Source organism: Scomber japonicus, chromosome 8 (genome assembly GCF_027409825.1).
Source record: "Scomber japonicus isolate fScoJap1 chromosome 8, fScoJap1.pri, whole genome shotgun sequence".
In the NCBI taxonomy this organism is placed as follows: Eukaryota; Metazoa; Chordata; class Actinopteri; order Scombriformes; family Scombridae; genus Scomber; species Scomber japonicus.
In genome coordinates this window covers 29,682,159-29,944,990 of record NC_070585.1, presented here as the reverse complement: position 1 = coordinate 29,944,990, position 262,832 = coordinate 29,682,159, and the positions used below count along the sequence as shown (strand labels likewise).

The window sequence follows — 262,832 nt, the reverse complement described above, 5'->3', positions numbered from 1 at the left end:
AGATGTGTAGCAGGTCTCCAAGAGGTTGTGTCATTTACTTCCCATTGAAAAAGAAAAAAGAAAAATAGAGAAAAACTGTCGTTCCTCCGCACGGTTCATTCACAAATCCGCTCCGTTATTCATGACCCCAGCTTCTTCATTGAGGAGGTGCAGCCGCCCGTCTGTCTGTCTCTCTCTCTCTCTGAGCTTCTCACGTGAAGAAGGCAACTTCAGCTCTGAGCGTGTGAATGGATGGTTGTCGAGGTTTATGCGCCTTATAGCATCCAGCTCTCTCGCTCTCTCTCTCTCTCTTTTACACTCCCGCCTTTATTGCTGAGGTTGTGTGTGTGTGTGCGTCTATCTCTGTCACACAAACGTCCTCCTCGCCTCACTGATGTGCTCTCCTCTCCTCACACCCTTCCCCTTTTATGTCTTTCATTTAATTTACTCTCTTTGATTTTATTGTCTCACTTTCTTTCTCTCCCTCTCTCTCTCTGTCTGTGTTAACATATTTTTCTTTTATTATGTCTCCATTCTGACTCCACATCTGTTTATCTCGCCATGCCTCCACCTCACCTTTGCGGCTTCAGTGATACTCTCTCTCTCTCTCTCTCTCTCTTTCTCTCTCTCTCTCTCTCCTTTCTTATCGCCTCTGCCAGATGATGTTGCGCGTGCCCCTCGACGCCTCGGGTGCGCGCCTCGATGTGCATCCTGAACGCATCACCGGACGGTCCTTCACATTCCTCCAACATGTGTGGAGGAACTGATAGTCTATCGCTGATTCTCAGTCCTGAATTTACCTTCAACTTCCCCATTAGACATTAGAGGAACTGTATGTCAACCTATCAGCTATAACTTCATTACCCTAAATTCAATTTACCATAAGGATTGTCATGGGTCTGTGGCGTCACATCAGATTTAAAATATCATACATTACAAAAAGGCAATTAAGTAACTATATTCCTATAGGCTCCCACGACTTCATTAGGAACACGTGCAATCTAATTCAATCCAACACAACAGCTCTGCTTTACATTTAAATGGTCAGAAATGTGACAATTCTGCTTTAGTTGCATATTGAAAAGTGTTCATAATATTTTGCCCCTCTCATCTATGTTAATGGAGTGGAAAAAATATTAGGAGCAGCATTCAATCAAATGCTCCCTAGTACACCACCATCACGCACTATGACCTCGGCAATAAAACATAAAGCAGAATTATCACCTTTCTGACAATGTTAACAAATAATGTAAATTTATAAGCTTCATAAATGTAGAATTTATAGCACAGCTGTTGTATTGGATTGCTTTACATTGCACAGGTATAAATAACTGGCATTACTTTCACAATAAGCTACTGTCACATTTTCACTTTTTCAATTATTGCAAAAATGAAGAATTATTATATTGCACTGCTGTTATATCACAATATACTGCTGTAGCGTTGCTGTACTGAATTATGGTTTCAAAGTAAAATGTCCACCAGATTACTGTAATACTGCGGTATGCTGTTGCTTCATTTATTACTGTATATACTGTAAAAGTAATGCAACCCAGTATCATACTGTAAAGTTACAATTAAAATAACACTGAACTAATAAGTGAAGTGTATCCTTTAAAGCTCATTCAGACACCACACGTCCAAATTTGATGACACATCCAAACAACTTCCTGTGATTTAAAAAAAAAAAAAAGTTGCAATGATTGTTCAAATGACAGCACTCAAATTTAAGTTGAAAAATTCTCAAGTTTAAAAGCCTATAATGCCACCTCACTGTCACAGCGGAAAACCTGGATGACACTTCATGTCACCGACTGACAACCTTGGCTCACTTGAACCTCTTTCCTGACGCGGCTTTAAATAAACCATGAGCGCAACACTTAAAAAAAATAAATAAATAAATCCCCCAGAATGATTAACATTACCTACTTTCACCTGAACTGAACCACAAATAAGACACAAATATAGCAGACCTTATAAATAACACCACAGCCTCCCAGATTTACATAATTTCAGAGCACCTGTTAGTTGTGTGGTTTGCATGCTACACAACAGCAACGTCTCTGCTTTGACTCCCTTGCTGCATGTCGTACCCCGCCTCTCCTCCCATGTTTCCTCTCTACTATCAGTCATCCATTAAAAGCACAAAAAAAAGCCTCTTGTTTTCATTAACATATTCTCTCTAATCAGGCATCATGCATGAACAGCACGTTCACTCTCAGCATGTTCTGGGAGGTTGTTTTTTAACATCCTGAGGCATTTTTCACCCCCCGATAGAGTATTAAAAAAAAAAAAAAAAACAGCAAATAGAAACAGTGTAAAATGAGAAATTGCCTGGAAAGAGTCGGATAAGAAAATGAGCCACAAAGGATTTTTAAAATATATTTATTCAGCAGCCACGACTCTTCTTTAAGAGGTGTTAACTTTCCAAATGGTCTCAATAAATGATAAAATATAAGTTCCTTCCTTCAAAGACCACCCATATAAATGTTTTTCTGACTCTCTCTGAAGGTTAAAGAGGAACTCAACAGCAGAGTTTCACTGTCCTCTCTGGTTGGATGATGTGTCACCACCCGAAAGTGTACCGAACGACCCTGAAGTCCATCTCTACATCATTGCAGCAAGACGGAAAGTTGAACAACTGGATGAAAGCAAAGACAATATTTTGTTGTTTGTTTTAGGAAACTATGGAAGATGAGTTCCTCAATTATGTCACTTATTTCTTGGATATTAACCGTCCTGTTGTCCTCAGGTCAAAGAAGGACAGGAGGAAGGAAGGGAGGAAAGAAGGAAGGAAGGAATGAGGAGGGAAAGAAGGAAGGAAGGAAGGAAGGAAGGAGGAAAAGAGGAAGGGAGTAAGGAGAGAAGGAAGGAAGGAAGGAAAGCAGGAAGGGAGGAGGAAGGAAGGAAGGAAGGAAAGGAGTAAGGAGGGAGGGAGGAATGAAGGAAGGGAAGTAGTAAGAAAGGAAGAAAGCAAGGAAGGAAGTGAGGGAGGAAGGAAGGAAGGAAGGAAGAAAGTAAGGAAGGAAGGAAAGGAGTAAGGAGGGAGGGAGGAATGAAGGAAGGAAAGGAGTAAGGAAGGAAAGGAGTAAGGAGGGAGGGAGGAAAAGAGGAAGGAAGTATGGAAGGAGGAGGGAGCAAAGAAAGAGGGAAGGAGGCGAAGAATGAAAGAAAAATGAAAGAAAGAGAAAGGAGAGAAGGAAGGAAAGATGGAAGGAAAGAAAGAAGGAATGAGGAAGGAAGGAAATGAGGAAGGGAGGAGGAAGGAAGGAAAGAAGGAAGGCAGGAGGAAGGAAGGAAAGAAAGAAGGAACAGTCAAAAGAGATGGGGTCAATTTGACAGGAGGGTTAAGAGTCTTAAAAAGAAGAGATAAAAGGAAAATGTCTTGAAATAAAATCCAGTATTACTGTAGTAAAGATTCACTATTTTATTTATTCCACTTCCTTTTCCTCACTTACTTCACTTCCTTTCTTCTCCTTTCCTTCCCACTAATTGGCTGCTTGGTTCACCCTGCCGTCACCCCTAATTGACCTGATTGAGTTCACCTACTGTAGTACACTCGAGCCAAGATTCAAAGACAGCACTCCTTCTCACTCTTTCTCTTTCATCTTCACACATGAGGGCAGAGCTGGAGCTGATAGATTTTATCTTCTTCAGTTTATATTTTATCCTGTGTCAATTCACTTTAATTGAAAACTTATTTTATCTTTTAAGACATGGTGGTGATTTAATTTGTGTTTAATCTAATCTTCTGCCTTTTCTTTTCAGACTTTCAGACTTTCAGACCCATGTGTGTCTTTTCTCCCCTCCTTTTAATTTACAGCTGCACCAATACAATCCTGATTATTGAAAGAAGTCTTGAGATAAGAGTGAAGTCAACTCTCATGGTCCTTCCTTTTCCATGCTTTCTGACTGATGCCCATTTTGTGAACCTCCAACTTTACAATTACCACAATGAGCAGAAATTGTTATATAATTCATAACCAACATTAGCAAAAACGTTAATTAAATTTTTGGAGCTATATTAAATGGCTTGTTGAGAGTTTTCATCACCCAAAAAGACTTAGTGTAGCTCTGTGTAGTCTTTTCTCTAGTTGGACAGTGTAAGATGTGCTCTCTGCATGTCTGGCAGGAAATTGATAACAGTATATAGTTTTCTGCTACTAAGCCTGAACTCTTCATTACTATTCATATTCAAGACAAAAAGAAGCATCAGAAAAAGGCATATCAATAAGAAAAGGTTGCTCTGTGTAGTCTTTTCTCTCTGCAACATCTGATTTATATTATCTTTTGATACTGAAATGTCTTTATTAGCAGATCTAATGGAATAAACTATCTTATTTCTAGAGGGTTTATAAGCAGCATGGATAAGAGGAGTAAGATTTGAGACATAATTTCTGTACTATTTCATCAACAGCTTCAGGAAATCAACTGCAAGTCTTATTGAAGTCGTGACTGTATTTCTTGGTAAAACGATGCCAACTGGAAAACATTCATTAAAACTAAAACTAATAACTTTCAGCATTATTTTCATCCATATAGATCATCCCATGGAAAATTGGCAAGCATGTCTTTCAAATTTAGAAATATTTGACTTTGCTCTTGATTATCGTGCTCATTATTTTCTTTGTATGTTTAGCTCTATTAAAAAGGAGTATTCATTAAAGAGAAGTGGAATATGGGGAAATGATCAAGTCTGAATACAGGGCCACGCATTTCATGCCTTCAATCAAAGAGTTAGTGAAGAAGTTATCAAAGAATTGAATTCTCTTTATCTTGTATAGATTTATGAATAAGAGGCAAAAGAACTAAAGAATACTGAGAAAAATCCTCAGTTAGGGTATCTAATTTATTTTAAAAGAAGTTTATATGGAAATCATCAGAATTGTAACAGAGTTTATCAGGTCGACTCGACTCAACTTGTTTTTTTTGCTTTCCCATCAGGGATACTACCTACTACCAGGTGCTATTTTTGGTACCTGCTCTGGTGAGGTTCCAAGTGAGCTGATCTGATACTAAAATGAGACGTCAACAGACTGCCGACCACTGATTGGTGTCATCACTGGAAGAGTCATGAGTGCTACGTCCGACCATAGACTGTATAAAAGAAATGGACGTAACATCTGTGACGTAACCCATTGGTTTGTGGACTGCTGCTCGGAAGCCAATAGTTTCAGATCTGAGCAGCGCCATCTTGAAAATTTCAGGTGCATGCTGGGAAAAAAAAAACACGGATTCCGCTTGTATGGGCATGAGGCGGGGCCATGGGCGGAGCAGGGATGTTGCTATGGTTGCGAGGGTTGGATCTCAAGGACATTGGGCAATCAACCAGTCAATCAGGACGTAGCCACGCCCTAATGCATACCCTGCTTTATCGTCAAATATAAAATCAGGGAGGCCAAAATGTCCCAAATGAACATCATACTGCATTGAAGAAGGCTTTAAACTAGCGATTGAGACCATAAACACATTTTGAAAACGTTTACTGAGGTTAGAAATCAAGTGAGAAGTTGGTGAATTCTCCATTGACTTGTATAGAGACGGTTGCCCCCTGGTGGCCTTTTGATAGAATGCAGTTCTAAGTTACTTCCTCGTTGGCCTCATTGCAGAGGACCTGATGCACCTGAAATTTTCAAGATGGTGCTGCTCAGATCCGAAATTATTGGCTTCCGAGCAGCAGTCCACAAACCGATAACAGATGTTATGTCCATTTCTTTTATACAGTCTATGGTCTCACTCAGTTGGGCCCCACCTAAAAAATCCAGTCAGAACCCACTTGAAGCCCATATGGGCAAATACAGGTGGGACCATCATGGAAACTGCGGACTAACCCACTTGTAACCCCTATTTGCAGCCTGAAGTGAACCCTAATGGGGCCCACATGGGCTTGATAGCTATGTTTCATTAAAATCTTTGATGATTGAGTAAGGTGGACGATATATAACACCAACAATAACATTTCTTTCTATCAAATACACCAGAGAGCTCTAAAAACCAGATCCCACCTCTGAGATCATCCCTAATTTTAAATTCATAGTCACCATGAATAAACAGAGATTCTCCACCTCCAGATTTACTCTCTTAGTCAAACAAATTGTATTTTGGTAATTTAGTGAGTTCTCTTGAGTCCCCTGTAAGCCATGTTTCTGAGAAAGCAATAACAGACAAAAAAAGGGGGGGGGGGGGGGGGGGAATCATGTTTGAGCGAAGATAAATAATGAATGAATTTGTCAGAGTTGCTGGAACAGACTTCTTATATATTCGGATGAAAAGTGGAGAATATATTAAGGAGGCGTAGAAGCACATAAGTCATTAAAGTGGAGTTTCATTATGAAAAACCGCAGAGATTAGAGGCGTCAAATGATGAAAATAAATTAGGTCTGGGCCAGAATCAAAAAAATCTAAATTGTAAGAGTGAATTTCAGAGGAATGAAAAGGAGCTTAAAGATGTGGCCTTTTCATAATCAGATTTGTTGTTGTCTGTAGATGAGTGTAGATGAGTGGGAAAGTAATTAAAGTCCTGTATTAATTCCTAATGGTAGAGCCAAACTCTGAGTGTTGGCCTTTCTTTTGCTGTGGTGGGATTTATGGAGGTGGAAGGACAATAAGTTTGTTATAGCGCAAATGTGCAATGTCACATCTCTCTGTCTCTCTCTTTCTCTTTCTCTCTCTTGACTTACCTTCATTAATGGGAGTAGTTCCTTCTTTCTTATAGTCCTCCTCAATGATAAAGATGTCTGATAAAGTTTTAAGCTTAAATTTGTCCTTCAACCGCAGACATCTAATCACAGTCAGTCTGTATTTTTCGGATTGGTGACATTGACTTCTGAGTCCTGTAAGAGCCCAATTTTATATATCTTAATACTTTTTTCACTTTTTTAAATACTATTTGATGTAATGTGACACTTTTAGTACCCTCTCTTATGTATTTCATGTAATCCAGGACCATTTTCATGTCATAAATCACCTGTTGTTTCAATATACAGTCCTATAGGTGAAAAACAGTGAGGTGCATTTTTTTTTTTTTTTTTTTAAAGGACATATTTCCCAGAAAACCTACATCCAGGTATAAGTGGTGTGGGGCTGTGAAATAGGTTTTTCCTTACCTATGACCCCTTCCTCTGTCCTCTCCGCTCATTACTGCCTACAGTCACACCTGAATTGTGTGAGAATTGCTCTGCTGTTTCCACAAAACAGATTCATTCAAGTGCCAAATCGAGGCTGGGGCTCATGTGAGGAACAGGCACATGGAAACACTCAGAGACATACATGTACGGATACACATAACAAGCCCCTACAGAGCCATGCAGGCTGCATTAGGCCTCTCTTGGGATTCACAGCCTCTGCTTTGATTTAGTTGATTTCCAGGAATCAGTGCAATGCAGGTATGTGTGTGTATAAGCATCTCTGACACACACACACACACATGCACACGCACACGCACACACACACACACTAAGAGGAATTGATAATAAGAGGAATGCACATGTCCAAAACTGCATATTTATGAGCATACCTATATGCACCATTCATAATATTTGGCTTTAATAATGTGTGTGTGTGTGTGTGTGTGTGTGTGTGTGTAGTTTTCTTTTTAAATCTCACATCCACACTTCAGGCACATTAATTAAAAAGAACAACCTGAATAAATGAGCACAGAAACATAACGAATGCAAATGCTTGTGAATGGTTTGATGAGTATTGAAATGATGTGAATCATATGATACAGTCATTATTTCAGTCAGCATGTTTTATGTGCTGCTGCACTGCTCCCATTTCTGACTATCAGATTATTCAAGCTTCATGATATCTTTTTTTTTTTAATTATTTATTTATTTTTATATAATTGAAGGATCAGCTGAGAGATAGCTCTGGCTCATATCATGTTTGGCTCAGCAGATTTAGCTCTTAGTTTTGGGAACATGAACTTTCTTTCTTTCCATCTTGTCAATTTGTCACGTTTAATGCTTTTTTTGGACACATATGATATTCTATAGCTCTCTTAAGTTTAATAAATCCAATAAAAAGAAAAAAAACTGAACTGATTCTACTGTATACTATTGTCTTTGTTTCCAAAACCTCATATATCTCATTCATCTGTGTCATAGAGCTCCATTGTTGTCCAAAAACTATTAGAAACACATGAGTGAGCCACATTATTCACTGTGTGACATGTTGCTTCATTACCATGAACACATACACTGTAGTTTATTCTAATTCGAACACACACACGAACACATCAGCTGTTGCCAGCACCAGAGCACCAAATGTGTATTCATCCACCACTGAAAATAGTCCCCAACAAATGCACAGTTTTCTCCTTTTTGAGTAACATTTACTAAAAAATATCCAGTTAACCCTCCTGTCGTCCTCCCGGGACTGTTCCTTCCTTCCTTCCTTCTATCCTCCGTCCTTCTTCCTTCCCTTCCTCCATCCTTCCTTCCTTCTTACCTCCGTCCGTCCATCCTTCCTTCCTCGCTCCCTCCTTCTCTCTTTCTTTCCTCCCCCCACCTACCTTCCTTCCTTCTTCCTTCCTCCATCCTTCCTTCCGTTCTCCCTCCCTCCTTCTCTCTTTCTTTCCTCCCCTACCTTCCTTTCTTTCCTTCCTCCCTTCCTTCTTCTCTTTCTTTCCTCCCCCTACCTACCTTCCTTCCTCCCTTCCTTCTTCCTTCCTCTCTTCCTTCTTTCCTTTCCTCCATCCTTTCCTTCCCTTCCTCCTTTCTCCCTTCCTTCCTTGACTCGAGGACAACAGGAGGGTTAAGGTGATTATTGAAATTAAAACTATATATCTATGATCAGCTTTTAAAGATTCACATCAACAGTAATTGATACAGTGATATAGTAAAAAACGTTTCAGGTCTGTCATATCAGTCATGAACAGACAGTATCTGTCTTTCTACAAATGTAAAGGTAGAGCGTCAACTGTATTCATCCGCCACTGAAAATAGTCCCCAACATATGCAGTTTCTTCCTGTTTAAGTGAGAACTGCAGTATCCAGCTGGTTAAAACATTCATCACTATTCTTCTTTTCTTCTTGTACATTTTCTCAGAGGTTCAAACAAAATATATGAGTTCAGAGCTTTCGTAGGATTCATGACCAAACAGTAGTATCAGTCTTTCTACAAATGTAAAGAAACATTTGTTGAACATATAGTGTGCTAATACTGTATGAATAGATTTAGAGTTTAAATATGAAAATCTACCAAAATCAAATATATAACTAATGCAAATTGTTCATCATATTATCATCATCATCATCATCATCATCATCACCATCTTGGCTGGTAATTTACTGAGAGGCATTTTAGATTTGATTATCTTTACTGTTACACTTTAGCAAAGCAACTTTTACATTTCAGTATTCTCTGCAGCACTCTGTCTAGTACCATGTTGTGTAGCAGCTGATGGTGTCACATCGCCTACAATAGGCTGTAATATCTTCTCTAATATCTCGATGCTTTAGAAAGACATTTTTTATTAAGCATCTAACTTTGTTTTCAAGCAATTCGTCTTTATTTCTGTCACAGTGCAGCTGCTCTGGTGCTGGTTTCATATTTTCTAATTGTTTCATAAATTTATTGTTGGATGTTTGTCTGCTGATTTCTGACAGCAGGATCTGCAGAGCTCTGTGATTAGAAACTCTTTTTTTCTTACTGTTTGGAAACATTTTTGTGAATGAAACTCGCCCACATTGACATTTTAGAGGAGTTGATTATACTAATGATCAAATCTGATGAATGTTCGGCTCAGTATGAACAGGTGACATTCATCAAGCTGAGACAAACTGCTTATGACAAGTTTGTTGAACACACATATGAGTAAACCTCAGAAGAAAGTAAGAACGTTTTATGGTAATTCTATGTATATTCTCATTTGTCCAGGTCATAGTTATTTCTAAGCAACAATGATTCTAAGGCAACTGGACTCAGATTTGTCTATGAAGATGTTTCGCCTCTTATCCAAGCGGCTTCATCAGTTCGTAACGCATTGATCTGACTAGTCCTCACTAGTCTGACACACAGTAGAGGTAGACCCAGGTATTTATCCCTGCGGAAGTGACTGCCCAGCCATTTTCTAAGACAATAGTTCGTTAGTGGAGTTTCACCTGACCATGGTTTTGGGCTGTGAGTCATCCCCCGTGAACGACAGTCGTTAGGAGTGTCACTAGTCTGACTGTGTGTCAGACTAGTGAGGACTAGTCAGACCGATGCGTTACGAACTGATGAAGCCGCTTGGATAAGAGGCGAAACGTCTTCATAGACAAATCTGAGTCCAGTTGCCTTAGAATCATTGTTGCTTAGAAAAGTTTTATGGTAATAAGAAATTGTTCTGGGTTGATCTTTTATTGGATTTGATGACAAAATAAAAGCAGCTTTATCCTTTAATTATTGCAAATGATCAGTTAGTACAAAATGCTAAAAATATTAGATTAGATAGGAAACTACATTTAATAAATCTAGGCTGAAAATCAGGCTAATGTCTTCCAAACTAAGATTTATAAATACAGTAAATCTTCCTCGTTGGTTTGTGCTCGCGTCATTACTTCTGCTTAAATCTGATCTATCACTGAAATCAATTTAAAAATAAACTCTTGGGGCTGAATGTCTCTCTCCTCCTGTGTAACATCAGCGGGATTGTTAAGTCATCTCACACACACACTGAGATACACTGACGCACACACACACACACCCTCCGGCTCACTGGTCGTTCTAAGTGGATAATGAGGACGACACCCAGGGTGCTGAAATAATTGAAGCTGTTTGATGTCTCGTCAAATAATATTCACACACACATGCACACACCTTTGACTCACACACACACACACACTGTTTCTAACACACATAATAACCTTTCCTCATAAGTATCATGAACACTGAAACACACACATACACGTACACATAGCAGCAGCAGGAGCACAAACGCTGTCTCACTCTCACCTTAACCAAGCTTGATGGATGTCTGATCCCTGATGCTGTTGAGGAAAGCTCAATCGACGGACATCAAATCAGGGCTGACAGGAGTGTGTGTGTTTCTATGTGTAGATAAGTGTGTGTATTTGTGTCAGGGAGGTCTGGCTAGAGCCTAAAACCCAGAAAGTATGAACTCACCTTGGTTTTCCTGTTCTAGTTTACACCTTTGTACTGAGTAGAAACAAACAGGTGGATGAATGAGACATAAGCTGCAGCCAAGACTAGACTACTAACAAGTCAGCACCCCCCCCATCCCCCTTTCTTTGCTGTTGCTATGCCTGTTAACTTCAACACATCACTCTTCTCATTTATCAGTTTGTACATCCTCGATTCCTTTCCTCGCCTCCTCTCTTTAGCATCTTATGCTGCAATCCACTGCAAAGCAGGAGCTAATAGTTACGAGTCGGTATTCCCAACTTCAAATTCAAATTTGAATGCATCTGCTTGGGAAAACATGGGCGCCTGCAGTACACTGATGTTTGTACGGCAAGTCTCTGAGGACCTTTAGATTACCACATTAAAAGAGAGGAGTAGGAAAGGAGGAGTAGGATAGTACCACATGCTCGCAAAGACTTCTATCAAGCACAACTGAATGGAAATGGCAACTACAGCATGTTTCACAACTGATGGAAAGGTGATTCTGCTTGTTCACTGTGTGGTCCGCCATATTGCTGTTACGTCAGGTGTGTTTCTGAAAGTAGGGCTACATGAACCTTTCCATGTCAGGAGTGCTATGGATTGCAGCATTAGTTCCTCCCACTTGAGATGTGAGTGGAGGAGGTAAGGATCATGAAGCATGATACTTGATTTCATACAGTGGAAGAAAAAAATAGGCTGCTCATCTTTCACTGTCATATAGGGCTGCTGGTAATGATTATTTTCATTATCAATTAATCAATTAGGAAATTATGTTTGCAATTAATTGATTACTTGCTTGATCTAAAAAATCAATCAATCAGAAAATGGTGTAAAGTCTTGTTTTGACCCAACCAACAATCAGCCAACCAACTAAATAAACCAGAAAATCCAAATTTAAGAAGCTGGAATCAGAGAATTAAAAATAGTTGGCGATTAATTTAATGGTTGACAACGTAATCAATTAATCGAGAAATTGTTGCAGCTCCTCTGGCAACCATTGGTGACTATGTCTTCCTTTTCCTGCAATGTATTATTTACCTCCTTACTATTCCCCTCTGATTTAGATTTAACATCGATATCCACTAATTATCTCTTGACTGCTTCCTTTGCTAGCTTGTCTATACACATTAACTTCACATCATTGCCTTGACTGAATCACCAAACAACTAAGACAACAGACAGTTATGGCTAGACACACCGGACTAATCACAAAAGACACTTCTGGGGTGAGCAGGTACCAAGATAAGGAGAAGACCTGATGATAGGGTAACAAGGTGATTAGGAGGGTGTAGAAGGCAAAACGTGTGGCAAGGCTGATGAGGCTAAAGGCCCATTTATGCTCAATGTACTGCTCACATACTTCCATGCGTCGTTTAAGTTGGCATGGATGTTAACCGATACATCCACCAGGGGGCAGCACAGAGTCAAAAGTTTATGACAACAACAAACTCAACAACAAACATGGTGACTGTGGAGGAGATATTGATAATGTTCCTCTTGCATAAAAGACAAATACGATATGTTTAAAGTTTCTAACCAACTCACAAAACCTTTCCTCAAAAAGTTCCTCCATTGTTATTTCTTCTTCGTGTCTCACCAGAGCTACGTATCGAGTAGTGACAGCAACACTGCCCCCCCATGGTTTCCGGTGGTACTGCTCCGTTTGGTCCGTATCCGTAAGCTTTATGGAAACGTGCAGAAATACGGAAGGAATGAACGCAGAGCACGGACAGAAGGCTCCGTCTGTATCCGTATTTAACGTTGAGCATAAATGGACTTAATGCATTAAAGGTGAGCGGGAGAAAGCAGAAACACATGAGGAACACAAGTGGTAATTAAATGACAGATAAAACCATAGAAACACAAATGGCACAAGAAGTTACTGTAAACTATTTGTAAGTCAGAGCACATTCAAAACACACATAATCCTTTTTTATCACTGAGACAGGCTATAAGCTGAGTGAGTCGAGACAGGAGTGAAAACAAAGACAGACAAACCAAAAAATAGGCAACCCCAAATAATCATCATGCAAGATGATCTTTTAAAGACAAATCAGCTGTGTCCCTCTCTGTCCAGTCCAAACAACAAGGTAGAAAAGTCTGATCACCTCTAGAGGAAAGATGAGGGGTCACAGAGCCAGACTTGGATAGAACCATATGGAAATAAAGAATATATTTACTTACTTTGCTCTTTTATTGTGTTATATGATAAGGAAAATGTAAGATCGGTGAGACTGTTTCTTCTAACATAACTCTGGTTGCTTAACTTATAGAAAAACATCCATGAACAAGCACTTTTTCTAAAGGTTTTGAGGAGGATAACAGATGAGTTTGGTTAACATAGTTCTGTCCTGGGTAACGTTGGCATGCCCCAAACCCCCTTAACACAGAAACATAAATCCAGCTTCATTAAAGCCCCATGGAGACTGCGTCAGAATACATGCTGCAGTACCACGTTACTGGTTACTGGTTGCTGAGCCACAGTGTGATTAAATGGTTGCTGTTCATGTTTGTGAATGGACAAAGAAAAAAAAAAGGGGTGGGGGGGCAACTGCACCAACCTGTGTGTGTGTGTGTGTGTGTGTGTGTGTGTGTGTGTGTGTGTGTGTGTGTGTCAATAGTATTGTGGTACTTTTGAGTTAGTTTAGGAGGAGTCCACCTACTAAAAAGGACATAAGGAAGTTCATTGTCATTGTGGTTTCATAGCAAAATTCAGTTTGGCACTCTCATAGCGGCAAGGCACATGATTAAAAAACAAATCAATATAAGACAAAACTGTATAAAACGCCAACGGCAATGAATAAAATCATAAATAAAGATAAAGGCAGTTGCATTTAACAGTTAAAATATTGCACATGATTGCACATTTAGTCCTTGTCAATGATGGTCAGGGGGCTGGGTCAATAGCTGTGAGACTTTTATTTCAGTATTTTATGTGTTCGTGAGGCTTATTGCTGAATATTTCTTTGGTAAAATCAAATGACCACAAACTACTGACAGAAAGCAAAGCTGTGTCCTTTTAGTACAAGAAGTACTGGTTGTTCCTGAGGGGCTGCTGTAAATTATAATGAAGCTGCCATGTGTAGTGTGCTGTGTACTCTGTGTTTGATGGGTACTTGATGCTAACAGGGTACACACACAATGCACAGAGAGTAGGAGGAACTGGGGTCACAGTTCATTTTTGCCCCTGGGCCGCCTAACAGATTAATCCAACCGTGGCAACAGCAGTGACGAACTGTGACGATACAAAGGAAATGACTCACTCTGGCAATTATGTTAATGTTCAGTATGTACAGATAAGCATGTGGATCAAGTGATTTTTACACCCAGACATCCAACTCCTCCTCCGCCCCCTCGCTGCAAATTTTCACTGCAGCATAAAATATCTCTGCATTCATGCTTTGGCATTTGAGCAAAGGTGGTTTTAATCTATGTACTGTGTCAGATTTGGACATTACTCACTGTCATCGAGGTTGTATAAACATATATTACGCCCCCTTACCCTCTCTGAGTTAGTGACCATGTGCAAAATGACTGCCAGTTTATATGTCAGTGTGTACGTGTGTGAAATTTACAATGTAATTTCCTGAAAAATTGCACAATGCATCGAACAAAGTACTGCCCACACAAAGTAGGGAGGTGTTCTCTGCACATCTTCCGGTGATATGCAGCTGAATAAGGTGCTTGTGAGATCAAGGACAGCAAACGTCATCTTTATCCATGCAGACAGGCTCAACACTACTCTGTCAGTGATGGCATGAAATGATCATCCATTGTTAAAAATCTTTTTTTAAATTTTTTTATTACTAATGTTTTCTCTTCTATCTTAAATTGTTTCTAATTGTCCTAAATATTGAATGAATGAATGAATTGTCTTTATTGTCATTGCATTGAGGTCAATACAACAACATTTTAAAAAGCTCCATCCTAGGTCATCACTCACACACACATCTCATACTTAAATAATGCCTCAGGGACTGCTATATAAATGTAGTTATATTGTTGTTTGACCCTCAATATAATGACAATAAAGCTACTACTACTATTTTGTTGGGAGAAGCGAATAAGTGAATGATAGTGATTTTATATAACTATATATATATATATATATCAAATGACCATCAGTACTTAATAATGACCATAAGTCCTATATATATAGACTGTAGTAGATCGTTATGATTGCTAAACAATGCAATTCACATACATGGGCATCAGATTGTGGGCTCAATCACAAGAGACCATTTTGAAAGTAGTAGTTTATTTTAACATTATGAAACATTTTTTGTTCTGATAACTTCATTTAAAATATACAATACTGTAAACATATTTAATAATTGTATACTTGAATATAAAAAAAAGCATTTTTTGTTCTGATAACTTCATAAATATCCCTATTTTTGTGAAATAGGTGTAAATGAGATAAGATACTCCTTTATTAGTCCCACAGTGTGGAAATTTACATTATTGCACAGGTGTTTCTAATTAGTGTATTTCGTGGTTGAACTGTAGTGTACCAAATATATGTATATGTATAGTTATTTTATTGAAAAAAAAAAGTTTTATAGTCAGCCTTTATTTTTCAGTTGTGTGTGAATGCGCCCCCTGCTGGCCAGTTGGATTATAAACAAACATTTGAGGCTGCTGTGAGACATAAGAAAGATTTAAAAAAAAAAGAGCAAAAAAAGCTGTAAAAGTAAGTTGTCATGTTGATTTATTGTGTCAGCAAGAAAGGAGAGGTAGTTACTGAAATTTACAGACAAATTAAGGGGACTTTCTTGGAAGAAAAAGCGCTGTTTAATCGGTGTTTGTAGTCAGCGTGTAGATCAGCGTGGTTTAAAAATGTTTTCATACCGGGTCGTTATTAAGTCACACGGTTTGGACGCCAACTCTCCAGTTTTTGTGACTGTTATCTGCCAAATGTGACCAAAGTTAACAGGTGAACCAGGGCGACTTCCTTCATTAAAAGGTAAGATGCTTTACTATTAACCACTTAACGCACGCTGTTCCGTCTACGGGACGGGACGGATGTTAGGAGGTAGCCACACGTTCTTCTGAATGTTTTAAAACACCAACCCTTAAACATATATATTCATGCCGTACATCGTTGGAAAGCTTAGATTGTCCTGATTCATTCAAGACCAATCACGACTTATATGGTTGCTCACAGCCGTAATAGTATTAGCGATTAGCTCGGCTAGCCCCTGAGCTAAGTAAGAAAAGCTATAATGCCTACATACCTTCAAAGTCTTCCCTTTATCCACAACGATCATCTTATGACTCAGGACTTTCTGTACAGCTCGCCAAGTATCCATTCTTGTGAAATATGAAATCCGTTTCCATAAAACCGAAATACTTTCCTCAATATGTCCATGTATTTAGTCCAACACGTAACGTAATAACACAAATAACAAACCATATACGGTCCGTTTACGTCATTTCCTGACCTGCACGTCCATCTCAGAGTACACGTGACTAGATGTTTACGACCGTGAGCCTCTTCTGCTTCTGACAACACCACACACAAGCCAATCGGTGCTTTGGATTAGGCAGTACATGTCTTCAAAGCCAATGAGGACATGTGACCAACAACAATGACGACATGGCTTTGATTGACTGCTGTTCTAGCCTATGGAAATATTCGGTGAAATGAAGTTGATAACCTTTTAGCCAATAGTCAGAGGTTTCCAACGTTGTATGACACTAAGCTATTAAGTTTGGCTGTCCATAAACATTATTATCCATATTATTGGATATCTGATTCTGAACTATAGGAATTGAACGAGGTATAGGCCTAACCGTATGGAAATAAGGTGTGGATTTTACTTACAATAGATCAGGGTTAGACAATACATCAATATTATATCAATATCGTGATAGAAGACTAGATTTAGATTTTGAATAAGGTAATATTGTGATATGGCATAAATTTGAAGTAGGCCTACAGAAGTGATGTAATTTTTTTCTGAAATGACCCACAAAGTCAATATCCATATTATTATTTATTTAGGACTGGGTATCATTTAAAAACGTACAACTACACTTAAAGTGATACTGATACCAATGGAGTACTTCATTCAATACCCATAATGTGAATAGAAGCATTGAATGCATAAAGTGCCACCACTCCCCCACTTTAATTTCATTTTTACACAGATGTATTTTGAAAGACTTCAAATAGTCATATCTTCTAGCTCTGGGTGAAGAGAGGATCGATTACCAGTACCAATACCCAGCCCTAATATTTATCAAACATCTCATCGCAATAATACTTTGTGAAAGCACCAATAGTCATTCCTACAGTATTGTTGCAATGTCGATTATACAGTAGAGGTATTTGGTCAAAAATATCATGAGATATAAAGTATAGATAGAGGGAAATTATACAATTCTTCACACTCATAACTCCAGTTACTAGAAATAAAATTGATTGTGAATCCATTGCTGCTGTATTTTGTGCAGAGGTAAAGAGTATTTTGGCCAGAAGCCATAAAGAAAACCCCAAAGAAATAATATTATGTTGCCTCTCACAGCCTCGACCAAATCAGATTTGACTTGGAGAAATCAGATTCAGTTTCAGCCTTAAACCCTCCTCTAAATCAAGGTTTTAACCTTGTTAAAATGTCCATGTGGTGTTTTTTTAATATGCTACAAACACCACAAAGACATATGAGAAGCAAAATAAGCAATATAACACCAGGGCTGACTTTGAAACTTAAGTTTACCAAAGATTCAGTCAAGCAGGTTTTCCTACATCACAACTGTAAAGAACCAATCATTTATAATTTAAGATAATTACATGCAAAGTCTACCTGCACCAGCTTTTCCTGATAGCTTTTCTTCTGTGCAGATTGGAATGAGCCGAGTCTGTTTATATTACTGTTTGGCCAAGTTTCTATCAGGAGAAAAACACAATAGTTCCTCATCTCCTGATTAGCACTCAGAATCGGTCGGATTAGTGAGGGAACGTTTAGCTACCTGGTTGCGTTAGCTTTTAGCTTCTCTAACAAACCAGCCCGCTAACACCTGTGCACACCACTTCCTCTCACCTATGAGCTGTTGTAGTCGGTCCAGTGCTGCAGGGCTTTGGGGCCTCAGAAGCTGCCGTCTGCTGAACCCTGGTCAAAACTTTGGTGGAAGTGACGCAGCAGAGTTGTAGATAATACTCAGATGGTTGACAGGGTTGCACTGGTCATATTATCTGCATATTTAAGAGTCCCCAACACTATTCCAACTGGGAGCCTGAGAAACTGCTGCACTGCTTTGTGTCACCATGAATGTATGTGCATTATTATATATTTTGTAATTGCTAATGAGGGAGAAGGAGTAGATGTGATTGTAAGGATTTTAAATGGGTAACTATTCTTTTTTTTTTGTGGAGAACCCAAGCAGATTATCTTACATCTTATACATCTTAATACATGTCTGTAGAGGATTTTTAAATACTCAGAGACATTCATCAGTGTTTCTCTTTGCTTCTCCTCGAGGTGTTGAGGACATAGTGCCTGAAGACATCTTAATCTTCATGAGGACACTGTTTGTAGGTGCGCAGGTGTTTCCCTCTGCCTTCAGGGCATCAGCAGTCCTCTGATCACATAATACGATCGGTGACATCGGCTGATCCTCCCAAACACAAAGATGTCCCCAATGAATAGAGTTGTGTGATAGGAACAAGATCTCATATGTCGGTAAAGAACGTTGAATAGCCCGATAACGATACACATCACGATAAGGCTGCGTGAAACCGCAATAAATATTGTGGGACGAGAGAAAAATGTCATATTTTGCTCTAGCTTTCATTGTGATGAAATCAAACTCTTCATGGCAATATTCAAGCCTTTTGTACTTATTACATTGTTAAATTACTCTTCTTGACTTTTTAATCACAACGTCTTTATTGCACTTACAGTAACATAAGTTTAGTTCTTCTCAACTTTCCACCACTGTCTGTCTCACTGCTGCTGCTCGCACAGAACGACCAAAACAGTAGTCTGTCTTTATTTATGTAATTCAGAAATAAAGTGTGTTGAACAGTGATGACTTTCCCCTGAAGCTAACGGTGGATGTAGCTACAGCGATATATTACGTTAACGTAATAAAAGCAGAGCGTCCCCTCTTCTCCTTTTTGTTATTCTCATACAAGCAGGGAACTGTAAGATGCTTTCAAAGTAATTAATTAAATGATGAACGGTGGAGATTATAAAATAGTTGCAGTGTCACTGAAAACCTGTGTAGGCCAACTTTTTTCCACACAAAGAATTGATCAGGAATCGATAATGGCATTGATATCAATAAAATCTTATCCATTCCCATCGCTAATTATTTTTAGTATGTTTTTTGAGAAAGATTGTTTAATTCCAGTTTCTGAAATCTAAACCATTAAACTGGATTTATTTGGGTTGTTGGGACAAAACGAGAGATTTGAAGATGTCGTCTTGGGCTTTGACAAACTGTGATATACATTTTCCACTGTTTTCTGACATTTTATAGAACAAACATCTAATCCATTAATAGAAAGAATAATCATCAGATTAATCAATGATGAAAATAACAATTGTTGGTCTGGTATTCGACATCAAGCTCTGAACACGAGGTCTGTTTTTGCTGCAGCTGCTCACGTCTCTGTATCTTAAAAAATCACTTGTGAATGAATATAGATTACTATAATTATTGGCTAATGACTTGAAATGAATGTTTAATAATTACACTAACTAGTAGCTAGTATTTAGTGTTTGTAATTATAGAGAGAGATGAATAGAGAGAAGGGAAAGCTGAAAGAGATGGAGACGGGATCAGCTCAGTTTTGCAGCCAAATTCACAATAAAGTTCTTTTCTGTTGTCTAAAGATGAGTTGAATATAACTTGATTTGATTTCTCATAAATACGACCAACTTTTGCCCTGCAGATAAATAAATAAATAATTTTATGATCACAACAGAATAAAAAAAAAAAATAGAGCTAAAGCAGCAGTGTTGTGAGATGTTGACATCTAACCCTCATACACCAATTCACATTCATAAATTCCCTGTCAGTCATTAAAATATGTTTGATTAATCTTATGGAATCATATTCATTCATATTCATTCTTCATATTCTATAAAATGTTCTCCTGAATTATAAAATGGTGATTGTAAATGTAATTCCCCCCCCCCCATAAATAAATAAATACAATAAAATAAATAAATAAATAGAATGGACTCTTGCTTTTTGACAGCTTCATTAAGGATTAATCAAACATTTATTAATGGGAATTTATGAATGTGAATTGGTGTAGAGACTACTTATGAGTCAGAATATGAACTGAGTGAGAATATGAGCATATATGACAGAACAAAGAAAAGCAAGAGGGAAAGCAGCAGTGTTATGAGATGTTGACATTTAAAGTGAGCAATCAGAGAAAAAGAAACAAAGTACAAACAGACGAGTGTAAATACCAAATATCAGACATAATATTCTAGCAAACAGAGAGATGAGCTTCAGTATTATGAAGAAGTGACATATTTTTCTTCTTTACTTTTCTAATCCAAGGACCAGATAGTAAGCAGACCGTTTACAGTGTAGTAAACTACACGATAACCCACAATGCATTTGGTTCCTACCCGAGCTGAAATCATCAGGCTGAAGCTGATTTCATTTTAGCTCTAACTCTGTAAATAAACCACTTTATCCACATTTCTAACCTTTTTATGAAGAAAGTAAAGTAGCCCTTTAGATCCACAATGTGACGCTAATTTGTCCAAATAACACCTGTTTAAAGTTTTGTTCCTGAGAATTCGGAGCCACTCAAGTTAGCCGTAGCGAGTAACGTACTTCCTGTCATTTTCACAAAATAAAACACCTGTTGCCTTTTATTATTAAGAAAACCATAACAATATAATTAGTGCTTTTATTTTGAAAACAGGAAGCAAATATACCCTCGCTGTAGCTAACTTGAAACCAGCGAGGTGGTGATCTGTGACGTTTGTATTTTGGGTTTTTTTCAGAAGTAGCGTTGCATCTTGGGTAATGTGAGTGTGAGTAGTCAGCTCTTGATGCATACTCTGCATTTCTGGAGAATCTAGTAAACCATCCAGGAACTTCTCACATACTCTAAATCACATACTACACAGTTGAAACACACTACATACTTCAAATGACGTCAGAGTTAGTACGAGTAGTAGGAAAGTATGAGGTTTCGAACAGACCCCTTGTCCTACTTCTGATGGCATTTCATCGCTCTCCTCCAATTTACAGGATTCTCTGAACCATATACATCACTATAATTTATAGTCTCTTTCTCCTGCCTCATCTTTTTGAGCCGCAGCAGTGTACCTCGACTTCTCTCTGGTCTCCAGGCTTTAATCTTTCCATTGTAGTCTGAAGGTTTTCAACTATCTCACAATGGGTAAACGGTGAACCACGACTGAATATCTGCTGTGTCAGCAGGGAGTCATCGGTCAATTTCATCCATCAAGGATCCCACGTTTTTGTTTTCATGCCATCAAAAGCTGGTTTTAGAGTGTCGAGGTTAAAAAAGTGTGTCTCATTTAAACTTGTTAAAATGAAGCGAGCTGAATTCCTCTTCTGCAGGGCCAAGATGGATTACTATTTATTTTCTCAGGGCCTCTTTGGTGCCGTCAACCATTAGTTGGACTGTGGAGAAGTCAGATCTCTTCAATACACCCTTCATCGTGTGACAGAGAGACCACAGCTGTCAGTAGACTTTTGGCTTTGTCAGAGTCCCGAGTGTTGGAGGCAGCCAAGCTATTAGAAAGAGTGCTGGGCTTTAAAACCAATTAGACATGGTGGCCGAACTGTGTAATTACAACAAAAAGACTTACATTGTGTGAATACATTGTTTGAATGTCACAAACTGCAGAATGACTCATTTCCCTTCAGTCTGATCACATTTTACCCCAAAGAGTTTTATCCCTATTTAAGTTGACTGGGAGGCTAAACAGGAAACAGCTGGTTCGGCCAGTTGAAGTCATCAGTGCACTTGCTCTATGGACCCAATGACGTGGAAGCAAAGCAGAAAAGGGAGAACGTTTTTCATGCACCACTTACCAGCTTTCCTATGAATGAACGGAGTCCTGCCTCAGACACTGTACCCAGTTCTCTTTATAAATTCATGTAGGGAGCCGTGTGCTGCAGGGATTTCAGTGACGTACACACCACTGACACAGCATTGTGAATTGACACCACCTCGCTGTTTATGGTTGGGTAAACTTCAGTCGGGGTTCATCCAACTGTTTCTGCTATTGATGCAGCTTGTTACTTCTGACAGCAGAGTTACTGAAAAAATGACCCCAAGTCAGTACGAAGTGCCTCACACCCTCAAAAATGGTGTCTGGTGTCTGCTCCATCAATCATTTCAGAGTTCCTGAACAGTTTTGTTGTAACCTTTTTTTGTGTACCTTTTTTATATATGTAATGAGTCGCTTACTGTTACATATGTCTGAAGACTTCTCCAGTACTAATGGAGGGAGAGAGAGAGAGAGAGAGAGAGTCCAGACAGGAAGTGTGATGCACCTCCGGCTAGTCGTCAATCGTTCTGCACCAGTGCAAATGTTAACTGAACATTATCAGACATCGCTGTGAATGTGTGTGACAATTTCCTGCATTGTAAGTACTAGATTTGTGGTAATTGGTGTGCAGTACTTACACTCTGACTTTCAGACCCTGATGCCTCCAGTGTACTGTTGCCTGTTTTTTTTTTTTTTCAGTTTATAGGCATAAAAATCTTCAAGCCCAGCCGTGAGCACAGACAATTTAAGAACAATTGCACGCACATACTGGGAGCGAGTCTAGCATGAAAATGATGAATTATAGAGGTCGCTGTGCAGACTACACGCCGTGTTGTTTCTCCTTCGCTCTCTTTGAACTTATCACCTGACACACTTCCACCCTTTCTGTCTGACACCAGTGTTTTCATGTGTTTACATTGTGTGTCTGTGAATGACAGGGACGGAGAGAGTGATTGACAGCCAGCGAGACGGGACAGGCGGCTCCACAGCTGGGGTCTAAAGACAGGAACTGGTATTACATCATCTTTTTTTATTTATTTTATTAATTAATTTGTTGCAAACATTAGAATAAAAACAGATAAAGTAGAATAGCAATGTATCATGTGACAGAAAAAGTGAGAAAACATTGTGGGAAGACAGAGCTGCAACCATTAGACTATTAATTGATTAAGTGACCACAATCAAATTAATCACAACTATTTTCTTAAGAAAAAAAAAACTTAAATTCTCCAATTCCTGCTTATCAAATATGAATATGTTCTAGTTTCTTTAGTCATCTGTGACAGTAAACTGATTATTGGAATTTTAGTTTTATTTTATTGATTTATTTTGAACATGAGAACAAAATCAGATAAAGAAGAAAACATTAATTAGGCTTTACGCCGATCTGATTGGCTATATCGGATCGGCCAATATTTAGCATTTTATGCAATTTGTGAGATCGGCTGTAATGTCTTAATTCGCCAATCCGATCAATGTCATCATGTTGAAACTTTTTGCAGACGCTCCCGTTGCATAGATTGCAGATGGCTCATGTTTTATTTGTCTCATTTACTCTGAAGAAGTTCCACACCACCCACATGTTTGTTTGAATCTGACAGTTAGTTTTGAGCCCTGTCACGGATGTGACGGACAATAAAGTTTTTTGAATATTGAATCATGAGCTGTCGGATTCAAACAAACGTGTGGGTGTTGTGGGCAGACAGATAAAACACAAGCTATTTAACAATCTGTGCAACACTAAAGAACCTCGTGGGGAAGCATCTGCAAAATGTTTCAACAGCACAAATGTACCTGGATAGGAACACGAGGAGGAGCATGCCGAGTTTAAGAAGACGTGATCGGAAAAAATAACACCAACCCATTCAACATATTAATTTAATGAAGAAAAAAATCCTCAGCTGATGCACATATGGGCCCAAACTGCACCCGTTCTGAAAGTTATATTTATTACAATTTATCATATCAGACCCAATTAATTTGATTATATATCTGTGGCTGACATTTCTCCGTAACAGCCATTAATGTTTGTCTTGCGTAATTACCTCTGCTTATAATAGTTTTTACTGCTTATATCAAAATGAAATCAAATTACAGGGTTTGTTTCATTGTGGAGGCGTTCCACCTCGCCTAAAACACAAAGCGCCTGCGCTAATGTCAGAGGAAATATAATATTAGGCTTATTAATATTGACGGGAAACAAGCAGCAGCCATGTATTTAGTGAGAGAAGTGATTGTTTTTTTTTCATCTAGTGACTTCTTTCATGGAGATGAGTCAGAGTCTGGTTCGGCTCAGCAGGTGATTGACTGGTCGATCACATTGTTGGTTCACTGTAATTAATCAGATTGCTGCAACGCTGTGAGAAAGTAGAGCGATAAACGGCCAAGTCAGCTACACAGAGGCACTTTCTAAACTCATCAGGTGAATCACAGGAAACAATGATGACTTCTCGTCTTCTCTTACGTTTGTTTAACAGTTGGAAGTGCAGAGAGACACGAGAGAAATAGTCAAATACTTAAATAGCAGCATGAAAAAAAACAAATGAGATATGATGTGTTAATAAGGCAAGACAAGGCAGCTTTATTTATATAGCACAGTTCATACACAATGGCAACTCAATGTGCTTTACATAAAACAGTAAGACTTGGAAACAAAAAACATAAAAACATGCAATTTGAGAAATAAGAATAAAACCCACACATTAAAACATACAATTAGGGGGTTTAATAGTAATAAAAATATAAAAAATAAAAACAAAGTGCAGAAAAATAGGACGAATAGAGCATTAAATATAAGGTTGTAGCATAAAATAAGTGACAGTGTATCATCTTAATTTTTGGAAACTGACTTTATTTATTTATTCATTTTAATACATCCGTGACGTCACCCATTGGTTTGTGGACTGCTGCTCGGAAGCCAATAGTTTAGAATCTGGGCAGCGCCATCTTGAAAATTTCAGTTGCATGCTGGGAAAAATAAAAACACAGATTCTACTTATATGGGCATGAGGCGGAGCCATGGGCGGAGCGGGGAGGTTGCTATGGTTCCGAGGGCTAGATCTCGAGGACATTGTCCAATCAACCTGTCAATCACGACGTAGCCACGCCCTAATGCATACCCTGCTTTATCGTCAAATATAAAATCAGGGAGGCCAACATTTCACAAATGAACATCATACTGCAATGAAGAAGGCTTTAAACTAGCGATTGAGACCATAAACACATTTTGAAAACGTTTACTGAGGTTAGAAATCAAGTGAGAAGTTGGTGAATTCTCCATTGACTTGTATAGAGACGGTCGCCCCCTGGTGGCCTTTTGATAGAATGCATTTCTAAGTTACTTCCGCATTGGCTTCATTTCAGAGGACCAGAACTCCCCGCCTGGTCAATACCCACTGCCTCCGTCTGTGTTGCGGCTCTGGCGGGCAGCAGGAGCCGTATTTTCTTTCTCTGTACAACATCAGTTTCGGAGCGTGCAGTGTGTTTTAATACCACTGTTTTTACTAAGTGTGGACGCTCACATTATTATAGTTATAGTTATTGTCACAGTTATCTTTCTAGTGTGGTTCTCAGCCCTTCATACTATACTAGATAAGGCTGCAAAGTATTTTGATTATTTTGTGGATTAATTGATTTAAGGGCTTAGTCTATAAAACATCAGATAATAGGGAAAAATGTCTAAGGTCAAATGTCTTTAAATAGCTTTTTTCTGTCTGACCAACAACAAATATTTGCAGCTGTAAATCCTCCTGGCTCGAGCTCCATACTGCTCAAATATGTGTCAGATTATTCCCTTTAAACTCTAAAACACTGTTGAAAAGAACTTCTCTTTATGTCTTTTTAGTTTGTGGCACTAGAGAAGTTTGAAGGTGTTTTTTTTTTTTTAATCTAAAGATCACAGTAAATATCGTTGCTGTTATGTCACATCAGGATATTTCCAGCAGCTACAACAGTCTGAGAAGAGGAAGTGTTGCTTGTTCAAAGGAATCGCTAACTTGAGGCAGATGTACACCAAGAAGTTTGAAAGTAGGTTTGCCTAAAAAAAAAAATAAAATAAACAGAAATAAATCACCTCAGAATGATGATATGTTTCAGGCCTCCAGGCAACACAAATTAGAGCATTGGAAAGTGTGTTTTGCAGTCTTTGATATTCAGTGTGTTATAGCTCCAAACCTCCAAACACACACACACACACACACACACACACACACACACACACACACACACACACCTTATCAGGTAACGTCAGGATCTGGCAGAAAGTTGCTGACTGACTCAGATAAGAGCTGCTTCTGTAGTAATGAGAGTTTGAAACAGACACTATAACTGTTGCATCTTTATCTCAGCACCTCCATCTTTCTCTCTCTCTTTCTCTCTCTCTCTTTCTCTCTCTTTCTTTCTTTCTGTTTCCTCACTTTCACACAAACACACCTTCTTTCAGCGTGTCACTAAATCTCAGACAGCCCGACACACAATTTGTGGTTTCATTCCGCCTTTATCTCCTTTTCTCTCCGTCACAAAAAAAAAAAAAAAAACCAACACGTCTGTCTTCCGTTATTTGGCCTCAGCTGAACTCATTTAAGGAAAACGATTTGTGTCTTCAGGTGACCTAAAAACCATGAAGTGTGTCCTCAATCTAAAGGAAAAACATACACTGCCATCAACCATATTAATCGAGGCCATTGCAATATAAGGAACCTATACATATATCATTTTGGAGCATGTGTGTATAGATGGATCCATCTGTGCTCTGATGTCCAAATGGACTTGACTGATTGCTTTTACAGGAAACAAACTTCCTGAGCTCTCAGCAGGGTCTCATCTTCCTCCTCTTCTGACGTTTATACGTCTTTTGTCTGAGTTTGTCACAGACTGAATGGTTTATTAAGGTTTTAGATTTGTGGACTTAGTTGATTTGATGAATACATGTTGAGGAATCATCTGTGAAGACTCGGTCTTTCAGGACTTGGTTTTCCAGGCAGGGTTGATAGATTTGATTGAAGTAGTACTCAAATCTACAAAGAAGAGGAGAGAAGAGGTTTCCCATATTCCGTTTTATTTTTTACCAAATTCCATTTTTTGCATTTTCATTTTTGGAAATTACGTTTTTTCTGATTTTAATTTTTGAGAATCCTGTTTTTTTTTATACCTTTTTACTCCTCAGGAACTCCTTTCAAAATCCAAGTAATCTTCCATTAATCCATTAATCTTATGACCCACTTCTAAAACCTTTTTAACCTACAGTTGTGAGCTTTACTGCATGCATGTGTACACCATGCTGCAAACTGGTAAACTAGCATAGCTGCAGAAACTGCTGTAGGTATTGTTATCAGGATATGAGTGTGATATTTTGGTATCAAAATTTTGGTTACAAAATCAGCATCTTTTCTGAGCTTACAGCAGAACAACAGACAAATCAGTCATCATTTGAGATACTAAAAGCAGTCTACCTTCAAGAATAAAACTTCATCAAAACATCAGCATCAGATGGAAAGAAGTCTGACCTGACTGTAATAAAAGCAGTTTTGGATGATAGACTCTCAGCTTGTTCTGTGGAGTTTCTCCTTTTTATTTTTTAATTTTTTTGGATTTGGATTATTCTGACTTTAAGACTGTGTACCACCAATAGAGGGCACTGTGTGAGCAGTATAGTCCATGCCACGGCTTTTCTAAGTAATACTTGGCTTAGGTTTTAGTCAGAAGAAGAGTCGGAGGGAACTTAATTACCCTCTTCAGGTTTGGGAGGGTTAGACAGCTGCAACAAGAACACAAACAAAACAAAAGAAGATGAAATTGATTTTCTTTTTGCTTACATTTTTTTTGCATCTTATTTCAAAGACGTTCTCTTATCTCAGTAGAAATACGTCTTAGCTCACGAGAGCTGAATTAATTACTTTGAAATCTCAGAAGTCTTTACCGGCTTAAATTGTAAAATGATCTGTTATCTTGGGGAGCGAGCAGAGATTAAATAGTCATCGTAAGTTCATCAGCTGCAGAATATTTTGATAGGAGAAAGATTGATATCGCATTATTGCAAGAATGCAGCTGCAGCTCATTCAGCACGCGACTGCCAGCAACTTCTAAGGAAGCTCAACATATTATACCAGCTATCAGTGTGCAAGAGACATGAATTAACCCTCCTGTTGTCCTCGAGTCAAGGGAGGAAGGGAGGAAGGAAGGAAAGAAGGGAGGGAGGGAGGAAGGAAGTAAAGGAGGGAGGGAGGGAGGAAGGAAGGAAAGGAGGGAGGGACGAGGGAGGAAGGAAAGAAAGAAGAGAGGAAAGAGAGGAAGGAAAGAAAGAGAAAGACAGATGGAAGGGAGGGAGGAAGGAAGGGAGGAAGAAGGAAAGGAGGAAGGAAAGAGAGAAGGACAGATGGAAGGAAGGAAGAAGGAAAGCAGGAAGGAAGGAAGGTAGGAAGGAACAGCTAAAACAGACGGTTAAAAATACTGTTAATTGTCTATAAATCACTTAATGATCTCCTGTGTAACCAACAGACTTCTTAAAGCTGCAAACTGTTACAGGATTAAAACAGAATATGGTGAAGATGCATTCAGCTGTTAATAAATTCTTGCTACTTCAAAAAAAAATAATGTTCATATTTGGCTTTTAATTGCTATTTTTCTGCCTTTTTATTCTTTTAAGAACATTTTTATCTTCTTATGTAAAGCCCTTTGAATTGCCTCAGTGTATGAACAGGAGCTATGAAAAAGAAAAAGAAAGGCAAACAATCAATCAGTCAACCTTTAATTAAATAACACCTTTCTTACAGGTTAATGTTAGTTCAAAGTGTTTCACAGTTCATTGACAAGCTGCTAATTAGACAGAACAAGAGATATAGAGTTAAATCTTTCTTTTCTGCAGTAAATAAAACAAAGTGAGTGATCATTTTAATGCATAGAAACCTTAAATGTAGTGTTTTCAAAAAGGAGAGTGGCATAATTGGCATAATAAATCAGTTTAATGGTAAAAATGTGTCTTTTTGTTTTCTGTATATGAGCCTAAATCTTTTCATCCTGCATCCTGCTGCAGTTTATTGGACGTTTTTAAAAGGATTTTCAATCTTAAGGTCAATCAATTAATCAATCAATCTTTATATATGGCACCTTTCATAGAGGCTTAGTGTAGTTCAAAGTGTTTTACAGTTAGTTGATTGACAACTTGATAATAAAACAGAACAAGTGACAAAGAAAAGGAATAAAAGACAAAAATTGAGTTTAGAAAAAATTAAATAGATTAAAAAAATAAGTAAAATAAGAGAAAGGTGTATTAACAGAGTAAAAAACTGGGTTATAATAGATTAAAAACACAAAATAAAAGGTAAAATGAAATAAAAGAGATGATGTGAACTCTGCTGCTGATCCTAGATTAGCACTAAAAAGTCTTGTGTGTCATTCATTGATTTCATACTTGGAGAATCTATCACACATTTTACTCAGCAGGACATAAAACATACTACTGGAATAAACAGGAACATGGTTTTGAATGCGATCATCCGTATTAACTAGAGCTGTCAGTCGATTAAAAAAATTAATCCCATTAATCACATGGTTGTCCATAATTAACTCATGATTAATCACAAAATAATCGCATCTTTTGTATCTGTTCTAAATCAACCTTAAACTGATATTTTCAATTTTATAATCATATATCAATAAAGGGGTAGCCAAATACTTGATTTCTGCAAATGCAGCATATTTATTAGTCCCCATAAGTGCAAACTACAAACCAAAAGATGCAAAGGGAAAAATAATATATTATATATACACTCAACCCCAACAAAAATAACAGGTTGGTATATCACACACTACATACAGCGTTGTAGTACTGATTTTTAAAGTGCAGGAACGCCCAATGCATGCTGCAGAAAAAAACAATAAAACAAAAACAAACAGTGCAATACAGAATAGGACTCAAATAAGTGCAGTTAGGCATAATGTAACCTATAATAATAACAGCTATTCAGCCATAGTAAAAATCCAAAACACAAAACATAATAGTATCCAGTACACTTATGTTTTCTTGGGACTCTCTGGACTGAGCCAGTCGCTCAAACAGACGAGCCTGTTGACATTTTCAGCTAACAGGGAGGCTCGCTTCTTCTGAACAATGTGCCCAGACAGTGAAAACAATCTCTCACATGGTACAGAGGTGGCAGGTGTTGCCAGGTACTTGCGTGCAAGGCGGGCCATCAAGCTGTGTGCACCTTCATGGTTGGACCACCACTCCAGCGGACATGCCTCCAAGTCAATAGTGGGCTCCGCCCTGTAGCGGGCTAGACAAGTCTCAATAGTGTCCTCCTCGTCATCAGTTGAAGACTCTGCGAACATGAGAGCTAACCTTTTCTTGGGAGGCTCAGACGTCGTCGGTTGTTCCGGTTGGGCAGGGCTTATCCCCCTGAGCAAGGCAGTGATGGAACGCCACACCCCAGCCCTGTCAGCTTTGTTGAGAGACTTTAGGTCCTTAAACCTCGGGTCGAGAGCCGTCGCAACCTTAAGCCATTCCATGTTGGTTTTGTCTTTTCGCTGATCCAGATCGTTCATGAGGGCCTCCTTGAATTTCGCCAGGTATGCTGGGTCATCCTCAGAGACCTGCATGGCATTGTAGAGATGGGACAGGGCTGGCAGGACCACTGAAGAGGATACATACTTCTCTCCTCCCAGGAGTTCAGTTATGTACCTGCAGAACAGAGAAAACATAAGTTAGAATTGTTAAGATGAACTACATAGGGCTGAGGATCCCCCCCCCCCCCATGACACAAACAGCTTTCTTTCTCTCTTGCCCTTTCCTCATTTCTCTAACACATCCCCCATCTCTCTCTATCACACACTCCCAGACCCCTTCCCCCATCACCCACATGCACGCACGCACGCACACACACACAAGAACAATATCAATCATTTACCTGCAGGGTTCCAGCACTGCCTCCAGCTTCTGCAGTTTATCCATCTCTGCTGGTGTAGGCATGGTGACTTTGGTTGTATGCAGGGCCAGGGTATTTTTCAGTGGTTCTTTATTTTTAAGAACACTCCTCACCATCTCTAGGGTGCTGTTCCACCTAGTGGAAACGTCCTGTGTGAGAGCATCTTTTGGTAAGCCATGAGCAACTTGCTGCTGCTCCAGTCCTGCTGCATTTGGTGGGCTGTGTTTGAAATGTCCCACAACTTTCCTGCACTTTGCCAGTACACCATCAAATGGGCTGTTATTTAGAGTCACTGTGATGGCTCGTTGCAGCAGGTGTGCGGCGCAAGGCATGTGTTCAAAGGGGAGCTCCCTGGACGCCGCTATCATATTGCGTGCACTATCGGTGGTCAATGTGCTGACTTTGTTTTCAATGTCCCACTCCTGAGCTACTTTCATGAAGTGCTCTGCAACTGTGTTGGCCAAGTGCCTCTCCTCTGTCTTCATAACAGTCAACACATGAGACTTGAGCACCCACTTGCTGTCAAAATAATGTGCTGTGACGCCGAGGTAGCTGTGATTACCGAGTGAGGTCCAGTAGTCACCAGTGAGCGCCACAGTGCTAGTCTGAGCTACAGCCTCCGCTACTTTGGCTCTCTCACCTTCATACAAGTCGTGCATCTTTGTTGTTGTAGTAGTTCTGCAAGGCAGTGCATACGTATAGTCACCGGAGGCGATGCGAATGATGTTGCGCAGACCCTCGTCCTCCACAATACTAATCGGCCTGCAAGACGTAGACACCCATTTAGCTAGCTCTGTTGAAAGTTGGCGGGTGGTGGACACGTCTAGTGGTCTCCGTGCCACACCACCCAGAGTCGTTTGTTTTAGATTAGAGGGTGGCGGAGGGCTCTCCGCGTCAGCTGTATGCTTTGCAGCTAAGTGATACTTCAGACTGCTCGTGCTCCGGTGGAAACTAAACACAGATTTACAGTAAATGCATATCGCTTTTGTCCTGTCAATACCACCATCTGGCAGGGCTTTGAAGATAAACTTTCCATTCAAAATCGACGTCGCCTTATCCATGTCTCTCAGTGTCTTTTTTGTTGCTTTTGTTGTGTATAAACGCCGGCTGCAAGCGTGTCCTTTTTCTTGCAGGTGTGTCAGTCATAGGGCGTTAGCTTGCCGAGGTTCGCGCCTCTGTATAGTCAGGCAACGCCCATATGACCGTCTCCTACTACGGAAAGACCAAAGGCTCAAAAACAACGGCCGCGCGTTAATCGTGCGTCAATTAAATTGACGGCGATAAGGGTGCGTTGGATTAACTAGTTAATAATGCGCTAATTTTGACAGCTCTAGTATTAACACAATAGTCTTCACATCTGCTGTAATAAAGCTGAAGTACTGGAGCTTGAAAGAAAGCAAACATTATTAATTGAAAAGCAACAACACATTTATAATCAAGAGAAGAAGAAAGATCTACTGAGGGTTAAAGCTGAATTAAATAATTAAATGCTACGTATACACGAAAGGCAGAGTTCCTAGTTCATAAGAGCGAGACAAACAGAATATCTAAAGACTAGTAGACCTACTTACTAACAAAAAAAAAATCATCAGTAATGATCAAACGTCACATATTGCTTATATAACAACAGAGCATGAGGTTTAATGCAGAATATCAACATTATTTTCAACAGTTTTCTTCATTGGAAGTAAAACCTACGCACTTTCTCTTTCCTTTGATGGCTTAAATATCTCAAAAAATAACAAAAAAGCTAATTAATAGACTTATCTCTCCTTTTGATTTAGATTAATTATATATTTTTTTCATTATTAACCTTTATTTTACCTCGTAAGACCTTTTTGAAGTCCTAAATCCTAATTTAAATGTCGAGAAACAACAATGGTAACAATGCAAAACAATTTTAGGTAGGTAAATAGAAGAAAATAAAATGATGAATGAATAAAAGCAAATAGAAAAGATTACGAAGAAGTTAAAAAGACTTGCAAACAATTAAAGTAAAGTCTGAAATACGTCATTGAACATCTTTTAACAGCAGTAAAGAATCTAATTTTAAGGCCCTTTTGCAGATTGTTCCAAGTGTGAGGTACTTTATAAGAGAATGACATTGTTCTTATTATGAAGCACTGAAATGAATCGTGTTAAATCAAAGTTTTACTAAAAAAAGAAAAAAAAGAAAAAAGGGAAGGATAGGAATTTATGCTGAAATTACCATCCGGTGTCTCTACTTAATGGAGCCATAAAGTTGGAGGTGTCTTCGTGTCTTGAATCAGCACTGCCTGCTTTAGTCCACACAGCTCAATCAGGATTTGTTAAACAGAGATCTGCAGCGGATAACTTCAGTCATCTTTTACATTTTATAGACGCAGCATCTAAATATACTGCGACAGACTATTTATGGTTCAAAACAGACTTAGAAGTTGCACGTTGTGGAAGTTTACAGGCTGCTTTTGTTAATGTAAAGATCAATAATCCTGAACCCAGATGTTGATGCATCTTGACCATAGACTGTATAAAAGAAATGGATGTAACAGACGTTACGTCACCCATTGGTTTGTGGACTGCTGCTCAGAAGCCAATAGTTTCGAATCTAGGCAGCGCCATCTTGAAAATTTCAGGTGCATGCTGGGAAAAATAAAAACACGGATTCTACTTATATGGGCATGAGGCGGGGCCATCGGCAGAGCCATGGGTGGAGCGGGGAGGTTGCTATGGTTGCGAGGGCTGGATCTTGAGGACATTGGTCAATCAACCTGTCAATCACGACGTAGCCACGCCCTAATGCATACCCTGCTTTATCATCACATATAAAATCAGGGAGGCCAAAATTTCCCAAATGAACATCATACTGCATTGAAGAAGGCTTTAAACTAGCGATTGAGACCATAAACACATTTTGAAAACGTTTACTGAGGTTAGAAATCAAGTGAGAAGTTGGTGAATTCTCCATTGACTTGTATTGAGACGGAAGACCTTTTGACATCGAAATGGTCGCCCCCTGGTGGCCTTTTGATAGAATGCAGCTCTAAGTTACTTCCGCACTGGCCTCATTTCAGAGGACCAGAACTCCCCGCCTGGTCTTGACTGACTTGTTTCTGTGTGAATTATGAAGACTTTGCAGATGCTGAAAGCTAAGTTTATTAGATTTGATCAGGGATTCAGGTTCAACACATGGGTTTGATTCTCAATCCATTTTGTATTAAGGCTCAACCCTAGAGAGATTCTCAATCCTCCTTTAATTAAATATCTATAGTGGTTTTTGCTCCTTTGCAGAGATCCAACCTGTGGTCCACTTGAAGTCTTGTCAGTTACCTTTTAAGGGTCTTATCTGACATTTTTTTCAAGCACCGGTGTTACACTGTATTTAGTGACCCATTAGATTAACCTGTAAGAGGCTAGCACCGTGTTTATGTCACTGAATCATATCACAGACTCTTGAGCCAGCTGTTGTAGTTCAGCCTGAGCAGATATCATGTTAATATGAGGCCTTTTAACTTTAAAGAGACCCAACATTCCCACATGAGCAACAGTGGCAAGAAAAAACTCCCTTTTAACAGGAAGAAACCTCAGAACCAGACTCAGAGTGGGCGGCCATCTGCCTCGACCGGTTGGGGTTGAGAGGAGAGAAAGGGGAAGGATAGAGGAGAGACGCACAATGAAAATCAACAATGAAGCTAGAAGGTCTGGGACTGGAATCTGTCATCCGGACGTCTACAGGCCTAAATTACCTGTGAGACCAGAAAGCACAGACAACTCCAGGGAAGAAGTTTAGGTTATTGAATGCATTAATAGAACATGAATGTTAATGGATATAGATGGATGGATGGATAGAGAGAGAGAGAGAGAGGAGGAGAGAGGACTTTTATAAGACTGTTGGGGAAAATGAAGCAGTGATGCTGGCTGTACTTAAACCATCTCCACAGCGTTCAGATGAAACTGCCTGTCAATGTAGTTTAACCTGAGAAGATAAAGTGTAGTTTGTTGACTGTCACTCATGTTTAAGTTCCTCTCCAATAATGTGTGTGTTATTATTTCTTCAGCTGGATGTTTGAGCTTCATCAAGCAGAATGATGCTTTGTTTTCAGTCATCTGCTGCAAGTTTAAAGTTTCTCTGAGCTCCATCTAAGACCTGAGTTAAAGGCATGATTGGGTCTGTTCGACTACTCGTACTAACTCTGACGTCATTTGAAGTATGTAGTGTGTTTCAACTGTGTAGTATGTGATTTAGAGTATGTGAGAAGTTCCTGGATGGTTTACTAGATTCTCCAGAAATGCAGAGTATGCATCAAGAGCTGACTACTCACACTCACATTACCCAAGATGCAACGCTACTTCTGAAAAAAACCCAAAATACAAACGTCACAGATCACCACCTCGGTGGCTACAGCGAGGGAATCTTTGCTTCCTGTTTTCAAAATAAAAGCACCAATTCTATTGTTATGGTTTTCTTAATAATAATGGTAACAGGTGTTTTATTTTGTGAAAATGACAGGAAGTGCGTTACTCGCTACGGCTAACTTGAGCGCCTCCGAATTCTCAGGAACAAAACTTTAAACAGGTGTTATTTGGACAAATTAGCGTCACATTGTGGATCTAAAGGGCTACTTTACTTTCTTCCTAAAAAGGTTAGAAATGTGGATAAAGTGGTTTATTTACAGAGTTAGAGCTAAAATGAAATCAGCTTCAGCCTGATGATTTCAGCTTGGGAAGGAACAAAATGCATTGTGGGTTATCGTGTAGTTTACTACAGTGTAAATGGTCTGCTTACTATCTGGTCGTGCATGTAGTGTGAAGTATAGAAGTATGTAGTATGCGGTTTCGAACAAAGCCATTGAGATTCGTGTGTGATGTGGAAACCTGAAGCCTGCACTGCTCAAACACAGAGAATAGACTTTACAGTAGAAGTAGAAGAATGAGACATCTCATATCCAGCAGTTAAACTTTTGAAATGAAATCCAGTTAAATATTCATGGTTTGTTCTTAATGAGGAAGAAAGGGCATGTGTCATTTCAAGTTTTTTTTTTTTTTTTTTGTGGAGGAGAGAAAAACACATCAGACACAATTTATTATTCCTAGCGGAGGATTTTTATGTCCTGAAACACGCCCGGAGGGGATGTTTAAATGAAAGCACTGCTGCTCACTGTTATCATCTGAACTGCATCCCCACGACATGACTGATTGATCCAGCCTCCAACTGTTCGGCTCAGGAAGTTCCTCAGTCTACACGAGCTCCTGACTCACCCAGAAAATGATTTTACCGTCTGGCTGAGTCACGCCATCGTTGTACACGAGCATATTCAAATTACCCATGATTTCCTCTGATAACACTAATCCTGTCTGGAGAGGACTTTAAGGTTTTTTTTTTTTTTTACTTTTTTTCTCCAGACTGTGACGAAACCCACATGAACAGAACACGAAGCAGCAAGAACTCCAAAGATGACTTCAATCAGTGATCGTAGAAGATAATAATCTTTTATTCATATTGTCTTTACAATATTGAAAAACAAAATGGAAAGACAGCATCTTAATAAAATCTCTCACAGAGAAACAACAGGGCAAAACAATGGGGGGGTATTTCGGAGGCCCACATTGATCTTTTTAAAAAAATAAACTATGAATGAAACGAGCGAAAACAAATGTAACGTACATTCAAGTTGAAGTCACATTCTGCACAGACGACGACACACAGATGCAGACTGTATGTACAACACAATAACTCTCCATTATAAAGATCTGCTTTTTGTACAAATTTAACAATAAAAACCCCCAACAACTTGTTTTTGATCCAGACAGCAGTCACAGTTAAACCACCAGCGATAAACGAACCTGCAATAAAAGCACTAAACAGGAGGATTCAGTGATGTTTGTTGTTCTGACGCCTTCAAATGCAACCATTTTGGAAAATAAGTCGAAAATATGAATATTTCAGAGAGGATATAGACCTATTAAAACTAAAACAGCATGATTTTAAACATGATTTTCAAATAAAATCTGCTTTAAAAAGCTGAACAAAGTAAAAAAAACATCAGAAATAGTCAAATGTGTGATGGGAAACTGCACAGAAATCCAGATTATTAACCTCAAAGCTCATAAATCATCATTTTCTTGGCTATTTTTTCCATGATAATTATTTTAAGTGTTTTCTCCTATTATCCAAACTTTAAAAAATATAACTGGATAAGCGAGACCAGATTCATGCTATTCTTTCTAGTTGGAAAATGTAATACTCTTAATTTTTTGAGGATAAAGTCACACTTTAAAGGAATAATCTGACTTTTATTAAAGTAAAATTAGTAAATCAATACAGCTTAAAGACAAGAAGTAAGAAGGAACTGCTTGGTTTAACTTCTCCAGCAACTCCAGCAGCTGTTTTTATTTAGATAATTTGTGTGTGTAGAAATAGAAAGTGAGAAATTGTAAGTTAATAAGCATTTGTTCTCAGCATTGAAGTATTTCATAGCTAAACCGGATCCAGAGGCTTTTAGCAGCATCTCACAAGTTTTCTCTTCATATAAAATCCTCAGAAAGAAACTTAGTACACTTCAGTAAAACTAAAGAAAACCCAGGTGTGAAAGGATTTGACTAACAGGATCTAACATATAATTCTTTATACTTTATAATACTTGTTAATAAGAAGTTTTCTTAGTTTTCTCTCTTTGTGCTTAAAGTTCCCTCAATGACATTTCAGGATATTCTTTGTTTTTTTTGTGCGTTTCAGATTGCAGATTTCATATAAAAGGTAATCTTTGTAAATCAGATATACCAAAGAAAGAAAAGATCATGAGATAAAATCCATAAAAACAACATGATATGTCATGAAAGTCTGTTTTTGTGCTGCAAAAGCTTCTAAATCACATTTTTTCTCAGTCATCCTTTTTTTATTGTGCCAACGCTCCGCAGCAGCAGCAGCAGCTCAGCTCAGCTCCACCCAGCACTGACTAACTATGTATTAATATTTGCAGTGAGCGTGCGTGCTTTGATTTAGCCTATTAAGGTGCCAGATGTGAGAGATTTGGGCTTTAAGGACATTAAGAACAAACAAAAATGAGTCGGTGCCCATCTGAATCAACCTGATGTCCGTTAACGCCTGCAAGTTACAACAAATGTCTTCTTCTAGTTACAGAAAACAGCGCCAACATGTCTTGTTTATCTCCTCAACTTCTCACAGCTATGTAAAATAAAAATTCAGCTCATGTGGGTTTTCATATTAGTCGCATCATGTTTACATACAGGCAGCAGCGGTAAACATCTGGTGCCAAAACACAAAGTGTCCAAACAGCTGGAACATCTGACTTTTGTTTTTGAGATCTGATCTTTTGAAATTCACACAAAACGTCCCGTTGGAGGTGGAGCACGTGTTGTTTGGTCAGGATAATCATATCACACGCTGACATTTCAGGTTGTTATATAGCATCGGATCTCGCTGAGCTGCTGAGCTGCTGCGTCTGAAAGCGGACTTAAAGGATAAAACTGCTGAGTGCGGAAACATCTGTTTGTTTGTTTGTTTTTAACGCCGTGTCAACTCATACATAATTCATGTGGCCTCTGTACGCTACAGATCATCCACATACTGTGCGTTTGTTGAATTAACCTTCATTAAATTCATTATTGCTGAAACAGGCAGATGCATGACTGACACAGGTTTGTTTTTTATAGGAAGCCAATTAGATAGAAATAAATAAGTGTGAATGCTTTAAGAGCGGACATGTTAATTAAGCTCATTAAGGACTAAATGATTGGGTTGTTTTCTCTATTTTCTATCAATTTAAGTACTTTTGGGGGATTTTAATTAACATTTTTTGGGTGCAAGTTTTCATTATGTTTCATCAGTAAACTAAAATGATTAAAAAAAAATTTTTTTTTTTTTGCTTATAGTATTTCCAAGCAGAAATCCCATCATCATTATCATCATTTACTAGTTCAGAAGTAATAAAAATGTCAGGATTTACTTCTTTTTCATATCTTACATGACACTGCAGGAGATTTAAAAAAAAGACTAAAAAAAAAAAAAGCAATCAGGAAGAAGTCAGCTTGTGCTCTACATAAACATGACGGAGATTTTCCTCATGTTTCATCATCAACAACATAACGAGAAATATTTGGCAGATTAATACATTGATACAGACAGTAATTGGTAATCACAATCCTGCAAGAAGTTTGTTTTCTCCTTTTTAAAAAACCCCCAAAAGAGTCAGATTTGAGTTGTGAATACGGTGGCTTTAAACTGTCACACAGTTAATTTAAGAAATGCTTTTCAGGCTAAACGACACATTCACTTGTTAACACGCCGCATAATTCACAACAAGCTCTCCAACCAAACAACAAAAAACATCATCTTTTTATCTTGAGGCTCGTATATTTACACCATTTAAAATGGCTGCATAGACATTTCTTTCTTTACTCGCTCCGACATCCAACGCTAGAACTTGATCACAAACATTAAAAGTATCACTCCTCCTGTGAAGAAACGTACTGTAATCTAGTTCACGCTAATTAGAAATGTACAGAATTTACAGTTTATGGAAATGAGCTCGAGTTAAAATACACGTCACGACTTACATCACTCATTAATGGCTTTAATTATGTTTTTTGTTTTTTTTTTATTTTAAATGAGGATCCAGCCCCCTTCATTATAACAAGACAGCAACAATTAACAACAGTAAGCAGATTTAAAGAGTTGGATGAAATGCATGAAATGTGCTAAACGTAATTTTTAATACCTTTTTTTTTTTTTCAATGATTTGAAATAGTGATTGAATGTTAGACACACATGAAAATGAGTGTGTTGTTCTGACATTCCTGTAGGGGTTTCTTTTCTTTCTGTTTTTTTTTTATAACCAAATACATCTCACATGAACACACACAAGCATTTTCCTTTCACACAATGCAGCCGTCCTCATTAAAAGAGTCATTTCTTAACGAGTGGCGTCATGTGAATGTCACGCGGGTGCATTGTCATGACAACAGCTGGGGTTTTTTGGGGGTTTTTTTTCCCTCCACGTTCCTGCCGTCTCACATTCAATCACATCACAGGGTGCAAAGTAATACAAACCATTTATTAATGTTTGGCAGAGCTGAAATGGATGTTGTTGCTTTTTAGGGTTTTTTTTTTTTTTTTTTTTTAAGAGTGGGTGGTTGCTAAGTGAAATGCAGGAGATCTATGTAGATGGACTCCTCTCTTCTTCTTCTCCTCCACTTTTTGAAACTTTTAAGTGTTGAGTTTTTCGCCTTGATCTAACTTTAAAAACAACAAAAAAACAGTCCAGTCAAATCAGTAATACTGTTCACGATTTCACAACTTAACGAGCGCTGTCTCTCTCTGCAGCAGTCTCTCTCCACAAACATGAACTTTTCTTGAACTTCTTCCTCTCAAAGTAACCGAGGAGTCCTGAATTTACCCCCGCCGCTGCCCCTCTCCTCCTCCTGTCTAGTCTGGCACAGCGAGACTACACTACTTTTAAAAAATAAAATAAAATCAAACAAATGAGAGATATCTGAACTGTTGTCTCATATGGCGTCTCTCATCTGCAACAGAGCGGGGGAGGAAATACTCAGATCTCACAGCGAGACACTGCTGAGCTGCTGTTCTGTAGTTTCAAAGTCCCATCTGAGAAGCTGCCTTACATTGGAGGAGTAGAGGAATGGGTAGCATGTGTCGCAGTCTTTATGGTCCCCAATATTATTAGAAGTCTTTAAGTGAATAATTACTGGCAGGGACGCAAATTTTTATAGCCTTCAAACCCCAACATCCGCCTTAAAACATCACCTCCTCACAGCTTCCGTAGTCGCTCTCCACCATGCTGGAGCCGTCGTAGCTTCTCGGGTTTCGCCCCCCAGCCGGTCGCGTTTGAGGCTGAGCCGTGTTAGCCGTCGGTGGCGTCGGGCTAGTTTGCTCGGCGTAAGACGGCATGGCAACGCTCAGACGCATGCTGAGTCTCTTATAGCCTCCCGAGACGTTGTCAAGGCTACGGGCGTGCTGGGTGGGGTAGTAGCTGATGGCAGTGTACTCGTTGGGGCATTGGGAGCTGGGGAGAGGAAGCCCGTCAGGACCCAGGAAGTCGTCCAGGTTCTGGTTACTGTAGCAAGGCGGCAGCGGGGCGCGGCGGTCGCAGCGGTCCAGAGGGAACGGGAAGCCGCCGAATCGAGAGTTCCTCCTCGACTCCATGGTGGAGGTGGAGTAGGTGTCCTCTACGATGTCGAACTGCGGGAACTCCTGGACGGTCGGGCGGCCGTAGTAGTCGGGATCTGCTGGGTAGACTGAGGACAGAGAAAGAAATATTAATATTATAATACATTTAAAGTATCACAATCATACAAAATCACATATAATTAACACATTAGAGAGAGCTGGAGTAGAATAAATGCTTATTACTTGCCGACAAGATGAAACTGAAAGTAGAGCTTGACTGATCTAATATTTATTGCATTGCATTAAATCATATAAAGTATCATCATTACATATTTTATACACCAAGTTCATTTCAGCTATGAAAAGTTTCACTCGGTACAAAAAAAAAAAAATCTTCTTATCGTCCAATTTTATTATATTTAATGCTCATATTTTGAGATTAGGAATCTTTCCAACTTCTTTTCAATGGAGCACCAAGCCGATAACATTTTACATAATTTAAACACAAATTAAATGTGTCTACCTGACTGTGAACCTCACTGGAATACTTTTATATGAGGATTGCTGAGTTTTATGTCTTATGTTATATAGTATATTTATAATTGTCAATCAATACTTGTTGTCACTGAAAGATAAATATTCATAATCACTGAGAGATGCTGCTGCAGGACCAATCTGAGCAAGTTGAAGGTCTATTTTGCATTAAATCCTTCAGTGTAGGTTTGAAGTAGCATTGGTTTGATTAGTGTAACAGGAAGAAGAGAGAGCACCACATTTACTATAAAAGGCAGATGACAGATTCCGACTTCTAGTGACTGAAGTCGTAGAAACATCCACTTGTTCTGTTTCTATAGAATTTACAATCACACTGCCATTCGGACTATTCAACGCTAACCCTGATGGTTAAGCTCATTCAGCTTGTTTGTGCACTGAATCCATACATATTTCTTTGAAACTAAACTCAAAGCAACCTTGACGTATTTCTCTAACAATAAGAATAATCCTGGATGTAAAGTCAGACCTGATAGACTTTGGAAACCTGCCTCTGCACTGTGCGGTAGGTGAACGGTGTCAGTCTGATTGCGGAGGACGCAGCTCGTTGACAGCTTTGAGGTGAGTCACACTTGTTTATTTTCCCTTTTAGCTGTCATTGTTCTCTGCATGAACATACATAGATGGTTTAAATCAGGATTGTTCAACGTGTCAGCGAGGACGGCAGTAAAAATAATGTGAGCAAATAAACCTGTTGACACAGAGCTGCCTGTGTTTATTAATATGAAAGAGTGTTTTTCTGCTTATTAAATATTATTTTTATATCTTAATGTTTGAATTTGAACCAAACTCAGAATTGATTTTGTGATCATGTCGATTGATGCAGTTGAAATTGCTCCAGGCAGAAAAAAAGAGGATTTAAATAAAGTTATAACGACATCAGAAATTACAAGTTTTTTTTAAGATTCTGCTTCATATCATGTGGAAAAGATATTCTGCCTTTGGGAAAGTTTGCAGGAAAGAGAGAGAGAGGGAGAAAAAAATGTTATTACAGATATATTTGGTGGTATCTGTGCATTGCAAATGAACTGAAGTTCCCCCTGCTGTTACCATGGCGATGATCCTGCTGACTGAGCGGCAGGATAAAATGAGACGATGTGTGTCGGCTAAACAGGAACAAGAAATGTCAGCACAGAAATGCCAAAGTTGTTGGAGCTGCAGACGGTATGTAAAACGTCCAGTTTAATACGTGTCTTTATCACGACTCCTCCACAGCCAAGTTCACAAATGTTACTTCATGTTTATTTGATGATTTAAACTCATACATCGTTACCAGACTTTTAAACTGTTAAATAATAGGTATTGATATCATTATGAGCCTGACTCCAATACACAACTGATGCTGTTATACGGACAATTTTGAGTTTATAATAAAAATGTTTTACTGAGAATCCAAAACTTTCTAGCACTGAAAGAATGTCAGACTTATTGTCTTCTTGACTTATTTTATGACCAAACAACGTCAGATTTCAAACGTAATTCAACATTGTTTTGACATCATCTGCTTTTATTTGGCAGATGAAAGTGCAGAAAGACAGGAAGAGAGTGATATGACAATGAGCGTCCACCGAAGGCTCGAATCCAACTGCAGACATTACGTTTATGTGGTATAAGTCTTGACCATAGACTGTATAAAAGAAATGGACGTAACATCCATGACGTCCACCATTGGTTTGTGGACTGCTGCTCGGAAGCCAATAGTTTCGAATCTAGGCAGCGCCATCTTGAACATTTCAGGTGCATGCTCAGGTGGATGAGGCGGAGCGGGGAGGTTGCTATGGTTGCAAGGGCTGGATCTCGAGGACATTAGTCAATCAACCTGTCAATCACGACGTAGCCACGCCCTAATGCATACCCTGCTTTATCGTCAAATATAAAATCAGGGAGGCCAAATTGTCACAAATGACCATCATACTGCATTGAAGAAGGCTTTAAACTAGCGATTGAGACCATAAACACATTTTGAAAACGTTTACTGAGGTTAGAAATCAAGTGAGAAGTTGGTGAATTCTCCATTGACTTGTATAGAGACAGAAATGGTCGCCCCCTGGTGGCCTTTTGATAGAATGCAGTTCTAAGTTACTTCTGTGTTGGCCTCATTTCAGAGGACCGGAGCTCCCCACCTGGTCTTGACCCTCCTAAAAAGCTAACTCAAAAGGTATAATTTCATTTAAATGAGGCTTATTGACTATAATCTCCAAAAATATGTGTAAAACCTGTGGTGGAATAAAGTTGGCTTGAATCAGCGATGCCTAACACAAAGGACCATAATGTGGCTGCAAGTTTTCATTTGATCAACAAAGCAGCAGCTCAACCAGGCTAGACTCATTTAATCAACTGATCTCAGTCTTCAGACGGTTGATTGGTCTAATTATGTGTGCTTTGATTGGGTGGAACAAATACCTGCAGGCACACAGCCCTTTATAGAGTAGTTTGGACATGCCTGGCTTAAAAGGTCGAACACAGAATTGGTCAATAATATATACTTTACGCTTTATAAACAGTTAAAGGGTTAGACAGCTACTAACGCTCACCAATTTTGGCCATTTGCCATTTTTTGACTTCATTTTGATTTCATTTTGGATCGACCCGTGTGTTTAAACGTTTAACATTCAAGGAACTTCACTTCTTTTGTTGCGTGAATAAAAAGAGAAAAATAGTTTAGTTAGGTGTTGAAGATAAGTTTCCTTTTGCTATCAGTAGCAAAACAAAGTGGGAAAATGAAACCCAGCTGGAGATTCAACTCATACTTCAATCATGAAACGCATCGTCAGGCATACAAAGTGAACTATTTATTTGTTTCCACTGTGGTAAATATTGGGTATTTGGGTATGAGCAGTCTAACCACAGTGGGTGGTTAGGCTTAGAAAAAGTTGAATAATAATAATAAAAATGTAATAATGATAATAATAAACAAAAAGGGAAGCGGCTCAGCTCACACTGTTTGACTGACAGGAAACGCCCTGCAGCGATGAGCACAAAATCTGACAACAAAATGAGGATTCTTGAGGATTACCACTTCAAATTCCTGCTCTTCATCCCCCAAAATCTCAAACTAACAAAGCGTATAACGAATTATACAGTTTGTTCAAACAAAACAACTTTAAAAAAAACTCTCCTGCTGTCACTCGAGTTACCGAGAATACTAAACAGACTCCCAGCTGCTCACACGGAGACAGACAGGAAATGAGACAAAGCAGCACAGGGAGTTAGAAAGAAAGGAAGAGAGGGAGAAAGAGAGGACAAAAGACAGGAGATGGAGGGACATATGGTGGAAGAAAGAAGGGAGGAGTAAAAGACAATCAGGTGGAAAAAGTTCGAGAGAGAAAGAGCGAAACGTGGAGCGAATGAGAGATGAATGTCAAAGTAAAAGACCGACAACAAAAGAGAGAGATGAAGAGAAACATGAATGAAAGAGAACGATAGAAAAAGGTGTTTCTGACTAAAAAGAGGGAGAAAAAAAATCTGACTTCAAATCTTTAAATCTCTAATCCTTCTGTAGGCTTAATAGACATCAAAGAAGGTTTTCAGCACTTTGCTCAGTTCAATGCGTCTTTGAGAACAAGAGTTGTGTTTTTTTTCTGATGCTGCAGAGAACAGAGGACGACGGCTCGGGTCTTTGCCGCAGGCTCCGCCACTGATTATAAATGTCACCTAAAGATTTTTAGAGCAAACTGAAGCTCTGGTGAGAATATAATGCAGTCAGAAGTAATTCAAGGCCTCGTGAAAAGGTGGATGGAATTATCGTCTATGCAAATGTTTTGTTTTTATTTGTTTGAGTGGACGAGTTTTATATTTTACCTTTGAAGCTTTAAGTCAGAGATATATTCATTAAAAAGAGGGAAGAAAGGAGGGAGGAAAGGAAGGACGGAAGAAACAAAAAGACGACAGGAAGGAAAGAAGGAAGAAAGGGAGGAAAGAAAGGACGGACAAACAGAATGAAGGAAGGACAGAAGGGAGGAAGGAAAGATGGGAGGGAAGAAAGGAAGGACCGACAAACAGAATGAAAGAAAGGACAGAAGGAAGAAAGAGAGGAAGGAAAGATGGAAAGACAAAAGGAAGAAAGGAAAGATGGGAGGGAAGAAAGGAAGGATGGACAAACAGAAGGAAGAAAGGGAGGAAGAAGGCAAGGAAAGAGGGAAGAAATAGAGACAGGGAGGAAGAAAGAAAGGAAAAGAGCACAGGAAGGAAAGAAGGAAGGAAGGAAGGAAGGAGAGAGGGAAGAACGGAAAGATGGACAAACAGAATGAAGGGAGGAAGGACAGATGGAAGAAAGGAGGGAAAAAAGAGGGAGGGGAGGAAGGAAGGAAAAGAACAGGAAAGCCGTCTGTAACATTGTTCATGTTTAAACTGCAGATCAGTTTCAAGCCGCGCTCTTCAACTTTGAGTGTTAATGAAGTTCTTAGATCAGAAAATGAAAGAATGAAAGAATGAAAGAATGAAAGGGGGATCTGATGCCAACTTTCATCGTCTAAACGGAGCCGTTGTGAGTAAATCTGCATTTTGAGGTTTGGCTGAAATCACAACCACAGATAAAGTGCCAGTTACTCTCATTGAAGTGTTTGGGAACGTCTTTAGTCTTTTCTAACTTAAACACTCAAATCCTTGGAAATGGATCATTTAAATTAGGATTTCATCTATAAATGTACAGCTCTGCACATAAAGGCACACTCATCTTAAACTGTAAATCTGATGATCTTCTACACTTATATAAAAATCCTATTTGCATTTACAATATCGCCAGCTTTATGACTTTATATATTACATTACTTATCATTTTTAGTGCAACAGTGTCAAAAATAACTGCCATATGGTTAGTGGCAGTTTTCAACAAAGCACATAAAACTTTCCACAGATGTTTTCCTCTTCTTTCGAATCAAATCGTAACCCTTTTTTTCCCCTCCAATCACCACATAAATTTCAACATCTTGACATTTGATTGCTGTTAATCACTTAATGATAGCTGGTGATGAAGCAGTGATGAAGCAATGTCAGAAATAACTGCCATATGATTAGTGGCAGTTTTGAACAAAGCTGCACAAAATCTTACTGTTCAGTCATAAAACTTTGCACAGATGTTTTCCTCTTCTTTCGAATCTAATCGTAACCCTTTTTTCCCCCAATCACCACATAAATTTCAACATCTTGAAACATTTGATCACCACTTAACCTTCATGTCGTCCTCCCGGGTCAAATTGACCCCGACTGTTCCTTCTTTCCTCCCTGCCTTCCTCCCTCCCTTCCTTATTTACTTCCTCCCTCCTTCTCTCTTTCCTTCCTTCGTTCCTCCCTCCCTCCCTCCCTTCCTTCCTTCCTTCCTTCCTTCCTCCCTCTTTTCCTTTCTCCCTACCTTCCTTCCTTCTTCGTCCCTTCCTTCTTTCCTCTGTCCTTTCCTTCCTTCCTCCCATCCTTCCTCCCTCCTTTCCTTCCTTCCTTCCTTGACTCGAGGACAACAGGAGGGTTAAAGATAACTGGTGATGAAGCAGTGATTTTTTCCTCCCACCCTAATACCAACTGATACTATCTTTTATCTAGTTTTATCTCCAGTTTTTTGGGAATCGCAGAGGGAGAGGTCACCTGTATTGCTTATCGTGAGATTCAGGTGTGGTCAAGAGCGAGAGAGATTTATCGTCAGGGGTCGAAGGACGAACCGTCCGTCGCCTTTTAACGACGAGCCAGATAACAAGTGATGAAACTACAGGAATGTGTCCTTTTTATTCAGTGTGATAAGGTCAAGCAGATGAACGACCTGCCAGGCTGGCGTTGCCTGGGGAGCGATGGCATGAAGAACGCCTGATCTGCCTCTCTTCATCTGTCTCCACAACATAGCAGTGGATGTATGAGTCACGGCTCAGCGGTATTGATCTGTTACATGGGAGAGAGAGCGAGAGAGAAGAAAAGCTGCACACAAAAAGAGAGAGAGAGAAAGAGAGAGAGAGAGACAGGAAGTATGACATGAGAACAAAAGAGGAGAAGTGTGATAGAGGGAAAGAGAAAAAGACAAATGGGCCCGAGAGAGATAGAGGGAATGATAAATGAAGGAAGCCAAGATGAACTGTGATTTGGAGAATGAAAGGAAAGATAAAAAAAAAAAGATGGGCAACAAGAGGAAATGAAGGGAAGTAAGAAAAGAAGAAGAAGAACTTTGTATTCTGCATTAAAACAGTGCGACGGAACCAGCGAACCAATGAAATATGATCCAGGAAGCTGCAGATTCATGTTTTTTTGCTTATCAGACTTCAAAACCAGTCTTTTTTACAACTCTGCCAACTCATCACGACTGCATTACATCATTTCATCTTGGTTTGGGATGATTATTGCGAGGTAAACGGCAGAAAAGCAGCGTTCACGTTACAAGGTGTTGCACATCTTGCTGGATGATGTTGCAGCAGAAGTTGAACCTAGTTTGAGTTTTTTTTTTCTGCCTGGAGCTCTACTAGCTTTCACGCAGAGCTAATATCCTTTTAGTCTGAACTTCTCAACCTTGTCTGTTGTTGATGCTTGTTCCCTAAAAAACAATTAAACTGTATTAAGTTGTCATTTAAACCCGGGCGAAAACAACCTGCCAGTCATAATCACCACCTCCAAAAACTGTTATTAAAAGGATAATTATTCCACTCTTTGAATTTTCAACTGAGTATAAAGAAGAAGTTTATGTTCAGGGTCCAAAAACCACACATACCACCCAAAGAGGAGCGAACCCATGGGTGCACACCGCATATTCTACAGTGATATTAAAAGATGAAGATTAAGTAAGAGGTAAGAGACAGACTCTAGAAAGTATCACATTGTTTGTTTGATGTTTTTTGGTCCTTAGTCTGCTCAGTACAACATTAATTTTCTCTTAATTATATCCCTTACTGTGAAGCACTTAGTGAAGTCTGTCTCAGTAATGGTGCCATAAACTAAATCAGATTATTTCTGACATCTAAAATGATGATTGAGACATCAAAGGCGACGCCAGTTTACAGATATACATGCGGTGAATTGATATCACAGGCACTAAAAATAGCTATAGCTGTGCTTTAACAACAGCTGCTCTGACATTGTCGGAGAACAGATCAGTTAAAATTGCTTTCATTAACGGGTCCAGTAAGTGTAGAGCGGGCAGGATCATTGATATACAAGGACAAGGTGATTAATGGCTTGTCTACATTAATTTATGGGTGACTGTGGGAGTGATAATGGAGCTCAGGTTTCACCATGATTGAGATTTACAAAACAGAGCCATCTGGACGTGATGCTTTAGAAATTTGACAAAAATAAGTGTACATCAGGATTCCTGCAGAGCATTAAAAAAAGACCCTTATAGCCAAACTTCATTCCAACTTATTACCACAGGTTTTACACATTATGGTCCATAGGCCTCATTTTACCCTCCTGTTGTCCTCAGGTAAAGGAAGGAAGGAAGGAATGAGGAAGGAAAGGAGGGAGGGAGGGAGAGGAAGAAAGGAAGGGAGGGAGGGAGGAAGGAAATGAGTAAGGAGGGAGGGGGGGAAGGGGAGGGGAGGGAAGGAAGGACGGAATGAGGAAGGAAAGGAGTAAGGAGTGAACACCTGTCCTCCCAGGTCAAAATTAACCCGAGGACAACAGGAGGGTTAAAGGTAGATCTTAAATTTTAACCCCCCCCCCCCCCCCCCCCCCCTTGTTGCATGAGAAATATAATACACACACTGTAAATACTCTGAGTGTAACAACGTCGTTGTCAAAATTAACATTCCCAAGCAAATTGTAATTAAAAGTGAATTAAAATGCTTTTCTTTTAAACTCAGAGTAACACTGGACCAGTTTATTACATTTCCCATTAATGTAATTACTTTGTGATTTTAATTATAGTTATATACAGAAACAAAAACATCCCTATTTATATTTACATCAATATTACATTGATTTCAAGCCTGAATGTGCCTTCTTCTTTTTGCTATAAACCCTGATACATACATATATAATGCATCTGGGGCTGTTGGGAATCTGCAGATGAAGATTTAACAATATTCTAGTGATAATTTAGCATTTGTGTTATTGGAGTTTTGACAAAGTTAGATGCTAAAACAAAAAAAAAACCAAGGCTTTCCCTGGAGCATCACAGTCAGTCAGGGATGGATGAGACTTCACATTACAGGTGTTTTTTTTAAACCGAGCTGTCAGGTGTTATAACAGAAGATGCTCACCAACAGGATAATAACCTGTATAAAGATCCTGAGGCAGCTGTGGGACTGTGAGAATTTTCCTAACAACTGATTTATAAATGGTCACGCCAAAATACTCCAATAAATTGTGAAGACAAAACGAAAAAAAAACCTGCCGTCGTTCCTCACAGCGATACGACGGGACGTGATGCACATCGCACATTAAGGACAAATGCGTTGTGTGGTTTCCTGTGTGAGGCCGAATGAAAGAGATGTGAGAGAGGGGCGAGAAATATAAATAATGAACGGAGGCGGAGAAAATCGAAAGAGATGGAGAAGAGATTGAGAGAGAGGATGACAGGAGAGAGGAAATAAATAAAGTGAATAAAGGAAGGCATTATAGAAGTAAAATAGAAGTATAGAATATAGACGGTCACATGGAAAAAAAAAATATGAAGAGAGACAAAGATGAAAAGCAGAAGCAATCACAGGAAGAGAAAGTGGAAAGTAAAGATGTGCTGAGAGATGAAACAGAGAAATCACTTTATTCCCCTGATGTTATCACATCTGTCGGCCGTCGCCGTCGTCGTCTATGAATGTTTTATCTTCCCGCAGTTTAATCAGCGTCTGCGTGCTGATGGATGACTGTACGGGCAGTCAGGTGTTTCCCATGATGCTTCACTCCACGCGACATTTAAATAATTGTTTACAATGCCCTTGAATGACTGGAGTCGCTCAGCCCGTCCTGACCTTCTGTGTCGCTGTCTAAGTGCACCGCTCTGATTTATCGGCTCGTTCGCTGGAAGGTTTTTCTTTGTTGTTATGGATACAAGTCATCTCTCACTGTGTTTAATTTAATATCATAATATAAATATATGATGGGATTCAGCCTGTTTTCAGTTAAAGTGTCACAATGAAATAAAATAATCAGACCACTGATACAAAACTGATGTTAAAATCCAGTAACTTACTAAAGTGATAGTTGCCTCAATCTAGATGCAAAGTCTCAACTGATATCAGGGTTTATATATTACAGCATCACCTAGGGCTGGTTGATTATGGCAAAAATCAAAATCACCATTAATTGAACTTTTAACCTTGATTACGATAATCTTGCTCATGTCAATTAATGGTGGTGTTCACTGTTGCCATGACAGCAAAGGTTGCATATCTTTAAGGAATATGAAAACTTGTCTCCAGTGATGATTTTAACCCAAACCATGATCTTTACATAGTTCTAATCAAGTAAACTAGACATTAAAACATCTTTATTTTCACTCCCTAAAGATCCTCATGTGTGAGGGCAGCAGTGGAAAATACTAAACTAAAGAAACTGTGAAAATACATAATTGTTCATCAAGGGTGGAGATAATCCTTCATTAATTGTAATCGAGGTTAAAAGTTCAATTAATCGTGATTTTTGATTTTTTTTGTCATAATCGCCCAGCCCTACTCAACATTACTCGACCTTTTTAGGAAATGTGTCAGCAGCTTTACAAAGTGATCACTGTCTATATGTGCAGACACTATTGTACATTACGTATGATTTATTATGTATTAATTAATTATATTGAGTATGTTTTTTTTTTAAAATCGTTTTAATGAAACACTGCAATCGATTAGGAGATAGAGAAAATGAATCACCAACTAGATTTGATTATTGATTCAAATAATCAATTATTTAAGACTGTTGGACTATTGGACCATTGATTTCCATTTGTCACCATTTGCTGACATTTTACAACATGTAGCCTAAAATCACTTTTAGCAATATTGATATTTAACACAATATGAAAATTACTAAAATTTGACAATGGTGAGAATATTTTCTGACATTTTGACAAAAATTAGGCAGCAGGATTGAATATTGTCGATACGTAGAGGTCTTCTTTCATTTTCCATTGTATTGTCATATATGATTGATGTATTAATTAATATTGAGTATTAACTTGGGACATTTTCTCAGTGTGATTTTTTCAGCTCACTGATATAAATCATGAAGCATGACGGTCAAATAAGGTACAAGGTTTTTTTTTTTGTAATGTTTATAACGATGAACAACAGGAAATTAATCTGCTACTATTATGATAATCAATCAATCATCATTTTTCAAGCATATATGCCAAAAATATACTTGTTCCAGCTGATGATAATGTGAAGATTTATTACTGATCTTTGTCTTTTTTTTAATATTTTGGGCTACAAGCAATTAAAAAAAACATCATTTTAAGCTCAAGGAAATTGTGAATGTCACTCAAAGCCTATAAATTCATCACAGGAATAAATGTTCAATGATTATCTTGTTAATGTTTAAGAAAGTTGTTTCGGTAAGAAGTCACACACACACACACACACACACACACACACACACACGTACCTTCATAGTCCATGTCCCAGTGGTTCTTCCTGATGGAGTCGTTGTCAGAGCTCGACGGCGGCCTGGCGGGAAGGTTCGGGGCCACACTGCACACAACCGGCCCCTGCGTCTTGGGTGAGGAAACCCCGCCTCCTGACGAACAGATCTGGCTATGCGGTCGGAGCGATCTGAACGGCGTGTGGTCGAGGTCGTTGTGGTTGCTACCGACCAGCGAGCTCATCTCGATGGGGTTGACTTCCTGGTTGTCGGCTTTGAGGCTCTTGGCCAAATTAGGCTGGAAATATCTGCACATGTTTAAAAAAAGAGAAGTTTTAAAAAGAGATAAATTCAACTTCCTCTACTATCCAGCTCCTTTTTTTTTTTACTTTTCAATGTTTCATCTCTGTTTTTGAAAAGCTGGGTCTTTTGCTCTCCAGTGGCAAAAAAAAAAAATCAATATTGTGAAAAAAGAAAAAGGACAAAGTTTTTAAGACTGGAGGAGCTGAGTAATTTTTAGTAAAACATCTTTTTTCCAAGAGGGAGCTTTTCCGCCGAGCATCCCCGCTCAACTTCACACTGCTTATAATTGAAGAACTTCTGTTACTACTAGAATAATAATAATCTCCTCCAGTGTCTTTCTCTTCCTGATAACTACTTTCCACCCCCTCCCCCCCCCTCCCCCCCTCGCCACCTTCAAGCTTTCCTCTGGATGCATGAGAGCTTTATCACGATGCACAGTGCAGAAAGTCAAGAGCGCCGCAGGACAAACTCTCTCTGATTGTACAAAATCGACTCTTGAGAAGTTGTAACATTTGATTTGTGGCAGAAGAAACTATGAAGAGGAAGAAGGAGCAGCATTTCAACATCCTGTAGAGGAAGTGGCTCGGGAATTAGGGGATTTTACAGCCATTACTATAACTCAGACCAACAGATATATATTGAGGAACTCTGAGCTTCAGACCCTTACCCTTGAACCCTTACACAGTGTTCAGGGTCTAATTTGACACCTTACAAACTTTCCTTGTAGCCAAACATGTGATTACTAATCCTAATGTGACCCAGAACATACAAAATATAATTATACAAGTATTTCATCTTTCTAAAAATGCTTTTGTGCGGCAGTTTTTGACTCATTTATTAAAAAAACTAAAGAATGCCCTCTCTTTGCTCTCTTAAGACACATTTGAAAAAGTGAACTTGTCCTTTAACTCTTACATCCTGTTCTTGGTCTAATTTAACACCTTAAAAACTTTTCTTGTAGCCAGACATTTGATTGCTTATCGTCATCTGACCCAGAATATACAGACATAAGAAATATTTCACCTTCCTAAAAATGCTTTTGTGCGGCTTAAACATATTTTTGACTCATATTTATTAAAGAATGCACTCTCTCTGCTTTCTTAAGACACACTTGAAAAACTGAACTCATCCTTTAACTCTTACATAATGTTCTGGGTCTAATTTAACACCTTAAAAACTTTTCTTGTAGCCAGATATTTGATTGCTTGTCCTCATCTGACCCAGAATATACAGACATTAGAAATATTTCATCTATCTAAAAATGCTTTTGTGTAGCTTAAATATATTTTTGTTGAGGTTTTGAATCATATTTATTAAAAAAACTAAATAATGCATTCTCTCTGCATGAATCACCAATTTATTAATGACTAATGAGTTTATTCATGATTGATTTGTGGATCCAAAAGTATGTATAGAAGCTAATTATGAGTTTAAACTGTGAAATGCCTGAATAGGAGCAGTATGAAAGGGTTAATCTCTTACCCGTTGGAGTCCTGGACGCAGACGGGCTTCTTCTTTTTATGCTGAACGTAACGTTTCCTGATGCAAACGAAGATGGCGACCAGGAAGAGTAATCCCAGCACACTGGCACTGATCTCCAGGATTTCAATAGAGCCAAACAAAGGAGAAACCTGAAAGACGGAGGAGAAGGTTGATGGTTATCCCGCTTGGTTGTAACAATTGATGAATCTTTTAATAGTTGTTGTGGCTGACCTGAGGCAGAGGGTCGCAGTGGAAGACGCCTTTAGATACTTTGCAATCATATCCGTTAGCGCAGGGATTGGGGAAACACAGACTGACCTCCAGCTGATTGTGGCACCTGCAGAAACACAAGAAGCCGAGTTTTAAAAAGGATCTGAGGATGACGAGGAACCAACATGCTTTCAATGAGAATACGTTTTGTTTTTTCCTGCTACAAAAGAATCAAATTATCCTTCAGCTGTAATTAAAATATGACAAAATAAACTGGTTCAAAGTTAGAAAAGTTTGCCCCCTAACAGCAGCACCAAGCCTTTGTGTGTTTTCCCCTCAGTTGGACTTTACAGCTCATGCAATTGTCTAAATTTTGGGCCACAATCAGGCAGCTTCCCTCTGTAGAGTTAGTGTTTGCTGTGCTGTATCTGTGAGTGCAGCAGCGTGGGAACGGGAGCATCACAAAGGGCTGCCACCTTGGCCGGAGAGTGTAGGTTAAATTTGGCTGATGACACAGAGACTCGCTGCGGCCTTCATCTCCTCGGGCCCCCATGCATGAAACATGACCCAGAGGATCTGCTGGAAGAGCTCTGATTGCTAAGTGCCGCCGCCGCCGCTGCTGCGATACTGACAAAAACCTATCATTTTGTCTTCCGTAAAAAAGTGCCTGGTGTTCAGCTGTAGCCGTTCATTTCCCAGGTGTTGAATCCCCTCGTTGGACTGCCCTCACACTGTTTTCCAGCAGTTACACAGCAAAATGCAGCATTCATTATTTTCTCTTTGACCAAGGACTTTACAAAGAGAGGAAACTTTTCTAATGAACTGTTGTGTGCAATAAACAGGGTTTGGATTAGAATATAAATTGATTGACAGAAAATTAATCACTAGAAATTTTTGATTTTTGATGATTATCGATCATTTAGTGTCATTTCTTTAAAGAAAAAGGCTCAAACCTGTGTTTCTAGCCTCTTAAATCTGAGTGTTTCTTGTTTCTTTAGTCTGTTTGGATCAGAACTGAAACAATTAACATAAATCGATCAGTAGATTGACAGAAAATGAATCCATTATTTTTGATTATCGATTCAAATAATCAGTAATTGATCATTTAGTCATATTTTTTGTAAAGAAAAAAGGCTTGGGTCTCTGGTTTCAGCTTCTTAAATCTGAATGTTTTCTGGTTTATTTAGTCTTTAATGATAATGAACTAAATATATTTTAGCTGTGGGCCAAAACAATATCATTTAAAGATGTCTTATTGGACTTTGGGGAACATTGATTGAACATTTTAAAGATCAAACGACTAATTAGGAGTTCTTAAAAGGTAATTTGGTCTCTTCTTATTTAATGTTATTCTTTAAGCCTATGCTGTTTAATTTTACTTGCTGTACTTGTTTGCTCTTGTTTTATCGCTTTGACTGTAAAACACTTCTAGCTGCATTTTATATATTAACCCTCCTGCTGTCCTCAAGTCAAGGAAGGAAGGAAGGAAGAAGGAAGGAAAGATGGAGGAAGGAAGGAAGGAAGAAGGAAGGAAAGAAAGGAGGAAGGAAGAAAGAAGGAAAGGAGGGATGAAGGAAAGGAGGGAGGGAGGAAGGAAGGAAAGATGGAGGAAGGAAGGAAAGGAGGGAGGAAAAGAGAAAGGAAGGATGGAGGGAGGAAAGAAGGAGGGAAAGAGGGGAGGAAGGAAAGGAGGGAGGAAGGAGGAAGAAAGGAAAACGGGGAGGAAGGAGGGAAGGAATGAAGGAAGGAAGAAGGAAGGAAAGATGGAGGAAGGAAGGAAGGAAGGGAGGGGAGGAGGGAGGGAGGAAGGAAGGAAAAAAGGAAGGTAGGGGGAAGGAAAGAAAGAGAGAAGGAAGTCAAAAAAGGAACAGTCAAAACAGACGGGGTCAATTTGACCCGGGAGGAACACAAAGGTTAAAGATGCTCTATTCATAAAAGTTATTATTGATTATTGATTAATGGAGTAAATAATGAACAAGCCTAGTTTGGATAGATGAATTTTCACTCATGTCCATTGAGAGTCCAGCACTGGTGTGAAGTGATTCTGTCCTCTGCACTATATGACACACATGTTCAGATAATTCAATTTAAAAAGAGAAAAAAAACAAAAAACAACACACATGATAAAACATGTATCTGTGTGTTGTAGTCACACGGCTAACTCCCACCTCTCACAATTACAAACGGGCAGCAGTCATTTTTCATACACAGAGTTAATCAAAGCTCCACCTGGAACACGCACCGCCGTTAATACCCGCGAGGAACCACGCAATTCCACAGGCGGCCTTAATGAAAGCAGCAATATGCAAATGATGCCGTGATTTTGTTTGAACGTGACTCTCCTCTACGCTGGCCGTAGGTGATGTGAGTGGAATACAACTAGCCGGTTGCACGGTGATGAAAGTGTGTGTGTGTGTGTGTGTGTGTGCACAGTTTTAATAAGTGCATTCAATCACATATACATGCAAATTCAAACTTTTCGGTATGCGAGTTCGTGCCTCTGTGCAAGTGGTGCCGCATATAATGAGGCTTGTGCGGGTTTTCTTGTTTAGTTGGGCCTCATTGAAACATGATAATACCTCAGTGTGTGTAATTATGATTTTGTGGGTGTGTATCATCTGTTTCTGACAGCAGTTATCTTCAACAACGAGAAGTCTCTTTCCTCTTTTTCGATTTGCTGGGCTGTAATTAATCATTGGTTATTTTATAAAATGCCAGAATATCGTGAACGGTCTCTCATCACAGCAACCAACAGTCCAAAACTATGAGTATTTAATATTCATACTACTGGATGTGTAAACGGGCAACTTTGTGCAAACACCATTTGTATCAGATTTAATGTAAATATGTCTTTGTTGTGCTTAACCATTACATACTGTTCAGGCCAAAGTTGCCCCACTTTGAAAGCATTTAAAAAGTAATTAGATATCATATAAATTACATTCTTTAAGTCTGAAATGTTATGGCTTTTCCTGTAGCTGCCTGGATTGTCCAAAATCAATATATTTGTGCACATAGAGGGTATGTTTTAGATAACAAAAGGTCATAATATAGTGTGATTGTGAATGTATTTTGACTATAATTGTGTCAAATCTAAAGAAAACATGAACTCACTATACATTTGTGGTTCAAATATTATTATAGGCACTAATTATAAGCCAGGTCAGAATATGAACAGTATGTAAGGGTTAAATGATCAAAAATAAAAATCAGTTAATTCAGCTTTAAAGATAAATCAATTATAAATCATCCATCTTTTTATTAAAGCACACGTAGGAGTCATTTTTAATCTTCTCTATGAGCCTCTGAAACAGGGGAGTCAAACTCATTTTCATTCAAGGGCCAAATAAAGACCTATTTGATCTCATGTGGGCCGGATCATTAAAAAGATGGACGAAGAAAGGAAAAAGGGAAGGTAGGGAGTACGGACAGAGGGAAGGAAAGAATGAAGAAAGGGAGGAAGGAAGAAAGAAAGGAAGGAAGGAAGGAAGAAAGGAAAGAAATAAGGAAGGACAGACGGAAGGAAGGAAGGAAAAACAGAAGGGAGAAAGGACAGATGGAAGGAAAGAAGAAAGGAAAAAAGGAAGGTTGAAAGGACCGAAGAAAGGAAAAAAGGAAAGTAGGAAGGACAGATGGAAGGAAGGAAAAGAACACAGGATGGAAAGTGGACCTGACTGCACCCCTCGGTGGGCCTGTTCTGGCCCGCGGGCCTCATGTTTGACCCTCTTGCTCTAAACCATGTTATATTCTCCAGTGGAACCAGATTAATGACATTTTTAGTTATCAGCTCTTGAAGGATAATCTAACACACATGTTCACATAAAGAATATGCAAAACATATGCATTAAAAACCTGTGTGTGTGTGTGTGTGTGTGTGTGTGTGTGTGTGTGTGTGTGTGTGTGTGTGTGTTTACCGCGCATCAGCGTTCTCCAGGGAGCAGTTACACATATAACCTTGAGCTTTGGGTACACACACCCTGCCATGGCTGCACGGCTGGGAGGAACACGGGTTGTCGAGCAGCTCGCAGCGGGAGCCGTGGAAGAGTCCCGCACACCTGCAGCGCAACTCTGCAGAGTAAATAAAACACACACACACACACACACACACACACACACACACACACAGGTCTGAGACAAGAGCTGATCAAAGCCACGCTGAGTTTCCCCCCACAGGCACTAAATAATCAAAGCAAAGGTCAACATGATCCAAACACTTTCATATTTAAAGAGAAAAATCACCCTGAAAAACCTTCATTCATTTTTTTTATGTTTTGTTTTTCTTCTTCTTCCTCCTCTGAATAACAAACACATAATAATAATAATCATAAAGTAATAAAGGTGGATTTGTTCGACTGGAAAATTAAACAGCCTGAAGTTGACACATTCTTTATCACATTGTCGCAAGAAATGGTATTATATTGTTTTTATTACAGGTGTGAGTCACTATAGCACTTTTTTTTTTTTCCAGAGGCACTTATCCTTATTTTGCTTTGCCAGTAGAATAATTGTGCTTATAAATTTGTCCAATGAATATTAAAACAGCACAAATGTCCCCAAAAGGAAACATTTTTTTGAATGTGGTTTTTAAAATGAAAGCAGATATTAAGTGGTTTTATCACTGTCAGCCTCCACGTTCTGGCACATGTTGAGTAATCTGGTTGTTTCAGTATCTTACTCGAGGACACTTTCACGACCAAACCGACAACACTTCTTTCTTTTGTGTGTTTTGTGCCATTTGCTAGTTTATTATTGATCTTTGGGGAAAAGTAAAAGTAGCAAAGTCAAGCTCAAAAGTTCCCTTACTAGCTTTTTAAACTTTTTATTTAACTACAGTTTCACCAATAAACAAACTCAGCTGTTACATCAGCAGATATATTATTATTAAATTAAATATATATTATTTAATTATTTATATTAGAGTCTATTTTTAATGATATTTATGTATCTGCTGGACCTGAGTAACACATTTCATTCCTTCATTTTTTTGAATTTCAATTGAACTTAATTATTTAACTGTATTTAATCAATTATTGATATTTATATTAGCATTAATGAACAATGACAGCCTTCAGTGAAAATGAAGCTGCCTCAGTCGTCTTCATGTTATCTATGCGGTAAAGTTAAGTCACATAACAACAGGTGGTTTTATAAAGCAGGTTGATAACCTCTGTCTCTGCTGAAACATGTGAATGTCCTCCCTGATTCTCTCTGGTTGCCCACTGATCGATGACCTTTGACCCCTCCCCAGTTCACGGACAGCTGATGTCGTCCTGTTTGTCTCGTTCAGTCAGCTGTCAGGGTCCTCGCTATTTCACTGATGTCATAACGATGATCTCTCTCTCTCTCTCTCTCTCTCTCTCTCTCTCTCTCTCTCTCTCTCTCTCTCTCTCTCTCTCTCTCTCTCTCTCTCTCTCTCTCTCTCTCTCTCTCTCTCTCTCTCTCTCTCTCTCTCTCTCTCTCTCTCTCTCTGTCTGTCCACATGTGGGTTAAGTGATGACACCTGCCACATTTACTGGTTGAGATCTCTGAAAGCTAGTAAGTGAACCATTCAGTTTTAATGCTAATTTCTTATTAATTTTCCTTCTTTCTTTTTTACTTTTGTACTCTTTACATTTCCACTTTCTTGTGTCAGAAAACAAATAATTTCCTTGACCTGGAAGGATCTTTTGGTAAATAATATCTGCTTTTCAACATCACAGCCCACAATATGAGCCTGGAGCATAACTGAAATATGGTTTGACATGATGTTGAATAAAGTCCTGAGAAGAGTAATACCTCAGTCCAGCCCACAGTGAACCTTTCTCTTATTGCACTGAAGGAGAATAAGAAATAGTGCTGCTCAGTGACCCGGCAGCTAAACCTGCAGTAAAGGAAAAATCAACAGGCGGCAGGTTTTTGATAACAGCTTTAGGGTTCGTTTGTTTACACTGCTCCTCCAAAACACAGCGATGTGTATCTCCTCCAGCTATATGTTTGGTTTCATATCCACTCTCATATAGAAAAGAGGACATATTGCTTCAGTCTCACTGAGACTCATGAGAATAATATTATTTTAAAGCTGCTGCTCTTTTTTTTTCATCTATAAAATTGCAGGTTGGCTTATCGGCTGCTTTTCAATGTAAAGAATAAGTCAAGCTGCCAGATGTTTTCTTTTATGACAAATAATGTTTTAAAAAAAGCCTCTCAGACACCAATTTGTTATCTTTTTAAATTTTGCGAAGAGCTGATGCATTCAGGGAAATTGGGGGAAGCCTAAAATGGTAATAAGCGAGCATGTGAGAGAAAAGGTGAGATAAGGATTGGAGGCCGGACAAATCCATCACGGCTCGTCCTTGAATGAGATGTACCGCAGCACAAAGAAGAACCTTTCACTGTGTTGATTGAAAATATTTCAAGTTCGTTGGCTTCGTTTTTTTCTGTGTAATTATGAGATCCACACATCACTGATCTGCTGGGGTTTGGCTGTCGGGCTGCTTGAAGGAATATTGCTCAAAACATCCTGTTGTTTCAATGATGAGGCAACACTTTGGGCTCCCTTCTCTACCTGTGGCCCTCACAGTCTAGTAGTATATGAAGACGGACATAGCGAGGTGTGACATCGCCCCTTGGCTTAAGGTCAGCACCATCTTTTCCATTTGGAGCCAAGATCTTCCGAATAAGGAGTCCTGGGTTGTTGCCTTTCATGTTCTGGAAACACTCCCCACTAGCTTAGCTTACCGGAAACACCAAGCACTGCTCACTTAGGTAAGTCACATAACACTTTGTGACAATTATCTGACCCAGCACGAGTCTAGGAGGTGGGGAGAGCAGCAGGTGAAGCCAACTGTCAATCACTGTTGTCAATTAACACCCGCGCAGCAGGCATCAAAGCTACTGTAAGTATTCATGTCTTATTAATGGAGCCATCATTTTCTAAATGACCACCAGCACATGTATGACAGGGCCTGAATTGAGTGATTAAGACTAAGATGACTCAATGGTTAAGATGACTGACTCGGTATTTATAGAGAGACGTTGAGGCTTTTTAAACGGGAGTCATGGAAACATTGTGCGGCCGTCTTGTGGCCTCAAGCTGTGGTAGTCGCTGCTTGGTGGCACTCAGTGGTTTATTGGAGTGGACAGCCTGTGAGAGTTTCCTGCTTCTCCTACAGGAAGGTCTACCTGTTTTAAACCTGCGTGTGTAGATCTGTTACTTCAGTTGAATCACTCACCTCCGTTGGCGTCTTCCTCGCAGGCCCCTCCGTTCTGACAGGGGTTGTTGTCGCAGGGTCTCACCGCGCCACAGCATTGATACACCCCAAATACCCTCCTGCTCCCCGGCCCCGTCCACTCCGATGCATCACCCACTCTGATCGGCTCCCCATTGAACTCCAGGCGCTCCAGGCAACCAATGAAATTAGCAGGGTGGCCGGCGGAGTCCTGAGCGACAGATGCGAAGAGCAAAGCGCCGTGGGATCGCATCATCCGACACGGCTCAGACAAGGCGATGGAGGCTGGGTGATGCTGGTCCAGGGTCAGTCTCAGGGAGGTGGAGTTGACCTCCAGCAGGACGTTGTGCCACTGGCCGTCTGACACCGAATCAGATCTGATCAGCAGCGAACCAGGAGACGTGTTTCCACAGCTGTATCTGAACTGCAGCTCTCCGCCACTCAGCTGAGGAGGGAAAACAAAGTTCAGTCGGCAAACAAGAAGAAGAAGAAGAAGAAGAAGAAGAAGAAGAAATACAAGAAGAAACAGAACTTCACTGCTCGAGTTACGGCTTAATTAATTACTCTAATTAATCTTTACAAAGGATGGACTCAGCTACTTTGATAACATCTTATCATCTGTATAGAGGCTCTAGATTATTCCTTGACTTTCACCTTATGTGAACCTTATTGTACGTTCTCTCGGGTGTTGTCTTTCTTTCTTTCCTTTTTTCATAAAGTACCTCTTTAATAGGTGGAGGATGGGGTACAATGAGGACAAGGAAAGTAGTTTTTTTTTATTTTATGTTGTTCATCTTGCTTATAAGAAAACCAAAACTACTTCTTCAGTTTAATAAACTTTGTATTCAATCCAAACACGGAGCAATCTCTCAGGTAATATTGTTGTGCAGTGTATTTTAAAATAATAAATATATTCATCATTTTAATACACTGCAGTGTATTAAAATGGTTCCAATGCACTTTAGTCTTTTTCATTTATTTCATAATTATTCAGTAAAATTGAGCTGACATGTTTTGATTTCAAAATAAAGTCACAAATCTTTCTTTTCACAGAACATAACCGTACAGATGTTAACAGGAATTCACTGTTTACCTGTTTAACACACAGATGATAGGAAAAGTTTAACACAGTTTCATTCATCATCACCATCTGTTTGCATACAGTTGCCATTTAACATGTTCCCTGTACATTGTGTTATTTTATAGATAGGCATCATGTTGTGGGGCTTGTTGTATTGATTTGTTTCTACAATTATAGCAATTCTTCTGTTGTAGTAATCATTACGTTCCCCTAGGAAGCATCGATCGGTAGTTTGCAGGTCAGGAGATGTCTGGAGTAAAACCTGCCACAATTGGTTGTAAGACAAGGATGCTTAGATTGCATATAACTGTTGTTTCAATGTTATGTCAATGCCTACAGTATTTTAACATGTTTTTAATGATGTCATGATCAAACGTGACTTTTCCAACCAAATGTAGCCCAGTTTTAAACTAACTAATCTAGATGTCTTTGGACTTGCAGATTACCAACAGTGTTTAGTTCAACCTGGTCGGAACCAAAATCCATATTCAGTCAGCAAACTGACGTTCACTTTGCTATTGATGCCAAACTTGATATACCAAAGTGTCAAATCAACAAGCCTTTAAGTGAACAACAAATGTTAAATTCAGGCAATACACCCAAACATACTCCAATAAAGCAGCAACAGAGTGCACTTCTCTACATTAAGTCTCTGGAAAATGCAGGCATCAACAAGATAAACACTGCTGTGTTTTTGTTGACAAGTCTTTTGTGTTACAAATAAAATGTGCGTTGGCTGTCAGCTCTGCGTGCCGCTGATGTTCTCCCTGTACGGCAGCACGCAGCGCATAGAGTCACACACATTTATTCAGCATTTCATCAACATCAGCGGGAGCCTCTTAACATTTCTGCTCACTCAGCGCTCCTACAAACTAACAAGCCAGCAGCTTTTTTCCTGCACCTTTTATCTATTCATGTTTTCTTTATGTAATGGAAGGGCTCCCCAATTAAAAATACAGACGGAGTGTGTATCTTGCAAATTGCCAAGCATCACCCCATCGGACACCAAACGCTGTGATGCATTATTGATACCAATCTGCTTGGCTCCTGCTCTTTTAATTGCTGCAGGACGATGAGCTTTTTCTTTTCTTTGTTTTTTTTTTTTTTTTGCGTGAGTATTTTCCTCCTTGGAGTTTGTTTTTATTTATTTATTTCTTCTTCATTTGAAAATACAGCATGAACGGCTGCTCATTCAGGCCGCTGTCCAGGGCGATGCTCATTCGCTTTCTCTCACTTCCTGAGGTTTGTGTTTGATTCCTCATCAGTGGAGCGATGAAAAGAAATTTTGGTGGGATGGACCTGTAAAATTCTTCACATGGATCAGTGAAAGCACACAGAGGAAGGGGAGGCTGATGAGGGCTGCCTTGGCTTTGGCTTTGCCTTTGCCTTATCATGGGAAGATGCTGGCAGAGGAACAAGTGAAAACCTGGAGACATCCAAGGCGCCCATCGCTTGTCTTTTAATCTATTTTACATGACTTGGTGTGACTTCTCCTGTGATTTATGGGTGGATATTTGAGGAAAGATAGCAGTTTGACGCTCTGAGGATTTTACAGTATCAGCACAGCCAAAGTAGCGCAGGCACTGTGTCAAGTCTAACTCCACAGGGAGCAAGGCTCTACAGCATCAGTGCTTCATGACTTCATAAATCACAGACCCAGAGTGCTGCTGCAAACGTGAGCTTCCTGCAGGGAGCTTTAATGCTGCGTGGTAAAGTTCAACATGACAAACAACAGGATGCTGCACTCGAGTATTCTGCTTGTGTGCGCTTTATAAACACATACACACAAACAGAGGTGTTACACTGCAGCGCTACATCTCTGCAATGATAAAAGCTATATTGAATGTGCTCGCCTGGTCTGCTGTACATAATAAAACTGAATAGCTTCACCATCACGGAGACATGCACATGCACAATAATAATATAAAAATGAGAATAAGGCTGTGTTATCATTGGATTCACATGATGGAAGTCATTCATTCCAGCAGAAGGTGAAAGATGGACAGTAAAAGACTGGTGCCCCCTTGTGGACATTAGATCAGTCTCTCCATCTTCTCAAACTCAGCGTCAAGGACTGCCACAGGAGGTGAAGTACAGGAGCAACTTCTCAACTAAATATTTTGACTTTATTTAGAAAGAAATGGCATTTGAGGCAAAAGTTTAATATTTGTCTGTATTATTATAATTCTATGAAGTGCATAAACCTCTGAATGTTTAGCTACAGCGGACTCAATAGCTGCTTTGACTTGAGAGGAAATGACAGACATCAGCTCAGAAATTATGGCCATCCTGAGGTAGGTAAGCTGATTTTATGCTCTTACACACTTAAATTTGGAAAGCAAGGAACTTTGTCATTAGAGACGGTCCACGAAGTGAAGGGTCTCTTCTCTTAACTGCATATAATGGGTCCTTGAGTCCCTCCTGCTTGCACGTGATAAGATAAAAGCCTGCATTGACATGAAAGTCAATCAGTTAGTGTCACTACAAGTAGCATGAGTGATGAGTGCTGGTCCAGTGATTCTACATCTTCGTTCACCTCCGAGCCCTCAAACTGCTCTGCTGTCAGGTCTGAGCTGTCACTCCTCATCAGCGACGGTGTTTTCCTGCTTCTGACAAGTCACCTTTACTTCTGCACGGCTTGCCACAGTGGCTTTTTCACACGAGCCGCCTCAATTTACATTTCAAAGGTGATGACTCAGAGCAAGATGTGTGCAGACATAAAAGAGGATTAGCAGCAGTAAATAGGTCTGAACTTAAATTTGTATCTTCTTTTTCAAAGACGTGAATCTTGAGGGAGCATATTGAGGAGGTTTGATGGATTTATAGGCAGCCGCTCAGATGCACGGCAGCTCATGCCCCAATGGGAATTAAACGCACAAATGGTGTTTCCCCAGGAAGTTTCTCTGAAGTCATCACAAAAACCTAGAAAGGGACTTCTCAGATGACCATGTTCATGAATTCCTTTTGAAGCCATTTCTGCTCACAATGAATCAGTCAGGGACCCACTTTTGCATGTGCGAGCCGAGATCCAAAACCCAGGAGGTATAGCCTTTGGAAAGACTGAATGTTGCTTTTGAAGTTTACCAAGAATCAAAATGATTGAATATTCTGCCTGAGTGCACATGGATGTCACACAAATGAGAAAAACCCACAAGGGAAAGCATGATGCTGCATTTCAAGTCCATATCAAGACTTTTTTTTTTTTATTATCTGTTTGGAGAATTATTCATGTCTCTCAAAGAATACAACGATTCATTATTCTCTTTCAACGTGCCCGTTTACAGTAGACCTTGTATTGTGGCGCCAAGATGAATCCTACATTCCCATGATAACTCCAAAAAGCCTGTCAATAAATCCTGAAGACGGCAAAGTTTTCCATTACCATTCCTGCATGCATTTGGAGGGAAAAGGGCAACATGCAGCTCACGTGCTGCGTTCAGAGCCTGCAGTCAACACAATTCCAGTTAAAAGGGCACTGATCAGCTGATTACGTGGGAAAAGCAAAGGAATAATAAACCAGACGAGTATCGGTAGCTTCATAATCCGATCTGGAATTTTAAATGTGCGCAGGATGGGAATTTACGGCCGCCTCTGATATTCAATCAGACATTAAGCACACAAACACTGGAAACAATCTGCCACACAGAGATAAAGGAAAGGCATGTTGATACGCTCCAACATGTGATCACCCATTCAATCCAATCCTCTGGATTTGGCAACAGAGAAAGTTAAATACTAGAGTGAATGGAGCAGAGGGATGAACTCTTGTGAGTGCAGTTGGAGTTAAGATTAGTTAAAGCTTAAGGTTAGGGTTAGTTAAAGGTTAAAGTTAGGGTTGGTTAACCTTTATGTCGTCCTCCTGGGTCAAATTGACCCCGTCTGTTTTGACTGTTCCCTCTTTCCTCCCTTACTTCCTTCCGTCTGTCCTTCCTCCCGCCCTCCTTCTCTCTGTCTTTCCTTCCCTTCTCTTTCCTCCGTCCCCTTTTCTCCCTTCCTTCCTTCCCTCCTTTCTTCCTCCCTCGTTTCCTTCCTTCCTTCTTCCTCCCTCCCTTCCTTCCATCCTCCCTCCCTTCCTTCCTTCTTCCTCCCTTCCTCTACCTTTCCTTCTTTTGTCCCTCCGCCCCCCAGAAGAAGGAAGGAAAGGTCCTTCCTTCTTCCTCCCTTCCTTCCTTGACACGAGGACAACAGGAGGGTTAAAGGTTAAGGTTAGGTTTAGTTAAAGGTTAAGGTTAGGGTTGGTAACAGCAAAGGGTAGCATACAAATCTCTCAGTTTCGTAAATTGACCCCCCAGCCCATCCAATCTAGCACCAACCAGCAGAGAAACAGCAGGGTGTTGTTTGATTAATTGATGAGTGGTCATGTACAGCAATATAGAAAATTGAAGATCCAATAGATTTAGATGCATTGAGGCTAATAAAAGGCCAGTAAAGATTCACACCTCTAGACAGAATAGAGAATATGAAAAGGATGACACAGCTGGTATTTGTGGAGAAGATGGGTTCATTGTGTCAAATGTCAGCGTTGCCACAATAAGACAAATTCAAATAGAATGACGCTGATTTTGTGTGCCGAGTTTCGAAGTGTCAACAGGTGCTGTGTGATGCCGACAGTGTTGACCCAGATACACAGCAGGGTAGTTCAGCTACTCTGGGATCGTGTATGCAGTAAACACAGAAAGGACAAATAGATACAACAAATATGAAAAATGGTTCAGCAGGTATACGATATTTCAAAAACACCTGAGGCTGATGTGGATTCATGACAAAAACTGAGCATATGCATTTTTTTCTTCAGATTTAAACTCCTGTGCATACGGACGCTTGTGTTTTATAAATATAAGTCATTGAGGAACTGTAACTGCTAGAATAAACAAGTTAAACATTGCCGTATTAGATGATATCAGTCAAACATTCAGGCGCCTTTGTTAATGTGAACATTTTGGATTGAAAAGCTTCACTTGTCATCAGCGTTCCCCAGCGAGAACTCCCGTTGATTAAATCAGCGGCTCTCAGATTTTATCATTCGCTTAGTAAATTAGTGTCAAACAACAACATTACACTAACAACATCCGAAAATTAGGAAAGAGATTTTATCTCTCCACAGCAGCAAGGCTCAGAGAGTAAATTAACTGCTGTCTCAGGAGAGAAAGAAAACAAATATTCACACTTCTTTTAAATAATGAAAAGCCTTTAGCTGTATTGAATCTGCTGCCTGTGTGTTGGAATTTGTTTTCATTTGATCTGAGAGCTTTATGTCTCATGTGAGCACTGACAGACGTGTCTTTTCTTCATTAGTTTGTCCTTGAACTAAATCTGACTGAATGCTGCAGTGACGTTAGCTTGTGAGGCAGCTGGATACACGAGATCACGTGAGAATCCATCTCGTCAGGCTTCAAGTAATACGCCTGGAGTCTGAAGCCACCGCTGGATCCTCCTGTGATCTCATAAATCCATCTACCTTGTCATGTAAGACCGTGATAGACACACAGTTCATCCAATTACCTGCCCCTTTCTGAACAGCCTCCAAAAACTACTTCTCTGATGTTTTTTTTGGAACAAAATATCTGGTGTGTCAGGCTAGTGTGAGGCTCATAAACATCTTGTGAGAGCACAATCTAGTTAGTCTAAAAATATGAGCTGGACTGTATGAATGTAATCTGAATCATGGTTTTATGCTCTGAATCAAAGAGACTTATTTCAGGATCCTGATGACTTTTCCTAAGTAATTTAATCCGTATAAACTTTTACATCATTTCTGAAAACACTCAAAACTTTACTTGAGTAAATACTTTGGCTTTTAACTTTACTAACCAGCGGCACTTCTGTTCCCAAAACACTGTATGTTACAAACAAACTACAGCAGCAACATCTGCAAGATGACAGAGCAGCGCTAACACCTTGTTCCAGGCTAGACAGGAACAAACATGCTGCATCTGTTTGTGTACAAAAAGCTGTGATTTACTAAATCAGAACATCTCCCACAGCGAGTTGACAAAGAGTCCTGTCATGTGTTTATCTTTAAATGCAGTCACAGAGATAAATACCTGCAGGCTTCCCCAGTCAGTGCCGTTGGCGGACACAATCAAGCCTTCTTTCTGGAACGTCTTGAACCTCAGTGACAGCTTGAAATCCTGATTGTCCTCGTCCATCCCGTGGAGGTACTTCAGATACCCCTTCCCATCCAACCTCACTGCTGACTCTGCAACACAGAAACATGAAAACAACCAAAAGTGAACAACAGACAGAATCTGAAGGGAAACAACAGTGAGGCCTTTCTTGTGTTACTTATAATGTAGATTTCTTATCTCCTTCTTATCTGCTGATTTAATTACTTATTATAGTCCTTGGTACAACATCCTGGATAAAGTGTGAGTGCTGAATTTCAATTTGTTCAACTTTTCTTGCAAATCATCTCTGCTTTGTAAGTCTTAACATAACTGTGGAGCACTGATGTATAATAAGAGCCGATGGGGAGCCGCTACTCAGCCTTGCAGCCAACTTTTTCCAGCAGTATTGCAACGAAAAATCCCCATGTCCCAAAGAGCCTCTTCCCCATAGACCACCATTGTGAACTAGACAGCAAACAAGGTCAATTATGCCTCTTTTTATTATAAGTTTTAGATCCATGCAGGTTTATATTTGTAAAACTTTCTTCAAGCTGTAACGTCATCACAATGTTAAGTCTATGGGAGGTGAGGCCAGCAGGAGAAACACTACTGTGCATATTCAGCAGGCCGCATAATATGAAAGGATCCTGAAAGCTAGAGACTTCTTTTGGCATATGCGCCGAGCCAAGCAATTCTTATTGGACTGAATGGACGTCATCTTTGGTCCAGTCTCCAGCTGTTATAATACATGCATGCTGTGGAGCCTGCAGGAAGTCTTTAAGCGAGCTTTTGGAGGCACCGAATTCCTCCAGAATATCTTCAAATATATAAAATTCAACTTTTTACTTTCCCAAAGAAGGCCATAAAAAAAGATTAAAAACTTTAACAAATCTTTATCAATCCTCAAGGCAGTACACTTATTCCACCTTCGCTCTGCACCAAATGTGACGGCAGAGTCTGCAGATGAAACACAGTTTAAACTCAAAATCTCATTTCTGACAGACAAGACTGTGAAGAAAGAGTGTTTTTTTTCTATAAAATGTCTTTGATCTTTTTAACTGCCAAAAGCTGAAAATCCAAAAGTGCCTGAAGCCAGAAAAACAAGAACAAAGTAATCAACGAAGCGTCCGGCAAAAGTTTAAACATCAACGCAAGTGACAAAAAAGGAGGGACTGCGTGACGGATGAGTGAATTCGTGAATCAGCAGATCAATAGTGATTCCAGCAGCAAAAGGGAGCATATTAGTGTACAGACACAACTTTTTTCTGTGTGTGTGTGTGTGCGTATTTCTAAGATGAAACTTTAATGGCGCCTGTGGGGAGGCTCAGGAACAACACGTTCCCCGAGTCTGGTGAGAAGAAAAAGAAACTTTTCGCTTTCTTGGTGAAAAACAACTTTTCCTGATGTGGGATTTCAATCAAGCAACTTTTATTTCAACCTGTTGGGTTCAAACATTGTTCTCCAGGTACATTTTTTTTCTTAACTACAGAATCAATTAATCAAACTTTGATATCGTACCTTTCAACCTAATAAAATACAAGCGATGGATAAAACGCAGGATGTTAAAAATAGATATAGAGACTAGCACACACCAAAATAACTAAAAGGCAAATGATGATGAAATGAAATACCAGATTATTTGATAAAGGTAGTCTCAGTCTGGTTTGGTGGTTTGGTGTGAACTAAATTAGACAGTAATACAAACTAAGCTTATAGTTAGGGCTCTTAGAGCTCTTAGCTTATGCTGCTATAGGCTTAGACTGCCGGGGGACTCCCATGATGCACTGAGCTCTCTCCTCCTCCCTCTCTCTCTCTCTATCCATCCATCTATATACATTAACATTCATGTACTATTAATGCATTCAATAACCTAAACTTCTTCCCCGGAGTTGTCTGTGCTTTCTGGTCTCACAGGTAACCTGGGCCTGTAGACGTCCGGATGACAGATTCCAGTCCCGGACTTTCTCGCTTCATTGTTGATTTTCATTGTGCTTCTCTCCTCTATCCTTCCTTTCTCTCCTCTCTACCCCAACCGGTCGAGGCAGATGTTCTCCCATTCTGAGTCTGGTTCTGAGGTTACTTCCTGTTAAAAAGGAGTTTTTTCTTGCCACTGTTGCTCATGTGGAAATGCTGTGTGTCTTTAAAGTTAAAACCTGAAGAGTTCGGTTTAGAACCTGCTCTATGTGTAAAGTGCCTTGAGATTACTTTGTTGTGATTTGGCGCTATACAAATAAAGATTGAATGATTGATTGATTGACTAACAGCTGTTGAGACATTTCACTTTTAACCTGCTGGTGGCGCTACAAGAACAACCAGAGGAGAACACTAAGTTGTGTCGGCTTCAGCCTCTCACGAGCACGAATGAAAGTCTCAACAAAGTTTTGTGGCAATCCATCGAATAGTTTAGATATTTCAATGTGAACCAAAACAAACCAATATTTCCATTCATGAATCTTTTATAGCATTAAATATTGTTTTTCATACCTGGAGAAGATCTTCTACAGATGAAAATCACTATTACTACCAGCTATTTTTTTCAAATGTAGTACTTATTTTGACATTGTGATCTTTATTAGGTTATTTAAAAGATATAAAGGAGTGAGAAAGCAGTCAGAGCACACACTGAAGTCTATCATCTTCTGTACTTCTGCTGTTAAGATGTTTTTCTTGTCTGCTCTTCATCCTAAAATCTCACCCCCTTATCGGCAAACTTCAGTCTCTTAAGACCAAAGAGGTATCTGAAATAGTCAAAATATGATGGCGACACCACGTTAAGATGTTCCAAAGGGAAGAGGGACTCTAAAGCTGATAATGAGTGTACATCCTGCAGAGCCTGGAGCTGACTGTTATTCTGTCCGCACACCACTAATCCTCACAAGAATGCCAACACAAAATCACTGGGGACGATCGGACGAGGTGGCGCCGCCGCTCAACGCTCCCTTCAGATGTTCTGCTGGCTGTAATCGAAGCTCGCTGAGGGCACAGTCGCACCAAACGTTTGAAATCTTTGAGATTAGACTCATTAAGGTCACTCAGTTTTAACAGGTGTGATGAGTCGCCTGAACATATACGTTTGTTCTCTCATTTCATCTCAAGCAAGAGATGGAAGGTGCTTCTTCATGCTTGGAAATTCCTGTAGAACAAAGGGGATTTTCTTCTTCTTCTATAATCTTCTTAACTGGTACAAATACCAGAAATTATATTTTCTGACCTACCCTCAGGTGAAATCTCAGTGCTAGATGGAAAAGAACAAAGAAATTCCTGAAAAGCAGCTTTCTTTCAAAGACAAGTTCACAACTTTTCAAGTCCGTCTTAAAACAGCAGTCGTGAACAGTCCACTGTGAGTGATGGGAGCCAAAATCCTGTTTATCTGAAGCTTATATGAGGGTTCAGCAGTCTGAGTTAGTCATCTGACACATTTACAGTCTTTTTAGCATCAAATTCCCTCTTTGTGTTTCCTCAGACAGTGAGCTGCTGTTTCTAACATCAAGAATGAACTTTGAGACTCTGAAGTTTGAACTTTGAAGCTTTAAAGCCAACATGGAAGAGAAGCTCACACACACTGGCAGTTCTTTCTCAGGAAAAAAGTGGAAAATTCAAACACTCTTCATATCTCCCTGACAACTTTGCAAACACCATTTACTAATGAAGATCATGTGCAGAGGTGGAAAGAGTACGGAAATATTTGACTCAAGTAAAAGTACCACTACTTTGAAGAAATTTTACTTGAGTACAAGTAAAAGTACTGGTCTAAAAATATACTCAAGTAAAAGTAAAAAGTAGCTTGTTAAAAAAATACTTTGAGTAAAAGTTACTTAGTTACTTTTACAACGGGGGTGGGTGAGGGGGGGGGCGGCTGTAGGACAAAGTGATGGCTCATAAATCTCTAACTAGTTGTTTTAATTAAAGATAAAGGTATACATTTACAAATTCAGCTTCAATGACAAAATATGTCGACACACAACATTTAAAACATTTATGGAGATATGTCATTTTAGTGAAGACCATCCCATAAAACATTTTCAAATAACACAACCATTAAATTGAAGGTGGCATAATTGTGGATTCTGTAAACCTGGAGCGATTTTAGACTTTTTTGGGGGATTTTCTTACACCCATAAATTTGATCTCAGCACCCCTAAAAATAAATGATAAACCCTCCATAGTCTCTAAATATTATGTGGGAAACACTGAATGATTATTGGGGTTTTTTAAAACACTTGCAGGGCATTGAATGTCAAATTCTCATTAGGAGCTGAGCTCCTCTAAAGCTCTGATCCTAGTCCTACAATCACCCAGGTTTAAACCAACAGTCATACTGCATATCTATGAATCACTATGGGTCAAAGTCACAAGAGCAATAACTTTTCTTTAAATTACCCAAAGAAGACCAAACTTTTAAGTACCCATGTTTAAAAGGCTATGCCCCTGTGCAGCTTTCGCTCAATTCTCTCATTTCCGACGCTGTCCTTTTCACGTGAACGCATCATGCGCAATGCCTCGTCCTACACGAAGAGTGAGACAGATGACAGCACAACGTCTAATGGACATTTCTTTTAGAGTTTGTTGTGTTGTGTTAGAGTTTATATGTCGCTATGAGAGCTAGCTGCCCGGTGTAACAGGCTGCATGAATGTTAAGTTATTGTATCATGCTGGTTAATGATGCTGTTCGATCCCCTTTGCTTTAAAAAAAACATTCGGCCAACATTTTTTACTCAGTAACGGATGTGATTTAAAGTGTAGCGAAGTACAATACTTCACACAAAACATACTTAAGTAAAAGTAAAAGTACAGATTTTTAAAACTACTTTAAAAAGTACAAATACACAGAAAAGCTACTCAATTACAGTAACGTGAGTAAATGTAATTCGTTACTTTCCACCTCTGATCATGTGATATGACTGAAACCACAGGGGCAGCATCTAAAATGAACCATGAGGTGAAAATGTTTGCTCAATCTTCAACAAACACAGATAACACACATAAAAAACTCATAAAAATATAACATCCATTTCTCCACAATGACAGCGTGCACTTTGTGGATGTTAAGAGAGTCGTCTGAAATGACTCTGCTGCACCTAAAACCTGGTTTTCTTAAATTAACTCTGCATATTTAAACAGGATCAGAGCAGCAGGATGACGCTGCTCCTGCTCTTTAGAAGAAAAGAGGATGATGAGCTGAGTTAGTGTGTCTACAAACATCAATATCCAGACATGTTGGCTCATTAAGACCTCTTTAAAGCACAGGTACAGCACACACACACACACACACACACACACACACACACACACATAGACGCACCGTTACAGGGGCAGACACTCTCCCAGCTGTGCTGTGGGGTGATGTAACCCGCTCTGGCGGTGGTGAAATGGCTCAGTCTCTCTCCCATAAGGCGGACGGCGTTCCTGCAGCTTCGCGGTGGACAGCCGAGACCCAGACAGCCGTTGTGGCTCACCCTGCGGATGTTCAGGCCCAACGAGTCCTCGATGTCTGATATGATAGCTAAATGAAAGAGTTCAAACATTTCAAACCACACGTACAAAGAGACTCTTGATCTCACTTAGATCACATGAATTATTTTACCTCATGGCTGTTACTCTCTAGTTAGTTGATATCGTTGGTGTGAGTTATAATTATTTCTCCATTAGAGGCTAATTACCGTTGTGTTTTGGAACCTCTTTTAGGTTCAAATGAGTCACTGCAGTGCTCATAAATTTAAATCTGGAACTTCATGTCCACACGTCAGTCCCTTTAGTCCACCCTCAAGATATAAAATCTCTATTTGGTATCATAACTTTGACAAATCTTCATGTCATGCAGGGATTTGACCTTTTGCTCTGTTTACATTGTGAAAGGCTGAGATATCATTTAACCTGTGGCTCCTTTATTGCAATATTTCCCACTATTTGAAGAGCTGAAATTAAGATGGTGAAAAATGTGAGTCTTTCTTCATCCTGTTTAATGCTGTCTTCTCTCTCAACAATCTCCACCGGGATCAGAAAACTTATCAGAAACTCTACAGTGTAACCTCGGAGTCTGTGCATAATGCTGCCTCGGGTACAGAGAAACCTCTCAACACTGAGGTATAAATCCAGATTTACTTTGTAGCAGCTGCAGACTGTTAGGACAGCCATAAGAAGCTAATTCTTTGCTCCATAAAATGACATAAAAACAGATCAGTGCCTCATATATCTTTATATATCTACCTCTACATCTCATATTTCTCTGTATCTTGCAGTGCTAATACTTTCATCCCAGTTTCCTCTTGTAATCAATACAAGGCTCTGTTGTATCTTATAGGGAGGACTGCACTGTGGCAGCTGAAAGAAATGATTTATACAATTATTATCTTGATGGATCACCTGCAAGCCTGTTGGTTGGTAGAGGCTGGACGAGTCCGCTCTGAGGCCTCCAGATGAGCAGGACCTCCAGGACCTGGGCGTTGGGTACCTGCTGCAGGCTGGCCAGGTGAAGCTCTTGCCTGGGTAAACCCAGAGCCTGACCCAGGCTGCGCTGGAGGCCTCTCCAATGATCACCCAGAAACTCTTCGGGTGAAATCCCAACCAGCTGCAGCGTCAGACCCGAGTCCAGCGCCCTCTGTGCGGCAGCCCACACGTGGACTTTGACCCCGGTCCAGACGCTGAACTTCCCGTCTGTCACACTGACGTTCAGCGAGTAGGAACCCTCCTCCAGGTTTTCATCCGCCCAGATTTTACCATCAACCATGTCAACAGAGAACCTCGCTCCAGCTGGGTTTTCTGACACCAGCTTGTAGGTCAGGACATCCTGCAGGTCCTGGTCTGAGGCGTGGAGCCTGCCAATGACCCGGTTTGCAAACAACCCACCAGCAGTGGTGATGAAGACCTCCAGGGGAACCACAGAGGGAGGATACTTGCTCTGCTCAGTGACGTTGATGTTGACCACGCAGATGGACGAGAGGGGAGGATGGCCGCTGTCTGTCACCTGATCGGAGCAAAGAAAGCAGTTAGAAACTTTAAAAAGAAGATAAAATACAGATGTTTAGTGTCAGAAAGGGTTCAACAGATGAGTCTAAGGGGTCACAAGATGATAAAACAGAAATTATTCAATATCTATTTTTCACACATTCCAAAGAGAGATGTTGATTCTAATTATTTCTGTCCATGAACATTACTTTGGGTCTAAATGCTGCGTAAGAGGCTTTTTCACACTAACAAGAAGAAAAACTGATTTTTCAGCATGGCAATGATCAAAAATGAAAAAACGGAGCAATTAGACACAAAACGTCAACTATCAGCAGTTTCAAGTCAAAAACAACATTTTTAACAACCCTCAAAAATTCATGCAATGCATATTCAGCTGAACTAAAAATGCCTTCAGTTCATAATAAACACTGTAACCTCAAAATTACCTTTTTTTCAATCTCTAATGAGGAGATAAACAGTAGCAGAGTAAACTTTATTAAAACACGGCGTTGCTCTGTGACTGCTGGACGTGAAAATGAGCAAATGTTTGCCAACAAATTCAACGTATGGACTTCAAAGCTGATAATATGTCAGTGTTGTGTTTACTTCTTGTTTCTGCTGCCCCCAAGTGGCCAAAAAAATCTTCTATTGCAGGTTTAAGGACTTCAGTATCTCTTATTATTATTATCCATTATTACTCTTGTACATAATGTCACAATTATTTTATTATATTTTTTGCTACTATTGTTTTATCATTGCTGTTCTACCAATTATTTATTCTTCTTCTTCTTCTTCTTCTATTTTTTACTACTTCCACTTTTCTACTGCAATAATGAAAATTCCTCATCATGGGACTAACAAGAGAATATCTTATCTTGAGTTTAATTTTAATTTCTCATAATATTAGAAGTCATTAAGAGTGAGAGCAGCCAAGCCTCACGCTCTCATATAGATCTTAGGATTAGCAAAGATGAACTTTTTATCTTTGCTGTCTCCGATGTGAAATGTGTGATTTTTAAGAGAAAGAACAGCAAGTTTTTTGGAGTTTTTCCCCCCAAGTTGTCTGCTGAGAAGTAGAGCGTAACAGGGTTATGGCGGCGGCACTTTCCACAGGTTCTTCTGTTCAAACACTGATAATCACCTGTTTGCCAAAAAGCAAAATCATTATGATACACATTTGCTGGAGCTGATAATTTATTCAGATATTACTCCTGTTTGGACATACATGAGAGACTAAAGTTTGGGAGTGTTGGATGATGGGAATGACTCGGTGAGGAAGAAAACAAATCTCACTCTGAGCCTAAGTTAAAACTTGGCAACCGTGGTGTTATTAAACTCCCAGCGGCGAATTCTTAATAATACGACTCGATTTTTATGATCCCTGAAGGACAAAACAAAACCTGTTTTTCTAACTATAATGATAACAGGGGAAAATAAATTAATGTAACGCTTGAGCCCCTGCACCCCACCAAATGAACCAAAGAGACAATCATCAGCACTCCGAGGGCAAAATATTGAGTTTCATCTCATTGTTGGAGCCTTAAGCAGCACAAAACTTTGAGTCGTATCACTGTTGAACTACAGCCAACGGTGAAAATCACTGTTACCACTTCCTGCGCTGTTTGCCATCTCTCCTGACAGCACTGTCAGCAACACAGCAGCTGAGGCCAGGAGGGACACTCTGCAGTGCATCAGCATTTCATCAGTGAAGCAGGATTATAAGGAACACTTTCTTGTTTCCTTCACAGTGTGACAGTCGGGGAGATTTTTTTTTTTTATATTTTATTTTAGAGTCATGAGATTTCAGCAAAGACAACAGGGTGTGAATCCCTGGGGTGAAATGTGAAATCTGACAGATACAAATTGAATTTGAGTTCTCGGGAGGGTGAAAGCGAGAGTGAGAAAAGTTCAAAAGGTCAGAAGAGAGTGAAAAAAAAGGGGAAGAGCAAGAAGGAAACTTTCTGTTAGTTTTGACAGAAATCTCACCTGTATTTTGAGCTGATGATGAGGTTTGACCCTCTTCCTGAGCGGAGCAGAGAGCGACAGCAGCCCGCCTTGGTCGACGTGGAAACGGCGGTCCTCGTTGCCGCTGACAATGTGGAAGGAGAAAGGCGGGCCGTTCTTGAGAGTGTCCTTGTCCGTCACCACCAGCTGGAGGAAGCCGCTACCGACTGACTCGCCCTCCTGCAGGAAATCATGAGTTTAATTCATTTCATTCTTCAACTGTTATTATTTGCATTTTAAATCTAGAGTATGAAACTTCATAATGGTGGTTTTCCATGTTTTAGCTAACCCTAACCCTAACCTACTAACAATTATAGATAAATCAATTACTACCATTTTATTTTCAGAGGGGAGGATTTTTTATTATTGACACTGTGTAGCAACCATTACTACCATTTTCTGCTCTTGTCTTTACAATAAAAAAAATAAAAATAAATGTTAGTTTTTTCACTGCATGTTTACTAACAAAAAAACATCAGGAAAGCTTTAACGAGTGGTGCATTCAAGGATGCTCAAATATCAGAGGATTTAAGTGTACTATGCTGGACAGAGGAAGCAGCCAATTTTATTTGAGGACTTATGCAAATATTTGTTGTTTGTCTTCTAAAAAAAAGGACTTTCTGACAACTTGGCAATGTACAAACTGTCCTTTACTACATTTAAATAAATAATAACCATTTTCTTGAAATGACAACCGTAAATTAGAGGGATTGAACAAGATCCCCAGCTGAAATTTAACTTCTTATGATAATATCTGATGACACATTATTATCATTTTCTATCCCATACAATAACTTTCTGAGACTGATTTCCACTCTTGTCTCTTGTTGCTATGTTTGTTGACTGCATGGCAACAAAAACATCTGCAAAGCTTTCACTGTTTGCTTGTCTGCTTTCAAGGATGCTTTAATATAAGAGGATTTGAGTGTATGAAGCAGCCAAATTTATCTGCAACCTTATTGAAAAGTCTGTGTGTTCTGTTGTGTGACTTTCTAACAACTTGGCATGTAAGTTAAATTCTTTATGGCAACAAAACCCAAAACATCCTGAAAACTGTCCTTCACTGTAACTCATTTTAACCCTGTCTGTTTTGACTGTTCCTTCTTTCCTCCCCTCCTTCCTTCCTTTCTTCTGTCCTTCTTTCCTTCCTTCCTTCCTTCCTTCCATCCTTCCTTCTGTCCTTCTTTCCTTCCTTCCTTCCCTCCTTGTTTTCTTCTGTCCTTCTTTCCTCCCTCCCTCCCTCCCTCCCTTCCTTCCTTCCTTCCTTCCTTCCTTTCTTCCTTCTGTCCTTCTTCCCTCCCTCCCTCCCTTCCTTCCTTCCTTTCTTCTGTCATTCTTTCCTCCCTCCCTTCTTCCTTTTCTCCCTCCTTCCTTCCTTCCTTTCTTCCCTCCTTTCTTCTGTCCTTCTTTCCTCCCTCCCTCCTTCCTTTCCTTTCCTCCCTCCTTCCTTCCTTCCCTCCTTCCTTTCTTCTCTCCTTCCTTCCTTCCTTTCCTTCCCTCTTCCTCCCTTCCTAGACTCAAGGACAACAGGAGGGTTAATAACACAGTGTTCTCAAAGTACATGCAGACAAACAGCTCTATACATACTAAGGCTTTTTTTTAAAGGGACAAATCCTGCCCATCATTAACTAAACAATAATCTTTTTTTCTTTATTATAAAGTTGACTGTAAATTAAAAGCATTTCCAGGTGAAGTTTTTTTGGGGGAGATGCAGACACGGTCCAGCTCAGAGCCAAACAGATCATCTCAGTGGAGTTAAGTTTGGGAGTCAAACACGTTCACATGGATTATTCATGTGTCACTGCTTTGCACGCTGCAGTGAAGACAAACTTCAGTCAGCATTTTGAGTAGATCAACACAGATGCAACGTGATTTATCGCTGCGCCACAAGCGCTCCTGCATCCTTTGGAGGACGTTCTGTGAAGATACTGAATTAACTGTCCATCTGCCGCTTTTAGTCAAACACTCAAATGAAAAAACTGCAGCCTAACACGACGCCGTCACTTCAATACAACAGCTGTGTGACAGATGTTTGAGCAACAGATGATTACTCATAAACTCAGTAGCCTAACACAGGAAAGTAGCGTTCTTTTAGACAAAAACAAAGTGTTAAAACTGCTCAGTGTGATGGATTACTACTGACAACAAGCCACTTTTAAAGGATGTTAATTTTCACAACAAACTGGATTTAATGGAAACCAGTGGTTCTCTGGAAGTAGGTGATCCATCTTAAAACTTACAGCACACTTTGGAAGATGGATAACAGTGATGCACACTCAATTTGTAGTTAATGAGCTAAAACATGCAAAACCTCAGGTGTTGTTTTTCACATTTCAAATAGAGCGAGCGTCACAAAGATATACGATTCAAAAAAATTACATCTTAAATCATTCAATATGTGTTATATTTCAGTTTGGATCAGTCAGTATCGAGTTGTGTTGCTGCTATGACTGAAAGTGTAAGTCACTAAATCACCTGATAAATGAATATAATGTTTATTTATAGAAAAATGAGACAAATCAGGTGAAAACTGGTGCATTCTCAGATATTTAAATGTATAAATGCCACCCATAGTGATTTTTAATTACTATATTTTATTGTGAAAAGCTTTTAAATGTGCATTATGATGCAGTCAATAGAGATGAACCACCTGTAGTGCACACTGCATGTCTCATACAGGTAGACAGAAGTAGTCGAACCAATTTTGAGGGGAAGAAATGTGAAAAAATGCTGCTTTTTCAATAAACACTCAACACATAGTGCTAGCAATGCTTATGATTTTTAAAGATGTGGGTGTTTCAAAAATGTCAAGCACCACTTTGCACAGTGCTCGAGTGCTGTTGTTGCTATAGGTGTAAAATGTTGTATTATACTTGATTTTATATTGTATTTATTCTATTTTGAGCTACTTCTATTATATACTGTTTTTACTATTTCAAAATGATTGCTGTTGTTAACCCTAACCCCCATCTTATATTACATTAATGTTTCTTTTTCTTTCCTCTTTCTTTTTTCTTCTATTTCTTTAACCTTCATGCCGTCCTCCGGGTCAAATTGACTCCGTCTGTTTTGACTGTTCGTTCCTTCCTGCCTTCCTCCCATTCCTTCCTTCCCCCTCCGTTCCTTCTTTCTTCCTTCCTTCTTCCCTTCCCTTCCCTTCCCTTCCCTTCCCTTCCTTATAAATATATATATATATATATATAGAAATAAAATTATTATTATTGCTAATGATAGCTCACTTAAATATTGATTTGTAGCAACTGTAGCTTAGTTAAATAGGAAACATTCAAAGTAGCAATAAGTAAAAACAAAAAGTCTTTGCTGCATTACTAACACAGATTTTAAATGACTGTATTTCACTGTGAACTGGCTCTAAATGCACATTAAAATGCAGTCAGTCGAGCTGAAACAACAGTTTGATGTCTAATGAAAAATAAATAAATCGAATTTAACCCAGTTTCAGCTTCGATTTCATCTAGTCACTTCCTCTTTAATTCACCTTACTCGACAGAAAGATAAGACCGACGCAGTCCAGCACAGAGCCAAACAGATCATCTCAGCGGAGTTAAATTTGGGAGTCAAACACGTTCACATGGATTATTCATGTGTCACTGCTTTCATGCTGGAGTGAAGACAAACTTCAGTCAGCATTTTGAGTAGATCAACACAGATGCAACGTGATTTATCGCTGCGCCACGAGCGCTCCTGCATCTTTTAGAGGAAGTCATGTGAAGATACTAAATTAACTGTCCATCTGCCGCTTTTAGTCAAACACTCAAATTAAAAAAAATGAAAAACTGCAGCCTAACGTGGCTCCGTCCCTTCACTTCATAACAGCTGTGCGGGTCTTAAAAGTGGGCGTCCGACAGTGACAAATAGAGAATCAAAAAGGCATGTAATGGCTTCAGAGGGGAGGACTCGCCACAGACCTGCAACACCTGTTTGAAAATGAAAAAGCTTTCCTGTCTCTTGTCTGAGAAACATCCATCTGCTTAAGTCTATGTGAGTTTCTTCATCAGGCAGAGCTGGCTGCGGAGACGGAGAAGCAGATGGGACGGAGTTTGGACTCATCGCTGCACAGTGTCGACGTTTTTTGGCTGCTGAGCTATATATTCTGTGTCTGGATGGGATTTTTTCCGAGCTGGCGGAGATGCAGCAGGTGGAGCGATGGAGAAGCTGGCAGAGAAAACTCATCAGTGAGCAACAGACAGGCTGGCTGAAACAACGCACTGTGTGATACATAAGAAACGAAGACACACACATACACACACATACACACACGTACTGTATGAACCTGTAAGTGTGTGGCTGCATCAGACTGAAGCATGCAGCCACACACACACACTCACACACACACAGACTGTTAAAAGTTCTTTTCCCACAGATTTTGCCCTGTAATTAGATGCATTAGGTAAATAGGTGGCGCTGAAGTCCTGCACACACACACGCACGCACACACACACACACACACACACACACACACACACACACACACACACACACACACACACACACACACACACACGCACACACACACACACACACATACACAAATCCTCCTTTTAGTGCAAATAATGATGACAGCAGCAGCATGAACATTCATTTATCAACCAGATTTCATGGCAATTGATCCTCAAACATTTGTCGAGACATTTCGCTCAGAATCAAACAAATGTTTCCCTCATGGACACACGAGAGAAAGTGAGGTACAGTAGGAACAATGAATATTTGTGTTAAATTCCATCTTAATTCCTCCAATATTTGTTATGCTAGTCAATCTGGACCTCCTGGTAGCAGAACTGAACATGTAAGTTACTAAATAGCTTGTTAAATGAATGTAACGTTGATCCTTCCTTCTGTCGTTCTTTCCCCCCTCCCTCCTTCCTTTCCTCCCTTCCTTCTTTCCTTCCTCCCTTCCATCTGTCCTTCTTTCCTTCCCTCCTTCCTTCCTTCCTTCCCTCCTTCTTTTCTTCTGTCCTTCTGTCCTTCTGTCCTTGTTTTCTCCCTCCCTCCTTCCTTTCCTCCCTCCTTCCTTCCTTTCTTCCCTCCCTCCTTCCTCCCTTCCTAGACTCGAGGACAACAGGAAGGTTAAAGCACTTTGAGCTACATCTTTTGTATGCTCTATAAACCAAGTTGATTATTATTATTATTGAGAACTGAAGCCAATCTTTGGGAAAAAGCTGCAACAAGAATTCAGCTTCTCCATGAGTCAGCCCTCAGTGCAAGAAGTGCTTATGCATTTGTGTGTTTGCACTGTGCTGAAGTGCTGCTGTCGCTAAATATAGCTCACCTAAATGTTGATTTGTAACAGAAGTGTAATTAGTTGAGTAGGAAACATTTAAAGAGGCAGAAAATTAAAACTAAAATACAAACGAACTGTTCAAAGATGTGCAGCAGCAAAATATTTGGATTTACTCAAATTTCACATTTTAAATTGGTCATTTCACAGAGAGACGAAGTGTTTGGCAGCTCTCCTGTTAGTATCTGAGTCAGTCAGTGTAACACAGGCCGTCATACCTGCAGCAGCAGACTGTGGTTGATCTGAGAGAAGACAGGCGGGTTGTCGTTGACATCGGTGACGGTGACTGTGATGAGGACGGCTGACGACAGCGGAGGATCGCCTTCATCTGCTGCCTGCACCGTCAGAGAGTAATGAGGGATCTGGAGAGAAGGAAGAGAATATGTCATCAACTTCAGATTCATTTCATTTTAATTTTTTTTAGCTTTTTAATCCATTTCCTTTTGTCTTTTTTATTATATCTTCCAACTTTTTTTTTCAGATATACAGGCCAACATCTGTCTTTTGTCCATGTTTTAAGATCCAAATTGACCCCGTCTGTTTTGACTGTCCCCCCCCCTTCCCTCCCTCCCTCCCTTCCTTCTTTCTTTCCCTACTTCCTTCCTTTTGTCCTTCTTTCCTTCCTTCATTCCTTCTTTCTTTCCCTCTTTCCTTCTTTCTTTCCTTCCTTCCTTTTGTCCTTCTTTCCTTCCTTCCTTCTCTCCTTCCTCCTTTCTTTCCCTCCTTCCTTCTTTCTTTCCTTCCTTCCTTTTGTCCTTCTTTCCTTCCTTCCTTCATTCCTTCCTTTTGTCTTATTTTCCTTCCCTCCTTCCTTCCTTCCCTCCTTCCTTCTGTCCTTCTTTCCTCCCTCCCTCCCTCCTTCTTTTCCTCCCTTCCTTCCTCCTGTCCTTCCCTCCTTGCTTCTTTCTTTCCTTCCCTCCTTTCTTCCTTTCTTCTGTCCTTCTTTCCTCCCTCCCTCCTTCCTTTCCTCCCTCTTTCCTTCCTTCCTTTCTTTCCTTCTTCCTCCCTTCCTAGACTTGAGGACAACAGGAGGGTTAACACACACACACATAAACACACACTGACCTCCTCTCTGTCCAGCGCAGTGCGGACAGAGATTTCTCCGCTGCGAGGATGGATGGAGAACTGCTGCAGAGCGTCTCCGCTCACTATGGAGTAACGCAGCAGGTTGTTGACAGGACCGTCCTGATCAGTGGCTGTTACCTGCGGATAGAGGAGAGGAGTGAAGGTGAGGAAGTGAGGAGGAAGAAGAGGAGGAGGAGGAGGAGGAGGAGGAGTATAATAACTCTAAAGGTCAGGCAGACACACACAAAAGATCCAAACAAGTTCAACGTAGTAGAAACACTTGAAGAGATCTTTGTCAGGCATTGTCAAGTAAAGTGAGGTCATGGGCAGCATCTCTGACGCTTGTTACAGACACAAAGGACTGAATATAAATCACTGGATTGAAGGACGAGCTCAACTCAACACCCACATAAGGAAATGGATTACTGTGGGAAGACAGGAAACATCTGTATGGCTTGCTTTAAGTCGTCTTTTTATTTGATATCTGATATAATGTAGAAAGCTAAATCTACAGGCATATAAATATAACAATTAAATACAAAACGTTGATCTAAACTGAGTATTAAAAGCTGTTAATTGTATGGTGCCTGTACAATCTTTCCTCAAACATTGCACAGATGGTTAAGATTGCACTTGTTTTTGTGTTTCAGTGTGTGTGTGTGTAGGAGGAGGTGAGGTTGTCTGTGTCTGTGTGTGTGTTATTTATTAAGTCGTCTTATGGCCTGAGGAAAAGGCTGCTCCTCGGCCTGCTGCTGCATGTTCTGACAGACCAGGATCTTCTTTTTTCGAGGGCAGCAGGGAGAACCGGCTGCTGTGTGGGTGTGTCGGGCTCTTAATGACCCTCAGGGACTTCCTGAGGCAGACCGCTGGGTTTACGGCTCCTGCAGTACTAGACGCACCTCCGAGGCCTCCAGCACCTTGCGGTCTGTGCTGGTGCAGCTGCTGAACCAGGTGGTGAAGCAGCCGGTTAGCAGGATCTCTACGGTAACTCTGGGGCAGGGGCAAATTTATTTCGGAGCCCGAGGACAAACAGACACCGCCGGGCCTTTATAATGACAGTGGTGGTGTTGGTTGATATTTGACGTTGTCCAGATAGAGAAGGGGGGGTGGGGGGTGGGGGGGGGGTTTGAGTGCCAGTTTCTGCCACTTTCTGCTGTGGTGATGGATTTGAAGCAGGTGTGGACAGTCCGGAGGGAGAGGGACAGGTTAAATGTACCCCCCTCTCGACAGCTGTAGTGGGCGTAGACCTTCAGGATGATGCCTGGTGTGGATTTATCTGCTTGCACAACTGGCAAACATCAGCCCCAGTGATGGAGAGAGGGGGGTGATCCTGGTCTGCAGGGATGGTGGTGGAAGAGGAGCAGCTGGAGGGTAGCTCAGGTTTTCAGAGGCGAGGGAACGGGCATAAAAATCCACCAAAGAACATTTTCTTCTGTCTTGTTTCGAGATATTTTATTATTAACAGGAGAGAAACTTCTTGAAACACTTTAACATGCGTAAAAGTCTTCAAGGGAAGGTGGTTTCATGTTTTAAGAAAAGACTTTCGGACTCAGAGATGACTCATTAATGCTAATGTCTTCCAATAAAAAGCACGGATCTCGTTCTCTACATGTTTTTCTCCTCACTACTGTAGCTTTAGGCTGACTGGAACAATGTATCCTATAATTTTTTCCACTTACAAAAGAACCCTCTCTCTCTCCCCCAATTATGTGAAAAACAGTTCAACCATTTCAAACAGTGAAATATTTGCAGTTAAATGTTGAAAACAGACAGATGGGAGCAAAAAGACGAGAGAAGAAAAATGTCAAATATGAAACGGTGTGATTACAGACTCATCATCCAGGCGTGGTCCGACCATCAGCGAGCCACTGAGCTGTGTTATTGCTGTGTTATCTCTGCTGCTGGCCTGACAGATGACGGCTGACATGCCGGATAACTGTGTGCTCACGTGTGTGTGTGTGTGTGTGTGTGTGTGTGTGTTGAAACTGTTTCATCACTCAAAGTCTATTTTTGTGTGTATGAAATTATCAATATGAGTGTTTTTTTTTCTTGTTTGTTTTTGTCTTAAACTTGTTCGAGTGTGTGTAATCTTTTTTTTTTATTACCTGAATGATCTCCTGGATGCCAGATGTCAGATGTCAGATGCTGTCATATTACTTACACGTATGTGGATCTTGTGCTTATATGTGTGTGTGTGTGTGTGTGTGTGTGTGTGAACTGTGTGTGATATAATAAATGAAAGAATGTGTGCTCAAATTAAATACTTGTATGTTACACCTATGAGATATGTGTACGTGTGTGTGTGTGTGTGTGTGTGTAAGCTTGTTTTGCTGTCTTTGTGAGGACCAAATTCAGTCCTTCAGTTCTTGTTTAAAGGTTAAGAATTGATATGAAGTTAAAAAAAATGGCTTGAAATGTTGTACTGTTTGGTTTATTGTAAATAAATCTCCTGTTTGGATCCAAAACAACAATGAACTGATCTACTTACAAGTATTAAATAATGTGTGTATCCAAAGCCTGATATATCTTATTCCTCTGTGCTGTAGTCCTCTGCTGTTGTCCGAAACCTATTAAAACCATGTGACTGAGCCACACTGTTGCACTGGGTGACATGTTCCTTCATATCAAAAAGTTTGGTCATGTTAATTTGTTTGGAAACGGCTCCAAAGACTAATAACACCAATCATATTTTCTGTCTTGTTTTGCCACATATAACAACCTCTGATCCCATTTCTAAAGAAACTAACCTGCCCAGACTCTTTATAGTGAATGAACATGTCACCCAGTGCAACAGTGTGACGTGACATGTTTTTAATAGTTTTTTGGGCATCAACTGAGATTTAGGAATAAGATATATCAGGCTTGGGATGAATGATAAATGGACTGTATTTCTGACTGCTCTAAGCTCTTTTCACCACATATCACATTCACACTAGGGGTGGGAATCACCAATACGATTTTATTGCAATTTTAAATAAATTGTGATATATTGGGTTTTCATTTCATTTGCAATTCATATAATAAAAGATCGATACTTGGCGTCCATATATCGATACAATATCGCCATGCAAAATATTGTCACACTATGCTGTATCTAATTCTCACACACATTCATACACTGATATGGCGTAAACCATCAGGAGCAATTTGGGGTTCAGTATCGTGCCCAAGGACACTTTGACGTGCTAATGGAGAAGCCGAACCATCAATCATCCATTTAATGTCCAACCTACTCTACTTCCTGAATCACAGCTGCCCCATACACACACACACACACACACACACACACAATGCTTGTTAGTAGAACAGTTCATTATTGAGATTTGTTGACAATAGGAAGTTGGGTCTCTTTACATTAAATGAAATGAATGAGAGTATGGTCTGAAGTGCCTGAAATCTCCCCACTGCACCTTTAATGTTAGAATTAGATTAGGGTTAGATATTAGGTTTGGATTTTTAAAGCAGATTAGGGGTTGAGGATTGTGTTGTGTCAGCATGGGGTCCTCACAACTATACAAACGTGTGAGTGTGTGTGAGTGTGTTGAGGCTGAAAAGCACAACATGGAAAGTCTATTCTAAAAGATACAGATAACAGTGAAATGTCCTTCAGTTAAATTGAACCTTGGAAATATATTTAATTTAAAGTCTAATCCGATTCAGTGATTTAATTAAAGATTACTGATGTTTTTTTGTGAGTGAGAGAGTGTGTGTGTGTGTGTGTGATGTATGATGTGCTCCATATTCTGTAATGTACTGTATGTGAGTGTATGAGTGAAGCATTCATCATAAAGAAATCTATTTAATGCAGCTTTCACTTCACTATTTCTTCTCTTCTGTGTGAGTCAAAGTGTCTGTCACCTGATCTGAACACACACACACACACACACACACACAGTACGTACAAGTCTTGAGCTCTTACCTTCATCACAAGGCCTCCAGGTGATAGATCCTCGGATATCTCAGCGCTGTAGTCGCCACGTCCGAACACCGGAGCGTTGTCATTGACGTCCGTCACGTTGATGAGGACCGTGGTGATGTCACTGAGGGACGACTTGCCTCGACTCCCCTCCACAGACAGGTAGTACTCATGGGAAACTTCAAAATCAAGCGGTGCGATGAGGTTCAGAACTCCTGCAGACCATAGAAAGGAAAAAAAATTATTCATCACAGGTTCAATTATTCATAGTGAAAAAGTGAGAAAAGTTCAGCGACTGTACAAAACTGCCAGGAACGACAAATACACACAAAAAACAACACAGAGCAGGATTCATAAAACATGTGGCGTCGTCATTACAGAAACATGCTGCATGGACAATTACTGCTCAAAATCCTTTCCTCAGAACTTTACTTTAAATTCAAGGTTTTCAAGGTTTTTGAAAGATGCATCAGACCGCGGGAAAAAAAAAAGAGGATAAAATGATGCATGGCGCATCGGCGCATTCTGTCTGTCCTCCTTCCCTTCTTCTCTCTTTCTTTCCTTCCTTCTCCTCCCTTCCTTCCTCCTTTCCTCCCTTCCTTCCTCCCTCCTTTCCTTCCTTCCTTCCTTCCTTCCTTCCTTCCTTCCTTCCTTTCCTTCCTTCCTTCCTTCCTTTCCTTCCTCCCTCCCTCCCTTTCTTCCTCCCTCCCTTCCTTCCTTCACTCGAGGACAACAGGAGGGTTTAAGATGTATGAAAAATGGTATCTTGGGTTTGAATATTTCATGTACATGCAGCAGAGGTAAGTCAGGTTAAGCTTCAATAACTTGGAAGGTAAATTAGAGGAGGGGGGGGGGGGGCGGGAGGGGGGTGAATTAATTAGGCCTCAGACACTTTCTTTTGGAAACTGGAAAAGTTTTTGCTGACTGATAGAACTTTTTTTATGTAACTTCCCTGTGTGCTGCTGCCACTGTACAAACTACAAGTGCTCCAGTGAGGATTTATAATGGGTGCAGTTAGCTGGTCACCCACAGTCATATTTAATTGGATCCACGACTTTAAGTTGGGTCATCAAATATTTAATACTATTCATATATATAATTAGCATCTAGAGATAATGGAACCATTAACCCATGGATACAGGATTAAAATGACAGATTTAATGTTTTATCATACTGTGTACTTATGTCAAAAGTTAAACTTAAAGTAATATGAATACTTTTGTATGTCAGCTATTTGTAAGATAAAATAAGATAATCCTTTATTAGTTCCACTGTGGGGAAGTGTACTGTAATACAGCAGCACATAGCACAAATAGAAAGAGCGTCAATATAAATAATAAAGACCAAAACATATTAAGTAAGTACACAAGCAATAAAAACAACAGTAGTAAAAATATAGTTAAAAAAAGGAACATTATGTATAAGAGTAATATTGTCAGAGTGAAAATATGCCTGAGTCTGATAATGATATTAGAATACAATAGAATACAATAGAATGGAATAGAATGGAATAAAATGGAATGGAATGGAATGGAATAGAATAGAATAGAATAGAATAGAATAGAATAGAATAGAATAGAATGGAATGGAATGGAATAGAATAGAATAGAATAGAATGGAATGGAATAGAATAGAATAGAATAGAATGGAATGGAATAGAATATATCTTTATTGTCATTGTCACAAGTACAATGACATTTTAAAGTGCTCACCAGTCAGTGCATCATTCATTCATAATAAAAAATAAAAATAAAAATAGAACAATAGAACAATAGAAATAAATATAAATTAAAGTTGCAAGCAGCGATGAACGGGCCCCCATGCATGTCGGCCCCTAATGAAAGAAAAAGATAATTAATAATAAATACTATACATAAAAACAGCCCAAGTACATCCTGTCTGTTTTTATGTATAGTATTTATTATTGATCATCTTTTTCTTTCATTTTTGCACATTAGTGTACATTAAGAAGTGCAGCACTGTACTGTGACATATATTAACTTTAAAAACTCATTTATTCACAATGTTTTCACTCCATTTTAACACTTTATTTCATGTATTTCCATCCACAGCAGCACTGTTTGTTCTGATATATAAATATATGTGGAGTGACATCATCTTCCTGCCGCCGCGCTTAAACGAGCTTCGCGCTGAAAATGCAGAATATATATATGTGTGTGTTATGAAGAGTGACAGATGTAATATACTGTTTAAAATGTATGTATAAGCAAGGTTCTTTGGAAGGTAATATGCACCATAAGTCAAACTCATACATACAGGAGTGTTTGTGTGTGGTATATCAAGTGACATATGGAGTGAACCCTCGCTGTTGTCAGCTCAGTGAAGCTATGAGGAACTATAAATCTCTCCACAGCTGGCTGCCGTCGTCATGCGTTATCCGTCATCCCCGTGTGAAGTCTATCCCACCCTCCAAAAAAAAAAAATATGGCAGGTGATAAAAGAGGCGTCAGAGTTATTAAAGGGATTTACTGTGTCATGTCCACTACTTTTGGTCTGTTATTGAGTCACTCCTTCAGGTTCTGATGATACTCGCTCCTCATTTTTCTGACCTGCCGTAAACGTGTTGAACTTTAATAGACTTGTTTTCTCCTCCTGCGGTCGTTTCATCTACAGAGGATTGTTACTGAATGTTTGGTGTGTGTTGTTCTGTACTTTTCATGAAGGACATGCCTCCATGTTGCCGTTAACATTGATTTATTGATTCATAAAAGTGTTATTTGTAAGAGAAAAGAAAAGATGAGGAAAAGCAGGGTTATCTCTAGTTTCTTACCAGAGCTGAAACGACTCATTTAAAAAGGAGTTTCTTTTTAAACTTCCTGTCGTCCTCCTGGGTCAAATTGACCCGTCTGTTTTCACTGTTCCTTCTTTCCTCCCTTCCTTCCTCCTTCTCTTTCTTTCCTCCCCATTACATTCCTCCCTTCCTTCTGTCCTCCTTGCCTTCCATCCTTCCCCCCTTCTTCCTCCTTCCTCCTTGCCTTCCATCTTCCTCCCTTCCATCCTTCCTACTCCTTTCCTTCCTTCTTCCTCCCTCCCTCCCCCCCTCCCTCCTTTCCTTCCTCCCTTCCTTCCTTGACTCGAGGACAGCAGGAGGGTTAAGGACGAGGCTCATTTTCTTACTGTCAACAAGTCTCATAAAAAAGACTAAAAGCAAACCACTAAAATCTCTAAAGTTCTTCAAAAACACATCAATGAGCCACATATCCATCATTATCTCCAAATGTGTATTAATCCGCTGCTAAAAGTAGTCCTAAATGTATTATTTCCTCTTATTTGAGTAACATTTGCTAAAGACTATAGTGGCCAGCTGTGTTAGGAAACGACTGATCCTTTTAAAATATGAAAGTATGAGTTTGTGAGCTTCTTTTGTTTCTTTTAAAGATTCCCATCTTCAGTCGGAGCCAGTGGGGGGTTTTTGGGGTTGAGTGTAATTAAGTCAGAAAGTATTGAGAGATGCATGAACACATTGTTAGTTTTTGGTGCTTTTGAGGGATTTGCTGAATATAAAAACAAATAACTAAAAAAAAAAAAAAAAAAAAAAGTAGAACAAACAGCAACAGCAGACTTTATCCTTTAAACAAAGTAGTGCTGCAGAGGATTGTCCAAACTTAAACAAAGAGGCAGCGACGACATCAATGAAAAATGAACAATACAGTTTTTTTTGTTGGATTTAATACCAAACAATAAGAAGAAAGTGATTATTTCATCAGCTTGTAGTTTTGACTCTTTTAACTACTTTTTAAAAGGAACAGTTTTCTTTTTTTTCCTGTCTTGTTTCACTTTTTGGCGTCTCAATCCGACTATTTCTTCTTCTCCATCATCATTAACTCCAAATCACATCAGTTAGTTGCCAACAAAATCAAATCTTAAACAGCTCATTTGTGTTTTGTGGTGAAGCTTGTACAGTACAGCCAGTTTAGTTTATATATTTTATAGATCTGAGTGTTTCAGAGGAGAGGAGACCGACCGACTGTAACGTGTTATAACTTCTTTCTTTTTCTTTTTTTTATGTTTATTGCACTGAGCAGGTCTGAGGAGACAGGATAACACTGTTAGTGAGCTTATTATACCGCACAAAGCCTCAGTGTATCTGTCAGCTCCAGCTTGTCTCATCCAGCCGAGTGTGGGTGAGAGCCTATTTTCTAAGAGGGTGTAGAGGGGCAGGAGAGGGAGGCGGGGGCTGCCAGCCAGTCTGCTGAACCATACTTCATTAAGATAAAACAAAACGGGATCCAACGAAAACAACCATCCCCCTCCCCCTCATCCCCTCCTCCCCTCTTCCTCTCTCTCTCTCTTCTAACTTAACACCTCCAGGTTTCAACAAGTAAATTATTTGCACCTCATACACGCACAGTACAGATCTCACTTTATTGATTTTTCGGAGATCAAGGAGATTTGTACAGCCGGCCTGAGTCAGAACGATCCAAGCTGTGTTATTTATTCATTTGTGTATTTATTTATTTATTTATTAAGCTTTTTCTACTGGAAAGAAGAAAAAAAGAAGTAGTTGGCTGAGCTCCATTTTTTCCCTCCCTCTTCATCCTCTTACTGGGTCAGGACAGTCTATATGGTTTTATCACATTTATTTCACACTCCAGTCAAATCTGAGTCATATTCATGAGTTTCTGACGCAAAAGTATTCATTTGCATATGTTCGGTTGTGACATAGAAACCATGAGGGCTGCTTTGTGTCACTGTTTATGAGACTGTAGCATCAATTTGATGAAATGTCTTATTTATACTGCATGAGTGAGCTCACTGTTTATACAAAACTGTCCTCCGAGGGTAAAGAAACAGCATCAGTATTCAGTTGAACTGCCAAAAACACCAACATAAGCTTTTTGTGTTACTGATCTTAAAGTTTGCATGAAGACTTTCTATTTAAAGCTTTTTGATAACAATGATGACATTTATCCTCCACCTTTTAACCTTTGTGTCGTCTCTCCGGCGTCAAATTGACCCCGTCTGTTTTGACTGTTCCTTCTTTCCTCCCTTCCTCTTTTCCTTTCTCCCTCCCTCCTTCCTTCCTTCTTTCCTTCCTCCCTTCTTCTTTTCCTTTCTCCCTCCGTCCCTCCTTCCTTCTTTCCTGTCTTTCCTTCCTTCCTCGCTCCCTCCATTCCTCCTTCCTTCCTTCCCTCCTTTTCTTCCTCCCTCCCTGCCTCCCTCCCTCCTTTCCTCCCTTCCTTCCTTTTCTTCCTCCCTCCCTCCCTCCCTCCCTCCCTCCCTCCCTTCCTTCTTCCTTTCCTTCCTTCCTTGACTCGAGGACAACAGGAGGGTTAAGTGTCTATAATCAATATTTTCATAATAACAATGTATAAAATGACATGTGTGGTTCCATGTGACAAATCTACAGAGAATTATCAGTGTCTCTGCAGCTCCTCTCAGCTTCACACAGCTTTATAGTGAGTTTCAGCTCATTGTTCATAGTTCTCCAGCTGTAACGTTACTGTTCTGGTTCACTCTCAGCATGTTTTCAGAGAAAAAGCCCGCTGTGCACTACCTGCTCAGCATCCATCAGGCAAACAGGGTTAGCTGTAGATTAGCTGGTGAACATAGTGGAGCATTTAGCAGCTAAAGAGCCAGATATTTCCCTCAGGAGTTGGTAGAGAGCAGCATTAGAGTTAAAACAGAGTGAGTATTGGACTTACATTCAGCAGGTGGACAGAAACACAACTCTAAATGAATGATAATGTTGCACCATAACTGCTGGATGTGGGAATAAACACTGTTTGCTAAGAAAAAGGCGATGATGGGTCAATATTGTGTGTAATTAGTTTAGTTTAGTTTAGGGACAGCGTACATTCATAAATATTTCAAAATAAAATGTAAATGTGCCAGAATAGGACAAAACAGGACAGAAAGAAAGAAAAAATAATAACTAAAAATCAAGAAAAATGAGCAACAGAGTGACAAATCAGCAGTAGTTGTTTAAAACTGACAGACATACAAGGCGTTAGCCATAGAGAGAAATTACAGTGCAGGTTATATAGTAGTCTATTGATGATTACAGTTTTGGTTATTTTTAATCCATGTCTTAAGTTTGTTTTTGTAGGATAGACAGCTGCTGCACTCTCTTACATCAGTAGAGAGAGTATTCCAGTAGTTTGAGGCGCGTACTGAGAAGACTGTCTCTCTAAGTGGTAATTATGGATCAATTTTGGTAAGACGATGTCAAACAAACTAAGTCATCCTGCTAATAGAGACGCAACATCAGAAAATTGCCTGTATGAGTCGATGTGGAGCAATTATATTTAGGCATCAGCTAGGAGATCAGTGCTCTGCTCCGGAGCCCTTTAGCTTTAACCCATAGTCATTAATAATCACTTTCTGCATTCAAATCACATACGAGGCACATTTATGAGGCTCTGATCCAGAGATGCTTGAAATATACAGCAGCTGTGTGTCCAATTGACAGCTCTTCATTCACAATGGTAATATTTTTTTCCTCAGGCTGTTTTAAATAGTTGAAACAGTTCATGTATAATATCTTTTCTTACGTCATACTGGCTCACAAGTTTACCTCATGAAGCCTCGTTACAACCTCAGTTTCTGAAATTCAGGGTCTGAATTTTATGTTAAATGGAGTCTTTATCTTTACATTGTATGGTCAATAATACAGCTGTTGGCCCTTCATCTTCACCTAAAGGACAGATTATCAGATCCAACTGGAAATCTGTTGAAATCTAGTTATGCTGTTACACCTAAAGGCCTTTTCCCTCTTATATTTTTTATTTATTTGTTTTTTTCTCTCCGTCTTATTGTGCTTTATTGTAATATTTGTTGTATTTTACTGGTCTGTTGTGTATTTTTCTTGCATTCATGTTCTTTGGTTCATATCTCATGTTTTATCTTTTAAAACACAATCTAAAAAAGCAAAGTTCAAACAAAGTTCCTTCCTTTCAATCTCAATTCGGAGCCAACTTTTGACAGAAATGAACTCTAATTCCAATTAAGAATAGATGAAAACACTTATATATTATTTGTGCCTTTAGCAAAGATGTGAAATCCTCTGTTTTTTTTCCCTCTCCTTTGTTAAAACTGGTTGGCACCAACTTTTCCATCAGCCTTTAACTCTTTCCACCACCTGCCACGACTACAAGCTCTACAAGCTTTAGCTCTATTTGCTCTTTTATGCTCTTACTGTAAATAATTCCCACCATCCAGCAGTTTCTCCTCCTTCATTCACACGATATAAAACCCACAGAGCAGAAACCACCAGAGGCTGACATTCCTCTCCGTAACAGGCGTGTTTGTGCAGGTAATTATGCTAATGTGTGAGATTTATTACAGCGCTGACTTATTGCATGCTGCGCCTTTAATATAAACCAAAGATACAGTTTGTACACAGCGGCTCTTACACGGCTGCTCGTGCTCCCCGCTGCCAGCTTTCTGTCAATAAGGGCTCGTATCTGCACTCTGTGTTTTTGCTCAAAGCAGTCGGAGCTGCTGCTGCACAGCGTGAAGCGACTTCTCAGAAAGTAGGAACTGGGTGAAGGTGATTTGTCATTGTCAGCTTTCCCACATGCTTCAATGTGTACACACACACACAAGTGCAAGTTCAGAAGCTCAAACTGAAGACTTTTTAAGAGCTTTTGAATGCTGCTGGTGATTTAATTTGACGTCAGCTGCTACACTTCAATATAAAAATGCTTTTCTTGGATTGTGACACACACAAAATTGAACATTTATGAAAAAAATGAAGCTCAGTTTTTTTGCACTAATGCATTCCCTGACACTGTTATACTCCAAAACAGATGCAGACAGCAGACGTGCAAAATATTCTGTTTATACAACACTTGCTACACATACACTCGAAGTACAGTGTGTGTGTGTGTGTGTGTGTGTGTGTGTGTGTGTGTGTTGTAGGCACGTAGTTTCTGCACATGAGCAGATCTAATTAATGGCAAACTGACTCTTGTGCATATATGGATGCATGAAGTATAATTTGGCTTCGACCTTCAACATCACGACTGTAAACCTGAACTCAAACCTCAAGTCTTAATTCTGACTAACGCGGAAATAATGAATCCGTTAGTCAGTAAACAGAAAACTCGTCAAACAAACTGATTCCTCTTTCATGCCTGCAGCTCTGCAAACTGACATTTAAGATACAGTCATTGTGAAGATCTGCTGCTTCTGTTTTGTATCATCATATAAATTGAACATCTTTGGGGTTTTTAGACTGTTTGTCAGACTAAATTAGAAGATATCGCTTTAGGCTCTGACAACTTGAGATTTTTTCACAGTTTTCTGACATTTTCTAGACTGAGCCATTAATTGATAATGAAAATGAGTTGCAAACCTGATTTTAATGCTTAAAACCACACATTTCCTCACTCTCTCTTCACAATGAGGCAACTTTTAAGGGTCTAAAATTTAATCTAAATTGAATCCAATATCAAGCTTAAACCAAATATTTCTACTTTAAAACCTACATTAAACATTTCAGCATATGCCTGCAATTCTTCTTCATTATTTTCCTCATGAGTGCAGCACAGATTAGCAGTGACGCCTGCAGTACAGACTGAATACAGATGAAGTAGTTTAGGTTTAGTTGCAGGGATTGGTTGATCGGTTAAATTAAATAAATGCTGCTAATTTCTGAAGAGTTGAAATGTGACAAAGAAACAAAAAAAACCTGGTGTGTTTCGACCAGGCGGGGAGCTCTGGTCCTCTGAAATGAGGCCAACGTGGAAGTAACTTAGAACTGCATTCTATCAAAAGACCACCAGGGGGGCGACCGTTTTGGAAAAGGACTTCCGTCTCTATACAAGTCAATGGAGAATTCACCAACTTCTCACTTGATTTCTAACCTCAGTAAACGTTTTCAAAATGTGTTTATGGTCTCAATCGCTAGTTTAAAGCCTTCTTCAATGCAGTATGATGTTCATTTGGGACATTTTGGCCTCCCTGATTTTATATGTGACGATAAAGCAGGGTATGCATTAGGGCGTGGCTACATCCTGATTGACAGGTTGATTGACCAATGTCCTCGAGATCCAGCCCTCGCAACCATAGCAACCTCCACCGCTCCGCCCATGGCTCCGCCTCATGCCCATATAAGTAGAATCCGTGTTTGTTTTTTTTCCCAGCATGCACCTGAAATTTTCAAGATGGCGCTGCCTAGATTAGAAATGATTGGCTTCTGAGCAGCAACAAACCAATGGGTGACGTCACGGATGTTACGTCCATTTCTTTTATACAGTCTATGGTTTTGATGCATAGTGCACAGTGATGATGATGATGATGATGATAATGCACTTTTATTTATATAATTTAAATGTCATTTGTTTTATAATCAGCTGTTCTGTTCAGTTTATCCAGTTTGAGGACACTTTTACCTTCAACTACAGTTCGTCAAACTGTCCTCTGTGACTCAGCAACACATTTATTTGTCGCAGTGGGAAACCTTTGTCCATCTGGCGCCTGCAGTCAGACATCTACTGAAAAACTGTGTCTGTAAGCATTTGACGAAAACAGCTTCTGATCCAGGACCAGTGTGAGATTTAGATTTTTTTTTTTTTACAACGGCGTCCTTAAAGGCGTCCGTCCTTGAGGATGTTTTCTGGAGGATAAATAATTGATTTAGTTCATTTCTGAGTCCGTCCAGATTGAAAAACAAAACTCATAATTTATCCATCAAGGTCTCAACGAGCTTATGAGTCTTTCTCCTGAAGAGCAAAGAAGAAAGCTGATCATTCAAACTAATCCAATGCTCAGTTTGATGTTGTTATGCTTTTTTTTAAGTGACTCCATTTCCTCTTAAACTGCTTTTTTTTCCTTTTCTTGTGTTAACGTTTTTTCTTTTTTATTATCATGACTTCCCCGAGGAGGATCTGTGAGTTCCTGTTCAGCTTGTTCTGCAGGTGTTAACAGCAGCATGTGATGAAGATTTCACAGTAACATTAAAAAAGAAAGAACTTCATATCAACAAAAACCATTCAGGTCACAATACCAACATTTTTTATCTTTAAATATTTAACCACCAACTCTCAAGTAGCTGAGGTTAAATACAGACAAACATCAGCCTCAACAAACCAGATAAAGACATGAATCTGTGTGGGTCTGACTTTCCTGTGTATCCTTCACAACCATCAACAAGCTTCAACTAGTCAAATCTGACATCTAAAAATAACCACTTAATTATTATTCAGTGTTAGTTTTCAAGGAAGTAAAAACATTTCAGTTAAATAAAGTCCTGAAAATAAGGTCGACTGTTCACCAACTGATCACATTAAAATAAAACTTTGCTTTTCCTGTTATGAAGTCAGGGTCAATGAAAAAATAATAAATAAATAAACATATGAATAAGTTGCACACATTCTTTTTTTGTGGACCCAGCATCAAATTCCTGCTTTTAATCCATTTTGAGAGAATATATTAGAGGATTATGGTAAAAATGTCTAAGTGGTGTAACCATAAAAACTTTGCACCAAATAATTCAACTTGCTTAAAAACACTAAATTCTCAATCAAACACCATATCAACTAGTTTGGCATGATCTTACATTATAACTTTATATTAAATAAAGGTAATGGAATACAATTGATCTAAATATTACATTTAATCTGGAGAATCATGGAGATCAGGAACCATAAATTAAGTAATTATTAGTATAAGTCCACTTAAACACACTGTAGGTGGAGAACATATTAAATATTCATCATTCTTTTGTGGTTACACCATTTGACCAATTCTTTGTCATCTCTTATTCACAGACGTGTGATTGTTTCACATTAAAACAAAAACAATATAAAGTTTTATCACAGTCAGTTTTTCAGTAAAGCATTTGCAGCTGCAGCCAATCATCTGATCACTCATCTATTGTCGATTATCAATAGTGTGGAGAGAAGCGGCTTCCATTAATCACACTGTGAAACTTTGCCTCAGGGTTTGTTGACACTTTTAACTGAAATGTTTCAACACATCTGTAAACAGCTGCTGCCCCGCCCAAACCCCCCCCCCCCGAGCCCCTCACCGACCCCCCGAGGCTTGTTTTATCTCATCTCATCCTGTTGTTTTAATCCAGTTTTATCTTATTTTATTAACCCTTCTTTTTTTATTGTTTTATCATAAATATACTGCTGCTCTCTGCTTTTATATGCGGAGATCTTTGCAAGCATGAATTGTGCTATATCAATAAAGTTTATTAGTGTTGTTTTAATCTGTTTAAACTGCCGGTTTCTATTGATTTTTCTTGCATCTTCCTCATTGATTGTGTGTTTTATTGCCTTTTGATTTTTAACGTTTGCAGGTTTTTTATGGTCTTTTTTAAAGTTTTATTCTTGTGAAGCACACAATTCTATTTCAGTGAAAGGTGAAGTATACTAAATACATTTGCTATTATTATTATTTAGAGAGTAAAGATTGTAGATTTTTTGTTATTTATAAAGAATACAGCTCGAAACTGAGAGGAAAAACACAACAGGAGTGAGATTGATTACCTCTAAAACAAGGTTCATATCTAGGGATTAGTTTCTATAGCATGTACAGTATATGTGTGTGTGTGTGTGTGTGTGTGTGTGTGTGTGTGTGTGTGTGTGTGTGTGTTAACTGGTAATACTGGGCCCTGTGTGGTTTTTTTCTCATCGCTACCAGTGACATGTCTTTACAGGAAAGCTGACTCAGCGTAATGTTTTCATCTGCGGTTCAGGCTTATTGACGTATGTGTGTGTTCAAAAAATGAAGGTGACGTAAATTATTTAGTTATTTTTGACCCAACTGTGAATTAGAAACAAGGTTTAAAGCAGAGAGGAGGACGCTCATCAGGTTTGTGGTTAAGGTCTCAGGTGTGTGTGTGTGTGTGCGTGTGTGTGTGTGTGTGTGTGTGTCTGAGTAAACAAAGGAAGAAGAAAGAGGATAGTCGAGGGATTTATTGATCCGTTAAAACAGAGAGGAGAAGCAGAAGAATGACCAGCTGATGTCCTAGAATCAAAACTTCTTCTTTTTATCTTCTTCCTATTTTAATTTGTCTACACATTTAAAAAGGATTTAAAGCATCTTTCTAAAACAAGTCAATAATATCTCACTTCTAATACATTCCTCAAACTCAAAACCAAAACTTTAATCCCCTTAACAACCGTCTCAGTCTGATGCCATTACTTCTTTAGTCTTGTTTACAGTTGGAGCAGATTTGGACAATTTTTTCGCCTTTGATTTTTTTTGACAGATTAGAGCAGAGACATCTAAACCCTGCCTGAGGTATTTATCCAGTAAGACACTTCAAAACTATGCTGGACACACTGTTAGATAAGCCTTTTTCATAGTTTTGTACTTCAAGTTTAACTCCATGAATGGACAACAACAACAATCTCAAACAAAACTAACACATTCCTATCAAGGCCTTGGTTCTTACTGTCACATCTCAGCTTTTTAAACTTTAACACTCCTCCTGCTCTCCCTTAATAATAAAAGCTAATATAGTAGACAGTGATCAATGAGCGTGGTTCTTCTGACCAGCTGGCCTTTACTGGTTTATTGGGGAGCAGGATATGAGATAATCCCACATAATCTGAAGGGCAGAAGGCCAAAGTTTTTAAATCCAGCAGCGGAGGGAACATATGAGAACTACTAGGTACTTAACATTAGATAACTCTGACTTTAACCCTGCTGCTGTCCTCGAGTCAAGGAAGGAAGGGAGGAAGAATGAAGGAAGGAAGGGAGGAAGAAGGAAGGAAAGGAGGAATGAGGGAAAAGAGGGAGGAAGGAAAGGAGGAAGGAAGGAGGGATGGAGAAAGGAAGGAAGGAGAGAAGGACAGAGAAAAGAAGACAGAGAAAAGAAGGAAGGGAGGAAGGTAGAGGGGAGGAAAGAAAAAGAGAAGGAGGGAGGGAGGAAGGAAGGAAGAAAGAGAGAAGGAGGGAGGGAGGAAGGAAGGAAGGGAGGATAGCAGAGGAAGGAAGAAAGGGAGAATAGGAGAGGAAGGAAGGAAGGAAGGAAGGAAGGATGGAAGGATGACAGGGAGGAATAAGGAAGGAAAGAAGGAAGGAAGGAAGGAAGGAAAGATGGAAGGGAGGAAGAAGGAAGGAAGTGAGGAAGGAAGGAAGGAAGGAAGGAAGGAAGGAAGGAAGGACAGAGAAAAGAAGGAAGGGAGGGAAGAAGGAAGGAAGGAAGGAAGGAAGGAAGGAAGGAACACACGGGGTCAATCTGACCTGGGAGGACGACACGAAGGTTAAAGACAAACACTTATCACCAAATCTGAAACTTCTTGTATCTTTTAACTTTTCTCTCCTCCTTAATGTTACTGTTAAGTTCTTCAAACACATGTTTTCAGTTTTAAAAAAAGCAGCAAAACCTCAGATTTAATGACTAGCTGGTGAACATATGTTTTCCTCGATGAGGATATATATATAAGTAGGAGACAGTTTGCCAACATATTTGTCATATTAACTTAATGAGGCTGCTGCAATATGTCCGTGTTGTTTTAACAGCTTGTTTTTCTGACCTTAAGTGGCTAAAAACTGTGATTCAATGTTACACTTCTAGAAAGTTGCATAACTTGTGAAAGACAGTTAAACTCTAGTCCAAATCAAAGCAGAAGGCCGACTCTTTTTTCCCTGGTGTGGGTCAAAGCTTTCAAATTTCACACCCTCAGTTTGTAAATCAGGCTTTCTTTAATTAATCTGACATCTCGGAGCCCAAAACCTTGTCCAAATCAATATAACATGATCAGGGAGGGATTTACTCAGACTTTATAAACCACAGAATAAGTTATTATTATAAATGATTTAATAGGCTGAAAAGAGCTCAGTGTGATGAGTAAACTGACCTTCATGTGCAAAATCAGTGGAATGACCCTTTAAAGAAACTTCATATTTGTTTAAGCTCATTAAAACCAACTATTATAATTAAACTTAAACTCAAAAAAACTATTCTTACCTGTGTGTGAGTCTAACAGGAAGCGTCCGTCATCGTTACCGGAGATGATGCGGTAGGAAATAACATCCGGCCCTCCTCCGTCTCTGGTGAGGGCCGAGACGCTCAGCACCTCCGACCCCACCGCTGTGGATTCTGGGAGCTGGGCGGTGTACTCCGAGCTCAGGAAGACCGGTTGGTAGTCGTCCAGGGAGACCACGTCCACCGTCACCGTGGCGACGGAGTAGAGGTGACGAGGCAGGCCCCGGTCGGTTGCCTTCACCTTCAGCTCGAATGATGGCGGGGTCTCGGGGGTCAGAGTTCGCTCCAGGCGCAGGATCCCCGAAAATTCATCCAGAGAGAAATAACCACTGTCTCCAGCCAGGAGGGAATACTTCACCTCTGAGTTTATACCTGCAGGACACATGACGTCATTCATTAAACATTCATTACATAAATCATTTTGAGCAATCAGTGTATTTTTAGCACCAACCTTTAAAAAATAGTTTGGTTTCAGTCATGTGACACAAGCTGCATATTAGTATAGACAGACGTGCTGCTGCATGAAACCTGCACTCTATTGAGTAAATAGCATTGAGTAAACAAGTCAGCCAGACGTTTGTAGCTTAACTTACAAAAACAACCAAATGTCACACTGGTCAGACATGAGTCAAGGAAGGAAAGGAGAAAGAAGGAAGGGAGGGAGGGAGGAAGGAAGAAGGAAGGAAGGAAGGAAGGAACGATGGGAGGAAGGAAGAATGAAGGGAGGAAGAAGGAAGGAAAGGAGGGATGAAGGAAGGAAGGGAGGAAGAAGGAAGGAAAGGAGGGAGGAATGAAGAAAAGGAGGGATGACAAAAGGAGGGAAGAAAGAAAGGAAGGAAGGAAAGGAGGAAACGAAGGGAGGAAGAAGGAAAGAAAGGAGGGGGGAAGGAAGGAAGGAAGGAAGGAAAGGAGGGAGGAAGGAAGGAAAGGAGGAAGGAAGGAAGGAAGGAAGGAAGGAAGGAAGGAAGGAAGGAAGGTAGGAGGGCAGGAAGGAAGGAAGGAGGGAAGGAAGGAAGGAAGGAAGGAAGGAAAAGGTAGGGTGGAGGAAAGAAAGAGAAGGAGAGAGGGAGGAAGGAAGGAAGAAAGATGGAGGAAAGATGGAGGAAGGAAAGAAGGAGAGAAGGAGGGAGGACAAAAGGAAGTAAGGAAGGAAGGAAGGGAGGGAGGAACAGTCAAAACAGTTAACTAGTAAATAGTAGAAGTATGAAACTCTACAAGTGGCAGTTATTCTTATTACATTCACAAAACTAGATTTGGAGCATGAATGTGTTTTAATTTCATGGCAATCTGACATTTAGCTTTTCAAATTCCTCTCTTAAAAGTTTCAAGGTAATATTAATGCAAATTTTAATCACATTTTTTTTCAGACTATCTGCAAAAGAAATATTTGAATAATACATATTTTCATCCACTGCCGCTTTGCACATTTTTGGAGATGGTTCATTAAGATTTTAACAGCTCATGGAGCCACTTTTCAGTCGGTGCCATTAAAACTATTTCAGAAGAAGAGAACCCAACTAGACCATGTCATTATCATCTCCATAATCAAACCACTATTTATTCAGGTGTATCGTAGTGTAACTCTTTTTTAAATATATATCTGTATATATATATATATATCTGTACATTTCTGCTTTATCTTCTCTGTGAAGCACTTACTTCTTCAAACTGTGAAAAATATGATGAAAATAAGACACTTTTGTTTGTTTTTTTGTATTCATTTGATAATAATGTTTATTCTCCTAATTGCTTCACATAGATCTGAAGCCACCTCAGCTAAGGATACAAATGTATTTTCCATATTTCAATTTTATCCCCAAATTTTCTGCATTTCCACTAAGGTTTTTTGTTTTTTTTACACAAAACTTAAAAATAAAAAAAAGGGGAAATGGAAAGACAGTAACACAGTTATTGGAGGATTTATACTACTGGGACCACGAATATAAAACCTACAGCCACAATTTATTCAGGTGTATCTTAGTGTAACTCTTTTTTAAATATATATATATATTTCTGTACGTTTCTGCTTTATCTTCTCTGTGAAGCACTTACTTATTCAAACTGTGAAAAATATGATGAAAATAAGACACTTATGTTTGTTTTTTTGTATTAATTTGAAAAGAATGTTTACTCTCTTAATTGCTCCACCCAGATGTGAAGCCACCTCAGCTAAGGATAAAAATGTATTTCCCATACTTCAATTTTTTGTCCCCAAATTTTTTGCATTTCCAAAAAAATAAAAAACAGGAGAATGGAAACACAGTTAGTGGAGGATTTATACTACTGGGATCACGAATATAAAACCTACAGCCAACTAAAAAGCAATCTGGCCCGTCGATTTTGAGATTTATTGCAGATCACCATCTGTAGGCCCTGCTGCCACTGGACCAAGAAGTCAGCTGGTGAAAAAGTCCCACAGTTACCACCCCATTAATCCCATTAATCCCATTAACACACAGCTGGTAACACGAGACTGATGATTTTTAAGAATGTGGTTTAACCTTCCTGTCGTCCTCCCGGGTCAAATTGACCCATCTTTTTGACTGTTCCTTCTTTCCTTCCCTCCTTCCTTCCTTCCTTCCTTCCATCTGTCCTACCTCTCTCCTTCTCTCTTTCTTTCCTTCTTCTCTCTTTCCTCCCTTCCTTCTTTCCTTCCTCCATCCCCCTTTCTTCCTTCCTTCTGTCCTTCCTCCCCCCTACCTTCCTCTCTTTGTTCTTCTCTCCTTCCTCCCTTCTTTCTTTCCTTCCTCCATCCCCCTTTCTTTTTTCCTCCCTCCCTCCTACCTTCCTTCCTTACTTACTTCTTTCCTCCGTCCTTCCTCCCTCCCTTCCTTATTTCCTTTCCTCCTTTCCTCCCTTCCTTCCTTCCTTCTTCCTTCTGTCGGATCCTTCCTTCCTTCCTTCCCTCCTTCTTTTCTTTACTCCCTTCCTTCCCTCCTTCCTCCCTCTCTCCTTTCCTTCCTTGACTCGAACACAACAGGAGGGTTAAATGGGTGAATGTGAGGAGTTATATATCTAGAAACACTTAAAACACTTGTGTCTACTTGTATTCATATATTAGTGACTACTAGATAGTTTAACTTCTCCATTCATGGTTAAACTGGTTAAACCGCTCACTCAGTGGCGTCACAGGACTCACTGTTATCTGAAGCATCACTATAATGTTGACTTTGGGGGATATCTGGCTCGTAATTACAAAAGTAAGGAAAACATGAAGCACCGATGCAAACTTCTGATAAAGCCACGCAGGTCTGTTGTTGCCCTCCGTGGTTGCAGGTTAACAAAATATGCTCGGCACGCCCTTGTAATTCACAAACATCCGTAACCGCTGAGGTTAATCTGCAGGCAGAGTCTTAGGTTTTGCTGTCGGAGGTCTCAAGACTGCCGTTTTAGGATAATTGTGCTTTAATAGGAGTGTCATGATAAGAGGTCAACATTGTTAAGTGGAACAAAGCCTCTGACAGGTGAGGTTGTTCTGACAAGCCTTATGAAGTGTTCAAAAGTTGAAAAACATGCATAAAGATAGCGTGACAGCTAAATGTTATGATTTCTTCTTGTTCTTTTTTCTTTCTTTTTTTTTTTTTTTTTTAGATTTTCGAAGATCAGCGGTTGAACTTTTGAACATGTAATTTTTATCTTTTCTGTCTCTACTGATGTTTGCTGAGGCACTTATCTCTCAGAAGTCTAATAGTGAGAGATGATAAGTGCTGTGATACCATGAAAACAATAATAATACACAGACACATCTTTTTGTTCTATATACTTATCCACGTCAAAATCAGAATGATAGGTTTTTAATCACATAGAAAGAATCGACAGCATTGTGATTTCTGTCTTTACCCGTCTACCTCTTTTTTAAAGTTACATAGTTTGAGAGTTTGTCTTCTGCTCTTTTTTCCTTAAATTTTTTCCATCCATCTTTCCTAGCCACACCAAGTCAAATTGACCCCATCTGTTTTGACTGTTCCTTCTTTCCTTCCTTCCTTCCTTCCTCCCTTCCTCCCTCCCTCCTTCCTTCCTTCCTTTACTCCCTCCCTCCCTCCTTCCTTCCTCCCTCTTTACCTTCCTTTCCTTCTTTCCCTCCTTCCTCCCTCCCTCCTTTCCTTCCTCTTCCCTCCTTTCCTTCCTTCTTCCACCCTTCCTAACTTCCTTCCTTGAATTGAGGACAACAGGAGGGCTAGTTTGTCCACCACCTTCATCCAGACTAAAATATCTCAACAGTTACTAAATGGATCATAACAATATTTTATAAAATATGAATGGAAAATGTATGATTTTCAGACAATGTGGTCTAATAGCTTTGATGATACTCTGTCTTTTCCTTTAGCGCCACAGTGATGTTGACATTGGTGGGGTTTTTTTGTGAAATATCACAACAACTATCAGATGGATTAGTACAAAACTGTACACACACATTTATGCACCTCTCAGGATGAACTGTACTAATGAAACCTAACATTACAACTCTACAGCTGACAAAAAGGTTGCACACTTAACGGAAATGAAGATTAGCTAGTTTGCAAGCTAATGTTAGCATTCACTTTATCATTCACAATACTGAATCATCACAGACTGCTAAATTAACCCAACAAACCTACTGAATACAAACAGTATAGTGGTGCTTAGTGCAAGAAAACACATGTAGAAGTTACATTTGTTTAATGCAGCGGTGTTCACCGTAGTTACAATGTCCTCTGCTGCCATTTCCTGTTTGAAAAATGGTCCCTTCTCTTCTGCTACGGAGCCAAGATGGCGACCGTTGAGGGCGAGAAGAGTCCATAGTTACACACTAGACTTTCTGACCTGTTTTAAGTGCAACCATCTGGGCATTGCATTCTTCCATATGTCTCAGTGTTAATGCACTTACGCACTCAAAATATTAAGTGTAAGTAGAGAAGAAGAGATTTGAGATGCAGTATAAGATCTCAGTTTACTGCTCACTACTGAGTTTTGAGTGTCTGAAGAAGTGATTTCACACAACAGCAGACTCTTACAGCTGCTGGCATTGCTACAGACTCTTATAGACTTACTGGCAAATAAACCACACACACACACACCAACACACACACACACACACACACACACACACACACACACACACACACACACCCCTACCCCCCAAAAACTCTTCACAAAAGGTACATGAGTCATTGTTGTCTGTGAGAAAACTGCCAGTATAGAGAAAGAGGACAAGCTGCTGCACATCCGAAGGAGTGGCTGACCTGTTCTGTCTGCTCTAGCTCTGTAAGTAGGTGTAAGTATAAGAGTGTATGTGTGTGTGTGTGTGTGTGTGTGTGTGTGTGTGTGTGTGTGTGTGTGTGTGTGTGTGTGTGTGTGTGTGTGTGTCCTTTGAACGCCACATCAAACACAACACACGCCTACCGACTGAGCTTTAAAACTAGTTTCAGATGAGGAACAGTGTCCATACTTAACCGACTTCAGTGTTCAAACACATCGACTAACTCGCTATCAAAGGCAACAAATGAATAAAACATTTCAAACGCTGCGGTACAAATTTGTACCAGATCGGTGTGGATTAGTTCGGTATTTGTTAAGAGCTGAAGTGATAAAACACGCAGACAAAATGAAAGGTTTTTAGTTTTTTACAAGTGAGCTTAGAAAAACAAGAGGTGTCAATAAATCAGAGGAAAGAGAGAAATGAAGAAAAGAAAGAGGAAGGAGGACATGAAGAAATACACAAAGAGAAGAAGAAACATAAATTAACAAGTTTAATAATCCTAAATTTAGTAGTTTTTTGTCAGAGACGTTAATTCCCAGTTTTTTATGTGTCCCCACTAGAGCAAATCTTCTTCTTTTTATCTTTTTATCTTTCTATCTTTAATCCTGGCACCAATTAATTGTGATTTAGTTTATTCTAGGGATCCAAACTCATTAATCCATAACTGACCATAAAAGCAGCTACATGTAATTCCAGTTAAAACATTTACAATTATTCATTTCATGTTCAAATTCAAAGACTTTTCATAAATAAATCTCCCATGTTCTTTCACTTCATTTACACACAAACATCCTTTTTTGGCCCTTAAACAAACTTTAAACGGTCCTTCATCCAGTGTTTGACCACCTGTGGTGCTATTGAGAAATATTTGCACAGTTACTCATATTTACATTTTCTCTTCCTCTACTTTCACGTGCAGGACACACATGAGAACATTCCTGAAGACTCCAGATGTGAATGTGTAGTAAAGGAAAGGCATAAAAACACAAAGATGAAGGAAAAGAAGAAGGAGGAGGAGGAGGAGGAGGAGGAGAAGGATGTCAACAGGAGGAGGTGAAGCAAGAGTCTGATGATAACTTCTCTCAGTTTAAACAAGCCGCTGATTGACAGTTATGGTGGTAAAACATCAGGAAACAACATGCAGCAGTGAAAGTTTCAAAATATATTTAAAAAATCTAGAAATTGAACGATTAATCAGTCGTCAAAAACTAATCAGTACTGATAATCATCTCACTCATTGCAAGAGAGAAAGTCAAATATTTTCAAAATCCAACTTCTCATATTGGATGATTTACTGTATATTTCTGTATATTTCTCTCATATATGACAGTGAATTGAATATATTGCAAACTGAACACATCTCAGTCGCTTCTAAGAAAGTGTGAAAGCAATTTATTCACTATATTTTAACATTTTATAGACTTAACGATGATCAATAATCAAAATAATGGTGAGTTGCAGCCTTACAAAATCATCCTTGGAAAATATTTTATGTGCAATTAAACATCAGCATACTTATCAATCTTACTTATCATATCAGCTTTTCCTTTCAAAAACATGTCATAACATTTTAGACACATTGCAAAGAAACACAGCTACTTAATATTTTTATGCTCCCTGATTTATTGAGCGTCTTTCATACTTTTAGTCCTGATACTTGTAAAGGCAGTCAGAGGAACCAGCTGCCTGAGGAAATCATGTTGGTTGAATCATTAATCTCTCTTAATTCCCTTCTTAAAACATGCTTTAATGGGATCATACTTTCCTGATTTTATTTGAGTTTTAAACATAAGTTAGTCTGATCCTTCATTAAAAATGGTTTATACTCATCAAATGGTTTTAAAATGTAATTATTTTGTGATTTGTGTATTTTGCTGCCTTGTGAAGCAACTTGTGAAGTTTATTATTAAAAAGAAATCACTGCTGAACTTGATATTAGCATTTGGAGCTGAAAACTAACTTATTTATGCAACACGACTAAGAGAAGCTACAAAATTTCTAATTACTTTAATCTAATGAGTAGAGTTACAGTAGATGTTAATGCTGCTGGGGGGTTAAAGGGGTTAAAATCTGTGTGCAGCAAATAATCACCAACACAGCTGCAACAACACTGTGGAAAGTTATCAGGTGGGCATTGCAGAGAGAAAAACTCTGCTGGCTTAGTCTTTTATTGTGTTAAGAATCATTGAAGCCAAACTCATACAAAGGCAAGCCTATGCATTAGGCTTTAATAGTGTTAAGGATCATACACACACACACACACACACACACACACACACACACAAACACACATACACACACACAGCTGGGCTGACAGGACTTTTCACAACATGTTCTGACCTGAGAGAAAGTATCAAATGTTCTCTACAGTGTGATGGTGTTGTAACTCTTATTTAAACACTCGTGAGCAGCGGCCTACCTGTGTCCGGGTCTTTGGCGTAGATGACGGCGATGGGCGTGCGGATCGTGGTGTTGTCGAACACGGTGACCTCGTAGTGGCTGGAGGAGAAGCGAGGCGGGTTGTCGTTCATGTCCTGGATCATCAGGAGGATGTCTGCCTGACAGGAACGTCCGCCGCCATCCGTCGCCTTGGCCACCATGCTGTACTCGATCACCCGTTCACGGTCCAACACGGCCAAGGTGAAAAGCTCACCTGGGGAAAGGTGGAAGTCATAATTTACATATTTATAATACAATGACCTCATTATGAGATACACCTCAATAAAAATGAATTTGCATTGAATACATGTATCTTAGTATTATATTTATATTTCCTTCAGAGACATAAGTAGAGATTATGCAATTATTATTTGATATTACTCTAATTATAAAAGAGAGTGTGTGTGTAATGTGGTTTGACGAAACCAACACAGCTTATTATGTTCTATATTTTCATTTTCATGTTTCATTTAACACACATGAGTCTCACTTGTTATCAGTTTATCTAATGTTGTCTGTGTTAGATGAGACAAGAAGACTAAAAGTTCATCCTGTGAGTCTACTGAGGCTCATTAAAGAGCAGGAACATAATTAATGGATTGATAAAATGAAGAGAGAAGTCAACTTTGCTACAAAAATGTGATGTTAGACTTGAAAGTGGCACTTAAATGAAAACAAGTTTATCCTCTCTGTGGTGTTTCAGGACATCTCAGACTCAGCTTATAGTCTTATCTCTGCTTCATTGGACTCATATTTATGCTGATATATGTTTGTTCCACCCTACTGTAAAATCAAACTAGTACCAGCTTCAAACCTTAGCTGGTCATTAGCTTAATTGGAATTACTTGCTGAGTCAGTTTGTCAATGCAGGTTTAACTGGTGATCAGTTGGTAGACCAGTTTTGTGTTTAAACTGGGTCAAAACCTTAGCTCAAACCAGCTAGCAATTCTGAGCTAGTAGCTAGTTTATGCTGGCCTACAGTTGGACTACCAGCTGTCAAAACCAGTAGGGCAACAAGATAAGCATGTTAAATGTCAAAATTCAGGATGTTAATCAAGACAAAATTAGCACTTATTCTTAAATATGAACCATTTAGTTTGTTAGCTTGCTTTTTTATGTTTTGCAGGCATTTTTATGTCCAGGTCCCTGACCGAGTGTGAAACAGGGAAGTTGCAGTTCATACCTGAGCACCTCATCATGCAATCACACTGTGGTTTAGGATGATTAGTGTGTTAGAAAGGAGGGCAAAATTACAATTATTATTCTGATTGATTTATTGCATTTGAAAGCCTGACTGACCACAGTTAGCAGGTTCACAGCTGTCAATAAGTAGTTAATACATAGTTGCTGCACCACCTATTCTGCAAAGACTTGGGATGGACTTGGGATGGACAAGAGCTGATTTTTTTGGGGGGGGAAATCTGCTTTTTAGTTTGACACATTTTCACTCCGGAGGTGTTGGACAAGTGAATATTCTGATCTGTTGGCTCTAAATGAAAATCAGTGGATTGCCAAAGTAAAAGTCTCCCTCTGAAATCCATCCAATAAGTTGTCAAGATATTTCAGCCTGCAGCAAACATTGTGTTGCACTAAGGCTGCCTCTCTGTTAGCGTGACAAAGAATATCTTACAGGCAATCAGCTGGCATTGAAGACACGAGACAAAGATGTTTTGACATAAATATAGCACAGTGGGTGTCAAGTGAGTTTCCTTGGAAAAGTGAAGAAAAAAAAAAGATATAACAATAGAAATGTTTTCTCCTCTTGTCGCCACAGAAGCTCTTTGAACAGCTGCAGAGTGCCGATGGTATCGTTAACTCAAACACTCAGCGGCGCTCACTTAGAGGGAGCACTTGTGTTTTGACCCCAAACAGATGCAGCCATACCTGTCCTGTGGTCGAGATGGAACTTGTCTGCGTCGGGACCGTGCAGGGTGAAGGAGATCTGGCCATTAGCTCCCACGTCTGGATCCGAGGCAGAAACTTTCAGCACGAACATGCTGGAGGGCGAGTTTTCCATCACCGCCTCCGTGTACACCAGCTGGAACAGCAGGATAATAACAATAATCTTGAGTCCATTTGCACGGTGCTGTTCTCAGTTGATAAATAAAAAGAATCATATCTAACTGCAACTGTGCTCAAGACAGCAGTCATGACAGTGATTTAAACATCTTAGCAGCGGTCACTGTTTTAAATGGTTTTATGATTTAAGGCTGTGTGGAAATAGGCTGAAAGTGTTTGAGAGATTCTCTTCAGTTTGACCTCTTTTCATCCTCTCGCCATCCTCTAATCTAATCAAAAAGCAATAAATTAACAGTTTTTGACTTCATTTGTGGTATAGTATCCATTTGATACTATATTATGAGAGAAACTCTACTTGACAAGATGAGTCTGCTTCTTTCTTATTTGGAATATTTTTATCTCAGAAATTACCTTCACATGTCTTTTTTGGGAGAGCAGGCTCTGACTGCTGGATGTACTGTATTCTGGTTTCATTCAATAACAAATATGTCATTAAAGTCCGTGTAAAGTAAGAATAAATATGTGTTCTGAGTTTGACATACCACAGAAAAGTGTGTTGTTAACCACCCTGCCAAATTTGAATGCTTAAAAAAATCGCCAAATATATGAAATTAGGCTTCAAAGTTAAAAATCAGTCTCTTTCTCTGCTCCCAAACGCTGTGGTCGTGCCCACCGAGTTCGCTGAAACCCCACCTCATACCAAGTGTCACCTGTCAATCAAAGTCACAACCTCTACCCGAAACATGGATGCTACGTCTGAGAGCTTTCTGCTGCTAACTCAGCTGCTAGCTCGGCAGCTAACTCAGCTACTAACTCAGTGGCTAGCTTGGCGGCTAGCTCAGCTAATTGGCTAACTGGAGACTGTGGTAGTAGTGTGCGCTGAATGTATTTATACCTCGTGATTTTCAGACCCGCCCACTAAATCCTGAACACAGAAACACAGTGTGTGAAGCCTAGCTCCACAATTCAAATCTAAATGGTTGAAATGCTTTTTGACCTATTAAATGTGTTTACAAGAAAATGTCTGAATTCACTTTTAACTGTCTTTAAGTAGGCAAGTTTTAACCATGTAGATTCTCTAGAAATTGACCAAAGTGTTTATACTAGTCTTAATATTCCACTATTTCCAAGCAGAAAACACAAGTACATTCTCTTCACTAAAACACTCCAGTGAACAGAGACTAATATGATTCTTTATTAGTGAAGGCTTTAGGAGGCACTGCCTTTAAATAAAGATCTAATTTACTTATAACACTACTTGTACAACCACAGATGTCAGCTATATCTGCTTTAATTGAACCCTGTAGATTTATACCGAGCATCTTGCAGCTGGGAATCTGTGTAACTGAGAAGCTGCTGTCTGATGAGAATGATGTTGTAAATCTGTGAATGAAAAGATAAAAGCGCCATTTTTTTTTCACCTGTTCACACAGAGGACTGTTGTCATTGATGTCCAGCACGTGGACGTCCACAGTAACGGGAGTCTCGAACTTCCCATCAGTGGCGGTGACTTTCAGCATGTATCTGTCTTTAGTCTCTCGGTCCAGAGTTTCCTTGACGATCAAACCCCATTCACCCTCCTCCTGCTGGATGATGGCGAACTGGCCCAGCGGGTCTCCATCTGCACATGCAAAGAAGGGCTGACTTACTGGATAGGAAGAGTGTTTCGAGTGAGGTTGAGGGTGACTGTGGCTAAAGAGGCAGCTCCGCCACTATTAGTGTGTGAATGGCTGAATGAATTAGTGCAGTCCATTTCATTTTATCCAAATTATATATAAGCATGGCTGTAATATAGCAAACATTAAGGACATGTGCTCTACATTTTTTCAGGGATTCTGGGTGATTCAACACATGGTGGTGTTTTTTAAGTTAACTCCACATTTTTTTTAACTCAATATAATTAAATACATCAATAAATATGTAAATGAGACAGTGTTCCCCTGCCAGATTTTTATTTCTGACAGTGTAGAGGAGGCTTTGAAATAGACTTTAGACCTTCATGATGGGAGATAAATCTCATAAAACTAATGAGGAGACATGATCTCAGTATTTCAAGAAAAAAAAAAAAAAAAAGAAATCGTGGCTGAGGCCCTGCAGGAAAACATATCTAGTTATATAACAGTTGTCAAAATAAAAAGCAGACAGAACATGAAGAAGAAGGGAAAAAATATATTTATATAATGAAGAAAAAAGAAGAACTGTGATGAGATGAACTAAACTGAAAAAAGTAGAGGGAGCAACACAAAAGACCTTAACTAAACTAAAAGTCTACACAGCTATGCTCATGACTCTGTGGAGCTGTCAGCCACAGAAGTGCTTTGAGCTGATAAACCAGAGTCCTGGACAAACTTTGGATTTTTATTCCCAAGCCACTTCAAAAACTTATTTTGTTTTCCACTATGTATTATTTGTGTAAGTGATGTTTTTTTAGTTTGTGTCCTGTGTTGTAAGGTTTGTTGTTCTCATAAAAGAAAATTAGGTGATGACAGAACAAAAACTTGTAGTGGAAATAAAAGTATTACTGATTCAGTTCACACCTCGTGCTGTCATATATCAAATCCAAGAGTCTGTAATGAGGCAAAAACAAACACTAATATAACACTGAATTGCCTTTGGAGCAGTTTGAAGTAAGTTTTTTAATTCCCAGGTTTCCTATTTAATGCAGCACAATCTTTGATATTGAGCACCAATGCCATTTTGTTTCTGATGAATAATTCAATAACTTCTGTTTGCCATCTTGATTTTTCAGTTTGTGACTGCAGGGAAAACTGTTAACATTAGGCTGACTCACCTGGGTACTTTGAATTTTATTGTTTTCTTCTTTTTCTCACTAACTTTTATCTTCACAAGTTGAGACAAAAAAAGTTGAACTTGGCAAACTACTTTTTTTTTCACCCTCTGCTAGAAAAACAGCTGACACCAGTGTGTGAATACAGCCGTCAGTCAGGATGTTACAGCGGATTGCATCACAGCCAGTCAGCCACCTTCTGTGTTAGGTGACGTGAGGATGGAGCCGCCGTAGACATCTAACCTGCTCGCTGAACAAACGTTTCAACCTCAAGAAGCTTTTGAATTCTCTTCGGTTGGAAAAAGTTGTGATACAGGTCCTGAGTCTGAAGACACTGTTTTCTTTGGCAGTTACAAAACACTAATTTGGTGCTACTGTACATAAACAGCCTGCAGCACAATGCGGAGGAGGTGTAACCCTCATGTAATTCAAATCACTATGAAATAAGAAAATCCCTTAAAATGTCAATAATTACACCCTAATTGACACAATGAAGCCTTCATTTATCCATTCATTAGGAAAGGTCAACCAAAGTACCATAATTTGAAGAGCTAAAGGCTCTTCAAATTATGGTACTATGGTACTAACCCTCCTGTTGTCCTAGGGACAAGGAAAGGAGGGAGGGAGGGAGGGAGGGAGGGAGGGAGGAAGGAAGGAAGGGAGGGAGGGAGGGAGGGAGGGAGGGAGGGAGGGAGGGAGGGAGGGAGGGAGGGAGGAAGGAAGAAGGAAGGAAGGAAGGAAGGAAGGAAGGAAAGGAGGGAGGGAGGAAGGAAGAAGGAAGGAAAGGAAGGAGGAAGGAAGGAAGAAAGAAGGAAGGAAGGAAGGAAAGAAGGGAGGAAGGAAAGAAGGGAGGAAGGAAGGAAAGAAAGGGGGAAGGAAGGAAGAAGGAAGGAAAGGAGGAAGCAAAGGAGGAAGAAGGAAGGAAAGAAGGAAGGAGGGCAGGAAAGGAGGGAGGAAGGAAAGAGGGAAGAAAGGAAGAAAGGGTCAATTTGACCAGGGAGGACGATACGAGGGTAATTATCAATTTAAGGACTTATATGAGTATGGGCAAATGTAAAACCTTTATTACCTTTATTACATTTGATAACCTAAATTATCAAATGAAGTAGCATTGTAAGGGTGCGTGACTCTCCCTTCATTAAACACATTATTTTGTTGCTTATTTTCCCCTTAATTATGAAATTAAATCTTTCTAAATTCAATTAAAGGGTGGTTTTCATGGTTTGAAGACTGATTTACTGCTTAAAAAACAAACAATATTTGAAAAATTACCTTAATTTATTATAATTAATTACCCCTTAAAGTCTCATGAAAGACATTAATTTCACAATTAGTAATGGGTAAATTAAAATGTTAAAGAAAAAATAGGAAAAAAAAGGATTCCGTTTCATGGTGCATGGATGGGATTAAAGGTTGAGTTGACAGTAGATGAGGATGAAGGTTTTATATAACCAGAGGGGAGGTTTAAATATCACAACTACAAACAAATTCAGAGCATCATGTATTGAGAAAATATATCCGAACATTTAATATTACATTTAATTGAATACATGAAATGAATAATCAGAATCTTTTATAAGCTTTTTTGGTGTCCTTACCAGACTCCAGTATTTTTTTTTTATAAAATCCTTGCAACAGCCCTGATGAAAAACAACTGAAAATCAGAGTAACACACAGTACGATCATGTCCTCGTGTCAATCATGTTGATGGTGGGCAAATTTAATGTCCAATGTTTCTGTGTTTGTTTCACTTTGACAGACTAGTGTCAAACCTAACCCTACCATTTATAAATAATTCCAATGCAAATTCCACAAAAACAATGTTGTGACAGCGAGCTCCTTCAGAACAGCCCAGGTCTAACTGTTCGGAGGGGGAAAAAAGGAGCATTTGCATTAATTTGAGGTTTTGTTGTTGTTGTTGTTAGCCGCAGGGCATGCAGTTGATATTCAAGCCTTGTCTGCAAGTCAACCTGCTCCTCTTTGTGATTAATCTGAGGCTGAATAACATAATATCATGACTCATTTGAGGGCGATTAAAAGAGATTTAATTTCACCTCATAAATGTCTTAATAAATCCTGCAGAGTAGCAAATCTACCAACGGGACAATCATTTGGCTGACAAACAAACGAAAACACTCTCACAGGAAACATGATCACAAGTATGTAAGCGAGTGATACACAATTACAAATTTGTACACATGTACTCACACACACACACACAAATATAGACATAAACACACACACACACAAGTTTATTACCTCACATCACCAGTACAAATCCATAAACACCAACACACATGCCCATAAGTACACATTTAGACATACACACCTGTGATGTAACACGTCACTAGGCGATTCTCCAGGGACACATCAGCATCTGTAGTCGTCATGGAGACAATGACTTCACCGGGACTGCTGCTCTCCACCACCGAGCCGCGGTACACGTCATCAGAGAACTTCGGCGGGTTGTCATTCTCGTCCGTCACCGTCACCTCCACCAGGACGCTGGATGACAGCTTGACGTCGCCCCCGTGGTCCGTGGCGACCACGTTGAACTTGTAGAGCCGTGTCGACTCGCAGTCCGTCTCCTGAATGGTGGTGATCCAGCCGCTCTCCCCATCGATTGTGAACAGCTCATTGATGTCCGTCGTGGTGTCGTCAGGAAGCGACTCCAAGATGTAGGTCACAATACCGTTTCTGTCTGTATCCGGATCGTTGGCGGTCACCTAGGAGTCAAGACATGCATTTGGTGGTCACTATTTTTTATTACAAACTGAAGCTTTTAAAGAAATACTGTTCTCGGGAGTAAGATAAGATCTATGTAATGTTTTTTTTTTTACTGTTTTTGCTCAAATATTGGTGAGTTTACTCAAGTATTAGGATAAAACTAGGAAAGCCACGAGAAAGCAAGAAAAAGTTGGATGTTGTTGATATATACTAGACTTTATAATTTGGCTTTTAGGTTGAAGCAACAACTATGGACTTTACACACATATCTATACTTCTACCAATACCACATTAATATAGTATACACAACGAAACCATCTTTATCTCACCTGGATAACTGTGGTTCCAGCTGGCATGTTCTCAGCCAGGAAGGCCCTGTATGGGTTTGCATCAAATACCGGCTGGTTGTCGTTCACGTCCTGCACCTGGATGCTGACTGACACCAGTGATGCTACATCTGTCCCATTGTGGTTCCCCTGCGCTATCACATCTATCTGGTACCACTTTGTCTTTTCATGATCCATGGTCTTCTGCAGCAGCAAAGTTCCACTTTCTTTGTCCAAGCTGAAGACTTTGTCTCTATTGCTTTCAATTGTGTTACCGTTCACCAGGCTGTATATGAGTGGCATGTCGGAGTCTGCCTTCACAGAGCCTATTTCCGTCCCTATGGGAATGTCCTCTGCAGCTGAAAAGGTGTAGAGAGGCTCTGAGAACTTAGGAAGAGGAACCTCAGCAGGAACAACTTTGACCTGAACAGGGACTGTAGAGTTGTAGAAAGGAAGGCTACCGTCACGAGCTTTGACTTTGAAGTTGAAGATTTTGTTCTCCATGCCGACAAGACTCTCTTTGACACTCACAACTCCAGTGAAAGGGTTGATCTCGATAATATCTTCTGTCACCTCTTCGGCTTCATCTACGGTGTAGGTGATGTCAGCATTTTTGCCATCATCGGCATCATAAGCCATGATTTGAATGACAGGGGAGCCTTTATTGACAGTTGACTGGATTGAAACCTGGTACTCGGATGCTTTGAACTCAGGCACGTTGTCATTCTCATCTGTGAGAATAATCTTGACCGTGCAAAAGGCTACTTTTCCGCCGCCATCTTTTGCCATCACTTTAATGGCAATGACTCTCTGGGTGGGGTTTTCTCTGTCTAGTGGTTGTGTTGTAACAATCTGTCCATCGGTACCGATTGCAAATTTTTCATCGGCAAGTTTGTTGATGATGGTGTAGTCGACACTGCCATATGGTCCATCGTCTGGGTCGATAGCAGCCAATCGGATCACACGAGTTCCTGCTTCTGCATTTTCGGCTAACTCTGCTTCATAGATGTTTCGTTTGAAGTATGGGCTATGTCTGTTGCTGTTTATCATGTCAATATTGACTGGTGCTGTTTTCTGAAACACACCGTCAGACACTGCCACTGTCAGGTTGTAGTAAGGATCTAGATTCCTTTTACAGACATTAGAAAAGGAGATGATTCCTGAGGATTCATTGATGTTGAAGTATCGACCTTCATTCCCTGAGAGGATTTTGTACTTAAGGTTATTCAGGTCGCCTGTATCGGGATCTGAGGCTTGGATTTTGATGACTATGTGGCCACATTTTGCCATTTCATCCAGTGTGGCTTGGTATTCAGTGCTGACAAAGTCTGGTGGATTGTCATTGACATCAGTGACATTTACAAAGACATAGGCCTCACTGCTGAGGGGATGAGTCCCATTGTCGACGACTTTGATTTTCAAATTAAAGTGATTTATGCTTTCATGATCCAGCACCTGTTTCGTGACGATCAACCCACTCTGAGGGTCTATCTCAAAGAAACCACTCTCGTTACCCTCTGTGCTCACGATCTGGAACGTCAAGTCTTTATTTCTGCCAGAGTCTCTATCAGAAGCAGAAAGTTTTATCACAGAAGTGCCAATTGGAAGCCCTTCATCAATGTTCACAGCGTACATTAGCTTTGAAAAAACTGGTGCATTGTCATTCACATCTTCTACCTCTATTTCAATTGAGGCTTCTGAAAAAGCTCCAGTCACAGAATCAGACGCTCGAACGGTCAACACATGCATGGTCTGGCTTTCATAGTCGAGTGGGTTGGTGACAGTCAACACACCAGTTTTGAAATCAATATGAAAGTGTTTTGAGGCATTTTCCTCTTCGAGATTGTAGATTATCCGATAGCCTTCTGGATTTCTGGCCTGGACATGTAATATGGTGGTGAATGGAGGAACATTTTCAGGGACTTTCAGGGGATACAGAAGAGTTTGGAAAACTGGGTTGGTTCGGTTTCTCACTTGAATACTGAGCTGTGCAACAACACTGTGACTGGGTTCACCCTCATCTGTAGCCATAACTGTCAACACATACTTATTCAGAGCTTCAAAATCCAGAGGCCTTTGAAGAGATACATCGCCTACATCAGGATCAATCCTGAAGAGATCGTGGTCATCCTCTAGAGAGTACATGATGGATCCATTTTCTCCCAGATCTTTGTCAATAGCAGTTGCTTGATACAAAACATCTCCTGGTTCTGAGTCTTCAGTAATCATCATTGAAAAAGGCAAGTTTAGAAACTGAGGAGAGTTGTCATTGACGTCATCTATAAAAACCTTGACCTGTGTGGTAGCTGTCCTTGGAGGTGTTCTCATGTCTTGTACCTTCACCACTACATCATAAACATCTTGTTCTTCTCTGTCAAAAGGGATACCAGTGGTTTCAAGGATGCCCGATGTTTGGGATATTACAAACCTCCCCATTGGGTTTACCACAGAATACAAAAGAGGCTCATTTAAATAAGAGCCTGTGACCTTCAATGCTGTCAATGTTTTGACTGTCTTTAGGTTTTCCATAACGCTTGCTGAATACACCCCTTGTTCAAATCCAAGATCACTTGCTGTTATGTTTGTTACATTTACCATGACGATGGCTGAGTCTTTATAGAGGCCGTCAGAGGCTTTGACAACCAGTTGGTAAAATGGCATAAATTCAGACACATTGTTCACGGTGATGACTCCAGTATTGGGGTGAACTGAAAAGGCATTGTGAAAATTCCCCTCAGTGATGCTGTATGAGACTGCCGAGTCGGCGTCATGGGCCACGACACGCACAACTTCTGTATCTCTGACAGCTGGGAAGATGATGGATGGCTCGTACATTGAGGTGGTGAATTGTGGCGGGCAGTCATTCAGGTCAAGGATGCGAACAGTGACCTTGGCAGGCTCTGCTGCATATAGCGACGGTTCCCCAGAGTCCTTTACCTGCACGGTGAAGTGATACTCAGCCTTGGCCTCAAAGTCAAGGGGTGAAATTAAAGAGATTGTGCCCATACTTGAGTCTATCTTGAAGACTTTCAAGGCCTCCCGTTCGATAATCTGATAAACTAATAGAGAATTTGCCTCTCTGTCAGCATCTGAAGCCTGGATGACCAGAGGAGTGTTTCTTTCTCCCATCACCATGCTGTTTATGTGAGCTGACTCACTAATCTGGCCCAGGTAGTCCCTTTGCTGAAAAACAGGAGGGTTATCATTCTCATCAACCACATAGATGTAAACAATAGTCTTGGACACAGCTCCAGCCATGGTGGTGGCTGTGACTTTGAGCTTGTAGGAGGCACATTTCTCAAAATCAAGATGCTTTTGGATTGAAATGAAGCCAGTGTATTGGTTGATATGAAATGTCCCATCTGGATTGCCACTTTCTATCCCATAATACACCGCAGCAGGGCTAGAGGCTGCTATGGTGACCACCGATGTTCCTAGAGCACTTGATTCGCTGATTTCTTTTAAGTATTCGTCCAAAGGGAAGGCAGGTGCTGTTTGGTCTGAGATGCGGATGTGGACGTGTACGGAGCAGAGGTCACTGCGCTGAGGGAAGCCTTGATCAGTGGCCTTCACTGTTAAGTGGAACTGGTCCTGAGGCTGAAGATCTAAAGGTTTGGACACACTGATGGAGCCAAACTCTTGATCTATAGAGAAGATGTTGTCTATATTACCTGCAGAGAGAAATAAAATAATGTGTTACACAATTAAACCACTCCAAAATGTGATTGATCTTTATCATTCTTTGTCCTGGTTCACTATTCTTCAGTCAGAGATGTTTTGTCATTATTTAATGCAGGCAGTGTACTGGAGTCCACCACTTTTCATTAGATGTTAACCTCTTGCACAAGTGCCTTGCAGGTGTGGCTTTCTTTACATTAAATCTTAATTATAGCAACATGTTTTTTTTATCATTACAAAACATTTTATCAGTCAATTTATCTATTTTTCAGTCTTACAATATTTTCTTAAAAGATGGGAGGACCATTTGGGAAATGGGCTTCTTGAAATTTGCTTTCTTGTCAAGTCTCTGCTCCTTGCCGGGAAGCAGTAGCAGCAGATACATTAAGGTCCTGGCCATTATTAGAGGAAAAACTATGTGTATTTCCCAAAATGTTGCTCTTTTAAAACAAGCCATATGAATGTGATCTGATAATATATTGAGACAACTTCATTTGTTTACAACATCAATTCATATTTTTCTACATAAAAGTGACATTTTTATGAGACTATTTCAGTAATAAGCCTTATTCTGTCTGGTCTGAAAGTATTTCATGTAAGCATTAAATACTCTGGGAACAATTGCACTTGTAAAGATGGATGGTACTTTCAGTAAAACATACAGGGAGCAGGCATAATGTGCAGTTGGGGTCATGTGCTGTGCTCTGCTACACATTCTCCTGACTGCTATTTTCATACATGATCAGCAATATTCCCCTCAGTAAATCTTACACTATTGTAAGAGGATGCAAGTTGTGTAGCTCAGCTGTTCAACAAATCTCTCAGAGGATAAGCATAATTATCCATGTGAGAAGCAAACACAGAGGCAATAAAACTAGAGCAAGACTGAACTCAGGAGATTGAAATTAAAATCCCAAACAGAAAATCATGAAAGCAATAGAGACGCGCCCTGCCCTCTCTCAGATATCATCATTGTGTCCTTGAAGCCTTTGCTTCAGTGGAGCTGTTAAGTGGCTGACATTTGAAGGCTGCGGTAGAACGGGGCAGCTCCCAGCGGTCAGTATTAGAGAGAGGTGGCAGCTCCCAGGTGTGAATATGTGTAACAGAATGAATGTGAAGCAGAGTGGAGCTGAAAAAAAAGAAAAGCAGGCATGAATAAAGATAAAAAAAATCACTGCTCACCAGAGTGCAGTGAGTAGGTAATGTCGGCATTGCTGCCCACGTCCTTGTCCAGGGCCTTGACCCGGATCACCTCTGAGCCTGTAGGGGCCAGGTTGGAGATGCTGACCTCGTAGCGGGGGCTGAGGAACGCTGGCGAGTGGTCGTTACAGTCCTCCACGTGAATCACCACTTTCACAAAGTTCCTCTTGACTGGAATCTCTTGGTCACGTACCTGAGGGGGGAGCCGTGAAATATCAGTGATTGTGTCAGAGGTGGTAAGACGTTCACAGGTGTTAAAAATACAGCTGGCTATCTGCTTTTTTAACCAGCTGCTTTCTCTTGATTTATAGTCAGGTATGTGTCTTAATTGAGCACATTTGAAAACAATAGTGATAAAAGTGCTTTTGGAGAGAAGATCAATCAGACAATCAGACTGCAAAGTAAAGTATACATTGAACACGTTAAAAAAACAAGTAAATAACTTCACATAAATGTAAAGATTAAGCTAGTTTTACAGTTTTAACAAGTAAGATAAATCCTTTAAGTGCTCAGAAGAATGGACATTTATTTTCTTGAATTCCTCGTCAAATGGTAAAACTCCAGAAAACTGTAAAATGATGAAGCTGCCAAAACAGCTACTAAAAGACCTTGGTAGAGCCAATCGATATGAATGCATCATTACCATAACAATTAGCGTGTGGGTGGAGATCATCTCATAGTCCAGCTCCTCCGTCATCACCATCACACCGCTCTTTGGGTCCAGATGGAAGAACTTGGTGCTGGCCGGGTGGAGGCTGCTGTGGATCGAGTACACCAGTTTACTGTTGGTGTCGGCGTCCTGCGCGCTGATCTGCAGGATGTCCTTCCATGGAGACGTATCCTCAGGAACCCTCACCTTAAAAAAAAAAACAGGGATAGAGGAGGAAATGAAGCATGTTTTTCAATGTACTGAAGAAAGAGATGATGACAGGAAACAACAGCGTTTGAAAAGTGGAAAATGAATTCTTCAACTTTGACTTTTCAATCTGTAAACATTTTTTTTTATTGTGTTTTAAGGACAAAAAACCTGCTGAGGAAATGAAATCGTCCATTTATGGTGAAAAAACAGAGATGAGACAAGAGAGGAAACTGATTACTGTGTTTAAGTAAACAGCAGCGATGCAGCCGCCTTCCCACTGTCTGTCTGACTGTCTGATGATCACAGTAAAGATTATCTGCAGAGGTTTTAAATCTCTACCAATAAAAAACTGAATTGGAATCAATAAAGGGAAACTAACAGATAATCAATCAGAATTATTACCATAACTGTAACACAGCATCATTATAACTCATTTGTTAAATCAAAAACTAAAGTATAAAAATGTCAGTGTGGTCTTCTCAAGTCTTGTCTTCTCATCTGAGCCTCAGCAGTAATTTCTTGAACTATTCCTTTTTCCTTAGAGATAATAGAACATACATTACTTAGCTGCTCTGTGCACCTGGTTGCATCTTTCACATACTCATCATTTCCTGCAAATACTGTCCTCTTGGTTAATATTGCTGTACTTCTGCTTCTGAATTCAAATACATTTAAAGAGTACTCCACTAATATAGCTTTACACTCCTATGAAATAGTCAGACTACTCATCAACAATGACCAATGATATATTTGACGTATTGTGTTAAACTGCATAAGTACACTTACCAAACAAAACTCAATACACCTAAATATAACCCATGCCTCTTCCTTGTTAAAACCTGGTGCCTACATTACCCACAATGCAACCCAAACAGTGACAGTTCATAGGACATTGTGGTGTGTTATACTAGTAGCAGCTAATCTCCTTGGAGCTGCTAGCCTCCAGCAGATATTAGGGGTTGGCTACAGAGGTTGTGGTAGCAACATTTTTCTTTCCTAGGATGGCGACGTCATGATTTACCTTACTCTGCCTCTAATTGGCTAGTACTCATTGTTTGTGTTGGTTGAGTTGGTTAGATTTAGGAATGAGATTGGTTAGGATAAGAATATTAGTGTAAGCAAATCAGAGGTAGAAGTAGGGTGAGTCATGATGTTGCCATCCTAGAAAAAAAACCAATGCAGTTTGGTAACCTCACTTCTTTCTAACCCCAGATTTTTCTTCATGTTTAAACTTGTAATCTTCAACTCCAACTGACGCTAATTAAACAGATCACACAGGGCTTTATTCATCATTTTTCACATGTGCAGCAGTACACTTGTAAATAGACTTCAATGTATAAAATGTGTGCAACTCATTGAGTCTCACCTCGTACAGCGGCTTCAGGAAGACGGGGCGATGCTCATTCATGTCCAGCACACGGATGTAGGCCTGCAGTGTGGAGACACAGGGGTTTGAGAAAATGAATGCTCAGCTTGAATAACATTACACATGGGAGGTAGCACTTCGACGCTGCTCCACACGCAGCACCTCCGCAGCTGCCTGCAGGATTTACGATTAGATTCTGAACCACAGATGTTCACACTGTAATGTTGCTGTTGTTGTTCAGTGAGATGATTTTCATTATGACTCAAGTGTTTCTTTAATATCAATAAGTATTAGTCATTTCTATCTTCCTAAAACCAACACATGACTATGTTTTTGTGGCCAATGGTATTTTTCAGTTATCTAAAAATAAGCATGCTTAAATCAAGAGAATAAAGTGTCCCAAATTGACTCGATCTAGAAGAAATGACTGAATTAATGTTGCGTTTGGTCACATGAAAGGATTTCCTGATACCTAAAGGAAAAATGTGCAACCAAAGGGGATTTCTCAGTCACCACTCAAACCACAGTTCATGGCTCAGTGTAGCATAAATGATACATGTCTCATCAAATATTAGTTTTGTATATGAACTCCAACGGCCCAGAGGACAGGGTTTGAAACTAGGCTGAATGAACAAAACTGGGAAATGAAAATCTTCTCTGCACATATCAGAAGGGGGAAAAAAAGTGTTTTTGTATATTTTATATTTGACCATTTCTACAATTAGAATTTTTAAATTCACCATTCAGTTCTTTTTAAAATGGATTTACATGTCATTCACACACTTATCATACAGTTTTCATTGTCAGTGATGTTTTGGACTCTTGCTCTCTCACTTCCTTTGTTTCCTATGTCCGTCTTTATACATAAATCTCTTTATTTTGACACATATCTAGCTTGTGTTCATCTCATTTTGTGTATTTTTCAGACTGGAAAAAGCAGTACAGATCATATTTCTCACCTGTGTGGTGGCATTATGGTGGCCGTCAGTGACCCGCACCGTCAGGTTGTAGTTGGAGCGTCGAGCTGCATCGAGCCGACGGGCGATGGTGATAGTTCCTGAATTCTTCTGGATGTCAAAGTCCTTTTCCTCATCGCCACCTGAGAGATCGAGAGACCGAGGAGGGGGGAAAAAAGATAGGATTTTTAATGTCAGGTGTTGATGGTACAGTATATGGGGGTTATGGATCAGGTTGTGTCCAGCTGTCAGGTGTAATATCTCAGATAATATGTTAGACACGGCTGCTCTGATGTTGACTGGTTGCAAGGATGATGCGTCTTGGCATCGTCCTCCAGCATCTGAAATATTGTACAGATTCTCCCATGAGAGGAGCGATAATTAATGATCCACTCCACCTTTGAAAGGCCAAAATTTCCCTTAGCACCACTCACAGTTTGAAGAAAAGGGATTTAAAATGATTTCTATAAGTGCATGCTCTATATTTACACAGCAAATTAAGTACTCTTCTCTTGTATAGTAAACACACTCACAACAATTCAGTCCTTTGTAACAAGGTAATTGTATAGTCTAGGCAAGAATATATATCATCTCACTCTAGCTTGAATGTATTTATTGCTTTTGTGTATGTGTGTGTTTGTAAAAGTGTTTTCAATAAAGTCACTGTGTTAAAGTTACTGAACTAGAATAGAGCGCTAGAGAAACAATCCAGGGGAAAAATACAGAGAAAAATACATTTTCTTCCCTTCATATGAATCCATCCATCACAGCAAGACATTTTGATGGTCTACTATTTTACAGACATATCCTGTGAGCTGAGAAACCAACTGAGACATCCAAATCCTCCAAAACAGCAGGAACACTGGCCGTCTGATCACATGTTAAAACACTTGTCTGTCTGCTTTTCTTTCTATCTCTGACTTACAATTAACCTTGCTTGTTCCTCTTTCCTGTCCTGCTGCCACAACAGTCGTGACAAATTGTGTGGTGTTGCTTATCGCCAGGCTGTAAAACAAACAATCACCAGCTTCCTACTTTACTTAGTCATGTCTGTCTTGCTCATCTTGTTATCTGTGTATTTTCTTTTGTGTAGACTATTGCAGCGCCTGTTGAAAACATGTTGAGTCAGAACAGGCTGATTGAAAGATTAATAAAGTTGATGTGAGGTGTGAATGGGTTTACACACCAATAATAAGAAAGAAACTAACATTTTATTAAACACAGATGATATAAATAAAATGCACTCTAATTGTGAATAAATCTTTTCTTATTTTAGGTAAAATAGGGCTGCATTTAAAAAAAAAAGTCCATCCTAAAATAAAGAGGATCCATCATATTGGGCTCTATTTTCTGTGCTTTCAGTTCACATTTGAGTGGGTTTGTTTCTTCTGAAAATCTGCTTTGTCTGTAGTGGCACTTCACAATTGTCACGGTCTCAGAGCAGATATGACAAACTGGTTTTGAACTGCCACTGGAAAAATTTGCATGTAACTACAGTCATTGTATATTGGGCTCTGAAATCTTCTAACATGCTGGTGACCTACACTCAACAATGTACATGAACGCCTCCTGTTTAGTCACACACTGCTGCTGCTGATCTGCTAAACATGCTGCTGACGCTACACTTTCTGTCTAGACACGGGCTCAGAGTGTCATTTCTTGATTCAAACCCCTGTTTTCACTGTCTACTTTTCTCTCTTTAGAGCACTTTTCTCTGACACATGTCCCCTGCACAGAGCGGAGCTGCTCACTGACCACTTTGTGCATTAATATTAAATGTATCGTGTGTCCAAACAAATTCGTCACTGCACTCCCTTGGGTCCCCAGAAATGCATCCATCAAGCATGCAATTGATCAGATGAACAGTTCAAGAGATACATGAAGGACATACATACGAACAAAGTCTTATGTGTAGATTTTATTTTTATGATGGTTCAAGTCAGAAATCAACATCGGATTGGACTCAGTGGATTGTCACTGGTTTAACTGGGGACTCTTTTGAATATCTGTTTTTTCCTAAACAAGTTTCTGAATAAATGTGTGGAAAATAAGTCATGTAATTTAAAAATCAAGTTTCTTTTCATTTCTAAACTTTTTTCAAAATGCTTTTCTTGTCATTTTGAGGAGCATAGTTATGTTGCCATCTAAGCAGTCGTTTTTCTCTAGTAATTGGTCTGAAACATACTGTATGTACTGTCAGTGGATGTAATCCAGACTTAAGGGTTCCCTGTGGAGTTTGTGACCACCAATGGAGCTGAAGAGCAATTCCTTGATGAGTATTGAGACCCCCTGATCGTCCAGAGGTCTATTTCTGTCAGTTACGCCTTGATGACTGAGCTGAAAGACTGCAGACTAATCAGCCTGACAGCTCTGTTTAACTGATTTAGATCCCCAAATCTGTGTATTGACTACCACTGAGCCACACATCAGCACCCAGCGAGCCTTTATGAATGTGACGCAGCATCGCGCAACAGCAGCTGTCATCTCAGTACAGAGGGAGGAAGCTGTACCCTAAAAGCAATTTTTCACTTTAGTGATCATCTCGAGGAATAAATGATATCCCTGCCAAGGTTGGAGGCATAAGCAGGGAGCCTGGGGCCAGCCATGCACAAAATATATTTTACTCATGCGACTACGAGGAGAAAAAACGTGTACCTCAAATGTCATGTTATACAGGAAGAAAAATAATGCAGGAATTTCACTGATGTTTTTATCTGTACAACCACACATCCTTCCACACATCTAGACTTTTATCTGTGTCAGGGCCACGGTGTTCACAGGGAGCTCATCCGTCATTTAACAGGCCATTGATTTTCCACCAGAAATTGTTCATATGTTTCTTCAATATGTTAACATAAGAGGACAAAAGAGTCAGAGAAGATGGGCTGAAGCGAGGAGTTAAAAAATTAAACCTGAACACAAATATATGCACATCTTAAGTAATGCAGTGATATTTAATAGCAAGAGTGAATGCTAAATGCTCATGGATGGATATTTTTTAATGATAAAGAATCAATTGACTCTGTGTGGTGAGGTTTAGCTCAAATGTTTGGTTTTGTCTTGTTATCGTCAGCAAAAAAAAAAAAGCTCTGATAAACCTGTCCTGGCTCCAAACGGACAAGATGGTGCCGACAATAAACTGGCTTCATTTTGGCACTGATGCAAACCAGTGGCTGACGTTTCACCTCCATTTTTATATGCAGTCTATGTTTTAACTACTGAATATTCTTGTGTGTGCTTTCTGTAGGACAAACTATGTAATGGAGAAATGCAATGTTTTATTATTTACCTCCTGTGCTTCTGTGCCGCTTCTGTTACTTACTGGCTAACATGAAGGCAGATACTGGTATATCTGCAATACTGGAAGCTAATATTGAGTAATATTGACCTGAGTCATTTATATCATGCTCTGAAACTCTGCAGAGGTTCAGCTCAAAGTTTTGGTTTTGTCTCGTTATTTTTAGAAAGAAAAAAAAAGCTCTGATGAATCCATCCTGGCTCCAAATGGACAAGATGGTGCCGACCATAAACTGGCTTCAATCTGGCACCGATGCAAACTAGTGGCTGACGCGTCACCTCGCTTTGTCCATCTTTATATACAGTCTATGTTTTTAGCAGGATATTTGAGAGTTGAAAAATATTCTTGTCAGTGCTCTCTGGATATTTCTTATTTACCTCACGTTTTTTGGATTTCTCTGATGCATTTTCTTGATACTTACCAGCTAACATGCACGCAGAAACTGATATACCTGCAATACTGGAAGTTAATATTGGACAATATTGACCCGAGTCATATCAGGCTCAGGTTTGTGAGACTTTGAGGATATATATGTAGCATTCTGGTGAGAAACACTGAAAGTACAAAAACAAAATGTAGCTTGTTCATGATGAAAACTCCATATTCCTCTAAATCTTGAAATGAAAATTGGTCTCTGAGCTGTAGTCTAGCTTTGAAATGCTGCTCTGCTCCTGTTGCTGCCAATAAAATTAAAACTACCAGGTGTTCAGAGGTGGATGTGCTTTAAATTATGCATCATTGTACTTGTAGGTCTGTTCTATCCTTTATGTATCTGATTATTTATCGACTGTTTGTGCTTGTTTTTCCTCTCCTTTGTTATAAATCACCTGACTTTGACACCTCCTGCGTTTTAAATCTGCAGTAACACTGACTCACTCCGTCCATCTGTCTCTCCCTTGTCTGTCCCTAAATTCCTCTATCCTTCTATTCATTTTCTTTCCCTCCCTCCTTTCTCTTTTTTCTCTCTTCTGTTTTTTTGTTGGCTTTTTTTGCTCTTTATTCTGCACCCCTTGCTTCATGTCTTTCTTCTGTCTCTCAGCAGGTTGTGTGTGTGCATGTGTGAAAAAGGTAAACCTCATGCCTGCTCTGCCAGATGGTGTTTATTAAGATATCCACCTTGCAAAGGGCTGAACAAACACACACACACGCACACGCACACACACACACACACACACACACACACACACACACACACACACACACACACACACACACACACATACACACACACACACACACACACCAGTATGTGTCTATTATGTGATGGCTCAGGTTCCACCACTTTAATTTAAATCATCTTTGCATGAAAAGAAAAAGCATGAATACATGTTTCTCATCATCTATCTTACATTATTGTTTCTCTCCTCTATTCTTACATATGGACACAAACACAGCATCCTCTCTGTTTGTTCCCAATCGATAACTAATTGAGTCATTCTGAGGTCTATTCCTGTCCGTTACGCCTTAATGACTGACCTGAAAGACTGCAGCCTAATCAGCCACATTGACAAGTCTGTTTAAACTGATTTAGATACCCCAAATCTGTGGATGGACTTCCTCTGAGCCACACATCAGCACACAGGAAGTCTGTCTGAATGTGACGCAGCATCGCACATCAACCAGCTGTTGTCTCAGTACAGAAAGACAGATAGGAAGCTGGTCATCTCCAGAAAGTAAGTCACGCTACTGTTAAGGAAGAAAAAAAAGTCTACCTCAAATGTCATGTTACACAAGAAGGGGGAAAAAAGGATCCACTAATGCAGGAACTTAGCTGCCATTTTTATCTATCCATCTATCCATCCATCTAGATGTTTATCTGGGTCAGGGTCAAGGTGGCTCTGACCCAGATAACCATCTAACCGAGGCCATCCTTGACTTTCCACAAAGAAAGCACTTACATGTAGCTCAATATGTTCACATAAGTGGTAGCAAAGGATTAATACTTAACTGGTTACTGTTCAGTGATCAATAAGACTCTGTGTAATGTGAAAGGGGTCGAGAGAATAAATCCTGACACTCTGATCTTTCCTGCAAGCACCAGAATCAAAGCCAATATGTCCACTAAAGAACAGCCTGTCTCCCTCAATCTAAATGTTTTGTTCAAATCACTGCCATTCAAATTGTTGAGACCCTGAGAACAATCTTTCTATTTTACTTAGAGCATCCCTCATCTTTTTGTGATTTAGGGTAGACTTTCTCTTTTTTTTCTTCTTCAAGAGCCTGAGTTAGTTAAAAAAAAACCCTTGCCTGTAAAGCCAAATAAGACACACATAGTACTGATAAATGGCTATAAATTAAATTTCGTTCATTTAAAGTTGCATAACATTTTGCTTGGTCCACCATTGATGGCTATTTGGATGAAATGATTGATTGAATTCCTGAAGTTGACACTTTGTTTTTGCTTTCTCTCCTGATCCTCTAAGGTTGAAACTCACACAGTGCAACTGGATATCAGAGAAATGCTCTTAGGATGGCAGCAGACATTCCCTCAAGGGAAAGTTGAAATGACCATGAAACAGATGTCATCTTCCTCGTCCTCCAGGTACCTGATGAGTCTCAACAACTTCGCCAAGGAGAGACGGGACTGGACAAGTTTCATGACCCTGTGTTACAGAGAGTCGGGTCGTCTATCCCACTGAGAAGACATTTTTTGCTGATTTCATCTCCAGGCGTATTCTTTCAGTCAATCTCCACAGGAGGCGACAACAGGTGAGGGTCAGAAATGAAGATCGTCTGAATCTTTTCTTTGACGATTAGCTTTCTTCTTCCCTGCTGTGTTTAGACAGTCACAAACACTTCTGCAAACACCCAATGTAGTGTCTGTTCCTTCAACTGCAAACACCCATAAAAATGTAATTTCAAGTATTCCTCTGTGTCAAAGATAGGCCAAACATCTACTAAACAGCATTCCCTTCCACTTCTCATCTTCACTTTTGTCAGAGTGACAGTTGGACTTCGGACCAAACGATCTAACATATCATCACCAGTACGATCAGGTAAAGTCAACAATACACACATTTTCAAATTTGTCATATGACTGGATGTTATGACAGCAAGGTAGGGTGAGAACAGTCATGGGAGAGATGTATGAAATTAAATATCTCAATCTAGAAAGAAGATTGAAAAAAGGGAGGTTTCCAAAACTCATCTAGAAGAGCCGAGTTAATTAAATGTGAGGGTTTTGTGCAGATTAAACAGACATGATCTGTGTGAAGTGATCTTTACAGGTGCTGGTAGGATAAAGCTAGACTTGCCAATTCTTCAAGGTCTGCAGCTTTATGCTAAGCTAAGGTAACAAGCTACTGGCGGCATCTGTAATTCACCAGACAAATATAAAAGTGGTATTCCTCTATTCTATGATTGCCGAAAATGTCAAAATATTCCTTCATAATTTCAATCCAATCCTTTAATTGAGGTGAAAGACTTTTTGTCATGCAGGCAGATCTCTATCACAAACTATCAACAACCCCTGCTGGATTCAGACCCGGAGTAGCCTGAACTCCTTCACTCAGAGCAGATGTTCAACGCTCTCCTGCAGGACATGAATCTCGTCCTCCAGCAGAGAGTCACGGCCTCGGACCTGCGGGTCCTGTACCTCATCCCGACTCTATCACACCCAGCTCGGCCTCGCTCCAGCACACAGATCACAGATCACAGTCCAATGAAGCTGGAGGGGGATACGGCATCCATCCACCCCTCGCCTGAACTTTGATATCCTGTAGCTTGTTATGGGTTTCCATAGCGTGTCGGGTTTTTTTTAGCAGACTCACAGAAGGAGTTTGAGTTATTTTGACAGCGAGGGAAGTCTTCATTTGTCTCTCTAAAGAGTTATCTCGCGGGCAGAGAGTGTCGATAGGCATCTGGGTTCTGCTGTCAGAGAGGAGGACGGTAAAGGGGGGCAATAGATACCTGATCATATCTGCATGGGAGTGGAGTCCTGTGACAGAACAACATTCCCTCATCTCCCAATGCGGAGATGTGGGTCGGTGATACACCAACGCGGAGCAGACAGGGATGAAATATAGAAGAAATATGGGGGCTGGTCTTCAGTCTCTTCATGCAGTCACAGAGACAAGAAAGTAAATTAAAACTTAGATTGGAGGGCCATGTTTCTCATAATTAAAAACATAATTAAAGGATAGAAGAGAGAGGAGAAGAGAAGAGAGGAAAAAAGAGAAACAGAAGTTCCTCTGATGGCTGACGGACCATCAGTGGTAATTACTGAGTTGTGTCTGCAGACCACACAGAGAGTACACCTCCAGAAAATGATCCAGCATAACAAAAAACACTTCAGCTTATGATTGATTGAACACAGAGCTGCCAAAGCTTCTGTGACTGCAGCATAAATAACAACGCTGAGGTGGAGAGTGACAATGAACATTTACTGAGTACAATTTTATGATCAAAATTATTCTCTAATATTAATTATAAGGCTGTAGCTGCTAGTTTTTTTCATATATTAACATCAGAAAATCTAATGAAATGATTTATAATCCTGATTTCATTTAATAATCTGACACTGCATTACAACATCATGATGTAATAATAGCTTGTTACACATTAATTCATTAATATGTTAAATACTGACTATAAATCCTAAATGTAAGTAGATCATTCTTCAACAGGAGTGATCAGGTTTTAGTTTTGATACTTGGGTAGTCTTAGAGGTAAATGCACTTTTTGAATGAATGACTTTTACGTGTGAGTATTATGTAAATGTTAGCTAAAATAGCTAACGTTTTTCTAGTAAAGTAAATCTGTATTTAGTGTGATAATGAATTGCAGCTGATAGTTAACTCCATCAGTCAAACAGCTTTGGAAACGTACTCCTCCCTCCACACATAATCCCAACGTTGGACGATGTTGGAAGGGGACGGCAACGATTTCTGTAACTTTCCAAAAAAAACAACAACAATTCGACATTCACAGATATTCACTCTGGTACTTTTCATATAAACTACGAATGCCTTCCGAGGTGAGACAGTCTGAGAGTGTGCATCGTTATCTTCATATTTAACTTATCTCATCTTTCTCTGCTCTCTATGACAGACAGCTTTTTCGCTATTTGCCTTTGATAATATCCGTTTGGAACGACTACAAACACTTTTGATATCACGTCGTACCAAAACAGTCCTTTTCTAAATCATCCCAAAGTCTCACCAGGACGACCAGGACGACCAGGACGACCAGGACTCCGTCGCTTCCTGACATAATGTAACAAAGAAATGTCACCAGATGTAACATCCGGCGTCAGCAGCTATGAGGCAACTCAACGTCCCCTCAGGGGTGCACAGAGTGTCTGCTGTGCTCCGCTGCGCTCTGGCACGGGCCGAGCTTGGCACAGCAAACTGAACAGGAGGATCCTGGGTCTTTCTCTGCACATGCTGCCCCTCCTGGCAGGAAACGGCCTGGCAAAAAAAAGCATGATGTGTTTTCCTACGAGGTTTAAAGGGTGGAAGAGGAGACACTGACACCTCCGGAAACAGACGGCTAATTCCCACTTCGACAAAAACTGTAAAAACGCATTTTTATTATACATACAGTTCTTTGCAAGAGTCCTTTTTTTTTTTTACATGAAGAGCCAAAATGGAGGGCATCGGGGGAAAAGGAGAAAGGAGAGGTTGGCTAGAAGTCTATCCTGTGGTGATCTGGCAGGTGATGAAAGGAGGAACGCTGCTGATTTATCCTCACAGAGAGAAAATGTCCTGCCGATACCGCTGACACCAAGACCTTTTTTTCCTCTTGTCCTCCTTTTTTTCTCCCCTCTCTCTATTCATCCATCACTCTGAGGACACTCTGAGAACTATTATGTGTTTGTATTCATGTCAGTCTTATCTATTCATATATTTACAGTATCTATCCATTTATCTATCTGCAAATGTTGCAACGAGAAACCAGCAACGCCTTTAAGCAAATATCAAGGAATGAATTATAACAGACTTATATTAAATAAACAGTTTATAGTTTACATTATTTTTACAGCCTGTAAAAATCATCAGGAAACATAATTAAATGTCCATGGTTTCATCTTTTTGTGTTCATGTGCAGGTCTGTGCATGTACACTGACTATATGAGTGGGGATACGTGACAACATGCAAAGTGAACAGGGTCAGTTACAGCCAGCAGTCAAACTAACTCCTGCTAAGCTTTACATTGCTCCTTTTAAAAAGGCAGGTCCTGGTTTTCTTTAAAAAAACACAAAGGGACTTTTGTGTAGATTAAATGTTTAACTCAGTTGCCTTTCAAACAGAACATAAACATTCTTCATATACCTTCAGGGGCTTTCTGCACCAATTTCCTGCTGCTGTTATTCTCAACGTTTCTGCTTTTCATCCTTTATTAGATACCTGACAGTCGCCCGGAGAGTAACAAGGAGCTTCTACAACAGGCCACCAACCAAGAAGACCTATTGTATCTCTTGTTTTTTATCTTTTTTCTTTTCTGTATGACAATAATCTTCAACACTTGAAATCGCTGGCAGTAACTTGAATCACTACCTTTGCAACAGCCTATGTTTACCTTAAACTACGGAGGAGGCAAACAGCAGGTTTACAGTACAGATGAGACTCTTCTTTGGCTTTTATTAGCTAACACACTGCAGCCTGTATTGCACATTTACTGCCAGACTGATAACTTATAGCTAACATTTTCCTCTCTTTCGCTCGTATTCACCTTCACTTTTCTGCCGTTTACTCTCTTGCTCAACTAGCTACACAACACACACACACACACACACACACACACACACACACAACACACCTTGCTGTTTTTTCAATGGAGTTACACTATCAAGACCTTTTAAGGCAACAACATAGAGGTTTACTCACATTTTGGAGCAGCACTGAGGCTCCTAAAAGTTATAGATTTCCAAATTAATGGATATCTGGCAGCAGCTCTCATCAGGCCAATACACTATTATATGATTAATAATATTTCTTCTCATTCCACAAAACTTTATAAATCCAAATATAATCAATTTTAACACATTATGAATTATATATGGTATATATAAAGGATGAGTTACTGGACTAACAAGTTACTTAGTGGTCCTTTAAGTGACAACTCTGTGGCCATTTGTCGTTTTCTCTCTTGCTCAACTCGCTCTTTTAATGGAGTTATGCTACCAAGCCTTTTTTCTGGGCAATGGTATAGAGGTTTATTCACATTTAGGAGCAGCACTGAGGCTCCCAAAGGTTATGAATTTCCAAATTAATGGATATCTTGTGTTATTTTTGTCATTAAAAAATATTTTTTTGGCCTGGCAGTAACCTCTCATTTAGCTTATACACTTATAAGGGAAACACTGATGCTTCAATTATTGTTCATATTACTACAACAATACAACTATTTTACAATATTGTTTCTCATCCCACAAAACAATGATATATATGATTATTAAAGAATGCATTACTCTATTTTTTTTTTTGGATTACCAAGTTACTTAACGGTCTTTTAAATGACAACTCTGTAGCCATTTCTCAACAGGAACAAGAAACAAAGAAAAGTATTGTAAGAGAAGAAGAGCACTTGTAATATAACAGTGACCTCATGTGATATTTCCAGCAGCGTAAAGTGAAGTACGATGCCTGAAAAATGTTCCAGCAATGTAAAAAAGCCAACACTTAGGTCTTTCTGTCAGTCCTTGGGGATCAAAGAGCTTTCAGGGAGGAATCCACTCAAGAAGATGGACAGAGACAAACTTCAACAACCCCCAGAGCAAAAATATATATATGTATATGTACTACGCAGCTACAAAACAGGGGTTGAGTTTCTTTAAAGAATGCTTTTTTTTTTTAGCCTGGAAACACTCAAGTTGCAGGGGTGAACTCTCTTAGAGTTCAGGAAACGCTTTCTTGGAAAGTGACTGAAATAGACAAGGCAAATTTAGGAAGAGTAGAGAGGATATAACTCACAAAATAACTCCTGGAAACACTGAACTTCACAGATTGATGATATGTAATGGTAGACTGTCACACTCATATTGTTTGTCTCTGCATTGCTCTCTAATATAATTCACTGTTGCAGGACTTTGCTGACCTTTAGAAAGTAGTCTCCTGCTTATATGGAGGCTTATAAGATGGATGACGGTCGTAACCTGTTTTTTTGTGTTCTCTGGTGTGCTCTACAAGTCAGCACTTTGGTGTAAGTGGCAATATGCTGAATGTCAGAGATTATTTCCTCAAACGTTGTCCCTATTTTTGCCTCGGCTGCAGGAGTGTCTGATCTCTGAGAAGTGACTATACAATGATCACTGCGGTCTGATTTCTACTTGTTTTTCCAACTTTCTCCTCATATTGGTTGTATTGTGAAGAGTTTTTTTTTTGTTTTTTTTAAATCATCCGTCGTTTGTCTTGTTTTAGGAGATCATTACCCTCATTTGTGAGATGCTTGTTTTTCATCACTGCTTGAAGTTTATTCTGTTATTTCTCACCGCACCTGAACAGCAAACAGCTTCCAATCAATACTCAGCTCAATAATAGAGTTTCAACGGTGTGTGTGTGTGTGTGTGTGTGTGTGTGTGTGCACGTGTGTGTGCACGTGTGTGTCTTCTTTCCACTCACCCACGATATCGAACCACCTCTGTCGATTCGTCTCCGTCATGATGATGCCCACCATGTGAGTGACAGGCTCCGTTTCCATCACGGCGAAGGTGAAGTGGGGCTCGTCGAACGTGATTGGCTCCGCGGAGCGAGGCGGTCGGGCGATCCACTCGATGTCGAGTCTCGCTGTGGACGAGCGTGACGGGCTGCCCTGATCTGTAGCTTTAATCTGGAAATTAACATAGAAATAAAGTTCATATTTTACTGTGAGCAATACTGTGAGACAATCCGAGGCCTTTATTATGACTACGTAAAACATCTATGGATATAAGTCAAGAATATAAGCTACATTGACGTTAGCGGCAACATTAGCCATTCTGAGTCACTTCCCTTTAACTGAGACATGAACAGTTACACTTTATGTGCACCTGCCTTGGTTTATGGGACTGCCGTGACTCAGCTAACTACTTTGCTCTCTCACAGTGAATTTAACAGTCACATTTAACAAGCAGGGCTGACTGATAAAAGACTCTACATCGCTCATCTGTTTCTGCTGATTGGGCCACTAACACTAGCTTACACTAGCTAACCAGCTGTGTGCAGATATATCAGGCTAAGTCAAACAGCAGAGGAAGAATTAGTGTGTAGATCAAGTCTTTAAATACAGTTTATACATTTTTGGTGAGTTGTTTGGCCCACTAAATATGCATATAATATAATAAAGCAATTCAACAGGTATTTTCTTCCATTTCCATGTAGTTTATTTTGGCTCAATCCCACACACACGCTGTCCTGATGCCAGAAATGCTCACCAGCGTTTTGGAACGGATTCATGCAAAATAATACAAATCCACAGCTGGAAATAGTCCTCAACAAATCCACTTATTACAGTCATTTAGAAAGGTGGAGTGCAGGATGTTTGTCCCCCACTTTCTGACAGTGAGAGTAAACGGGGGCCGCTGGGCTGTGACTGTTTGATGCTCTCACGCACACTCTGAATGTTTCAATGGTCCGCCAGTCTAAAAACATCTTTTCCTGATGCTCCACTGGACTAGCAGGATTTGTCCAGGTATTCAGAAACATCACTGGCAGTCTGACAGTCTGTAAGAGCCTTACTGTGAGACTTAACCTTCCTGTCGTCCTCCCGGGTCAAATTGACCCTGTCTGTTTTGACTGTTCCTTCTTTCCTCCCTTCCTTCCTTCTTCCCTCCCTCCTTCCTTCCTTCCTTCCTTCTTTCCATCTTTCCTTCCTTACTTCCTTCTTCCCTCCCTCCTTCTTTTCTTCTCTCTTTCCTTCCTTCCTTCATTCCTTCCTTCCTCCCTCTCTCCTTCTTTCCTTCCTTCCCACCCTTCCTCCTTCCTTCCTTCTTCCTTCCTCCCTCCTTTCCTTCTTCCTTCCTTTCCTTCCTCCCACCTTTCCTTCCTTCTTCCTCCCTTGACTTAAGGACAACGAGAGGGTTAAACAATCTGTATAATGTGAAATACAGAGGTTTATCTGGTGGTGATAAGGCTTAATCAGCATTGTGTGAACTCATTTGAGGGTTTAAATGTAACAATCATTCATTAATATGTAAAAGTTCTGCACTGCAGGTTTAAGTGAGCAATAAACTACAGTAGCCAGCTGTTTTAAGAGATTACGGAGCCTCTTTTCATGAATGACACTGAGTCACAGTAAGAGTAGTGGAGTGTGAAAGTGTTGAAGGATGAACAAACACTTTCACACATCGTTAGCTTTGGTCTTTTCATTGGATTTGTTGTCAATAGGAAAACTAGAGAAGAAACTGTGAAGATGCTTAACGTGAAGAGAGAAAAATATTCTTAATGATCGTTCGGTGTGTCGGCGGTCGAACGACAAAAAGAACGTTTCTTGATGTTATTCTGCAGCTGATTAACCTGCCTTTCACAAAACAGAGTGATGACAAGCACTGAGAGCTTTCACTGGTGTTAGAGCAGGTGTTGGTGAAGTGCTATTCAGGGTATTATGCACGGGTAATTTAGCCTCTTTAACAAAGCTGGTGGGCTCGTTCAAGGCTTTAAAGTCTCCACACCTTCTACAGAGAAAGCAAACGAAGCACGGCTCTTCAAAAACTCATTATTACAAATTTCTGCTCTCCTGTCAGCAGAAAAAACAAGACGTCAGTATGTGTGAAAATATTAACTGACAACTCTAATTGTAGTTTAACAGCTCTGAGAGACTCACTGTGATTATACTGTAGTTCCCTCGCCAGAAATCACCGAGCGATGTCACCACGCCGGTCACCGAATCGATCTCAAATCTCTCATCGTGGTTTTCCTGCAACTTGTAGGTCACCACGGCGTTCGAGCCCTCGTCGTCGTCACGGGCGACCATCCTGCAGACTTCCTGTTTGCCCGCTTGGTGGCGCTGTTCAGGCAACCGGACGTGGAAAAGTTTGTCGGTGAACTTTGGGCGGTTGTCGTTGTCGTCCAGGACTTTGATAACGACGGTGGCGGTGGAGCGGAGAGGCGGAGATCCGTTATCAGAGACGATGACCTAAGAACGAAGATAAGAGTGTTAATAATGATAAAAGTTATGTCATTAGTAGAATTACATGAAACTTAATTAGGAAAGTATCAACCTCAAGTCTTGAATATTGCAATTTTTAACACTTTCCTTTAACTTTCCTCTTTAATTCCAACTTAAGTCATTAGCTCTTTAATGCATCACAGAAAAGACACAGTGGTTAATTAATATGCAACTCCCTTAATGACTGAATTAAAAACTAATTTTGCTGTTTTATGTTTATTCTCACACAGCTGGTTTGCTGATATATCAACTATCATTATCAGGGAGATAATGATAGTGCTTTCTTCTTTGGTTTTGGATAGTTTTAATAGTCAAACTCCATATTTTTGCCTTGGTGGCCTCATAAAGCTGTCAGTATAGTGTATCATAACCTTTTAATTTACCACAAAATGTAGCTCCAAATGTTGGCTCCAAATATGATTTATGGATTTTATTCCAGTCAGTACATTTTTAGTATTTATAAAAAGGACTGGATCAAATACTAAAATCGTTTTCCAAGTACTCCCAGTGGTTTTTAAGATAGATTTTATAGTTTGATTTTCTGAGGTTTTGAGGCATCCTTTGCACTATAGAGACTCTCCACAATACAGTGACACCTTTTTTGATCTTTAACAATGTGTTTAAAGGCAGATTTGTCCTTTAAATACATGGAGTTTTATCTCTAGACCATGAAAATCAGTGTGAAGAGTTTTTCTTTCACAGCTAGCAGAACTTCTATTATGGATTTGTTGATACTCTGAAACTCTGGCGCATTACAGAACAGCACGGATTAGTCTTTTTCCTGTTGTTTTAGAATTCGATCGGAAGGGGGAAATTAAAAATACTGTATAAGAGTCTCACCTCGATGCTGTGCTCTGGTTTATCCTCCCGATCCAAGGCTGAAAGAGTGCTGATAACACCTGCACACACAAAAGAATCAATGGCGTTAGTGTGTCCGAGTCTCAGTTCTGGGAAGTGAGAGTGCTAATTACACCTAAACAAACATGCACTGACACATGTGTTACTGCTACTGTTATTCTAGGTGTGTGCATGTGTGTGCATGTGTGTGTGTGTGTGTGTGTGTGTGTGTATTAACCGAAGCCTTAACAGAGCCATTCACACCTAAGCAAACACAATTTGGTGTATGGATGTTGTTTCTGCTGTTGTTATTGCTGCTGCTGCTGCTGCTGATGGTATAAAGTGTGTTTGTTTGTAGATCCTCTTGTGTATGTACAGTATGAGAATGTATAACACTGTTTTCATGAATCAGAAGAAAGTATATTTGTTTTTTAGAGCAAAAAATCTCAACTTTGCAATTTTATACAAGTAAGAATGAACCAAGGAAAAGGACAAAAAGTCTTGTCCAAATATATTATATAAGGTTTAGTATCTAGCTATTGGTTTTATTTACTCTTACACTTTTTATTGCCTGTTTGTTGCTTTATTACTTTCATGCTTACATTGAGCTGCTGGAAACCTGAATCTCCCATTGGATCAATAAAGTGACTCTATCTATCTATCTATCTATCTATCTATCTATCTATCTATCTATCTATCTATCTATTTACAATGATAGTGAATTAATGTAAATAATAGAGGGACATTTATTGAAGTAAAAAAACTGGTTGAAAGCCAGTATGTGGTTCCCTTCTGTTTAAAGGTTCCTCGGTTCTCATTTATTTGAATGGAGCGGGGGTGTTGACGCAGCGGGGTGGGGGTGGGGGGGGGGGGTGGTGTACTACAGATGGCTCAGTGAGAAAACGCAATGAACATCCAAGAAACAGTTGAACTGGGCTCAAATTTCTCTACAACAACGTCATCCGGCATGGCTCTACTTTAGCCAATCCTAGTCGATTACTTTATAATGTGAACACCGTGTTTGACTGTTTATGTCACGATCCACGAGCCATAAATAATAAAAATGTTGCTGCTATGAGTTGTAAAATTGTATCTTTGAATATTACAAACCACCACGCTTTGTTTTAGCTTCTGATGAGTATTTAATGCCTTAATCTGTAGCTCCAACGAGACTTCTTGGATCATATTTCATTGTCTCAGTGGTACCTCAAACAATATGCCCCCCACTGCAGGGTTAGTGTTACTCTATGATACCCTTAAAGAAATCTCCAGATATTTCGCAGTCCAAAAAAAGGCTACAAAAACAAATAAAAACCTAAACTTAACCAATGACAATCTGTTGCTTTCACTCTTTCACAACCTTTGTGTCGTCCTCCCGGGTCAAATTGACCCCGTCTGTTTTGACTGTTCCTTCCTTCCTTCCTTCCTTCTGTCCTCCTTTGCTGCCTTCTGCCTTCCTTCCTTCTGTCTGTCCTTCCTTCCTTCCTTCCTTCCTTCCTTCCTTCTTTCCTGCCTTCTGTCCTTCCTTCCTTCCTTCCTTCTGTCTTTCTTTCCTTCCCTCCTTCCTTCCTTCCTTCCTCCCTTCCTTCCCTCCTTCCTTCCTTCCTTCCTCCCTTCCTTCCTTCCTTATTTCCTTCCTCCCTTCCTTCTTTCCTCCCTTCCTTCCTTCTTTCTCCATTCCTTCCTTCTTTCCTCCCTTCCTCCCTTGACTCGAGGACAACAGGAGGGTTAACTAGGCTAAACAGCCTGTCAAGAAGCTATCTCTCAGTTAGCCTCTGCAGATTTTCAACAGCTTAAATCAATCATTCATCCAGGCCGATGAGAACCAACGCTGCCAGACACTGAAAGAATACAGACAGATGCTGAAAGTCATCCAATCAGCTGCAGAAGGCAGACTGTCGAGTTGATGAATCAGCATTTACGTCTCTGTTTTTCTAACAGTGAGTTTGCTTCCGATACATGATATTAAACTATGTGGCTCGACAGGTTATTCAGACACATCTGGCAGCTGTGCAGATGTTTGCTGTGGGTGTCTGTCTGCAGCTGCTGGGAAACCTGGACTAGTCATCTCATCACAGCTCATCTTCCATGTGTAACCTGCCCATGAAAGTCAGCAAAGCTAACCCCCCCCCCCCCCCAAAACTGAGCTAAAGCAGAACTTTCTCCTATCATGTTTGATCATAGCAGCAGCATGTTGAAGGAGTTTTTAATCTTAAAGCAATCACAACTTTGTATAATGTCTGGTGTATATTGCATGACTCACACTCATTAAGCTCTTGGTTGATTGGGGAATTTTGACTTGATGAGAATACTTATGGTTTGTTTATGGCTACGAGTCTTCAATCATTATCAGGTAATGATCACAACTGATGCATCACAATAATATTCACAAATATATTCTAATAAAACAAACTGAAATATTTAAATAAAACAACAGTACAAGTATCTCTTCAAATCAACACACACTCAATAAATCATTGTTGCAATTAAATCAACTTAAGCGAAGCAATCTCCCTTTCAAGGACAATTAATCTGTTTTGTACACTGCCGACACTTCAACTGTAAAACTCCCACTCTGCTGCATTTTATTTAATTTTTTCTGTGGTCTTTTTTTTCTTTTCTTGAGAATTTCCCAGTAGGGTTGATGAGACCTTTATCTTATCTAATCTAAATAAATTAAGTCAAGTGTCTTAAGGCAGCTATTAGCTCTAATAGGGACAGCAAAGGCACAGGGGAGGGCTGCTAATGCTGAGAGATATATGTGTGTGTGTGTGTGTGTGTGTGTGTGTGTGTGTGTGTGTGTGTGTGTGTGTGTGTGTTTCCTGTGTAGCAGCTCCTTGCCATCAGTGTATGTGAATAGTGTATAAGAAGTGAGGAAAAACCATGTTTGTCATTTATGTGAACAGAATACGGATCCTGCTCCTAATAAGGATTTTATGTAAATCTGACTTGTTGCTATAGTAACCATACGATCACAGTAGGGTCAATAAAGTGACTGTAGAGTAGATAGTATCAGATAAACCTTTTAATGCTCACACGGATGACCATAAGTATCACAATCAGTCCATTAACTGATTTGTTAATCAATGGAAAATTAATTGAATGATCGATTAATCATTTAAATCATTTATCAAAAATAAAAAGCAGCTCAAATGTGAAGATTTCCTGCTGCTGATATAAAAATTAATTGGAAATGTTGATATTTTTTTCATCACCTTGGGACATTAGAACATATATATTCATATAATTCAACTATTTTCATCCTATAGACAAATTGATTAAGTAATACATGTAGAAAACAATTGAATCAAACGTTAAATTCAAAATGTTATTTAAAATAAAAGTCCGAGTAGATCATCTGCATCACCTGGTAGAGCTCAGGTTGAATGTGTTGATGCGCTGACGTTCTACTTTTATGTGTGAACATGTTTAAGTAGTTTATGTGGTTTTTTTTAATGTGTATATAATTTATTTAAAGACCAGAATATACATGAAAACTAGGAGTTTCTACACAATGTTTGGACAAGTCTAAAGTCAAAGCTGTTCATCACCGCACTCGACACACAAAAGGAGTGAAATTATGAATCATACAAATCAGGATTACAGACGTCAGATGTTGTTAGATAATCTGACAAGGACTCCTTTTGAAGCATCGAGGTCGTTAACGCCGGTGTATACTTGAATACCACATTACATCAAATCAAATAGGCGGGAGTCAATTATAGGCCAGGCCTCAGATAATGGCCGGGGGCGTTCTTGACATGAACAGGGGTAGGATAAACTCCTGAAGCTTGTTATATAACGTGCATGTCAGTGAAACATAAATAGTAACTATAGTTCAATGAGTACATGTGTGGCCCTTTAGCGGACTGTCATAAAGAGGGGAGGAGGAGGGAGGATGGAGGAGGAGGGAGGATCATTAAAATACAGGGATCATTTTATTTATTTATCTGTTTTTTATTTCTATGTTTTACTACTTGGTCTATCTTTTTTTTATTCTATTTTTATTTCTTGATTGTTTTCCTCTTTACAACCTACAATCTAATTTCACTTCATCCTTTCAATTCCCCACCTCACATTTCTGTTTTTTTATTGACTTTATTTTAAGCAATCTTTTATTATCTTATCTTTTATTTTAGTTTTTTTAGGTTTTTTTTTCTACCTCTGATGTTTCCTTATTGCAGATTTGTGAGAGTCATGATAGCGTTTCCCTCAGTTCCTGTTTTTATTGAGTCATCAGTGAGTGTGTGTGTGGGGAGGGGGGATGGGAGGGGGGATGGGAGGGGGAAGGGGGGTTTAATTATAATGCAGTCACAAACCGACTCAGATCTGAAAACAAGGAGGCTTTGTACTAAAATACGAGCAAAATAAACAGATCAAACTGAGAGAATTACAAATAAAGGCCTCTCTCTAATAAAAGCCTGCTTCCAATAAAAATCCCCCTGCAGTTGAGATAAATAAAAAGTCACTATTAGAGGAAATACGGTAGCTTTAGAACCCCCCCCCCCCCCCTCTCCCCCTACACCTTTCCAATGTGGGATCGGGGGGACTGTGAATTACAATTTGTGCAACTTCCCAAACTGATAATGTGACATTCAGGCTGCAATTGTCAAGTTTTCTCTTTTTATTTTTTCTATTTCAGTCTGTGCATGACTAATCTGTGGTTTTTCACATTTCTGTTGTTCTGTTGTATCGAGTGCAACACTGCATTTCCAAACAGGAGAGACTGTCAGGAAAACGTTGGCCCTTATCCTCGTGTATTAACGATTATCACGCCTCTCTGTGACAGTCAGCTTTTCATTCCTCCTTCGCGTGTGGCCGCTCAAAATAAATACTCTATAAACACATTTGGTTTCCAGGAGGACAGACAAAACATCCTGCAAAATACCTTTGTTCAAGCATGCATAGGTGTGATAATGAGGAGAAGTCCAAGTCTCCGAGTACAATATGAATAGTTTACACTGGTTTTTCTCATTGCTTGCTTACACAGAACACCTCTGAATCTGCAGGGGAGGAGAAAATCACACAGACATGTTCTTTCCTTCCTTCCTTCTGTCCTTCCTTCCTTCCTTCCTTCCTTCTGTCCTCCTTTCCTTCCTCCCTTCCTTCTGTCCTTCCTTCCTTCCCTCCTTCTTTCCTTTATTCCTTCCTTCTGTCCTTTCCTTTCCTTCCTTCCTCCCTTCCTTCTGTCCTTCTTTCCTTTCCTTCCTTCCTTCCTTCTGTCCTTCTTTCCTTCCCCTTCCTTCCTCCCTCCCTCCTATCTTCCTTCCTCCCTTCCCTCCTTCCTTCCTTCCCTCCTTCCTTCCTTCCTCCCTTCCCTCCTTCCTTCCTTCCCTCCTTCCTCCCTCCATCCCAACTTTCCTTCCTTCTTCCTCCCTTCTTCCACCCTTCCATCCTTCCTTCCTTCCTCCCTTCCTTCCTTCCTTGACTCGAGGACAACAGGAAGGTTATGTGAACCTATTACTGCTTTTTTTTTCATCTCAGCAGGAAATGCAGCTTCCTGTAATTTATAGCAAGATTAGTATTCTCCATCACCTCTTAGTGCTTTTTTCTTTATCTCTTATACCAGAAACTACTTTTTTTAATCTTGCAATTCCCTTATTATAATAACTAACTTCTAACAGTAACAGCTCAGGGTCACATCCCCCCGACACCCCCCACCCCCTTCTCAGGAGAGCAAAGGTGCTACATTGTGATGTGCCGCTCTGATGAATCACTGCAAAGCAAACGTACTCTGATGCAACTCCACGTTTTCCCCGCTGCACAATAAGTCGAGTAATCATTTCTCCTGACGTTAGAGGCTCATTTAAGGTGCAGTGAGGCTCCCTCACTATAAAACACTGCGGGTAAATGATGTCTTTAATCACATAAGCTCAGTTTTTTTTAATTAAAGTGTAATTTAACTCCTGTTTGCTGTAAATGAACCTCCTTTTTTGTGGATTTTACTGTTGTGGTTGCTTTCTTTTATATGATTTTGGGGAGCAGTATCGATGAAATTAGTGACAGTTGTGTGTGAGTGATTGTTGTTGATGTGTTTATTACTGTATGTACAGAACTGTTTCATTTGACAACAGTGAATAAAGTAAATTGCTTTCAGAGAAAATAACCCTCTTCTTTCTTGCTCTCAATTTGGCTTTTTTGACTTTATGAACAATACTGGTGTTTTTTTAATGTGTATGTGTATAATATGTGTACAGTGGAAGGGAGGAAGGAAGGAAAGAAGGACAGAAGGAAGGAAGGAAGGAAGGAAGGAAGGAAGGAAGAGTAAAAACAGACGGGGTCAATTTGACCCAGGAGGAAGACACAAAGGTTAATACCTCTTATATGTTAACGTTACCTTAAGTATCCTTTTTTCTGATTAAAAAAGAAAGAAATAAAGAAGACATTACCTACTGTGGAAAAACCTGAGGGTCATTCACAAACACTTCAACTGTGTGTTGAAGATATTTCAAGAATCTCAAGAGATGTTTTTCAGACATTTAGCCACACTTACATTACACAGTGGACACAGCTATGTTTCTACTTCACTGTGTGTTGTGTTCACTGTCAAACATTACTGCTGGATAATCACATAAGAGGAGCTTTTACACTGAATACTTCTATATGAAACACTTCAGTTAGAGGCTTGGTCATAATTGAAAACCTCTAGAATGACAACATGCATTGTATCTTTCATGTGCACTGGGGTTGAATCAGGTTTTGTGGGGGGTTTAGGTGAAAAAACCCCCCCCCAAAAAAACAGAGAGACGTGAGATCCAGTGGCAGAGCTGTTCCCTGCAGACAGAGCAGGGGTCATAAATGATGTCTGAGACCCCCGTTGAGGGTCGTTTGGTCCTTTTACAACAGTGCAAACAAGCCCTGCTGAGAGGACATCATTAGGACAGGTGGGGCACATTAGAAAGTGTGTTTTTGTCATTAGTGCAGACATGGGAACCAGGGGTAAAGCCTCGTCTCTCTCAATCACTGCCTATCTGTCACTGAGCCGTGTTGGACTGCTGTCAAAACCACGTGAAGACAAACAGCGTAGTCTGGCGTGTCAGGGCCCGGGTTTGTTTGTTTCCTCGTACCTCTCTGGAGCCGCTGCCAGTCGGCCATTCTTCTTCCAATCTTATGGTTTTGTATTCTTAATATTGACTTTATTTAATTTGGCAAAGCCTTGTGAATATCACATTATCACTTGGTATCATTTGAAATATTTGTAACATGTCAGAAATATCAATGAGAAAGGGGGAGGAGACGACTCATGACTCAACACGAGTCCAGATGCACCTGGGCCGGTTTGGAAAGGTAATTTATTTTGTGTACTGAAGTAGTAGTACTTTAACTTAGAAAACAGAGTTATTTCTTCAATGATAAATGTATGCAAATCAAGACGTGCATATGAATAAGCTCCTGAAAAGAGAAGCAAACAACTCAATTCGTCACTAATTGCAAAAGAAAACTGAGCAAAAACAAATCCACCAAACTGCCCCCCCCCCTCCCCTTTGGTCTATAAGAACTAACATTATCTTAGCTCCATCTGACTTCCTGGCAATGATATCTGATCACTGGTGAAACTCTGACTGGACATTATCTCCTCAGATCTGTGTGAAATTTAGAAGCTGTGAAATTGAAACCTGTGTGAAAAGACGCAAACAAGAGTGACACACATGAGCTCTACGTAGCTTAAAAGTTTGAGTTGACAATGTTTCAAAAGAAGCGAAAAATGTTGTCAGTTCTCCGTAAACATAATCGACTTCATCGATGCACAGATAGACGCAAAACTGACAGAGATCCTGGAGGAAATGGAATGAAACATCCAGGAAGGATAAAGCGTGAGGTTTTCTATGCTTTGCTTATTGTCAAGAATCCCATGAAAAGATCTAAATCGACAATGTTTTACACTCAATATCTCCTGACTTCCCTGTGTGTGTGTGGCCCTAAGCTCCAGACCTACTAGCTCCTACTGAAGAGTACAGTGTCATTTTAACCTTCCTGTCGTCCTCCCGGGTCAAATTGACCCCGTCTCTTTTGACTGTTCCTTCCTTCCTTCCTTACTTCCTTCTCTCCTAAATTCCTTCCTCTTTTCGTCCTTACTCCTTTCCTTCCTTCCTTCCTTCCTTCCTTCCTCCTTCCCTCCCTCACTCCTTACTCCTTCCTTCCGCCCTTCCTTCCCTCCTTCTTTCCTAAATTCCTTCCTCTTTTCGTCCTTACTCCTTTCCTTCCTTACTCATTTCCTTCCATCCTTCCCTCCCTTTTTACTCCTTCCTTTCATCCTTCCTTCCTTCTCTCCTAAATTCCTTCCTCTTTTTGTCCTTACTCCCTTCCTTCCTTCCTTCCTTCCTTCCTTCCTTCCTTCCCCCTTTCCTTCCTTCCTCTTTTCCTCCTTCCTCATGTCCTCCCTCCTGTCCGTCCTTGACCTGAGGACAACAGGAGGGTTAAAAAAGGCTAAGTTAGTCCTTTAAAGAGCTGATCTCTGTAAGTCAAGGAAGTCCAAACTATTCCATAAAGGACCATAATGTGGCTGCTGGTTTTTTTTAAATCCAACCAAACAGGAGCACAACAGGCTCGGCTCATTTAATCAACTGATCTCAATCTTTAGATAGTTAATTGGTCGAATCGTGCGCTGCAAAAACCTGCAGGTACACGGCCCTTTATGGAATAGTTTTGACATGTTTGCTGTAGGTCTTGGCAACTCTAAATGGAGTATATTGTGAAATCTGTAAAGGACTTGTCCCCACATTTGTTGTTCTTGTGAGTATTTCTTGCAGCGGGTCAGTGTGTGTGTGGGAGTGATTGAAAATGAACTACAGTGAATGCAATAAAGGAATATGTCACCCAGTAATTTATATGTTTTTAATAGTTTTCTTTTTGGACAATGAAAGCACAGAGGAGTAAGATAAAGGTTAGTATTGTGGTTTTGGGTGTTGTCATTGGATATGTTGACAATAAGAAATAAAGTGCTCCTTTAAATGGTGATGATAATCAGTTTGTGGCTTCTCAACAGGCAGCTGATGAATGTCAACAGTTTGTTTACCATTTTAACAGTTTAAGGATGCCAAAGGGTCTGGAATAATTTTAGGAATCTGCTGTTGCAAAATACTAATGAGTTGTGCACATTCCTGACATGCCCGGCCTTGTCAACAAACACTTTTTTCTTTTCTTTTTTTTTTTTTTTTGAACCTCAAAATGAAACTTACACTGAACTTACATAACTGGGACACACCGATCTTAAGTCATTTTGTCACTTTGGCACACCCGTAGTTACCGTCAGCTGTTGTTCAAAGCAATAACAGCTCAATAAAAACAGATTGGACTGGATTTCATTTGGGGTTGTTGTTTTTTTGTTGTTGTTGTTGTTTTTAGGGTTTTTTTTTTCTTTTGGTCCCCTCTCCGCTGAAACTTTTATCCAGTAATTCCTCTCGGTTGACTCAGAGGTTGCCTGCCGCCCGATAAAGCACACGCTCGCCTCAGGAGAATGAAACGCTTCGTCAGAAACCAGCATTTATCCATGAGTCATTCTCATCCTGTTGAGGCATGAGAGGTTTCTACACCAACTCATCCTGTACATTAGCAATAGTAGATTCATGTGTGAAAATGAGACAAGAAGGATCATGTTCTGAATATCTAGTTACAACAGCACGTTTATATAGTTAAAGTTAACACAGCCTCCCTCGTTTACATGGATTTATATGAGTATCACAGTTTGATTCTTTTATTTTCTGCTCCATTACACTGACTGTGACAATAGGTGAAGCGCTGCTGCCTTCGAGTAAAAGGTTAGATTATAAGATTAGCTTTTCTTCTGCATGCTGATTCTCTTCCTTGACACTAAAAACATCCCATAAGATCTGCAGGGAAACTGGCTGCAGGGATTTGTTCCCATTCAGCCACCATAGCATTGACCACACTGACTTTGGGGTGATAAGGTCTGTTCAGTTCAGGGTTCCAGTTCATCCAAAAGGTGTTGGATGGGCTTAAGGAAAGCAGCTTTTCATGGACTTGGCTTTGTCTTTGTCATGCAGTATTAAATTGAAACAGAAAAGAGTCTTCCTCATACTTTTATCACAAAGTTGGAGCAATTAATCAATGAAAAGTAGCCCAAGAATGTACACAGGAGTACTGCATATGGACATGGTTGTACTTATAGTGTATTTCTGGGGATTTCTGGGGGTTCATGTAATTTTAAGCAAATTTTACAAAATGCAATATTGTTTTTTAAATTTTTATTTTTTTAAAGGTTTACACTCTATATGTGAAATCTGTTACCATATGTATTTTTTTTTCTCTCTGGTCTTCTTCCTTTTAGCGTGTCTTTTATTCAATTGTGATTTATTTTTATTTCTTCTTTATGTTGACCCCCAGAAGGACCCTTTTGAAGGCTAATGTGGATCCGAATAAAGAGCAGAGTGCATACTACAGACTGCACCCAGGTCTTGACATTAGAAAATCCTCAGAATGTAAAAAGTACACACAGGCTTAAAATCCAGTTTCAACCACACAGACACATTTCATCCTGAGCTTGTATGCATGATTAAATGAATATCAAATACACCTGCATTTGCACACACACAAAAAAACCCTCTTATTTTAACGTAACACTCTCAGACTGTTTCAACACCTTCTGTCCTGCCTGCTTTTGTGTAATGTCTCTCTATTAAAACAGCTCGCCCTCTCTTTCGGTAATCCTTTAGTATACTGGCCTTAGGGTGTGGACAAACACTAGAGCTACCTGGAGATTATCAGAAGAGGACAGGGCTTGTAGCAGCATGTAGCGTCAGAGCTAATGCTGCGCTCATTTGCCTCAACATCAAAGTCCGCACCATGAGAGTCAACAACTGCAACTGTCAACGTGCAGATACCCGAGGGGGGGTTACAGGCTTCTTCTTTTTTTGGGTCTTTTTTGTGCTATGTTAGTTTTCTCGTCTAAAAAGTTTCACATCCTTTCAGGGCACGGATGAGTAACTTTGTGATCTATCTGAAGGACTTTTTTTTTTCTGATGAAGTTTAGGTTTTTTTAGCTCTGCCCTCTCTGCGACACGCCCAGGTTCTGCTTCGCTTACTTTGCTCAGACTTGCAATAGTGCATTAGGAGATATCAACCATTTTTAAGCCCCTTTTGGGAAATATCTTTCTGCTCTGGTTTCACAGCTCTGACTCAATATGTAAATCTGCCACGCGGACATGTCGATATAATGTCAAAACAATTTGTGAAACAGAGGTCCTCCCGATGTCTTGTATTCACAGGGGAAGTTTGAATCAAAATGCAAATCAAACACAAGGGAGCATGCAGCCTATATTTCTGTCCAAACATCTCATAAAATGGATGACACTATCTATGCTGATCCAATTACATCCCCCTGTATCCCTGAGTTCTCGTATATGTGCCTTTCTGTCTGTATGCCGGGTCACTAAAAGCTTCAAATACAATTTTTCAGGGCTGTGAAAATATATATTTAAATAGCTTATCTTATATCTCCACAAAGCTGAAGGTCACAGAATCTAATTTCATAATTGGATCTAAATTATTATTAGAAAAATGTAAAGTGACCTGTGATCATCATGATATGTCTGAAATCCTTTTATGCTATTCAAGCTCTCCTGATTATCTTACATGATAGTTTTTATTTAATTGGCAGCCAGCCAGCTTTTGGTTTGAAGAGTTTGAAGAGGAGGGAGGGAATGGGTATCAGGGAAAGGGGAGAAATGTTTACATTATATACTGAAGAAAATGTGTACTTTTTCTGTTGAGTTATATTGAAAAAAGGGGATGATACATGAACAAATATGTTTTTTAAGTCATTATGACCTATTAAACTGGACCTGCCTACATGTTGCAAAGTTGAAATTTGAGTTGAGCTTTGATTTAATGTCACTAATATGAATTACTGTGCAAATATGTCAAAAATGTCTATTAAATGTAAAGGTAAAATGTTGAAAATATAAACAATATTGGTTTTGAATATTGAACTGAAAGCAATGTAGAAAAGTAGGTGTTGTACCATTGGAAACCACTAATATTATTGGTTATTGTTTTGTGTGTTTAATGGTTTTGTAGAAGAATGTTTCAACTCATTACCTGTTTTGGGATCAACATCAAAGTATGTCCGATGAGATTCCAGCATCTGGAAGGACAGCTTGCCATCAGAGGACGTGTCCATGTCTGTGGCCGAAACCTGAACCACAGATTTCACTTTGGCCACGTTCTCCTGGACGGACGCAAAATACATCGGCTGGGAAAGTTCTGGAGCGTTATCGTTAACGTCCATGACTTCCAGGTAGATGTGAGTCCAGGAGATCAAAGGCTCAGTTCCCAGGTCAGTGGCGTAGACTGAAAGCCAGTAATGAGGCACCGTCTCACGATCCAACGTCTCTGTTGTACGAATCACACCTACGACACATGAAGGGCAGAATAAAACGCTGTTTCCACATGTGAACAGCAAAATAGTATTAACTTGTTTCAAACATGACTTACATGTATCAACTGCAATCACTTTAAAAGGACATATCAATCACTTTGACTTTATAGCTTAAGGTGCATATTTGGATTAAAAAAAGTCTGGATTTCTGCCCAAAGGTGGATTGAAAATATTTTTTGGTGTTCTCTGCTCAGCAGCATAGATGACACATTTGTGTTGCCAAAACCTATTCAGATTTCTGCAGTACACAAGAGAACACCACAAGGTATGCCAGGGGTGTAAAAACAGAGAAAAATGACTTTTTGACTCACAGTTGCCCCCAAAAGCAGTTTAAATTTGGATACCCGGAGGGAGAGTTCAAAAACCAGCAACAGAGACAAGGAGATATATTTCAACATGGTTCCATAATGACAGAGAACTCCATTTGCCCTGATTTTATCTGATCCTTGAGTGCAGCAGGCTGCTAATGGAATTCACTATGGCATGTTGAGAGGGTGCAGGGTATCCTCTGTAAAGGATATGCTGATGGAAAAAAAATGACAAACCTCCTTATCCATCCCAGAGGAAATATCATGTTGTACAACCATGCTCTTGTCTCATCTTATCGTAAGCTAAAAGGGAAACTACATGAGGAAATGTGCTGCTATAATGATCTTTTGTGACAACGTGGTGTAGTCATTTGTCTGTGACGCTGAATATGCACAGACGCTAATTTGGTATCGGTATTTGGTAACGCAGACAAGACCTGAATCTGACCTTTGACCTGCCTCAGGGGGGTGCATGCTGAGATTGATCAGCACTGGAAACATCAGTGAACAAAAGTATGTCACTACAAAGCCCATAAGTGGATGTTCTGGAGATTTCTATCACATCATATGGTCTTCCTCTGATCTTCATCTTGGAATAAATGCTGAAAGTGACATTTTTCTGAGAATTTGAAGAACTTCTCAAACATGTTTAAAAGCTCCAGAGAAGCTATTAATGGATGTTGTGGTGTGATTGCTTTTGTCAACTGATGTTTTCAAGATGAAGAATACACTTTAAGCCAAAATAGGCAATTAACAATTAGCCAATTGTGTGTATGACCTGTTTAAAATCAGACTTCAGTCTATAAGCACAACAGACTGTTTGAATTAGTTTGCAGTGTAGTCTAGCAGGACATGAAAAGCACCCTAATCCATCACCCTTTCCAACTGAGCAGTCTAAGCTACTGTAGTTCTCTTTAATAATGTAAAGTGAAGGAAACTGATGAGCCGTGGCCGTGTGATTAATCACAACTCATATAAACATATAAGAAGCAATGAGTCAAAGGATTATTTTGAGTTCTGCTGCACTGAGGGAAAAATTATGAATAAAGATAAGTAATATAAAAATAAAACTCTATTTCAGCAACATGACAACAAATCTAAGTCCTGTATTAGCTTCTTCTTCAACTTATATTGCCTTCAAGTCATGCATGTAAACGCTCCACAAATGAGGAAAACTGAGCCAGATCCATAATATAATTAACACATTTTCTCATTTTCCACTTATTGCCAACAATACTACACCTATTACATCAAATGCTACAGAAAAAAAAACTTCAATTACCTGTTTCCTCATCAATGGTGAAAACTCCTAGGCCAGAGCCTTCATTTATGTGGTAGCGGACGACTCCATCTCTGCCCAGATCCTTGTCTGAAGCCGTAACAGTAACCACTGATGTCCCCACCGCTGCATCCTCCATCACTGCGGCATCGTACACAAACTCTGAGAACACCGGCCGGTGGAGGTTTTCGTTGACATCCAGAACCTCAATCTCCACAAAACAGGAGGATGAAAGGGAGCGAGGGAGGCCGTGGTCAACAGCGCGGACTGTCAGGTTGTAAGCTGGACGCCTCTCAAAGTCCAGCTCCCTCTCAAGGGTCAAAGCACCCGTGGAGGAGTCGAGGTGAAAGATCCCACCCTCTGTGTTCTTGAGGTTGTAGGTGACAAGACCTCCACTGCCCAGATCTAAGTCGACACTCTCCACCCAGACCAGGAGGGTTCCCACCGGTACGTCCTCTGGAACTTTAATTTTGTAAAGCGTAGGTGCAAACTTTGGTGGGTTGTCATTCACATCTTGCAAAACCACCACGAGGTCAACGGTGGAGAACAGCTGTGGGCCGAGTTTGGCTTGGTCTCTGGCTTCGATCCAGAGGTCATGCCTGGGTGAGGTTTCTCGATCCAAACGACCCGTCACACTCACTTCACCCGTCAATTCATCAATTTTGAACATGTCAGTAGATGTCAACAGGGAGTATTGGACATTTCCATTTGTGTCTGCATCCAGATCCAAAGCACGAGCTGTAAAAATAATAGAGTCCTCCTCTGTGTTTTCAGGGATTCGTATCACATACCTGGGCTGATCAAAAACTGGAGGGTTGTCATTGACGTCGATGACATTCACCGCGATGAACTTCCATGCAGAAGTTTGCGGTGTTCCCAAATCATAAACAGTGATGTTCAAAATGTAGAACTCCTTAATCTCCCTGTCTAGAGGGCAAACTAACTGAAGATCACCAGAGAAAATGTCAATGGAGAAACAGCCATCCTCATTCCCGCTTGTTATGGCGTATACCAGCTTACTGTTAAACCCTGAGTCATTGTCTGTCGCCTTGAACTGAACAATGGTGGAATTCAGCGGATAGTCTTCAGGGAGATCAATCGAACCAGGGATGCTCAGGTCAAATTTGGGAGAATGACGGTTTGTGATGTGAATATCGGAAAATGTGTCTTCCTCTGTGTTGATTAGAATGGGTTTGATCGACTCTATCAGTTTATCAGTCAGCTGTTTGAAAATGCCTGTTTCCCGGCAGTGGAGGGTTGGTTCATCACCTTTGTTAGTGACAGTTACCCTGACAACTGAAGATTCGGAGTGATGCTTGCCATCTGTAGCTACAACTCTCAAATTGAACGAACCCTCTCGCCGGGGGATCGGTTCCTTAAGGGTGACAGCTCCTGACACCGAGTCAATATCAAATACTTGGAGCTCATTCCCCGACTCGATGACATACCTCAGCTGCTGCAGCTCATCTAAATCGATGGCTGACAATTCAACAATTGTTTGCCCCACAGGTAAATCTAGCGGTATGGTGGAATTGCAGCCCACCCTCTCAAAAAGTGGGATGTTATCATTGATGTTGTTCAGGGTTATTGTCACGGGGCTTTCGCTGACCTGACTGAAAGGGCTGCCGCTGTCAGAGGCCCAAACTCTCAGGTGGTACCGCCGCTTCATCAGCTCGTAGTCCAAGTGTTCAGAGGTTGAGATGACACCGGTAAACGGGTCGATTGTGAAAGGTAAGGGGCCTGAGTTGGCAATGGCGTAAGTCACAAAGCCATTTTTTCCTTTATCTTTGTCTGTGGCTGCTACCTTCAACACACTGCTGCCAACAGGGGTGTTTTCATCCAGCGTGGCCTGATAGGAGGTCAGTGTGAACTGTGGGCTGTTATCATTTTCATCTGTTATCTCAACCACTATGTGAGTCTCAGCTTCACCGTGATTGGCCATTACATCAAACTCATATCGATCTTTACTCTCATAATCAAATTTCCCGGTGGTTATGATGATCCCTGTTTTGGGATTTATCTTGAAATTAGTACTGTCTGGATTATTTTTGATACTAAAAGTAACATTATAAGGGACTGGATTGACAGAAACCTTCAAGACATGAGTTTTAAGGGGGGAAAACTCACTCAGTGTGACAATATAGGTGTCTTCCAAAAATTCCAGAGGGCTGTAATGATACGCCGGAACGTGGATTTGTGTAATTGGAGAGAGTAAACTTGGGTGGCTCCTGTCTTTAGCTTGAAGGGACAGATTCAGCCCAAAAGGGGTTTGAGACCAGCTAATCTTCTTTGTAGAGATCACTTGGAAGTCACTGCCCTGCACACCTAAGGGGATAATCTCAAAACACTTGTGGGGATCGCCTCCAACAATATTAAGGGATTCCACAGGCTTAACTCCCGCTTCCACATGGACATCGATAGTTATTTTGCCGACTGCAGAAACTGTTGGTTTGGGAGGAGGTGTAATAACTGGAGAGCCCGAAGAAATCTTTTGTACATTTACTGTGACCCTTGCAACATTACCGAATTTCGGGACACCAGACATTTTCTTTGCACTGTCCTCTGCTAAGATGGTGAGGTCATATCTCTCTGTCCGGGTGTAGTTGAGCCTCTTGATGAGACTGACTGTGCCTGTGAAAGGGTCGACGATAAAAGGATGAGCTCTGATGGTGAATGAATAATAAAACTCAGCATTGCTTCCGATGTCAGCATCTGTAGCACTAACCCTGAGCACACTTGACTTAAGGGGAGTGTCTTCCCTGATAGCCACGTTGTAAGAGGCAGGGTAGAAGAGAGGCTTTAGGTCGTTTGTGTCAAGCACCTGGACAAACACCTTTGTCTTCGACTGCAAGCCAAAAGTGCTTTCTGTGGCCTCTATGGTGAGAGTATAAGTGTCTCTAACCTCCCTGTTGAGGGCAGCTGAGTTACTGCTGCGTGTTTTGATCCTGAGGAAGCTAAAATCTCCAACTTTGACGGCTTCTGCTTGGAAAAGGCCGTCTTCGTCCCCTGAGACAACATTATATGTGATTTCCCAGAGCAGATCTGTGACTTCGATGCCCATCTTCACCGACGTCTCAACGTACGTCCGGGGGGCAGAGTTCTCTTTGATAGTGGCGTTGTAAAGATGGTGTGCGAACCTCAGTGGTGAGCTGTCTTTTCCTTTTCCCATACTCCCCTGACATCTGGCCACGTTTAGGAGGACTGTTGCTAATGTAAGGAGGATTGTTCCTGAAGCAGCCATCTTTAGTGCCTCCATGTGGATCCTCAGACCTTTAAAAAAAAGGAAACAAAGATAAATAAATACATGTTTTGTCATATAATTTAAATCAGGAATAGGAAATGCTTTTACAGGAACATACACTGTTTCCTTACAGTAAGTAATTAGTCATCTATCTTTTATCACCTTGTATATCTGCAGATGAACACATAGCACACAGATAACACTCATACCTGCACTGTTTTGTAAATACACCAAGCATCTCAAGCTGCAGCTCTACAAAGACTACAAAATGGACACAGAATACACAATGACACAACAGCAGAGAAGAGGCCTTTGGTGAGGCATCTGACTTCTTGTTCTAACTTGTCTTAACCCCAAAAAAAAAGAAAAAAGAAAGCAAACACAGTTTCAGGACCAGAAAGTTGCCTCCGAGCCCTTTCAGACAGGTGGTAGGCTAAACACTTCCCCATAATTATTCCTTTATAGCCAAATACTAGCAACACTGAAATTATTACTCTTAAGCTTTTGTCATCGCAGATCTATGAAGAGGATTTGTAGTTTGATGATTCAGTATCATGCAGATGACAGTGGGTGGTTGAGTCCTGATCCGAGTGTAAACGGCTGCATGTGTTCAGTCGGTCTGTGATGGTGATTGCTGTATGTGCATTAGATGTCCCTGCAGGCATAAGCCACCAAACCGCTGCATTCATAATCTATAAAGGATCAGGATCCTACACACTGCTGGAATGGTTATTCATTGAGTTGCCTATCCTCTATTTAACCAGGAAATGAGTTTCAAAATATGTTTCGGGAGGAAGACGTGGCTGAAATGCTTCCATGATGTAAAAAATAAAACACATTTAGACATGATATGGAACAGCAAAGACATTTCCTCATAAAATGCTCTTTATTTTATCAGGTAAGTTTTATTTGTCACATACACATGATACAAGACGATGGCAGTGAAATGTTAGGAAGTATATAAATGGAAGTCATCTTGTTGGCTTTTCAGACGACATAATATGATAATATTGAACTGAAAGTGACAGAACTATGAGAAACCTGTCATATTCCCACAATCCGCCTTTAAACTTCATCTGTATCTTAATCTTTGTTATTCATATTTTAGTGTTGTAGCTGTGGTTGCATAACTGATGTTATCAAAATCCCTGGAATCATTACTTTCATTTGATAGCAGGATGTAGTACTCCTACTACTCTAGTACTTGGCTATGCTGACTGTTTTCCTGTGTGCAAGTAAAGCTTGGTCACCGTCAAAGTAGAGGATTAAGATAAACAGTAACTAGATAAGTAAAACTAGCGGCTAAAATATTATACTTTCTTTCACAGTTGGTTTGATTATTCACTGGCAGACATGTATCAGCACCATTCTCAACACCACTCACCATGCAAGAGACACAGCACAGGTGATTCTGTACTATCAGTGTCTCCACACAAGACCATTAACAAGCAATTTATGAGATACCCATGTGGGAGTGAAAATGTAAAAAGCATATGAATTTCAAAAAAGGCCTCTATTCAGATTTGACACACGCTCGAAGGTGCACCCCCTTTCACGCATTTTAATGGAAAACAAATGTGCACAAGAAATATTGAAATACAGGAGCTAACGGCGCGCCCAGCTGATGCACGACCACGCCACGCCAGCTTGAATTTCACAACACCCAGACCTGACAGCGGAGAGAACTGGAGGGCAGAACACTTTGCCCTTCACTGCCTCTCTGACAGCCCATCCACAGCTAAAAGCAATCCGCACAGAACAATCTGGAGGGCAGAAATGCCGTCCCCTAAGATCAGCAATGAAAAGATCTGTGTCACAACCCCCCCCCCCCTTTTTATTTCACTCCTCTGTTAAAAAAATAAGCTTGTTCAGGCAGTAATATGAAATTAAATCTCATCCATTACACCTCGCTGTTGGTGTCTAGATGAGTATGAACATGCAAAACAAAAGATGTCTTCAAATTGGGCCACAGCTTGTGAATACCATGCAGTGTCTTACATGATCTCACAATTTATATGGGTTTATGAAAACAGGTCTCCCCCTGAGTATACTATGTACTGAACGTTCAGTGTCTCCAGGTAGACTGGCGCTAGAGGTTTCAGTGGAGGGTGACAGGTATGTGGGGTGTTATCTGCAGTCAGGGCACTTGGTGACAGATAATCAGATTAGTAGGGTCAGGGTCACTGTTTGGGTTTCAGAAGAGATTTGAGGCATCAAATCTTGTAATCTCGCCAGATTTTCAGTAGTGTCATTTTTTTTTTTTTTTACTATTCTTTTACGTCTGCCAGGCGGGATTAACATAGGTTTTAGCATAATTTAGTCTATGGGCTTGGTTCCATTTTAAGCCATGGACATGTCACATCAGACACATTTTTCTTTTTATGCTATAGAATATCAATGGAAACACAGATACGGCAGGTCTTGCTGCATAAATGCATGCAACTGTGATATATTTCTCATTTACGGTACGTGCATATACATTCAATTTCACCCTGATCTCAGTCTCAAGGATATGGATATACACGTTTGGCATAATGAGGTGAAAGGAATCCTCGCTGCAGAAATTATAGGATTAGGACCGATTTCATCTGTGAAAAACAGCTGAATAAGCTTATTCCTGTGGACAAAACAAATCTGTCTAAATATAAGTGTCTCGAGCAGGAATTAGCAGTGCAAACCAGGATCGTCTTAAAGGGTCAGTTCACCCAAAAATGTAGACTTTTTTTTTCTTGGTACATCAGCAAATAAAACTGAGGCTCTCTGCATAGCTCACTAACAGCATAGGACAACATGTATTTCTATGATTTGGGTGAACTGAGCCTTTAAATCACTTTGTTTTGAAAAGTGCTACATAGATAAAGTTATGATTATTATTATTAGTCGTAGTAGTAGTAGTAGTATTAAATCCTTAACCTAAATAAATGATAATAAATAAATTAATGATTACTATTCTATTATGTGCATGCAATCACAATAAGAAATATCATTACATAATCGGCACATGCTAAACAGCTAAATCACACTTTTATAGGCACCTTTAAGCATTTTTAGGTATGTTCAAGATATAATTTATGACTGGTTCCATATTTAATGTCTACAGACAGAACAAAAAAATGCATACCTCGTTGAAGTACATCAAATTGTTTGCAGTACTATGGTCTTCAATTTGACTTATTTTTTACTTTGTCTCTGAGGAATCCTGTTTTCTCTCTCAGCTTGTTATACCAAATGCCTTAAAACACTAACCAGAGCTGTAGTAATAAATATAAACACTTTGTCATTGATTTAGAGAACACAGCATGTCCCTACAGTTGCTGAATGCTTCCGAAACTGCCCCTGAAGCTACCCTGAAGTGGATTCATTTTTTGCTGCAGAAGTTTTTCTAAAAGCTGTAATCTTTCACTGCTTCTTGTCAGTACTTGAATCTTGAGTGCAGTTTTCTTACAAAAGTGCACATTGGGAGTATTTTGCACTTATGGTTAAACATATTTATTCAATAGGCAGATGCTTTTGCAACACATTCATAACTTCAGCACCTGGAGATTGGTGGCCTTGAAGCACCAAGACATCCAGAATAACTGCTCCTATACTTCACAACTGAATTCTCTGTGTGTATCTCATAGAAAACACCGGAAAATGATCATATCCTGCAACTAATGAGAAAGCTACAAGAACTTAATGAGATTTATCAGGAGCAAAAAAAAGAGGTGATATCAGGTAGACACACAAACCATATCATGAGCAGGTAATATGTATTAAAAGTAGAGTAAAACCAGCCACATCACAAACTGAAGAAAGGAAAACAGTCTGGGGAAACACTTGTACTAATATTTGCTCATGTAGTGTTTCCCCATGAGGCTGAAATAAAGTTAAATCAGCAGCTAGAGCCTTTAAGATTGAAGAGGGAGCGGGGGAAGGATTACACTTTGATTGAAAACACAGAAATATAATGAATTCCATTTGAATCTAATGAGAGGCTGAGCCAGACATGTAATGAAACCTACAAATCAGCATTACTTGCCTCATCATCACAATCGTTAATACTCGTCCCAAACGCTGCATGCGGAGGTGGTTATCATAGAAGTGTTGCTCTGTATTTATTGCACGCAGCACCATAAAGGAGGTGATATATTTGCAGAGCTGTAAATCATAATTTGTATCTAAAGTCTGAGCGATGAAAACTGCATTGATTATTCTACAAAGTCAGCCACTACTAGAGCTGATTTGTAAAATTGAACACCGCTGTGGATTTTTTGGTATTTGCTAAAAAGCGTTTTCATGATTCTGCTGCAAACTGATGCATCGCTCACACTTTCTCTGCTGTCTGTAAACTCGACTGAACCTGAAATTGAGACTGAAAGGAAACGATCAATGTTTTCATCCAAACATCCAACGCTGCAGGGCAAGAAACCTCAGGCTATTACTGGTCAGCTGGCACATAAACGTTTATACACACACATATATAGACACACACACACTCACACACGCCTCCCTCCCTCCCAGTGTGTGTTCCAGGTAACCTGCAGCCACATGTTCAGCTTCAGCTTCCTGGATCACATTTCACCATCACCCCTATGGCTTCCCAGCACAGACAGAACAGCATCTGCAGCGTTTCTTTTTTTTTTTTCTTTTTTCCCCCTTCCTCATCTTTATTACCTCTGTCTCTCTGTAAGTGCGAGCATGGCTGGGCCGTCGCTCTCTGCTGGAAACTCCAAAAGTGTTGAAATCTACTGCAAACTCACTCCTGGTTTCATGTTTGCCAGCTTTCCTGCTGCAGGCTGAGGCCACATGAGAGCTTCTCCACAGAGTCTGACTGCCTGACATTAAAAAAATGGCCTACCACAGATATCATTATCATCATTTATCTTGGCACACCTTAATGTATTTTTTGTTTTAATTATAGCCCATCACAAACCCCCTTTATCAAGATATATGACAACAGAAATGAACTCTCATGACTGCATAGAGTTTGGAGTTTGGAGGTATCTGAGTTCAACCTTTTTTTTAATATATATATTTTTTTGTTTCTTACTGTAGACCAACAGAGAACTGATTGTACATGAAGTATCAAAGTCAAAAGTTTGTTCCTTAGAAATGAGAAACTTTTGACTGTTTCTCCAAAGCTTGATAAATCTTATTCCTCTGTGCTGTAAATCTCTGCTGTTGTCCAGAAACTGTTAAAAACTCATCAATAAGCCACATCACTACACTAGATGATGTGTTCCTACACTATGGTCACAGAGGAGTGATATGTACACGCACACACACACACACACACTTGTTATTAGGATCAACTCACTTGCACATGAGATTTGTTAACATTGGAAAAACATACTGCAGTAAATCTAAAGTTTTGGCTGTTACTCTCCTCAATAATCATAAATTGCAAATAAAATTCACTCCAGCAAAGAGCAGCATCACCTCGATGATAACCAAGATTCAGAAAATGTAATAATTTCTCCTCCACTTTTCATTAACTAAGACAAACATGCACATTTTTCTCCTATTTTGAGTTTAAAACCAGATCTCGTCTCACTCAGAGGAATTGGACGCTGATCTCTTCCACAGCTCTGTTTAATGATTCAAGAGGTGAAACTTGTTTCAAAACTTAATCACAAGTTGTGTTGATAAGTTCTCAAACTGTCCAAATTAAAACAGGCTGCACATCATGTTTTAATTACCAAACATTTGGACTAACTCTGCTTCATCAGGCTGCTGTTTGAGGCTCATCTGCGCTTCAGCTGATTTTCATCTCCATTTCATTAATCTTATATATCTTATATTATCTTAATTTATATGAATCTTATTGTCACTGATCAGTTTGGTAATCTATCAATTTAACTTAATCTGATTAATCTATTAAAAGAAATAAAAAAATCCAAATATTTCCTGGTTACATGTGAAGATTTACTTAGTTTTCCTTTCATAACTTTATAATATTTTATCACTGTAGAATTTGTAGGTAAAATAAATGAATATGGAAGTCATAGTTCCCGTGTCTGTTCTTCCTCATCACTTTACAATCACTGTGTGCTTATTCAGCCTTACGTGGCGATTCCTTTGAACCACACAGAGCACTTCACCAAATGTAAAGGTAGTCACTCATTTCCTGTGTGATGACTATTGCAACACAGACAAGTTGGATCATGGATCCATATAGCTGCCAATCTGGCTTCACCCTCAGGCCTTTTATAAAAGGAGGGAAGGGAATGTGGTTTGATCTAAAAAACCGGCAGCACACAGCAGGCCCTGCCAGGCCCAGTGGCATATAGGTAATTATCTTTATGTTTGTATGAAGGCTCCTCTCCAGTAAATGGCTGTAAAATACTTATAGTAGAAGTGGTTTTATGAAGGGAATTAAAGGATTTCAGGATTTTTTCCCTTTTTTCCACTGAAAACTATACAGCATTATTCCTCCTTCTGCCCCTCTCTCCAAATGCATTCAACCCTCCAACCTGTTTCCTGTCTTTTTTGTGAAGTGATTACACCTCCATTCTTCAAGAGAAAGGAGAGAAGAGAGGGCTGCTGGGGTTCAGCTGAAATATAATATCGAACTAGTTGCATCAAGGTGCTGTTCTGGATGTGGGCGTTTCAAAAGGAATCAAAGGGGGAGGAAAAAAAACAAAAAGCAAAAAAAAAAACAGAAGGACCACAAAACCTTTCTGTAAATTAATATGCAGCTTTATCCATCTGTCAACAGCCTTCTGTGACATTAGACATCTCTACTATAACCTGAGCTTAGTTTATCTCTCCACACCTACAGTGAACCCTGACCATCAACACTTTATTTTAATCTCTTCAATAAGCAGAATATAAACCACTTTATGTTCTCTTCTAAGCAGATTTGAGCACATTTTTAAGTGTAAATTAATATATTTGTCAACAACTGTTTCTCCTCTTAAGTATGATTAACTGGTCTGTGACTATATGAATTTAAAATGTTTTCATGTTATGTGAATATGTAATATGAAATGTTTACTACTTGTATAATATGAATTATGGTATGTGCATTCATTATATTTATTAATGATGTGCTTGTTATAATTATATTGTATTGAAGGGCTTATTTATGAATATTTCTTTATTCTTTATGACAACTGAGTGAACACTGGAGCTACAAGATGTCACTCTGGAAGAAATCTAGTAAGCAAAACTTGAGTTAAGAATTTTTTGTGTCAAGCTATTTTTTTCTGAGGTTGAAAATAATAAAAAAGTCATGACATCACAAGATCACACAAGGATCCGTCTTATCAGGCTTCAAGCTATAGACACTTTTCTACAAACCAACAGTGGTTCGGACCAATCAGTGTAGAGAATCCAGCTGTCTTGCAAGGTAAGACAGTGATAGACAGATGGTTCATCCAATAACCTGCAGAGTATTTTGTGTGCCCGCCCTTTTCTAAACTGTTCAACTTCTCAGTTGTTTCTCAAATGTGTATTAACAGTTAACCATCTGTTTTGACTGTTCCTTCTTTCCTCCCTTCCTTCCTTCCTTCCGTCTGTCCTCCCTCCCTCTTTCCTTCTTTCCTCCCTCCTTTCTGTCTTTCTGTCCTTCTTTACTTCCCTCCTTCCTTCCTTCCTTCCTTCCTTCCTTTCTTCTGTCCTTCTTTCCTCCCTCCCTCCTACCTTCCTCCTTCCTTCCTTCTTCCTCCCTTCCCAAGGTCCTTCCTTGACTCGAGGACAACAGGAGGGTTATATATTTTATAACACACTGTAAGAACTTGTTCATGATCATTAATCCCATAATATTAACTATAGTTACAGCTCTGCTAACTTCTGTTGTCAATCATTAATCAACTGTTTATCCACCAGTTATAGATACTTCACAGGAGGATTTATAGTTATTTACAACAACAATACATACATAAACACTTAAAAAATCTCCTTATAGCTGATTACAACTATATATCAGTGTATTATTACAAAATATGAAGTTTTAAAAAATAGGTTCATAATTTTGCAAGTCTGTTCTTAAACAGTCAGAGTTTTGTTTTTCTGACCATTAGATGCTTCCTTCATAAGGCAGCTTCGGATAAACCTTAAAGTATATTTAAGCTCAAAGCAAGCACTGTGGATTTGTGTTTTTAATACTTTAATAGTCAGTCTGAACAGAAGAAATTACTTGAAAAATTGAGAACCCATCCTTTAAGATACTCATTATAAAACTAAATAAAAGCTAGATCACTGTCCTGGAACAATGCCACAAAGATGCAAACACGTTCCCCTCCATGTGAAACTTCTTACAGACCATCTTTCATTTGCATAACTGCCAAGTTCAATTTCCTCCCTATCCATAAAAAAAACCATCAACATCCACAGCCTGCCCCATGGTACAATCTAATAAGGTAATGAGTCTGTGCTGCAGTATTAAGCCATGATGGATGGGGAAGCTTTACTTGGTGTCAGTCTATTAAGTGCTCACTCTTGTATTATGTTGAGGGGAAAAAAACCTAAAATTTGTTGACTACAAAGCTCGAGCCATGTTTTCGCTCCTCCTTTAAGAGTGAAATAACTTGAAAATGTAAAATTTCCCAATTATGTGCTACAACAAAATGTTGGAGCAGCTGGTCCCATTCAGATAAAAGGCTGTTTCTGAAGCCACTTGGTGAGACGCGCAGGTCTTTAACATTTCATTCCCACTTTACATTTCGTCTGGTGTCTGGAAAAGTGTTTTGCAGAAATGATGAGCAACAGCAGGTTGTAGAAAAAATGGTAAAGCAGACTGAGGAAGTTTTCTTTCGACCCACTTTGATAAGACACAAAGTTTGTACGAGTCTTTTAAGGTGAGTAAACTGAATTTAGGGAATTTGTCCTCCACTTCATCCTTGAGAATGATACAGTATGATCCACACTAATCCCTTCATAGCTGGAAGGATTCTGTCAATTGTCAGCAGAGCTTTTTGAATTGCCTGCTGTCTGTACATCTTGCAGTTTCTACACAATGCAAGCTTTGTGTCACTTCTTTCCCCATACACATCTTCAGAGGGATTAACATCATTTTTTACATTGTGTGATCTCAGACAATATGCAGCAACAGACTAAATTCGGCATTCAGACATTTATGTGCGTAGAGTTTCTTTGGGGCGGGGGTGGGTTTTATGTCACTGACTAACAAAATGTCACGTCTGGAAAACATGCATTGAGAAATCATTGAGCTTTACGTAATTATGTTGGGCCAAAGGACAAAACTGTGGCACCTGTATACATGATTATAGAGACTTTGAAACCCCAAAAGTTGAGGAACAAAATTAAATCTATGTTGCAGACAAGCATGCACACTACTGTGTCAGTTCACTCTCGAGGTTCTCATCAGCGTTCCTTTCAGATACAACTGGCTGCAGTTTTCAGAAAACAACAAGTCTGATAAATCCACAGAACGGCATGACCAGATCTACCATACGGGCAATCTGGGCAAGTGCCCAAAGGCGCTTGAGCAGAAAGCAGCCCTCAGTGATAAAAGAAAAATAATAGTTGGTGAACCTGGTATGTCCAAAATGAGATATGGAGCAATGAGGTTTCTATCCGACAGCAGCGTGATCCAATTTAAAATAAAAGTAGTTTCCAATAAAAATTAAGACTCTTCATTGACTTTTTTATTTGCCAATTTGATGGCTGAGCAAGTGATGATTGGTTAGCAGGTAACAATGCACTGTGGGTGTTGTATCAACTAGTATGTGGGTGAGAATGATCAAGTAGCAGAAAATGGACATCAGTCGGTAACCAAAAGTCTAACAGGGCAGAAAGAGAAAACAAAAAGAAAAGGGAGAAAACAGAAGCAGCTGCAATAAAATAAAATAAAAAGTCCCACAAATAGCTAGCTCTTTCAAAAAAGGCAGAAAAAGAAGAAGAGGAGGTTGGAAGATGAGGGTGAAGGAGGTTAAGTGCCCAGGGCCCTCTGAGATTACTAGTCCATCCTTGCAGAACGCTATAAAGACAGACAAGACATTTATTGACTAGATGGGGGAAGAAAGTTCAATATCTATTGGATGACAAGCAAGATATTTTCCTCAGGAGTTGGAGGAGACCAAACCAGAGCAAAAAGAAGAGTCAATAGTAATTATCAGAATATGTGAATGTTGTTTCTACATCTTATTGCACTGCCCCCTAATGGCCAAAAATATACATTAATGACTAATGAATGAAAAAAAGACTAGAATCGAAGTGCTGGTTGTCATATAGAGGGGAAAAATGAGCCGTAATATCATTTAAATAAGAGGATAACAGCACATACTTTGAGATAGTCTCTTCTGAACGGTATTCGTAGTATTTCATTCGGTTTTGTCATGAATGAAAACGGAGAGCTACGAAGAGAAGTTCAAACCCTGACTCCTTTCTCACCTCCGCACAGCTGGCCAAGTGGGTGTGAATGTTGGCTTCTCTTCGTTCGGAAAAGTTAGAGAAATGGCCGTGCACAGACACTCCCCCCTTTTTTAATTCAGAGGGCGTTTCCGGAGCTATTCAACCAATTCGACAATCTGTTCTGGAGGAGGAAACCAGTCGATTAAGGAGTATTCATACAGCAGGGTTACTCCCAGGAAGCTGGTTAGCAGATACGGTAAATGCTGCTTATTATATATCAGAAAAATGTGATATCTACTTCAGGCAAAAAGAAGCAGGTCTCTGAAAAGCTAGCGGGAAACCAGGGTTGATGTAAGAAGGAGAATCTGTCAACTATCTTCTGCACAGCTTGAGCAGATTATTGATTCCTTTTCATCTTTGCCAGACCACCATGAGAGGAATAAAAAGAAAAAAAAACTGTCTACAAACTGTGACTCAGAAGAGAATTCACTTTTGCAGCTTTTCTCTCAAATACCAATTAAATGATGCCGTGAGGGGTCCAGGGAGGGTGGTTAGAGGTGGGACTAGATGAGCCTGGAGCCCCTCTCCTCGCTCTGACTTGTTCTCATTCATGGAAAAAAAAAACTGCCTCCTAGCTCTGCTCTCACTTTATTACTTCTTTCCTGCATGACTGTTATCAGCGCTCAATGACTCTGACCCTTAACCTCTGTGTGCGACTGGCAGCAGAAATCATTCCTCTCTTTTCATTTCATTTCATGTCATGCATTTAGTGTCAACCTACATTATTCATGGGGCATTATTACTACATTTCATACAATAGTAGGGTCAGCGTTTAATGATACAGAGCCCACAGCCCACCTTAATTACAACTTTTGTCTGTTAGCCTCCAGCTAGATCATTTTGATCTAATCTAATCTACATCTAGGAACAAAAGATCTTTTTTTTTTTTTTAACTGTGCTCTTCATAAAAGCATTACACTTAAATCTAAACTGTTAAATTCTTGCAAAACACCATTAAGCTATGCCACACTCACAGCTATGCAACAGTGTAATTTCAGATCAGATGGATTGCGTTGGGTGGGGTTACGATGCTAACCCTAGTCTGGAAGGGTTCAGGAGTTTGGGAAGGGCGCGGCCTTCAACCTAACCTCTCTCACATCCTCAGCAGGAAGCCAGGACATAGAGGCCTTTAAACTGGAGCTGTGTGGTTATATTGGGATGAGCTAACAATCCTGGGATCCTCTGTTTTTGACGTACTTAACCCTGTCAAGACTCAGAAGCTCAGACTGGAAATGTCTGTCTGAGAAAACTACAAGTGTGAAAAGTAAATATATGTCAATTAGAGCAAATTATGTGAGAAGCTTCACTTATAATATTTGACGTTTGACAGCAGACTTTGATTTATTTCTTCATTTTGGCAAAGTTTAAATGCTCTAACATTGCTGATTTACTTAAGCATGCTCTTTTCTTCTGGTGCAAACTTCAGAGTTTCTACATTTTTACTCTGCTATGATTAACTCTACTCTAAAATATGCTTCACTCAGCTACTGTAGAATATGGCTTGCTACAGAATATGAGTGGGCAATATAATCCTCTATCATGGTAAAAAAAAAAATTGTATATAACAAAATGGGTCCATCTCAAACTCTAGTAACATTTCTGGAAAATCAACTGAGAGACTATATGGATAAAATACCCAGAAATGTCAGTTTTTGCCTCATCCAGCCTATTAAATGCCTCAGGTACATCATATTGTTGCAGTATATATATATTATTTATTTTGCCATATCGCACTGTTTTATCATTTATATATATTTTTCTGCTCGTTATGCACCATAAAATAATAAACACACATACAATAACAGAATAGTCTGCAATATTTTCATCCCAACTCCTTACTGCAGGTTTGTGCAATAACACAACAATATTCTTTACAAACTTGTGTCAACTTTAGCTTTTTTAGCTTAACAACCCCCAACAACCCCGACAACCCGCCCGATGCTCAGAACTTTTACATCTTCTTTTTACACAAAGAGTCTTAAAGCTCAAGTTCCCGACAACAAAAAAACTTTTACTGTCAGAGCGTCTGTAAAAGTTGTGGTATCACACCGCAGCAGCTCACTTATAAAGATTTAAAATGGCGCCATGGAAATATTCTGGGAGTGAGATTTAAAGTTAGTGTGGGAAACACGCAGGAACACACAGCACGTGATAATAAAAATGCATTTGGACTTAAAATATATTGATTTAACACCTCAAACATTCATTTCAGGATATCATAGTTGAGCATTTAGACATATTTGACTGCTTGAACCTCTGCAATAATATATCTTAAACCACTGTTTCTCTCTGTAATACAATAATATGATATTGTGCAACTAAAATCTAAAAAAACTACAATTTGCTTTACAGCGTTTTCCTCTGATCCTCTTTGCTGTCTGCAGGGTTAGGTTATGTGAAGGGTGAAAGGTTGAGTGTAATGGTCTGGGGTCGGGGGGTGTCCTTTAAAGTTAAGCTGCCCCTCTCCACACACATACACACACACACAGAGAGACACACACACTCACCCAAAGGGTCACTCACAGCAAATACCATAATTACAGGGAGGGTCCGTAATGCCCCACCAGCATTCTCTGTTAACAAGCTCAGCCTGTCAGTCATCCAGGCTGTCAGACGGTTCATTTGGATCTGACTGTATTGGATGAGTGGGTGGATAAGTGGGTGGATGGGTTTGGGGGTGGGAGGTGGGGGGGGATAAGTGTGTGTGTCCTTGAGGGGGATTCATAGATATGTGTTTATTTAAATTAGACCACATTTAATCCAATTTTCCACTCATATCAAACTATTTTTTGATGGGCTTTTCTAGGTTTCACTCTATTTCATTTCACAACTTCCCTCTGTGGCTTTCTGTGGCTTTCTGCGGTTTATGCTCACGACCAGGCACAAAACCGCTCATAATTTAAGCAGTTAGACAGTCAGTGAGTCAGCTGAAGAGGTTAACAGACACGCCTGATTGCAGCAGGGGTACGTCCATCGCTCCTTTAATGGCGGCTACTTCCATTCATCCTTCCAGCTAAAGTCTAGACTGTATCTCAATGACTCCAAACAGCCCCGTTATCAGCTGTAATGAGGCTCAGCTTTTGCCAAATTACCTATGAGATAATACATTTTAAAAAAAAGCTCTCAGTTCAGATTGAAAAGTTTGAACGTGCTTGATTCTCTAATATTTCGGCATTTCTGAAGAAACCCTCCAAAATGTTAATGGGGGAAAAACTGAAGACACTTAATCCTACTTAACAAATTAGACCGTCTTATCAAAGATGTGCTGTTTGATGTGTTCATGAAAACCAATTATTGGCCTACATGCCTTAAAAATGAAAGCATCAACTGGCACAACATTGCCTGAGGTATCCTGAGGTGGAATAAGGTGTGTTTTCTTTTGAAGCCGTTTTAAAAAACAACAACCTCTGTGTCGCTTTCTCTTAATGAAAAGTCACCTTTAAAGAAATGAATAGGTCTGTCCTTTTTAAGGTTATCTTGGCATCCATCCATCACATATGCCATCACAAATGCCATCCTCCATGTCATTGCACACACTGTGCAAACAGGCCCTCACAGGTGAGTGACAGCAGCTACTTTCAGCAGGAGAGGGAGAAAAAAAAGAGAAAAAAAGCCCCCCAAACTAAAAGCGACAAATGCTCATAAAAAGGTGCATTTTAGAAAGATTGGGTACATGAAGCGTCGCTGCTGCAAGAATACGATTGAGCAATTTCATTCGAAAGAGAGGAAATCAGCTTCCAGTAGCAAATGAAGAAAGAGAGAGAGGGAGTGTTTAGCCAGAGCTCCAAACGTCAAGACCTCAGCTGCATGCTTTGACATGTGCCTTGACTGCTGCTCTTTACCTCTCCCATGCAAACGCTGCAAGCTAAAACTGTCAGAAAGTCTTTTACAAAACTCATAAAAACACACACTTATATACCAGTTACACACACTTTAAATCATTCAACTCTTTCTTGAATATGGACAAGTTTAGAGTAAAGACATCTGCTTTATTGATTCACTTCATCATTTAAAATGTTTCTGTTTGGTAACCACTTGGTGATCCATCAGCTGTGAATGCATGATTATAGCAAGAACATGATAAAAGAAGCAAAATATGCAAAGTAATAATATAAAGTGAAATATGATGTGTGATATGTGCTCTGCAAGTAAAGTTTAGTGAAGTTTCTGAGAAGCCTCTACTCTGTTTACAGTGTAACAGTAAAGCTACTCCTGGGCAGTGTTTAGTAATATTGTAATACTAAATAGTGGTGTTATTCTCCACAATAACCAGCAGTGTGAAGTGCAGTGAAGCAGCGTGCAGCAGTAACAGAAGTAACAGTGAAAACTTACCTGAGGTCCAGTTAGGTGACTCTTCCAGGAATATCGGTAGTCTGTTTTGGTTTGCTTTTTTTTCCCCCTTTCCTCTCACGCTTCAGGAACTTTGAAAATCCTTTGACAGGACGGCGACAACCAGTGTACTCCCATGGTGGTTTGGTTTAAAGTCCATAAAAAAGAAGAAGGAGGAGAAGAAGAAGAAGAAGAAGAGAGAGGATACAGTAAAAACAGAGTGTGTTTCCTGTGCCGCTAACCTCAACTTCAGCCCCTTCAAAGGCTCTGAACCAAAGTGCTGCTAAGACACCTCAAACACTCCCTCAGGAGTCCCATCTCCACCCATTTCTCACACTGTCCCTCCTCTCTTTCTATGACACACACACACACACACACACACACACACACACACACACACACACACACACACACACACACACACACACACACACACACACACCTCTTCCATGTGCCCAGACTGTGGCTGTGCTCCCCCTCCCCCCCTCTTGCCTGTGGGCCCAGGCCTTTGGGCCTTAGCCAGGACTGTTCTTGTAGGGGGTGTGTGTGTGCGTGTGCATGTGTGTGTGTGTGTGTGTGTGTGTGTGTGTGTGTGTGTGTGTGTGTGTGTGTATGCTATACATGTCTCTGCAATACATAAAGTTATATTTAGCAGAACTGCAGCTAACAATTATTTTTATTATGCACTAATTGTGTAGTCTGTGAAATGTTAAAAGAGAATGAAAGAATGCATTCATGATATCTTTAGAAGGCCACGGTTACGTCTCCACTTTACTTGATTTGTCTGTCTTACAGTCAAAAACCTAAAGATATTCAATTTACTGCCATTTACACTCACGAGAACTTTATTAGGAACACCTGAAAAAACGAATGTCCAACGCAGTAAAAACACATGAGGGTGGTAAAATATATATAAATAAAATAATACAGCCTCTATAATAAACATAAAAAGGAGAATTAACACCTTTCTGACAATGTTAAAAACTGAAAGCTTCATAAAAAAAGTTGAATTTATGGCAGAGCTGTTGTACATGTTTGCATTGGATTGCACAGATAATCCTATTAAAGTGCTCAATGAATGTGTGACAGAGAAAAAAAGAAATCACATGAGATGGAAGTAGTAGTTCCAAAATGTAGCTTTTTTCTCATAGTAGTTTGTCGAAAGGTTTTCATACAATAAATACAAAAAAATGGATGTAAGAGAAACTAAATAACTGTATTTATGATGAAGTCAGACTAAATGGGTCGATGTGTGGCGCAAAGCATATTAATGTATTGAGGAAATGTCTCTGAATTAATAACTTTGAACTGAGCTTTACATTCAGTCATATAATTAAATAGTGAATTGTGTCGGTGTGGAAGGAAACTCTCAGTGTGACCTGTTCAGACCTCCGAATGCAATCAGCTAAACTGCAGCGACAAAAAACACATAAAGGGTCCCCATCACCAAAAAATGACAGAAAATAAATCCCACTTGCTCCTTTTGTGGCATCTGGACGCGTAGATAAATTTTTTGTTTTTTATTTTGCTGAGCTTTTGAGGTGTTTGGTATTTTGCTGCCGGGACTCCTGCTGCCAAACCAATACAATGTGAATGTGTGTGTGTGTGTGTGTGTGTGTGTGTGTGTGTGTGTGTGTGTGTGTGTGTGTGTGTGTGTTATTTATTTATCGTGCTTGTAAGGATTGAAAAATGAGAAAACTGTGTACTGCTCTGGATAATCTACAGACTTCAGCTTGTACAGTTTTTTTTTTTTTTTTTTTTTTTACAATGAATGATTTTCTGCTAAAAAAGGTTAAAAAATAAATATATAAAAAAAAAAACATCACAAAAGCTGTTGATCCTGTTGAGAGGTTTTACAGTCCAATTTATTAGTCTGCCTACAGTACAGTATGTAGCCTGATTTAGCTCATTCCTCTGTGCATAAAGCTTTGTTGTCGCCTAAAATCTATTAAAAACACCTCAATGAGTCACACCGTTGCACTGGCTGACATGTTTTTCATTAGCAATGTCATTTATTTGGACTCAACCCTCCTGCCCAAAACACTCACTAGAGCTCCAACTGTGTATTAATCCGCTTCTTAAAATAGTCCCCATGCCAACGCGCCATTTAATTACGTTTGAGTAGCATTTGCTAAACACTTCAGCGCCCGGCTGTTTTAGTAAATAACCAAGCTTTTTAAAAAGAGAAGGAAGTCTAAATGTACCGCAATACAAACTAAAACATTGCTGATTTGGGTCTTAACATGGGAATTCTCCATTATAAGCAAAATATCAAATAACACCAGCTTTACCCTTTAATTAAGTAACTGCAAGCTGCAACAATGATCGCTCTTTGTAGCTTGTGTGATGATTTAGTGGATGACCTAAGCTAGGTTTAAAGATGTGACAGTGCCGGGTTTAATAAGACCGCTCTAAACCATCGCATAATGGAGAGAGTTAATTAGCTGTTAGGGAAACTAAACAGGCTTTTGTGCCGCTGTTGTGTAAACAAGCGCAAATAAACTGACTGCATACAGCTCCCTAACTCCTGGCTCGGGGCCATGAATGTGGTATATGGTACACGAGGGGAGTATGATGAGGGCGGTGGTGGTATCTAATCTATACTACGTGGCTGAATAAAGAGGCATTAAGTCATTTCTGCCTTATCAAGATCGAAAGTGTGAGGGATTGCAAAACTACTCCACAACCTGAGGAGTAGCTTACAGAGTGGCCTGAGACTGACAACAAATCTAAACCTGCAATTAGATGTTAAAGTGAGATAGCAGTTTAGAGCAGCAGTCAACAGACACATGTATAATGAAGAGGTATCACATAATTATGCTTCTTCTTTTTTTGTTTGTTACACCACTTTTTGTCACAATCTTGGAATTGGAAAAAGGATTGTTGTGGCGGTCTCATTAAAAGCCACATAAAGCTGCCGCAGATGCTCCATTTTCCAGTCATAGCACATTGGGGCAAAGGAAATCTTGTTAAATAGCATTTTTATGTTTATGCCAGATGTCCTGTGACAGATTTATTGATCCTCTGAAGATTATACAGTAGAAGCCGTGTTTTCTATACTGTATGTTGACCGTGTGCTCACTGAGGCTGTTAAAAGTTTAAAATGGCTTTAAACTCATTTCAATGCAGCTCACGTCGCCTAAAGACTATGTGTGTATAGTTTTACCTTTATCCATGATCTCTCCATCTATGGTGTCAAATCCAAAATGCTTCCACACATTGTATCTCAGATGATTTGGTGTCATGATGTTTTAATTCTGTTTGTTGGCATAAAAAGAACCACATTTGTGTAATTTACTGACAGGACAGCATGCATTAAGATCAGATCATTATTCTTCTCGTTCAGCATCTTTATATCTTTGTGATGACTGCTGCTGTCATCCGTTTGATGGTATTTGTCTCTAATATGTGTCTCTTACCTGCAGGTGACTAATTGTAACTCAGTGCACCTGGACCAGGTGAGCTGATTTTACCTGAAGTTGCAGCTCTAGTCGTTCTCAGGCTCTCTGCTCCTCCCCACCAGCACACATACATGTGGTTGGTTATGTTACCTGAGTCATTTACTTTGGTTTCATGCAGCTTCACAACACACACACACACACACACACACTCATTCACAAAAAAAACATTGAAAACAGTAAATATATGTTAATTCATCACAAAGATATAAGCATAAATAAAGATGTAAAACAATGCACAATCCAAAAAAAGTATAAGAAAATAATCTTGAAAGATAAATAATCAATATTGCACAGCTTTTTTTTATTTTTTGGAGACAGAATCATAACATTTGAAGTTTGAAGTTCAACATAAAACTAATTTTTGTTTGGAAGAAAGTAAAGAAATCTGACTTTTTGAATATTATATTTTTCTGAAAGACATCAGTTTTATTAAGTTATCAACCTCTTTGTTGTTAGACTCTAAATTCAAAACCTTATGAATCTCCCAAATCAAAAGACCACCTAAGCGAGGTCATAATAATCTTATAATGCTGTAGCTCAACAAATGTAAGCAAACTAGCACTGCTTTTACTCCATGAGGTCATCAATTCATACTCTTGTGTCGCTGCTGCCAATATGACGAGAAGAAAACATCTATACAGAATCTGCATGTTGTGTGTAAAGTGCATGGACACTATATTTTTTATTATTAGCAACAAGTTTACTCTCATCTAGAAAGAAGTAGACGAGAGAAGGCAGACAAAGAAAATGTATAAAATGTTGTATTTGCCCTTTAAAGCTGAAACAGAAGGTGAACAGAAGCTTCCCTGAGGCTCCAGGTCCAGTGTTTCCAGGCCAAGATAGAGAGACCTGATGATAGAAAGAGGAGAGAGAGAACACATGGGACTGTGAGAGAGTGAGAGTGAGAGGGAGGAGAGGAGAGGAGAGGAGAGGAGAGAGAGAGAGAGAGAGAGAGAGAGAGAGAGAGAGAGAGAGAGAGAGAGAGAGAGAGAGAGAGAGAGAGAGAGAGAGAGAGAGTATGACAAAATAATAATGAATGATACAGTTAGGTGGGAAAAAAAGAGAAAGAAAAGAGGAGTTCAGTACAGAGAAGAGGAGTGATTAGCTTCACTTGGCTGGCTAAATTTGGAGAAATTGCCTTTTTTTCTCTCCTTTTCTCTCAGATTTAGCCCTCCATCCTCATCATCTCTGCATTTTTCTCACCTGAAAATTGACCTTTTCACAAAAATGGTCTCCAGAGTGGATAAATGTGAAGCAGCTTTAGTCCTCCGCTGAGCTATAACACTGCTGTGCTGTGCTGTGCAGGTCACACGTGTCTTCTACTGCGCTCAGAGCCAAAAAAACACACCATCACTACAGTTCATTATCACCATGCACAATCACTACAGTTCATTATCACCATGCCTGATCACTACAGTTCAATTATCACCATGCACAATCACTACAGTTCATTATCACCATGCACAATCACTACAGTTCATTATCACCATGCATATTCTCACTATAGGCTCTTAAAACTGACTGAAGGAGAATATTGTTCTGTTGATTCATGATTTTAATATATATGATTTTAAAAGAGTTGAGCAACAATAATAAGAGGCCTGCAGCACCTGTAAGGCTGTCATCATTACATGTTAAACACATGGGACTATCCACAAGCTACTGATTGTTAGTTCAGTGTAATAATCTGTTTCAGCCTGCGTTCCCCCCCTATGCCACTTTTAGGGACACACACGCTGAACAAAGCAGTTGAGTCGACTTCCCAGGACCTCACATCTCATAACCAGAGGCGATACATCTTCAACTGACTCAGAGTGCAGATCACAGTGTGCAGAGTCATTTTCAGTCTGATCTCTCTCGTAGATGTGAATGTTAAATTTGCTCCGATAAAAGCCAGAGAGAGTCATCTGAGGGTTATCGCCATCTGGAGTCACGACAGTCCCCTAAAACAGCAGTAGGTGTGTTGTGTAATGAGTCACGTCACAGTTTAGGGGACTGACGGGATGCAAAATGGGTAACTTCTTTTTATGAATGTTAATTTATTGTGCTGCTAATTAAGATGTTTGATGTGTTTTATAGGGCTATAAAAAGTACCTTAACCTCACAATAATTGTGTTACATAACAGAAAAAACTAAACTAAACTGAATTAACTTGAGACATCACCCAGCTCTAATTTGACCTGCACATGTAGAAAGTCACGCATCCTTCTGAAGAGTCTGTTAACCCTCATGTCGTCCTCGAGTCAAGGAAGGAAGTTAGGAAGAAGAAGAAGAAGGAAGGAAAGGAGGGAGGAAGGGAGGAAGAAGGAAGGAAAGGAGGGAGGAGGAAGGAAGGGAGAAAGAAGGAAGGAAAGGAGGAAGGAAGGAAGGAAAGGAGGGAGGGAGGGAGGGAGGGAGGGAGGGAGGGAGGAAGGAAGGAAGGAAGGAAGGAAGGAAGGTAGAAGGGAGGCAGGAAAGAAGGAAGGAGAGAGGGTGGGAAGGAAGGAGGGAGGGAGGGAAGGAAGGGAGGAGGGAAGGAAGGAAGGAAGTTAGGTGGGAGGGAGGAAAGAAGGAAGGAAGGAAGGAAGGAAGGAAGGAAGGAAGGAAGGAAGGAGGGAGGGAGGGAGGGAAGGAAGGAAAGAGAGAAGGAGGGAGGGAGGAAAGAAGGACAGAAGAAAGGAAGGAAGGAGGGAAGGAACGAAGGACAGAAGGAAGGAAGGAAGGAAGGAAGGAGGGAAAGAAGAACAGAAGGAAGGGAGGGTTAAAGACTGTGTGGTTGTAAATTGAATAAAGATAATTCTTGTTGCTGTTATGCCTGTTCAGATGACTTTGTTGATAATAGATTAATATTCATGTGCTTAAGAGAGAATATTTATGAGCTGCAATCAAAGCACACTTGACTGCAGGTCAAACATAAACAGAAAAATATTCAAGTGCATGCAGCTAACAGTAATAAATCACAGTATAGGTGATGATATAGAGAGAATAAGAAAACATTTAGCCTTGTGTTTTTAGTTCAGGGTGTTTCAGATTTAACAAAACCATCACATATTTAAAATGAGTCTCCTTAGTGTACAAGTGGTCTGAAAGATGGGATGAATAGAAAGAAAAGCAAGGAAAAAGAAAAATGGAAAAGGAGCGGTAAAAAAGGGGAAATATAGAGAGAAAGGGAAATGGGAGAGAGCAGCAGAGGGGAGGAGACAATAAAACATGTTTGTGATGATAAAGGAAAACAATAAAAGCAAAAAAAAAAAGAAGGAGGGAAGCAAATGCAGGATTATAAAAGACTGACATTCAGAAACAAAAGCAGGTCTAAAGGGGGGATGGGGGGGTTACGAAGGGAGGAATAAATGGAACAAGAGGAGGAGGAGGAGATAGATGGGAGAGGTAGGAGATAATATGAAAAGATGGAGGAGGGTCAGTTTGAAAAAATAAATAAATAAAGAGACCATTGAAATGAATTTAAAAAAGGAGAGGAGGAAGTGAACAGAGGGATGTGGGAGGTGGAGGATGAATAGAAAGAGAGGAGAGGAGAGGAGAAAAGGAGGGGAGGAGGTCGGGTCTAGAAATAAACACCAACAGAAGGTGGGCATGACGCCACCGGCAGCAGGTGAACCTGAGCAAAGAGCAGGAGAGCCTGGAGGAAATGAAAGCTAAAATCCAGCTTATGTAACCGGCTGCTGCTGCTGCTGCTGCTGCTGCTGTCTCATGCTGTTCGATGCATAATGCTCCACATTTACATCGACGACGACAACGACGAGAAAAATATCTCAGCAATTACAAAAAAAAAAAAAAAAAGTCAACTGGTAAATGTCAGACGGTGTTTATTTATCCCTCATTATACAAAAAAAAGAGAGAAAGTAATCCCTGTGTATGTATATTCAACAGGCGTGTAAAGAAAAAATCCATAAGTGAAGAAGAAAACAATTAGAGACCAATTACTGGAGCCACAGCTGCAGGAAATCAACCAACTACATCTCTGCCTAAATTCACTGACACTTGGTTTTACTTACAGAATTAGAAATGTAGAAGCGATTACATAATGTTCATATTCTGACCTGGTATTAATGATCACAGGTTTTACACATATCTTTAGATCAGTAGGTCTCATTTAAATGAAACTATGCCTCATTTTTTCATTAAAATAGCAGAAATGATGAATTATCTGAACTAAATAAAACCTTCCTGTCGTCCTCCCCGGTCAGATTGACCCCATGTGTTTTGACTGTTCCTTCCTTCCTTCCTTCCTTCCTTCCTTCCTTCCTTCCTTCCTTCCTCCATCCCCTTTTCTTCCTTCCTTCTGTCCTTCCTCCCTCCCTCCTCTCTTTCTTTCCTCCCCCCTACCTTCTTTCCTTCCTTCCTCTTTTCCTTTCCCCCCTCCTACCTTCCTTCTTTCTTTCTTTCCTTATTTCCTCCATCATTCCTTCCTTTCCTTTCTTCCTTTCCTTCCTCCCTCCTTTCTCTCCTTCCTTCCTTCTTCCTTTCCTTCCTCCCTCCTCCCTTCCTTCCTTGACTCGAGGACAACAGGAGGGTTAAGATCAGAGGAAAATATGTTGATGGATTATTACAAATTGGTATGTGTAAAAGTTGTCAAATGTCAGGATACTGTTTTGAAACCATTTCAAATATTTGAATGTCAGCACATAACATCACACCTGTTGAACCTGGTGTGTCCAAAACAAAACATGGAGTAACAAGGTTTCCACTAGACAGTAGCGTTATCCAATCAGAATAAAACTAAGTTGTTTGGAGTAGGTGAGGGGCCCCTGAGGGTACTAATGTCAAAAATCAGCTTTGATGCTTGAATGTTAAGCCTCAGTTAAATGAAACTCACAGGACAAGACAATAAAGCAAATAAGTACATTTTGGAAAGAATGATATGTGGATTTAATCATTTATTTGACTTTAAAAACACATTGGGGAATGTGGGATGTGTTTCATAAAAAGCTGCATTATCACCAATAGTAAGACAGATATGAAAACTGTGGATGAAGACATACAGCTGCTTACTATCATTGTGATATTATATAATAACTAAACAAAAGCTTAGAACAGTGCTGCTGGTCGCTGAGGCCCCTGCAAATTATAATGAACCTCACTCCACCATTCATGCTGTCAACACACACACACATACACACACACACAGACACACACACAGACACACACACACACACACACACACACACACACACACACACACACACACACACACACACACACAAGTAATTTGTTCAGGCATCCAAACACATCACACTTCAGGTCGAGGCATGACTGTCAGATTTGCATATCCCCTCACTCTTTTTTTTTAAATTACAGCCTTATATTGAAGAAAATAATCATTATACCTCAAATCTGTCATTAAATATTTGTAAAACGTGGAGGATCCAGTCTGTACAAGTGCCGTCATTTATCCATCCAATGGACCGTGAAGCATTTTAACTCTGTCCCAATAATCACACAAACCATTAACACTGATATGTAACATTCAACATGTTATCGTGCTCATGTTAGCATTATATAATAAGCAGATCCTGGCTCCAGACTTCTGACTATCCATTATGTTCACTGACAGCTGTTTCCCCCCTTTTTTTTGGAGAGCTGAGGATGCAGTTATCATGACATCATACTAATATTATGTGTAAAAAGCATTAAGCTACTTTACATACATTTGGCTTTTATCCAAAATGATATATACTGAACATATAAAGTGCTTTCAAACCATGTAGGAGCTACAACTGAAAGCTTTTTCACTGATACAGTAGAAGATAAGATTTTTTTTTCAAAGGGTGAGAACATAAACTTAAGTGTTGGTCAAGTAACATTTTGGACATGTTGGTAGTACTAGTTTAAAAGGGGGCGATGGTGGCGTAAAGGTTAGAGAAGTGAGTCTGTGATCTTAAATTCGCCTGCTCCAGTGGAGATGCTCAGTGACCAGCAGATCAGACTGAGCAGCTTCCAGGTGCTGATGTGTAACTGTGTGAATGTGATCAGGAGTATACAGTCTGGACCTCCTCCATGTGTAAAGTGCCTTGAGATGACTTTTGTTGTAAATAAATAATGATTGATTGATTGATTGATTGATCAGGGTGTTCCTTAAAAGCAGAACATTGCGCTCAGTGGATTTCCCCTGAAAAGGTTAAAGGTTAAAGGTTTATTGGTTAATTATGACAATGCAGGTACTGACTTACATGGGAATCCATCCAATAAGTGTCAATATATTTAATTATGGACAAAAACAACCAGCTGAGAGCTGAGCTCCAAAACATTTTATCCTTCCTGTTGTCCTCGAGTCAAGGAAGGAAGGGAGGAAGAAGGAAGGAAAGGAGGAAGGTAGGTAGGAGGGAAGAAAGGTAGGAAGGAATGACAGACGGAAGGAAGGTAGGAGGCAGGGAGAAAAGAAAGAGAGGAGGGAGGGAGGGAGCGAGGGAGGAAGGAAAGGAAGGAAGGAAGGAAGGAAGGACAGAAGAAAGGAAGAAAGGGGGATGGAGGAAGGAAAGAAGGAAGGGAGGAAAGAGAGAGGAAGGAAAGAAAGAGAGAAGGGGGAGGAAGGACAGATGGAAGGAAGGAAGGGAGGAAAGAAGGAACAGTCAAAACGGGGTCAATTTGACCCGAGGACGACACGAAGGTTAAATAAATCAAATCTTTTTTCTTTTTTTTTTTGGTCATCTATTTATGCCTGACAACTGTTGCATCATCAATGAATACTTAATAATACATGGGAGTGAAATGCCATTCATGAAAGATCAAGGTGTCCACGGCAGTTAACACCTTTTAAAAACAAACAACATGATGAACTTGTACATTGTAGTGATTCGTGTTTCTCTGAAGGCTTTCCAATGTGCACTTAATAACTGGTAGTGGTAATGTGTTAAGCTGTAACTGTTATGAAAGGTTAGCTCAGAGCAGCAGCTATAAACTATTTCGGGATGACAGACCATCTCAGAAATGCGACCGGGGGGCCTCCTCGTCACCGAAAGCAGAGGTCGACTCCGAGTTCACCGCTTCAGCTACGCGTCCCGCTCACTTTTCCTTCCCGTCGCCTCCGGGATCGACGGCTAGTGAAAGGAAAACTGTCGCCACATGTCGACCGCGCCACTTTTTTTTTTTTTTTTTTGCAGGTGCGTTAATGGACCGCGGCTGCAGGGCCTCCGACCGTTCCTCAGCTGACCTTTCTCTAAACGTGTCAAAGTGTCTGTCAACAGCTTCACTTCCTCGCTGCTTCTCCTGATGATGATAATGAAGATGAGGAATTTGGGGTCAGGAGAAGGACAAGAGAAGAAAATAAGTAAATAGTCTAAACTGTTAACAGCAGTGTGTTGGTGACACCGCTGGAAGAATTGTGCAACCGAGTCACGTTTTTGAGTTTTATCTGAAAGCGAAGAAGATCTGGAGTGCACAGCTGAGACATTTATAATGAATCAATCACGCTAATCAAACGATGTCATCCTCTTAATCACAAGATTCCACTTTACCTTCATTTTCTGTGCTAAATGACGCACGGTATCCTGCACAATGTATTTAAGTTCATGTGATAAGTCAACTGTAAACTCCCATGAGTAGAAGATTGATAAAGATCAAAGTCAAAGTTAGCCTGAATTCCTCCAAACAACAGCATATCGGTGTCGGGTCACAGTAATCGAGGCTTTGCGCTTTTTATCATTTACTACTTCTGGGTCTTGTCACTGTGCAAATAAACTCAGATAAAATGCGACGATACACAACGCAGAAAAACGATATGAGAAATATGAAAAAACTGGTAGGTAGCAGGTGAGTTTAAAAAAAAGTGTTTAAAAAGCCCTTAAAAACAACTTAGCTTTACTTTATATCAGAAGCAAATAAATCAGAATTAAACTGCAAGTCATTTTTTTTTATACATTTTTAAGGCAGTGAAGGAATTTAATCTGTAGTGTCTTTCACATTTCAGTAACCTCCTCTGCTCCCTGCAGGTTGTGGAGTAACAACCCTCATTGGGATGAGCTTTGATTTACAGTGTTTGCCCCCACCTCACTTAACGCCTGGCCCAACAGCACACTGATAAGGATCATACAGGCAGCAGCAGGCTGAGGACCTCTTGTTCTGCCATCATGAGCAGGAAGTCACTGTCACTTTACTGTTGAGGTTTTTTTTTTTTTAAAGTTGATGTACTCTACTGAACAAGCTATGGTTTGAATCAAGGCAGAAAAAGGGAGGCTCATATTAATGTTTCCACCTATTTAACTTGTTTGGCTTTGACAGGATTGAAGCTGCCCTAACAAGCTTTGTTAGAAGGCACTTAGCCAAACTTTAAATCATGACGTGAAAGTAAATCAAAAACATGTGCTCACATTAATGACTGTTGGAGAGTTGAACCTGTGAGGGCAAGATTAAAAGGCTTAAAGACAGTTCAATTACTAATGTTTGAAGAATCAGACAGATAAAGACATCCAAAACATGTACCTTAATGTCATTTTAGCATCTTTCCTTCAACTTTGTGTGCAATCATGCCACCTTAAAGATTTAAAAATGTTTGTAGTGTGTTATCATAAGAAGAAAAAAAAAGAAGAAAAGGTGAATTTGTCAGAATGATTAACGAGTGTGATAATAATCATTCATCAGCCTGAAGCTAAAGCCTCACAGCTCATTGTCTCTACTCAACACATCGAGTTACTTTAGCAGAATATCTACTTCAAACAGAAGAAGAAGAAGAAGAAGAAGAAGTGACAAGTTGACAATTTAAGGAAAGGAATCCTCCTTTAAACCGGTAGTTAATCTTATTAATGAAGCTTTTCATTCCAGCAGTTTGAGTGTGATTAACAGCTTTTGGCAAACCTGCTTTAAGACTTTTGTCCTTCAGTAATGTTTTATTACATTACCTTTAATATATTACATTTCCCAGAATGTTTTTCCAACGCCCCTGACAAGACTTATCATGCTCTGATCATTCTTCTTATCCTTCCTAAAATTTAGCTGACATCACAAATCCTGATTTATGTTAATGTGACTGAGTGAGCACTGTGAGGAAAACACAATGAGATCAATGAGAGGTTCAACAGAGTTCACAAGAAGACAAATATTTCATCCTAAATCTTCTTATTTCACTTTTTCTGTCACTCTCTCGTTCCCTCAACGCCCAATCTCTTTTCCCGCCTTCTTCTTTCCTTCCCATCTACTCAATGATTTCTCTCCTTTCACACCGTCACACATGATCATTTTCTCCTCCTTGTCAGCCTCTTTCTTTCTCTTTTTTGCTCCTCATCCACTTGAGCTTTGAGCCATGTCATATTTTGGCTATTCCTACACCATCAATCCCTGTTTCCATTGCTTTCCTTCACACTTTCTTTCTCTCTTCTTATTCTTCTTATCCTTCCTAAAAATGTAAGTGACATCACAAATGTGCATACTGATTTATGTTAATGTGACTGAGCACTGTGAGGAAAACACAATGAGATCAATGAAAGGTGCAACAGAGTTCACAAGATGACAAATATTTCATCCTAAATCATCTTATTTTACTTTTTGTCACTTTCCTTCCTCCATTTCTCTTCTCCTTCACATCTCCTCCATCATTTCTCTCCGTTCTTTCCTTGTCAACCTGTCTTTCTCTATTTTGCTGTCCTTTCCCTCCACACACACACACACACACACACACACACACACACACACACACACACACTCTTACCCATCTTTCGACAGAGAGCCTGGCTCCGCCATCATGGGGCCAGGCCTTTGATTGACAGGTGACAGATGTTAACAGCAGCTCAGTCTCAATAAACAAAACCCACCAGTCACAATGGCTCGTTAAAGGCAAACAAAGCCGACCAATCAGAGACCAGCTGACTTGCGGACTGTCAGAGTGAATAACTGACAACAGGTTTAGACGGCAGCAAACAGATCTTTGTTTTGAGTTACTTCTTTCTTTCATTGTCTCTTTTTTCTTTCTTTCTTTCTTTTCTTTTACCCACAATAAAGATACAATACAAACAGCATCAAACATTAAATGCCCCCTACCTCTAAATGTCGATTACAGTAACAAAGAGAGGTTCATGTGTTAATGTAAAGTAAGACAGGAAGTAAAAAATAAATAAATAAAATGAAAAGACTAAAGCAAATATGTAAGAGAAATATGTAAAAGAGATAGACACACTAACAGGATGAAGCATGATAAAGCATCTCTTAAGGAAGGACACTTATTTATTTATTTTTTTATAAAGCAGATTCTTTTAATTTGAAATGTTATGCCATTTCCTAAAGTGACCCTGAACTGGAAATAATTCAACAGTTTCTTACTTTTACGCAGCTGATACACAGAGTCTTACATTGCTCCTTGTTACATTTGACCTGAACATTTATTGAAAAGACACCATTCACAAGTATTGCATTCTTTACATTCAGTAAAAAAAAACTGAAATCAAAAGAGTTTCCTGTGTTAGGTAACATAGCAACATTATAAGTCTGGGAATGTTTTTGTCTCTGTAAATAAAGTGTAGAATCTAAAGAATTCACTCGATCTGCCCGTTTATTAATGACTAATATGGTATTTATGAATTATGAATTTTAACACTAAAACGATGTACAGGCATCAAACACAGATGATGTTGATGTTTTAGTATTCACGGCCTATCAAACTATTGCTAATATTCATGTGTGAAAATGATAAAGGAGGACAATAGTTGCCTTTTTAATAATGTAAAGTAAAAATCCAGTAGTAATGAATATAATAACTACCTCATTGTACCAAATGCTATATCACACACAACTTGATGTTTTTTAGACCAAAAAAATTGTATTTAACCTTTGTGTCGTTCTCCCGGGTCTGTTTTGACTGTTCCTTCTTTCCTCCCTTCCTCCCTTCCTTCCTTACTTCCTTCTTCCATCCCTCCCTCCCTCCTTCATTCCTTCCTCCCTCCCTTCTTTCCATCCTTCTTCCTCCCTTCCTCCCTCCTTTCCTTCTTTCTTCCTCTCCTACCTCCCTTCCTCCCTTCCTTCCTTGACACGAGGACAACAGTTTATTAAAAATAACGATAAAATAAAAGATTTATAGATTAGAAAAACAGTATTAACAACCCCCCACTGTGTACATACAAAACATTTTTTAATTATTAAGTTTTTAAAATTAAGTTGTACTAGAATAATGTAGGACAGCATAGTTGACTTTTAGTGTTGTCTGCACTGCCTCTGCATGATGGCACGAAACAGAATTAAACGAGTAATCGAGGTTAAAAGTTCAATTAATGATTTTGATTTTTGCCATAATCGCCCAGCCCTACTTGGAGAGTAGAGAGTCTGTAAGTGTTGGCAAAGGCAGAACAACGTTTCCCTGCAGATTCAGACACGCCAACACATTTTGAAATCCTCTCCCACATTTGTAGCCAGGTTACATCTGCTGTCCTTGGAGAAGCCTGACAGTGTATCTTTGTAGGAGCATCAACTTGGCATGATGAATGAGATTTATTGTTATTTCTTGTGGAGGAAATGTCGCTGATTGCACATCGATGCTACAAATGAACGACTTCTGACTGCTGAACTGTGGTCTTATTGTCCTATGACATTCCTAAACGTGTTTTTATCTGAATGATGAACAAAGTGTTTAGTTTTTTAGATCATTTTCACCCATTTCTCTAAACTTGGGGTGAACTTCTGCACATTCAGGATGTTAAGATGAAACCTGCTCTGCATTGGTGGCATTTACCACCTTTGTGTGCAAGTCGAAAACTGTCCGCACTTGTCAAGACGATCAAAGTGTCATTTCATCTTAGAGAAATTCTTCAATTTAACTTGCTGAAAGATTGTTGATAAGTCAGCATAAAGCATGACAAGGTTTTTATTTATTTTTTTAAACATTGCTTTGACACAACTCGTGTTTACTGACCACCCGGAGGTATAAAACTGAAAGCCACAATTACTGATTATTATGAGTTAATTCTTTAATTATGTTTATCTTTAATGAAACAAATTATGAGGAAATAACGCCGTCTCACCGCAACAAGCTCCCCAAGAAAAGCTGTTGTATCAGGGTCATGCAGCTGGATGAGACATAATATGCAGCAAATAAAACGATATTGAGGAAGATTAAATAATTAAGGACTCATTCATGCTGCTGTGGTTAGATGCTGAAATTCAACAAGGTGCTTTAAATGTCTAAGTTTACATTTTTGCCTGAAGACACACTCAGACGATGGTAGGAAAACATTTTCTTTTATTAATTTAATATTTTTTCCAGCTTTAAGTGGCTGTAAAAATGCACTCAAGGGTGGCGTGAAAAGCTGATCATCATAGAGAAAAGAGAGGATTTTTTTTCATGTTAGAAAATGTTTGCTTACATTAGAGAAGCCTACAGAAGTTTAGACGCATTACAGTAAAATGTAAAATATTACATAATACCAATGAATGGCGATCTAAAGCATGACACAGTATAAATCTGTCAACCTTTAGAGATTATGTCATACTATCACATCTATCACATTAATATCTCTGCTTAGTTTAGTTCATTGTGGCAATGATGTAAAGCAATGAGCAGGATTAGATGTTGGATTGTTGCATTAATGAGATGGATATTTAATGTATTTAATTGGCTTGATTAGCCAAAAAAGACAATTAATTCTATTCATAAACAGCTTCTCAATTCACTCAATTGATATCATTATAATACATATATATATATATATGGCAATGTGCTGCAATCCATATAGTCCATTCTTACTGTAATGAGATACAAAAACAAGAAAACCCCATAAGGATGGAGGTAATCTGGGGAGTGGAACGTGTAAAATAAGGAAGAGACAACAACAAAATGATTAAAATATATATAGAAATAATTGCTTTATATTTAAAAACTACAACTTTGTCTACAATGGTCCACTTTGTGCAATCAGTTACTTTTCAAGCACATGAAATAAGGGTTGAGTGGATGCATCATCTCACCAGGGTTTGTCTGATTTCATCATGTTGGAGACAAAAAGCTTTGATGCAGGAGAGGTGAGAGGTGTGGTAGTGAGAGGGAGGCTGCTAAATGAATGAGTGTGAGTATAATGTTCTAATGTGTTTCATCAAACATGTGTTCATACACGTGTAGAAAAGGACTGAGGAAGAAGGTGAATGTGTTGAATGAAAAGTGATTAATGTTCAAGCTTATGGTCCTGAGGCCTGTATAGTCTGTAATAGTTTGATCATCTTAACTTTGTACATAAAACTTTATGTCTTGAAAATAAGTCTATTGTAAGGAGGAACATTAAATATGTGCATGTTTACCTGTGAAAACTTTGCTTTGAAGGCTGACTCTTGGAAAGGAATTTTTATCTCAACACATTTCTCGAGTCCAAACCAGACAAACTGATCTGGCACGTTTTTTATTTCACATCACATCTCTGAAGCTTCTCCTCCAAAAAGGATAAGACATGATTGTTGTTTCCATTTAAAAAAAAAAAAAAAACATCCAAAAAAAACCAGTTCCATTTTCACCAAACAAAACCTCGCTCAAAACACAGGGTGAAGGATGAAATTGGTTTTTCTTAGAAGAAGAAAAAGAGTGATTTTTTTTTGTTGCAGGGTTTGAGAGAGAGTGAGGACCACGTGTTTGATTGACGGTGCTGAAAACATCACTTGACCAAAGTGACCTGCAGACGCCATGCTCTCTTAGTTCACTCCTTTTGTCCTTCAATCACAATGAACGTCAGACTGAAATAACGTAGACGTGCAGCCATCGCACAACAGCCACAAAAAGATGCAGTTTAAATCAGCTGTGACACATTATTTGTATGCTAATCTTGTTGTTTTGAACTGGAGAAAGACCAAAAACCAGTGCAGGTTTATTTCTCCTATCTCAAGAGTATGAAGAATATATCATTATTATATATCATTATTATTGACACTTGTGTGATTGGTCTGTCCTATTGGTTGTTGTTTGTTTTTTACTTACTACTGAGCACTTGTTTCAGATGTAGCACTCCAAATCTCATAGTATATTCTTGTACAATGACAATAAAGGCTCTCTATTCTATTCTATTCTATTCTATTCTATTCTATTCTATTGTGTTCCATTCCATTCTATTCTATTCCATTCCATTCTATTCTATTCCATTCTATTCCATTCCATTCTATTACATTATATTCCATTCCATTCTATTCTATTCCATTCCATTCCATTCCATTCCATCCCATTTCCATTCTATTCTATTCTATTCTATTCCATTCCGTTCTATTCTATTCTATCTGTTCCATTCCATTCTATTCCATTCTACTCTGTTCCATTCTATTCTATTCCATTATATTGAATTCTATTCTATTCCATTCCATTCTATTCTATTACATTATATTCCAATCTATTCTATTCCATTCTATTCTATTCCATTCCATTCCACTCTATTCCATTCCATTCTATTCTACTCTATTCCATTCCATTCTACTCTGTTCCATTCCATTCCATTCTCCTCTATTCCATTCCATTCTATTCTACTCTGTTCCATTCCATTCCATTCTATTCCATTCTACTCTGTTCCATTCTATTCTATTCCATTCCATTCTATTCTACTCTTTTCCATTCCAGTCCATTCCATTCTACTCTAGTCCACTCTGTTCCATTCCATTCTATTCTACTCTGTTCCATTCCATTCTATTCTATTCCATTATATTCCATTCTATTCTATTCCATTCTACTCTTTTCCATTCCATTCTATTCTATTCCATTATATTCCATTCTAGTCTACTCTGTTCCATTCGATTAACGGCCAAGATGCCGTTGGCGTAGGAAGCCGGGCGCGTCTCCGTCAAACAAATTGAGGATATGTGAATAGGCAGAGAAAACATGCGGTAAAGTTTAGGTTTTAATGACGAAAAAGTGACTAGAACAAATTAATACATTGGTACAAAGACTAGTGTTCCTTGGAAAAAAAAGAAAAAGTTTGGAAAAACCGAGATGATAAAAGTTTGAATGCAAGCTAGCTACACACCAACGGACGTTAACGTCGGAGAAAGAAGAAGATAACCTCCATTGCTACCGTGAGTGATTTTGAAAAGACGGTAGAAATGAGTACACCAGGGGAAAAATGTAAAGAAACTATGTCTGAAGATGATATGGACACACTTTCGACCCAGTCTTGTGACGCTGCAGCGAAACACATTAACAAACGGAAGAAACGTAACTCTCACGGTGATGGTGACAGTACAAATAGTAGCGCTGACATCTTGGCAGCAATCCAAGAGCTCTCAAATAAGCATGACGAGACATTCTGCAAGATTTCAGTGATTGAATCCACAACTGAAACAACATCTCAACATATTGAAAAACTCTCTTGCACAGTTGAGCAGCTTGTGGTGGATATTAATCGTCACAAAGACATTTTGAAGCAAAACGAGTTAGAAATTGAACAACTGAAAAAAGAGAACCGGATTCTGAAAGCAGGTGTTGCGGAAAACAAACGCTACAACTACAGGTGGACACTTAAACTACATGGAGTAAGAGAGGAAATGAACGAGGACGTGAGGGCAGTGGTGATTGACATCCTTGGGAAAGTGGCCCCGGGACTTCAGGAATATCTACACGAAGGAATCGACATCGTGCATCGCCTGGGTCCAAAGAGAAAGGACGGCTCTCACCGGTCCCTCATCGTCCTCTTCGCGCTGCGTCGTATCCGGGATGCTGTTTGGAAAAGTGCCAAGGGCTGCAAGTTTCTGCGGGACAACAAGCTGCGTCTCACCGAGGCACTTTCCCCAGAGGATCGAGTGGCCAGAGAAAAACTCTGGCCTCTTGTGGAAAAAGCAAGAAAAGAAGGTAAAAAGGCGTCCTTCCTCGGGCCTTATGCTCTGATAGAAGGAAAGAAGATTGACCATTTAGATATGAACTAAAGCCTTGATAACAACTGATGAAGATTGATGTCTCCAACTATTTCTGTTATAATATTTTTGAGCAGTGAAATATGTTCATTTAGTCTATATGACTTACAGTTAAAAACAAACAGAAGGAAAATATGTTTTGTCTAGAAGGCAGGGTTCTGGGTCTAACCCAAGGTGTTTTGTTATTGATTAAGTCAGCTTAAGCTAACAGTGTTTATGGTGCCAGCATTATACTTTTCTACAGTCACAAAATGTTTGACTGTCTATCACTACCTCGTTTAAGGAGTTTAAAACACACTTTAAAGTTCTGCTTGTCTATTTGTGAGAGCTACTTCATTCCTTTATTTATTGATTCATTGTTTGTTTGTTTGTTTGTTTGTTCTTGATGGATCTCAAGTTTGATTCTTTAACTGTTATGTCATTAAATGTCAGAGGTATACGTGATTTGTTGAAAAGAAAAGCCACTTTCTTATTCTGTAAAAATAGTGAAGTTGACCTAATATTTTTACAAGAAACACATTCAAGTGAGTCAGATGTAAAGTTCTGGAAAGGGCAGTGGGGGAATAAGATTTACTGTAGTCATGGTACTAACCGCTCTGCCGGAGTCTCTATTTTGTTGCATAGATTTAAAGGGGAAATCTCAGAGGTGATGTCTTCACATGATGGTAGATGGATTATCATAAGTTTTAAGCATGATAATTTAAATTTTATAGTATGCAATATTTATGGTCATAACTCTCATCCATCCAATAAGATACTATTTAGTCAGATAACCTCCAAAATAAATGAACTATTACACAAATACCCTAACTCTTATGTTATCTTAGGTGGTGACTTCAATGAGTGTCTTGATGATGCAATAGATAGATTCCCTCCAAAATTGTGTCTATCTCCTATAAACAGCAATATTGTTTCAAAACTTTGCTCAGATCTCTCCCTGACAGATGCATGGCGGTTTTTTAACCCAGATATACAGGATTTTACATGGTCTAAGAGCAACCTTTCATCTAGATCCAGAATTGACCTTTTTTTAGTTTCTTCCTCTGCTCTTCAGTATGTCAAAGAGGTTTCTCATTCTTTTGCTCCATTGTCAGATCACAAGAAAATCACACTGAAATTAGGTAGCTCACAGAATACAACAAAATTAAGAGGATACTGGAAATTTAATAACGCCCTTCTTAAAGACAAGTGCTTTAACGACAATATAAAAAGTCTAACTAATGACATTTTTAATGAAACTGTGGTCAACCAACACACTCAAAAATGGGAGTATTTCAAATTTATGACAAGAAGTATTGCCATTAAGAGAGGTAAAGAGTTAAAAGCCCTTAAAAACAAAACTGAAACTGAATTACTAAACAGGATTGGTTTCCTCTTATCTAAATCCAACTTATCTTCTGAAGAGGAGTTAGAAGTAAAAGAGATACAGTTAAAAATAGATCAGATTTATATTGAGTTAGCCAAGGGTGCATTTGTGAGATCAAGAGCCAAGTGGCTGGAAGAGGGGGAAACGAACTCCAGCTATTTTTTTGCTTTGGAGAAAAGAAATGGTCAAAGAAAGTCACTAAGCATGCTTAATATCAATGGTAGTAAATGTACAGATCAAAAACTAATATCTGATTCTGTTTTTTCCTTTTACAGCAATTTGTACAAATCAGAATTCAACAACCCCTATTGTGAAATGTTAATTAGTAAGATTAAAAAACATATAGTCACAGTTGATGAGAATTTTAAAAAGACTTGTGACTCTAAGCTGACCAAAGAGGAAATCAAAACTGCTCTTTTCTCAATGAAAAAAGGTAAATCCCCAGGAGTAGATGGGCTTTCAGTAGAATTTTATGTTCATTTTTGGGACATCATTCAGGAACCTTTATTTTGCATGTACGGTGAATGTGTTGGTCAGGGAGAGATGAGTACAACTATGAAACAGGGCGTAATATCACTAATTCCGAAAGCAGATAAAGATAACTTATTGATAGAAAACTGGCGACCTATTACTCTCCTTACTATTGATTACAAAATTCTGGCATCAGTTTATGCAACTAGATTAAAAACAGGTCTTCCTCACATTGTTGCTGAAACACAATCTGGTTTCATTAAAGACAGACACATAAGTAATAACATCAGACTTATTTTGGATCTATTGGATTATGCAGATTCAATACACTCAGAAGCGTTCATTCTTTTTTTAGACTTTTACAAAGCTTTTGATTCCATTGAACATAAGTTTCTTACAAAATGTCTTAAATTGTTTGGTTTTGGGAATGAATTTATAGATACTATGGAAATGTTTTATAAAGGAATTAATAGCTCAGTGATTATTAACCATAGTACCACTAATAGATTTGATATAAACCGTGGTGTTAGGCAAGGGTGTCCAATTTCACCTTTTCTTTTTATTTTAGTTGTTGAACTATTGTCATTAAACATAGTACACGACACAGACTTCAAGGGCATCTCCATATTTAATAGAGAAATAAGAATCTCTCAACTGGCGGATGATACAACTCTTTTCTTAAAAGACAAAGAACAGTTGGTCAGAGCTATTGATTTAGTTAAACAGTTTTCATTGGCATCAGGCCTGAAACTTAATGTATCTAAATGTGAACTATTGCCCATACATCACTGTGATGATACTTTCATAGATAACATCCCAGTAAAGACCTCAGTCAAGTATTTGGGCATTCATATAACAAAAAATTTAATAGAAAGGCAACATCTAAACTTTTCTGGTAGAATTAAAAGAACTAGAGATACTTTTAACCTTTGGCTTCAGAGGGACTTAACATTATACGGCAGAGTTCTTTTGTCAAAGGCTGAGGGTGTCTCTCATTTTGTTTATCCATCTCTTTCTCTGTTTGTGAATGATGCCAATGCTAATGAAATTAACAAGCTCTTTCTGAACTTTGTCTGGAGAAATAAAACACCCAAACTTAAAAACGCAGTTCTATCCAACAGCAGAGCGGAAGGCGGTCTTGAAATGCTGAACTTCATTGATATTCTAAATACTTTTAAAATTAACTGGTTAAAAAGATGTTTGACACATCAAAATTCATTGTGGTTCTTCATCCCCAATCATATTTTTGGAAAAATGGGTGGACTTGCTTTCATTTTAACTTGCAACTTCTCACCTGACAAACTTCCGGTCAAACTGTCCAAATTTCATAAGCAATCACTTCTTTCTGGGAAGCTATGCTTCAATCACAATTTTTCTCCTCACAAAACTTTGTTGTGGAATAATGAGTGTATTACTATTAAGAATAAGTCTCTGTTTAATTCCAAATGGTCTGAGAGAGGTATAAACAATATTTTGTCTGTTTTGGATGAACATGGTCTGGTCCTCCCCTATGAGAGTTTTTTATCGCGTCATAATTTTCCTATACCTTTCAAAGAATACAACTCTGTGATAAAAGCAATCCCCTCTGGCCTACTTAGTTTAATGAGAAGTCACTTATTTTTTTGTAAAGAAGTTAGACCAGAGGGTCAATTTGTTTTGCTTGTGAATGGTATCAACATACAAGACAAGAAATGTAACAATAAACATATAAGAACTTTTTTTCAGAGAAAAAAGAGGTTTTCTCCACGAGGAAAGTTTTATTGGCGCGCTCACTTAGAGGACATAGACTGGGAAAAGACATGGCTTTTACCTCACAAATACTGTATTCATAACAAAGTCAAAGAAACTCATTTTAAAATTCTCCACAAAATATATCCTGTTAACTCCCTCATTTCAAAATTTATAGATTTGGACAGCTCCTGTGTTTTTTGTGGCCATACTGAAGAAACTTTAAATCATCTGTTTTTTGAATGTAATGTAACAATGAAATTTTGGTCAGATTTGTGTTCTTATATTTTCTCCCATGTAAACATATCATACTGCTTCTCCCTTAAAGATGTTATATGTTATTATGAAAACAAGAACAAATGTCTTCAATATTTAGTTAATTTTTTCATTTTACTTGGTAAATACTTTATTCATAAGCAAAAATTTGCAACCTCCAAGCCAACTTTTTCTCATTTTTTACTTGAATTCAATTCACTTTATAAATCTCTTGCCTTAGTTAAAAATAAAAAGAACACAATGTTTTTAGAAAGCTATGAAAAAATATTTGATGTACCCCCTGACATTTAATGGGATATATTAACAATGATTATTACATATCTATGTATGGACATGACAATATTTATCTATTTATTTTTGTTCTGTTTTTTATTTAATTTTATTCATTGTGTATTTATTTGAATTAGATCCTTTCTGTCTTTGTATTTATTCTATTTATTATCTTTCTGAATGTGGAACAGCATGTGTTGTGTTGTATGTCAGTGTTTGACACTTTTTGTATAACTTGAAGACTTAAATAAAGAAGTTAAAAAAAAAAAAAAAAAAAAAAAAAAAAAAAAAAAAAAAAAAAAAAAAATACTCTGTTCCATTCCATTCTATTCTATTCCATTATATTCCATTCTATTCTACTCTGTTCCATTCTATTCTATTCCATTCCATTCTATTCTACTCTATTCTAATAACATAAATTTACTAAACATAGATTTACTGCAGATGAAGTGGTAGTGTATGGGATCACGCACTTGTGTCCACTGTGGTGGCTGAAGTGCAACTATGCCTTTAAAATCCATGCATATGTAAGAAAACAGTGACCACCAGGTCAAGGTTATAAGGGTTAATTAATGGATGAGTTGTTCGGTCTAAGAAGTCGTGAAACTGTTTCGCAAAGCCCAAAATGTGTCCTAAAATGTCTTGTTTTGTCTCAGTCAACAGTTCAGAGCCCAAATATGTTCAGTTTAAGATCTAAAGACACCAGAATATACACAATTATTATATTTATATTCAGATTCACATTCAAGAAGCTAAATGGCATCAAATGTGCACTAAGCATTAAATCACTGCTAATTTACTTTTAATCTACTTTACATGTTTACTCTCAAGCTCTCTCAGACTTTCCATGTTAGTGTGTTTAACTCCTGTTAGATAATTACAGCAATAACAGGAACATAGCACACACAGATCAAAGCAGTTAAATGGGTGAAGCCAATGACTAACTCAAGTACTTGTAGTTTCAGTAGCATTGATGTCCAGGGTGTGACGAGTCCTGGAAAGCACCAAGTTTAATGTACTATAAAGCTTTTTTTTTTTAAAGAAAGAAAATATTACACCCTTTTTACTGTTTCATATTTACCCAGTTAATGGTCCAGCACACATGCACCTGTGTTTTGCTTGAATCAATCTGTACTATTATTTTATTGTTGTGGTAAAATGAAGCTAAATAATGAACATTTGGAGACATTTGAGAGATGTTTGTACCTCATTTCTTTATATAATGTTTATATATCAAAATCAAGAGCCTTACTGAAAATTGTGCTGCTAGACTTTGAACCAAAACAAGGAAAAGTGATCATATTACTCCAGTTTTGTTTTGATTGACTCTCAGTATCTTTTAGAATAGATTTTAAGGTTATTTTACAGATTTTTAAAGCTCTAAATGGTTTTTTGGGGTCTGGCCTACATTGCAGACTCTCAGTGTCATTGTAAATGATCTCTTGGGTGTAAATAAAGGTAAAGTAAAGTAAGTATGTTTTTATTTATATAAGATCCATCTCTTAAACCTCTTCACTATCAGTTCAATTTATCAGCTACTGAAAGCTTCAATCCTAAAAAAAATAATTCATTTTAAATCCAATAACAAACATACAGCACAAACCACTCATGTTGTTTGTAGTAAACATTGTGCAATCAATAACAGCAACGATTCATTGCTACTCATGCTTCCCTCCGAGCTCCGCTGGCACTGAAGTTGCACAAGTTCGTCCCCGTCTCGCACACTGAGTGCTGACAATAAATTCAATAAACAATAAATGACAGTTATGGCGATAAGCATGATGCCATCCCACAGTGTTTTCATTTAAAAAAAGGAGGGATTTCCCAGATATCTGCTCCATATATTATGATAGACAGTAGTTTCTATAAAAACTGTTGACAGTTGTGATATGGATTATCCAGACTAGCACACTGCATACAGACAAATTGCTGCAGAGTTTATTTATGTGATGTTATAACGCTGTGAGCATCAAAACAAAATGCTTTTCATCTCAAATGTTTTGGTGTGACGGCAGACGGGATATCTCTAAATCTGGACGAGTAAAAACAAAACTTTACGCATGGCTAGAAACTACAAGAGGGAAAAAATGAGATTATTCAAATCTTTTTTTTTTTTTGGTTGAAGGGATAAGAACAAGGTAAAATGAATACTGGGAGAAGGAGAAAGATTAGAAAGAACAAACCCAAAGAAAACAGTAAAAGTAGGGATTTGCACACAGACAGATAGAAACATGAGAAAGTAGAGAGGAAAGACTGAGGAGAAGATCAAGGGAACACGTGCTAATTCACTTTCTTTCTTTGTGTCAAACAGACAGCTCCCATAACTTAACAGGTTTGAACAAACCCGTCACGCCTGAAAAAGCTGCGTTGCCAAAATACTTACTGTCGATATTGTCTCTGAGCTCCGAGGGATCAGAACCAACTTGTCAACATGTAAGCTTTTCTCAACAGAGCATCAACAAAGAACAATGAGGCTCATTTCATTGAAAAAAAGCTGATTATTCATCTTTGGGAAAGGCTGTAATTAAGGAACACTTGCTGCAACACAGTATTATTATGGTTCTTTAAAAAAAGAAATTCCACCCTAAAAATGTCATTTTTTTTGAGAGGCACTAATGTCAAGGTTAAAGCTTGTGACTCGAATGTTGAATACTGGATAAGCCAACCTTCGTGTCACCTTTTTTAGCTGAAATTGCCTCTTTATGTTCCACGTCTATAACGTAATTGCAAAGCTCTAACAACACAAAGAAGCAGGAAAATTATAGTCTGTAATTCCCCGTCTCGCTGATAGTAGAGACAACATGATCTCAGCTGGTGCACGAAGCCCCATGAGATTCATATTATGCACTTCTGGTTGCCACGTAACTGTTAATTTAACCTAAGTAAGTATGTACTCAACTTGTCCATCTTAATTTTCAATATCCATTACTCCCTTTATTTACTTAAATATAGCAAACAGTTGCGTGGTGACCAAACGTGCATAAGGGAGTAATGGATATTGGAAATTAAGATGGACGAGATAAAGACACAGGAGCTCGTTTGTAGTGTAAGGTGACAACGAATTGAGTCCATACTTACTTAAATTAAGTGCACAGTTGTGTGTCTTTGCCTACAATTAAGCTTAATGCATCATTATGTAACCAAGCCTTAAAAATAATGCAAGAAATACCTTTGAGATGGCATCAGCAGGTAGAATAGTAGAAAGGTCATCGAGGGCTCAACAAGTAAGACATCATTTGGGCGTTCAACCTTTTTCCATATTGTGCTTTCAGATGTGGAACAAACTACTAACCAAGATAACATAAGGTTTTTAATAAAAGCGTTAAAGGCTGGCTGAAGCAAAATCAATCAGTGAAGCAATATATACAGAAGTCACAATTCTTTTTATTTAATGTATTGTTGGTGCCACAGTGTTGTGTTGTTCAGATGTATTTTGGGAGCATGTGTTGAACTAATGGGGAAACCAGTACGTTTTCGTGCAATGCCATGGAAACAACAGAAAGTGCTAAGTGCTGCTAACAATGTGCTGCTACATATCTGTGTATATTCACAGAGAGCACAGTAATGTCAGAATAAAAGTGTCAAATTCAAGTGTGCTGCTACATATAACTTGTATATTTAGATATTTTTCCCCCCTTCCTTCTGTTACTAAAAGCCTAACTAGCCCTTCTTGGCGAACGTGCAACTTTTGTCACTCAATTCTGTGTTAAACCTTTTTAGACAACTTCATTCCAACTTATTTCCACATATTATTTTGGAAATTATGGTCAATAGGCCTCATTTAAAGAAATTATACCTCGTTTGTGAGTTAACACTTCTTGTTCTTCCAGGTTAAAACTGACCCGAGGAAACACCGGTAAGTCATTGTTTTGTTTGTCCCTATCAAACAAACTGAACATAAATTACTTTTCAAAAATTAGAAGAACCATTTTTCCAGGCACTTTTTTCCCCCTCCACTGATGATTACATGACATGATGAGCATCGCTGCCAAAGTTGAGTCATCGTCAACGTTGCGTAATACTACAAAAACACTACAGTGTGATCCATGTTGGCTAAAACTTGCATAAATGCACCAAGCGCGACCAAACAACAGATATCCTAACACCAAAAAAATGTAATAACTACAATAACAGCCTAATGGTCTACTTGCACTCACAGATACTGCACACTTTTATCTCTATTAGTAAAGTCAAACTCATTTGACATTTAGTAAATCTTTGGTTATGATTGGCTGTCTCGGGTGTTTGCTTCCACATCTTAGTAGAAATTGGGGTATTTCCAGGGATGATTGGAAATTTTTGATCTGCTGGTGGGTGCTAAATGAAAAGTCATGGGATCACCAAAAAATCATCAGGTTTCATCCTCCGGGGAAGGTCTGTGCAAAATTTCAATCCAGCATTTGATTAGATATTTGAGTTGGACCAAAGTGATGGACTGGCTGACCTTTAACTGTGGTTAAAAAAATTGTGTTGATGTATTAAACTTTTGGGTGTCTGCTTTTTTTATATTAACTCTGGAGATCTTTAACAGCAATACATCTTTAGTCCTTTAATTTAAATATTACATACCCTGGGTTAGGTCATTTCATATCCACATGACGATACCTATCCCAACATATGTGCGTGCATCTCCCTCCCAGCCCTGTTGTGGCGATTGTGCTGTTTGTTCCTCTTTTTCGCAAGGTCCTGAGGGGGTCCACGCAGCGGATAAAGCGTTTAAACTAGAAGCTAGAGAATAAGTGGATCGAGGGTCTACGGATATAGGAATTTGTATGCTTTGCAGGTTGTAAAGCCCTCTGAGGCAGGTGTGTGATTTGTGTTATTGTGCTAAACAAATAAAACTGATTTGACTTAAATCAAAAGGGACCCAAATGTACTATTTATAGCACAGCCTTCTTCTTTCTGTTTTATAGTAGCATACTTTTTTTTTTTTTTTTACATGAATGCAATATATTAAAGGATCTAATTGTGTAAATGAAACATGAATGAGATTGACAAGTGCCTGCAAAATGTGACATAAGAAACCTAACTAAATACTGTATAACAAATAGAAAGTGTGTGTGTGTGTGTGTTTTGGTCTTTTTGTTGAGAAAATAATAGCAAATCAGCCCTTTGGGAAAACTGGGGCACTGCAGCAGGAGTAAGATACTTCACATATTATTCATCTAGGGCAGCAACCAGACAGGGAGATCCGGTCCTCTGCAATGAGGCCAACGCGGAAGTAACTTTGAACTGCATTCTACAAAAAGGCCACCAGGGGGCGACCATTTTGTGTTCAAAAGGACTTCTGTCTCAATACAAGTCAATGGAGAATTCACCAACTTCTCACTTGATTTCTAACCTCAGTAAACATTTTCAAAATGTGTTTATGGTCTCAATCGCTGGTTTAAAGCCTTCTTCAATGCAGTATGATGTTCATTTGTGAAATTTTGGCCTCCCTGATTTTATATTTGACGATAAAGCAGAGTATGTATTAGGGCGTGACTACATCGTGATTGACAGGTGATTGATTCACAGGTTCAGTAGGGCGGAGAGATATACTGTATGGAAATAGCCATGAATTTGTTTCACACGGACAGTTTTCTCTGGAGTTTTGTGGTTATACTTAGTCGTAACAGCTAACTTGGTTAGCATCACCAGGTTGCCGGTGTAGACTGTGGTAGGTAAGCGTGCAATTTCCTCGAGATCCAGCTGTTGCAACCTCCCCTGCTCCGTCCTCTTGCACCTACGGATGACCATATATAAGTCAAATCGGTGTTCTTTTTTTCCCCCACATGCACCTCAAATTTTCAAGATGGCGCTGCTCAGATCCAATACTATTGGCCTCAAAACAGCAGTCCACAAACCAATGGGTGACGTCACGGCTGTTACATCCATTATATATATAGTCTATGGCAGCAACTAACAAATCTATTGTCCATTAACAATCAACCTCTGTTATTTTGTTCATCGAATTCATCATTTAGTCTTTATAACATTAGAGAATTGTGAATAATTGACATGAAAGCTGCAACGATTAGTTGATTAATCCATTAAGTTGCCAAATGTTAAATTAATTGCTAACTACTTTATAAATGAGAGTAAAGTGAGCGTCTTTGTGTGGTGGACTGTTACTCAGGACAAAATAAGACATTTGAATACCTCAGCTTGGGCTTTGGGAAACAGCAATTGACATATTACTGGACCAAACAACTAACTGATTAACACCAGAAAGGTTAATCGATAATTAAAGTGCTTGTTTGTTGCAGCTCTAATGAACAGTAAAAGTATTCAGAGTCAAAGGAGATGTCTTGAAAGAGCTTGTTTTGTCCATTCAATGCCCCAAAACCCTAAAAATATTTAGAAGTTGGAAAAGCCAAACAAAAGCCATGTATTACATTATAAATAACTGACGATGAATCACTTCAACACAGTATTTTGCTGTTTTCTATTCTTCAGTCATTGGGGACGTAAGAGCTACTCACCTGCAGTGAACTTGAGGGAAAGAGGAGCGTGGAAAAGCAGAAATTTCACTAGTGTCATAAAAATCTCATTTGCATGATACTGCTTATGACACTCTGACAGGTATTTAAGCTTTAAAAGAGTCTAAATATACGAGCCAATGTCCTCATTGAGAAGACAGACTGAGAGCTCCCAATAAAACTGTCATGAGGTGTTTTAGTGTGTGTGGCCACCTGTGTTATCGCAGGTGTGTGAGTGAAAGTGTCAGGACGTAATTGCGGCCGTGTTGGATGTATGTACATGTGTGGTCAGGTGGGTCGATCACGCTTCACCGGCATTACGTCATCGCTACAGCTGATGCCTGGTCAGTGCTCAGGAACGTGCTGTGAGCATGTGAGTGTAACAGAAAGGTTGAGAGAGAAAAGAAAGACAAAAAGAAGAAGAAGAAGAGAGAGAAATGGTGGTAATGTGATCTGATAATGATAAGCAGAATATGAAGAGTGAGTGGGAGGGGGGGTTAAGTGGGAGTTCAATCCAACTGTAAAGCAAATCCAAAGCAAATATTTGAACTGTTGCCAAAAACACAACGGGCGAACATTTTGTCTCCTTATTAATGATGCGGGCATCTGCTCAGCCAATGGGGGACGAGACGCATCGTTTCTCAAGGTATGGTCTTAAATGAGATGAGTGGCGTCAGAGATATTACACATTCTGAGTTTGATGTTATAGTCAAACGGTCTTCAGCTTGACGTTTGTTTTTTTTAAGGAAATTGTGTTTTACTTAAAGGATCCGTGTGTGGGATTTAGTGACATCTAGTGGTGAGGTAGCAGATTGCAACCAAATTAATACCCCTCTACCCCTCTATCCCTCTCCAAGTGTGTAGGAATAGGCCATGAAACTCGCAAAAAATGTGAAAGCCCCTCTTTAGACTCAGTGTTTGGTTTGTCCATTCTGGGCTACTGTAGAAACATGGGCAGCCTCTGTGGAAGAAGACCCACTCCCTCTGTAGATATAAGGGCTCGTTTTAAGATAAAGAAGGGTTAGGTTTAGGGTTATTTTCAGGTGATTAAACATTAATTAAAACATACTTAGAAATATTATATTCCACTTAGTCGACTCACTTCTGCTAGATGCCACTAAATTTTCCACACTGGACCTTTAAAAACTGGACAATAATTTACATAATTGGATTGGCTTGAAATGTAATGGGAGCACAGACTGGTACATGCTGTTATGTAGCAGGTTTCTTGACCTTTAAAATGTACTTTTCACATTCATTTAGGACGGAGTGACACCAGCAGCATGAACTTGTTGCATAAAAATGAATTAAGCCTTGTCCTAACCAAGTCCTGACCACTAGTATGGCTTCGGAGTAATGTCTTGAGTTAATGAGTTATACACATTTCTGCTAACGATTATTTTCACTATCAATTAATCTGTTGCTTTGTTTATCTCTGTTAATCAATTAGTTGTTGGGTCTATGAAATGGTGAAAAATGTAGATTTCTGTTTCAACCTAAAGGTATTCAGTTCGCTGTCATAAAGGATTAAAGCAACTAAAGACACTGAAATCAGCAGAATGTCAGCATGTTTTTTTCTTAAAATATGACTCCAAATGATCAATTATCACAATAGCTATTCATTTTATATTGATCGACTAATCCATTTGTCAATGTACTGCTGCTGGTTTAACACAATACAGCTGATTGAAAGTAGCTAGCATTGCACCAACAGAGGTAGGAAACAAGAAGGTGTAAACATTTGATGTAAACTCTGCACAATTTGTACAAAATGTATAAAAGTTTTAATCAACTCTGCAAATGTTTTATATGGAAAACAGTTAAACCTGAAGGATATACGCGATTCATAAGTGACTACTATTTAAGAGGGTTTGCTGCAGCTGAGCACAGGAAAAAAGGAAGAGAGGTATGTGATATGAACCTTGAGCTAATCATATCATTTTCAAGAGGGAACCTGACTGAAAAAGCAGCATAGTGAAAAGAGAGCATTATGTGGCAAATACACAAACAATATGTAGTCCAAAGGTCAAACAGTCTGTTAAAATAAGCATAATATATATATTTATGGACAACACTGTCTGTTAATCTGTTTTAGCCAATACTCTGTTCGTATTGTAGGAAAAACAACAATAAATCCAATAATGAGAGCCAGAAAAACAAAGAACATCACTAAGAACATGATAAACAGTAAAACTCTGATGAATGGCTGCTCGTTTTATATGTATGACCTCCATTTATGCCTTAAAAATAGATATATGATCCTCTTTAAGTGAAAAATAAGGGAATTAACATGAGCAATGAAGGTTGTGTGTGTGTGTGTGTGTGTGTGTGTGTGTGTGTGTGTGTGTGTGTGTGCATGTGTGTGTTGATATGGTCATATATCAAGTAGGCAGATGGTGCTGAAGCAGGAGGTACAAGACCGCCCAGCATTCCTGTATGTATGTGCATGTGTATGTTTGTACCATGTGTGTGTGTGTGTGTGTGTGTGTGTGTTTGTACCATGTGTGTGTGTGTGTGTGTGTCTGTGTGTGTGTGTGTTTGTACCGTGTGTGTGTGTATGCATGTGTGTTAAAACACTGCAGGTCCCCGGAAACAGGAGCAGCAAATTCCCAGCAGATCTGCTGGTTCTGACACGGTTACTGTACGCTCCACTAATATACACAACACACGGTGGGTCTGTCTGACCATCCGTCCAGCTGTCTCTCTCTCTCTCTCTCCGTCATTTCCCCTCTCCACTCTGTTCTGCTAGTTTTAGTGAATTCCCATTTATTTGATGATAAATATTTTTGTGACTCTCGGTTGCTGTTATCACCCTCAATGCAACAGCACACACACACACACACACAGCTCCTCTGTGTGTGTAAACATGTTTTCACTGATGGAGGCGGGTGGGGGTAAAAAAAAGAAAAATGAAAAACAAGGAAATTACACAATTACAGAAAAACGAGTCTTTCAAGGCTGAAAATATACAGTGAATGTGATGTATAATACAGGAATCTATCATATTTTAAATGGTTAAAGGGGAAATATCCTTTTTTAAATGTATTTTCTGTTCCCTGTAAGTTCAAACCCAAGGCTTCAGTCTGCTATGAAAGCTTAATTTGTAAAGTTTGTAAAGTCAGCTCTAGATTCAACCAGATTGATTGTGCATCTCCACAAATGGCCATCCGTTGCTAAGGATGTTGCTAAGGATGATTTATGGGTTGTTCACGTTGTCCCCTTGCATATTTCGGATTTAATTCAGGCTCGAATGTGTGCGGTGTCATTTCACGTAATGAACAAGAACAAGAAGTGAACGTTTGTTTAGTAGTTTATAGTGAACTGCTGGGAGTCCACTGAGGGGCTGCTTCAGCTTCAGTGGGCTGATCAAAACAGAGTGTGCTCAGGAGGGGGGCTTTAAAAAGACAGGAGCTAAAACGACCTGTTTCAGACAGAGGCTGAACTGAGGAGCTGCAGAAAAAGCCAGTATAAGATAATTAAGGAACTGTCAATCATGCAAAGATATTCCTATTAGTAGAGAGCCCAATAATATAAATATAGAGCTGGAAACATGCATGAAACATCTCATTTAAATGTAAGTAAACATAAGTATAATGCCAATTTAAATAACCACATCTCATTGTTACAACTATTTAAATAATACAGTTACTACTACAGTGTTAGATGAATAAGGGTTCAAACTTTTTTATTAAACTTCTCTGTTTGGGCTTTTATGCAAAGTTTTGAAAACATGAAAGGATGAAAACACACCGATCTGAGCGTCATACGGCTGTGAGGACAATTAGACGTGCTGATAGTCGAAGAGAAATAAGCTGCTTTAATAAAAAGGAAGAATAGTGGTATTTGATTAGTTTGGACTATTTTAATATTTTATCAGTGTAGCGTGTGTGTCATGACAATAAAGCAGCAACAGAACAGAGGCAATCACAAAAAACCCAACATGCACTCTGTTTTTAGTTTACCCCGCTGAGTTGTTATCATGAGAGGAGATATCTTGTGGCTCGCTGGACAAGTTGTTCTGGTGAAACAATGCTTTCATTCATATCATAGACTGTGTAGAGTTACAGGCCCCTTCGCTTGGAGCTTTGAAGCTGTTTTTGCAGAGTTTCACTGTCAACAGCCTAAAAAAAAGAAAAAAAAAAAAAATCTGAAACCCTGATCAGACGTCAACTCCTCGGTATGACAAGTATCCCCCAAAAAAATGTGTAGAGTGCACACTGAGAATATCTAACGTGCCGAATTAAAATCAGTGTTGTATGTATTTAATTAAAAAACAGCTGCATGACGTCTGACAGTGAGTCTGCTCATGATTAAAGCTTCTTGATTAGTTTCAATCAAAGAGTTTTATAGCACGAGACGACACATTCACACACCACTGGTTAGACTTTAATGAAACCTGGTGTGATGTGGTGTTTAATGAGCTAAATGATTGATTAGGAATGGTTTATAGTCTTTTTATTTCATTTTTATTGTTATTTTATTCTTTATTATCATCTTCTTTTGTCTTTTTAATATTATACAGCCTAGTTTTAAGTCTAGCTTTTATTAAAAAAATGTGTATGTTTTTATTTTCTTTTTTCTATACAGTAGATTTGTATTATAAATCCTAGATCGTTCATTTTTATCATTCCTATTTTCTCTTGTGTGCATTTTTCTCAAATTATTCTTTATTTTTGTTCCTTTATTTTGTCCTCAGTCTACAGCTTTTCAATCAACTGTTAAGTGCTTTGAACTACATTAATCTGTATGAAAGCTGCTTTATAAATAGTTTGATTGATTGATTGATTGATTGATCCTGTTTCAGAGGCTTTTTTTGGAGAATCTTTAAAACAACATTGAATACTAAATAAGTTGTAGCTATTACTATTAATCAATTAGTCTGCAAAAAACTAACTTCATTATTGTTATTTTTCAAGCAAAAAAACCCCCCACTTTCTCTCTTTCCAACTTCTCCAATATGAGGACTTAATTATTTTCTTGTCAAATATAAGAATAAACCGAACACATTTGTGAGTTTCGGACTGCTTTTTGAATATAACAAGCAATTTGAATACATCATTTTTGCCTGTAGGAAATTCTAACTAGCAGTTTTCTGAAATTGTGAAGAAAAAATGATGAATCAATAATGAATGTAGTCATTAGTTGTCGCCCTAATCAGTAGTTTTAATTTTAAAAAAACCTCCAAACCTCAGCCTGAGGGAGTCAAGAACACCATTTCCAGACTTTACTCTTCAATGTGTCAACTAAAGAACATTCAGCTTCTTCTCTGACTTTTCTGAACATTGACCAGTGTGTATGTAGGTGGCTGATGTGTGGGTTGGTGATGATGAGAAAGGGAAGAAAAAAAAACAACAAGTGTATTTCTTGTCTTGTGGAGGAGCACAAGGCCGCAACGAGGAGGAGATAACACCTGAAGGAGCGTCTTTGTCTGAAAGTGGAACAGATAGATAGTGAAGCAGCGACGCCTCGATGGCCTTGAGCTGAGAGGAACAAATACTAATAAGACACAAACGCTTTCATTCAGCCTTTCATTTGTTTGATTGTGTGTTTGTTCATTTAAAAAAATCTCACTGACTTCAGGAACGTTGACAGAAATGGTGAAAAATTTACATCACTGAAGGATTGATTAGCTTTTGGTGGATTTTTCCATCCTACATATGTCGATGAATGTAGGTCACTAGGTCAATTCTGCCAATATATTTAAAACAATTTCCATATTCTCTGTTTTTTCCACAGTTCCTTCCACAAACTGAATCAACTTCTGCTAAAATATAGTAGATAAGTTCCTAAATTAGTTGTGAGATGTCTGTAGGTTTGCCTAATTTGATGTATTCCTCCATATTTCTCACTAGAGCCCGATCTGATCGAAATATCAGTATCGGCGAATATGTTGTCCAATATGTGTCGATGTGTTTGATCCTTTTTCTTAATTCAAGTTTAATATATGTTTTTTCATTCATAGCTAATCATAATTATTAAATTCCCAGCAGTGTTTCCTGTTTCAGTCCACTGATTTAATTTCATACAATAACGTTTGATGGACAATTGGAAAGTAATGTGGGTTTATGTATGTATTCATTATTGGCTAATATATTGACATCAGAATTTCTTTGCGCCCTAATATCGGTATCGGCATCAGCCTCTAAACTCCAGTATTGGTCAGGCCATATTTCTCCCATTGTGAAATTATTCTGGAAATTTTGTGATTTAAAAAAAACTACTGAGCTACTTTGGATAAAAGCATCAGCCAAATAACAAAATGTGAAATGTACCTGACAAGGAATTATGACTTCTGCTTGTGTGGAGCAAAAGTTGGACTTAAGGCCCATCTATGTTCAACGTTAAATATGGATCTGGATACAGACGGAGCCTTCTGTCCGTGCTCTGTGTTCATTTCGTCCGTATTTCTGCATGTTTCCATAAAGCTTACGGATACGGACCAAACGGAGCAGTACCACCGGAAACCATGGGGGGGCAGTGTTGCTGTCACTACTCGATACGTAGCTCTAGTGAGACATGAAGAAGAAATAACTTCTTGTGGAAAGGTTTTGTGAGTTGGTTAGAAACTTTAAACATATCGTTTTTGTCCATTATGCAAGAGGAACATTATCAATATCTCCTCCACAGTCGCCATGTTTGTTTTTGAGTTTGTTGTTGTTATAAACTTTTGACTCTGTGCTGCCCCCTGGTGGATGTATTGGTTAACATCCATGCCAACGTAAAGGACGCATGGAAGTATGTGAGCAGTGACAGTAACATTGTTTGAAAAGGACGGATACATTTTTGTACGGCTGTTGACCATAAATGGGCCCTTAATGTGATGTTAGAGCCAAAAAACATTTGAGGGGAAGAGATTGGGATATTTGTTTGGGTCAAAAATACATTTAACTTGAATTATTCAAAATACAGAGGCAATCTGAGGGAAGTGAGTCTAACCGTTATATCACTCTAACAGTATTATCCACTGAGATTTGCCTATTTGTGACTGAGTTGTTGAAAAAACTGAATGTTTCACATGAAGGTCAGATTTCTACTTTAATTCTGAAATGTAATTAAAAAACATTTTCCTTGCTTTTTTAGTTTGAAGGACTTGTTGTCATTTGCAGGAGACCTTCACATTTCTACACTAAGTAAGGTTACAAGTTCTGGTGAAATACATTAAAATTGATAAAAGTGAACATTTATAATTGAGTGCTCATGAATCTGACTGTCTTGAAAGTTTGCAGCACTCATCCCTGTATGAAGTACTAAGAGAAGAGAGAAAAGAGTAGATGTAGCTAGCTAACATTAGATTTTAAGGATTTTACAGGTAAACAAAACATCCATGATTGTATTATATTACAGTAATTCAATACAGTGTCTTACATTCACAAACTAATTATTCATGTTAAGAACTATACAATCACATAAAGTAGTTTTAGTTAATTTTTGAACATTTTAAACTAAAATATTACAATTTGCCCCTATAAGTTGTGGGAATATATGATGTAGCCTATAAATAAATCTAAATAAATATGTTTTAAAGTTTGTTTTACAGTAAAAACTTGTTTTGTTGTTTACTCCAACAACTGGTGTATTGCACGATCTAAAAATCACAGCCATCAGGTGTCCTTCAGGTGCTTTCTAGTTTAGTTTTTAAGTATATTTTATTAGTTACATTTGTAACTCAAGGGTAGTTGTGGAATGGAAAAAATAATATTTGCTCTACTTTTTTTTTTTTTTTTTTACATGTATTTATTGATTTTTTTCACCCTCACAAATCGCCTGGATAGATCTGGGGATGATCGTCTCATGTTTTAGGTGGAGGATGAGCAAAAAAGCTGATGTAAGATTTATCTGCTGCCTCTAAATAACCTTTTTTTTCCCATTTCACCCTCCATTCCCCAAGCTGCTCATTGCCAACAGCTATAACACTGGTCAAACTGGGCAGCTCCCAGTGTGAACACATCTACCTTGATGAATGTGAAGCAGGATGTTGAATCAATCATCCTTTAAAAAAATCACCATAAAAACAATCACGTCATATCTCCCCAAATCCCACAGACGATGACATGAGTACATATTGATGATTGTGTATGTGGTTGGTTGGCAGTGTTGTTATTCAGTCAGCATCCAGCCAGTGTGCAGATGATTGCAGCTGTATCTCACGCTGACATGTTTAAAAGCCTCAGAGACACTAAATGCTGCTTTCTCCGACCATGCAACAGAGAGTCAAACACAGAACAACTTAACACTTAAAAACAGAAACACACGAACATATATGAATGCAAATATTGAGTGAATCCAATTTTCTAGGAGTGTGTGCATTGGACTGTACTGTACATTTATAAACATATTTGCACAGGTGAAAGTTAACAGTCTGTAACCGGTTGCTATAGCGCTGGGTATCGGTACTAGTGGCGTGCACAGACTTTTTGAAGGGCGGGGGCGAAAAGAAAGAAAGGGCATACAGTGCATTCTCGCCACTGAAGAGGGCACTTTAGCGCACATTTTGCCTCCCAAGAGGGCACTTTCGTGCACGTTTTGGCTCCCAATAGGGCACTTTAGCAAGCGTTTTGCCTCCCAATATGACACTTTAGCACGCGTTTTGCCTCCCAAGAGGGCACTTTAGCACACGTTTTGCCTCCCAAGAGGCACTTTAGCGCAATCGAATGAAGTACTCAGTTGGTACTTCCTGTGTTTTCCCACCTTAGTTATTTTCCTCATGTGTTTCACCCACCTGTGTCCTGTTTCTAATCACCCATTGTGTGTATATAGATTTTGGTTTTCTGTTCAAGTCTCTGTGTTCATTCTGCCTGTGCTTATTTGTTGAGCTTCTCCTGTGTTGGCAAAATAAAGTGCATTGTCCAGACTCTGTCAGCCTGCATTTGGGTCTACCTGCTCTGCATCTCTGTGACAGAGTTAACAGATGAGGTGGGTGTGAATGACTGGCAGGAGTGGAGCAGAGGTGGGGTGAGTGGAAATGAACCAGAGAGACAGGAGGGAGAAGGGGAAACTAAGGGAAAAACACTGGGATCCTGACAAATTGGTACATTATTGGCACACTGCAGGCAGCTACTGGACCAAAAAGATACAACGTAAAAAAAAAAAAGGCATCAGGAAATCTCATTAATGATATGATGGCTATGCAAGCGGATGCATTTTTTGATTTAATGTCTGAATAATTACCTTTGCAAGACAAATGTGAACTTTCTAGACTATCACTCAGAGCTTTAAACAACTTTAACCAACTTGGAGGTGAAGATATGACTCAGTGCTCAGTCTGTTTGACGTGAAAAACCTCAAAGACATGACATTAATACTAACACAGCGGAGCATCTCAATTTGTTATTCTCATACAGGCAGAAGACTGTTATCCATTCATCTCATCTGTCAGTTCTGTCTTGTATTGTACTTCAGTGAAATAAGGACACCATGGACTGAAAAATGGAGCCTCCTTTTCTATTAATTTGATGGAAAATCTGTTTTAAATTGAAAATTGGTAGTGAATCAATCCGGCATCCAGGTGTCATTATAATATTGAATTGGGAGATAAATAAAAGTTGTGACGAGTCGGCTTTTCATCTTTTTGTTCCATCGTGGTAAAATAATAATACTTAAATCTCTATGGACACTTTTATCTGTCAAATCATAACCTTGAACGGTAAGTCCTCAACATTTCACTGAACTATGTGAAAACAAACATTAATTTTAGGAGTTTGGAACGTTTTTTTATTTTGTTTGTTTTTCTGCAGCTGTGTTTTCAGAATGACAAAGAATAAGAAATTTGATCGTTATAATGCAAGTATGAACCCAGTCCTCCAGTCTGAATTGAACACACACACACACACACACACATACACACACACACACACACACACACACACACACACACACACACACACTGAGCCACCCACACAGTTTCCTCCTTTTCTGTCTCCTCTGTTGCCCATTAGTGCGAGCAGTAATAAAAAAAAAAAGAAAAAGAAAAGTTAATCTGGTGAGTTATGTCGACAGTTTAAATGCAGATCACGACCCAACCTTCACTCCTAGATGGCTCCTGTCAAAGCGACTTAATGCAGAACTGACACTGACTCATTTTACTTCCAGCTTGTTGTTTATCACCAGGTGCTGCAGGGAGCGACTCACACTCGCATGAATCACAACATGAACACAGTTTTATCTGGATGACATGAGATGATTTATTCATTTATTTCACCTTTTTGTGAAGCCTGACTGAGCTCTTTGTCTGTGCGGCCTTCCTGGACGTTCACCCAGTTTGACACATTTCTACACTGGGAGTTACCCAGTATAACTACAGTACTACATACTCCTCAACAAATACTTGTAACGCAATATAATTATTTATCAACATTGAAAAAGTGCAACCTAATCCAAGATGTTGTAATTTCATTAACCAGCTCTTCAGGAGGGATACATTTTATTGAGCCCTATGGACTTAATAAAACACAGGATTTGAACTCTTGTGTGATATGCAAACATTAACTTGCGTCTCTCTGCAGAGGTAATTCGGACCCTTAGGGAGAGGTGATTCATTATGTCCACTGGCACTCACTCTTCCCATTAAGTGGTGTTGAGGGACAGCTGTGGGAACTATACTTTATTCTGCTAAAGGATATTAAACCTATCCCGTTCAGTTCAGTATGTAGATTAATGTGATTCTTGGCACAGTGTAGTATTTAGCTTCTTAAGTTTTTTTGAGGAGTGTGTTTTGTGTAGTAGACTATTGGTAGGCTTTACGCCGATCTGATCGGCTATATCGGATCGGCCGATATTTTGCATTTTATGCAATTTGTGAGATCAGCTGTAATGTCGTAATTCGCCGATCCGATCAATGTCGTCATGTTGAAACTTTTTGCAGACGCTCCCGTTGCATAGACGGCTTGTGTTTTATCTGTCTCATTTACTCCGAAGAAGTTCCACACCACCCACATGTTTCGACATCTGGCATCAGTTAGTTTTGAGCCCTGTCACGATGTGACGGACAATAAAGTTTTTTGAATCTTGAATCATGAGCTGTCGGATTCAAACAAACGTGGGTGTTGTGGGCAGACAGATAAAACACAAGCTATTTGCAATCTGTGCAACACTAAAGAACCTCGTGGGGAAGCATCTGCAAAATGTTTCAGTAAAGTCAGTTCAGTGGTGTTCGGTGGTTAATTTGGACTTTTTTCAATTAAGATGTTCCTGCGACCGACAAGCACCTGATCTACATTACAGGCTTTTTTAAATTAGATTTTTATTTTGGGCAGTAGATGGCATAGAGGCTGACAGGAAACAGAGAGAGAAAAATAACGAGAGAGAGAGAGAGAGAGAGAGAGAGAGAGAGAGAGAGAGAGAGAGAGAGAGAGAGAGAGAGAGAGAGAGAGAGAGAGAGGTGGCGGGGGGGGGGGGGGTGACCTGCAGCAAAGGAAGTGAACTAGTGACTACATAATGTTGCATGCACCTTAACAAACTGCTTTGTTTGTTTAAAAAAAAGACAGCTCATGTGCAACTGCATAAAATGTGCAATTTAAGACTAATCAAGAAATTGTTTTGTCTATTCTTTGAAACACTTTTTCCATATTTAAAGCGATGAAAACTAGCAGCAGTAATAAACTACACACTCACACACTCACATTTAGCCAAAGACTTGAAACACAAAGGCCTTTTCCAGTCAAAGGAAACTACTTTCACAATGGTTGACCTCTTGTTCTCAAACCATCAACATGTCAGAGCTGCTTCAATAAAAACAAACTGGCTTGTGTCTGAGTCCACAGCTCAGCTCCATCGTAAATCTGCCGTGGCCTCGAATGATGCATTTTTCACATTTCTGCCTCAACTGCTTCTCTACACTTAACTTTAATGTAACAGTAATGCAGGTAGCGCGACATGAGGAACAGTTGTAGGAGGTTATTGAGTAGCATTTAGCATTTAGAGCTAAATCTGATACTGTGGGCTTCGCCTCAGACAAAGTTTAGTTTACTTGCTTAGATTCACTTAAATCCTGGAGGCCTACAAGATCATGATTATGCTTTTTGAGCCAATTGACACTCAATTAAAATAAGAAATCCTGATTTTGCTGTGTGATATATTTCAGACTACATCAAATACATAAGGTCTGTACACATCAAAGTCTGTCTGAAGGCATTTATATTAGATTCTGACTCTTGGAGAGTGGGAGGAACAGTAAAACTCCTGAAAACTACCATCTCTGAACTGTCTCTTCACCAAATTGCTCACATTTAGGCTATTCTATGTTACCTCCTTTTGATAACTAATGCTATATTTTTCACTTCCATTCACTGAGCCTCCCACTTTGAAAGCTTTTAGAGTTTCAAGCTGGGTGTCAGGATTCACTGAAATTTTTCCGGTGTTATAACATTATACTTATTTTCAGCACTTTCATAGACATTTATCATGTTCTGTCCGACTCATTATTACTTAAAACAATATAAAATCATAATTCAACACTAAAATAATTGTCCCTCATCCTGATAACAACAGTTACGGTGTGTGTATGAACGTGTGGTATAACTGAGGTTCCTACAATGGAGGTTTGACAACATGTTCACCCTAGTTTGGAGACAAACAAAGCATTAATCCCTGGTTTTGTGGTGGTGACCAGAGCCGTATCTGATTGAGTAGCTGGAGATTTTTCTGGCTTTTAAGTGACCTTTCAGCTGGTTGTACTAATTTGCGGTGTTGCATTTGCTCACAGAATAATGCATCTGTTTTTAAGCATCGTTATTGTCTTCCACACAGTTATAGTGTTTTTGACAGAAGTGGAGGTGGATTAATGCACATTTAAACAGATATAGACACATTGATGCACTGCCCTCTCTCACTGAGCACAAATTGTCTTATAGAGCAATGTGCACTTGTTGTTTAATAATGCAGCTTAGGGAGATTTTAGGTGTGTTTATTTTGATGTAATGGATCTCCCTGCTGATACAAATACAGAAGAATTGTGGTCACATAGAGGCCTGAGTCAGTATCATTATGTTATTTGGAATAAATGTTCAGCCTTATCCCCATATTAAGGAAGGTAAGGACTACTATAATGAAAAAAAATAACAAAATTAGTCTTTCTTTCTTCAAATGTATTAGGGTTGATTTTGTCTGAGTGCAGCAGCGCAGCAAGTGTGCAGAGAAAAAGAGAGGAAAACAACATTGAACTGCTGCAGCTGCTTCATGTGTAATTCAAAAGCGTGGGGGTGTCAAGGTTTACTGATGAGCCATTCAACTTTCACTGCCATTCATTAGGGTCTGTGGACACACAAAAGGACCCTCAGTCACACCTTTAGATTCCAGACGTAAAGTAGATGCTGACATGTAAGTCACAAGATGAAGTGGGAGAGAAGAACAACAGAGGAAGGAGGTGTTGGCATGGCGAAGAAAGAAGAGTTAAGTCACTGCGAGCTCAAGGGCGACTGTAGAAATGAAAAGAATAGCAGCATATTTTGTCATTTTACACACCAGTTAGCTTATTTCATATAATTTAAAATGTCTGCTCATCTATAATCGACGATTCGAAGTTTGTACATCTTACAGTGCTGCCACAGAAGAAAAAGTCATTTGTTGGTAAAAAAATAGACAATTAAAATGAAACATCTTTGTTTGTTCGGCTGACTTTTTATTTTTTTTTATTTTTAAATGTATGCATATTTAAATGTCTAAATGGACTTGCTTTCTCAGCTTTTGTGCAAACACATCAAGAGACATTCTGCACAACATCTTCTCTTCAGAGCCACGTGTTTGCAATGTGAGGTGTATCGATGCTCATGGTAGCCTCAGTCTGTGCTTCTCAAAGAGCTGCTGGTAGCAAGTCTGATAAAAGATGGCAAAAAGATGACCAAAGACATATTGCTGTGCCATATTCAGAGATTTACAAGATATTCAGGGGCTGACAACGTGATAAACAACAGGGCTGACATTACAACACAACAACAACTTTTACAAAGGGACATGAATGTGCTTCTAGTGATGCACAGGGATGTAATATAAGAGCTGGATACTGGACCAAAAATGGCATCAAATCAGTCCTATAAGAAGTACACACGCCAAATAAAGTTTCTGGGTTCTGGGTTTACTTCCATGTTATCACATACGATGTTGATAGAAAGACTGAAGGCGGAACCTAAGTTTGTTGTTGCCATGGTTTTCTCCCTGCCCGGTTATTGTGTTATACGCTATGAAGCCGGCTAACTTTTTTTTCCCCTCATATGCGTCCATAAATGATAATGAAGCTATGTCAATTGATGTTTCACTGATTATTTGTTTGACTATAACCTGTTTATTGATTTATGTAAATCTGATGGCATTTCTAGGATTTAAACGGCAGTTATAGCACTCGTTAGCATTATGCTAGCGCATTTCCATAACGTTTATAACGGTTTTCTGTTATTAGTGCCATAAATAGCAACAACTTATTTTATCACCATTAACACATTAATATATTACTTTGAGAGAAACTGTAATCTGTATTGATGTCAATTTTTGTTTATGATTTACACGATAGCCTCAGTTACATTGTATACCACTGTTGCCATGGTGATTAACATTACCGTTTGTTATATTGTTTTCCAGACCACATACACCCCCAAATATCATAACTCTTTAATGGGAGTCTCCTGTCCATATTATTGCCGCTTCAACCAGTATACAGTATACAGTGCAGAGGAGCTGCTACAGATGTTAATAATAATGTTAAAAATAAAAATACCTTTCAAGCAGAAACTCTGTGACCATTTCATCCCTTTTTAGCTCTGGGTGAAGCTTCATCAGACTCCTCCATCGCTCGAAAGTAGAGCCAATGTTGATGTTGGGTGTATTATAATGCAGTGGACCCACAACAGACTCTCTTCCGGGTAGGGGTGCGCGCTGATTTCGTAATGCAGAAAGGGAAACCAGGCAGGTCGCTCGGCCAATCATCTCATCCAGACTGAATGAGATGATTGGTCTGAGTTTTCACTGAACATTATGAGAATGGAATAATGTTTTTTTTTCTGTTCCTGGAGCCTCTAACATTTTAGAGTGTCATTACCTTATTAATAGCATTTTAACCTAGACAAAAAAAAGTAAAAATGTAACAAAGGTATGGATAGCTTTAATAAGGACAACGTATATTGGAGGAGATATATAACTCATAAAAATCCAAAATATTTCTAAAAATATATTTAAGGAAATATTTACTTAGGTGCATATGAGATGACAAGGGTTATACTTTTCATAGCTCATTTTTCACTCCTACCTGTTTAAAGGTTAAATAGATTTCTGCAGCTTGAAGAAAGTTTTACTAATGTAAAACCATGAATCAAAACATCATAACAGAAAGAGTCATAATTCACCTCCTCTGCTGTTCGAGGTGTCCTGTCAACAGTTTTAAATATGTCTCTTTAACAATGGTGGTCTATGGGGGAAATGCTTTTTGGGCTGAACGGGGATTTTTCTCTGCAATACTGTGAGTGACCACTGGGAAAAAACATCTGATAGACTGAGCTCTTGTAATACATCCATGGTAATGTGGCTTAAATTTCTTCTTTGTTGTCATCTTCCATCTGACCCTCACAACTCTCCTCAGCGCCTCCATGAGGAAGCAGACTGTAATGCTGAGCCAAAGTAGCTGAATCTATTCAATCTTGATAATTTAATAAATTCATCGATTAATCTTTGCAGCTCTAGTTTAAAAAACACACAAAGGAGGAAAGTCCTTGGATAATAAATTAACTGCTTGACTGTGGTCCAAGACTGAAAGGTGAATGATAGTTCAGTTCTTGTTCTCTCGTTGATACTCCCCTTGGAGAAATGGTGCTCTCTCTCTGAATACAGATCTTGTTCCAGGCTGCCTTCAGTGTATTTAAATTTGAGTCTGATTGACAAAGACCTGAACACACACAGAGCACAGCACAGCAGGAACAGCAGCAGGTGTTATTTGACTTAGGCTGAGTTCGAAATCACTCCCTTATTCACTCTAATTTACTGCTGTAATGTTATATAGTGGATGTATTTACACACTCAGCATTCAGACACTCCAATAAGTGGTGGTGAAGGGTAAATGTAGTGCACTGTATCGTAAATAGGGAGTGATTTTAGACGCAGTTTAGTGTGAAAAATAAACTGCAGATAAGTTGGCCTATTTCAAAGTTAATAAACTCTGTGCTACATGAACTTTTTTCACTGTGCTCCTAAATTTCTCTGTGTGCTCCTCTTCTTTTTTTTTCATTCAGGGGCCGATGTACTCTTTGGGAAAACATTAGTGTAGAGCCCTGGAGGACCAAGTTGGCCAAAGGGGATGATGCGGCTCCATAAAGTAGATCAAAGACCAAAGAAGAACTTCCTTTTGAAGGATAGGCCCTTGATTTTGCTTTGTAAAAAAAAAAAAAAAAGACATCACTCCATCTTACACTGAAGATGTCCAAATGTAGAGAGATGATTTTGTCAGTAGCCAATGAAGTCAAGTCCGAGCTGGCGGAGGCAATGAGAGGAAGACTTGGACGTGGACAAATGGAAAACCAACAAACAAGCTGGTTGGGCAACAGGAATGACAAAACAGCCATACATTAGGTGAGTAAAGGTTGTTTTTCAATAACCAGACAATAATTCAAATATGCAGAGTTCCTTGTGGTGAACTTCTTACTAATGCAAGCTATCAATCTCATTCAAAGAGCACTACAAGCTGCTGAGACTGCTTCTGAGCCGTTGGGAGAGAAGACAGGATGGAGAAAAAAAGCTGGTTGGATTTAAAGCGGATGCAGCTGCGGTGAATCCAGGACATCGTTCAGGTGTCATTGCTTAAAGAAGAGTTCAAGGAGGGTGTAATTTTGTTCCACTGCATACCTCCAAGCTAAATCTGATTATTGCTATGTTTAGAAGTACAGTGCAATCTAATTTTATCAATGCAATCCTTGTTATGTAATCCTTGTAAGAACAGTAGTAAGGGTACACTTAAATTGTATTATAGGCACGGTGTAATTCATTTAAGATTGGAATTGGGTGTTCTCACTGTCCCAAAAAGGAGCCCATTGTTGTAACATGTGTTTAAATGTTCTGTTAATGTGCTTTTGTAGACGGGAGATGATTGGTGGATTGCCTTCAGAAACTACTAGCCGATTGGTGGATTGATTTCCAACTTCGTGGATGATTGGCTGCCGGACCAGGAAGTCTGCTAGAAATACCTCCAAGATGGTGTCAGTGCTGTGAAGAGGGGCATCCTAATCCTTCTTCTTCCAACTAACCACACATTATTTCCCTTTTGTTAATCCACAGTTTTGTGCTAGTAGCTAGTTTTGTTATATTTTCTCCTGTTTATTTAGTTAGCGAGGCAAGTGGTTGTCATTTGATTTCTTTTGTTTCTGAAGGGTTACAAGGTTCACGTCACAATTAAGGGCCATCCACACTAATAACTATAACAACAACAATTAGCGCATCCATTAATGAATGATAATTTCCTGTAAACAGTGGAGTCAAGCACACGCTACAAGCTCCAGCTGTGTCTGCAGCTAATGAAAATGAATTATTGATGAGCTGTTACTGCTGTATGTTGTATGGAGAAATAAAAAGAAAACTAAAAAAGTTCACAGGCGGACACTGATTCAGTGTGTTGTTCAGAAGTATTTCAGGACTCTAGTTGCTGTGATGTTTCAGTATTTACAGACCAATCAATCAATCTTTATTTGTATAGCGCCAAATCACAACAGAGTTATCTCAAGGCACTTTACACATACAGCAGGTTCTAAACCGAACTCTTCAGGTTTTAACTTTAAAGAGACCCAACATTCCCACATGAGCAAGCACTTGGCGACAGTAGCAAGAAAAAACTCCCTTTTAACAGGAAGAAACCTCAGGCAGAACCAGACTCAGAGTGGGCGGGCATCTGCCTCGACCGGTTGGGGTTGAGAGGAGAGAAAGGAAGGATAGAAGGAAGAGAAGCACAATGAAAATCAACAATGAAGCTAGAAGGTCCAGGACTGGAATCTGTCATCCAGACGTCTACAGGCCTAAATTACCTGTGAGACCAGAAAGCACAGACAACTCCAGGGGAAGAAGTTTATTTAGTTATTGAATGCATTAATAGTACATGAATGTTAATAGATATAGATGGATGGATAGAGAGAGAGAGAGGGAGGAGGAGAGAGGAGCTCAGTGCATCATGGGAGTCAGCAGTCTAAGCCTATAGCAGCATAAGCTAAGAGCTCTAAGAGCCCTAACTATAAGCTTTATCAAAAAGGAACGTTTTAAGCCTACTCTTAAATGTAGGAACCAGACTGATGTCAAAGCACAATGTGTAAAAGTACAACCCCTGTGGCAGAGACGCTGAAGCTTAATAGATTCACTAACTTTGTCATTTTTTCACATCATAATAGAGAAGTTAAATCTGGCATCTTTGTATAATGAAGAGAGACAAACCTCTCTACATAAATCACCTCTGGGTGTCATTCTGCTCCAATTTACAGAGTGTCATGAGAGAGGAGCAAAGCTGCATTATAATAAATAAATATAAATAAATCATAAGTCATCATTCAGTATCCAAACTTGAAATGACATTTGCAGGTTTTGAAGTTTTACTGTAAATGTCAGGCTGGATACAGATTTTTTTTTTGTGCTGTATGGTTTATGGGAAGGATTTTGAGTGGCTGTCAGTGTTTCTATTGTTCGTCAAATCGCTCTGAAAGTGATCCAACAATATCATTCTTGATAGTCGATGTCATTATAGCTGTGGTGTGGAGTCCACTATCCACATGAATGATTTTTAAAACTGTATATTTATAGTTATAGTTCTTGGTGTGGACTTATTGTTTTGCTTTTAAAATCAAACTGCATTTTTCTTTCCAATATCTTTTCGTCACACACAAAATAAGATGCACAATTTCAGAGAGAGAAAGCTGACTGGATGTATTATTGAGCTCTCAGGTTTGTGAAACTCAATGAATACAAAACAATACATTTGAAATGGAGAACAAAACTTTATGTGAAAATATAAAAGTTTTTAAACTTGTTGTTGCCTTTGTCCACCCTAAAGTTAAAACCAGCTTGTTATGTATTTAATTTATGTGAATAAAACCCATTTTATGTCACATTAAGCTTTATTTGTCCTTGTGGCTACTTGGGACTTTGGGAAGATTGGGTCTGTTTTCATGTTGTGTTTCAGACACTAGACTGGCCATAACAACACAGTAACTTGCACCTGTCGTAGAAAATCTCAGATCACCAGCTCATCTCAAACCAGCTGGACAGGATGGATGGGACAGTGTGTCTGTGTCCAGTGTGCTGCCACCTGCCTGCATCCTCTCTCTCCCTGCTCATGTGAGAGGAAGGGCTAAGAAGGTATATTTCAGAAGAAGTGCTTGCCTCTGGTTACTCAATATTTTCTTCGCCGTGCTGTTTCGAGAAATGATGTAATTTGCAGCAATCTCTGATATTATTTTTTTACATCAAGTGTGAGATGGAGCGTGCAGAGTTGTGCGCTCTGAGCCACTTTGTGGATGATGTTTGGATGTTGGATGATGTTTTTACAGAGCTATAGGGAGGCTCAGCTGGATCCTAAGGGGAAATGATTTGATCCAACTGAGAACTGAGTCTGAACTAAAAAGTAAGACAGGAGGGATCCTAAAGAAGTTTCTGAGCATTCAGGGAGAGAGTGTTACCTTTCAGGCGTCATACAATAACAAATACGAGGAAATATTTAGAAAATAAACCTTTCAGCTCAGTTATCAGTATTGTGATTTTGTTCTGCGTTTCAGGGTATGAAGCTGAAAGGATGAGTTCCTCTGACTGATGATGTCTTCAGTCATTTGCACGTGGCAGCAGCTGTTGATACTGCAGCAGAAGAGATGATATCACACTTGAGGGGAAGGTGTAGTCGTCTGTCTTTGGATATTAAACTATGTCGAAAGCTTTGGCCGAGTCTATCTCTGGTTGTGTTTTTTTTTGGACAATTTTTTGCATGATTTTAACTCATTTTTTATAGTGTCATACAAATAGTGTAGCTCCTTTGAGGCATAGCTCAGTGCATAGTGAGTGTGTAGTTGAGAGAAGAGAAGCAGCAGGCTGACCAGGAAAATAATGGGGCAGTTTCTGACTAAAAGAAGTACAGAATAGAGTATGAAGTTAGCAGTATAGCTGTGAATGTAGCAGAACAATGTGTGTACAGTTTAGGCTTTTTGTCAGTGAAGAAATGCAACAACTCCTCAAGACCCAAATCAAGTTTCTGTGTCTTTGTTGCCACCTGCTGATTAAAGTGAAGGCTAGCCTCACCACACCAGTTCACTCTAGGTGGACTGAAGCCGCTCCTAAACAGAGAAATATCTGAAAATTAAACAGGAAAGTAAACTGTTCAGTCAGTGAATGCAACACTGCTGAAGTCTGTTGTCACTTGAAACGGTGTAATGTTAGCAGTGTATACAGTAGTGGACACTGTAAGTTGCTCTCTATGAATGTATCCTGCAACTTGAATGAGCCAGGAGAGAAAATTTGAGTAAGCTTGAATGTTCCTTCATGAAACATCTTTTAAAATCGAACTGCTTTTTGTTCAGTGTCTCCGTTTATCACACACAAAACAAACAATGCACGATTTCAGAGAGACAAAGCTGAATGTGGCTTGTATTGTTGAGCTCACAGGTTTGTGCAACTCAATGAATACAAAGCACAATAAACTGAAATGGAGAATAAAACTTTTTCTGACAATATAAAAGTTTTTAAACTTGGCACACACCTCTAACTCCACACATATCAGAGAGCAGTGTAGCTGTGGGAAGATGAACGTGACCCGTGTATGAAACTTTGTGTTCTTATGAGTGAAGGCGAAATGCCTGACGGAGAGATATGATGGCTGATGACAGCACATAGATGTGGAAATTACACAGCGGTCTGCGGGTTTCAAACAGCGACGGTTGTTGTCAGAGAAGAGGAACGAGGAAGCCGGTATGAGGGAGCGGTGGGAGGAAGATGTGCTGTCACACTCTGCAGGCGCGCTGCTTTCTAGCAACACAAACTGAGAAAATGACTAAACGAGTAGAGACAGAAACACAGGAAGACAGCAGCTGTAGTGATATAACACACTAAACAACACGACTCAGGGAACGAAGAAAAAACTAAAACATTACAGCCAATTTGCTAAATTTCATCTTAAAAATTCAACATTTTCTAGATCTCTCCTGAAGTTTTTATATTATATACAATTCAATTTGAAAAGTACAAGTTTTAAGTCCTTCTTTGTGGGATGAATTCATACATTTTTCACTAATAAAAATATATGCATGTTGTCTTAGTCCTACTACTAATAATAATAATAATTAAAGCTGCAAGCAGCGATGAACGGGCCCTCGTCACCCCATGTATGTCAGTTTACAAATACAATAGGGCTTCATGCTGGTCAGCGCTCGGGCCCTAATTATTATTATTATTATTATTATTATTATTATTATTATTATAACTATTATAACAGCACAAATGCTCATTTGATTAAATGACATTAAAAACAAAATGATAAAAGAAAAAAAAAAGTTTTGAAAAGTGAAATAATGCAGGAGAGACCAAAGAGCCAAAGACATAAACATGTTGTTAAAAATGTCAGCAAGAAAGAGAAAGTGAAATATTGACCGTGCACAACAACAAGTACACCACCCCTATAAACTGTCGGCTTGTTTCAGCAACACACTTTCAGCAGGGCATCAACTAATGACTCACTCCGCCACACAAAATCAGCAGCGGGCCGATGAGACGCTGCTTCTCTGCAATGAAAATACATTACGCAGCACGATAAGGACAGTTTAAATGAGACGACGGAGGATAAAGTGCAACAAGGCGAGCACAAACTGTGAAAATAAGCTAGTGGAAAAACTTTCTCTGTCAACTTGCCAGAAAGTTGAACAGGAAATAAGGTTTTAACCTTCAGCAGAAACCTGTATGTGTTTTTATACTGATGTCAACTTCCTGCTTATCATGAGCACACTTCTCCTCGCTTCTCAAGGATTCCAGCGCTTTATGTTCTTTCTAGTGTTCATTTCAGCTTCCACTCACAGAGAGGTCAGCGTGTTGGGAGTCCTTCAGCTGGCAAACAAACGCTCACACATCCTGGACTATCAAAACAACTCAAAGTCAAAGAAGAGTAGATGTTTAGATGTTTATTCACAGGGAATTATCCTCCTATAACCAACAAGAGTGGCACTTTAGACAGTATATTCAACACGTGATGGAGATGAACTGGCAGATAGTATAGCTGATTGGTGGTAATATATATAAATGTAAATGATATGCGTATCTTTCAGTATTTAGCATTTTCCTCTTTGGGGTTAAATAGGACTTCCTGAAAGCATGTAAAGTACTATTTAACACACAGCCAAATTAAAGTATAATTTACATGAGAAACAATGGACCACGCGTTTCAACATGTCACAAAAAAAGAAAACAAGAGTTAACCTTTTAATTGGCATTCTGCATTCAAATACAGTATAATAAGGGATTTGAATGCACAGAGAAAAAAAAGCTCTACCAAGGGGAATGAATATAAACAAATACATTAATTAACAATACCTGCAAAACTCCAGAGCCAAACACAAATACAGATGAGGGGAAAGAAGGGAGAGGAGCAGATAAGTGGAGGGAAGCTCAGGCTCATTTTTATGCAATAAAAGCAGCTTATTAAATCATCCTCTCCTTGTGATCTGACCGTGTGGATATGCAATCTCGTGCATCTCATCTATTTACCAAGTTACTGAGGTAATTATTTATCAGTCCAACAATATTTAAAACTGTGGCATACACAGTACGTCTGATTCATTTACGGATATATTGTATTTGTGAAGTTTATAGTTTGAGTAAAGAACGAGAAAATGAAGTAAAATTTTACCACAACTGTTAGTTAACGTACTGTAGAGATTGTGAAGCCGGCCAATGAGAAATGATTTGAGTGGGCTCATCAGAAGGGGGGCTCTTAAAGAGACAGGAGCTAAAACGGCTTGTTGCAGACAGAGGCTGAACTGAGGGGCTGCATAAAAAGCCAGTTTAAGATAAATAAATAGGTTTTTTAAAATTGTAAATAATGCAAAGACATTCCAGCAGAGCCCCAGAGTATAATTATGGAGCTGGAAATGTGCATAATACGGCCCCTTTAAATGTTCTTAGATGAATAAACAGTAAATACATGTAGAATTTATTTCAAGGATGGTGCACTGGTGAACATCGGTGTATTAGAAAAATAAACATATTCATCTAAATGTACATGTTTGTCTTTTTCACATTTATGCATTCATAATAAAAATAATAATAATAACATTGGTTATGAGCATTGGCCCTGAAATTACACAAGGTAAGGCAGCTTGATTTATATAATGCATTTCATTCCCAGGGGCAACTCAATGTGCTTTACATAAAAACAAACATTCAACAGTACGAATTGGAAGCATAAAAACATACAAATATAATTAAAAAAATACAGAAAAATAGAAAGAGAAATATCCCTGATATTTAAACTGTTATTATATTTTTGGAGGACTAATTGTGAACATGATTACTTGACATTGTCCGAAGTAGTCCTAACATGAAGTCTTTTTAAAAAGTACAACATAATTATATTGTATGAATATTATTATGATACCAAATGTTTCACCATATTGTAGCTGCAGAGACACTGTCAGTGTGTTATGAAACCATTTAGTTACAACCGTCTGTTGCAGGAACAATTTGATTCAACATTTTTTTGAGTCTGTCCAAAGTAGCCCTAACATGAAGTCTTTTTAACCCTTCTGTTATCCTCGAGTCAAGGAAGAAAGGGAGGAAGGAAAGGAAGGAAAGAAGGAAGGGAGGAAGACAGAAGGAAGGAAGAAAGGACAGAGGAAAGAAGGAAGGAAGGTAGGAAGGAAGGAAGGAAGGAAGGAAGGAAGGAAGGAAGAAAGAAAGAAAGGAAGGAAGGAAGGACGGAAAGAAGGAACAGTCAAAACAGACGGGGTCAATTTGACCTGGGAGGACGACAGGAAGGTTAAAAAGTTGAACATAATTATATTGTATGAATATTATTATGATACCAAATGTTTCACCATATTGTAGCTGCAGAGACACTGTCAGTGTGTTATGAAACCATTTAGTTACAACCGTCTGTTGCAGGAACAATTTGATTCAACATTTTTTTGAAGCAACAGAGCATTACAGCCGAGTGTGTCACGGCCCGATGATGTGATGTTTGATTTGAGTGTTACAACGTGTGACGGCTCTCTCTGCTTTCTTCTAGCTCGTCTTTTTGCTGCATTAACCCGCATTTGTGTGTTGTTGTCAATTCAAATTCAAGAGTGCCTGCTGCAGTGTTTGTGCAAAACTTTATATTTCAATCTAACTACCCAAGAACAATAAATGATTAGTATATTTATTGATAAGTCCGTCATCACAAATTAGTCATCTGCTATTTTTAAAAGTTGATTAATTTTGTAGTCTTTCAAATGTCCAAAAATAGTGTGGATTCACAAATAAGGTCTTGTTTCAACCAACCAAAAACACTCCAATTATGTTCTTCATCTGCGGATTATTTTCTCAATAAATCATTTACTTGTGTTATCTCTACAATGACACACAATAGTGAGAAATCCTCCTTATAGTGCTCCCAGCTCCAAGTCATGTCTTCAAATGTCCAAAAGTCCAAAACCCCCCAAAAATATTCAGTGTTTTTATTATTCATGACAAAAAAAGCATCAACTCAAATTTTAGAAACTGAACTTTATTAAGTTAATTATTTAATTATCAAAAAAGCTTTCTGGCTATCGACTAATTGGTTGATTAGCTGCACAATGCAGATCTAAAGCTGACAAAATCAACTGATTGTTTTATCATTAAATCAATTTATTGGATTGAATACAAATTGGTTAATTGGTTTCTTCTTTCCTCCCTTCCTTTCTTCGGTCTGTCCTTCCTCCCTCCCTCCCTCCTTCTCTCTTTCTTTCCTTCCTCTCTCTTTCCTCCTTCCTTCTCTCTTTCTTTCCTTCCTCCCTCCTTCATTCCTTGCCTCCTTCCTTCCTTTCCTTCCTACTTCCTTTCCTTCCTCTTCCCTTCCTTACTCCCTCCTTTTTCCCCCCTTCCTTCCTTGACTCGAGGACAACAGGAGGGTTAAAGTCTCACATCATTATAAACAGAGTCCCATTTGATTTTTAATTGTTGTTCAGAAAAAAAATGGAAAATTGATTGTTGTAGTTGACGTTACATCCTTAATGTTCTGCCATTTGATGAATAAAACAACAATTAATATCCTCATTAATTAGGTCTATAAAATAGCCAAAAATCATAAGACAAATTACAGACAGCTGAGAATGAAAGTAAAACCTGACATCCATCTCTCCTCCGTGCTGTGAACAACATGTCATTTAGTCCCAGGTGGGAAGATGTAGGCCATCGATCCAGAAGCAACAACTCAGTGTGTCAGTCAGGTTTCAGTCAATCACAGCTGCCACATGTGGAAGTAGAAAGCGAGGGGCTATTTAAACTGCGACACACACACACACACACACACACACACACACGCAGAGTCGAAAAATCCTCTCCTGATCGCCGGGGCTGAGAAACACAGATCATGTGAGAATCTGTCTTCTATCAGCCCCCCCCCCACACACACACACACACCACCACCACCCCCTCCTCACTTTCTACACGACACTGAAAGAGTATTCAAGCACTTCATTGAATTTTCATTACCCAGCGTGTCTGCACAGTGTGGCAGCCCACAGGCTCCACACGCACAGACTATCAATCCACTTCGCCATTCATTGGTTGAATAGATATTGTGGTGTGTGTTAGTGTGTGTGTGTGTGTGTGTGTGTACTTGTATGACTATCATTGTGAGAACCAGTCCTCACTTTCTGACACACTTTCAAAAGGCTGTTTGAGGCTTCAGACCTGGTTTTAGGGTGAAGGTTAGGATTGGGTTCAGGGTCAGAGGCTAATGCATAATGTCAGTGAATGTCCTTACTGGCTATACAAGCGTATGTGTGTGTGTGTGTGTGTGTGTGTGTGTGTGTGTGACCTTTTCCAGTATAAACACTGACCTCAACAGGACCAGATGTCCTCATGGGCCCCAAAGATCGGTCCTAATGAGGCAGAAATGACATTTCTGAGGTTAAGGTTAGGAAGAGGAAGTCAATACAATGTCCTAATAAGGATAGCTGCACAAACGTGTGTGTGTGTGACAGAGAAAGGCTGTCAGAGTGAGAGAGGAAATGCAGGCGTATTTTTTAATGTACAGACTATTGATTGATAGATATCTTTTGAAACAATTATACACTTCTCCTCTACATGTGTGCTGAATATGTTTGTGTGTGTGTGTTTGTATAAATTAGGATGTGTGGTCTCTCCATGTGAGTTTGGTCCCATCTCACTTCCTGGCTTCCATCCTGGAGTCCTGATTGGACCGGTAGCCAGGCCAGCTCTCCAAATCGAGGAGATGCAATTTGGATTGTCGTGTTACATTTATCGGTTGAGTTATTAGTCAGTGTTTGATGTGAGCAGCACACCACTGTGTCTCCTTATCTGCCTCTACTAAGAAGTATTAACACTCAGTATCAGCTCCATTTAATTAAAAAGGCACTAGTCGTCTTTTTTTTCACTGGCATTTTTGACATAAGCCCTGATACGTTCATTTGTGTTTCCATTACACATCTACACTCAGACTCTGTACTGTCTAGAGACATTTGGTTCAGGTGTTGATTCTGATTTCTTTCACAGTTAAGAAAACAACATATTAGTTAAGGTTTTCTTAATTTAGTTTCTTTTGTTTGGAGACAAGGCTGCAACAGATATTTTCATTATTGTTTGATAAATCAGTCGCTTGGTCCATAGAACAGCAGAAAATTTGAGAAAAATGTCAATTACGGTTTCTCAAAGCCCAAAGCAATATCCTCATATATCTTCTTCTTTACTGTGTGAGCTACACTTTAAAATAAAAGTTTTGGTTTGGAACAAGAAAACGATCAGTGGCCTACTTTATATCAAACATGAGAGATTATTCACACACACACACACACACACACACACACAATCTAGTCTGACAGAAGATTAAAATTAATACTATATCACCATCTTGTGGCTAAAGAGCATCATTGCTGCTATGAACTTCATTTCAGACATGAAAACGGGTCATGGGTGAAAAAGGTGAGAAGGATACGACCCCTCTAGGGAGGTTAGGGCTTGAAAGCATCAATCTGCATTTTGAGAGTTCAAGCAGAACTACAACCCGACCCCGGATAAGCAGCAGAAGACGGATGGACGGAGGACAGTACAAGATTAAAAGAAACATGTTCAATGTAAATTGAACACCAACACCAACACAACATACAACTAGTTTACTATTGCACAAGTGTGGATGTAGTAGTTGTTGGAAAATCCTGTACTTGCACAGGATTCACACTGACTGATAAATTCAACACATGTCTCTCAGCACATGCAGTGAATGTGTGTGTGTGTGTGTGTGTGTGTGTGTGTGTGTGTGTGTGTTATCAAAACAGTCTACACTCAGATATGCAGAAACACTTCAAAGAATAGTAAACAACCTGTTTATAGAATCTCCACGATATCAAACATCCCAACAACAAATGTTTTCAGAGTCATAAAAAAACACAACGCACATTAACAACACACACACACACACACACACACACTAGAGTAGTTCCCTTATGCAATGACCTTTTTCCTAGCAAACTCCTCCACAACATCTCTAAAGTCCAGGTCTCTGACAGGTTCAGACTCTATTACCAGTAATGATAAAAAGGACTTCAGGCTCATTTTTGATTCTCCCCAAATGAGAAAATGAGCGCTCCCCCTCACAGTTTGTCACCGGCAACCTGAGGAACATCCTCAAAGCCACATAAACATTAAGGAAGACTAACTGCAGGCCAAACTTCAATATGGTTTTCAGCATGTTTGAGGGTGACTTGTCTGTTTCAGCCAACATGAAGGACCGGAACTGCAGACACGTAAAACACGCTGTTCCGCCTACGGGACCGACCGGATGTTAGGAGGTAGCCACAAGTTCTTCTGAATGTTTTAAACACCACCCCTTAAACATATATATTCATGCCATATATTGTTGGAAAGCTTTCTCCTGATTCATTCAAGACCACTCATGAATTATATGGTTGCTCACAGCCGTAATAGTATTAGCGGTTAGCTCGGCTAGCCACTCAGCTAAAGTAAGCTAACAGCTATAATGCTACATACCTTCAAAGTCTTCCCTTTATCCACAACGATCATCTTATGACTCAGGACTTTCTGTACAGCTCGCCAAGTATCCATTCTGCTGAAATATGAAATCCGTTTCCTTCTAACCGAAATACTTTCTTCAATATGTCCATGTATTTAGTCCAACACGTAACGTAATACACGCGGAAACCATATACGGTCCCTTTTACGTCATTTCGTGACTCACGCGTGCATCTGTGGGACACGTGACTGTTTCATATGACATAGGTTTAGGATTAGGCAGCACAAGCACATGTCTCCAAAGCCAATGAGGACATGTATCCGACGACAACGTGGGTGACAATCTTCAATCAATCAATTCTTTTTTACAGTCTATGGTGACAATAGGTGCGTGTATTAATCGTCTATCTATGGTATTAATGAGGTCCACTTACAAGAAGAAAAAAAAACACCAAGTGACGGAGGCCTCTGGGTATTTTTTCTTCTTCTTTTTTTTTCTCTTCCCAATTCAAGGCTCCCGTATACTTCCAAACCACAATCATTTGCCACTTGACCCCCCCCCCCCCCCCCAAAAAAAAAATAAAATAAAATCTCATCGGATCTGCATGATTCACGTAGGTCATCTATTTTGGTTTCAAAACGGCGAATTTTGCCGAAAGGTGAGTGATTTTCATGTCTGTTGAACATGCATTAGATTTCCACATAGCTATATAATATTATAACTCATGTGAAAAAAAGAAGAAGAAGCCCAGAACAATTGTTTTTCATTTTAATGAATTATTTCTGATGAGAAGAGCTGTTTCAAGTCTCATTACAAAAATGAACTGATGTGGCAGAAAGAAAACCAAACAGAATTGATTCAAGAACACAGTGATAAAAAATGTCAGATTAAAAGTTAGAGGAAAACAAAACAAAACCCCAAACCAAGCTGCTTGTTTCCGCAGTAAATAAAAGTATGAAGGTGTAATCAAATCCTTAAACATTTTCTGTTAAATGTAGTTTAAACAGCATAAACCAAACCAAAGCATTTTGGAAGAACAACCAAATATGAAATTGAAGTTTTTTAAAAAAGGACAGGACTGCCAGTGTAAATGTGCCTTTGAACAATCAATCCGTAGTCGATACAGCTTCATAAATCAACGTTGTCTGCTACTTTTCAGTAATCACACTTCGTAGCAGTTAATTATGCTTATATTCATTATACTGAGGAAGTGAACTGAAGGAACCTGTTTCTTTACCACACTCAAGTTTTAATCACAATTTTAGCATTATTTAAAAAGGTACCCTGTGGAGTTTTTGTCCCCCTGGTGGCGCTGTGGAGCAGTTCGTTTGACCGTCTTATAAACGCACATCAGCATCCACGTTCCTACACTTATTCCACTGATATACGAGGAGCTGTAATGCACCGAGACATGCAGCAACAGGGCAACAAAAACAGGGAAGAAGATGACTGCACGCTAGTAAACATGGACTTAAAAAAAATATGAAGAAGCAGGATTTAAATCAGCTTTCCAATTGTTTAAAAAAAAAAATTGATTTGACATGTTTTGTTAAACCTGAGCACACACACACAATGAGTTTGGGTGAGTAACACTGACGTTGTTTTGTTCACATGAAAACTCCTCAGGGCACCTTTAACCGAAAAAACAAACACTTAGAATGATAATAAAGGCATATTCTGGATAAACCCCTCCCCCCACACAAAAAGAAAACGCTGCTCAGAAAGACCCTGAAGGGGCAAAAAAAAAAGACATTAACAGCGTAAAATGTTCTGCTGTATTAGATACTACAGAGAGAGTAGCAACAGCTTCACAACACTTCATTCATATCAACTTCAGAGGTTATACTATCATGATGCAAAATGATACTGTTTGTCAAGAATCGGCCTGAACTGAGTGACGATCGTTACATTTTAAGATCACTACCGAACCTCTGAATATAACACGGGAAGGATTCAACACTCTTTCTCAACCGAAAGTGGAGTTTTAATTACTTTTTTTAACGACGATTAAAAGGTTTTATTCTATATAAATGTCATCCATGTTAGTGGAAAGGGTCTAAAACATTGCGTAAAGCCCCATAATATTAATTTGGAATAAACAGAACTGGTTGTTTAGCATGAGCAGAGACAGTAAACATCCAAATAAAAGGCATCCAAAGAGGAAAGATGTCTTAGCAGTCGTCACACAGTTTGATTGACAGTTGATTTGCTGTGATTCAGTTTGTGTTTCTGTAATTATTTCGCCATTAATTTAAAAAAAAAAAATTAGGAAAACATTACGTAGTCAGTGGTTATTTAAAAAAAAAGAGGAAAAATATAGGTTTTTCTAACCCACAATAATCCCATCATCCAGTTCTCTCTCAAATACATGTGGGGAAGATCTATTTAAAGTTATTTTAACATAACAAACGCAACCAAAAGATTAAAGTCTGTAAATATGAAAATGAGAGCAGCAGTAACACATTTCAATAAATTTTGATGGTGTCTGTTGTCGTTAAACGCGGATATTCGGGGGACATTATTGTGTTATAGCAGAGCAGCACGCAACATCGGTCACTGATCCTAAAACAAAAATCCAGCTGATTTTTCTATGAGGAGCCACGTTGCTTCTTCTGATCAACAATCATGTAAAATACCCTGAAATACAACACAACAAAAAGGAAAAAAAAAAAAAAAAAAAACACAATTAAACGCCAAAGTTCACAATCTGCAGCATAAAAAAAGCTGGAAGGGTTGGAAGCTGATGAAGTGACAATCACGTAGGAACAGAGTCTTTTTAGGAGAGATGGAAAAACTGGACAATGACAGTTTGTTGATTCTAACCCTGCGATGAACGAACACAAAAGACAAAAAAAAAAACCCAAAAACAAAACAGCATTGATCAGGATCACTCTCATAATGGTCGCCACTAGTTTTGCGCCTTCTTACCCGACATCACGTTACTGTATTTCCCTCCTGATGCAGTGCTTCAAAGATATAAACATCTGTACAATCTTTAGAAAAAAAATTCACATTGAATGTGCTGAATCTGTCATCTGGAAACAGTTCATTCCACGACAAAAACCTCTCTCTCTTTCTTTCTTTCTTGCTCTCTCTCTCGCTATCTCTCTTTCTTCTCCTTCCTCAGTAAAATCTCTTGTTCCTCTCCTGTCTCTTCTGGAAAACTACGGCTCCCACCACAGCGCACACCACGATTCCCAGCAGAGCACACAGCAGGAGCAGGAAGACCTTCCAGCCGGTGAGAGGCGTTCCGCGGAAGTTACCGGTCGGATCGTCGATGTTGTCTGTGAAGAAAAAAAACGAGAAAGTCCACGTTCATCTTTTCAAAATCAGTTGTATCTGTTAACCCTTTTGACATTTGAGAGCTGTAAAAACACCCTAAATACTTGTTTTCTTTTAGCCTTAAATTTAATAACTTCTCCTAATGTGACCCACAATGGAAATATTTCAACTTCTTATAAACATTTGTGTGCAGCTGATGTTATATTTGTCGAGTCTTTGACCCATAATTAATTAAAACATTCAAAGATTACTGTTGCATTCTTCACATTTAATAGAAATCATTGAATTTGTCATGTTACTTTGATTGTAAATGTTTGATTATCCATAAACGCATAAAAAAGCATAAAAACTGAAGAATAAAGTATCTCTGCTCTCTGAAAGCTTCTTTAAATGATTAATGATGAGCCATTCATTAATAATTTGAGAGATTAATTATGAAAGGATGCTGTGGATAAATCTGAATATGAACAGTATGTGAGGGTTAAACTTAATTTTGACTGTAGTGCATACAAATAAATGAACACAAGCATGACTAAACTGATTTAACTGATTGTTTTTGTATCTATTTTCCTCCAAACTAACAGTAATAAAGATTAAAAGCATCATTTTTCTTAAACGTACCTTTTGGAGACTTGAGGAGACTGACGCTGGGCTCGATCTTGGTCCAGTCCAGGTTCTCTTCCTCGGGTGTGTGTTCCACCATCAGCTGGTAGAGCTTCATGGAGATGATGTCGTGGTTATCTGCAACAGCAAATTAAACTTAAACTAGGAATCAACATTTACATAATGGAGCTGACCACAGGGGAACTTCTCTTGTCAAATAAACATAATATACATAAAAATAACTGCACACATACTTAAAGTACACCTGAGCCTGACCCATATATCAGTCAACCAATATTATTGGCTATCACGGATTGTGGTAGACATAATCGTGTCTAATTTTTTTAAGGATATATAGTCAGCTGATATGGATATTTAATTATTTTTCTTCATTCAGGTTTAAGTTTTTTATGATTAAGTTATAATTATTAAATTCCCAGTGAAGTTTACTGTGAATGCAAAATATCAAAGCTGCCATTACATATATTTGTCACAAGTATTTGATAGCCACATCTGAGGAATCACTGCAGAAAAAATGTGTGTTCATGTAAATATTCTGTATATATAAAATATTATCAGCCGATATCAGAGTGTTTTTAATCCCTTTTTCTAAATCACTTCTTAAAACTTATTTCTACAGACTGGCTTTTATGTGATGTAGTCTGTTCTTATTCTTAGCTGCATTAGTATATCAAATCATGATATTCCAGGCACTCTGATTTCTTTGTTGTTGTGGAGTTTTCTATCTTTCAACCTACCGGACAGATCTCCCGTAGCTGCTGAGGCACCGAAGAAATATCCAGTAGGAAGACGAACGCCTCCGATATCGATGCACTCCTTCCACTCGTTCTTGTCGTCCACGTCAACCATCACCTAAAGGAGATATAGTCTGATGTTAACCCTCCTGTTGTCCTCAGGTCAAGGAAGGACAGGAGGAAGGAAGTAAGGAGAGAAGGAAAGAAGGAAGGGAGGAAGGAAGGAAGGGAGGAGAGAAGGAAGGAGAGGAGGAAGGAAGGAAGGAAGGGAAGGAGTAAGGAGGGAGGGAGGGAGGGAGGAAGGAAGGAAAGGAGTAAGAACAAAAAGAGGAAGGAATTAAGGGCAGAAGGAAGGGAGGAAGGAAATGAGGAAGGAAGGAAGGAAGTGAGGATTGAAGTATGGAAGGAGGAGGGAGCAAAGAAAGAGGGGAGGAGGGGAAGAAGGAAGGAAAGAAAGAACAGTCAAAAGAGAGATGGGGTCCATTTGACCCGGGAGGACGACAGGAGGGTTAATCATGTAATGCAACACTGAAAGTGACGTTTCATTTGTTATAAAGTTGAGAAAGCTGCTGAAAAAAGGCAATAAAAAAAACCTTTTCATGAGCTCAAATGTACAGATGTTGGTTTTATAATCGCTATAATCACATGTGGAGAAAAACACTTTAACATTTTTCTTTTTTGGCCTAAAATCCTTGAAACTTTTGAGCTGAACAGAAACGAGCGGGTCCACATACAGTGAGTCTTCCTTTGGAGTAGCGGATGGCGAGGTACGTGTCGTGCTCTCTGTTCCTGATCTCGGCCGAGCAGCCTCCCAGCTCCGACGATCGGCCGTCTTTGCCGTGATCGTAACTCACCGAGCCGTTGTTCACCATGGCCGAGATGTACGGGAAAGAACGCTGACGATAGAAGAAGACACAAATGGACGAGTTAGTTCTTAATCTCAGTTTTACTCTTGTATCAAAATGATGGAGAATAAAATATAAAGAAGCTGATGAGACATTTCCAGTGTTGTTGAACAAATACACACAGGCTACATTCACACTGCAGACTCTACAAGACCAATTTCAAACTTGTGCTAATGTTTTATATTTTAGGATGTTGTTTGTATTTATTCAGGAACCCCCCCGTCCCTAAAAAAAATAGCAGTATTGAAAGACACATGTCCAGCAAAGAAAGTAATACAAGCTTTAATCATTACCTTTCTCTAGCTTGTTCCTTAGACATTTTAGTTTCAAACATCTGACTTAATTGAGGTACCCCCCCCCCAAAAAAAAAATATGCATTTGTGGCTCTGTCTCTGTCTCTTTTATGCTAACAGTAGTCCAGACAAGAGGTCCAAATAGATTCAGTAACTTAATCAACAATCTCTACAGAAATTAGTGCTTTTTTCTCTCTTTGTGTGAGTTTTGTTCAACCAAATTACCAAAAAGAACATATTCTACTCACTTTTCTAGTGGTGATGGCTAAATATCAAGATAGTTTGGCTTTAATAATAATATCTATCTATGTCTTCATCCCTAAAAGTAAAGTGAAGTAAAAGAAAAATGATTTTGTTGTGAGAACTTTGATTGACATATAAAAACACAACATCTATGTGTCTGTTTTAATCTGGAGGAAGTGAAGTAGGCAGAAACTAAATCTGGACACAAGTGGTCAGCTTGAGACAGCTTAGTTTTACTTTTCTTTTCATTTTCTCTCCATTTTTACTGTATTCTGTTCATTTTGACTTCTTGAAATAACAGTAGAGAGACCACAAACACAGCTCATTTTACCTCAGTGTCAGCATTATTTCATCCTTTTCAGCTAAAACTAAATAAAAACTGAACTAAAACTGCTTAATCACTTGTTTAACTAAAACTAAACTGAAATTTTAAAAAAGGAAACTAACAAAAAAAAAACCCCCAAAAACTAATGAAAATTTCAAAACAGAAAAGAAGTGTCTCAGCTGTCCGTGTGTGATTGGAGGTGTAAACAGGGTCTCTAGTTTTAAATTTGAGCTGCAGTGTGAATGTAGTTGAAGCCACAAGACACAAATACCCACTGAGACATTAAATACCAATTAAAAACAGAAATAAAAGGGTACAAATATGGCAAAAAGAAACATTATATGGGGCTTCATTTAACACTTAACATCTACATGCTTAGTGGAGACACAAACAGAATCAGCGTTTGGAGACGGCATGCCGACAGGTTAGAAACCCATAGCAACCACTCACATCGGTCGCATCATCGTTTGAGTAAGTATCTATAAAAACTGCCAGCCCATGGAAGAGAGCATTGTTGGAAAACACAGGCCCTGCAAAGAAACAAGCCAGTCAATCGCCTCGAGCCGCACACACACCGCACACACACCACCGCACACTTACATCCATCCCATGGAGGTCATTGCGGAAGGTATCCAAAAACATAGCCAGGCCAAGAAACTGATCTTGGTTTCCAAACACAGGGCCTAGGATGGAGGCAGAGATGAGGCGAGACGTGAGCAGGCAACTCCAGACACTTGTTGTTGGTTGGTGTGTGTGTGTGTGTGTGTGTGTGTGTGTGTGTGTGTGTGTGTGTGTGTGTGTGTGTGTGTGTGGTCAGCAGAGATGAGAGCAAGCCGAGATGAAAGGTGACAACATCCAGACATGGCGAATAAAAAGCTTATTAATGTGGTGAAGATGATGGGAGATCTGCAGCATTGTAATAACCTTTAAATACTCTTCACACTAATCTTGTATGTCTTATTCTTATTTTAGCTTCATTTTATTTACAATTTAACACTTTTAAATCATATTTAAAAGTCATTTTATTTTATCCTTCCTTCTCTCCTTCCTTCCTCTCTCCTTCTTTCCTTCCCTCCTTCCTTTCCTTCCTCCCTTCCTTCTTTCCTCTGTCCTTCCTTCCTCTTTTCCTTTCTCCCTTCCTCCCTCCTACCTTCCTTATTTCCTCTGTCCTTCCTTCCTCCCTTCCTTCTTTCCTTTCCTTCCTTCCTTCCTCTCTTCCCTCCCTTCCTTCTTTCCTCCCTCCATCCCATTTTCTTCCTTCCTTCTGTCCTTCCCTCCTCCTGTCCTCATTCTTTCCTTCCCTCCTACCTTCCCTTCTTTTCATTTCTCCCTCCCTCCCTCCCTGCCTCCTACCTTCCTTATTTCCTCTGTACTTCTCCCTTCCTTCTTTCCTCTGTCCTTCCTCCCTCCCTCCTTTCCTTCCTTCCTCCCTTGACTCAAGGACAACAGGAGGGTTAAAAGAAGAGATTTATTCCTGTTCTTACTTTAAACTAAGAGACAACAGGATCAGAAGTGTAACAGATGTTTTAAGGTGAAAACTTGCCAGACTTCAGAGCCCTGGTACACGACTGTCTGGTCTCGCTGCAGTTTGCGTATCAGGCTGACATCGGCAAAATCAGCGAATATATATATACAAAACAGTGTGTTTCTGTATAAACATAAACATTTTGTAATGATCCCCCAAATGTGGTTATCAAACGCTTGTGACAAAGATATGTAATGGAGGTATTATCGATACCAATATATCTACATCTTAATTTTTTCACTTCCTAATATCAGTATCGATTGGGTCAGAGCGAGGTATGTAAATTAGCTTCTTTAAATGATGAAATTGTAGCTGTGAGACAATGTTGATGACTATTTTATATGTTAATTAGCAAGGTGAATGTGAATGTTTTGATAATTCAGGTCTATTTAATGTGATGTTATTAATCATGTAGAGTACTGAGCCATATTTGTTTGTGAGAATAATGAGTATTGTGAGGACTGAAGTGATTTTGAACAATTTGAGTTAAGTTACAACTTTATTAAAGGCTTGTGTCTGTGTTTTATTGTTTATGGTACTGAATGAAAAACAGAAGACTCTCTGCCTTGTTTTCTGTGATGCTAAGGCCTGCTACATACAGTGAACTGGTATGTGTTGTATTTTCGGGTAACATCCAACACTTTGACACAACAAGAACTGATAAAAATGAATTGAGATCAAGCCGGAGTGAGATATTTAAACTTCTAACTAGTACTGCCTGGTAGTAAACGGCCACGAGACAGAAAACATGAAACCCGGTGATGTTACCTGGATGCAGTCTGTCCTTTGTGTACCAGATGGCGATGCCGTCGCCGTGGAGATTCTTCTTTCCCGACCCGTGAATTTTGAACTGCACGTGCATCTCCCAGTCCTTCAGGTAACAAGGCTGAAAAACAGAAAACACATCAAATATTTAACGGTAGACAAACACTTCACAAAAATGGTAAATTGGAAAGAATCGGAATCAGCAGCAGAACTTTATTTTATTTTTACCGCTGTCGTCTTTTCAAAGAGGTTCAGTTTGTTTATTACAGGGTATCTGTATATTTTTTAAGAATACATTTAAATCACTTTTTAAGCAGAGATGGAAAGAGTAATAAAATATTCTACTCAAGTGAAAGAATCACTACTACAAGGACAATTACTGGTCTACAAATGTACTCAAGTAAAAGTAAAAAAAGTAGCTTGTTTAAAATGTACTCCTTACTTAGTTACTTTTTCAACCGGGTTAACGTTTTAGTGTGTGTCCATAAATATGTGAGTTTGTTATGTTCTGTTAAGTTATTGTATCATGCTAGTTAACATTTCTGTACAGTCCTCTTTGCTTTTTATTTATTTATTTATTTTATTTCAACCAGCATTTTTTTCTCAGTAACAGATGTGATTTAAAATGTAGTTTTAATGTTTTTTTAAAACTACTTTAAAAAGTACAAGTACACAAAAAATCTACTCAATTACAGTAGCGAAAGTAACTATAATTCGTTACTTTCCACCTCTACTTTTAAGACCTTTTTAATACCTCTTTAGGAAAACATAATAGTATTACTGAGACATATAATAATGCAGAAGCAGGATTTTACTGTTGTAGAGGGTTGAAACTGAGCTCAATTTGAACTCATTTGCATAAGACAGCAACTAATGATTGATGTGATGATAAGACATTTTTAGACTTTGAATATCAAACTAAATTTAATACATTTATAGGATCTGCAGGGACTCTGTATTAGGCTTTTAATTGGTTACAAACAGGAAGTCAGGCTGGCAGTGACAGTTAAATAGAAATAAAGAGCAAATTGAATGTTAACCTGCCAGCTATCAGTCATCAAAACTAAACATTTCATAACTCATTTGTGAAATGTGAAGATTTCCTTATATGGTGGATCAGAGGAGGTTTTAACTAATTTCAACACAACACAAAATAATTGCATAATATATCAGAGATTAACTCCAAATCTCTTAAAGCTCAACTAAATCTGAACATTAAAACCACAGCAGCATTTACTTCAGGGCTGTTTTGTGGCACTGTGTTACATTTTAGATAGAACAGATCAATCAGTTTAAAGAGGGCAAGGCTTTAAAGTGATCTAATGGATATGTATTGTATTATTAAAGTTGAATTGTGGTTGTTCTTGGTATAAAATGAAGTATATCAGAGCATAGTTTACAGTCCTTCCTCACCACAGTGTTCCAGATAGATCCCTGCTTGCTTCTCTCATCTGGAGTGAGTCGGACGTACGAGCTCGTCACTAAAGTGCTTCCCCAGAAGTCCCACTGACTAGACGGGCTGCTGCCCACACCTAAAACACAAACAGATGAAATCATGGGGCAGGTTTAAAAAGGATGAGACAAGCTGAGACAGACCAGAGCATGATGTAACCTGAAGGAGAGAAATCACATTGTTTTTCACTTTGAGTCCTCGCTGAGTTAAGTGACAGTAAAGACATAACTGGTTTTATTATTGACTACATTTTTAATTCTTAGCTTTTAACTCAGAGTGAGAGTTGCTTCACTTTGTCTTTTTGTCTATTAAACTGACCTCTTGTGTTTTTAATGTGGCTTTTATTCTTTTGATTAAGACAGTAAGAATTAAACTGGACTCAATTATAGAACTACAGACATTTTTTGAGTCTAAATAATTGCATGTTTTAATATTATATTTCTTATGTTATTGCTCAGGGTGAGCTGCTCTCCTTTAAGCAGTAAAGCCTGAAATATTTTCCTCTTAGCTGCATGTTCGTTATCTACTTTAAAAGCCTGCTGAGGAAACTTTTTGTTTTTATGAAACAAACACATTTAGATTCATAACTTGTATGCAAACTCAGTTCTTCCTGTGTGCTGTGAGCTCCTCGACCTACTTCACAGTAACGGTTTCAGACATCTGCAACTTTAACAGCTGCATCACTTTGAATTTTATAGGGTTGTTTTATTTTTCACTCAAGCTCCAACAATTATTTTCTTTACTTATTTAACTAATTAGTATTGAAAGCTTTGTTAAGGAGCCTTGTTACCTTGGTTACAGCTTCATTAAGGAGCAGTGTTACCTTGGTTACAGCTTCATTAAGGAGTCTTGTTACCTTGGTTACAGCTTCATTAAGGAGTCTTGTTACATTGGTTACAGCTTCATTAAGGAGCTATGTTACCTTGGTTACAGCTTCATTAAGGAGTCTTGTTACATCGGTTGCAGCTTCATTAAGGAGCAGTGTTACCTTGGTTACAGCTTCATTAAGGAGTCTTGTTACATTGATTACAGCTTCATTAAGGAGCTATGTTACCTTGGTACGGCTTCATTAAAGAGCTATGTTACCTTGGTTACAGTTTCATTAAGGAGCTGTGTTACCTTGGTACGGCTTCATTAAGGAGCTATGTTACCGTGGTTACAGATTCATTAAGGAGTCTTGTTACATTGGTTACAGCTTCATTAAGGAGCTATGTTACCTTGGTACGGCTTCATTAAAGAGCTACGTTACCTTAGTTACAACTTCATTAAGGAGCAGTGTTACCTTGGTAAGGCTTCATTCAGGAGCTATGTTACCTTGGTTACAGTTTCATTAAGGAGCAGTGTTACATTGGTAAAGCTTCATTAAGGAGCAGTGTTACATTGATTACAGCTTCATTAAGGAGCTATGTTACATTGGTACGGCTTCATTAAGGAGCAGCAGTCATACCTTGATACGGTTTCATTAAGGAGCAGCAGTCATACCTTGATACGGTTTCATTAAGGAGTGCTCCCTCTTCAAATGCTCCGTGTTTCCGTCCGTGATATCGCAGCTCACCAGACCCGAGCATCCCAGCACCAGAAGCGCCAACGCGGGCCTCACACACACCCTGAAGCTCCACATTTGATCCAAAAAGCTTCTCATGACAACAATCTTGCTCTTCTTCCTAACTCCATAAACATGATCCGGTCCCTCCTTTATTGTCCTCCGGAGAGAAACCACACAAGTTAAACTGTTAGTTCCCGTTCCCTTTTCAACCTTAACTCAGAATTACGTCTTCTTTTCGCCGCATATTTTTAGAAATTAATCGCAATATTAAGAGCAAAGTTGGATCTGTGCAAAGGTATACATTATTTATCTAATTTAATATTACTATGATTAAGAGGAACGTTTATGCTCTACATGTTTCCCCACGGAAGACTTTTGTAGGAGACTCAAATGATGACAGCCAATAATAGAAAAGCACATCGCAAATTAAGCCAATCAGGAATCACTTGCTGTTCAGCTATTGTCCACTAGATGGAGACAAACACGCGGCATTTTTAACCCTTTACATACCGTTCAGGGTCAAATTTGACCAACTTTTTACATTTGAAAGCTGTTAAAACACCCTATACACATTTCTTTTAGCCAGGCTTTTCCTAATGTGACATACAGTATACAAAAATGGAAATAAAATGCATACTTGTTTTCCCTTTTAAAAAAACTTTAGTGTAGTTGATACATATTTTTATACATGCAAATGCCCGAAAATTCAAAAATCAGCATTAAAACATGTAGTATTCTTCATATTCTATAAAATGTTCTCATGGACAGTAAGATAGTTATTGTGAATGTCTTTTTTATATATACAATTAATCAAACATTAATGAATGAATGATGGGGACTTTTTTTAATGTGAATTGGTGTCGATACTAATTACGAGTCAGATTATGAACAGTATGTGAAATGTTAAGATAAGATATATTCCTTTACTAATTTCCTCTATTAGTCCCAAGATGGGGACTAATGGGTTCAGTGTTTCAGCAGCAAAGTGGTCAGTAAAGGTAGAAGACCATCAAAAATAATAGAGAACAATAAATAATAATTACAAAAGCAATAAAAAACTGTTGTAGTAAAATAATATAATAAAATCATTTACAAATATAATAATCAAAATTTAAAAAGGAATGCAGATAAATCAAATACTTATAAATATGTATTTTGAGATCCACAGTTGCACATGTCAAAATTATGTTCTTCCCTAGTCATTTAAAGTTTTATTCATACCTTAATGTGAAATACCATCACACTTGTGCAGGACTGATGTGTGAAAATACCACTAATATGCCATTCATCATCATTCATCAGTGCTATATAACTGGCCACAAGATGGTGCTATTTATACCCTATTTGAATCCAGAGGGGGGATCTGTGTTTCAAGATTTTTGTTACATTAAGTGCCTTTCAAGTCCCTTAAATTGCCTCCATGTTTACCTCACTTGCTTCTTTTCCTTGAGTCTTAACCTCTCCCAACAAAGAAGGAAGGAAACCAAACAAGGAAAGAGGAGTTTGTGTGTGCACAGATTTTTACTAGTCACACTAATAAAACTGCACAGCCTTTAGACTGACTTGTAGTGATGATAAATTACGTAAATGATAGATGATGCTTACACGCCGATGATTCAGTATAATCTAATGATGTCATACAATAGCTTAAAAGAGAGGCAAAAGCGACATTTCACCAAATTTACAGGAGGAACAAAACAAGACAAAAACTGACCATAGTTTAATTTGACTTTGTTTACTAATTTCAGTATTCAATAAAACAATTTTATACAAGCATGGATGACAGTACACTTAATATACAATTATATATCATTTAATCAAAACATTTTTTTTCTACATTTTTAAATTTGAAAAAAGTCACATGCATCGTTTTATCATTAATGTTTCATTCAATTCAGAATATAAAACATGGGCATGTCTGATGAGAATACAAACAACAGCATAACATTAATTATTTAAAAAAAATCCTCATATCACATCAGTTCATTGAATGTTAATAATGTGGTTAAAATAATATAAAAAAACATCACAAACTTTCAACCTTTTTATTTATTCAGGGAAATTCACCAAGGGCAATGCTCTCTTTTGCAGGAACACCCTGATCACATTCACACAGTTACAGACATTCACGCCTGGAAGCTGCCCAGTACAACCACAGTCTGATCTGGCATCCACTGAGCAGGTGGGTTTTAGGGCCTTGCTCAAGAGCACCTCAGTGGTGGTAATGAGGGACCTGCAAGTGCTGCTTCTTCATTTCCCCCACCCAGTTATAAGTACAGTCCATTTACCATTTACCATTATATTAAATGTTGGCCTTTGGTGTAAAAATTTGATGTAAATGGTGATGAGAGGGGAATGCCCAATTGTCCAGTCAGAGCAACCAAATACTGCCAAATCACAGCCTGGCTGGAAACATCAGGAATTAGTTACCTAATATTGGACAGAGTCAGAATAAGTGTGATAGTGATACTTCAGCAGTACCACATATATTACACATGGGAGAAACTCATTCAAATATCTTACTAAGTTTAGTTTTGGAGAGTGTGGTGTAAATCTGTATAATAAAGGACAATGAGAAGGATCTGTCTCTGTGTAAGTTTAGTCAAAGCATTTGCAAATGGACTCACACTCACGCGGTGAGTTTGGAGCTGAAGGAATGAGGAAAAGATACAGAAAGGGGATTTCCTGTAAAAGGGTTAAATATTTACCAAAAGGCCAAGAGAGATCATCAGACTGCAACTCTAGGAAACAACGCTGCAACATTTAACACATGAATCAGTTAATTCAAAATGATTCTCATTAAATGATCATTAAATGTTCTTATATGATCATTTAAACTGTGTCCTGCTCAGAGGCACAGGAACCATTTCTAACTGCAGAGAGCTTTCATACAGTTATTATTTATTCATGATTTATGTCAGTATTATTGACATTGTGATTAGATATAAGATATGATCAATTTTTCTTTTGAACACTGGATATTATTTATTAGGCCAAATGTTTCAGGGAAATTGAAATTATGTCATGAAACTCATATCCAACACTGATCCCTGAGTTTCATGCTCCAACCACCAGTCACCTAACATGACCTTGAAGTGATGTTTCTACTTCCAGTATAAATAATTAATCCCATTATGCAGTGCTTTACTCTAAACACCATGTACAGTGTAAAGGGGCCAAAGGAGTTTAAATTGACATTGTGAGTGATACTGATGAACAAACTGTTTTCCAAAGTTACTGAAATGTACTTTTTGATTGAACACCCTCCAGAATACATTGTTAGAGGATTATTGTAGGAACACTATTAATATAATTTGTTTTACTGCTGTTCAATGTAACTGTAAATTGCCATGGTAGATATGTAATTCCTATCAATATGTCATAAATATAGTGTGATCATAAACTAATGCAAGTACAAAGACCATAAGTTGTAGCAGTTGTTACCCAGATATCAGAGGTATTTGCCACGTCACCTCCCCTTTTTCCCTCCAGGAAAAAATGAACGCCCAGCATGTTTCCTCTCTCTTTGATAACTCTGCTCTGGTGCTGACTTCCCTCATTTCCTGTTACTGTTCTTCCCACACACAGCAGTCAAAATGGTAAGAAGCTGAGTTTTACTTTCATTTGACTTTTGTTTTGGATATTGTCTGTAATTTTTGATATTGAAACTTACTTGAAAGGAACAGTCCAACATTTTTGGTAAATACACTTGTTGCAATGTTTTCTTCGTGCATCAGTTTTGGAGTTTTTGGAAGTTGTATTTCTTCACTAGACATAGACAGGCGAGCCACAACCTATTTCCTCCACAGTCCGTGTATCATTCGTTTATTTGATATTCATTTAAGAATCCAAAACAAAAATTTAAAAATGGTGTGTTATTTCATTATTTGTTCATGAATGGATTACAAAAAAGTTATTTATTGACTTCTTCTTCTTCGCCTGTTTGTAAAACTTTTGCAACGTTTTCGGACATGTGAAAAGCCCGGTGAACCAGCCTGTCATCTCAACTGTTAGCAGCCTCTGATCCGGCTCGAACTGGTCATCTGAGGGAGAAAATGAACAGCTGTCCATTATCACCAGCTTTACATACTAAACATAGGGAGAACGGGGTTGGTAGTCACACCTTTTAATTTGTAATGAAAGCCTAAAGTGTCAGGTAGGAACAGAGCTGGATTAAATAAATGGACTACACTAGGCAGACTGTAGTTTTTGGGGGCCCCCCTCTGTTGATGTTATTTATGAATTGAAATCTGAGACTTACCAAAGTTACTAATAAAAAGTTAATTCACATTTTACATAGCGTAGTCTTTGGTTACAAGTTGGTTCTTTGTATGATTTTTATTATTTATACGTTATTACACGGCTCTATTAAATGCTGTATTCTGATAGGTCAGTCGCAGAGGAGGAAAGAGTACTGAAATAATCTACTGAAGTAAAAGTAGCCTACCACTACTTTGATGAAATTTTACTTGACTACAAGTAAAAGTACTGGTCTAAAAATGTACTCAAGTAAAAGTAAAAAGTAGCTTGTTAAAAATGTACTCAGAGTACATTTGTAGTATAAAAAGGACAAAGTGATGGCTCTAGTTGTTTTAATTAAAGGTAAAGGTATACATTTACAAACATTTATAGAAGTATGTGTCATTTTAGTGAATATCATCCCATAAAACATTTTCAAACAACACAACCATTGAACTGAAGGTGGCATAAAATATGGATTCTGTAAACCAGGAGCAATTTCAGACCCTTTTCAGAGATACTCTAACAACCTTAATTTTGATCTCAGCACCCCTAAAATTAAAGGATAAACCCTCCATAGTCTTTTTCTTTTTTTTTTTTTTGGTCCCTCTGTCTGGGCCCCCCCCCTGCCAATTGGGCCCTAGGCACGTGGCTTTTTGCGTTAATCTGGCTCTGGGTAGGAATAGAGCAGTCTTACTCTCCTTCAGCTGATTCTGTTCAAAAGATATGAGCCGTCAAATATGTCTGGTGAACTTGTGACAAGCAACCCCTCAATGGGGATGGTTCTCAGTATACTTACACTTAAAACAGTTATATTTATACCAACAATTTGTCAACTAAGTTTATACCTTGATATATGAAACATGGAGATTTGTCCTGCCAATATTTGTAATTGATAAGATATCAGATTGTCACAGAAGCTGTAAGACTTAAACTTACTCTGAAACGCACTGGATGTGTTTCATTCACAGAAAACCAGCTGCATCTCGTTTGTGTTCATGTTCAGCAACAGTAAACGTGTTATTAAGACTGTGGGTCCATCCTTTAGGTCCTATGCTCCTGTTATTGCCATTACTGTGACTGTGGCTACAAATACACTCACTGGGGTTTGCCTTTTAATTTTGGTTGTAGTTGTATTAACAGCAATTTTTACAAAAAAACAAAATTGATCCAGGAATTTTTTGTCTCAAGATAAACAAGTTATCAAAAAGTTCAATACTGTCCTAATTTTAATAAATGTCTCAAAATGTGTCGCTATCTTTGTGACTTTTTCTCATGATTTCAGGATTCCCTTTACAGTGAGAATAAAAGTGTTTAGGTTAAAACTTTTGTGTGGTTCCTTTTCCACAGCCAGTGTATTGTCTATTTTGTGCAGCTGCATTGACTGGAACTGTTGGACGTCTTTGTGCCTCCTGTAACAAGGACATTGGTTTTATGGCATCTGCTCTAATTAATGGTAAACTCTTCTCTAAAAGTCAAATATTTCACTAGTGTTGAGTTTAAATGTCTCACTTGTGCATGATGTGGTAAAGTGTTGATGAAAGATGTACACTTACTATCGCCTTTCATGTAAATTTGTTGTATGTATTGTAGAACTACTGATTTAGAATAAATGCCAACAAGTAAGAATTGGCTCTGTGCACCATGCTTTATCAAACCACCTGTAAACCATTTACTAGAAATCTTGCATAAGAACACCACAGAGCAAATAGTCCATGTTTTTATGTCTAGATTTCTCTGTATTTTCTGTTTTTTATAGTCAGTGATTGCTCTACTTCTCCTGGTTCAGAATGTGACAGTCATGCTTTTGACAAATACTGAACAGAGAACATATTACCCCCATCCTGGCCCACTTACACTGGCTCCATATACTGTTCATCAACTCTATTTCTTGCTTTGTTACTACTCTTTGTTGTTATGTTTGTTTTTTTATTAGATTTGTTGTGGATTCCTGCATTCCTAATGACCTGGTCTCCTTTCCCATCAGGCGCAGGAGCAGTATCAGGTGAAATGGCAGAGGCAGCCCTCTTCCATCAATATCACCAAGAGAGAGCAATTGAGGTGATCCTTGATTTTCATGGAAAAGAGAACATCATTCTTGTTGTCATTGTTGTATATTGTGTTGTGTTGTCTGTAATGTGTTGTTTGAATTTACATTGTGTCATCTAAATGCTGATTTATTTTCTTGTATTTTGTCTTTTTACATGTGTTTGCTTTAAGTGGCATTGCATTGAGCTCTCAGAGCCATCATAGATTTAGTAAGTACATGATGAATGTCATGGATGTACTTTTAATCAACACTTTTTAAAAACAGTTAGTGAGTACAGTAGTTCATGAGGAAAGTGTGAAGAAAAATTACAGTGGCCAAGTGAGATAGTCAGACTGTGACTTGAGAAAACACGTATAAATAGAAAAAACATTACAACATTTAGGGCCTGAATGTATTGATTTTTCATGATCTCCAAATCCAAGGGTGTTGAGGACCTAGAACCTGGTGACCTGATAGAAATCTTCCATGCTGGATTACAGCACTGGGCTGTGTACGGTGGTGATGGATACATTTTTGAGTTGGTTGCTCTTGGTGAGTCATTTCTTTACATTACTGTGTCATTACTGCTACTCTGCAAACACTGAATAGTCCGAGTAAAGATCACCATATATTTCATCAGTCGTATCAGGAGTGCCAGGTGAAGTGAGAAAGGAAAAACTCCAAGGTGTGGTCAACCAAGACAAGTGGAAAAAAATAACAAAAAACATCCAAACTACGACAACAATTTGAAACCGAGGCAACAGAAAGAAATTGTGAAAGAAGCCCCTTCACGTGTGGGCAAGGGTGTGAAGTACAATGTTGCTACTTGGAACTGTGAGCACTTTGCCACTGAGTGCCGTTATGGCACAGCTCTGTCTCTACAGGTATGTAGATGGATGGTTTAAATGGATAATTTAAAATGCCTAATTATAAACACAGGTATTAGGGTTAATGTCAGTATACTACAGTTTTTGTAGCTAACCTCATATTTTGTGTTTTTGTGTGTTATCTTTTAGCACAGGTGATGAAGAAGGCTGAAGAGGTTGCTCAAGTGGGAGTTCTTGGTCTTCTATGTTCCGTGTCTACAGCAAGAGCAGTGTCCTACTCCTCCTGAACACATTCCTCTGTCAGTACTCAGTAGATACTGATATTTTTTAGTCAAACTGCATGTTGTTATAATCAAGTTGCATGTTGCTTTCTCCTACTACATACCCATTTCCCCCAGTCCCTTAGTTGCCACTCTCCACTAGTCCTCCAGATGCCCTCTGACTTCTCTGTCTGTATGAAAAGACTTGACTGAGTGGGACTTCAGATAATCACTTGTGTACCTGAAGTTATATTCTTGTTTATCCTGATGTAAGTTGGTTAATTTTGAAGAGGGTTGTGTTTACTGGGTTTTTTCCTGCCTGCAATTCTGTATTCTGTTCCTGAGTCTCAAATAAATTCATATTCTCAAGTTCCAGAGTGCCTTCAGCTCATCTCAAAATGTAAAGAACAAACCTAATCTATTGTAGTTTCTGAGGGAACAAAGAAATGATCTGTGACTGGTCAAACATATCAGCTTATATGATTACAGCCAATGACAAATGAGATGCATGTACTGTATATGTATATCACATGTTAGTTACCTTATTTGAACCAGAATAAGTACGGGCAGTGGCCTTCTAAACAATAAAAGAACATTTGTCTCTACCACACACTTAAATGGGTAAAAGCAACGGCCTGACTTCCACAACTTTATATTAAAATGATAAAGCAACAATTGAGTTTTTCATTACTTTTACATGTCACTGAAGTCCTACAGACTCCTACATCTACATTCCTGTCACATACAACGTGCCACTGTTAAAGGTGGTGTGGTTTCTCCTGTTCTGAAACAGGTTTTGCTTGTGCCAAGTTGTTTTATACACTACCTAGAATGTGACTCAGATAATACAGTATGTACATATATGGGTTTATTTGCCAGGTCAACTTCCCCTTGGCCATGAGGTTTCCTGCCATATAAATAACTATCGTTCAGGTGCTGATTTTTTGCTTTGCATTTTGCTCTTTCCTGTATCCCACACACTGCAGCAGTCAAAACGGTAAGCATCTTTCATAGATTAATTGTGGCTACAAATACACTCACTGGGATTTGCCTTTGAATTTTGGTTGTAGTTGTATTTTTACACCCTATTTTCTCTAGAACAAAACAAAATTGATTGAATATATTTTTTGTCTCAAGATAAAACAGTTATCCAAAAGTTCAATACTGTCCTAATTTTAATAAAATGTCTCAAAATGTATCGCTATCCCTGTGACTTTTGCTCAGGATTTCAGGATTCCCTTTGCAGTGAGAATAAAAGCGTGTAGGTTAAAACCTTCCTTTTCCACAGCCAGTGTATTGTCAATTTTGTCGAAACTAATTGGCTGGATATACATTTCATGCATTCATATGTTAGGGCTGTATGTTAATATGTTTTTAGACACCCTCAGCTTTCACATTGTTCCTTTTCCACAGGCAATGTTCTGTCCATATTGTCAAGAAGAATTGACTGGAACTGTTGGACGTCTTTGTGCCTCCTGTAACAAGGACATTGGTTTTATGGCATCTGCTCTAATTAATGGTAAACTCTTCTCTAAAAGTCAAATATTTCACTAGTGTTGAGTTTAAATGTCTCACTTGTGCATGATGTGGTACAGTGTTGATGAAAGATGTACACTTACTATCGCCTTTCATGTAAATTTGTTGTATATATTGTAGAACTACTGATTTAGAATAAATGCCAACAAGTAAGAATTGGCTCTGTGCACCATGCTTTATCAAACCACCTGTAAACCATTTACTAGAAATCTTGCATAAGAACACCACAGAGCAAATAGTCCATGTTTTTATGTCTAGATTTCTCTGTATTTTCTGTTTTTTATAGTCAGTGATTGCTCTACTTCTCCTGGTTCAGAATGTGACAGTCATGCTTTTGACAAATACTGAACAGAGAACATATTACCCCCATCCTGGCCCACTTACACTGGCTCCATATACTGTTCATCAACTCTATTTCTTGCTTTGTTACTACTCTTTGTTGTTATGTTTGTTTTTTTATTAGATTTGTTGTGGATTCCTGCATTCCTAATGACCTGGTCTCCTTTCCCATCAGGCGCAGGAGCAGTATCAGGTGAAATGGCAGAGGCAGCCCTCTTCCATCAATATCACCAAGAGAGAGCAATTGAGGTGATCCTTGATTTTCATGGAAAAGAGAACATCATTCTTGTTGTCATTGTTGTATATTGTGTTGTGTTGTCTGTAATGTGTTGTTTGAATTTACATTGTGTCATCTAAATGCTGATTTATTTTCTTGTATTTTGTCTTTTTACATGTGTTTGCTTTAAGTGGCATTGCATTGAGCTCTCAGAGCCATCATAGATTTAGTAAGTACATGATGAATGTCATGGATGTACTTTTAATCAACACTTTTTAAAAACAGTTAGTGAGTACAGTAGTTCATGAGGAAAGTGTGAAGAAAAATTACAGTGGCCAAGTGAGATAGTCAGACTGTGACTTGAGAAAACACGTATAAATAGAAAAAACATTACAACATTTAGGGCCTGAATGTATTGATTTTTCATGATCTCCAAATCCAAGGGTGTTGAGGACCTAGAACCTGGTGACCTGATAGAAATCTTCCGTGATAACTGTCAGCACTGGGCTGTGTACATTGGTGATAGATACATTGTTGAGTTGGTTGCTCTTGGTGAGTAATTTCTTTACATTACTGTGTCATTACTGCTACTCTGCAAACACTGAACAGTAAAGATCAACATATAGCAGCTAAGATGAATTATTCTGCAGATCTGAGTGCAGACTTTGATTATTTATTTGGTTGAACTTGAACAAAACTCATCATAAAACATGTCACAACATTCACCACATATACTTTGTATAAACTGTGTGCCTCTTTATCCCTATAAATAGGCAATTCTAGGATTTCGCAAGTCGTATCAGTAGTGCCAGGTGAAGTGAGAAAGATAAAACTCCAAGATGTGGTCAACCAAGACAAGTGGAAAAAAAATAATGAAAAACATCCAAACTACAACAGCAAGTTGAAACCCAGGCCAAAGAAAGAAATTGTGAAAGAAGCCCTTTCACGTGTGGGGAAGACTCAGTACAATGTTGCTACTTGGAACTGTGAGCACTTTGCCACCGAGTGCCGTTATGGCACAGCTCTGTCTCTACAGGTATGTAGATGGATGGTTTAAATGGATAATTTAAAATGCCTGTATCAGTATACTACACTTTTTGCAGCTAAACTCATATTTTGTGTTTTTGTGTGTTATCTTTTGGTACAGGTGATGGAGAAGGCAAAGACTGTTTCTGGAGTTGGACTTCTTGGTCTTCTAGGTTCCATGGCTTCCATCTGAACACATTCCTGTCAGTACTCAGTAGATACTGATATTTTTTTGTCAAACTGCATGTTGTTATAATCAAGTTGCATGTTGCTTTCTCCTGCTACATTCCCATTTCCCCCAGTCCCTTAGTTGCCACTCTCCACTAGTCCTCCAGATGCCCTCTGACTTTTCTGTCTGTATGAAAAGACTTGACTGACCAAAAAATATACTGCCTCCAGTTTCCTGTCTCTCTCCACTTACCTGTACATTAAAGGCAAAAAGTCACAAAAATATACTTAAAAAAAGAGAAAATACTTGACTGAGTGGGACTTCAGATAATCACTTGTGTAACTAAAGTTATATTCATGTTTATCCTGATGTAAGTTGAGTAATTTTGGAGAGGATTGTGTTTACTGGGTTTTTTGTGTCTCCACTCTCATCTCCCCAACTATAACACATCCTGTTAATTCAGTTAGTATTTTATTCCTGTGTTTCAGTCCTGTCTCATTGGATCAGTTATTCTGTAGGGTTTTTCCTGCCTGCACTTCTGTATTCTGTTCTTGAGTCTCAAATAAAGTTATATTCTCAAGTTCCAGCTTTGTCCTGCATTTTGGTCCACCTGCTCTACTCTTCACATGACACATTTTGATCCCAAATGTTCCCACTTACCCTTGTGAAAATTATAGTATAAGCATACTTACATATGTTCTCTAATTGAATACACTTAGATTGTGTTATTTGGACTTTGAAATATTTGAACACTGTATTTGATGGACAGATAACAACTATAGAATGGTATCTGCCTGAAAACTTTAATAACCTCCTGTCTGAGAGGAAGGGTGCAAACCGTTCAGCACTTTATTCATTGTTATGATGATGTTGAATTTACTTAACAACCCCATTACTTACAGATGAATGTGCTTGTAGCACCAGTAGACACACAGAGACTGTGCTGGTTGATAATCAGCTTTGGCGCTCTGGCCAATGTTACATAACAAAAAGACATCCTGAGAATGTTGAATTTGCTTCGTAGTAGAAGTGTCGATGGTAAAACAAATATATAAAGAGAACGCAGGATAAGGCAGTTTGCACAGAATAAAGATACAAGACAGCAGTAGAGCTCATGACTTATACAGTTAGTTCTCATTAAGCAATGTCAAAAACAAACATTTTTGTGAATTCATTTCCTGAGCCAAGTCTGCTCCATCTTAGCAATAGAAAGCATTTTGTTGAGCCACCTGCTGAATGATGGACATTTCCACTTTGATAATATTCATTTTGTAGCTGCAACCATGTCTGCTTTTGATGGGAGGGAAAGGGCCAGTGTTGCAGAAAGTATAGTCTAGCTCAGGGGTTCTTAACCTTTTTTACCTTGAGGTCCACTTTTTTTGGTGCAGAGTGGCCCAGGGCCCATTAAATATTAACAGGTGTAATTGATCTCACTCTTGGTTTGATTTGTATTCAATAATAAACTAAATCCACTTACAGTTCATGAAATCAATTTGAAAGATTGACCACTCTAATGAAAGTTCTATATACCTTATATAACCTGTGTGCCTCTTTGTCATCCCCTCATACTTTGGAATAGATGGTTCTGGAGGTTCATTCACCTCATCAGGAGGTTCTGTGAGGGCCAAAATAATGAAAGACAAACTCAGCACTGTGTTGAAAGGAAATGATTACAGGGTGCATAACTTACACGACCACAAGTGGAAACCCAGGCCAGCTGAGGATATTGTGAAAGAAGCCCTCTCGTATCTGAATGAAGACGTGGACTACAGTGTCTGGAATTGCAACTGTGAGCACTTCGCCACCTGGTGCCGTTATGGTCAATACATGTCTCGTCAGGTATGTAGATAGATCCATAAGTTCAAATTTCAAAGTAAATAACTGAATGTATTGTTTTTGATTGTAATGTGACTTTGTCATGCCATGAAATCTGAACAAATGTTACAATGTATTGTTTTTTATTAATTCAGTTTTCATTTGGAAACTATTATGGCTACATTACTCAACATTTAATTTGGAGATATTTTGTCCTTGTTGAGTATTCATCAGTCTTGTTGTCAGACCAGTTAACCTGCTGCTTGAATTAGGCTATTTCCTCACTGTGGATTTTATTTATATTGTCAAAACACAATATTTCCCAACACAACAGAAAAGTGTCCTTAATAACTCAACAAAACAATGGGTAAATGTTTTGTTTAAGACGATCAGAAGCAGTGACCCATGATCCTCAGCGACTGTTACTATGGTGAAGACACTATAACATTATATAGTACTTTGCAGTACACTTTTATATATTACACTTTATAGTACACTTTTAGTTTAAATGATGTCCTCAACATTTAGTGACATTGTTGAACCATTTTTTTTTAATCCAACCACGACAGAGGATCCTAATTGACTTTACATTGGTATTGTTACCATGATACTGACTCATACATTTTACACGTTACATCCGGTGTTAAGAGGTTGCGGTCATTTCACTTATTTCTGTGAGGTCAGTTCAAAGGCAGAAGTAGCATGAGGAAAAACCTCAGAAGTTACTGTCATATTACACAATGCATTAAAGTATACTACATTTCTTGCAACTAAATTCATGTTTTGTGTGTCTGTGTGTTAACAGGCGGAGGAAGGTTCTGTTATAGCTGGAGTTGGACTTGTAGGTGTTCTAGGGACCGTTCTTTCTGGATTACTCCTGATGACCAACAGATCATAACAGAGCAACAGAACATAAACATCAAAGTCTCACACCTCCTTAACTTACTTCTCAGTCCGTACACGTGCAGTACATGCATACAAGTCAAATGGCCCAAATGTCCCCAACCTGCCCTTGTGGAAATAAAAATATAAAAGTATACTTCCCTATGTATTCTGATTTAAAACACTTACATTGTGTTATTTGAACTTACTAACAATGAATGCATAGACAACATATAACGTATAACAAGTGAAACTGTGTGTGATTGCTGTCAGCCACTCAAATAAAATTCTAATCACAAGTTCCTGCTTCGTCCTGCATTTGGGTTCACCTGCTCCACTCTTCATGTGACACATTTTCATACTAAATGTTCACTAACCCTTGTCATATTCAACATATAAGCATATTTCCATGTGTATTCTGATTAAATGCACTTAAATTGTGTTATTTGGACTTAATAACATTGTAATTAATGTATATAAAACTGTGTGATTGCCAGGGTTGGAAAAAGATGTCCAGCAGTAAGTCTCATTTTTACATAATTCACATGGTTGCAGCGCCTCCTAGTGGCCAGAAGGACAAAAGTTTTGCTGCTCACAATAGTTTTTACTTTGTCACATTACAAAAATGAATGCTATTCTTATCTAGAAATGACTGAATTCTGAGCTATTTCTCTTGAAAAATTGAATTAATGTCTCACTGTGAAAACTAAAGGAGAATAATAGACATAAAAAGTTTAAAATATACATTTTCTTGACCATTTCAAAGTATCTGGGCTTGTGTCCATTGATAAACTGGCCCAGACAAAATTAGCACAACAGAAATATGATTATATGAAATGAAATGACTGAAATTATACACAAACATAAAACAAATGAAAGAAAATGTTTGCCGATGATGATTATTATGATAATTATGAAGGTGATGATTATCATTATTATTATTTGGGGTCTGTATCTTTACTTTGCATTCATGTTGGCTCTAAACTGCCACTTTTATGCCCTTAACTAAACTCTGATCATGTGACCTGTGACACACCAAGTCAATCAGTTACATAGCGCCAAATCACAACAAAAGGTTTCTCAAAGCACATTTCACATAGAGCAGATTTAGATCATACTCTTTAATTTACTTTAATTTTATCTAAAGAGACCAAACATTCCTCCAAGAGCAGCACTTCATGACAGCGACAAGGAAAAACTCCCCTTTTACGGGAAGAAGATTAATATAGTGAATGTATTAATAGTACATGAGTGTAAATACATAGAGAGAGGGAGGAGGAGAGGAGGTCAGTACATCATGGGAAGCCCCCCAGCAGTCTAAGCCTATAGCAGAATAAAGTAGGAGCTGGTCCAGTACAAGCATGGCCAGCTGTCTGGAAGATGGTTCGACAGGAGAGGAGCCTGATAACTGAAGTCTCTGCCTCCTGTTCTACTTTTAGAGATACGAGGAACCACAAGTAAGTCTGCAGTGTTCTGGTGGGTTCTTAATGTTCTATGAGCTTGCTGTAAAAAAAATTCTGCCGTTTTTGCAGAAAAACCCGGCAGCATTTTATAAGAAGCCAATGCAGTGAAGCTAAAATGGAAGTAATATGATCTTTTTTGTCAGAATGCACGCAGCCTTATTCTGGACCAGCTGTAAGGTCTTTAGAGTCTTGTTGGGGCAGCCTGATAATAATGAATTACAATAATCCAGACTGCATCATTTTGAAAATAGATGTGCCTGATTTTCACAATGTTACATAGCTGAACAAATGCAGTCCTTGAAATAAGTTTTATGTGGGACTTACAGGACATAGCCAAGTCAAAATAAAACCATAAAAAAAAACATTTTGAACAAAACACCATTTTAAGGTTGACTTTTTTGTCATCGATGTTACCCATCTAACATCTTATTTATTTCACATTTTTTAATCATTTTTTAATGACCACATGAACTCTCAGATCAATGTCTCAGAGACAGTTACATTATTGTTTTCTGAAAAGCAGACAATTTCACCTGAATAAAGATCAGTGCATGCAGAGAGAGAGAGAGAGAAAAAAATGCATTTTAACATCTGATACAAGAGGATGGCTGTTTCTCAGGAAATGAATTTAAGAAATAGGAGAAATCTCAAAATCTCATACTGATGTTAAATTGAGCTCGGTTATGTTTAGGAGATTTTTAAGATCCACAGTTGCGCATACTGAGAAAGAAACTACTGGTCAAATGTTTTCAGTATTTGCAGGACTATTGTGTGAACCACTAATATCCAAACCAACAATGTGTTCAATATGGCCAGTGATTTAGTTAATTGTAGAGTTGAGCTCCGCCTTCGAAACATAATTTTGTTCATCTTCTTCTCTGGTGCTGTAATTAGGGAGTTTCCTCTGTACAGAATCTGCACATCCAACATGGACAGAAATATCTGAGTGTTTCCCAGAGTCAGAAGAGAAGATTAATATAACTTTAATATTTTATCTTTGAGTCAGTTTTTGAGTTTTTGGAAGTTTTGTTTCTTCACTTTTGAAGGAGAGATGTCACTCAGTTGACGTGAAACCACAGGAAATTCCACATTGGCTGTTAAGGAGGAGCGGAAATAATTATACAAGAGATGTACAACAACAATTACGTGACACATTTGTGCAGTTCAGATCCAGTGTTTTCTGTTTCAGGGGAACTGCAGGAAATGCGGGAAATGAGTCAGAGCACTGTTATATTATCTGCCGGGGCTGTACAGTATACTTACACAGTCAAAACAACAATCCATCAATTAAGTTTATATCTCAATATATGAAACATGGAGATTTGTGTCCACAATATTTGTAACAAAGCTGATTTGTTCTCCTCAATAGTCAGAATAACTTACTCCAAAATGTACAGGATGTTTATCGTTCACAGTAAGGTTTATTCCACCTAAATATTATTTTATGTCTCACTACTTATAGTTTTAAAGGTTTATTCCACCTAAATATTACTTTATGTCTAACTACTTATAGTTTTAAAGGTTTATTCCACCCGAATATTACTTTATGTCTCACTACTTATAGTTTTAAAGGTTTATTCCACCCAAATATTACTTTATGTCTAACTACTTATAGTTTTAAAGGTTTATTCCACCCAAATATTACTTTGTCTAACTACTCATTATTAGATCTCAATTTGAACGGAGAGAGGGAAGACACGAGATGTAGGTTTATTTTATATATTTTGATACAAATTGTTCACACCATTGTTTTATTTCTCACACACACACACACACACACACACACACACACACACACACACACACAGATACATGTAGTGCACAGATAAACCAATGCACTGTTGAATTACTAAATATTTTGTAGTTTGCAAATGCTCTAAATGATCCAAAAAACTGATCAACAGGTCAAAACTTTATTAACTTTTAAGTTTTACCTCTCCATCTGAATATGTATCTGCATGATAAATGACAGTCAGTGACAATTATCATACGCATGTGCCAGTTCAGTAGTTCATGAAAAAACTGTGAAGAAAAATGAACAGAGCCCAAGAGAGATCATCAGACTGCAACTCTAGAATATGTTGAAGAAATTCACTCAAGTCCTTGTTCAAAGTTTGCTGTGGTGTTTGATGTTTATTGATACCCCAGGATATCGGTGAGCACACTGATACAGAGTGGGTCTGAGACAGTGGACTGACCCAGAGCAAATGAAATGGAGGCATTTTATAAAGTAAGACCAAGGCAGTGATCAGCAAAGAAACAAAAAGCAGGATTATTGACATTGTGATTAGACATAAGATATGATCAATTTGTCTTTAGAACACTGGAAATTATTTATTAGGCCAAATGTTTTAGGGAAATTGAAATTATATCATAAAACTCATATCAAACACTGATCCCTGAGTTTCATGCTCCAACCACCAGTCACCTAACATTACCTTGAAGTGATGCAGTTTCTACTTCCAGAATAAATAACTCCCCCTACTATGCAGTGCTTTACTCTAAACACCATGTGTAGTGTAAAGGGGCTAAAGGAGTTTAAATTGACATTGTGAGTGATACTGATGAACAAACTGTTTTCCAAAGTTACTGAAATGTACTTTTTGATTGAACACCCTCCAGAATACATTGTTAGAGGATGATTGTAGGAACACTATTAATATAATTTGTTACTGCTTTACAATGTAACTGTAAATAGCCATGGTAGAGATGTAATTCCTATCAATATGTCATAAATATAGTGTGATCATAAACTACTGCAAGTACAAAGACCATAAGTTGAAGCAGTTTTTACCCAGATATGGGAGATGTCACCTCCCTTTGGCGCCAGGAAAGAACGAACGCCCAGCATGTTTCCTCTCACTTTAATACCTCTCCTCTGGTGCTGATTGTCCTCATTTTCTGTTCCAGTTCTGTTTCCCACACACAGCAGTCAAAATGGTAAGAAGCTGAGTTTTACTTTCATTTGACTTTTGTTTTGGATATTTTCTGTAATTTTTGATATTGAAACTTACTTGAAAGGAACAGTCCAACATTTTTGGTAAATACACTTGTTGCTGTGTTTTCTTCGTGCATCAGTTTTGGAGTTTTTGGAAGTTGTATTTCTTCACTAGACATAGACAGGAGAGCCACACCCTATTTCCTCCACAGTCCATGTATCATTCGTTTATTTGATATTCATTTAAGAATCCAAAACAAAAATTTAAAAAATGGCTTGTTATTTCCTTATTTGTTCATGAATGGAATACAAAAAAGGAACTGAAGCTTTGTTTTTTATACTTTTGATTTTAGGCTCACAACAAAAATAATGTTTTAAAAAATATATATTTAATTTATATTTAATATATATTTAATTTTTATTTAATTTTTGCCAATTTTCCTGTTATTTATTGGGTTCTTCTTCTTCGCCTGTTTGTAAATCTTTTGCAACGTCTTCATACATGTGAAAAGCCCGGTGAACCAGCCGCTCATCTCAGCTGTTAGCAGCCTCTGATCCGGGTCGAACCGGTCATCTGAGGGAGAAAATTATCACCAGTTTTACATACTAAACATAGGGAGAACGGGGTTGGTAGTCACACTTGTCACTTTCCTTTGAATTCCTCATAAACCATAAATTGAATAAATTCCCTTTTAATCTGTAATGAAAGCCTAAAGTGTCAGGTAGGAACATAGCCGGATTAAATAAATTGATGTTATTTATGAATTAAAATCTGAGACTTACCAAAGTTACTAATAAAAAGTTAATTCACATTTTACGTAGTCTTTGATTACAAGTTGGTTCTTTGTATGCCAAAATAAGTCATGTGTCGTATATTAAACAGACTATTTTTTGATTTTTATTATTTAAACGTTATTACACGGCTCTATTAAATGCTGTATTCTGATAGGTCAGTTGCAGAGGAGGAAAGAGTACTGAAATAATCTACTCAAGTAAAAGTAGCCTACCACTACTTTGATGAAATTTCACTTGAGTACAAATAAAAGTACTGGTCTAAAAATGTACTCAAGTAAAAGTAAAAAGTAGCTTGTTAAAAATGTACTCAGAGTACATTTGTCGTACAAAAAGGGCAAAGTGATGGCTCTAGTTGTTTTAATTAAAGGTAAAGGTATACATTTACAAATTCAACTTCAGTGACAAAATGAAATATGTCGACATACGACATTCAAAACATTTATAGAGGTATGTGTCATTTTAGTGAAGATCATCCCATAAAACATTTTCAAACAACACAACCATTGAACTGAAGGTGGCATAAAATGTGGATTCTGTAAACTAGGAGCAATTTCAGACCCTTTTAGGGATACTCTAACACCCTTAATTTTGATCTCAGCACCCCTAAAATTAAAGGATAAACCCCCCATACTCTTTTTCTCTTTTTTTTGGTCCCTCTGTCTGGGCCCCCCCTGCCAATTGGGCCCAAGGCACGTGGCTTTTTGCGTTAATCTGGCTCTGGGTAGGAATAGAGCAGTTTTACTCTCCTTCAGCTGATTCTGTTCAAAAGATATGAGCCGTCAAATATGTCTGGTGAACTTGTGACAACCAACCCCTCAATGGGGATGGTTGTCAGTATACTTACACTTAAAACAGTTATATTTATACCAACAATTTGTCAACGAAGTTTATACCTTGATATATGAAACATGGAGATTTGTCCTGCCAATATTTGTAATTGATAAGATATCAGATTGTCACAGAAGCTGTAAGACTTAAACTTACTCTGAAACGCACTGGATGTGTTTCATTCACAGAAAACCAGCTGCATCTCGTTTGTGTTCATGTTCAGCAACAGTGAACGTGTTATTAAGGCTGTGGGTCCATCCTTTAGGTCCTATGCTCCTATTATTGCTATTACTGTGACCACACCCTTTGGCTACAAATACACTCAATGGGGTTTGTCTTTGAATTTTGGTTGTAGTTGTATTAACAGCATTTTTTACACCCTATTATTATTATATAGAGCAAAACAAAATTGATTGAATATTTTTTTTGTCTCAAGATAAAATAGTTATCCAAAAGTTCAATACTGTCTTAATTTTAATAAATTGTCTCAAAATGTATCGCTGTCCCTGTGACTTTTTCTCATGATTTCAGGATTCCCTTTGCAGTGAGAATAAAAGTGTGTAGGTTAAAACCTTCCTTTTCCACAGCCAGTGTATTGTTAATGTTGTAGAAATGAATTGGCTGGATATACATCTCATGCATTCATATGTTAAGGCTGCATGTTTATATGTTTTTAGACACCCTCAGCTTTCACATTGTTCCTTTTCCACAGCCAGTGTATTGTCCACATTGTGGAACTGGATTGGCTGAACCTGTTGGACGTCTTTGTGCCTCCTGTAACAAGGACATTGGTTTTATGGTACCTGCTCTAATTAATGGTAAACTCTTCTCTAAAAGTCAAATATTTCACTAGTGCTTGAGTTTAAATGTCTCACTTGTGCATGACGTGGTAAAGTGTTGATGAAAGATGTACACTTACTATCGCCTTCCATGCCAATATTTTGTATGTATTGTAGAACTACTGATTTAGAATAAATGCCAACAAGTAAGAATTGGCTCTGTGCACCATGCTTTATCAAACCACCTGTAAACCATTTACGAGTTTCATCCCAATCTGAATATTGACCATCACATTAACAAATTGGTTCTGTCAGACTTCTGTCTGTTTTTTTCACAACTCAGAAATATAGCAAGAATCAGTTCAGCACTGCATAAGAACACCACAGAGCAAATAGTCCATGTTTTTATGTCTAGACTTCTCTGTATTTTCTGTTTTATATAGTCAGTGATTGCTCTACTTCACCTGGTTCAGAATGTGGCAGTCATGCTTTTGACAAATACTGAACAGAGAACATATTACCCCAATCCTGGCCCACTTACACTGGCTCCATATACTGTTCACCAACTCTATTTCTTTCTTTGTTACT

At 38.9% G+C, this 262,832-nt stretch overlaps 3 protein-coding genes and 1 long non-coding RNA gene across 4 annotated transcripts; 1 reads left to right on the top strand and 3 right to left on the bottom strand.

The window, feature by feature from the left end:
- Window positions 1-30,101: 30,101 nt before the first annotated feature.
- LOC128362850 (E3 SUMO-protein ligase ZBED1-like) lies at window positions 30,102-32,073 on the bottom strand. Its single transcript, XM_053323701.1, has 2 exons — window positions 30,995-32,073; window positions 30,102-30,768 (listed from the first exon to the last, which is right to left on the bottom strand). Exons 1-2 carry the CDS (start codon window positions 32,071-32,073, stop codon window positions 30,102-30,104), a joined length of 1,746 nt encoding a protein of 581 aa, XP_053179676.1.
- Window positions 32,074-40,701: 8,628 nt separating this feature from the next.
- Window positions 40,702-157,747, bottom strand: fat2 (FAT atypical cadherin 2). Its single transcript, XM_053324155.1, has 28 exons — window positions 154,510-157,747; window positions 152,580-152,891; window positions 140,526-140,584; window positions 139,341-139,652; window positions 137,162-137,369; window positions 125,305-125,444; window positions 124,346-124,408; window positions 122,764-122,976; window positions 122,103-122,313; window positions 117,246-120,913; window positions 116,519-116,915; window positions 112,823-113,022; window positions 111,267-111,420; window positions 109,363-109,596; window positions 101,687-102,076; window positions 87,796-88,007; window positions 83,877-84,014; window positions 83,030-83,173; window positions 77,495-77,692; window positions 74,927-75,527; window positions 73,866-74,066; window positions 68,501-68,655; window positions 61,379-61,820; window positions 58,082-58,235; window positions 54,189-54,294; window positions 53,958-54,106; window positions 52,197-52,480; window positions 40,702-41,266 (listed from the first exon to the last, which is right to left on the bottom strand). The coding sequence occupies exons 1-28, from the start codon at window positions 157,745-157,747 to the stop codon at window positions 40,764-40,766; spliced, it is 13,086 nt and encodes a 4,361-aa protein (XP_053180130.1). The 3' UTR covers window positions 40,702-40,763.
- A 74,183-nt stretch (window positions 157,748-231,930) lies between these two features.
- On the bottom strand, window positions 231,931-242,254 carry lman2 (lectin, mannose-binding 2). The gene is made up of 8 exons (XM_053323934.1): window positions 242,039-242,254; window positions 240,517-240,635; window positions 239,107-239,224; window positions 237,414-237,496; window positions 235,782-235,943; window positions 235,051-235,165; window positions 234,311-234,430; window positions 231,931-233,691 (listed from the first exon to the last, which is right to left on the bottom strand). The coding sequence occupies exons 1-8, from the start codon at window positions 242,196-242,198 to the stop codon at window positions 233,531-233,533; spliced, it is 1,038 nt and encodes a 345-aa protein (XP_053179909.1). The 5' UTR covers window positions 242,199-242,254; the 3' UTR covers window positions 231,931-233,530.
- A 9,276-nt stretch (window positions 242,255-251,530) lies between these two features.
- Window positions 251,531-252,618, top strand: LOC128363161 (uncharacterized). Its single transcript, XR_008321653.1, has 3 exons — window positions 251,531-251,581; window positions 251,993-252,101; window positions 252,323-252,618. It is a non-coding gene; the product is annotated as an uncharacterized LOC128363161 (long non-coding RNA).
- The last annotated feature ends 10,214 nt before the right edge of the window (window positions 252,619-262,832 follow it).

Bases quoted from the DNA above. Each gene is read 5' to 3' on its own strand.
- LOC128362850 (XM_053323701.1), bottom strand. From the start codon at position 32,073: ATGGATAAGGCGACGTCGATTTTGAATGGAAAGTTTATCTTCAAAGCC. The intron at 30,769-30,994 runs GTAAATGATTGA...TCTGTTCTGCAG, and splicing joins GCAGTGCTGGAACCCTGCAG to GTACATAACTGAACTCCTGG.
- lman2 (XM_053323934.1), bottom strand. From the start codon at position 242,198: ATGAGAAGCTTTTTGGATCAAATGTGGAGCTTCAGGGTGTGTGTGAGG. The intron at 235,944-237,413 runs GTAAGTGTGCGG...TTCTATCGTCAG, and splicing joins ATGACCTCCATGGGATGGAT to CGTTCTTTCCCGTACATCTC. The intron at 233,692-234,310 runs GTACGTTTAAGA...TTTTCTTCACAG, and splicing joins TCTCCTCAAGTCTCCAAAAG to ACAACATCGACGATCCGACC.
- fat2 (XM_053324155.1), bottom strand. From the start codon at position 157,747: ATGGCTGCTTCAGGAACAATCCTCCTTACATTAGCAACAGTCCTCCTA. The intron at 111,421-112,822 runs GTGAAAAAAAAA...CTGCTGTTCCAG, and splicing joins ACAGTCCTCTGTGTGAACAG to CTGGTGTACACGGAGGCGGT. The intron at 75,528-77,494 runs GTGAGATTTCTG...TGCTCCGATCAG, and splicing joins ATCATCAGCTCAAAATACAG to GTGACAGACAGCGGCCATCC.